We start from the raw sequence: 247,924 nt of genomic DNA on the forward strand, positions 1-247,924 counted from the left end.
GAAGCAGCTAAAGCCTGGAGTCAACTTCTCAAGAGGGAACGAGTGGGATCAGGAGAAGGGGAGGGAGGCACTCGCTTAGGGCCCAGAATTTAAGAGAGTGTCAAAATATAAGTAATTAAGATAAATTATATTCTTTTTTAATTTTTATATTTTTTATTTTATATTTTTTATAATTTTTATATTTTTTAATATTTATTTTTTAGTTGTAGTTGAACACAATTCCTTTATTTATTTATTTTTATGTGGTGCTGAGGATGGAACCCAGGGGCTCCCACGTGCTAGGCCAGCGCTCTACCACTGAGCCACTACCCCAGCCCATAAATTATATTCTTTAAAAATAAAATTGGGCCGGAGATGTGGCTCAAGCGCTAGCGCACTCGCCTGGCATGCACCCGGTGCTGGGTTCGATCCTTAGCACCACATAAAAATAAAATAAAAATGTTGTGTCCACCAAAAACTAAATAAATAAATAAATAAATATTAAAAAATTCTCTCTCTCTCTCTCTTAAAAAAATAAATAAAATTAATGTTAAAAAATCCAGAATGAACAAAATATCAAAACTTCAAATCAAGACAAGGTGATTAGGGCTGGGGATGTGGCTCAAGCGGTAGCGCACTCGCCTGGCATGCGTGCGGCCCGGGTTCGATCCTCAGCACCACATACCAACAAAGATGTTGTGTCCGCCGAGAACTAAAAAATAAATATTAAAAATTCTCTCTCTCTCTCTCTCTCTCTCTCTCTCCTCTCTCACTCTCTCTTTAAAAAAAAAAAGACAAGGTGATTAACACTATCATGCCCAGCAATATTGAAAGCTGAGCCAAAAACAAATAAAATCAGTAATACACATCCTGTCTTTATTTAAAATATTGATACTTGGTCCACTATAATTTTTGTGCTAATTTTCTTTTTTTTTTTGGTATTTTTTTTTATTGGTTGTTCACAACATTACAAAGCTCTTGACATATCATATTTCATACATTAGAATCAAGTGGGTTATGAACTCCCATTTTTACCCCAAATACAGATTGCAGAATCACATCGGTTACACATCACATTTTTACATACTGCCATATTAGTGACTGTTGTATTCTGCTACCTTTCCTAACCTCTACTATCCCCCTTCCCCTCCCCTCCCATCTTCTCTCTCTACCCCATCTACTGTAATTAATTTCCCTCCATGTTTGTTATCCCATTCCCCCCATAACCTCTTTTGTGCTAATTTTCATCCTTTAACTTTTTCTTAAATTTTAATTACTGAATGTATTATACCTCCTTAAATCTTGTACCCAAGGCTAGGAACCCACATGCCTCTCCTTATCCTGGACCTGAGTAAAAAAGTAAAAACTCTAAAATTATTTTGCCCCCAGACTTTTCATCATGTATAATAATGGAAGTTCTTATTGTTCAAGTTACTTTTAGCTGGGATTTCTGCTTCTTATAGCTCAAAGGATAATGACACATATAAGATCAGTTGGCTGCAAGTGACAGAAACCCAACTCAGTCTGACTTACATAATGAGGTAAGGTGCCATCTCACATTTCAGAGAACATGAAGTAGAATGGGCTGCAGGTAGAGGTTGACCAGAGCTCTGGCTTTGTTTCTCTCCTGTTCTACCAATATTTTTTTCTATCATCTTCAGATCTGTCGGTGTTACATAATAAAGGATTTGTCTGTTCTTGTTCAAGGTTCCTGGCACAGAGCTTCTAAAATCCTTGGAATTTTCCAAGTGATATGGATGTTTCTGGTATTTATGATCCTCATGAATTATACCTGCATTTATATTACTAAGATGGTTTAGAATGGGGGCTGGTAACAAGAAAGACCATCCATGAGATTAGAGGATTGAAGTTTTGAGCTAGCCCAACTGACCTCTGGGGTGGGGTGGCTGGAGATTGAGTTCAACCATGTGGCCAATATTCAACCATTCATGCTTATGTAATGAAACCCTAATAAAAACTCTGGACTGTGAAGCTTGCTGGAACTACCTGCTTGATGAACACATACATGTTGGAGTGTGATACACCCCAATTCCACAGGGAAAGAGCTCGTAAGCTCCGCATCCGGGACCCTCTTGGACCTTGCTCTGTGGTTATATTCTTCGTAATAAAACTACAATCATAATTAAAGGATTTCTTGATTCTGAGTTCCATAAGCCATTCTAGTGAACTAGTAAACCTGAGAGGGTCGTGAGAACCCCCCAGATTTATACCCAATTAGTTAAAAATGCAAGTGGCCTAAGATCTCATTTGGGACTGGCACCTAAAGTACAGCAGTCTTTGAGGGGTCTCTATCCTCTAATGTGTGGAGGCTGCTCTGATTCCAGGTGGGATTTGTATTTGCTTTTGTATCTGGAAAAGTCTATTGCAGTACCCCAATAGGTGCCAAAAGAGCTCATATCAGAAAAAAATTTGATTTCTCCAGTCATAAAAAGACAGGCGGCAGCAATATACCTATGAATTAGTGTATTTCCAGCAAGAAAGAAACTTACCTGAAACATGGAATACACGATTTTTCCTTTGGTTTTATTGTGCTCACTTACGTCATTCTAGACCTAAAATAGCCACAAGGAGATTGTCCCATGTTGATTGGCTTAACCAATCCCCTGGCAAACATAGGAATTACTATCTTTAGCTTAGATCAATCAACCTTCCCATCAAGCTCCCAAGAGTTAGAAAAGGGCTTGTCATCCTGTTATGGTTTGGATCTAGGAATAGCGCCTGAAAAGCTCATGTGTCAGGCAATGCAGCAATGTTCAGAGGTGAAAATATTGGATTATGAAAGCTGTAACTTCATCAGTGGGTTAATCCACCAAAGAATGCTCTGCTGGGTTAAGAACTGGGCATAGGTGGGGCCTGGCTGGAGGTGTGCCACTGGGGACTATGTCCTGTCCCTGGCTCCTCTCTTGTTCTCCCTACTTACTGGCTGCCATAAGTTGAACAATTTTCCTCCCCCATGCCCTCCACCGTCATGCTCTGCCTCACTTCAGGCCCAAAGCAATGGAGTTGGCCAACCATGAGCTGAGACTTCTGAAACCATAAGTCAAAGTAGACTTTTCCTCCTTTAAGTTGCTCTTTGCAGGTATTTTGGTCTCAGTGACAAAAAGTAAACTAACACGTGTCCCTTGACCTAGTTATTTTGGGGAGTGGTAAAAAGCCAAATGAAGTTTAGTTTCTGATAGTAAGGGATAAGGAAATAAATAATAGAAGCTGGAGAGACTACCAACAGTTTGATGTTCCATAAGAAATAAAATGACCTTGACCTGAATCCCAACTTCAATACTGACCAACTGTGGGAACACACTTGGTGCATTTTCCTATCTGGAAAAAAGGAGATAATAATGTCTACTTGAACTGAATTGTTTATGAGGGTTAATAAAAAAAATGCAGGGCTGGGGATGTGGCTCAAGCGGTAGCGCACTCGCCTGGCATGCGTGCGGCCCGGGTTCGATCCTCAGCACCACATACCAACAAAGATGTTGTGTCCGCCGAGAACTAAAAAATAAATATTAAAAATTCTCTCTCTCTCTCTCTCCCCTCTCTCACTCTCTCTCCTCTCTCACTCTCTCTTTAAAAAAAAAAAGTAAAAAAAAAATGCAGTGTCTGACAAACAGTAGGTGCATAATTAACTGAATAGTGTCTGACACATAGTAGGTACACACGTACAGTTTCTTCTCCTGGCATCCCTTAGCTGCTGAGCTCCAGGGCTGAGCAGAGCCTTTTGTCTTTGATTGGCTTGCCTGGTTCTTGGCACATGGTGAGCAGTTAATAGATCCTTAGTACATGAATGGACAAGAGAGTATTCCTCTGAGTAACTGGAACTATTTTCTTCTTCCTAATACTAAGAGTTATGCAACTGACTGTGTAGCTCATTCTTGTTTTGACACACACACACACAAAAAAAATTTAGGTAGCTAAATTTGAATTCCAACTATGACAGCTATTCGGCCTTCATTGTCTACACATCTGTGCTCCTCTTTTATCTGATCTCCATTTTCTATTTCTATTTTCCTTGGGCCGGCTCTCTAGCTGTTTTTGTTCTTGTTTTCCCAGGATCATTTTGTGAGAAGTGTCCTTGGTGTGAGCCATCTTTGTGGAAAGAGATGGGAGAGAAGCAGACAGAAGGCAAATCAAATCTTAGCTTAAAAAAAAAAAAAAGCCACTGAAGACATAGGGAGGCCTTTCCGCCATTATTAAATGAATTCTTTCCCAGGCCGGTCTGAGTAGCACCCAGACTTTGCATCAGGCTTTGTTCCAAGGGGGTGGGGGGTGCCAAGGGGAATACTGCGGCCTGAAAGACATCCAAGGAGAAAGGCTTCTTTTACTGACAAGCCCGCATTACATAGTTGGCAATGCTAAGCCAAAACTTCTCCCAGCTTCCAGGGGGAGATGAAAGACATTCCCCCCATAGCTTCCCTTCCAAGCTCTTACAGCTGGAAGGGCAGGAGAGCCAAGTTCCGCCCTTTTCAATGCAGGTTGTCACTTGGATGCCAGGATCTGCTGATAGATTAGCCAAACATCCAACAGGAGAAAAAGACCCATCACGCATCTTTTTGCTTATCCATCATTCAATGCTCCATTTAACCCAAAAGAACCTGACTTTCCCTTTTTTTACTTCTGCCATAGCTTAAGGAGAAGGCCATTACTGATTTTTTTTTTTTTTATAAAGGGAAGTAAAAGAAAGAAACATGATTTCTGTGCAGGCCTCTCATTTGTAATTCTGCACCTGAGGTCATTTGTATTTCATAGAATCTGAGAACTGGAAGGGAATGTGAGGATTCTCTAGAGGTACAGATTGAGAAGCAGATTCCCAGAGGGGTAAAGTGACTCATTCAAGGTCACACAACTGTTTAAGGACAGGGGCAGGACCAGACCCACAGCAAGCAGCTCCTGATTCACTCACTCAACCACATCTTTTTCTTGCTTTTCAGATTCATATCACCCAAATTCCAATCCACTCGCCAAGCCATACACTTTCCCAGTACCATATGCTCTTTCACGAACTCTTATAAGAGAGTTAATGATTCCAATGGATGGTGCCCTTGCAAAAGGACAAACTACAGCACAGCCTCGTGTCTGTTATTTTAAACCAACAACCCAAATAGCATAATGAAAGAGGCCAGTTTATTTTTCTTGTCATACAGAATAAAATAGTTTACAGGCAGACATTCCCTAACTTGCAAATAAGCTGTGTCCTAACAGTGTGTTTGGAATTTGCTATTTAGAATTCAGGATGTGTTTTCTTCCCGGGAAATCACATGATCAAGTGTGGGTAGAACCCCAGGCAAGGTCACAAAGGCCAACTTAACCAGTCGGTAGCCACAGTGGATGGAGGCAACCCTTCATCATCTTGTTTCCACGAAACAAACACATTCCAAGTTTCAAAAGGGAATAGTGGGAACAGCAGGCCTTCCCAGGTCCTGGTGGGAACATGTCTTCCAAGTACGTAGGTAGGTGGCGGGAGGTCAGGCCAGGGGAAAACTAGGAATCTAGGGCTGGGTATAGCTCATTGGTTGAGGGCATGCTTAGCATGTGTGAAGCCCTGGATTCCATCACCAGCATCACACACACACACACACACACACACACACACACACACACACACATACAGCCAGGTAGCCAGAAGAACTTGTGAAAGCTTTGGTGTGACCTTTTGATACAGAAGGAGTTGGTTTCAAGTCACCTCTGCTGCTTCCTAGCTGAGCAAGCTCCTTAACCTCTCTGAGCCTCTGAGAAACAAAGAGGATGATTATACTTCACAGGTAAACTACAAGGACGAGTGAAGACACTGCATGTTATTGCTTCTTACAGAATCTTGCCTATATCAGCAAGCTCTCTATTACTGTCACTGCTTAGAGGACAAGAAGAATGGGCTCCAGCAGTTTGGAGAGCTGATCCCAGCTTTCCCTTTGAGGAGGCAGAATCAGGGATGGGGAAGGGCTCCTGAGGCAGCCTGATGGACAGGGAGCATCAAGGCGACCCTGAGTTCTTAGCCCCTGCCTTTGCCCCTTGGCAATAGAAATGGCAGCAGCTGTGGTCCCATCCCTGGCTGAGGCGGGTGGCGAGGTCCTTGGTGGAGCACACAGTGGCTATTCCGTGCAGCCCTGTTATAGGAAGAGCTGCACGGAACAGTGTGCAGTCATGGGCAGCTCCGTCTTTCCACTGCCCTCTGCGGTCATTCTTCCCCATTCCTCCGGGACATCCCTGGCAGCCACCACAGTGCTTCTGGGCCCTTTCAAGTCTTGTTTCGGTGACCAAAATGTCCAATCAGTGTACAAACTATAAATGTTGTAAAATATGAAGCTTCATCCCCCTGTTCCTGCAAGCTGAGGCCTGTTTCAGGTTTAAAAGCCTTCTGGGAAGGAGCCGGGTCTATTTTGCTGGTTTCTTCTCTTTCCTGGCCCCACTCCCAGTCCTCCTACTCAATAGCTGAGTTTTGGACCATCTGAGGTCAAGCCCAGGGGGAGAAGGAATAGGGAAGGAGAACATAGCAGCTGGCCTGGTGTGGGGTCCCTAGGGTGTCTAGAGCTCAGGAGTTAGTGCTGTCTGGACCTATGGCGTCAAAGTGGGCCTTGGAAGCCCCTTGTGCTTTGTCTTGGGCGAGAAGGGAGCACAGGCTCTTTTCCCTGAGGAGGCGGAGCCCAGATGTGCCAGTTTTCCTAGGTCCAAAGGCTATCCCAGGATGCAAGGCTTCTTTCTAGTGCTAAAGCCAGGACAGCCCCAGGAAGTCATTGCCTGACCCCAGGGGATGGACAAATGACTCTTTGCAGCTCTCTCCTGGGAACCCTTTTCTCTCAGGACTCTTCAGCCCAAGGTGACCAGAGCCAGAGCTAATGGATCAGATTTACCCTCCCTTAGCACGTCCAGCTTAGATGGTCTACCTCCCCCTGGGATGTAGATTCTTGGCATCTTCTAAATAGTTCCTTTGGGGTCTCTTTCTAAGCTGAGACATCCTCACTTAGAGACCAGAGGAATTTCTGGTGCCATGGTGAACCCTGAATTGAAAAGCCCCACAGAGATTTTTAGGTACATCTCAATAGGGATCCTCAGAAAGCAACTGCACAGTTTGATGTAGGCCAGGGTCTGGGATGCAATCTTTTTTTTTTTTTTCAGTTATAGATGGACACAATACCTTTATTTTATTTATTTATATGTGGTGCTGAGGATCGAACCTAGTGCCTCACATGTGCTAAGCAAGCGCTCCACCACTGAGCTACAACCCCAGCCCTTGGGTTGCAATCTTAGCTCATCCACTCATTGCCTTGGCTGTGTTACCTTGAACAGATCAGTTTGCTCACATGTGAAATGGATTGATAATGGTACATGCCTTATAGAAGTATCCAGAAGATTTATAAGAATTCATTCATGCAACCTAGTGCCTGGGATGTGGTGACTGCCCAATAAATGCTAGCTGCTATCAAAGTCATTATAGCAAGTGAGGATTGGGTAATAAATAATAAGTTCCAAGTCTGTTGCAGGTATCTTTTTCTTATTTTTTAAATTTTAAATAAATGGATAACTTGGTGTTGGCAAACACTCCAGAGAAAGGACACGCACGCACTCACACGCTGCTGGTGGCAGTGTAAACTTATAGTCTCCTGGGGAGATCATTTAGCAATCAGTTTCAAAAGCTCTAAAAATGCCTTTGACCCAGCAATTCCACTTCTAGGAATTTATCCTGAGGAAATAATTTGGAGAACTGGCTAAAGATTAATGAGCAAAATCATTCACTGCAGTGTACTTGAAACTAGAAAAGGCTGAAAGCCATTTGAATGCCTCATAATAGGAGATCAGTTAGATTTTGGTTCATGCATACAATGAAATGCCATGCAACTATTAAGAATGGTGTGGCACATCTACATGGACCTGGGAAGATGTATGTGCTATAGAGTCTACATATGTATAGAACTTGTGTGTGTGTGTGTGTGTGTGTGTGTGTGTGTATGTGTGTGTGGCACTGGGGATCAAACCTAAGGCTATGAGTATGCTAGGCTAGTGTGCTAACACTGAACTACATATCTCCAGACTTATCATGTACACGCAAGAATAATGTATATTCCAGAATTTTCCTGAAAGTGGGGATTATTATAATCTGTGTGACATTGAAAGGTATATATAATTTTGTATCTTGCTTTTGTTTCACTTAACAGTATGTAAGATCCATTTGTACTTTATAACAAACTTATAAACTTCAAAAGTAGTAACCCCCATCAAGTTGATGTTTCCTGATTCAGATAATCATTTATCACTACAGCAGCTTTTTCTGAGAATAAGAGGAGGAGGAGGAGGAAGAAATTTACAGAATGCACGGTGAACGTCTTTATACACAATGATTTCTTTATTTTCAGAAACATTTTCTTAAGATTAATATCCCAAGTCAAATTACCAAATCCAAGTAGAGGGATGTGTAAATGGTTAAGGTGGGGGACTTAAGTATTTTCAGGCTTGCAATACATACTGACAAACTGCTTTCCAGCAAAGTTACATCAATTCAAACTGAGGCTTAATTTGGAAGTCGGATGCTTGTTCACTTAACATGATTGTTCACTGCAAAGAAAGGAGAGCCCACTGCTCCTGTAATATTTTCTGCAGGTTTATCAACCCAGCTGAACAGATTGCCCTTAGAGTATGTGATCCACCTGTTGTGATGAAGAGTGGCAGTTCCTGATGACACTGTGTACAAATAGCCACAAACACAGAATGGGGGAAAATGAGGAAAAAAAATATCCATTGAAGGGCAATGAAACCCCTACACATCATCACTGATAGATCAGTCCATGTGGCACAAGAGCAATTTGATTATGCAATAGGTAACTTAACATATTTGGCAATTTTTGAATGCACTGGAATTACTCTTGAGGATGTTGTTATTTCAGAATTATTCATTATACAAAATCCAAATGTATCTAAAAAGAAGCATCCTAGTGGAAGCCTTAGGAAAAAAATCTGAAAAGATAAAAGAGTAGAAGAATTTTCAAGATGTCAGAAATTCTCTTGTTCTATCATAACAGAAGCTTAAAAAAATTTCGATGGATAAAAACATGAAATTGGACTGGGTTGTGGCTCAGTGGTAGAGTAAACTCTTGCCGAGCATACACAGGGCCCTGGCTTCAATCCCCAGCACTGAAATAATTCACAAAGCTAAGGAAGGAATCAAAATAGCTAAGAAAATACAAATAATGGAGATGACCAAATAAAGAAACTGTATAAGAACAAAATTGTGCTAAAAGCAGTAGGTGATTAAGAGAAAGAGATATATAAATCAAATAATCCAACTTCATGAATTAGAGCAAATCATATGGATATATTGAAAACAGATTTGTAATATTTCTTCAGAAACCTTGGAATGGAACCACCATTTGACCCGGTTATCCCACTCCTCAGCATATACCCAAAGGACTAAAAATCAGCATATTCCAGTGATACTGCTGCATCAATGTTTACAACCAGCTCAATTCACAATAGCTAAGCTATGGAACCAATCTAGGTGCCCTTCAACAGAAAATGGATAAAGAAAACGTGGTATGTGTACACAATGGAATATTACTCGGCCATAAAGAAGAATAAGATAATGGTATTTGCCAATAAATGACTGGAACCAAAGATTATCAGGCTAAGTGAAATAAGCCAATCCCAAAACACCAAAGGCTGAATGTTCTGATATGTGGATGCTAACTCACAATAAACTGGTGAAGGAGAGGAGGGGAATAGAAGTTCATTGGATTAGACAACGGATAAGGAAGGAAGGGAGGGGGAATAGGAATAGGAAAGACAATAGAATGAATCAGACTTAACTTTCCTGTGTTCATACATGAATACATGATCAGTGTAATGTCACATCATGTAAAACCAAAAACAGGGGAATATACTCCATGTATGTTTGATATGTCAAAATACCTTCTGCTGTCATATGTAACTAAAAAGAACAAATAAAAAATTTTTTAAAAGATTTGTAATCTTGGTGATTTGACTGTAAAATACAGACATCAACAAGATTAATGTAAACTTCTAATAGGCCCTATAGAAGGATGTTAATCAAACATTGAAGGAAAGAAGATGGTAAAAAAAAAAAGTGGGGAAAAAGTATATTTTAGTCCAAGTAAGTCAAAATAAATATTAGTTGTTTTCCTGGATTTTGTAATGTATGTGATATTTGTCAGTTTTTCAAAATTTGCAATCTGTGGTGATTTCTCCTAAATTAATGTTTACATTTATGCCTAATTTTGTCTTCATAATTTAATATCCATTTCTATGTTTTTAAACTTTTTTTAAATTGACACATTAAAAACTCTACTTATGTATGGGGTACCATATGATGTTTGATATATGTTTATATTATGCAACATTCAATCAGGATAAGCATTTATCTGTCTCCTCAACATTTATCAGTTCTATTTGATGAAACATTCAATTTTTTTTCTTTTAGCTTTGTTGAAATACTTTGATATTCTTTTTCTTAGAAAGTTTATAGAAGCCTAGGGTTCCCAAAAACCTAGATCTGCCCACAAATGTTCTTAGAGAAGATTCCAACTTTGCTATCTCCAGCCTCACACCTGGATTTTTTTTTTTAATGTTTAAATATTTTTTGGCAGTACTAGGGATTGAGCCCAGGGTCTCACACATGCTAGGAAAGCACTCTGACACTGAACTACACCCACAGACCTTTTTATTTTTTATTTTGAGACAGTTGCACAGGCTGGCCTTGAACTCTTGATCCTCCTGCCTCAGTCTCCTGAGGAACTGGGGTCCTGGAACGTTTTGTAATGAGAAGGCTTACGCAGCTCAAGTGCCTCTGAGGATGATACAATGCTAAGGACTCTCTCTTGATAGGTCTCAGAAAAAAAAAAATGGAGGGGGGTTCACTGAAGGTTTCAACATTTGACACTTGAACATTTACTGAGCATCTACTACCTACACCAACAATTAGGAACACAGATAAATGAGAAGACACAGATAAATGATAGGACCCCAGAGATGGATGTGCAAACAAGCAATCAGTTTGTGAACCAGCACCTCACAGCAGGGCACAACTAGAAAGCTCCTTTATTCTTTTACCATCTTTTCAACCTGGCTCCAGGGTCTGCTTCTTTCCACACCCCAGCATGGACAGACGTCTTTGGTCACACCCCGGCACGGACGTGACATCTTTGGCAGGCATAATAGGTTCCTTTAAGTCACAGGAAGGGTAGTCGTATGTCTGGTCCAGGTAATGATCAAACTGTTGGATTTCATTTGAAGTGTCTCACTGTTCTCTCTGTCTTGGAAACCTGAAGTGGTAAGGTGTGGACCTCTCCCCCTCCCCTTCCACTTACTAACCAAAGTGACAGATGGGGGCACAGCAGCAAGAGAAGGGACAGGATAAGGGCATAGAAAGGAACTTACTTGACTTCTTTAGTTACTGAGACTCAATAACTGACTTCTCTTTGGAGCACTTGAGTGGTTTCCTTAGAGAAGCACAGAATTTCTGCTGTGAAGCTCCCAACTTTGGGTTGCTGGGTAAAATACAGAATACTGGATCAAATTGGAAGTTCATAAAAACAATATATAATTTTTTTAGTGTAAATATGGCTTACAAATTGCAAATGATGTACTTACATTAAAAATGTATCTATTGTTGACTGGTCATGGTGGCACATGCCTGAAATCACAGTGGCTTGGGAGGCTGAGGCAGGAGGATCTTAAGTTTAAGCCAGCCTCAGCAACTTAGCAAGTCCCCAAGCAACTCAATGAAACACTGTCTCTAAATAAAATACCAAAAAAGGGGCTGGGAATGTGGCTAGTGGTTAAGTGCTCCTGAGATCCATCTCCGGTAATAAAAAGTGTCCATTGGTTATCTGAAATTCAAATTTAAATGGGTGTCATGTATTTTTTTGTGTGAAATTTGGCAACTATTCCAATTCTGATATCCATTATGAGGTTGGAGAGTGTGTATGTTTTGGAAAGTAGCTCTGAGGCCCCTGGTGTTCCAATGGTCCAACTCTCTCCTAGGTCCCTTTGCCCCTCCATGCAGCCATCCTGGGGGAGGTCCCTTCACAGGAGGCTCCAGGTAGTCTTCCCACCTGGTGGTCTACACCTGTCCCCAGGAGCCAGGCACCTTAGACCCACTGTCTTCTGGGGCAGGACATCATTGACCCGGTATAGCCCTAGCTTCTCAGACCAGTCATCACGTGTCCTTAAGCACTTACAGGCACAAGGGAAGCTCCCCTACAGCCCTTCTCACATGCTTGAGGTGGAGGGGCAGTACTTGTGCCCTGTGCCATGGGAGGGTAATGGAGGTAGCCCGTTATCTCCCAGGAACCCCTGCCCAACTCCTTTGTTCAAAGGTGGAGAGTGAGTGAAGGCTGGCAGAGGCATCTTGATGTTCTCTGAGCTTGTCTGGCACAGGATTGCCACTGCTGTGCAGATGTGGGCTTCTTAGCATCTACTGTCTTGTTCTCTGCCTTTGAGGCCTCTATTGAAATTTCTAGGTAGGAGGAGAAGTTCCTTTTACCATCTGCTGTAGTTCAGATCTTAAAAATCCTCTGAAGACTCATGTGTTCATGGGTCCAGCCCATGGCACTACTGGGAGGCTGTAAAACCTTTAAGAGGCGGAGCCTAGTGGGAGAAAGTTAGGTTGTTGGGGGCAGGCCCTTGAAGCAGATATTGGCACCCTTTTCTTCTTCTCTTCGCTGCGAGGAGGTGAGCCACCTGCTCCACCATATACTTGCTGCCATGATGTGCTGCCTCACCGCAGGTCTAAAAGCAATGGAGCAAATGATCATGGACTGAAACCTCCAAAACCGTGAGCCCAGATAAACCTTTCCTCTTTTTAAGCTGATTACCTCGGGTTGTAGTTATGATAAGCTGACTAACACAACATCTATTTGTACTATTTTCTTATGAAAGAAATCCAAGTGGGCAAAGAGGGAGCAGGAAGACGATTTAGCTGGGACTGGGGACAGTCAGGAAAGGTTTCATAGAAGAGGAGCTGTCCCAGCAGGCCTGCCCAGGGCTGCTTAAATTTAAAAATTCTTATGAATCCCTGGGAAGGTATTAAAAAGCAGACTTGGCTTCAGTGGCTCTGGAGTGGAAAGAGATTCTGCATTTCCTACAGCTCTCAGGTGATGTCCTCAGATGCCCTGTGAGCAGACAGGGGCTAGAAGGTTGCATTGGAAGATGGGGGCTGGGCCCCTGGAGGAGGTGGAAAGGATTGGGCATTGCAGGCTCAGGAGGGAAGTATGAATGCAGAGGAGATCAGGTTCACCCTGTAGGTCAGAGGCTAAGAGGGACTAAGTCATACTGGTGGAAGGGGGGCAGGGGAGTTGGCAGTACATGCAGTTCCAGAAGGGTCCTAATTATGCCTGGAAAAGCTGGAACAGGAAAAGCAAGCTGAGTGGGTTCCATTTGTGTCAGGTCTTGTAAAAATGCTTTACGAGCTAGCCTAGATAATTGCACATCACAAAGCCATGTGAACATAAGTTACTCAGTGCATCTGATGGCTTGACCACAAAGGGCCTGTGACAGACACGTTCAAGTCTTGCTTTGCACAATGCCCAGCTGGTACTGGCTTGCAGCAGTTCAAAAGACTGTGTCTCCACAACGCATAGGTGACGTGAGTCACCTGATTTACTGCCTCAGTGAAACATCCAGTGGAGGGTCAGCAAACGTCATCGTCTAACCCGACTGTGGGAGACAGAACAGAGGCCTCCAGGGATGTCCGCTTTCTAATCCCCAGAACCTGTGGATCTGTGACCTTACACGGCAAAAAGGGACTTTGCAGAGATGATTAAGCTAAGAACTTTGAAGATGGTGAGATTATTCTGGGTTATCTGAGGGGGCTCAATCTAATCATATGAGTTCTTAAAAGGTCAGAGGAAGAGATATGGCAAGAGAATAAAGGTCACAGAGATGGTCTTTATGAAGACCAGACAGACATCTCTAGGAGAGAGCTAAAGAGCCCTCAGCTGACAGCCAGCAAGAAAATAGAGACTTCAGTCCTATCACCTCAGGGATCAGAATCCTGATAACTGGAAGAAAAAAAAATGGATCCACCCCTCCTGTCTCCAAAAAGAGATGAAACCCTGCAGCCATGTGAGAACTCTGTCTGGCCTACAGAAGTATGTGATTAAAAAAAAAATTGTGTTATTTGAAGCTGCTAAATTTGTAGTAATTTGTTACAGCCACCATTAAAAAATAATAATTTTTTAAAAACACTCTGTTAGGGGCTGGGGATGTGGCTCAAGCGGTAATGCGCCCTCCTGGCATGCACGGGGCTCTGGGTTCGATCCTCAGCACCACATAAAATAAAATAAAGATGTTGTGTCCACCGAAAACAGAAAAATAAATATTAGAAAACATTAAAAAAAACACTCTGTTTTGAATGAATTCTCCATCCTTATCAGAGGAAGGGTTTGTGTCTCTGCTGAAAACCAGCTTCCCCCAGTTGTCACTCCTCAGCGCTGAGTGCTCTCCAGAAGCAGTTGTCTTTTTCTGAGAAAAACAAGCTGCTTAGAAGCCTGAAAGCAGGATGAAAAAGTCACTTTGCAAACAGCCCTGAGTCTGCTGGGCATGCTGCAGGGGGCAGGTTGGTCTTGGAATATCTTCTTTCTGTCCTGCCCTTTTTACCCCATGACTTGCTGAGTGACTCTTTGGACTTTCCCACTTTGTCCAGAAAGCCCTACCAGCTCTTGCTGTAGGAGAAAAGCTGTGTGGACATCACATGTGCAGCAATGTCATGCCTCCCTCAGTGGTTTCAAGGAGGGGCCCTCCCTAGATGTCTCTGTGGCCACCCTCATCAGGGTCATGGAGCAGGAGGATCCTTGGGAGTTGGTCCAGTCCAACAGTGTCCTTTTACACGGAAGGAGGGGAGAGAGGGAGTTGAGGTCAACTCTCTTCCCGGTGGGTCAGGCCACAGCATCCCGAGGGATGGTATGACACTAAAATTAAGAAAGCAAGGAAAGTGGAAAGCTACAGGAAACTGGGCCCAGTCAGCCCAGTGGGCATTCCTGAGGGTGAACAAAGCCATCTGAGTTGGGTGTCCACCAGAGGTCAGAAACCGGGCACCCAGAGAGTCAAGCAGCCAAGGAAAAGGGGAACAGGGTTCTGCTTTGGTCACTTGTGTGCACCCACCTGGTAATGGGTGGGAGGACCTTAGGACCAGGTGACCAAGGCCACATACCTGATAAACAGGAATACCTGGTCCGACTATCATTGTCCCATAGCCTTCAGCTCCCATGAATTGAACACATCTGCTCAGTGTTATTAAATGTACTCTTTCTCCGAATGCTGATCCTCCGCCTAAACAAGATCAGCCTGTTAATTTTCTGAGTAATTGAGCAAATTCAACTTTTCTTCTTCTCCTTCTCTCTGTCTCCACTTAACACATGTTCTATAGCCTGTTTGTGCGTTAAAATATCAGAGCAGTAGACAAATGCCCATTTTTTCCCTGTTTGAGATAAACGAAGACTCACTAAGGTTTCTTCATCTGTGGGGAGTTAGGTAGCTCTAGGTTACCTGTTTCCCCCTAATTACAGTGAGAACCGGTGATTGTTGCTTGGACTTAGGGACAGAGAATCCGTGACATTGGAGTTTGAGGATTTGGAAAGATATTCCCTGTCGCACCCTGCTAATCACGCCCCTTTAAAAAGCCACCTCTATTCCCTAAAGACTGTCTTTGATTGCTGAACTGTTAAAATAATTATTTCAACAAATAGCCATTGGTCACCTCCCCACTATGAGGCACACAAGCCCAATGAGATGGGCGATGGGCGCTTCAGGTTACTCCCATTGGCTATTAACATCACCTCCCTGCACCCCCCAATCCTTTAGAACCTTCCATTTGGACACAAGAACCTAACTCTAGCCTCTCTTTCAAGGTATGCTAGTTAGCTTTCTGTCACTGAGAAAAATATACTGAGTTAATTAACTCATAAAGAGCAAAGGTTTGTTTCCGCTCACGATTTCAGTCCATGGTCCCTTGGTTTGGGGGCACATGGTCCCAAGGCATCAGGGCACAAGCACATGGAGGAGAAGGCTGTTGGGCTTAAGGCCACTAAAAAGCAGAGAGAGAAAGGGGCCAGTAACCCCTCAAGGACATGCCTGAAATGACCTTACTTCTTTCCATTAGAACCCCACGTCCTACAGGTTCAACCATCTCCCAATAGTGCCAAAAGCTGGGGACAGAGTCTTTATTTACCACCTGGGCTTTCTGGGGACGTTCTAGATCCAAACTATAGGATGCATAATTAAAAAGGGGGTCTATTTTGACTCTTCCTCCTTGGATCAATAAACAGATTGGCAATTCTACACCAGTTGTACAGGCAGCTTCCCCACCTCCCCTGACTTTGGCCTTGGCCTCAGGGCCAGAGCAGGATCCTGGCCTGCTAATAGCACTTGGAGCTTCAGTCCTGTCTCTGCAGGTGGGAGTAGCAGACGGCACTCACCCTGGGTGACTGAGTCCAGACACCTGCTCCTCCGCACAGTGGAAGCCTCCACCCAAGCCCTTGGAATGGTGACTTCCCATCACTAGGGGGTCTCCTGACAGTGGCCAGGAGCTGCCCGTCTTCCCTGAATCCCATCCCTCTCCTGCAAAAGCCGTTTGCACGGTTTCATAATGATTAATGCTGAGGCTCTCTTTCCACTCCGTGAGATGCCTTTTCATGCTGTGTGCTCACAAAGGGCTCAGCCATCTGCAGTGGACCTGAGCGGAAATGGGGGGAAATGACCGTGTGTTTATTTATGTCATCCATTGTTAGCTAAGAATATCTAGGTGTTCTAATAATGGAGGTACCAAGAAAGGAAAAAGTGTTGGGTGGTGGGAAGGATGCTGGGTTCAGGATTCAGACAAGCCCCGAAGCTGAGTTGAGTGACCTTCTGCAAGTGACTCTAGTTCTTTGGCCTCAGTTTCTTCCTCTGAGGAAAATAAAATGAGCCAACTAGTACTTGCCCTGTAGACCATAAGGGGATGTGATGAGAATCTGATGACAGGATGTAGGTGCATCCCACGTTTCCTCAGGCCCAGCAGTCAGAGGGACTATGAATCCACATGAACAGATGTCCCTATCTTGTGCCTTCAACCTAATGACACAGGGCTGACAGCAACCTGCCCCACAACCCCCAAAAAAGTTTCACCAGAAATATTGTTTGGAGCTCTTAGGGGTGTCTCAGGAGAACCCCGATACAATCTTCTCTCTTAAGTCACTGCCTAAGAAGACCCTCCCTGTGGCTACCATCTCCCCCAGGAAGGAAAATGGATCTTGGGGCTCAGAGAGCTACAAAAATCAAAAGGTGTCAAGATGATCTGTCTCCTCTCGACACCTACCACCAAGCAGATAGATACCTGGAGACTGGGACATGGCCAGGAATCCAGGAATACCCATGCTTTAGGCTCAGGAGAACATCATTGCCCAGAGGTGGGACCTAGGGCTGAGGACTTCATGCACATTTCCACTGAATTCAAACAACTGCCCTGAGAAGGAATTGTCCTCTTCATTGTTTTACCAAATCACACAGCTAGTGGTAGTAACTGGTAGAACCACGGGGTAGACATTCGGACTGCTTAGGAAACAGAGAATAGATAGTCTCTGTGTTCTTCTAGAAGTTTCAGAGTTGCATGGCTTTCTTTTTCTTCTTCTCCCTCTCCTTCTTCTTTTTTGGAACCCAAATCCTCAGGAATGCTAGGCAGGCACTCTACCACTGAGCCACATCCTCAGCCTGCCTAGTTTTCAACCTAGGGCCAACTCAAGTTAATTTTTCTACGTGATGGAAAAATAAGAATCAAGGTTCTTTCCCTTTGTATGTAGATGCTCACTTGTGGATATACTTTTTCTTTGGAGGGAACATCAAGTGGACGGAAGGTTCCAGTACATACTACAGAAAACACAAACCAAGGAAAGGATAATCTCCTGTTCCTTCTCTCTGGTTGCTTAAAACTTTGACACTTTAGGGAGAAAAGCCAAGGCATAGGGTCAGTTAGGGATTATACGAAGTGACCATGTAGCATAGTGACAAGTTGGTGGCCTCTTCACTCTGCCTCACCACTTTTGTATCTAGCCCCAGACAGTGCCTCCCAACTGCCCAATGATTCTATAATCACCCACCGATTGTCACATAAGTTCCTTCTCTGCTTCAATTAACCAAAAACAGCTCTATTTGCAACCAAATTCCCAGCTGCAACGAGGCAGAATTCCAACCAGGCATCTCTTCTTGAAAACCCCATGTGCTTTCTAAAACACTATTCTCAGCGCTCTGTTACAGCTTATACACATATAGTATTAGTATTACAATGAATTAAATTGGACAGTATCCCAGTGAGATGAGTGAAAGGTGGTGGTGATCCTAAAAGAAAGCGAGCACAAACCATGGAGGTCAGATGCTCGGAATCTACAGACTCAGAAATGCTTGAAAGGAAAAGAGCTCTGCAAGCCAGGAAAACAAGTTTAAATAGGAAGCACCAGCTGGGCGCTGGGATTCCACCACCTGTTTTCCAAAGGACTGGATTTGGTTGTGATTTTTTTTTTTCAGTCCTATATGTTGGTGGATGATCATAGTCATAGAACCTAGAATTTTAAATCCATGACAGACCTCTAAAATCAGCTGACTTAGCCTGGTACAGTGGCAACTGCCTGCAATCCCAGTGACTCAGGAGGCTGAGGCAGGGGGATTGCAAGTTCAAGTTCTGCCTAAACAACTTAGAAAGACTCTGTCTCAAAATAAAAGTTAAAAAGGGAATGGAGATGTCGCTCAGTGGTATTTCCCTCTGGGTTCAATCTCCAGTTTCACACACACACACACAAATCACCTGATGTACTTGCCTCATTTCATAAATAAGGAGACTGGTACTCAGGTAGGTTAAAACACAGGTAGCATTACACAGCAAGGCAATGATAGATTTAACCTTGACATTGGCTGCATGGGAAAGGAAGATAAAAGTAGTTAAAAAATCATAGGGAAGCAGGCCACAGGGGTGCATACCTCCTACCCAGCGGCTTAAGAGGCTGAGACAGGAGGATCACCAGTTCAAACCAGCCTCAGCAAAAGCAGAGCGCTAAGCAACTCAGTGAGACTCTGTCTCTAAATAAAATACAAAATAGGGCTGGGGATGTGGCTCAGTGGTCAAGTGCCCCTAAGTTCAATCCCTGCTACCCCCCCCCAAAAAAAAAATCAGAGGGAACCCCTCTTACACAGGGGGCAATTAGATATTAGTTCAATTAAGAAGTCAAATTAGGAGTTGGGGTTAGCTCACTGGCAGAACACTTGCCTAGCCTGCACAAAGCCCTGGGTTTGATCCCAGCATTGAAAAGAAAAAAAAAGGAAAGGAAGAAAAAGGGAAAAGAAAGAAAAATAATATTGCACGCTTATTCCAGTCTTTGTGAAATCCCAGAACCATTATCAAACCCAACCCCCTGAGATGCGCCCACTCTTTCCTATGTTCCTATTGAAGAACCTCCAGATAAATGTCACCTCCCAAGTTCCCCAGGATGTTCCTAAGGCACATATTCAAGAAAATGAAGCACCCCAGAGTGAGGTGTATATGAAGTTGTTCTCCAAAATGTACTCTTTCCTGCTGTCCACACGGGCTTCCTTACTTGTGTTCTGTGGATGGAATGAGATGCTCAGATACCCCTTCCCAAGTTGATGCCTTCCCAGGCAGCCTCTTAACTGTGACTCACTTCCTTTGCATCTTGTCCCAGCCACATGCTTGGTGTCATGGTGTTGCACTGTTATCTTAGAGATGATCCCTCTCGTGACCTCGTAAGAAAAAGGATGCTAAAGAAACTCCAGAAGAGACCTAAGGACCCTACTCAGATATTGTCACACAATCAGGCAACCATTCTGAATACAACTTAAGGAAAAACTTTCCTTCCCCAAAATACATTTTCTTTTTATGCAGTTCTGGGGATTGAACTCAGGGGCATTTGCCTATTTTGTTTATTTTACGTAGAGATAGGGTCCTGTTAGGTTTGTGGAGGATGTCCTCAAACTTGAGATCCTCCTGCCTCAGCCTCCTGAGTAGCTGGGATTACAGAGGTGAGCCACCACGCCCGATTAATTTTAATTGACACAAAATAATTGTACATATTTAAGGGGGCAGAGTATGATAATTAGATATAGATATGCAATATATAATGATCAAATAAGGATAATTAACATTTTCCTCTCTTTACATTTATCATTTCTTTGAGTTTGAAACCTATGAACTTCTCTTCTCCAAAATTAACATTTTCTTAATTGGCTCTAGAAGTTAGAGAACCAACTAGCTTCCCCCAAAGGAGGATCCACCTCTCCAGCAGGTACAACCCAATAGTCTTAGGCTTTGTGGTCAACCAGGGAACAGAGGCCCCCAACCCTAAGTGCATTGCAGTGCCAATCTTAGAGATAATGAGGTCACTTAGTTTGTAATGATGTGAAAAGTTCTCCAAAATCTATCAGGGATGCAAAAAACAAGGTGGCTGATATTACCAGCATGGCTGATAATTCAGAATCCAGACAAAGGGCAATGGGGGTTGGAGAAAAGACAGACAGACACACATAGAGAGAAAAAGCTGGGGCCAGGTGGGTAGTTGAACTCTGATGGAATTCGACTGACCCAGAGCATATTTATTTTATAGGTTTTAACATCAAAAGATTGTTTTGGGAAAGTTTCAGGAAAGCAGACAATCTGAAGGACGCAGGACTGGTGAGACATTAGGGTTATCTTGTTATGCTCAGAATTTTCTATCCCTGGGAGCTGGTGCCTGAGCTCAAGGTCCCAACTGATGTAACTCTGACCCTTTGTGCAGAGTTTCCTCAGGCCAGGGCCACCATAGCATCTAGACCATCTCGACCTTCACCTTCACACAGGAAGTTCCCAATGCAAACACAACTACAAGAGAGTCAGAAAGACCATGATTCAAATCACCACTCCCCATGCAAGAATTTGATCACATGCACATAGAAAATCTAGCAAAATACACAGATAACTCTCTGTCTATGTATTTCACTGGAGGCAACTCATGTGAAAAGAGACACACATGAAACTCTTAACAATGTTTGCTCTTGGGACCAGGATTGGAGTATCAAGGAGGGAAAGATGGGGGGATTTCTTGCTTTTCACTTAAAACATCTTTGTAATGTTTATATTAATAATAATAACCCAAAATGAGCATATGTTATCTTTATAATTAAAAAGAGAAATAAATAATATATATATATATATATATATATATATTTTTAGGTGTAGATGGACACAACACAATGCCTTTATTTTTATGTGGTGCTGAAGATCGAACCCGGGTCCCACCCGTGCTACGCGAGTGCTCTACCGCTGAGCCACAATCCCAGCCCCAAGAAAGAAAAAATTTTTTTAAAAAAAGTGTAGTTTTCTGGGCATTACCTCCCAGACTTGGGGTGAGTGGAACTTGGAAATCTGTAATATAATTTAATAAGTTCTTCAGACAATTCTAATGTGCAAACAGAGTTAAGGGCCACTGACTGATGAATAACTCTTCCCTGATAACATGTGAGCTGGGAGGAAGGTTCCTGGCGGGTGGGGGGTGGGGTGGGGGATGCCAGTGAAATTTAGCAGAACACCTAAGCAGTGTGTCACTGGGGTGCGCACCCTAGGAATAGCCAGTAGGTACTCAAAAAGTGAAGAAGAGGGACGTGGGGTAGGGGAGGGTAACTTAGTGATACAGTTTGCCTAGCATGTGTGATGCCCTGGGTTCAATCACCAGCACCCTTAAAAGGAAAAAAAAAAAAGTGTTTAATTGTGAGAAGAGAGAAGAGGAAGGCAGGCCAGGCCCACAGGACCCACATGTCTCCAGAACCAGCCACATGGGCTCCGTGTCCTCTGGTCTCCCTGCCACCAAACAAGGGCTTGCAACCCACAGGCAAATAAGATATTTGTTTTATTTGGAAGTCTCTAAGTTATGTTTAAAAATAATTCTGGGTTTCTTTCAAAAGGCAGGTTCAGGAGAAGCATCTGGAATGAAATAAACCCACAGACCAAAAGAGAAAGGGGAAAAAAAAAAAAAACCTACTCCAACAATGCTATTCTCAACTGTGCCAGGAAAGATATGAATGAGGAAAGAGAGGGGAAGAAACAAACTAAAATGGTTTTAAGAGAGGGTGGAGAAAACCATCGTGTGGGTGGGCCTGGAAGCACTTTGCTCTCACATCTTGGAAGGAAAGAAGTTGCATTTTAGTAATTTTGAGTCGTTCTCAAAAAAGTAATTCTTATGCGTGGTTCTAAATTATACACTGGAGTTAACTCTGAGTAATGACACACAAGATTAGTATCTAAATCCCCCCTACTTCCCAGATAGGTACAATGCTACATGTCTGTAATCCCAGCTACTCAGGAGGCTGAGGCAGAAGGATGGAAAGTTCTAGGCCAGCCATAGCAACTTTGCAAGACCCTATCTCAAAACAAAATAAAAGGGGCTGGGGATGTAGCTCAGTGGTAGAGTGGTTGCCTAGCATGTGCAAGGCCCTGGGTTCAATCCCTAGAACCACAAAAAAAGGCGGGGGTGGGGTGGGGGAATGACTGAGATAACAGCAGGAAGGAACTAGCATTGCTGAACATGTGACAGGGGCCTTGCACAAGTGTTGATTCTTTATCAGTTCGGTGAAGTTGTTTCTATTTCACAGATAAGGAGATTGACTCACAGGGAGGCTCTGCTTCAGAATCAAGCAATCTAGCTTGATTCTAGACCAAGTGGGCAGTTGTGACTCTGGATAAGTTACTTAAGACTCTGTATTTCAGGCTTCTTCTCTTTAAAGAGGAGAGAATAATGGAACCTCTCTCACATGGTAACAATCAAGATATACACCGGAAAGGGCTTAGTAGAGAATTAAGCAATCAATAAACACTAGGGACTATTGTTAAATCTTAACACACTCAATATCTTGCTCAAATGAAATAATTCTGCACCGAAATAAAATGTGAATCGGGGATTTGCACTATTGTCTTAGCCTCAATACACATCCTCCCTATTCTTTCTAAGCTAAATCTCAAAGATAGATAAACAAACATACAGAGATCCCATCCTCCTCCCTCAACAGATATTAAAGGAGCGAAGGGTATGGATTGATTAGTTGATGTCACCTTCAGGCCACAGGTTTAGTCCAGAGCTTATTGGTCAGTGAGTTGGACTAGCTCCCTGTTACCTGCTACAGCACAGGCTAAGGGCGAGGCCCAAGACAATTCTACTGCCAGGGTAGTGATGAGGCCTGAAGCTGGGAACAGGCTGGCAAAGGGCTGGAGGAATTGGGCAGCCACAGGCTCTGGTGCAAGGAAAGGGCTCAAGGCCTGAGTATGCTGTCCATGGGCCCAACAAGGGGAACATAGTCAGGTAGGCTGCAAGGGCAAGTGCCCAAGTCATGGGCTGTGGCCAAACTGGAAGGAGGTGACCAGGGATCATGAGAGCCAAAGTTGGCCTGGGCTGTGAAGAGTAGAGCCGGGATTCTTAGGATCCCTGAAGAGGGGACTGGCTGGCTCTCTAATGAACCTCTGGCCCTGGCCATCTTAGTCTCTCCTAATGAGGGCGTTTGAGTTGGGGGATAAGGTGTGTGTAAACAACCCCCATGTAAATGGGAGCCAAGGATGACCATTGATATGCCAGGCACACTGCACATTCTGTCTTAGTTCTCACAGCAGGCCCATTCTTGCCTCTCGAGTTAGAAAACAGGCTCAGACAATTAAACTTGCTCAAGTTCGCTAAGAAGCTAAATAGAAATCTGCTTAGGATATTTGCAAAGCAGAAACACCTAAAAAATCTTGTTCTTGGCATAACTCAAAATCTGATTTTCCTAAGAATATATCAAAGAAATCACGGGTGAAAACATCAGACTTAGGTCCTCAACTGAATGGAAAGAGTGGGAAAGGCACTTTCTCCTCATTTTCTTCTTCTATTTGTCCTTTCTTTGTTTTGGCACTAACCCCTTAGTTAGTCAAACCCACAGCTAAGTAAGTGCTTTACTGCCAAACTACATCCCCAGCCTGTTTTTTTTGTTGTTGTTGTTGTTTTGTTTTGTTTTGTTTTTTAAGACAGATTCCCCCTAAGTTGCTAAGGCTATCCTCAACTTTCAATCCTCCTGCCTCAGCCTTCTAAGTCTCTGGTATTATGGGCTTGTGCTACCATTGGACGCAGTTTCTTCTCTTTTGAGGGGTAAGCAAGAGTGAGGGAATAACTTTTCCTGGAAGCTTTTGGCAAATTTTCTCCAACATCCCCTGAGCTAGAACTGGGCTATATGTACCCTAAACCAGTTGCTGGCAGAGTGAACCAGTGTTGTGTTGATTGTCTGAGAAGGACTGCAGTTTAAACTGTGGTGCTAAGCAAATTGCCTACAACATTGAATTCTGTTAGCAAGAAGAAGGGGACAATGGCTGTTGAGCTGGCCATCACTGGAGCTACTGCAGTCCTTCAGAATGCTCTGAAATGTCAGGGGAGCAAAACATGGACTATTCATTTAACCAAATGGCAACGTTGGGTTCAGTGTTTATTAACTATGTTTTTTTAAAAATAAATAAATGTATATATATGTTTAAATATGTAAATATGCATTTGACCCTGATAGAGACTTGAATCCCCTGACATAGGCATGAGAATATGTTCTAACTGAAGTTTCTCTTCAATCCTGTCCCCCTTCTGTCTCCCTCACTCTATTGATCGGCTAAGCCCCTTGTGTCCTGCCTTCCCTCTTGGTCTCCACTTCCCATCTCTCCTCAATTTTCTGATGTCTGACTTTGACCCACTGTCTCCCTGTCTGGCAAAGACTCTGAATATGGGTATCAAGGTCCCCAATCCCTTGCACACTTTTCCACCTACAGTTTACTTAGCTCCATGGAACACAATGTGGCCTCCAAACCATGGCTCCCCTTCCTTGGTTCCTAGCACCTGCTTTCCCCTTGTGTTCTTCTGGGATCTCTGGCTACTCAGTCTCCAATTGGTCTACTTCAGGCACTATTCCCATATGTTGGGGTTAATTCCCCAGGGTTCTTGCCTTTACAGTAGCCCCCTCTTATCTACAGGGGATATGGGCCAAGACTTTCTGTGGATGCCTGAAACTGCAGATAGTACTGTTATCTTGTATATAACGTCTTTTCCCATATGTACATAGCTATGATAAAGTTTAACTTAATTAGGCATAGTAAGAGGTTAACAATAATAATGAAAAAGAATAAAGTAGAATAATTATACCAATATAATAAAAAATCATGTGAATATGGTCTCTATCTTATTGTACATTGACCTTTTCACCTAAAAGAAACACTGTATGACTCCTCTTTGGTATATCTAAACTGTCGCATCACTGTTCTCACTTGGGGGTCATTAGTAAGTAAAGCAATGCTTACCTGGACACCAGAACTGATCTGATAACTGATATAACTACTGAGTAACTAATGGACAGGTAGCATATACAGTGTGGATATTCTGGGCAAAAAAGGATTCACATCTCAGGAGGGATGGAGCGAGATAGCCTGATAATTCATTATACTACTCAGAATGGCATGAAATTTAAAACTTCTGAATTGTTTATTTCTGGAATTTTACTATTTTTAGACCATGATAGGTGGCTGAAACCATAAAAAGTGAAACTGCAGGTGAAGCCATAGATATGAAGGGACTACTCACTTCCTTTCTTCTCTCTCCACACACTGCCCTTATGCCCTGCACTAGCATCTCAAATTTCTAACTTCAGTACAGGCCAGAGACCTCAGCAGCAGGCCTGTATGTTTAACTTAGTTTTGGATGATTCTACCTAGAATCTCCCAGGCACCTCAAGTTCAATTCCTTCTAAACTGAACTCATCCTCCTCTCTTTAAAATATACTCCCATTATCTTATGCTTCCTGATCTTTCTGATAGGACTACCCACCAACCCACCCAGCCACTTGGCCAAGCCAGAAACCTGGGTTCTATCATGCAGTAAATGGATCAAGTCATTGTTTCTACCCTACTTAGTATCTCTGTTGTCCTTTATGTCCACAATTCCCACACAGACTCAAACACATCATAACCCTCGGCATTATTCCAAGAGACTGAAATTGGTCTCCCTACTTTACATTTACCCTACCCCCCCAATATGTGTTCTCCTTCATCATAGTATCTTTAAAAAATACACAGATGATCATTGCTCCACCTTAAGCCCTCCCAAAGTTCATGATATACTAATGCAAAGGTGGCCCCTCTCTCCAGTCTCATTCCTGTCCTTTCCCTTCTTAACTGAGGCTTGTCCCATTCTGGCTGGCAAGAGCATGACAGGATATGGCACTGTTACCCTCAATAACCAAATTGTTTGCATCTGTGTAACACTCTTTTGATGTTGTTGTTGTTTGTTTGTTTTAGGGGTTTTTTAAAAATATTTTTTTAGTTGTAGATGGACCCACTATCTTTATTTATTTTTATGTGGTGTTGAGGATCAAACCCAGTGCCTAATGCATGTGAGGCAAGTGCTCTACCACTGAGCTTCAACCCCAGCCCCCACTGTTTGTTTTTGAAGCTCCATTTGGGGAGGTCAATGTTAACGATATGAAACAATCAGCTAAGTCTCCTCCAACACTGTGGGGCTGAGTTGAATTGTTGTAACCTTTAAATTCAAGTTTCCTTATATGCAAAATAGGGGTCCCAATACTTTCTCAATGGGGAGTTGGGAAGACATAAATTCAATGATGTATAGAACAAATGTGGCCCGTAAGTTTCTAATCAATGACAGCTGCTACTTACAGAGTACATCTTACTCTGCCAGGACGGCTCTAGGTTTTTTGGTTTTTTTTTTTTTTTTTAAGGTACCAGGGACTGAACTCAGGGGCACTCAACCACTGAGCCACCTCCCCAGCCCTATTTTGTATTTTATTTAGAGACAGGGTCTCACTGAGTTGCTTAGCACCTTGCTTTTGCTGAGGCTGGCTTTGAACTTGCAATCCTCCTGCCTCAGTCTTCCAAGCCACTGGGATTACAGAAATGTGCCACCAAGCTCAGCTTTGTGTTTTATGGTTTTTAGTTTCTTTTATCTTATAATAATCCCATGAGGTAGGTACTATTATTCCCATTTTATAGGTGGAGAAACAAGCACAGAGGATTTGAAAAGTTTGTCCAAGATCACACTGACTGGGTTGGGGTGTCCTTTGCCCTGTCACTGCATGAAGCATGCCAGGGAGATTTGAATCCTGGCTGGGTAACACCATAAACTATATTCTTTTGGGGGCAGAGGGACCTAGATATTTAACCCAGGGATGCTTTACCACCACGCCACATCTCCAGCCCTTTTTATTTTTTATTTTTTATTTTGAGACAAGGTTTCCACTAAGTTTCTTAGGGCCTCTCTATATTGCTAATGCTGACCTTGAACTTGGGATCTTCCTGCCTCAGCCTCCTGAGTTGCTGGGATTACAGGTGTGCGCCACTACACCCAGCTCAGAAACTGTATTCTTAATCACTAAGTGATTTCAATTCTTTGTGACTGATCATCATTTAAATGAATGCATTTATTTTAGTCAGATGCACAAGAAAATACATTTGGAATTCCAAACAAATTTTTTGCAAATTATTTGGTGGGGACACACAGAATCTAAGAATTTCTAGAATGTTAGTATAAAAATCAATAGGAGGATGCCCTCCACCACACACACACACACACACACACACACACACACACACATTTAAATACTTAGAAGGTGCTTCCATTGAACTGATTCAGGAACTAATTTCTTTGATGACATTGATACCAAAATAATTCAGATCAAAGTTGAATCTGTCATTCTGCAAATTAAGGAGTTTGGAAATTGCTTCAAAAAGACCAACATTTTTGCTCTTTTCAAAATTCCATGTCACATCACCTTCATTGGGTACAAACTTCAAAACAGGAGCCCTTGTGGCTACCCATTTGGGTAAACTTGATTTTTTAGCTGGAGCAAAGTGCTTCACACTTGGTATTTACCTAGTTCTCCTTGGGCTGGATTTTAGCCAACCTGTCAATAATCAGAGGCACTCAAGGATGACTTTAAAGGTGTATCATAGGAACTGGAGTGTGTGATTTATGTCAACTCAAACAGGTCTTTCACTACTTGGTCTCAATTCCATGAATATTTGGGAAATTCACCCTTGTAAGGACAAGGCAAACAGAGGCACAGCCTTTTAGATCACCCTTTCTGTGTTCTGCAAAGTTCTTTAGGGTGGAGACGATGTGATATACATATCTGCAAACCCAAATCCTGGCGCGGTGCCTGGCACAGAGAAGGCCCTCAGCTAATCCAAATACCAGCAGGGTTAGAGGTCCCAGTTTGCCTCCTATGTCAACCACGATAGGTTCAGAATAGGGGTTGCTGTGGCAGAATACATACAAGGTACAGATACCAGCACCCTCCCATAAAGGGACCTAAATTGTAGTATTTGAGAAATAAGATGGGGTTGGTAGTATTTGAGAAATGGTCAAGTTGTTGGAAATATATAAAAGCTTCCCAAAATGACTAAGTTGGAGGACTGTACTAATCTGTTTTTTTGTTTTTGTACAATTTTTATTCTTTCAATTTTGTACCAGGGATTGAACCCACGGGTGCTTAACCCCTGAGCCACATCTCCAGCCCTTTTTTGTATTTTATTTGGAGATACTGTCTTCCTAAGTTTCTTAAGGCCTTGCTTAGTTGTTAAGGCTGGCTTTAAACTTGTGATCCTCCTGCCTCAGCCTCCCAAGCCATTGGGATTACAGAATGGGTCACTGTGTCTAGTGACTATACTTATTTGAATGCGTAGATTCTGGTATGCTTGTAACAACGAAAACAGATTTTCACGCTTTATAGTGACACATGGTCCTTCTTCCCTATAAACCAAGTAAGCTGTGGTTCCAATCCTCTTTTCTTTTGGTTGATGTTTCTCCTAGTCTTTTCCCACTAAGATAGTATCTGATTCTATAAAATCTGTCCTTCCTTTCCTTATTATCTAAGCATATAAAACATTCACATATGGAGAGATTGTGATATGATAATTCCAAAGATTGCAAGCTCAAAACAGACCTGGAAAATTTATTGATTTACTTGACGTTCTTAAATCAGCATTCTTTTAAAGCACTAAAAAAAAAAAATTAAGGAAAAGACCCAAATGGTAGAAGCAAGTAAAACTGGTATTTGAAGGAAGAGTACTTAGAAGGGTGCCTCTTCTCTTGTTAGTTGAGAATTGAATTGAACTTTAAAATAATCTATTCTCCCATCAGATATGAATTATCTTTTATCCATTTGAGGAAACATTACCCATAACTGATAATACTACATTACAGGTACTAGGCTAAGTGCTTTGTATTATTATTCTTTCAATTGTTCCCCACACTTTGTGGATGTCAATAATCCCTATTTTAGAGGTTCTGTAATTTCCCTAAGTTTGCTGTACCCCAAAGTCCAGCTTCCCTCAACAGAACCAGCAGTTTTAACACAGGACCAGAACCTGGCATTGTATGTAAAGTTGTGCTTATTACTATGTGGTTGAGAGAAGCAAAAAGGTTGAGACTTTTGAAGCACAGAGGGTAGTGCCTGGCACGGGACAAACCCTCAATAACTACTGCTGTTATGAAGATCTTGCCTGCTATGATTTGTCCCCTTCAAATCTCATGTTGGAATTTGATCACCATAGTGGAAGTTTGGGGAGGTAGAGCCTTTAAGAGGCGATTAGATCATCAAGAGGGATCAATGTCTTTCCTAAGGGAGTTCTTGCTCTCACAGGACTAGATTAGTTGCTGCAAGAGTGCTGCTTTAAAGCAAGGCAATCCTTGTGTTTTACCTCTTCCACACACTCTCCACTTTCCTTTCTGCTTTCCACCATGAGTTGAAGCAGCAGAAGGCTCTCAATAGAAGCCCTCCAGAACAATAAGCTAAAGTAAATCTCTTTTCTTTATAAATTACCCAGCCTTGGGTGCTCTGTTACAGCAATGGAAAGTGGACTAAGACACTGCCCATACTGAGGATGACAGTCCAATTTGTACAGATGGAAAAGGAGGCTTTGAATAAAAGTGAAGATGGGGCAGGGCACATGTGTTATAAGTTGCCTGGCAAAATAAGTGATCCAAGAAGAAGTGAAAACTAAGGTCAAAACCAGAGCAAGTGGTCTAGAGCTCTTAGCAGCCAGGACATTTGATGGAGGGGGCTAGGGATAAACCTCAGTGGTAGAGCACCTGATTCACATGTTTAAGGCCCCAGGTTCAATACCCAGCAACACACACACACACACACACACACACACACACACACACACGAGAGAGAGAGAGAGAGAGAGAGAGAGAGAGAGAGAGAGAGAGAGAGAGAGAGAAATATGATGGAGACTAAAAGGGTTGGAAGAGGTAAGCAAGGGTATAGAAGATGTCATTTGACAATTTAAGAATCTCTCTTTGAGCCAGATGCCATGGTATACACCAGTAATCCCAGCAGTTGGGGAGGCTGAGACAGGAAGAGCACAAGTTCAAAGCCAGCCTCAGCAACTTATGGAGGCCCTAAATAACTCAGTGAGACCTTGTCTTTAAATAAAATACAAAAAAGGGCTGGGGATGTGGCTCAGTGGTTAAGTACCCCTGGATTCAATCCCCTGGACCAAAAAAAAAAAAAAAAAAAGACACTTTGAACACCAGAGACAGATTGTAGAGCCCTTTCTCTGGAGATTGCAGATATCTTCTCAATGTTAGTGGCAGTTCTTCAATGTATACCTAATAGAGAACCCACAAAATGCACATCCTGGCAGATGGAGAGGGCCCAAATTTGAGCATAGTCATTGATGGAGAAATCTGTCTCGTATGTAATATATTTTAATATATGAACATAAATAAAATGCAATACATTAGATCATGTATATGAAAATTTTTTTTGGTTAATTGTAACACACAGTGGAAATACTAAGAGTACAAGGGAAATGTGCTAGTGATGCAGGGTTCTGGGGTCAGGATTATGAGCAACCAGTCATTCTTCATTGTGACAGTTGCCCAGTTCCCAGAGTCTCCTTAACCCTCAGAATTAGGAGTGGAGAAGCCCCCACATTTAGACAGGCAACATGGCAGCCCTGGAATAAAGACCACACTTCCCAGGATCCCTTGCATCCAGGTGTGCGCAGCAACCGAGCTCCAGCTGTGATGTAGTGATACTTAACGATTCAGGCAACTTCCACCAAGCAGTAAGCTCCTGCCTTTCTTTGTGTCTTTCCCCTGTGGCTGCCTGGCATCTGAATGTGTTGCAGCCCTTGTCACTAATCTAGACCAGGATGAGTCACACCCAGGGGATGGCAGAGCAGAGAGCTAGAAAGAGCCGGGTCCCTGAGAAGTTCACAGAGCAGGGCCACTCAGGACTGCCTGCCTCCCTCAGTTTTTCACAGAAGAGGGATTTAACTTCTCCTGTGTAAGCCACTGTATTTTAGGGGTTTTGCCAAATGCAAAATGGTATTATCTTAATCTCTTTTGGATTTTCTTTTCTTTGTAGCACCCAGGGTAGTATATATGCTCTGCAATAGCTAGCTCTCCAGCCTTCTCTTGGATTCTTGTGTTCATTTTTTGCTTCTTTTCTAACTATGCATGAGGTCTCTTAGAAGCCCCCCTCCTGGGATTAGAAGGGTCTGAGGCTGGTCAGTTTGTCTCAACCGGTCCTCTTAGTTGGCCCCTAAGCACTCTACAGATCCTATATTTCTTAGTGGTCTGTTGTTAATGACTATGGTAAGCTATCCAAGCTGTTTTTATTAAACTTCAGAAGTCTATACTTATGAAAAAAAATAGACCCCAGAAGAAATTATTAAGCTCTTCAGTCCATGCTGGATTTCAGGAAGCTAATTGGTCCTTCTTGAGCTGTCCTGCGTGGTTTTCCTGCGATTTCCCAGCTTTAATGCTGAGCACCACGCTCAGTCTCAGCTGCCAGTTAACTGGGGCAGGAAGACTGCTGCATTAGCATGACAAGGACTCTGCAGCTAGCCCAGGCTTTCCCAGCACTCCACAGGCCTACACAGATGGGGGCTGAGATTTGGCTGCAGGGAGAAGGAGGATATAGGGAAAGGAGCTGAGGGAATGGGGCAACTGAGAACAGGCAGGCCCAGAAATGGACACTTGAGACATCCTTGTGAAAGCTGAACTAACCAAGTGCCCAAGGTCTGGTGCAGGGGACACTGAAGAGGGGTAAGGAGAAGGACAGGAGTACAGGTCAGAAGGGTGAGCAGAGGTAATCCACTGGCACTACTGGGAATACAATTAGTAGCTCTTGAATAAAGGAAGGGAAAAGGAAGAGAGAGAAGCAAAGAAAGGACAGAAGAAAAATAAAGAGGTTGCTAAAACCAAGTGCCAGGCAGCCAAAAAGAAGTATTGCTTCAATAGAATAAACAAGACAAGAATGTGCCTGCAGGTATACTAGGGTCATGCTTCAGCTGGGTGAAAAATGCAGACACCGACACATACATATACAGACACATAAATAGATATGGATATACACGTAGGCATAGATGTCATGGTCGACTTCTAAAATGGCCCTGGTATTTATATCCTTGGGTAGTAACTTCCTACCACGAATAGGGCTGGCATGTGTGATGAATAGGGCATTATGGAGAAAAGGTGAGTAATTTCCAAGGCTAGATCATTAAAAAAAAAAAAAAACATAGAAGAAGATCTCACCTTGCCCTGTCTTATGACTCCCTCTGGGGGAAGCCAGTCTTCAAGTTACAAGGACACAATGGAGTTTCAAGGGATAAGGAATGGAGTTCTGCCTACAGTGCTAACCAACCAGCCAGCCAGGTGGCCATCTTGGAAATGGATCCTACAGCCCTGTTCCAGGCTTCCATTGCTGGTGACCACAGCCCTGGCTAACATTTTGTAGAGATTTTTCCCCCCCCCCAGGACAAGGGATTGAACCCAGAGGCACTCTATCACTGAACTACATGCCCCATCCTTTATATTTTTTACTTTGAAATAGGGTCTCACTAAGTTACCCTGGATGGCCTTAAACTTGCATTCTTCCTGCCTCAGCCTCCTGAGACACTGGGATTACAGGCATGTAACACCGTGCCGGGACCCGGACCCGGACCTGGACCCGACTAACATCTTAACTGCAACCTTAAGCCTAAAAGAGCCGTTCCCAGATTCCTGACCCACAGGTATCCTGTAATAATCCTTTATTGTTTTTAATGTCACATGTAATCTTTATGTAATTTATAACAAATATAAATCATATACTCATATTTCCAGATATAATTTATAATATAGGCACATGTATATAATTATCAAAATAATGTGCATTTATTGGAGAAATATTAATAAAATTCAGAAAAGTAAATTGAAATCACCACATTCTACCCCTCCAGAAAAAATATCATGTCCTAGTCATTGTTTTAAGCACACTATATGTTAACTATTTAATTCTCACAAAAAAACCTTATGAGATAAGCATTATTATAATTCCCAAGTTAATTGATGGGGAAACTGAAACAGAGAATTCAAGAAACTTGCTAAGCAATGGGCAGAAGAGGTAGAACTTGATCTCAAGGACTCAGAGTCCATCATCATCTTATGTTATGACACTATCTGGCTTAAATTTTGTATTTCCCTCCAGTACTTTTTCTATACATCTAAAAAAAATTAGTAGGCTTTATTTTTTAGAGCAGTTTAAGATTTGCAGAAAATTTGAGCAGAAAGTACCAAGAATTCCCATATTCCCTTTATCCCCGCCTCTCATCAACAGTTTCCAGTTATTAACATCAAGTATTAGTGTAGTACTTTTGTTATAATTGATGAGCTGGGGCTGGGGATGTGGCTCAAGTGGTAGCGCGCTCGCCTGGCATGCGTGCGGCCCGGGTTCGATCCTCAGCACCACATACAAACAAAGATGTTGTGCCCGCCGAAAACTAAAAAATAAAGATTAAAAAATTTAAAAAAAATAATAATTGATGAGCTGATACTGATACATTAAGTCCAAGCTTATATTCAGCCTCACTCTTGGAGTTGTATATTCCATTGACAAATGTACAAGGGATAGAACTGCCATCCTTGTATCATATAGTATATTTACTGCTCTAAAATCTCCTGTGGTCCACCCGTTCGTGGCAATTATAAGCCTCTGCCTGTCATTTTTTAGCAGAGGTCATACTATATACATACACCAATTTTACATCTCACTCTTTTCAACTAATATTACATAATAAACATTTTTCTATGTCAGCAAAACTTATTTATAAACACAATTTTTGATGCTTGACTAACACTCTGTGTGCATGGCTGAACCATAACTATATTCCCTGTTGTTGGGCATTGGAATTGTCCTTCTAAGACCTGTAATTCCTGGAGTTGGGGATTCTTGGCGACTCAACCCAGTACTCTTAATTTAAGTGTGCCTTTGTCCACAGATACATGTGGGTTTCAGTAAGCCCATATAATTGCTATGATTTAAACATACTTAACCTGACTCTGTTAGAAACTTGGAAACTATTGATTCTGTAAGTTTTTTCTAGTCTGTGAGTGCACGTATTCTATCCACCCCCAACCTGGCTTTAAGAATAAGCTTTCCTTAATTTCAAGAAACGGATCACTGGGAACGACTAAAAAACCGTCTTTGCATCCTATTTCCCACATTGGACCTAGGCAGTTAGCACTGATGCCTTCCCAGGATTGACAAGGATCTGAAGACAACAAAATAGACACAGGAGCAATAAAGAAAAGCGATACTGATTTGTCATGTACTCTGGATTTCTTTTGCCCATTTCCATATTCCATCACTTAATTCTGAATTCAGTTTTGACAGCCCACAAACTCCTATTGGATTAAATCGCTATGACTCATCTGTACTTTCAATTTTCTCTAATTGAAAATTATCTTTACATGTGATTTTCTATTTACTATAGTTTCTTGATGTGCGTGCCAGGGGACACCTGGGTCTGTATTGCAGGCAGGTACACAGACCTGTTCAGGCTGGTTCATTAGTCACACTGTCATTAACAAGAAGGGATAATGCACAAAAAATTTATGCCTTAGGTTTAAGTGTTGCCCTGCCCTCCCCTCTCCCTCTCTCTGTCTCTTTCTTTGAAATCTGATGCCCAGAGAGGAAGTGGTGTTCTAAATTGTGTAACTTTGTTAATCCTTAGAGCAAGTATTGGTATTAGAAAATTCTAAAGAACCACAAGGAACTAGAAATGTAAAACCTGAATTGGCAATTATAAGCCCTTGATTGATTTTGGCCAAAAAAACATTATTTGTCTCACTCATGATGGGCAGAGTTTTAAAAAATTCTGAGTAAGTTCAACTTAGAGTGAAGCACAACCTTAATATTCATCTTAATGTATTCCTGGGTGTTTGAAGAAAAAAATTTTCATATCACTTACAGAATGCCTATAAGATAGTTTAGATAGTATATAGGTAGCTTTCCAATGAATATCACTAGGCCACAGTAGAACAATGTGTTAATTTATCAAACATTCAGTAAAAGGTCTCTATAACATAATAAGTGTGTGTTGTGTGTGGCGGGGAAGGGGTGCTAGGCACACTTACTAGGAATTAAAATTAACTTTAGCCAGGTGACTAGTAACAAATTTACAACTTTTATGTCCTTTTGCTTTTTTCTTTTCTTTTCTTTTTTTTTTTTTTTGGTACTAAGGATTGAACCCAAGGATGCTTTACCACTGAACTATAGTCCTTTTTATTTTTAATTTTGAGGCAGGGTTTCACCAACTTGCTGAGGTTGACCTCAAACTTGTGGTCCTCCTGCTTCACCTCCTGAGTCACTGAGAGTAATAAGCTTTTGAGATAACCTCTTTTTTTTTTTTTAATTATCTGTTAGAAGTTTAGCTTTACCTCCAGGAGAAGTTCAAACATAAAATTGGAACCATTATTTAAACTGGTTAAATATGTAATGACAACACATCAAGTTTCTACAATTTCACATATAGATGATTACAACTGACTTCTGAATTTCCTTTTCCTGCATCTCAGCCATAGGGCAGATTCCCCTTGGCACCAATGTTTCTATGCAGTGATTATTCTGGGAAAGGTGTGGGTTTTCAGAATTGAATGGGGGAAGGGAGGGCAAGATTTAGTGTTGATTGTAACATGTTGATGAGTTGGATGCTGCTCATGGGGTGATGCTGTTCTTTTAAAAAAAACAAACAAACATTTTTTTAGTTGTAGATGGACACAATACCTCCATTTTATTAATTTATTTTTATGTGTTGCTGAGGATGGACCCCAGTGCTTCACACATGCTGGGCAAGCACTCCACCACTGAGCCACAACCCCAGCCTCACTGTTGCTATTTTAACTGGTCTACCAGGTTCAGTCTCAGCCCAAGTCTAATCTCTCTTTCCTCAATGCCATGAAATTAACTTTTCTTGTATAACTAATTTCTTGACTATACCGCCCTTCTTACACACATTCATCCCCTACCAGTTAATGCTCATACTCTTCAGCTTAACTTTCAAGGAACAACCCTCCAATATCCCATTAGCAAATCTTGTAATGGATTATAACAAATGGTTACACCTCCTCACCACCATCAAACTTTCATAAGATCAGAAGTTACTCATATCTCCTACTACCCCTCCCCATAACATCATTCTTAAGAATAGAACTAGGGGGCTGGGGTTGTGTCTCAGTTGTAGGGCTCTTGCCTGCATGCCTGAGGCACTGGGTTCAATCCTCAGCACCAAATTAAAAAAAAAAAAAAGATAAAATAAGTATATTGTGTCCATCTACAACTAAAAAAATAATAAGAAGAATGGAACTAGGAGCTAGGGTAGTGGCTTGGTGGTAGAGTGCTTCCCTAGCATGTGGGAGGCACTGGGTTGGATCCCCAGCACTGCATGTAAATAAATAAAATAAAGGTCCATCGGCAATTAAAAAAATAGAACTAGAAAATCAGAGTTTATTTCACCAAACATTTTTGGGGAATCTCTACTGTGTGAGGCTTCTGGGGACCCAAGAGCAAACAAAAGGAAGGATCACTGTTCTAAAAAGGGCTATGCACTTTGCTAGGGAGAACTGATTCCCTGGGGAATGGGAGATTCTTCAGGCTTCCGGGAAGAACCACTGTCAGAGCTGAAATCTTGGCAGAGAATGGGAGGCATGGCAAGAAGAGCAAGACTGCAAAGACAGAAGGACAAGGCTGCATATAAAAAGGTAAGAACGGATCAGCTTATGACTCATCTGTGAACAGAACCTGCGCTGTGCCTAGTTGACAATACCTTGCCAATAAAACCTGGGGGTCACTCAACTGTAATCAAGGTGACTTGGGATAGCCTCCGAAGTGGTTTAAAACCAGAGAAAGTTGCAACTCAAACCGGTACATTGAACCTGCCTGCTTGAGGTAGTGATGGACAGAGGAAAAGTCCTAGAAGTGTGACAGGTTGTCAAAATTTGTGCTTTTAAGCCCTGTCCAGAGGAGAGCCACGTGCATTGGGTACTCATGAGGGTTGTCATCACTGAAAAGAACTGCTCCATGTGGGGCAGGGAAGATTTCCATTCTGGGTTCCCTAAATGACTTTCTTATGCCTGGGACTTTGGTACTAGAAAAAGGCTATTGTTATAGCAAAGACAGTGTCTGGTCCCTGGAAAGGCATATTTCCTTTTAAAAAGAATGAATTTGCTTTATAACCAGTTTCTTTTAAATTTTAGCATATGAGCATCCCAAGAGCCTGATCAATGTGTGCGTTTGATGAGTTCAAAGACTGACCAACCTCTGGTAGCTCCACAGGACTCTGTTATCTGGCAGGCAGTCACTGAGAGGGCAGCAAGCCTGCTCCTTAAATGTGTGTCCTGCTAGTATTATCATTTGTGTTTTGCATCTCCTCTGTCTTCTCCTTGACCATCTAGAATATAACTTGTGACTATATAATATATATAATATAACTATATATATATAATATAACTATAGCCATGTGACTACAAATACTTCACTGTAAATCGTTTGTCTCCAATCCATAATGAGATAAATACAGAAATTGAGAGTAAGCAGTGAGAATTTGTCAGGGTAATTAATTTCCATCAAATCTAACAACAAAGTTTGGACTTGTATTTTATTATGTCTTTTATTATATGCCTTTTTCATTCTATTTCATTTCATAGTAATTTATTTTTATTTATATTTTATAAAGATGTTGGGACATTCTAGATTGATCATTCACCCCAGATAATCTGACAAGAACTGAGGAAAGGGCAGGGATCCCTGGGTCACACTGAGGCTCTGTGATGTTCAGTGCCTGTCCAAATGGGAACTATGTCCCTCAACCTGCTGCACAGTAGAATCCCCTTGGGATATGATTTAAAAAAAATCTATATCCTTATCTAGAGAAACGTTTCAGTTCCACCCTGATCAATTAAATGAAAATGTGGGTGTGAGCATGGTGGGGTTAAAGCATCTATATTTATTTATTTATTTAGGTACTGGGGATTGAACCCAGGAATGTTTTAGCACTGAGCTACATTCCCAGCCCTTTAATTTTTTAATTTTGAGACAGGGTTTTGCTAAGTTCCTTAGGATCTCACTAAATTGCTGAGACTGACTCAAACTTGTGATCCTCTTGCCTCAGCCTCTGAAGTCCCTGAGATTATAGGTGTGTGCTTCTGTGCCCGGCTACATCTGTATTTACAAAAAATCTACTTAGTGTTTCTAACTGACAGTCAGGGATGGGAATCCTTTTTTTTTTTTTTTTTTTAAGGAATGAGGATCTTTAATGTGGACAGTATACAATCAATGACCACAGGTTGAATGGATGATTGTAATGATTATAACAAGTCAGTCAGCCAACAGCTAGTACTTACACAGCTGATAATGCTGTATCAGGTTCTACGTAACATGGTACAAAGCCGTGGAGATTAATCAAGATTTTCCAATCTGATGATAATGCTTCTGTGAACAAAGCCAACATATAAAGAACACAAACCAACAAACCCACAGTTTTCACCTACAAATAAAGTAACATTTATATGCTATACAGGGATGTTCTCTCTCACTCTCTCTCTCCTTTTTTTTGTGGGGGGAGGTGTGATTATAACACACACACACACACATACACACATACATATTTAGTTGTAGATGGAGAACGCCTTTATTTAGTTATTTTTATGTGGTGCTGAGGATCCAACCCAGTGCCTCATACATGCTAGGCAAGTGCTTTACTGCTAAGCCACAACCGCAGTCCTGGCGCTTTATTTTTTATTTTGAGACAAGGTTCTTAGTAAGTTGCTGAGGGTCTTGCCAAAGTACTGAGGCTGGTTTTGAACTTGTGATCCTGCTGTCTCAGCCTTACAAGTCCAAGTGTGCGCCACCATGCCCAGCTGTCCCTCTCTTTTTTAAAGCAATCAAGATTGCACCTAATAGGAAGATTTCTCAGGTCGGTGTCCCCAAGTTGGTTAAAGAATCCACTAGATGTCACTCAAGATCCCTCAGGGTTCCCTCTTTCAGGGTCTGCCCAGCCTTCAATTCTATATACCATCTCCCTTTCCAAACTGTGTCCCACTCCCAATGGAAACTCTTCAAAACAAAGGCACACTGTGTTAGGATATGAGTTAGTGGCAGAGCACTTGCCTAGCTTGTGCAAAGCCCTGGGCTCCATCTCCAAGCATTGCCAAAAGAGGAGGGGGTTGCGGGACAATAACAACAAAAATGTATAGAACTTGTTTGTTGGTCATTTGATCTCCTTGTACAGCTTTCCCTAGGCTCACCCCATTCATTCATTTATTTGGGAATAATAACTGAGGGCTGATCTTATCTCAGATATTCAATTAAGTGGTGACAAGATAATGGCTAGTGATTCTGTCCATGATTCTGTCCTCATAAAGTTTATAGTTTCATCTATGAAAGCACTTCTCCAATTTGAATTGTTTGTTTATTTACTAATGCTCCCTTCAGACCAGAAGCTCTCAAACTTTTTTAGCCACCACACCCAAAGAAAGAAAGACATCTTATATCTCAACCCCCACCCCACAAAAACACATGACCACATTTATGCTTATATTCCTGTTGTATGACACACTCTAAGATTTTCGATTCTAGTTATTCCTCTGTTTTCAAAATGCTAGTCATGATTCATCAAATTGATCTCACAAACCTCTAATAAATCATAACTTCAAGAATGAAAAATTCTTACCTTAAGGGCAAGGGCTACCTCTTCCTGTATTCCCATTGCTTAGCAGATAGCAAGTGAGCAATACATATATTTTTTAATGAATAAAAATTATGAGGACTGATTTGCATTAATATTTAAATTAAAAAACTTAGATATAGGTTAAATGGCTTATATTATGCATGTTAATGTCCTAAGAATAAGCTTATACACACACATTATATTCACATATATCCTTTTGGTTTTTTGCAGATATTATATAGACATTATGCCAATATTTCACCCACAATCTGGGGTTCCAATTTTTAAATTCATATAATTAAAAATATGTTCATTTTGGGAAAAGAATTCATTAACTCTTTCAGATATTTAAACTTATAAACTCTAATAGCTAAAAATAGTTGGTATTAGAGATTATGGCACAAAGAAAACATAGCCTCCGAAAATGCCTTAATCCTCAGAACCTGTAAATATGTGTCCTTACATGGCAAAATCTTTGCAGATATGGTTAAGTTAGAGGTTTTGAGATGAGGATATTATCCTGGGCTACTTGGGTGGACCCAATGCAATCACAAGGATCCTTACAAAATGGAGGCAAGAGGGGTCAGAGTAGGTGAGACAGAAACATGGAGATGCTATCCTGCAGGGTTTGAAGGTGGGAGAAGGAGCATGAGCCAAGGGATGTAGGAGGCCTTTAGAAGCTCTACAAAAGCCAGAAGAGGAAAGTTGGATGCAGTGGTACAGGCCTGTAATCCCAGCAACTTGGGAGGCAGAGGCAGGAGGATTCAAGATCAAGGCCAGCACTCATTAACTCAGTGAGATTCTGTCTCAAAATCAAAGGGGATGTGGCTCAGTGTTAGAGTGCCCCTGAATTCAGTCCCCAGTACCCCAAAAAGGAAAATAAAAAGTCAAGGGAAGGTCTGGTGTTGTAGCTCAGTGGTAGAGCATTTGCCTTGCACATGTGAGGAACTGAGTTCATTCCTCAGCACCACATAAGATAAATAAATAAAATAAAGGTATATAGGGGCTAGAGTTGTAGCTCAGGGGGGAGAGCACTTGCCTTGCAAGTGTGAGGTACTGGGTTCGATCCTAGCATCACATTAAAAAACAAAACAAAACAAATAAAGGCATTGAGTCCATATACAACTAAATTAAACAAAAATAAAGGTATAAAAAAAAAGTCAAGGAGAGATTCTCCTCTAAAAGTTTCTAAGGAATACAACCTATTGACTCATTTTTGTTTTTCTGATGTCCAGATTGTAAGATAATAAATTTGTATTGTTTTAAGCCACTGGAGTTGTGGTAATTTGTTATAGCAGTAATGGGAAACTAATACAGAGATGGAGAAGATAACTTATTAGAATAAAGTAAAACATTCTCAAATTAAAAATGTCAGAAGCTGGGCACGTTGGCTCACACCTGTAATCCCAGCCACTTTGGAGGCTGAGGCAGGAGTATCCTGAGTTCAAAGCCAGCCTCAGTAAAAGTGAGGCACTAAGCAACTCAGTGAGATCCTGACTCTAAATAAAATACAAGTATATTTTATTTATTTAATGTCTCTAAATAAAATACAAATGTATTGGGATGTGGCTCAATGGTTGAGTGCCCCCGAGTTCAATCACTGGTCAAAAAAAAAAAAAAAAAACCCTCAGCGGGCTGAGAGAGTAACTCGGTGATAGAGTGCATACTCAGCATATATGATGCCCTGGGTTCGATTTCCAACCTACCCCTCTCCTGATGCTGCCTGGCAATGTGTTGAGGATTTTGCATCTAATAAAAGCAATTTAGCAAATAGTTGTGTGTATGTATGTAATGAATAATTCAAAAAGGTGATATTAGGACAACTGCCTAACCCGTTTAAAAAAAAACATGAAGGTCGATCTCTGTCCTGGTATACAGGAATTATTTCCAGATGGATAAATTTCAGGAAATATGAATGACTTTAATTGAGAAAAATGCAAAATCAAGAAATGGCAGAGAAGATGTGAGTAATGGTAACTCTCACACTTAGTTAAATTGGCAACCTTTATTTAAAGTAAGAATGCACAAACGTTTTGGCCCCACAAATTCATTCCCAGGAATTGACCTTAAAGAAAATACTTCAATATAGGTATAAAGTTTTGTAACAAAACAAAACAAAAAACCCAAACATTCTTTAAAGCATTATTTGTAGTAGCACAGAACTAGAAATGACCCAAATGCCCATTAGTTAGAGAAGGCTGATTACATCATGGGAGAGCCCTTAGAAAGAGACAAGTATCTGTATGTTCTGTTGAGGAATGATCCCCAGATATATTGGTTAGTGAAATATAGTAGGTATAGCATAACCTGCTGTGTTCAGGAGAAAGAGATATACTATTTTAGCTTATACATGCAGAGGAAATTCTAGAAGTGTCCCATGGATGATTACTAGTGCTTACCTTTGGGGAGTGGATTGGAAGTAGAAGGAAATCTCTAGTTTTAAAACTTTTACATTTTGTGTATAGTTTTCTGTCTCAGGATTGCTAAGTTGGGTCATCTGCTCTGCTCTTCAGCCAACAAGAAAAAGAAAGAATTTCTAGCAAGTGAAGAGAGAGAAAGCCATGCAGACAGAGTGACACACTGGGCCACTGCCTCAGAGGTATATCTATTTGATTTTTAAAAATAGGGTTTTTTTTTTAAGTACATTTAAAGTTGTTTTGTGCTTAAAGGAAGTCTAAGCCACAGTATTCTAAACTTATTGGAAAAATGTATTACATTTCTTTAAAGATTTAAATTCTTTAAATTTTCTTGTTTTGTTTTTCTTTGCTTTAACGGAGGCATGAAGATTACAGATAAAAAGATGAAATTGTCCCCTAATTGTCTAGCCAAGGCAGACAGATATCTAACTGGGGTGTCATGTCAGAGACAAGCTTAGGACTCAAACTTGTCTGAAAGCTCTTGTACTTTGAAAGTTCCACCTCACCAGCTTAGGTAACAAAATCAAGTCATTTTAAGTCACGTGCTTTTTTAAAGTTAAAATTCATATCACTCCAGGCTCTATCTAGCATGTGGAGTCCAACTTTCCTTTGGGGTTCTCTTCCCTTATATATCCCCAGTGATTCCAAAGTTACTCAAATTTCTTTACTCAAGCTACTGATGGTAGGGTGGCCTGTGAGTCAGCCACAGTGCCCAGGCAAAGCTTATCTTCCAGTAAGGCTGCCCAGGGTCATTGCCAAGGCCCAGGCGGCTGGGTTAGGCTGCACAGGCCAGAATAAATGCCAATTCCCTCCTGGCCCTGGCTATCCAGGGTTAGGAGAGAAGGCTGGTCCTTGCCTGTCAACAGCCTCCAACTATGGACACAGCCTTTGCACTCACACTCCAAAGCACAGCCAAGGGCATGTTGAAGACACAGGAAAAAAAAAAAAAAAAGATCAGTCAATAGCTGTGTCTGCTAATATCCAGTAATGTTTGAGGCCGCTTAAAAAAAAAATAAGCTAATCCCCAACTATTAAATTATCTTAACTATGTTTCTTAGGTGTACATCAGGTATAAATTCCTTATTGTCATATCTTTCTACATCTATAAAGCTAAAGAAGTATGGTAGATGATGCTGTTTTATTGAAATTTAATTCTCTTGGGCTGAGAATATTGAACTCACTGCTATGGTTATAGTTGTTACCACATACAAAATGATTCAAATGATTCAGAACAGGCATTAAAATATAATAATTTTAAAAAGAACAATTTAAATAAGAGCAAAACTTTACATTTATAGAGAATTTGCAAATTGATTTTCTTTGACTTCTGTTTAATGAACAGTGGTCTACGCTTTTGCTACTCTAAGGTGGTCCAAAGACCAATGAGCTTCTTAGAAATGCAGAGTATCAGGCCCTACCTTAGACCTAGTGGATTAGACCTGCATTTTAATGCGATACTCAGGTTATGGATATGCACATTGAAGTCTAACTTATTATTTCCCAGTTCAGTCTACAATAAGCCAGTATGGAGATGGATATATTCTAAAGTTCTCTCTCTTTCACTCTCTCTCTCTCTTTTTTTTTTGTAGTTGGAAACAATACCTTTATTTTATTTGTTTGTTTTCATGTGGTGCTGAGGTAGATTTAAGTGAACTTAGAATTTTCTAAGAATAACAGTAAGTATTAGTGACTCCAATGGCCCATCCTGGTGACTTTCACTAAGGATGTTCCATTCAGGAACTTATTTAATTTATATGAATTATCCAGAGTAAGCAAATCCTAGAGACAGAATATAGCTTAGTGGTTGTTAGGGACTTGAGGAGGAAATGGAGAGTGACTGCTAACAGATATAAGATTTCTTTTGGAGGGTAGAATTAGTAGTGATAGTTTATGATAGTTTATTTTAGGTGGAATTAGTGGTGACAGTTGCACAATTTTGTGAAGGTTCTAAAAAGCATTGAATTGCCCTTTAAAGGGTAAATTTTATAGTATGTGAATTATATATCAGTTTTTAAGAAAGTGGCTTCATACTTTTCTTAAAGAACAATAGATGAATATGAGGCTTATGTTTGTTTATCTAAAGGGCTCATCCTGAGGAGTTTCCCAAAACAAAGGATGTCTTTCTCCAAGCCCTCATCAATGCTGAGACTCCAGATATATTTATGCTACACATCAGATTTATGTTTTATGTAAATATAGATGCTGTGGTTTACAGATGAGGGTAGAAGGAATGAGCTGCAGGGGGAGGGTCTGAAGATGGAAAGGTTAGTTGGGACTAGTAATGAAGCTCTATAGGGCATCAATAAGGGCAATTTAGACCTGATTAATATCACTGATAATATCCAAACTACCAGATTTAGAAGGCGAGGAAGAGTGTGCTCCATTTTAAACATCTTCCTGAAATCCTACCGTGAGAGATTCAAACATTTCATTCTATCAACAACACTTTTTTTTTTTTTAAAACCAGGCAGTGTAATCAAACATTATAAAGGATATAAAGATGACCGAGAGGTCCTTTCCCTCCAGTGGAAGTAGTGATCAGACCATGGAGTCGTGGTATGACCTGCACAGAGTTAAGTACTGTACAATAAAATGTATAGTATGATAAGAATCAAAGGAAGATATAAACTTAGAGCTCTCTGTGTCAAAAGAGGAAGAAATTACTTTTTACTGTTGGTGGTATTCCTTTCTGATCTTTTGTTGGAGGATAAATGGATATTGATGGGTGGATTTGGGATGGAGAGCATTTTATAGAGTCAACAGCATGAACAAAGGCATCGAAACTGGAGACTTAGAGGCAAGAATGCATATTTAGGGAAAGATGAATGAGCACTGGCTAGACAAGAAATCTGGAAAGAAAACTTAAGTAGACGGAGGTAAAGCCGGAAAAAAATACGAACTGACGCGTTTTCTTTTTCAAATGGCAAAACTAGGGGCGGGGTGAGAGGAAGAGAGTCAGTAGAAATTGCAGTCTTTCATAGATTGGTACACATTTCCCTGACTGGTAAATAGCCATTGTGTTGACTTGAAGGGAAAGTAATTTTTGAAGGAAGATTTTTATAAAGGCCGGCTCTAGTAGGGTGGAAGCTATGAGCAAGGAGAAGGAAGAAGACGCCTGGCAATTGGAGAGGGTACCGGCAAATATGAGGCAAAAGGGAAGTGTGACGGTCAGGTCCCTGTATCTTTCATTTAAACTAAGATCACCCAGCCCATAAGGCATCTGTCCTATCACTAATAGGTTTGTATCTCAATAAAATATGAAAATTCCTGACGTGATAATATTAAATGCGCATTTATTAGAATGAATTAATTCGAAAAAACACCGTGTTCTTGGTACATAGAGGGCACCTAACGTTTTATAAATTAACCTTGTTTGTTTGGGCTTTGTTTTGGAGCCTATATTTAGGAGAGTATTCAAAACTGCACCACAAATCCTCGATCTACTATTAGTATTGATATTGGGATGCCCTGGTACCAAAAGATCTGCTTCTCCCCTTTAACACTTTAGTCTCTGGCCCCTCCCATGGGTCCCTAGGATCCTTAGGTACAGCGGCGGCGGGGTGGGGGCGGGTATTGCAGTTCGAGCAGCCAATCACAGCGCGGAGAAGGGGTGGGGCCACGGCGTCCCGCCTCTCCTCCTAGACCGCCCACCCCACCTTCCCAAGACCCGCCCTTCTCACACCTGCGTGTCCCTCTACTCTGGGGCTGGCGTAATCTCTATTCCCTGCGCTAGCAGGGAAGGGGCGTGGCCTCACCTCTCGCGAGACCGCCTCCTGTTGCCTTTGCCGCTGCTCCTGGCAGCTGACTGGTCGCGCTTGCGCAGCCGCCATGTTCGGTTGCTATGCTGCGGCCTAGGAGACCGGTTGTGCTTGAGGGAGGAGGAGGAGACGGAGACGGAGGAGGAGGAGGAGGAGGAGGAGGAAGAAGAGGAGGCGGAGAAGGAGGGGGGTGACTGAGCGCCTCTTGCACTCTCACACACAAACCCTGCCCAGGATTGCCCGCCCGCTCCAGGCGTGCTGCGCGCTTTTCCGCTCCTCATCCCCCCCACATTGTTCTCTCAGGACTCCTGGGTCCCCAGGGGCTGAAACTGGGCCTGAGCTGGGGGGGGGAAGAGATTTGGCTTTAGCCGGAGGGTCAGAGATCTGGGGCCAGGCCCCCCAGTCCCAGATCCCCTCCTCCACGTCGCTTTTTGGGGGGTGTGGATTATCTCATCCCCGCAGGGAGGTGGGAGAGGGCGCCGGCTGCCCGCCTCCCTGCCACTTCCCGGGCGACACTGGCCCGCGGCAGCCCCGCAGCATGAGGTGGTGCTGGCGGCTCCCGGCCGTGGCACGGCCGCTGCGGCGGCTGCTGCTAGGGGAGCGCTGAGGGAGCCCCCGGAGCGGCGCGGCGCGGCAGACGCGCTTCTCCCGGGTGCGTCCGGGCCTCGAGGTTTTTTTTTTTCTAAAGCCGAGAGGACGCGGCTGTGATACGAAGGTAAGAGGCTCTTGGGTGCCCGCCGGCCCTTCGGCCCTGCACGTTGTATGCGAGGTTGTTACCTGGGGCGTGTGAGGCTCTTGGAGGTGCCAAATAGGGCAAATCGGAGGTACAGGGTTGATTTAAAAGGAAGGAAATAAGGACGCTTCTTTTTTTCCTTTTTCCTGGGACCTTTGCTCTTGGAGTTCCCAACGTTATAGTTGAAATCTGTTATGGGTGAATGAAGGAACAAGGGATGGAATACGTACGAAGATGGAACGTTTCGCGGTGCCTGAACTCTATGTAAGGCTTTAGACTCTTTATAGACTTTTCCATTGCTGGTAGAATTCTTGGTAGATTTTTAAAAATTGGCTCAGGAGCGCTTCTTGCTTGCTGCAGGAGCACACTATCTCTACTATTCAAATTCTAACCTTCTAATGCTTCTACCAGTATATGCTAGTATTTAGAAATCTGTAGTTGGGCCAAAAAAGTTGAGATATAGCTAAGTAGATGAGCCGATGCATTTCCCAGGGTTTCCTTAAAATGGAACAGTTTACAGTTGCACTGATGTACGTATGGATATTTCTGTGAAATTTAGAATGGGAGACTGTGTCTGGGCTTGCATCATAGAGTGACATCAGTATGCACAAGGACGATTTGCAGGATTTTTCAAAGCCTTGTTCTAGGAGGACCTGACATATCTGCAACAAACCAGCTGCTTTTCGAATATGAAATTTAATATTAAGTTTTTGTGACGAAATCTTGAGCCCACTTGAAACAGCACAGCACAATAAAACATTTAAAACATATCTATGGAGGAAAAAAAAAGTCAGTGTATCCGTCTTGTAATAGAAGATTTGAGTAGAAAGAAGACTGGTACAGTAAAAGCTGGGGCATTTTAAAATCCTGGCTTCCTGAAGCTTAGTGTGCCAGAGGGAGGAAATTATTTCTCATTTTTTAAGAGTGGGAGGGGATGACCTTAAAATAAATGATTATTCAGAGCCACAAATGTCCTTAATGGAATAGAGCTAGATACATCAGTTAAATCTTGAATTTGGTAAGTTTAAATTGAACATTGTTTTAAAGGAAAAGAAAACTTTTGAAAGCAAAAGTTGTGTATGGCACAGAACTACTTTACAGACTCATAAGAGTTAAGTCAGTTTGTGGATACCACCATTTTTTTGTCAGAATAAATTTCTGCTCCACTTACCATAATAGCTATTTTTGCATCTCTTAACATTTTTATGGCTTACATATCTTTATTTCATTTTGCATTTACACATGTGCATGGTTTTATAATATGATCTTGAGTGATTTGTAAGAGCAACATGGTCTTTTTTGCATATAGTAATTGTGATTTAGCTAGTATGTTTTAGACATTTGGCAAGACATTTTGAACACAAGGAGACATCACTATTTTATAGTTTTTTAAAGATATTGAGTAGGTTAGTTATTAATTTAGAAAACCAGGGATTCTTCAAAAAGCAGTAATAGATGAGGATGCGACTTTCTTATTGCCTGTTTTCTAAAATGTTAGCTGTGGATGGATTGTGTCAAATTTGGTTTTTTTTTTCCTTATGTCCTAATTGAATGTCTTTAAAATACCTCTAGTAACATGTTACTTTAAATTTATGACACCTGATTTCTAATTTAGGCTAGGCATAAAACCAGCATTGATTGAATGCACTTGCTAAAAATACTTTCTGGGTCAGATGTACTTAGAATGTAGCATCAGGAAAATTTGTTTAAACTAGTCTGTGACCAATGTACACTTCATTATTATTGAAGGGTGTTAAAAAAGTACAGAATATCACAAACTAAATTTCATCAGTTCAGACAAAGGTGCCTAATTTTTATTTTAATGTGTAAAGTAAAATAGTAATAAGTTTATGTGGGATAATAATTTTAAAAAATTTTTTTCAATTTTTTTAAACTTATATGATCCCTGTAGACTGTTGTTAAACTCTGTGGTTTATATACTTGATTTATTTTAGTTTCATCTATTAAATATAATTGAGTTGTATAGTGACTGTATGTGGAAATATTGTTATTGGTCTAGTATTTATTTATGACTTTGTTTACACTCAAAAAGGGGAATGTTGACCATGTTTTTTTAAGTGAATTATCTTTAAGGAACAAAGAGACTACCAGATAATTTCACAGAGGCACTGATATTGAGAATACTTTGTTTCGTCCTTCAGAGAGTTAATTTGGTCACTTTTAAACAGCAGGAATGCTTTTAAAAAATATTTAAGGATCTTAACTTGTTTAGTGGCTGTTTAAAGGGAAATGGTTAAAAGTTCTTGAATTCTTTGTTACTTATTAGGTATGCAAAAATCTCTGACCTCACTAGGAATGAAAGTCTGTATGATTTAATGGTGCTAAATATGAATTATTGCTCCTAAATAAAATTTGTTTATTGGTAGAAAAGCACTGGTTATAGACAGAATTGAATTGTTGTTTTTCTGGGTTACTGCATATTATGAAGTTTTTTATATGCTATAGTCGAGGTAGATTAAATTTACTGGCTCACTAGAAGCTGTGAAGCCTTGAAGATTGGCTTAGCATTCTGGAAATCCTTGTATTGTTTGCCAGGAAAGTACTGTAGGAGGAAGGTATTGTTATTTCTTCATTTAATATTCAGTTAGTACCGATGGTGAGAAGGAATATAATGTAGAAGCACTGTAGGGTATTTATTGGTGTGGAAGTCAGTTGTTTAAGAACAGCCTAATTTATTGTATATCCTTTGCATGAGAAGTCAGTATTCCAAAATGGAATGGGGGAAAAGAGAAGGGAAAATTTGTCACACTCTCTGTATTAGAGGTATTTTTCCCTCACATTAATTCTTTATTTCATTATTCCCAAGTAGAAATACTGGAAGAAAAGCTCAGGTTTTCATACAATGGACTATTTTGAGGGGAAGATATTAACTTGGGTGGGTTATTGTGTTTATATCTTTTAACAAGGAGATTATGTAGAGTACTAGGGAAAAAAAAAAGACTCCAGAAGGGAAGAGTAATAGTATTTATTATCTGTTAAGTGTCAGACAGTGTACAAGGGGTATTTCATGTTATTCCAGTTCATCATCAAGTATAATTTGTGAGGTAAGTATTATTAATCCCCTGTCCTCTCCTACCCCTGAAATAGAAGTAAAGAGAAATTAAATAACTTGTCCAGAGTCATACTCCTAGTAAGTGGAATTCAGACCACATTTGTCTTACTGTAAAGCTTATTCTTTAGATCAGGGCTGTCCAGTTAAGTTTTCTGCATTGTGAAAATATTCTTCCCTCATGTCCACACTTTAATGAGGTATAATTGACAAATATGATAGAAATGTTCTTTTTCCGCACTGTTAGATATGGTAGCCATTAACCATGTGTGGCTGTGGAGCACTTGACATGTGACTAGTTATGTGTGAGAAACTGAATTTAAAATTGTATTTAGTTTTAATTACTTTAAAATGTGGTTCACAGATGCTAGCCATATCTGGTCGTGAATGTGATAGTGTTGGACAACACAGCCTTATATCTTGCATCCTATGAAATATGAGTTCTAGTATGTAATCTTCTACAAGTTTGTGTATGGCGTTAGGCATGTTACTTTGTTTTAGAGTCTCCATTTAACCTATTGTGAAAACAGTGGGGTTGCCATTACAAGATTATTTCCAAGATCTCTTCTTGTAATTTTTATTAAATGTTCACTGGCTCTTAATACAAACATATGTGAAAGTCTCCCCTCTGCAGTGTGCCCATTCTTCATATAAGGATTTTTATTCAGTCATTTTCTTTTTGAGAATATGTATAAATCACACATAAAGAATAATGGATTACACACACACACAGTTGTTTGTTGAAAAGATTGGGTAATCCAAGGCAGTACTATATGTTGGAACAAAGTTTGAATCTTTAAAATATCATATTTCAGCAAGTCACCTTCCATTTAAGAATATGTAGAGTTCCCTGGTGCTTATCAAATTTATTCTCAATTTATCTGCTGGCCCTTGAAGACTTTCCCCAGTTTCATCTCACCAATGCTGTTTCTTATTTTTGTTTTAAAAAAGAAAATATTCTTGTTTTTCCCTATATCATTTTTTCCTCAGTTTAACCATCCTGCAGTCCATCTGCCTCCTTTAAGCTGTTCTCAAAATTCACCTTTTCTGGAAGAATGATGCTTAATCCATTCATAAAGATCAGGCTTTGAGTCCTGGTGACACCACCTGGGGTTAATATACTTGCTCAGATACAGTTTATTATATCTTCCTATAGCTTTTCTTGAGTTTTAATGTTACCTACAAAACGTAATAAAATTAAAAACAAGGCTTGCTTAGTTTGTGTTGCTTTGAGTTTAGTTTGTTATTCAGTAATTCCCTTTTTAAAAGTTTCTGATTTTAAAAAGTGATAAATACTGTAACAACATTTATTAGTAATCACCATTGTAATATTTTTATTCCTTCTAGATAGTTGTCAATACTTATTTATATTATATATAGATGTGTAATATATAGACATATAGCATATATACCTGTATTTTTTTTCCTGGAAAATTGTGTAGTCAAGATATAATTTTAAGTCAAATATAAGGGAAACAGATCTGGTTTGGAATCTAGTCTCAAAAACCTTGTGCATGTCAGAGAAAACATTCTACATTTTACCTAACTTCTGTATTTACATACATGAATAGAGTACAGTGAATCCCAACATAAAGTATATCTACAAGACACTAATTAAAAAAAAAAAAAGCTGTAAGTTGCATAAAGACCAGTAGGGTAGAGGAAAGAAAGGAGGGACTGAATTAGAGCAAATTATATTTTATGCTTTTGTGATTATGTCAAATATATCCTAATGTTTTATATAACTACAAAGAATCAATTAAAAAAACCCTTGGGCAAATTATGTAACATCTGAACCACTTGGCCTTTTATTGTGGAGATTAGGATAACATATATAAAGCATCTAGCACTGTGTTTAAATAGATGATCAAAAAGTGGTAGTTGGTATTACTATTTTTTCCATTTTCCCATTCCCATGTTCATGAATGTAGTTTAAATGTTTCCTTAAACTCAGGTGATATTCCATAATTTATTTAGTCGTTTGCCTCTTGTTAACTTTTAAAAATTTTCCTCAGTCTAAAACTGTAGGACTGGGATAATGTTCCAGGGTTATGCCAAATCTCTCTCTCAAAATTCTTACAATGGGTAGTCTTGTTTTGAAAAAGATGTTGATTTGATTGTATAGTTTTGCATTGTTATTTTAATTAATGTGTTTTTGAAATTTTTGGTTTATTGGGAAATGATGTTGTAAGCATTTCTTTACCTCTTAATAGAGTGAGAGTAATGGCATAAAGGAAAATAAGGCATGATTCTTGTCCTTGAACTCAAATTCTAGAGTGGTAACACATGTCAACAAACACAATTCAGAGTGACAGTGTAATAAGATCTGGGGGAAATGAGAAGTGGTATTTGGAATATGGTCTTGAAGGATGAGTTGGAATTGATCTGGGGAAAGAGAACAGTGTGTACAAAAAGTCAGAAGTACGAAAGAATACGTAGTGTGTTTGGAGAAATGCAAGTTGTCTTGTGTATATTCACCTCTTGATGGGTGTGGTATCTACTCCTGTGTATGAATCTGTGTGTGCATATGTGTTGACTATTGAGGGAGACAAGCCTAGTTAAGGATTCTTATGTTTGGGCAATGAAAGGGATCATATTAAGACCTTTAGAACAGAGCTTCACGTTGGGTATGTTGGAGCCTTAGGATGGTTTCTTTTGGCTTCATAGTCTTCTTGGTTTATACAATTGTGCTAAAAAATTATTTTGGTGCCAACTTGGGAAAAGGATTGTGAAAAACAGTGTTGGAGAGTTTATCCATTCACTCTTGGCAGCCCCACTTCATAGTCAAGAATAAAACGCATACCAAGTCCTAAAGCAAGCATGAAGAAGGTCAAGTCAAAGTCTCCCCTTCCTCCCCTGTCTTCCCTTCTTCTACCCACTCCTCAGTATTTTCTTCATCGTTGTTGTTGGGGGAGGGTAATTTTTGGTGCAACTGTGGGAAATCAGCATTAACAATTAGGATATTTGAATAAGGGAATAAGATTGGAAATAGGTTTTGAAAGGTAACTCGTGACTTCTAGGTAATGATACAAGGATGTAAGAATGGTGCAAGGATGAGGTTAGAAATGGGGTAGGGAGATAAGTAAGGATGATCTTAGCATGCCAAATGAGGGATAGTAAGGCTAGGAATGGGGAAATAAAAATAAGAATGTGAGATTACTGATTAGGTAGTTTCATTAGGACTGTGAAAACTGATTAGGTAGTTTCATTAGAACTGTGACTCCATTTGGATATGGGGGAAGGAGGCAAAAAGTTGAAAATGATGCTAAGATTTGTTCTTTGGCCTCTTTTCTCCTTTGAGAAGGCCAAATAATTTTTATTGAGTACCGTCAGTGAGCCAAGTATTTTGCTAGTCACCAAGTTTGTCATAAGTCCTTATTGGATTTTTAAAAATTAACATTTTGAAATTCAAGCCTAATGAAAAGTCTCAAGGAAAGTAGTTAGAGCGCCTGAACTGTCTATTTGTTCATTTGCCTGTTCAACCAATTTTTAACAATATATATATACTGTGTATGTACCCAAGATGAGCCTGGAACGTTTTGTTGTGCCTAACTTACTGTAGCAGGCTTAGTAAAAACTTCCTTTCTACATTTCCAGGGATAACCTGGGCATATCTTTTTGCTATGTCTAATAGTATTCTGTTTAAATTTATTTTTCACATTTTTTAAATTGATATATTATAGTTGTACATAATGATGGGGTTTGTTGTTACATATTGGTACATGTGCACAAGATAACAATATTATTTGGCCAGTATCACTCCCTAGCACTTCCCTCTTCCCTCCCCTCTTTTTGTCCCCTGATCCTGTCCCTCTTCTGATCTCCTGTCATGAGATCCCTGACTACCCTGCCCACCCCCCACCACCTCTCTTTTCTTTTTTACTCTCTAGCTTCGACAGATGAGAGAAAATATACCACCCTTGACCTTCTCAGTTTGGCTTATTTTGCTTAACATAATTAATGACCTCAAGTTCCATCCATTTTTCTGCAAGTGGCATAAATTCACTATTATGGCTGAATAAAACTCCATTGAGTATATGTACCACATTTTCTTTTTTTTTTTAAATATTTATTTATTTAGTTAGTTATTGGTGGACACAACATCTTTGTTTGTATGTGGTGCTGAGGATCGAACCCGGGCCGCACGCATGCCAGGTGAGCGTGCTACCACTTGAGCCACATCACCAGCCCCACATTTTCTTTATCCATTAACTCACTTATGGACAACTAGGCTGATTTCATAGTTTGACTGTTATGAATTGTGCTGCTGTAAACATGGGTGTATGCATGTATCCCTATAGTGTGGTGACTTTAATTCTTTAGGATAAATACTGAGGAGTGGTATAGCTGGGTCTATAGTTGTTGTATGCCTTGTCTTTTGAGGAAACTCCATACCAATTTCCATAGTGGTTGTATTAATTTACAATCTACCAACAGTATAAAAGTGTTCCTTTTATGTTTATTATTACTATTATATTTGTAGTACATTTGTATTTCTTCTTTTGATAGCTATTATTTAGTTCAATTTGCCCATTTATTAATTGGGTTATATGATTTTTTTCTTTATATATTCTAAATATTAGACCTCTTTTCTTTGGGGATGGGTATTGGGGATTGAACTCAGAGGCACTCGACCCTTGAGCCACATTCCTAGCCCTATTTTGTATTTTGTTTAGAGACAGTCCATTGGGTTGCTTGGTGCCTTGCTTTTGCTGAGGCTGGCTTTGAACTCGGGAATCCTCCTGTTTTAGCCTCCCCATCCCCTGGGGAGGCATGCGCTACTGCACCCCACTAGATATTAGAGCTCTTTTGGAAGAGTAGACAACAAAGATTGTCTTCCAGCAGAGGCCGCTGCCAAAGCCCAGAGGTCTTTTCTCCAGGCATGGTTGCCTCTCCCACACTGCTGCCCCCACCTTTGCCTAGAGGTTTTCTCTCTGGCGCCGCAGATGCCACTTCTACCTACACTGTTGCCTCAGTTGCCCGCTCCTCCCTGTCATCACCTGGAAGTCTTTTCTCCAAGCGCTGCTACTACTGGTGCTGCTCCTGTCAATTGATTCACATGGTGCCGCTGCCCTGGACTGCTGCTGCTGCTGCTGCTGAACCACTGCTGCTGATGTCCAGAGGTCCGCTGCCAGAGTGCCTGCAGGTTTGATTACACATGGCCACCTCCATCTTGGGATGCCAGCCAGTGCCTGGGGCCTGGGTGCCAGCTGGTTTGCTGCCACTGCCATCTGAGGGCGAGCTGCCTCTGTTTGGGGACACCAGCGGGGACCTGGATGTTCAGTGTCAAAGTGCCTGCAGAGTTGGCTGCGCCTGGAGTCTTCCTATAAGTTGACTGCCATCTTGCAGTGCCTTTTCAGGGTCACTTCCCTATGTAAGTGCATCCCTGATCATCTTCCTGCAACTTAGAACAGCTTGGAGATCTTGGGTCTGCAATGTGACCAAGCTTGGGGTATTGAAATCCAGATTAGAGGGATGGTAGCTGGGTCTGTGTGGCAGTCCTATGAAGAATCAGACAGGTCTGAGAAAACTTTGAACTCTGAAGCAAGCAGTTGCTCAGTTTTCCATTGAGCACCCCCATCCCCGTTTGATGTGCTTTTGTTTTAAATACACCCCCCCCCCCCCGCTTTTTCTAGCTAGCTACTATTTTTGGTTCCAGGTATTTTTTCATGCATCAGTTTGTTGAGGATTTTAGTGTATGGATGGTATTTTGCATTTTATTGTATATTTTTAATTTTTATTATATATATTTTTCCTCTCGCTTGTCTGTTTTTCTGGATTTCTGTGTTTTTTTCCTATACTAAAGGTCAGTCTCTGTCAATTCTTCCCCACTCTAACTGTAGATTTTTGCTTATGGCTTATGGCTTCTCTCCTCCTCCCTCATGAACATAGTGTCCTGCACCACTTCTGTTCTCTTTGTCCAGCATTTGGAATTGTGAACCCTTTTAACAAATTTGCTATGTATAGTGTGGACAGTAAATTAAACTATTTCTTTTTGTTGTGAGAAAACTGTGAAAGTCTTCATAGGATCTAGTGGGTTTGGGGCTATATGTTGTTTGCGTTGGGTGCTTTTGATATTGGTCTCCCCCCTTGAAAGCGAGGTGCTGGAAACCTTCAGGGACACCGTAGGTCTGCAGAGTAGAATTTGTGCTGCCTTAGATCCATACTGCTAGATGGGGAAACACACGAACAACATGAAAAAACAAAGGAATAAAGTGCCCCAAATAAACCAAGAAGCTCCAGGGACAGAATCCACTGACAAAACAGTAGAAGAAATGTCAAGAGAGGGAGTTTAGAATGTACATAGTTAAACTGATCTGCGAAAAAAGGATAGTATAAGAAATGAAAGAAAAAACACAGGAAGTGAAGGATCGCTTCAATAAAGAGAGATTGTGAAAAAAACCAAGCAGAAGTCCTTGAAATGAAGGTGTCAATAAACCAAACAATGGAAGGCATCACCAACAAACAAGACCTCTTGGAATATAGAACCTCAGGCCATGAAGATAAAATATATAATCTTGAAAATAGAGTTGACCATGCAGAGAAAAGATGGTAAGATTCTATGAACAGACATCCAAACAAGAATAATGGGATTATATGAAAAGACCAAATTTAAGAGTTATTGGGATAGATGAAGGAGCAGAGATACAAACTAAAGGAATGCGCAGTCTTTTCAATGATATAATATTGGAAAATTTCCCAAACCTAAAGAAGGAAATGTAAAATCAAATACAAAAGGCTTACAGAATCCCAAATGTACAAAATTACAGCAGACACATTATAATGAGAATGACTAACACAGAGAATAAAGATAAAATCTTAAAGGCTGTGAGAGAAAAAATTCAAATGACATATAGGGGGAAACCAATTCAGATCTCAACTGATTTCTCAACCCAGACCCTCAAAGCTAGGAGGTACTGGAATAATATATTTCAAACTCAGAAAGAAAATGGATGCCAACCAAGAATTTTTTATCCAGCAGAATTGTTTCAGATTTGAAAATGAAATAAAAACCCTCCATGATAAACAAAAGTTAAAAGAATTTGCAACTAGAAAGCGTGTACTACAGAATATTCTCAATAAAATATTCCATGAGAATAAAGTGAGGGGGGAAAAAAAGTGAAAACCACCAGAGATGAACAATGCTAAAGAAATGTCAATCGAAGGAGAAACTAAGACAAATTAAAAACCAAAAGTAAACCAAAATGACTGGGAACACAAATCGTAGCTCAATAATAATCTTAAACTCATCAATCGAAAGAGAGACTGGCAGATTGGATTAAAAAAGGAGCCAATAATATGCTGTCTACAAGAGGCTTATCTCATAGGCAAAGACATCTACAGAATGAAGGTGAAAGGATGGGAAAAAAACATATCACTCACATGCAGGGTTTTCTATCCTCATATCAGATAAAGAGGACTTTAAGCCAAAGTTAATCAGAAGGGACAAAGAAGCCCATTTCATACTGCTTAAGGGAATTACACATCAACAAGACATAACAATCATAAATATTTATGCCACAAACAGTGGAACATCTCTGTACATCAAACAAACCATTCTAAATTTTGAGAACCAGATAGACCATAACACAGTAATACTGGGTGACTTTAATAACACACCTCTCTCACTGTGGGATACATCTTCCAAACAAAAACTGAATAAAGAACTCTAGATATAAATAACACTAATCAATAATTTAGGCTTAACAGACATATATAGAATATTCGTCTATCAATGAGCAAATACACTTCTCAGCAGCACATGGATCCTGCTCTAAAATAGACCATATCTTATGCCACAAAGCGACTCGTAGCAAATACAAAAAAATAGAGCTAATACCCTCCATCCTATCAGATCATAATGAAATAAAATTAGAAATCAATGAGAGAATAAAAAAAATATAAGCTATTGTAACACCTGGAGACTAAATAAAACATTATTGAATGATGAATGGATAACAGAATAAATCAAAGATGAAATAAAAAAATACAGAGATGTAAATGATGAGAATAGTAATAAAACATAACAAAATCTGTGGGACATCATAAAGGCAGTGCTAAAAGGAAAGTTCATTGCATTGAGCCCATTCATTAAAAGAATAAAAAGTCAACAAATAAATGACCTAACATGACATGTCAAAGCCCTAGAGAAAGAACAAATCAACACAAACATCAGTAGAAGACAGGAAATGATTAAAATCAGAGCTGAAATCAATGAAATTGAAACAAAAGAAACAATTCATAAAATTGACCAAACAAAAAGTTTTTTTCTTTGAAAAAATAGATAAACCTTCAGTCATGCTGAAAAAGAGAAAGAGAAATCTACTAAAATTCATGATGAAAAAGGAAATATCACAATGGATGCTACTGAAATACAGAAGATAATCAGAAACTATTTTGAAAATTTATACTCATAAAATATAAAATCTTGAAGACATTGACAAATTTCTAGAGACTACTCAAATTGAATCAGGACGTCGTATACAATTTAAACAGATCAATTTCAAGCAACGAAATAGAACAGGCCATCAAAAGCCTACCAATTAAGAAGAGCCCAGGATCAGTTGGATTCTCTGCTAAGTTCTACAAGATTTTCAAAGAAGAATTAATACCAATACTCCTCAAATTGCCATGAAATAGAAAAGGAAATAACCCTTTCAAACTTACTCTATGAGGAAAATATCACCCTGATACCAAAACCAGACAAAAGCACATCAAAGAAGGAAAACTTCAGGCCAATATCCCTGATGAACATAGATGCAAAAATTCTCAGTAAAATTCTGGCAAACCACATACAAAAACATATTAAAAAGATAGTGTACCACGAACAAGTAGGGTTCATCCCAGGGATGCAAGGTTGGTTCAACATACAGAAATCAACAAGTGTAATTCATCATATCAATAGACTTAAAAACAAGAATTCATAATCATCTCAATAGATGCAGAAAAAGCATTTGAAAAATACAGTACCCCTTCATTTTTCAAAACACTAGAAAAAAACAAGGGATAGTAGAAACAAATGAGGGATAGTAGAAACAAACGTCAACATCATAAAAGCTGTATAGGCTAAACTCAAGGCCAATATCATTCAAATGGAGAAAAATTGAAAACATTCCCTCTAAAGACTGGAACAAGGCAAGGATACCCTCTTTTACTACTTGTATTCAACATTGTCTTTGAAACTCTAGCCAGAGCAATTATGAGAAAGAAATTAAAGGGATACGAATAGGAAAAGAACTCAAACTTTATTTGCTAATGACTGATTCTATATTTAGAAGAGCGAAAAAATTCCACCAGAAAACTTCTAAAACTCATAAATGAATTCAGCAAAGTAGTAGGTTATAAAATCAACACCCATAAATCAAACATGTTCCTTTATATTAGTGACAAAACTACTGGAAGAGAAAGTAGGAAAACTAACCCATCCACAAATAGCCTCAAACAAAACAAAACAAAAACAAAAAATTGGGACTCAGTCTAACAAAAGAGGTGAAAGACTTGTACAATGAAACTACAGAACACTAAATAAAGAAATTGAAGACCTCAGAAGATAGAAAGACCTCCCATTTTCCTGAATAAGCAGAATTAATACTGTCAAAATGGCCATACTTCCGAAAGTGTTATACAGATTTAATGCAATTCCAAAATAATCCCAATGACATTCTTCAGAGAACTAGAAAAAGCAATCATGAAATTCATTTAGAAAAATGAAAAACCCAGAATAGCCAAAGCAATCCTTAGCAAGAAGAGTGAAGCAGGAGGCATCACAATACTATATTTTAGAGCCATAGTAACAAAATGGCATGATATTGGCACCAAAACAGACACGTAGACGAATGGTACAGAATAGAAGACAGAGGCAAACCCACATAAATACAGTTATCTCATACTAGACCAAGGCACCAAAAACATTCACTGGAGAAAAGATGGCCTATTCAACAAATGGTGCTGGGAAAACTAAAAATCCACATGTAACAAAATGAAATTAAACCCCTATCTTTCACCCTGCACAAAACTCCAAGTGGATCAAAGACTTAACGCAGTAGACCAGAGACCCTGCACCTAATAGGAGAAAAAATAGGCCCAAATCTCCACTATGTCAGCTTAGGATCTGACTTCCGTAACAAGACTCCTAAAGGGTAAGAACTAAAATCAAGAATTAATAAATGGGACAGATTCAAACTAAAAAGCTTCTTCTTGGCAAAGGAAACAATAACGTGAAGAGAGAGCCTACAGAATGGGAAAAAAATCTTTACCACATGCACCTCAGAGCATTAATCTCCAGGATATATAAAGAACTCAAAAACCTTAACACCAAAACAAAAACAAAAAACTAAAAATGTGCTAAGGAACTGAACATACACTTCACAGAAGAAGAAATACAGTTGAGCAACAAATATATGAAAAATGTTCGGCATCTTTAGCAATTAGAGAAATGCAAATCAAAACTACTCTGTGATTCCATTTCACTGTAGGCAGAATGGTAGTTATCAAGAATAGAATCAACAGTAAATATTGGTGAGGATGTGGGGGAAAAGGTACACTCATACATTGCTCATGGAAATGCAAATTGGTGCAACTACTCTGGAAAGTGTAATAGAGATTCCTCAGAAGAACCATTTAACCCAGTTCTCCCACTCCTCAGAATATACCCGAAGGACTTAAAATCAGCATACTACAGTTATGCAGCCACATCAATGTCTATAGCAGTCCAATTCATAATAGCTTAACTATGGAACCAACCTAGGTGTCCTTCAATAGAGGAATGGGTAAAGAAAATGTGGTGTACATATACGATGGAATATTACTCAGCCTTAAAGAAGAATGAAATTATGGCATTTGCTGGTAAATGGATGGAGCTGGAGAATATTATGCTAGGTGAAAGCCAATCCCAAAAACCCAAAAGCTAAGTATTTTCTCTGATATGTAGATGCTAATTCACAATGGGCGGGGAGGGCTAGGGAAGAATAGTTACTTTAGGTAGAGAGGAGTGAAGGGAGGGTAGGAAGGATCATAGAATGAATCAGACATTATTACCCTGTATGCATATATAATTATACGACCCGTGTGATTCTCTATCATGTACAACCAGAAGAATGAGAAATTATACTCCATTATATATGATGAATCAAAGTGCATTCTGTCATGTAAAATTAAAACAGAAATTTTTTTTTAAAGATAGAGTGAGAGAGGAGAGAGAGAGAGAGAGAATTTTTTTAATATTTATTTTTTTTTTAGTTATCGGCGGACACAACATCTTTGTTGGTATGTGGTGCTGAGGATCGAACCCTGGCCGCACGCTTGCCAGGCGAGCGCGCTACTGCTTGAGCCACATCCCCAGCCCCTAAAACAGAAAAATTTAAAAAAAAATTTCTCCCGTTCTGTAGGTTCTCTAGTCACATTCTTTTTTTTTTTTTTTTTAATTTTTGTAGTTGTAAATGGACAGAATGCCTTTATTTATTTGTTTATTTTTATATGGTGCTGAGGCTCAAACCCATTGCCTCATGCATGCTAGGCAAGTGTTCTGCCACTGAGCTACAGCTCCAGCCCTCTAGTCACATTCTTAATTGGCAATCTTATTATTCCTTTGCTGTGCAGAAGCTTTTTAATTTGATGCCATCCCATTTATTACCTCTTGGTATCTAGGTGTTGCATAGTTATGGTCTAATTCCTAGGTCTTGATCCATTTTGAGTTGATTTTTTTTATGTGTGGAGTAGGAGATAAGGGTCTAGTTTTATTCTTCTATGTATGAATAACCAGTTTGCCCTGCACCCATTTGTTAAAAAGACTGTCTTTTCTCCAGTATATATTTTTGGCACCTTTGTCAAGGATCAGATGACTTTAGATGTGTGGGTTTATCTCTCTGTCTTCTATGCTGTACCATTGGTCTCTACTCTTTTTATGCCAGTACCATGCAGTTTTATATCACTATATAATTATAACTCTGAAATAATTTGAAGTCAGGTATTATAATGCCTCTAGTAATGCTTTTTTTAGCTTTTCTGGTCTTTTATTCTTCCAGATTTTAAGACTTTTTTCTAGTTCTATGAAGAATGTCATTGGTATTTCAGTGGGGTCTAATTGGATTCTTAGGTTTCAGTGAAACTACCCAACCATCTCTCATTACTGGTCCTTCATTTTCATCCCAGTTTCTTCATTTCAGGGGAATACACTATTGGTAATGTCATTTGACCTTTTCTCTACCATTTGAGAGCAAGTTGTAGACATGTTACTTATCACCCCTAAATATTCTACTATATATTTACCAAAATATGACGTCTTCTTCATAAATATCAAATCAGGAAATTAACATTGATACAATACTACTTTCAGATCTGTAGATACCATTCAAGTTTTCCCAGTTGTCCTTATTTTGTCCAGAATCCAATTTAGAGTTACTCATTGCCTTTAACTATGTCTCTTTAGTTTTCTTTAGTTTGTCTTCTACATCTTTTTGTGTGTGCGTGTGCTAAGGATTGAACACAGGGCCTCAGCATGCCAGGCAAATACTCCACCACTGAGCCACATCTTCTGCCCTAGTCTTCTTTAGTTTAGAACATTTCCTCAGTATTCCTGTGTTTTATGGTCTTAATAGTTTTTAACGGTGCAGTTCTATGTAACATGTCCCTCTATACAGTGGTTCCTCTCATATAGACTGAGTGCATTGTTTGCCAGAATACCATAGAAATGAAGAAGTGTGTGGGGGGTTTTGTTTGTTTGTTTTTGTTTTCTGGTGGTACAGGGGATTGAACCCAAAGGTACTCTACTGAGCTACATCCCAGCCCATTTTTAAAAATTTTGAAACTGAGTCTTGCAAAGTTGTCAAGCTGATTTGGATCTTGCACTCTCTTGCCTCAGCCTTCCAGATCTCTAGGATTACAGGAATATTCCACGATGACTGGTTTATGGTGTGCTATTCTTAGTGCAAGTAGAAGACATACAGTATTATCCAACCACGGGTGGTGTTTAACCTTAAACACTTTGTAAGTTCATGTTCATTAGGTTTCTCTATTGTGAAGCCATCATTTTTCCTTTGTTCTTTTTGTGATATTGGGGATCCAACCCAAGACCTTATGCTAGGCCCACTGAGCTACATTCCCAGATCCCATTTTTCTTTTTGCAATTGATAACTCTTAGATGGGAAAATATCCAAGACTCTGCTAATATTTCTCATAAAACCTCTAACTACCATCATTTGGGTGCTCTGGTGACTCCTGTCTGAATTAGCCATCATTGTGAAGGCTGCCATCTACATTAGTTGGTATTTTACTGAAAGATTTTCTTCTTTTCCAGACTTTAAAAAAAAATATTTGTTCATTTCAATATATAATTATGGAAATTTTGTTCCTATTTGGTGATTCTTATTAGTTAATGGAGTCTTTAGTTTTATTCTAATGTTCAAATTGTCCCAGATTTTGCTTGGCCATCCTCAGGACATGCTGCTAGGTCCTTGCAGGGTAGGGAATTTTTCATTTAGTCTCTTTTTGAAATCATTTAATCAGAAAAAGAATTTGTAGAAAGATATTACCCCCAGTTTAAAAGGAGAACTAAGATGAAACTCAGAAAGGTGTGTGTCGTTGGGTATGTTATTGTGTAAATAGCAAATATTTTGAATTTGGATTTGTCTGATACTGAAGCATCTTTTCTCTCCTATATTGTGTAGCCTCTCACTACCTATGTAAGTATAGTTTGGAATCCAAAGTGACAGTACTTAAGGTTGTATGGGTGTGACTGACACAGCTTATTAAGTGTGTATGAAGTTAAAAAGAGGGTCACAAAGGGTCTAATCACCATCATTGAAAGAATAAGCACTATTAGAAGAGAAGATAACTGAATAGTGGTATCAGAAGAGTATTTGGTTGTATGGTAGAAAGTGGTAAAGTTAGGGAATTTCAGGAAGGTGTCAAATGCTGCAAAGAGAAAGAAGACCAAAAGTGCTTTGAATGTGACTATTGGGAGGTTGATACTTTAGTTGGGTGGTTTTCATGTGTATTAGGCAGGCTAACTACTTCAGAATCATTGGGATATTGATTAAAAATATAAATTTCTTGGGTCTCAGGGTTTGCAGATTCTTAAAAAAGTTGGGTAGCATAGGACCTCTGCTGAAATGCTGCCAAGATTCTTTTGGGGCATACTAGTTTGAGGTTTGTTGCTTTAGCAGAGGAGTTACAGTATAGAGTCCTGGTAAGGAGTGAAATCGAGAAAACTAGACAAATACTGATTATAAACTAAACAACTTTTTATGAAATTTGACCATAAAGGGAAGAAGGACTTTCCTGGGTTATGGAGGATGAGGAGATAGCATCAAGAAAAATATCATTTATTTTTCTTTTTAAGGATACATACATCTTATCATTTTTTAAGATTAAGGGACAGAAATTATAGTGGTTATTTGAAAGATGGTTAAACAAAATCATATAGCAATACTTGCTATCAAAATAATTGCCCTGAATGAATTTTAGTAGGTATCTGGGATAACTCCCTGCCCTCCTTTCAAATTATTGCCATCTTTTTGTGGGTTTTGGAGTTGTCAAAATGTCATTGTAGCTGGGCATGGTCGTGCACACCTGTAATTCCAGCAATTTGGGAGGCCAAGGAAGGAGGATCATGAGTTCAAAGCCAGCCTTGGCAACAGCAAGGTGCTAAGTAATTCAGTGAGATCCTGTCTCTAAATAATACAAAAAAGCATTGGGAATGTGGCTCAGTGGTTGAGTGCTCTGAGTTCAATCCCCAGTACTGCCACCCACCCCACAAAAAAGGGTCATTGTTAACCTTATTATTAGTTAATATAATTTATATGTTATACAATTAACATTTTCTTTCACTCATTTGTAAAAAAAACATGAATTCTAAGAATACTCTTGTATATAAAAATAAAGTCTCCAACAGTACAATTTAAAAAATTATAACTAGAATTGGAAATGACTTCAGATAGAAAACATTTAGTCAATGTATAGTTAGTTTGAGTACCAGCTAGGTACCAAGAACAGTATATGACATTGGGGATACAGAATTGAATAAGGCATAATTTTTGTCCTCAAGTAGGTTATTGTAAAGGACAGTGGTCTTCAGCAGAACTCAGAATCTAGTGTACAGCTGAAAATGGTGTAGGTCAGCTGTAGTTAACTACATATAGTTAGATAGATGTAGCATACAGCTAAGATACATACAGATAAGTCTTAGTTGTTAAGTTATTAGGACTTCAGAGTTCTTGTTTTAAAAATTTCAATTTTTTTCTATTTTTGTATTGGTATTAATATGACTACTTTGTTCAAAATTCAAAATAATATGAAAAAGGTATATGTTGAGAAGTCTCAATACTAATCTTTTCCTTCACCTCTCTTTATAGGTAACCCACTTTATTTCTTTATATATTCTGTAATATTTATACAGATAGAAGCAAATACAAATATAGATTAATGTTTACACATTCAAAGTAGCTTACTGTGTTAATGTTTTATAAACATATATGTTTTTTCATTTAAATATACCTTGGAGATCATTTGACTTTAGTGTTTAGAGAACTCCCGACCTTTCTCCCCTCCAATATAGTGACATACTCTATTGTGTAGATATGTCGTTGTTTTGATATGTTGTTTTTTAAAAAATATTTTTAGTTGTAGATGGACACAATACCTTTGTTTTATCTATCTATTTTTATGTGGTGCTGAGGATCAAACCCAGTGCCTCACACATGCTAGTCAAGTTGCTCTACCACTGAGCCACAACCTCAGCCTTAGATATACTGTTAAGCTAACTTGTTTTGAATATTTAAGCTCTTACTATAGTTGGATTCTTTTGTTATTCTCCTGTGTAACTTATTTGCTTTAACTTCTTTTCTGTCTGAATTGGGCTCTCATGAGGCATTGTGCATTAATGGTTTGCTCGACTTTGTGTACCTGAAGTCCTCTAATGCCTCGTGGGACCAACCTTCTAAACTTTGTGGCCAAGACAGACTCTACCCTCCTTATTTCAGTTGCTTACATGAAAAAATGGTAGCAAAAGAAAAAGGGGTAAAACTAATATTTGTTAAACTCTACTGGTTGTTTTTAAATGATATTTAATTTAATTCTCTCAGTAACCCTATGGAGTAGGTGGTGGTAGTCTGGTTTTACAGATGAAGAAGTTAAACTCAAAAAATAGAGTTGTCCAGAGTTTTACAGCTTAAAAATGTCAGGTTGAGGGTTTTTGTTGTTGTTGTTGTTGTTTGTTTTGTGGTGCTAGGGCTTGAACCCAGGTCCTTGTGCATTCGAAGCAAGCATTCTATCAGCTGAGCTATAGCCCCAGCCCTTGGAAGTTTTTAAAGTAGGTTTGAGTCTAGAATCTGTACCTATTCTGCTACTGCCCTTGTTTTCTGTGTTATATGTCTTATTTTTGAATTCTTGAACTTTAGCCTTAAAGCCGGAGCTTTCTATTAATCTACTGTATACCTTACATCAAGAGCCACATAATCAGACATGTTGCCTGCTGCCATGTTTCCCTGTTGCATTGTTCCTGATTGCTGGGATGCCACCTGCTTACCTGACCTCTGTGACACTAAAGCCCACTTGTCTGGATCCCTGCCGATAGGCATTTTCTAATTGCTTATCTGTATTGCCACTCATCATTACTCTTAAGGGTTTTTGTTTTGTTTTGTTTTCTTCTCTAATTTCCCCTGCTTAGCCCTGTCACCACTTGCTTTTCAGTTTATCAAGCTTTGTGAAGCTTGAGCAAAATTTCCAAAATTATTTGGGATGATTTAACATTTTTTTTATGTTAAATCTTTTTTTAAAAAAAATTTTTGTAGTAGATGAACCCAATACCTTTATTTTATCTTTTAATGTGGTGCTGAGGATCAAACCCAGTGCCTCTCACGTGCTAGGTAAGTGCTCTACCAACTGAGCTATAACCCCAACCCAATGTTAAATCTTATCTTGGAGTTTTATATTAGTTTCCATAAAAGTGCATTTAACCATTAGTTTAGACCTTTCTAATTTCCTAGTGTAGCCAGTGTGATCTGACATGCATATTTAATCAAACTTTTCTATTATCGCTTCATCTGCATGTGAAACAAATGAAGGAATTTTCCAAGGAGTTCAGAATTATTTGAAAAATACCAATTTTATAAGTAATGTTGAAGGTGGGCACAGTGGTTCACTCCTGCAATCTCAGCTACTCAAGGAGGCTGAGGCAGGCAGATTGCAATGTCAAGGCAAGCCTCAGTAACTTAGTGAGCCCTCCATCTCAAAATAAAAAATGAAAAGGAGGATATGGTGGCACATGCCTGTCATTCTAGTGGCTTGGGATTGCAAGTTCAAAGCCTGCTTCAGCAATTTAGCCAGGTCCTAAGTAACTCAGTGAGACCTTGTCTCTAAATAAAGATTTAAAGAAGGGCTGGGGGTGTGGCTCAGTGGTTAAGTGCCTCTGGATTCAGTCCCTGGTACAAAAAAGAAGAAAAGGGCTAGGGATGTAGCTCAGTGGTGGAGTATCTTTGGTTCAATTCCCAGTAATGAAACAACAAAATGAAAATAATGTTAGTGTCATTTTTGCCGGATTCTTTTTTAGGTATTTCTTTATTGTATAGAAGCAAATATCATTATAGACTTCAGAGATTCTTGAATTGTTTTATTTGCATTGTAATGAAATCTCTACTTGGTTTATTTACATGTCCCACTTATCTTTCTTTTTCCAGTCCAACAGCAGTCAGTTACTGTCGCTTACTACAGAAGTACTAAGAAATGGGGTATCTTCTCTGAGAAGCGTTTTGTGACTTGGAAAAATTGTTGCAGGTGATTCTGATAATGTGATCCACCTTATATCTGTCCATTTTTATGGGTTTTGATCTGTGTTCACACAATCATTTAAAAAAATTTGCATAGGTCAACATTTCTTTTTATGAAATTTCAAATCTCTAAAATTTTTTTTTTTTATTCACTTAGTGCCAGACTTGACCTAACAGATGTGAAGCTGTTTAGTCTTCATTATCTCACTTAATACTATACCTTCTTTAAGTTCTCTAATGAAATTGTATGGTGCTGTCTAGAACTAACCAAGAAGGTTACTCAATATAAGGTTTTTTTTTTTTTTTTTTTTTTTTTTTTTTTTTTTTTTTTTTTTAGGATAAAGCGGTTGAACTTATTCTTTTCATGTTCCAGTTTCACTTTTTACATATATTCTTCAAATTCATTGTTCATTTATCTGTTAGTGTCTTAGTAAGTTTTGTTACCAATTTATATTGTAGATAATAACTGTTTATTTGATAACACAGTAGCATGCTTGGGACATACTCTGAGTTTTTTTGTATCTATCATATTAAAAAATGCCACAACTTGAAAGCACATCTATTTATAAAGGAGATGATTTTGCTTACAATCCTTTTATGTCATTCAGTCTTACATCTCTACATTAAAGCCATAGTTAGTCAGGTACTATAGTGCATGCCTGTAATCCCAGCAACCCAGGAAACTGAGGCAGGTAGATTACAAGTTCAAGGCTATCCTTAGCAACTTAAAGAAGGCTAGGGATGTAGCTCAGTGGTAAGGTGTCCCTGGATATAATAAGAAAGAAAATTTCTTCTGAAGAAGAGAGGAACAACAAAACTTGAAAGATGATACCTTTTTTAAGACAAGAATAATAAAGAATATTCTCATTAGTGGTACTTATAAAAGATAGGCTTTATCGGAATCTAATATAGAAGGAACTAAAGAACCAAAGTTCACTGATTTATGTAGTTTCTTTCCCTGTCAAGACTGTGAGCCTCCTGAGGCTAGAGATCTAGATGTATGCATATTTATATCTCCAGCATCTAGTACTGTGCCTGCCAGTTAAGAGCTGCTCACATATTTATATGCATAAATTGGTGTTTTGAATGTACAGATTTAGGGAACTCATTTCAGGGTTTGTAGGTTTTGAGTCTGTGGGTCTTTGTCTCTTGTTTCTCTGTCACTTCCTCTCACAGAGTATTTTAAATGCTATAGTATATAAATATGATGAATTGTCAAAGATTAAATAGCAAAAAAAGGAAAAGCCTCTGGTAAATAAATTTGATGCAAGAAGTGGTACAAATTAGTTTCTTATATGTAACATACAGTTAATGAATATCAAATCTATTTTACATTATTTAGTAGTCAGTAACAGTTGAGTAGAGGATTACACAAATGACATTTAGAAAATGCTGTTTGTATGTCAGTGAATCAGTGTGCAGGTTCGGTGCTGTGCATGCAGGTGTCAGGTGATTGAACATGCTTAACATGGGATGCTTTTTTCTTAGACTATATGATTTCTATTCCCCCTTCTCCCATTATTGGGCTTTGAACCTAGAGGCAGTTTACTACTCCCCCCCCCCTTTTATTTTGAGAAAAGGTCTTTCTCAGTTGGCCTCTCAGACTTGGGGTCCTACTGCCTCAACCTCCTTAGTTGTTGGAATCACAGGAATGTGCCTGGCTTGTGGTACACCATTTGTTAAATAAGAAGCTTTTATTTAAGGTGTTGCATAAGAACTACTATATAACTAGGTTTGGTACATGTAAGTCTAGAGAGAAATTTTAGAACAAACTTACAGCATTATTTATTTATTTTCTTCTACAGGATATCAGTTTTATAGCTCATAGTTTTGATAGTGCTGTCCTTAGGGAATCTGGCTCATTCTGTTTTACATTGCCAGGTTTAGTTTAGTGGAGCTCAGTGGTAGAGCACTTGCCTATCATGTGTGAGGTACTAGATTCGATTCTCCGTACCACATAAAATAAACAAAGGCATTTTGTTTATTTATTTTTCAGTTGTAGATTAAACTAAAAAATAAATAAATAAATAAGTGTAAAGAATTATCAGCTATCCATGTGCTGATGCACATGCCTGCAGCTCAGAAGGCCAGGTCGGGAAGATTGCAAGTTCAAGGCCAGCCTCAGCAGAAGTGAGGTGTTAAGCAGCTCACACCCTGTCTCTAAATAAAACACAAAAACAGGGCTGGGGATGTGGCTCAGTGGTTGAGTGCCTTTGAGTTCAATCCCTGGTATCCCCCCCTCCAAAAAAAAAAAAAAAAAAAAAGTCAGCTATCCAGAAAACTTTTTGAGTGACTAATTGCTTGATTATTTTGGATAACAATGAATTTATTGTGTATACTTTGTTAAGTGTAAAAACATAATTTGAAAGGAATGTTTTCTCTTTCCTGACATCTTTTTATTTTTAAAAACTTCAGACCTGTGGAAAAGTAGCAAGAATCACATATTGAACATCCATATACCCTTTATAAAATTTTTATAATTTTTGCTACTTTGCTTTATCTCTCTGTATATACTTTTAAAATTTCTGTTTGGGAATTGTAGTCATCATGATCATAATAACACTTTATCCACATGTTTTAGCATGCAAACATGAATCTTTAGGAACAAACACATTTTCCCATATAACCACATAATCACACTCAAGAAGTTTTGCATTGACACATGTTGGTATCTGAAATACAATCCATATCTAAATTTCTCCAGTTATTCAAGCAACTTCTTCATGCCCTCTCTCCCTCCGAATCCATGATTGGATTAAGGATTGCACATTACTTTGGTTGTTAGGTCAACTTGGATGTTTTAACCCACAGCTCTTCCCCAGCCTTCTTGTACATCTCCTGCACATACTTAAGATCCAGATTTTTTGAGATCTAGATAAGTTGTTTTGTAGATTGTCCTTCAATTTAGATTTAGACAGCAACAAGCTAAATTAGTTTAGTGACAGATGTTTCATTTAGTTTTCTCATCATTAGATTTGGGTTAAACATTTTGGCAAGAATACTGCATAGATGTTTTGTTCTCAGTGTTTGATATTAGGATGATGTTGAATTTGATCATTTGGTTAAGGTAGGCTTTGATAGGTTTCTCCATTAATAATAATCTGTGGGGTAACACTTTCAGGTTGTGTACCTTGTTTCCCAAATAAACTTTTGCCCAATGATTTTAGTATTCATTTATGAGTCTTCCCCAAATCAGTTATGGTAGCAATTTTCTATTTCTGTAATTTCTTCTGTTTCATCACTTGACATTTTTATACAAAGAAGAGTTATTCCTCTCAGTTAAAAAAAAAAGTGTTAAGTTGGACCTATTAATTCTTGTTTTAAGAGTATCATAATCTATTCTTATTTATTTTGGAACTTAAATTGATTCATGTTTAGCTAGTAGGAGTCCCATTAGACTTATTCTTTGACTTGTCCTCTTTAGAGTTTGAGGGCTTCATTTACTGGCACAGATATTTTACCCTCACCTTATATTTTCCTGTTCCATCTCTGGGATCAGTAGTTTGTCCTAGAGTCTTAATTCTTCTAGTGGGTAGAATAATATAAGGGATTAGATATGCTTGGTGTTTTGGGAGCTTTTTTCCTTTTAGGTTCAAATAGTGGGCAGAGGTAGAGGTGGCAAGGCTACTTTTAAAAAATGATGGAATCCTGTCATCAAACAATACCTTATCTCCCATGCCATGGGATCTAACTTCTTAATCTCCTCTAGCCAGTGAGGTTCCTGGTAATATTAACATTTTTCATTTGTTCATTTATATAATACACACAGAATAGTTTCAGAATGGTTCAAAACTGTTACTGAGGGTAGGACATGATGGCACTCATCTAATCAGCCCAGCTTCTCAGGAGGCTGAGGCAGGAGGATCTCATGAGCCAAAGAATAGTTCAAGGCCAGTCTGAGCAAGATAGCCAGATCCTGTCTGTCTGTCTGTCTCTCTCTCTTTTTAAATAACTTTTTAAAATTTATGTATGACAGCAGAATGCCTTACAATTCTTATTCCACATACAGAGCACAATTTTTCATATCTCTGGTTGTATGCAAAGTAAATTCACACCAATTCATGTCTTTATTCATGTACTTTGGGTAATAATGTGCAAGAAATGTCCAAAAAAAAAAAAAAAAAGACAACATTGACAACAAACTTACTGAGTAAATTTAAGTTTTTCTGTTGTTTTCTTTTTTGGTTTATCCTTAAATATATTCTTCTGTGGATATACAGACAAGAGTAGAGGCAGGCAAATCACTACCTGATTTTGTATGGCCTATGAAATAGCATGCTTTTACTTTTTTTTTTTAGAGAGAGAGATAATTTTATTTTTATTTTTATTTTTTTTTAGTTTTTTCAGCGGACACGACATCTTTGTATGTGGTGCTGAGGATCGAACCCGGGCTGTACACATGCCAGGTGAGCCGCTTGAGCCACATACCCAGCCCCTGCTTTTACATTTTTAAATGAAAAAAAAAAATCAAAAGACTATTTTGTGACCAGTGAGAATGATATGAAATTCAGATTAAGTATTGGTAGAGTTTTGTTGGAGTACGCCATGCTCATTTGTTTATGTTGTTTATGGCTGATTTCAAGCTATAAAGATAGTAGTTGCAACAGAGATTATAGGTTTGTAAAAGCTAATTTTTTAAAAAAAATCTGGCTCCTTACCAGAAGTTTGTTTATCCTGGTCAAGAATACTGTGCTTAACAATTACTAGGATCAGGGCTGGGGCTGTAGCTTAGTAGCAGAGCACTTGCCTAGAATGTGTGAGGCACTGGGTTTGATCCTCAGCACCACATAAAAATAAACAAAGGCATGCTGTCCATCTACAACTACACAATAAACTAAAAACAAAACAAACAATTACTAGGATCATTTTCCACTCTGTGTGGTGGTGATATCTATCTGATACATAGTTAGGTTCATTTATTTACTCAGTTCTCAAAGGATGTTTTTTTAAATGTTGGAAATTAGAAATGATTAAATTTTAGAATTGGAAGAGTACTAAGAGATTATGTAATCCTGTACTGCCCCATAGGGTAAACACTAGTCTAATGTGGCCATTGAAGTTTAACTTAATTTTAAAAATTCTTGGCTGAGGGAATAGCTCAGGTGTATAGTGTTTGCCTATCATGTGTAAGGCCCTGGGTTTATTCTCCAGCACTGAAAAAAATCTTAAGTCATATGAGCCACATTTCAAATGCCTAGTCATGACATGTCTGCAATATAAGACAGTATAAACAGTAGGTGAACAAAAGTTCTGTTCTTTTACAGATGAAGAAATGGAGGTTCAGAAAAATGGAGTTAGAAACAGAATTAGAATGCTAAAATTCACTGTGTGTCAGTGGCTTACCAAGTGTTTAGTTACTAATGTAACAGCAATTTTTAATGGGAAACAAAGACCTCTGCCTTAGGCTTTGAAAACCCTTTCCTTGCTAACTTCCAGATGAGTGCATCATAGTAACAGAAATTTTTGTATTTTGAGAGCTTAATAATTGACTGAATGGATGCCCTATTTTACTGCTTTGTCCATTCATTTGCATTTATTCATTTTTGTAATAGGACATTTTTCATTTGGTTATTGACTTAGGAAGCTGTTGGGAGAGGTTGAGGAAAATGGGCTAATTAAAAAAATTAAACAACAAAGCTCAGATACTGATTCTCAGTAAGCCTGTAATCTTTTTTTCTGTTAATATCACTATCACAAGTTGGGTATAGTGGCACATACCTGTAATCCCAGCTACTCTGGAGGTTTATGAAGACAGATCCCAAGTTTGAGACCAGCCTGGGTGATTTAGCTAGATCCTGCCTCAAAACACTTCACACATATGAGCAGTGAGTTATTCTCTCTGTCCTTACTTTAACAACACATTTCAGGATATTTGTGTGACTTCTTTTCCCCTTTAAGTTTTCCTGGTAGTAGAGTTGAGGTGGGGAAATTGAGGAAACAATAGAACAAATCATGTGATAAATCAGATTTAAGATTTGCAAATTAGTGGTATCTTTTTTTCAGTAATATCTTTAATTTAATTTTTTTCCATGGATGACTTAAAAAGGACAATAAAAATAATTTTAGCATGGGAAGTACTAGACATCATTATGACATAGTGGAAACGGCTTTTTTTTTTTTTTTTGGTGGTGCTGGGGATTAAATCCAGGACCTTGTGCATGCAAGGCAAGCACTCTACCAACTGAGCTATATTCCCAGCCCGGAAACAGGATTCTTTTTGTGAATAAATAGATCTGGATTCAAGTGCTACTCTTTTGCCTGTGTAACCTTAGGCAAGACACTTAATCCTTTTGAGGCAATTAAAATAGTGGATTGTCATAGTTTTGAGTATTGATAAAATGAGAAATGATCCAATTATTACCGTCTAGCAAACCATGTCAACACTTAATAACATAAACCAATCACCATTTTATTTATTTATTTATTTATTATTAGTTGCTCAAGACAATACAATGATATGTCACATTTGATTCAAATGGGGTATGAATTCTCATTTTTCCACGTGTACAGATTGCAGGATCACATTGGTTATATAGCCACATTTATACATACAGCAATACTAGTGTCTGTTGTATTCTGCTGTCCTTCCTTTGGGCTGGGGATATAGCTCAGTTAGTAGAGTGCTTGCCTCGCATGCACAAGGCCCTGGGTTCAATCCCCAGCACAACCAAAAAAAAAAAAAAAAAAAATCTCACCATTTTATTTTTATAGACTGTGAGTGAGGAATTCAGATGAGGCCTAGGAGCAACGGTTCTTTTCTGCTCCACAGTATCTTCTTGCTCATCTGGGACTGGCTAGGGATTGGAACACTTAGGGGGCTGGAAAATTGATTTTCAGGATTGCTCATTTCTGTGTCTCATGACTGAAGGATGGGCTCAACTCAAGCTGTCGATATGGTCTCTTTGTATAGCTTGGATTTCTTACAGCCTGTTAGCTGGATTCTGAAAGGATGTATCCTGAGAATGACTTCCAAGAGAGCCAGAAGGAAGCTAAAGGTTTTTCTGATGTCATCCTAAAAGTGGTATACCTTCAGATCTAGACTCTGTTGGTCCTCACAGTCACCTCCCCCTTCAAGAGAGATGACATAAACTCCCTAACTCCTGATGGGAGGAGTGTCTGTGCCATCAAAACCAAAACAAAATTTCTAATGATAGTCTGCATGACTCATTCTTTTCATTTGCTATGCTTTATGATATTGAGTGGTGGAAAGGCATCATTAAGCTTCTTTTGGTAATTTGTTAAAGAAAAAGGACTGTCTAGATGGAGTGGTTCATCTTTGACATTGTAGACATTTTGGATCACATAATTCTTTGTTGTGTTGGTTGGGGATGCTGTCTTGTGAATTGTATAATTTTTAATAGCATCAGTGGCCTCTACCTATTAGATGCCAGTAACACACCCTTCCCTACCCAGTTGTGATAAACAAAATGTCTCAGACATTGTTAAATGTTCCCCAGAAGCCCAAATAATCACTACTCTACGTTATTGTTAATCAAAGTGTGGGCCTGGTGTGTAATCCCAGCTACTCGGAAGGTGGAGGCAGGAGGATCACAAGTTCTAGGCTATCCTGGGCAGCTTAGTGACACCCTGTCTCAAAAAACAGAAAGAGTGGGGATGTAGCTCAGTGACAGAATGACTCTGGATTCAATCCCTAGTACCATTTAAAAAAAAAAAAGGTATGGTTCATAAACTATCCACATTAAATATCATTTGTAGGACTTGTTGAAAGTATTACAGAATCTGGAAATGATTCCCAGAAATCTGTGTATTTCAAAATGCCCTCAAGTGATTCTGATACCCACTGACATGAGAAAAACACTGATAAAGGTCATCTTTGGATACTTACGTGAGCTGGGCATGGTGGCGCACACCTATAATTCCAGCAATTTGGGAGTCTAAGGCAGAGCCACTTAGCAAGACCATGTCTCAAAATTTTAAAACAGGACTGGCCATATATAACTCAATGGTAAATTGCCCCTGGGTTCAGTCTCTAGTACCAGGAAAAAATAGCAGCAACAACAGAAAAACTTAAGTGGTTTACAGGCATATGAGTACTTTATTAACTGTTAATATGTTAATTTTAGGTAAAATTAATGGCATAGTAGACTTGTACACTACGCACATACTTTATTATTTTGGGTTCCACAAATAATTAGTGCAAATTGTAATCCATGCCCATTTTAGGAAGAAATTTTAAATTTTAATTATTTTTCTCAACTTTGTTTTAAAAACTTTCAAACACAAAAAAATATAATACATGGATCAGCAGTAGAGCACTCACCTCACACGTGCAAGGCCATGGGTTCGATCCTCAGCACCACATAAAAATAAAGAAAGAAAGAAAGAGAGAGAGAGAAAGAAAGAAAGTTAAAAAAATATATTACATATGGGCTGGGCTGTAGCTCGGTGGCAGAGCGTTTGCCTATCGTGTGTGAGGTACTGGGTTCAAGCCTCAGCACTACATTAAAAAAATGAACAAATAAAATAAAGGCATTCTGTTTATTTACAACTACAAAAAAGTTTTTTAAAAAAGATATGATGAACATTTATGTATTTGCCACCAAGGATCAGGTGTTGTTAAAATTTTGCCATGTATGCTTCTTGAGTATGTCTTATGAGAAAGAAGAGAAAGTGAGAAATCAGATGTTATAAAATATGGAATCAAAGAGATAGATGTATTCTGTCACATATCAGGACACTTTTACTCAGATTAATTAATGAATTGATTTGTAAACTTTAAAAAATGCTTGCGTAGTACGAGCACCCCACCCCTCTTTTCTTTTTGTGGTGCTGGAGATCAAATCCAGGGCCTTGAGCATGCTAGACTAGTGCTTTACAACTGAATTATAACCCCCCATCCCTAGTAAAACTATCTTTCCTTGCTTATTTCTTAGATACTTTAATACCACTTCAGTCAAATTATGCTTCTCCTTAATGTAATCTGTAACAATGCTAAGGATTATCTGTGAATTGGTGCCAGTCTATTGGTTGTGAGGAAATAAGTACAGTAATTAAGTATTTAGAAACTTTTTAAACGATTGATAGACTTTGCTTTCTTTGTATCTAATAAAAAACTGGGACCAATATTTTGTATATCTTTTACATTTTTATTTTTCTATTTGTAAAAGTACTTACTATATTTACAAAGTACTTACTGATCTTTGTTCTAGTTGCCTACTGCTAAATAACAAACTATCTTAAAACCTGGTTGGGGGCTGGGGATGTGGCTCAAGCAGTAGCGCGGTCACCTGGCATGCGTGCGGCCCGGGTTCGATCCTCAGCACCACATACAAACAAAGATGTTGTGTCCGCCAAAAACTAAAAAATAAATATTAAAAAAAAATTCTCTCTCTCTCTCTCTCTCTCTCTCTCTCTTAAAAATAAATAAATAAGTAAATAAATAAATTAAATGTAATAGAGGTTTAAAAAAAAAACCTGGTGGTGTAAAACAATTGGCAGTCATTTATTTTGTTTGTGATCTGTGTTTTGTCAGGGGTTGGCTGGGAAAACTTGTCTCTTCTCCATGCAGAATCAGCTTGGGCGGCTCAGTTGAAATTGGCTCACTCACGAAACTGGCAAGTTGGTGCTGTCTGTCATCTGTGACTCTTTTTTTTTTTTTAATATATTTTTTAGTTGTAGTTGGACACAATACCTTTATTTATTTATTTATTTTTGTAATGCTGAGGATCAAGCCCAGGGCCTTGCACGTGCTAGTGCTACTGCTGAGCCCCAACCCCCCAACGCCCTCATCTGTGACTCTTAATAGGGCAGAGGTCTTGGGACCTCAGTTCCTTTTCACATGTGGCCTGTGCATCCTCAGAGATTGGTGACTGGGTTCCAGGGATAATCATCCCCAGGCAAATCCAGGTGAAAATTGTATCATCTTTTATGACCTAGACTCCAAAGTCACTGTTATTTCTACTCTACTCTTACTCTTTGAAGTAGCCAGAAATGATGGTCCAAATTTATGGTAGAAAAGACATAAATTCTACTTCTTGATGTAGTGACAAAAATCTAGAAATATTGTTGCTGCCATTTTTGGAAAATGCAATCTGCCACATGCGGATTGAAAATGGAAAATACTGGGCTGGGGATACAGCTCAGTGGTTGAGTGCTATCTAGCATGTTTGATCCCCAACCCTGCAAAAATTTAGAAAAATGACTCTTCAACACAGGTAATTTGAGAGCTGCCACTCACCTAGTCCTAGTTGACATTCTGTTGGGCACTTAAGTGCTAGCTTAACTCTTAAAAATTTAGAGGGTACTTTGATATACTTTAGAAGACACTGTGTGGTGCAGTGGTGAAGAGATGCCAAAAGGCTGGTAGAAAACTTCTCATGGTGGCCTGTAGGCTTTAGAATTTTAAGTCTTTTCCTGGGCTGGTGGTAAGTTTTCCTAAAGGAATTGCCAGTTTCCTCCCTGGGCAATCAAACATGGCTGCTAGTGTTCTAGAAACCCATTTAGGAAATTACCCTGACTGAAAGAGAGTTGATACTGATACAAAGCTCAGTTCTAGGTGCTAAGACAGTACATGATTGGTCTCTAAGGGGCTTAACAATCTTATAAAGGAAAAATACATTTGACAAGACTTTAATGCTTAAGTATTCATATTAATTAATAGTATTAGTATTTAAGATTTTATTATTCTAATAGTAATACTACTATCAGAAGTAATGTTGTCTGACATTTATGTATCACTTTAAAAAATTCCAAGTTGTTTTTCAAGTTCTTTGTCTTGCCTTAGCTAATACATTAACTATAGTAGGTCCCCAGGCTTAGCATAGTGCTTACAACAAGTGGATGAGTAATAAATATTTGAGGTATAGTAGTATAATTGCAGCCTCTGCTGTCTGGTATACTAGATCTTGCACTTTCTAGCAGTGTGATATTGAGAGGGTATGTCACCTCTGTAAGCCTGTTTTGTCATCTTTAGAAATAAAGTTAATATCCGTCTATAAACTATATATAAAAATAGGTTGGGAGCATTGGGTATGTGTTTTTAAATTCTAATTTTAAAGCCCAGTATATGTGATAACTAGATGAAATTTCTGGTGTTGAAGACTAGTATTAGACATTTTAGGTACTGAAATTTAAAAAGTGGTATGCTGCCCTCTAGGGGTAATGTGCTATTAAATTAATTCTTGAAATTTTTATCCTTTCTCCTGCAATATAAACTTGTTTTTGGAATAAATATGACATATTAAGCAGTATTTAAGTTTATTTTGTCTTATTTTTGACCCTCTCCCATTTCTAGACTTTTACTGATATATGTTCATAAGAAAATTTAGGACCACTTTTTCTCTCAAATTAACTTGGTGCCCTTATATTAGTCTTATCTTTCCATCTTAAATTTCACTAGAACTTTTGGAAATAGATACACATTCTGTAAAAGTTAACAAAGGGAGAACTCCATTGATTATGTTTATTTAGAATAGGAGATGAGATCACAAATGATGGAAAGCTAATACCACAAATTCTACTAAAATAAATACAATAACAGCTTCACTAATTAACTTACTGACACAAGTCTGAAAGAACATTTATTAACTATGCAAACATATATCACCTTTTTATATATTAACATTTTTAAATCACTGTTAATTGTAATAAAATGCATACAATGAAATTTACCATCTTAATTTTTAATTGTACAGTTTCCTGATGTTAGAAACATTCATTTGGTTATGGAACCATCACTAGCATCCTTCTCTGAAATTCTCTTCATGTCTAAACAAAAACTTCATTTCCGGTTCTGTTTCTGCTTTTGACTACACTAGATAACCTCATATAAGTGAAAACACAGTGTTTGTCATTTTGTGATTGTTATTTTTATTGAGCATAACTGTCAAGATTAGTCTGATTTGCAGATTTTTCTTCCTTTTTAAGACCAAATAATATTCCATTTTGCTTTTACATTCAATGAACTCTTGGTTTGTTTCCATCTTTTGACTGTTATGAATAGTGCTGCTATGAATGTGGGTGTACAGACATCTTTTGAGATCTGGCTTTTAATTAATTTGTGTATATATTTAAAAGAAGAACAGCCAAATCATCTAATAATTCTATTTTTAATTTTTTGAGAAACCATCATACTGTTTTCCATAGTGGCTGCACCATTTAAATGTCTACCTATGAGTTTTTCATATATGCTCTTTATTATGTTGAGATAATATCCTCTATTCCTAGCTTACTGAGTTGTTTTCTCATGACAGGGTATTGAATTTTGTCACATGCTTTTTCTGCATTGAGATGAGCATGTGGTTTTCTTCTTTCATTTTGTTATGTGGTATATTATGTTGATCAATTTTTGCATGTTGAACCATGCTTTTTCATATGATGTACATTAAGGGACCAACTTCTGTTTTGCATATATGTATCCAATTGTCCCAGTTACTTTTTGTAAGTATTCACAAGTGTAATTCTAGATACAAGTCCCTTTTCAGCTATTTAATTTACAAACACTTTGTCATATTCCCAAGGCTGTCTTTTCATTTTCTTTTTGTAAAATTTGCTAATTAGTTATACATGACAATAGAATGCACTTTGACACATCATACATTAATGGAGTATAATTTCTCATTCTTCTGGTTGTATGTGATGTAGAATCACAACCGTTGTGTAGTCATATATGCACATAGGGACTGTTTGTATAATTTGGGGATGTATTGTTCTAACTTCATTATTTTGTAGGTGGATATTCATTTGTCCCAGTACTGTTTGCTGAAAAGGCTCCATTTTTGTTGGCTGAATATTCTTGGCACCATTATGGAAAATAACTTGATCGTGAATATGTTTATTTCCATCTTGGTCTGTTCCATTCATTTATGTGTTTTTCATTATGACAGCCCTGGGCTGCCTTAAATTATTATAATTTTGTAATATGTTTTATTAAAGTTGTTTTTAGTTGTGGGTGGACAATAGTACCTTTATTTTATTTATTCATTTTTATGTGGTATTGAAGATTGAACCCAGTGCCTCACATGTGTCAAGCACTCCACCTCTGAGCCACAATCCCAGCCCATTTTGTAGTAAATTTTGAAATTGAAAATGTCTTAAAAATTCCAAAAATATTTTATGATTGTTTTGGTTATTTTGGATATCTTGCATTTCCATGTGAATTTTGTGATCAACTTGTCATTTTCTCCCAAAAGAAAAATGAAGATGCAGTTTTGTTAGGGATATGTATTTAAAGAAACATAACAACAATATTACACAGAATTTAAAAAAAATAGAAGAGTAGTGTTATGGTTTGGATGTGAGGTGTCCCCCAGAAACTCACATGTGAGACAATACAAGAAGGTTCAAAGGAGAAATGATTGGGTTTTGAGAGCCTTATCTCAAATCAGTGAATTAATCCCCTGATAGTTATTAACTGAGTGGTAACTGAAGGCTGGTAGGGTGTGGCAGGAGGAGGTGGGCATTGGGGGTGTGGCTTTTGGGTATATATTTTGTATCTGGCAAGTGAATGGAGTCTCTCTCTGCTTTCTGATCACCATGTTCTTCCATCCTATTGTTCTGCCTCACTTGGAGACCTGAGGAATAAAGCCGTCTATCTGTGGTTTGAGACCTCTGAAACTGTGAGCTGCCCCTAAATAAAGCTTTCCTCTTTTACAGTTGTTCTGGTTGGGTCCTTTAGTCACAGCAGAGAGAAAAGGTGACTAAAACAAGTAGATTCTGTATTTTTTGTTGGTAGAATGTTTTATAGATGTCTGTTAGGTCTAATTGGTTTATAACATTGTTTAAATCTTTTGTTTTCTTGTTGATTTTTCTGCATATTCTGTCCATTATTGAAAAATAGATAGTAAAGACCAACAATTTTACTTTCCATTTTCCCTCAAGTTATGTCAGTTCTTGCTTGATTATTTTGGGATGTTTGTTTACTAGCTGGCTGGGTGTGGTGGCACATGCTTGTTATCCCAGTGGCTCAGGAAGCTGAGGCAGGAGGATCACAAGTTCAAAGTGAGCTAGGCCCTGAGCAATTTAGTGAGACTGTCTCAAAATAAAAACGGGCAGTGGAAGTGGCTTTCATCAAAATCATTTGGTTACTGTTTTTTGTGGTATATCTTGTGTGTGTGTGAATGTGGTACTGGGTGGAACCCAGGGCCTTGTACATCCTAAGCATGCTCTCCACCACCAAGCTAACTTCTAGCCCTTTGTTTTTATTTAATTTTGGAGCAGGGTCTTGCTATATTGACCAGGTTGGCTTTGAATTTAGAATTCTCCTGAGTCAGCCTCCCAAGTAGCTAGAATTATAGGTGTGCATAACACACCCAGTTTGTAGTGTATCTTTTTATATCCTTTTACCTTCTCTTTGTTTACATTCTTCAGTCAGAAATGTGTCTTGTTGAGAGCATATAATCAGAACCGGTTTTGAAAAATTCATTCTTGTAATCTCTGCCTTTAGATTTAATCCACCATTTAATGTAATTATGGACAAGGCAGTACCATTTTGTATTTGTTTTTTTTATATATCTTTTGTCTCCTGTATTCCTCCATTGTTGCTGTTTATTTTACATAGATATATTTTAGTCTGTTGTTTTAATTATTCTGTGAGTTATATTTTTTAGAGACTTCCATGAACATTTATTTATAACCATGTACTTATGGATAATTTCAATAACGTTGAAATTTTGTTCCTAATTAAATAGCTCACCCTCCTTTTTTCTTATTTAATACTGCTGTCACATGAATTATATCTTTATACCTTTATATATTTTTGTTTGTTTGTTCGTTCGTTTGTTTGTAACTTTCCCCTCCTATCTGATTTAAAAGACCACGAACACAAAATACATTTATTACTGTTGTTTATATTTATCCATCTAATTACCTTTACAGGTACTAGTTATTTTTTCCTGTGGATTTGAGTTACTATCCAGTGTCTCAATTATTAATGTTTTTTTTTCCTGGGGCAGATCTGTCTGTCTCTTTCTAAGCAGTGCTGGAGATTGAACCCCCCGGGGTCTTTTGTGTGCTAGGCAAGTGTTCCACCACTGAGCTGCATCCCAGACCATCCTTCATTTTTTTTTTATTAGTTGCTAATAACATTACAATGATCTTGACATATCATACATTTGATTCAAATGGGGTACGTAATCTTATTTTTCCACGTGTAAAGATTGCAGGATCACATTGGTTATACAGCCATACCAGTGTCTATTGTATTCTGCTACCCTTCCTATCCCCCCCACCCCCATCCTTCATTTTTTTAAAGCATTGTTTTACTGTACAAGGAGTTCTTTTTGACAGTCTTGATAGTCTTTTTCTTTTTTTTTTTTAGTAGTTAGTATCATCCCACTCCTTTTTACCTCCATTTTTCCTGATTAGATTTTGCCTCTTCTCTCTCTTGATGCTCCTAAGATTTTGTTTTTCTTTGGCTTTCATCAGTTTGATTACAATGTGTCTATGGGTGAGCATCTTTGAGTCAGTCCTAGTTGGAGAACATTTAGCATCTTGGATGTGTACTTTACTTTTTCTGACCCAAGTTCAGGAAGTTATATGCCTTTATTCTGTCTTCTTTCTGTTTACTTTCTGTCTGTCCTATTAGGTATAATGTTGATGAGCTTGGTGGTGTCTTATGTCTCAGGCTCAGTTTATTTATTTAAATTTTTTTTTAGTTGTAGATGGACACCATACCTTTATTTTATCTTTATGTGGTATGAGGATTAAACCCAGTGCCTCACATGTACAAGGTGAGTGCTCTACCACTGAGTTAAAACCCCAGCCCCTCAGTTTATTTTTCTTTGTTCATTATTCCTTCTGTTGAGATTAGAAATTATTAGTTAACTTCAAATCAATTGACTCTTCTGTCTTCTCAAATCTACTGTTGAGCCCTGACATTAAAATTTTAGTTTAAAAAATATATTTTTAAAATTATTTTTTTCAACTACAGAATTCTGAACTGCTTGTTTAAAAAGTAACTTCTGTGCCAGGCATGGTGATGCAAACCTGAAATCCTAGTGTTTTGGGAGAGTGAAGCAGAAGATAACAAATCTGAGGACAGCATCAGTAACTTATGAGACCCTGTCTCAAAAAGTAAAAAATTCTGGGGCATAGCTCAGTGGTAAAGTACCCCAGGATTGAGTCCCCAGGACCAAAAAAAAGTAATTTTTATTTTTTTTGTTCATACTCTGTTTGGTGTGATATTATTCTCATGCTTTTGTTTAGTTCATGGTAAGTTTTTTTTTTTTTAAACATACTTACAGTATGTTATAGTATGATTTATTTATTTATTTATTTAGTAAATTCAATGTCTGGACATCCTTGGGGCAATTTCCATTCATTCCTTTTTATTGCCCTATATGTGGATCATAGTTTCATGCTTTTTAGTTTGTTTTTGTCATTTGGTAATTTTGTGTTGTGTGTTGGATTCTACACTTTAAATTGTGTTTTAGGGCTGGTGATATAGCTCAATTGGTACAGTGCCTGCCTCAAATGCACAGGGTCCTTGGTTCAGTCCCCAGCACCATAAATAAATACGTAAATAAATAAATGTATTTTCACAGTTCTAGAATCAGATTCCTTCCTTGCTGGGTGGTTTATAGTTTTTGTTGCTTGTTACTATTTGTTTCTTTAGTAACCTTCCTGAATAAATTTTATAAAGTCTGTTCTGTTAACTACAGGTTGCCCCATTGTCTTGCTCATTTAACTTAGCCCTCAGGCAGTGAATGAACAGAGATTTCCGTAAACATTTTGAAAGAGTAAGCCTTGCTTCCAGTCTTTGCTCAGGGTATTTTCAGTGTTCATTTTACAGCCCTGCTTTCACTCCTGACTTTGCAGAGCCTCAAGGTTAGGAGGTGAGAAATTTGAGCCTTCTCCATTCTTTCCTGAGCATGCACAGTTCTGCACATGCTAGTAGCCTTCTGGATTCCCAGAAATACGTTGGAGCTTCTCAGAGTCCTTTCTGGACATATCATTTTCCATCTTTTCTCATTTTTGTCTTTGATCATCTTTTGGTTACTTCTGGTAACTGCAAGATTAAACAATTGCCATTTATATTTTTTTGAAAAGCAGCCTATATGAAAGGTGATTGGTAGTAAAAAGGTAGAGTCCAGTAAAGTACGCATGTTGTGCAAGTAGCAGTTTTCAGGTAGCTGATGAAATGGTCAAATAATGACAGTCTCCCAACTTAGGACTTTTTGGCGAGTTCCATGCCTTTTCTACCCATTCAGTGATTGCAAAACCGCTTATTTCTTTAGTTATCATGACTGCTAGTTTGTTGATGGAAGAAGATGGGTAGAAGTCACATTAAAATGTTACAAAGTTAGTTGTTCTTACTGAGTTTCTGCTATTTGTCTTGAATTAAAGCACATCTAAGTGTTGCATTTATTTTGTTAATTTCCAGAGTATGGAAATGTTAATTTTGACAGTTTGTCAGTTGTCTTTTCACTTTATTTATTTATTTATTTTTAAATATATTTTGTTTTAGTTGTAGTTGGACACAGTACCTTTTACTGTATTTTTATGTGGTGCTGAGGATCGAACCCGGTGTCCTGCACGTGCTAGATGAGCGCTCTACGGCTGAGCCACAACCCCAGCCCCTGTCTTTTTACTTTAATGTAGAGAACTAGATTTTCAGAGCTCCTTATTTCACCTTTTATTTTTTTTTTTCTTTCTTTCTTTTTTTTTTTTTTGGAAGTAAATTACACCAAATTGAAAAGTTGCCTTTAAAAGATGACAAAATAGTTTTCATAGTTAAAAATTGGACATTGAGGGTTGGGGTTTTGGCTCAGCAGTAGAGTGCATGCCTAGTACGTGCGAGGCCCTGGGTTTGTTCCTCAGCACCACATAAAAATAAATAAGTAAAATAAAGGCATTGTATCCAACTACAACTAAAAAAAAAATAAATATAAAAAAAAATTGGACATTGAGGTCAACAAAATGTAGTTGAGTTACTTTCAAGTGATTGATACCTGAGGGTTTTTTTCCATGTTAACACACCTAATGTGAATCTGAACCTAACTCAGTGCTTTCTTAATTGGAATAGTATTTTGTATAAGGTAATTAGTAATGCAACTAGGGTTTGTGTAAGTAACATTTATGTAATATTAACATGAAAAACATTAGTCTTTTCTAGGGAATGCACTTCAAGAACTAAGAGACTACTAAGTTAATTTTTACTCCATTTCCTTTTGTTGCTTTATTTATACAAACGTACTTTATTTCCAATGACATTCTGTTTCTGCAAATGTAAATTATAGTGACAGTAATGGAAGGTTTTGATTATGAAAATTGAGAAAAGTAGATTGAGAGGAGTGCTAGTTGTAAAGATGGAAAAGATACTGTTAATAGTTATAAAGTGCTTACTGGATGTGTTGTTGTATGGCTCCTCCTGGACTTCTCTCTGATCCAGTAATAAACCTTATAAGACTCAGGAGATATTAAAAGTATAGCTCTATGTAATCCTCAATAGTTGTTATGGCAGGTAAGGTTGTTAGGATGTGATTCGAATGTGATTTTTCAGCTTCACATAATTGGAAACTAGGGTTATTTATTGTTCCTTTATTGGTCTGTAGAGATTGTAGTAACAGAGCTCAAACTACTAATTTCTGTCTTAGCATTTTTTTTAACCTCCTTAAGTGAAGCACAGAAGAATAATAAAATGATAAGAGTGATTATCTCAGAGACATCTGCTTCTTGGGTGTTTGGAAATATTTTATTGCCAAATTATCAGATACATCCAAGATTATCAAACAAATTAACCAGTCGAAGAACATTCTTTAAATTAATGATAAACCTAATATGAGTCCTTAGAAGCTAGACATGGTGGAGTACACCTCTAATCCCAGCAGCTCTGGAGGCTGAGGCAAGAGATCATAAGTTTGACACCAGACTCAACAACTCAGTGAAACCTTTAGCAACTCAGCAAGACCCTATCTCAAAAAATAAAAAGGACTGAGGATGTGACAGTGTGCCCCTGGATTAGGTCCCTGGTACTGGAAGGGTTGGGGGGAGATTCCTCAGAAATAAGATGTATGGTAATGACAATTATTTACTTATTTATTTATTTTTTAGTTTTAAAGTTGGCCATTGGAAAGGGAACGTACACACACACAAAAAAATATCTACAACTGACATCACACTTTATGATACAGTCTGCACAGTTCCTCTAGATTCTTTTAAAAAGCCTTTGGTCCCATTATGTTCTTTTCATTGAAAGAGATGCACTCATTATTCTTAACATCTCCCCCTCATTTATACGAGAATATTTGAGTTGAATATACAGTCATCCTCTGGTATCTATGGGGGATTAGTTCTAGGACCCCAGAAGTTCCAGGACCAGCAAATCTGAGGGTGCCCATCTGAGGGTGCCCAGATTCCTTATATAAAGTAGTGTGGTATTTGCATAAAATCTGCACACATCCTCTTGTATACTTTAATCATTTCTAGTATATACTTAATACAAATAAATGTTATGAAAATGGTTGTAATCCTGTAATATTTAGGGAATAATAAGAAAAAAACATGTTACATGTTCAGTACGGACACAATTTTTCTGAATATTTTCTATGCATGATTGGTTGAATCCAGTGGTGCAGAATCCACAGATATGGAGAGCTGACTTTTTCAGGATTTTGTTAGAGAAATCCAGTTTTCCTGCATTTTTGTAAAATTGTCATTATTTATTTTATATTTTACTACTCACATAAGTATATAAATGATATCTCATAATCTTAAATTTTCATTTCTCTAATGATATTGAACATTTTTTATGTACTTAATTGGCATCTGAATATTTTATTTGAAATGTCTCTTCATGTTTTTAGCTCATTTTCTATTTGTTTTCTAACAATCGCACTTTGAGAGTTCATTAGATATTCTAGATACTAGTCAGATAAGTAGTTTATAAAAATTTTTCATAGTCTGTAGTTTCAAAGTTTTTGTCCTCTTAATGTCTTTTGCACCGAATGTTAAAGGTTTTTTTTTTCAGGGGGAGTACCCTCAATTAAACCCACGGGTCCTTAACCACTGAGCCACATTCCCAGCCCTTTTAAAATATTTTATTTAGATTTGTCACTGAATTGCTTAGGGCCTCAGCCTCCCAATCCTTGGGATTACAGGCATGCTCCACCATGCCTGGCAGAATTTTGAAGTTTTGATGAAATACCCAGTTTGTCAGGTTTTTTTGTTTTTTTTTTTTTTACGTTTATGAATCATGCTTTTGGTGTCACATCTAAGAACATTTCACCAAGTGTAGGTACTGAAGATTTTTTCATGTTTTTCTTTTTTTGGTGGCGGTGGGGGGTAGGTAGGGTTGGCCACTGGGGATTGAATTTAGGGGCACTTGACCACTGAGCCTCATCCCCAGCCCTAATTTGTATTTTATTTAGAGAAAGGGTCTCACTGAGTTGATTAGCACCTTGGTTTTGCTGAGGCTGGCTTTGAACTTGTGATTCTCCTGCCTCAGCCTCCTGAGCTACTGGGATTACAGGCTTGTGCCACTGCACCTGGCTTTTTTTTATTTTTAGCAGGGAGCGGGTGATGTTTTCTACTGGAAGTTTTGCAGTTTTAGGTTTTAAATGTAAATTTGATTCAATGAGTAACTTTCTCTATGAGGTTTAGGTTGAGGCTCCTTTTTTATTTTGGGTATAGCCGACTTTTCCAGCACTGTATGTTAAAAATGGCATCTCTTCATTGAATGGCTTTTGCACCTTTGTTAAAAATCAATTGCCTGTACTTATTTTAGTTCACTGACCCGTGTATCTCTGCTGCTATTACCACAGTCTTGATTACTGTAGCTACATATTAAATCATAAAATCTGGGAGTGATGATTCCTACTTTGTTCTTATTTGGGGTAGGAGTAGAGTTGTTCCCTTTTTTTTTTTTTCTTTTTTCAAAATAATTTTCTTTTTTAACTATTCTGATTGCTTTGCTTCCCTGCTCTTCCCCCCGCGCCCCCCCCCCCATTGGCAATTAAACCCAGGATGTTTACCATTGGGCCACATCACTAGCCCTTTTTAAATTTTGAGACAGAGTCTCACTGAGTTGCTAAGGCTGACCTCAAACTTGTGATGCTCCTTCCTCAACCTCTTGAGTCACTGAGATTATAGGTGTGTGCCACCATGCCCAGCTATTTCCTTTGCTTTTCCATATAAATTTAGAATAATCTCTTATCTGCAGAAAAAGCCTACTAGGAATTTGGAGAGAATCGACATCTTTATTATATTCAGTCTTCCAATTCATGAACATATTATGTCTCTCTATTTATATAGATCTTTGATATTTGTCAACATTGTTTTAGTTTTTAGCATAGAATTTCTGTGTTTTGTTAGATTTACACTTTTTAATTTTTTGTTTAGTAGTTGAAATGGGGTTACATTTTAAATTTGACTCCGCATATTTGTTTCCAGTAGAAGCAAATGAAGTTGATTTTTGTATGTTAGTGTATCCTGCGACCTTGCTAAACTCACTACTTCAAGTGTTTTGTAGATTCCTTGAGGTTTTCTACATAGACTTCATGTCATCTGCAAATAGTAAGTTTTATTTCTTCCTGTTTATGCTTTTCCCCCTTACTTTATTGCCCTGGTTAGGACTTACAGCTTTAAGTTGAGTCAAGTGGTGAGAGCAAACTCCCATCCTTGTTTTGTTCCTGGGAGAAGACATTCAGGTTTTAGCGAATCATTATGTGTAATGCTAGCTGTAGGTTTTTTGTTTTTTTTTTTTTTTTTGTAGACATCTTTAATTATGTTGAAGAAGGTTCCCTTTATTTCTAGATTTTGAGAATTTTTATCATGAATGGATGGTGGATTTTGTCATGCTTTTCTGCTTTGGTTGGAAATATTGTGATTTTTTAAAAATTCTGTTAATTTGCAGGATAATACTGGTCCCATAAAATGAGTTGAGAAGGGTTCTTTCCTCTTTTGCTCTCTGGAATAGATTGTGTAGAAGTGGTTATTAACTTTTTGTTAAGTAGTTGGTATAATCCTCCAGTGAAGCCATCTGGGTCTGAAGAGTTATTGGAAGTTTTAAAATTATAAATTCAAATTTTAAAATAGTAACAGAGCTGTTTAAATTATCTTTTATATTGGTTAAATTCTGCATTTTGTCCCTTTTTAGAAATTTGTCCATTTTATGTGTCAGACTATTGTACTTATGTATAATTATGGATTTCTGGTTTTTATTTCAGTTCTACAGTTTTTGCTTCATAAATTTTGGAGCTCTGTTGGTGCATTCACAGTTAGGATTGCTGTGTCCTGGTGAATTGACACTTTTATCATTATGTACTATCCCTACATGTTCCCAAGAATTAATTGTTCTAAATCTGAATTCGACTTTATCTGATGTCCATATGGGCACTCCTGTTTGTGTGTATTAATGTTTCCTTGATAAGTCTTTTCCCATAATCGCACTTTCCACTTGCCTATATTGTTAAATTTGTGGAGAGTTTCTTGGAGGCAGCTTACAATTTGAGTCATGGTTTTGTTTTGTTTTTTTCCCCTCCTTTGCTAATGGCTGACTTTTAATTGGTGAATCTTTGTATAATTTTTTTATTTGTTTTAATTTGTTATTCATGACAGTAGAATGCATTTATGCACTTTGATAAGAATCTTTTTTAAAAAAATATTTTTAGTTGTAGATGGAAACAATACCTTATTTATTTTCATGTGGTGCTGAGGATTAAACCCAGTGCCTCACAGGTTCGAGGAAAGCGCTTTACCACCGAGCCACAACCCCAGCCTTAATTTTTTCTTTTTTTGGAGTAGAGAGTTTTTATTTCTTTTTTAAAAATGTTTTTATTCTAAATTGTTATATATGACAATAGAATGCATTACATTTCATATTATACATATGGAGCATATTTTTTCATATCTTCGGTCGTATACAAAGTATATTCACACCATTCGTTGTCTTCATACATATACTTAGGGTAATGAGATCCATCTCATTCCACTATCTTTTTTACACCCCTTGCCCCCTTTCTTCCCCTCCCTCTCCTTTGCTCTATCTAGAGTTTGTCTATTCCTCCCATGCTTCCCCTCCCAACCCAACTATGAATCACCCTCCTTATATTAGAGAAAACATTTGGCATTTGTTTTGTTGGGATTGGCTTACTTCACTTAGCATTATATTCTCCAATGCCATGATTTTATTCTCTTGTATTGCTGAGTAATATTCTGTTGTGTATAAATACCACATTTTCTTTATCCATTCATCTACCAAAGGGCATCTAGGTTGGTTCCACAGTTTAGCAATTGTGAATTGTGCTGTAATAAACATTGATGTGGCTATGTCCCTGTAGTCTGCTGTTTTTAATTCCTTTGGATATAGACCAAGGAGTGGAATAACTGGGTCAAATGGTGGTTCCATTCCAAGTTTTCCAAGGAATCTCCAAACTGCTTTCCATATTGGCTGCACCATTTTGCAGTCCCACCAGCAATGTATGAGTGTGCCCTTTTCCCCACATCCTCGCCAATACTTGTTGTTGTTAGTATTCTTAATAGCTGCAATTCTGACTGGAGTTTTGATGTGCATTTCTCTAATAGCTAGAGATGTTGAACATTTTTTCATATATTTGTTGGTTGGTTGTATATCACTTTCTGAGAAGTGTCTGTTCAGTTTCTTGGCCCATTTATTGATTGGGTTATTTGTTATTTTGGTGTTTAGCTTTTTGATTTCTTTATATACCCTAGAGATTAGTGCTCTGATGTGCAAGTGGAAAAAATTTGCTCCCAAGCTATAGGCTCTCTGTTTACCTTGTTGATTGTTTCTTTTGCTGAGAAGAAGCTTTTTGGTTTGAATCCATCCCATTTATTAATTACTGATTTTAATTCTTACGCTATAGGAGTTTTATTAAGGAAGTAGGGTCCTAGTCCAGTATGACGGAGATTGGGGCCTTCTTTGTCTTCTGTTAGACACAGGGTCTCTGGTTTAATTCCTAGGTCCTGAATCCACCGTGAGTTGAGTTTTGTGTATGGTGAGGATAGGGGTTTAATTTCATTTTGTTGCATATGGGTTTCCAGTTCTCCCAGCACTATTTGTTGAAGAGGCTATCTTTTCTCCAATGTATGTTTTTTGCACCTTTGTCTAATATAAGATAACTGTAATTATGTGGGTTAGTCTCTATTCTGTACCATTGGTCTACCAGTCTATTTTGGTGCCAATACCATGCTGTTTTTGTTACTATTTCTCTGTAGTATAGTTTAAGGTCTGCTATAGTGATGCCACCTGCTTCACTCTTCTTGCTTTAGTTATTCTGAGTCTCTTATTTTTCCAGATGAATTTTATGACTGCTTTTTGTATTTCTATGAGGAATGTCATTGGGATTTTGATTGGAATTGCATGTATAGTGCTTTTTGGTAATATGGCCATTTTGACAGTATTAATTCTGCTTATGTAGTTGATGAATCTTAACATGCTAAAACTATTTCTCATATTACTTTTATACTTATATAATTATTACTGGAGGTAAAGTCTACCTGGTCCCTCAGGATCAGCTAATTAAGCCGAGGGACAAAAGATGCTGAGGCAAGGAAGTTGACCTTAACTGAAAAACTGACTCAATAAGAAGAAAGGGGAATCATGTGTCTAACACCCTTCTTAAGGGAAATTTGATCCAGGTAGCTTATATAGGTGGTTGATGGGTGTTCCCAAGCTGGTGGGCATCTTCCTGCAGCTGTGTTCATCTTCCTGCAGTTGGAGGGCAGATGATGCACATCTTACCCAGATAACTTAGTTATGTAGTGTTTTTTGGCTTCTGTTTCAGAAACAAAGATCACTTATTATTCCTTTGGGTTCTCTCTCTCACGATTAGTTAGCATAATAAACCATGGACAGCCTAGAGTGGCTATTTGAAGTTCATATAATTTGAATTGGAATGTAGCTTTCTTGTGGGGGTGGGGTGGGAAGACCCTTGGTCATGCCAGTTAATTGTCAGACTCCCTGTAATGGAAAAGAACATCCTTCCTTTAGTTATATACTATAAACACAGGCCGTGAAGATAAAATGTCTGCAGTTCTTTGTTTCATAATGTTGACTTTTACTTTCAGCTTTTACCTATTGACATGAATAGAAATCAACTTTAAATGAATACCACTGATTCGAAATGTTTCTTTTTTTATTATTACTATTTTATTTACTTATTTTCACATTGCTTACTACTATTCTTTACCCATATTAAAACTTCCTAAATACTTACATTTCTTCCTACTTTAGTTTATCTAATTGATTTTAAGGTAAAAATTTTATGAATTTTAAATGTTGAATCAAGGAATATCTGAAAAATGTTTTGAGTTTTCTCTAACATGAATGTTAGTTTTCTGGATATAAAAGCCTGTGTTTCTATTATTTTTCCCCCCAGAACATTGGAGCTGCAGCTTCATTGTCTTAACATGTAGTTGATATCATTATGATTTCTGTTCTTCTATAGACATTCTGTTTTTCCTGTTTTCTTAGGTTAAAAATTCAGAAGCAAAGATTGGTAGGCTTAAGTTTTCTCTTTAGTTTTTATTTTATTTTGTTTTGGTTTGGTTTTTTAACATCTTTATTTATTTATTTTTATGTGGTACTGAGGATCGAACCCAGTACCTCACATGTTTGAGGCAAGCATTCTATCACTGAGCCACAACCCCAACCTAGTTTTTATTTTGTAAGGACTACGTTTGAGGATAGTTGAAATGAAGGTTATTGTTATATTTAAAAACAAAGAAAACCTCCCATGTTTTCCTAAAATCTTAAGTTTTCTAGGGAATGGCCTAAAAGTTATCTTACCTTTTGTCATTCTACAATGATTTTAAATACTTGCATCAATGAATAACATTCAGCTTCTTGAGGTGGCATTACCCTCTCCCTTATTTATGTATTTTAAATTGTAATGTGACTTCCTGAAATTTTAGAATATTGAATTCTCTTTGGAGCAGTTAAAAATAAAGCCTTTTTTAAGGCAATAAATATTTGTTTAGATGATGAAATATATATTTGTGTGTATATGTATTTTTTTATACCTACAGTTCTTATCCTAATGTTTCAAAATTTGTTAGTTTCCTAAGTTTTAATTAAAAAAAATAACAATTATCTTTTAAACAACATTGTGTCTTCCACAGTCCTTTTATTTGGTGATTTTTTTTAAAACTTAGATCTTGTGTGGACAGTAATGACCTCACGTTTCCGATTGCCTGCTGGCAGAACCTACAATGTACGAGCATCAGAGTTGGCCCGAGACAGACAGAATACAGAGGTGGTTTGCAACATCCTTCTTCTGGATAACACTGTACAAGCTTTCAAAGTTAATGTAAGTATATTATTTTTTCTTCTTCGAATCATCATTATCATCATCATAACTACTTTTTAGTCTGAATTTAAATGTATTTTAAAACTAGAATCATTAAGTTGTTAGTTTGAAAAGTTATTCAGATATGAAAGTCTTTGGTACAGGTTTGTGTTAGGTATGTGTTCTCATTCAAATTGGGTGTTTTAAAAAAATCTTGCCCACTGAACACTGTTAACAAACCAGAAATAGTATGTGGGTGGTTGAAGGTACCTGAATGGAATTTGTTCTCTAACATAACTTATATGTTTCCATTGTAGTCTTTCTTGAACTATCTGTAAAACTTTTGCTAAATAAAGATAATTGATATTCCTGCTCTTAACTGAGTATTATCTTAATATTTGTTTATGCAATTTGTGTCTAGCTTCATTTGCTCATTGTTACTTGTGAGTTTCATCCATGTGGTATTAATAATAATAGTTCATTTTCATTGCTAGACAATTGCCTTTTGTATGAATATGTCACAGTTTAACCACTTATTTATCTGCTTGTCAATTTATTGTTTATATATTTGGATTGTTTCTACTTTGGGCTGTTGCACTGAACATTCTTGTACACATGTTGATATACAAACAAGGATGCATTCCCCCCTTTTTATTTTAAAAATTTTAAACATAAAGAAAGAATTAAAAAAATAGTACAATAAATACCCCATGCCCTTTACCAACATGTTTGAGAGTATCATAAAAGGATTTACTGTGTTGAACTTATATTAACATTTTGCACATTTGCTTTTTTTTTTCCCCGAACTTTCTCAAAGTAGTAGATTTCATCCATAGTACTTTAGCATCCAAAGAGACTCCTGAATTAATATAGTACTGTTATCACACCCTGAAATTTAATATTATGAAAATAATAGTTTTTAATATTAATATTTAAACTGGAATTACTCATTTCCAAGTATTCACTATGACATAGCTGTTTTCTTCTGAGTAATTGAAAATGTTCATCTTTATTTATCGGTTTCTTAAGTTCAAACTGTTGTATATTACTGTACAGCATAATTGCTAATTTATCCTAAATTCCAAGCTATTTCACATCAGAAAAGAGACTGCAGATTGATGAAAGGCACATTAATAACCTTTGAGATATTTTTAGTATATACAACAATTCAGTATGTCTTTTCTAAAATGTTGAACTTCTAATTTTTATTTCTATTCTATCATCTACTAATAGTTAGTTGGAGTATAGGTTGCTATGCAAAATTATTATGAAATGAAGGAAATTTTGCTTTAAAAATTTCTGATTAATGGAAACTCTTTAAGTATCAAACAACTGGTATAAAAAATGGTACTCTTTTTCCTGATATTAACTCATTAGATTTAGAAAACCAGGATCAGAGGTCTCAAATTCCTAACTAGCTTGCTAGTTGAGGGTCATAAACTTAAAAAAACTCTTGTTGTAAGTTGATATTAGTTAATATTTTGTTTTCATTTTAACTTACAGTTTGTATTTGTTTCATAGTATCATAAAAGGATTCTCTGTGTTTCCCATCTAGCATAATTTTTCTTTTGATAACTTTAATTATCAAATTATCAGCAAGACCTTGTCCACCGCCCCCTACCCCCCAAAAAAGAACCAAACAAACAATGGGCCAGGGATGTGGCTCAGTGGTTAAGTGCCTCAGCCTTTCAAGTAGGTACCAAAAACAGCAACAATAAAAAACTCAACCATTTATTATCCCCAGGAATTCTGTTTGTTATTTGGGGATTCACACATGAATGCTCTGTCTGCTCCATTATATGTCAGGCCTCAGCTGAAAGACTCAAAGGCTGGAGACTATCCACAAACAGGGAAACCTCAGCTGGGACTGAAGCATCTATATATGACCACTTTGTTTACCTTGGGCTGCTTCATAGCACAGTAGCTGGTTTCCAAGAGTGAGCACTCTTACATAAAAAGTCAGACTGGCTGGGCGTGGTGATGCAAGCCTGTTATCCCAGCAGCTCGGGAGGCTGAAACAAGGAGGATCATGGGTTCAAAGCCAGCTTCAGCAAAAGCAAGGTACTAAGCAACTTAGTGATATACCCTATTTCTAAATAAAATACAAAAATAGGGCTGGGGATGTGGCTCAGTGGCCAAGTGCCCCCAAGTTCAATCCCAGGAACCAAAAAAAAAAAAAAAAAGAGAGAGAGAAAGAGAGACTGTAGCCATATTACCTTTTCTTAGCTGACGCTTGGAAGTCTTGTAATGTTATTTTCACCATATTTTGCTTGTCAAAGTTTTCAAAAAAGGCACACTCACAGTAAAAGAAAGATAAATGTGCTGTCTTTTGAAAAAAGTGACAAGGTTCTGGAGGATCATGTGATCAGAAATACTGCTGTGGACTTGTTAGGAAAATATAGTCTGTCCATATGCCCATTGGTGGAGACATCTATCTTGCCCTCACCTGGTCACCCAGCTGCCTTAGTAGCCACAAACATTAATTCTCATTTTCTCATCATAGCAAGACTGCTTGCTACTTGGTACTTGGACTTTCTTTCTCTATAAAGGTATTGGAAAATACCCTCAAGGTGAAAACCAGCCTGGAACTAGATTCATTCAATTTTTTTTTCTCCCAACTATCATAGCCCTGCATAGGTTATTATCTGTTGTCTGAAAATTAGATGTATATTGATTCAGCTTTTCCCTCCCTCTCTCTCTCCCTCCCTCCCTTCCTTATTTTGATAGCATTGGGGATTACATGTCCAGCCCTTTTTATTTTGAGACAGATTCTCACTAAGTTGCTAAGGTTGGCCTCGAACTCTCAATCCTCCTGTTTTAGCCTCCCAAGTGTGTGGAATTTCAGGTGTGTGCCTCTGTGCCCAGAAAGTTATTTTTCTTAGTAATGTGTTAGGACTGCTTTTTCATTAGTCTTTTGAATTCTACACACAATTTTTTCTGTATCAGTTTGTTTAGTTTCCACAAAGAAAAGCAACAGGTGTTACATATGAGGAATTACTAATGTTATGATAAATTTTTTCTGAATGTTCAGGCATTTCCTTTTGGTGCTTCCTTTGGTTTGTTTATGATATGCTTTAAAGCTTATAGTTTTGGCTGTTCTAACAAGTTATTTAAGTTTGCTTGTTTTTGTTTTTTCCTCAAGTAATGGATTTGGAGATAGATAGGCACTTAATAAATTTAATACTTAATTTTAGCAGTAATTTTTAACGACTTACTATATATTATTTTTTTCTTTATTTTTGTGGTAGACAAGTACTCTACCATCAAGCTATACCCCTAGCCCATGTCAATATTTATTGATATCATTCAACTTTGAATCACTATGGGATAATTTGCATTTTTCTTTATTAAGAATACCTCACGCGGAAAAAACACTGGTTCTGCAAAGAACTAAATAGATCTGTCCCTGGATTTTAGGTATTGAGGATAGATTCTAGGATACCTGTCTAGATTTATGTAGTCCTGGATTGTAGGCTATTTAGATATCACAAACAGATAATCTAAGCATAAAGTGATGTAAAAATTAAGACTTAAAATGCTGTACAAACAACTGAGACAGGAAGCACTGTGGTGTAGGGAGACAGCATAGTATAGTAAAAAACTGCATGGGCCATAGGATCTGAAGGACAAGATTTGCATTCTGTTCTGCTCTATACTTGATCTGTGACGTAGTCTGTCTTACCTGACCTTTGAGGTATAGTCATTTTGTTCAAATGAATGCAATTGAGAACCAAAGAATATAACTGACTTGTGCATAGATTTCAACCACTTACTTCCCTTACTGTTTTTAGCCTTGTGCTTTATCCTGCCGTTTCTTGATACTTGTGTCTCTATTGGGGGCTTCTCTGTTGGATTTGCTTCTTGTTGGTATTCTTTGTGGATATTTGAATTAGCTCTGCTGTCTCTTTGATGTTATTTCCATCTTCTGGAGTGTGTTAATATCTCTGATATCTTCTCCTCTGTTGTTCTTGTGGTTTTAACAGCTTTCTTTTTTTCCACAAACAAATGGGCTTTCCAGAAAGAATAAGTAGACATGTCCAGTCTATCTCATTTAACTGAAGGTTTAAACACTTTTAAACAGCAAATTGTTTTTCCTTAAAAAATTATTTTTTCTTAAAAATAATTTAAAAAATGGGTAGTTATATGTAATACAATTTGAAATCACATTGCATTAACATAAAGATTTTATATTTTGGGCTGGGTGTGGTGGCTCAGGGAATCTCAGCAACTCTGGAGGTTGAAGCAGGAGGATCACAAGTTTGAGGCCAGCCTTAGCAACTTAGCAAGATCCTGTGTCAAAATAAGAAGGGATGGAGATATAGCTCAGTGGTAAAGCAACCCTGGGTTCAGAACCCCAGAACCAAAACAGTTTTTTATTTTATTTTTTTGTTTACCTCTCATTTCCATTGTACTTTTGGGGGGGAGAATATAACAAAGTCACACTTTGTCATCAAGCATGTAAATATTGCAATCTTGCTTCAATATTCATTCTTCTACCCAAACTGCTTCCTCATTGATTATTATCTAGTTAAGAAATTCATCAGTTTATCAGGGCTCATTTTGTTTGTCCTCTAGAAGGCTTTACAACCGTTAACCTCTCCTTACTTCAAAAAAGCTCTGTTCTCCAATCACATTCTGGATCTGCCTCACCTATTCCTTGTATTTTAATGTTCCTTGAAGATTTACCATTGATTTTTGTTTCTTTTACTTTCATTCTTTTCAGTTGCTAAAGATTATCATATCTATTATATTCAGTCCTGATATCTTTCTCCTTTTTTATGTTTCATTATTCAAAAATATTTTACAGCATAGTTCACAATATAGCAAAAAAAAAAAAAAAAAGCTAAACTCTGGAACCAACCTAGATGCCCTTCAGTAAATGAATGGATAAAAAAAAATGTGGCATATATATACAATGCAATATTACTCAGCAATAAAATTTTGAGAATAAAATCATGGCATTTGCAGGTAAATGGTTGGAATTGGAGAAGATAATGCTAAATGAAGTTAGCTAATCCCCAAAAAACAAATGCCAAATGTTTTCTCTGATATAAGGAGACCGACTCATAGTGGGGTAGGGAGGGGGAGCATGGGGTAATAGATGAACTCTAGATAGGGAAGAGGGGTGGGAGGGGAAAAGAGGGGGCAGGGGGTTAGCAATGATGGTGGAATGTGATGGTCATCATTATCCAAAGTGCATGTATGAAGACATGAATTGGTATGAATATACTTTATATACAACCAGAGATATGAAAAATTGTACTATATATGTGTAATATGAATTATAATACATTCCACTGTCATTTATTTAAAAATATATATTTTTAGTTGTAGTTGGACACAATACCTTTATTTTGTTTATTTAGTTTTTTTTTGTTTGTTTGTTTTATGTGATGCTGGGGAACAAACCCAATTGCCTCACTCATGCTAGGCAAGTGCTCTACCACTAAGCCACACAACCCCAGCCCTCAGTCTTGATATCTTTCTATAACTTGAAACTCCAAAGACATCCCAAAGAAACTTACAGTGGTTTTAAGATTACATTTAATTTTTTGTAAGTTTTTTTGTTTGTTTGTTTGGTTTTTTTGGCCAAGAGAGTGAGAGGGTATGTAATCCCTTCATTTGAAACTTGGTGATCCTTTGGATTTCTTGCACAGTAGAATCTAATGGAAGAGATGTTAGAGGACTTTCTGGGATTTGTTAGAATATATTGTTCAGCTTCTGCTGCTGTCTTGTGGTTAACTCATTCTGGGAGTGTGTCTAGCTGCAATGTTAAGAAGGCTGACTCCCTTGAGGCCACACTGGTGGAGACCCAGGTAGATGGCATATAGAGAAAAAGATGGCCTAGATATTAGACATGTGAGCGAAGATACCTCTGAGGCGATTCCTGACCATGTTACTGCTCCATATGAAATTCATTGAGTGAGACTTAATTAAATGAACTTAGGAAGTTATTAACATACCATTTTAACATACTGTTTTGATGTGGCTTGTTAGATTGCAGTAAATAACCTGTATTCACATTTATCAGATCCTAAAATCATTGTCATCTCCCCATTGAACTTTAGTCTTTGTTTCTCCTAGTGTCATCATCACCTATGATATAACCTTTTAAACTTTTGTTCAGTTCTTTGGCTCATTTTAAAAAAAATCTTTAAACACGTTTTAAGGGGTTAAGGGTGTAGCCCAGTTGGAGCATTTGCCTAGCATGCATGTGGCCCCAAGTTCAATCCCTAGCATTGCCCCCTACAAAAAAAGTATTTCTTTTGTACACAACATAAAATTGACCATTTAAATTAAAGAGTACAATACAGTGGTATTGAGTATATTTACAGTGTTGTACAACCATCACCGTTATCTATTTTCTTAACTTTTTCATCAAATTCTGTACCCATTGTACAAATACTAATTTTTCCCAGCCCATAGTAACCTCAATTCTACTTTTCCATCCCTATGAATTTGCCCTTTTATTCCTGAATAATTTTCCATGTGTTTTATTATCACATATTGTTTATCCATCCTTCTGTTGATAGACCCTAGGTTATTTTCTTCTTTTGTCAATTGTGAATTAATACTGCTGTGAACATGGATGTACAGGAAAAAAGGAAAGAAAAAAGAAAAAAAAAGGAAAGAAAATTAAAAAAAGACTCATCCTTGAATTAAAAAAGAAAAAGAAAAGGGGATTTTCTGAGAAAAATACATTTATACCCATGAGACATTAAGTGTTTTTTTTTTTTTCTTTTTAAAGAAAGAAAAACTCTTTCTCGAAACCAAGGTAAAAAGAAAATAAAAGAAAGGTGGTGGTGGGGTCTTATGAAAGTCTAAGTGAGATCAGTAGAGTAGAAAAAAGGGACCAAGGGCAGGAAGGAGGGGAGGAAAGGGGGAAATGCTGGGAAATTATATTGGCTCAATTATTTTGTTACATTGTGTGCATGTACGAATGTAAACAACAAATCCCATGACATTCAACTATAATACACCAATAAAATATAGTTTCCTTAGAGGTGGGTGTTTAGCTTAGTGGTAGAACACTTGCATAACATGCCTGATGCCCTAGGTTTGATTTCCAGTGAGAGGTGAGGGAATTCATATGTTTCCTTGTAAAAGTTTCATGGTTTACGTATCACATTTAGATCTATGATCCATTTGAAGTCTATTTTTATATGGTCTGACAAATTCTATAAAAGATTACGTAAGTATTTTAGGCATTGAGCACCCAAAATGATCTGTTACCTGTTCTTCTTTGTTGTTTTTTTAACAACCCCTTAGAAATGTTAGAACTTGGCCTCAAGGGCTATACTAAAAATAAATGCCGGATTTGGGCTTTGAGCCATATTTTGGTGACCTCTGAATTTGCATGGGTCCATTTGTGTGTTTTATGTTCTGTTTCCCTGATCTGTGTATTTACTCTTTCTAAAACCCCATGTCTTGATTATACTTATACAAATTCTTGAAATTAGGTAATGTAAGTCCACCACTTTTTTTCTCCAAATCTATTTTTCTTTTCCAAAAGATAACCTTGACTTAATAACTTTTACCTTGTACCTATTTCTTTCCATATATATTTTAGAATCAGATTTTCTATATCTCCAACAAATCCTACTGGGATTCAGGTTGAGAATTGATTGTGTTGAACCTATATACATCAATTTAGAGAGCATAGGTATCTCAGCAAAATGTGTCATCTGATCCATATACATGGCATGTTGCCTTATTTGTTTATTTGATTAGTGTATGAGTTTATAGCATCTTGATCCTGAACAGATTTTGCTAGATTTATATCTAAGTGGGTTTTTTATATTCTATTATCATTTTTAAAATTTAGATTTCCAACTATTTATTACTTATATATGGAAATATAGTTGACTTTGTAAATGGACCTTGTACTGACTCACTAAACTCAATTCTAAGACCTTTTGTGTAGAGTCCATTGAATTTTTTATAAGACATTTTATTTGAAAATACAGATTTCCTTTCTCTCTCCCTTCCTTCCACTTTCCTTCTCACAGGCAGCCCATATTCAGCCACTCTCATAAAAAGTGAATTTTATGCAGTTTGATAAAATTGGGGAGAAGCAGTTAGTTTGCTTCTCCCTTTACCCACAGAAGCCTTGTAGAAATTAAAGCCAAGTGCTATACATATGTAGATTTAGCTAGGCTGTGCTTAGCAAGAGAACAAGTCAGTCTTAATTTCCTTCCTGTTTTTCCTCACCCTGAGGATATAAAAGCAGTTATGAGGAAGTTGCTTTTAATTTCAAAAGGAATGTGTTTCCTTTTTTCCCATTCCTTTCTTTTCTGGCTACACTAAGGGATAAATAGGAGTGATGAGAATGGAAATATTTCTTGTGTTTTCAATTTAGTAGCAAAGTGTTGAGTCTTACATTTGAGCATGATAGCTTAAGATGTTTTGTAGATGCCCTTTATCTATTTAAGGAAGTTCTCTTCTGTGCCTACTTTAGCAACAGTTTTTACCATGAATGGATGTTGAATTTCACCATGTTTTTTTCTTCATGATCATTGGCTCAAGTTCTTATTTAGTTCCCTAGTATAGTGAATTACAGTGATCGGTTTTTGATTGTTGAACCAGCCTTGCATTCCTAGACTAAACAGAACTTGGTCATGATCTATAATCCTTTTCACATTTTGCTGGATTTGATTTTGCTAATCCTATGTTGAGAATTTTTGTGTCTGTGTTTACTGGGGTTGTTATTATATAGTTTTATTTTCTTGTAATGTTTTGTCTTTTAGTATCAGGTTAATGTTAGTCTCATAAAATTAATTGTGAAATGTTTCTTTCTCTTATGTTTTCTGGAAAAGATGGTATAGAATTGGTATTATTTCCTCCTGAAATGTTTGGTAGAATGTGTGGGGGGGGTATTTTTTTTTCCAGCTAGCTTTGATAATTTGTGTCTTTTAAGAAATTGGTCCATTTTACCTAAATAGTCATATTTTATCTGAATAGTGCACATACAATATTTTGTAGTATTCCTTTCTTATCTGTAGAATCTGTATTAGTGTCTGTAGTTCTTTTCTGATAGTACTGCTCACTCACTCTCTAGCTAGTATGTTATCAATTTTATTGATTTTGTAAAATCACCCTACAATTATTTAACTCCTTAGTTGCATCAATTTCTGTTCTTATTATTTTCATTCTTCTCTTACTTTGGTTTAATTTAGCTCTTTTTTAATATCCCAAGGTAGAAGCCTAGGTTATTGACTTGCAATCTTTATTTTTTCTAGTATAAGCATTTAATGCTATAAATTTGGTTTATTTGATTTAAAAACTTTCTGCAGGTTTCTTTGATTGGTATCTGCTTTCTCTTTTTCCTGTCCTATAACCTTTAATTTTTGCTTGAGCCTGTTGGTCATCTTTAGGGTAAAGGCTGTCGAAGTCTCTTGCCCATTTTATAATTATTATTTTTTAATTATTATTATTGTAAGAATTCTTTTTTCTGGATCCTGGGCTGGGTCGTAGCTCAGTGGGATAGGGTCGTAGCTCAGTGATAGAGTGCTTGTCTAGTATGTGAGAGGCACTGGGTTCGATTCTTGGCACCACATGTAAATAAATAAAGGTCTGTTGACAACTATTAAAAAAAAAGAATCATTTTTTTCTGGATCCAAGTCACTTATCAGGTATTTGATTTGCAGATTTTTTCCCCCCATTCTGCTGGTTGTCTTTTTCCTTGGTGGAATTTTTTGAAACGGTTTTAACCTTTGATTCTAATTTGTCCCTTTTTTCTTTTGTCACACATGCCTTTAGTGTCATATTGAAAAGAAATTGCCTGGTCTTGGTCACAAGAATTTACTCTTATATCTTCCTCTAAGACTTTTTATAGCTCTAGATATTAATTTTAGGTACAAGATCCGTTTGAAGTTAATTTTTCATAGGGTTGAGGTGTAGGGGTCCATTTTTATTCTTTTGTATATGGATATTCATTTATCCTACCACCATTTGTTGACCCATATGAATGGTTTTGTTGCTCTTGTAACATCAATAAACATAATAGTTTATATCTGAACTCTAATTCTTTTCTTTCCTGTTGCAATGTCTGTCTTTATGAATATGTATATTTATGAATGTGTGTGTGTATATATATCAATTTTTTTTGGTTGCGGGGGTGGTCCATAGTTAGAATTGCTGTGTCCTTGGTGGTGAATTGGCCCTTTTGTCATTTATAATTCCACTTTGTTTCTATTATAAACTCTTTTGCTCTGAAGTCTACTTTATCTCACTTTAATATAGACACTTTTAAAAATTTTTCTTATATAATTTTTATACCTTTATTTTATTTATTTTTATATGGTGCTGATAATCGAACCCCAGATCTGGCACTTGCTAGCCGAGCGCTCTACCGCCGAGCCCCAGCCCCAGCCCCAGCCCCAGCCCAGCCCAGACACTTTTTTTGATTAGTGTTTGTATTGCATTTTTTTTGGCGCATCATTTATTTTCAGCCTATCTTTATCATTATACTTTTTGAAGTTTTTGGAGATGGCATATCTTTGGGTCTTTTATTTTATTTTTTGGTATTCACTCTTGCCAATCCCTGAGTTGGAAATTGAAATTTTACTTTCTTTGCAAGTAATTTGTAGATGCCATCATCCCAGAAACACTTTAAGTTTATTTTTTCACTTGGAATTTTCAAACCACATTATATAGCTGACAAGACAGGAGAGTTTTAGTTTTTTTAATTCTTTGTTTTGTTTTTCTTTGCCATTGTAAATGGCATTATTCTTTGTTTATTTTTACTTTGCGAGTACAGCCTACTTAAAATTTGGGTCTTTTATTTTCAACCTGAATAAACTTTGATTTTCATATATTATATGTGGTCAAAGCAAAAGCTAGAAAACTTAAGGACTGGGAACTGATCATAGCATTTCTTACTAGTTAGGCTTCCTAGATCCTTTTTCGCCCCATGCTAGATCAGTAATAGATTAAAGCAAAGAATATTGAAAATATTTCATCTGGCCATTTTATTGCATATGGGAGGATTTTTTTTTCTAAACATACAATCTCCTTTACTGCCAGAAATAGAAGCCATATCTTTATTTGCACAGGAGTTTTTATTTTAATACAGACTTATCAATTCTTTATTGTTCATACTTTGGGCTGTTTCTGAGAAAGCTCTCTGAACTATGAAAACTAAAAGATATTCTTGTATAATTTTCCCAGAAAAAATATTTAAAAACATTTTTTTGGTACTGGGGATTTAACCCAGGAGTGATTTATCTAGGAGCTACATTTCCAGCACCCCCCCCACACACACACACTTTTTTTTTTTTTTTTGAGACAAGGGTTCACTAAATTGCTGAGGCTGGCAACGTGTGATCCTCCTGCCCCTGCCTCCCCAGTCACTAGGACTATTTGCGTACCCCACTATACTTGGCCAGAAATTTTAGTTATACTTTAAATTCATCTTAAATATTTGTTTAACTTGAGAGATAGTATTGAAATTTTTAAAAAAATTTTTGCCCTGACAGTAAGGAGGTATTTGCATGTGTTTTCTCCCTCATACTGTTAATGTTTTACATCATTAATTACTTGTGCTGCACTTGTGACATCTGTGAAATCCTGGTATCTTTTTTTTTACCATGATGTTAAGTCAGTTAGCTAATTTGAGGGTTTTGCATCTCTATTTGTGGGATTTGCCTTTATATTTTCTTTTACTCTTATTCCCTTGAATCATAAGACTAATTGGGTAACATTTCCCGTTTTCCTATTCTTTGGAATAGTTTAGATAAATTGGACATACTTTGGAATGTTTGTTAGGTTTGGTAAAGCTGTCTCTGGTGACTTTTAAGTATATAAGATTTTAAAGCACTTACTAGTTTTCTTTAATGTATGTTGGTTTAAGTGTTCTACCTGTAGTTCTTTTCACTTTTTTTATTGTCCCTTTAATTTGCTGTTCTGAAAGTACTCTTAATCTTTATGCCAGTTCACATTATCTGGTTATTTTAGCTTGACAGTAAGTCTTTATATGGGATAGAGTAAATGGTTTTATATTTTAAGTACTCTTAATCATTTAAGTTTGTAATCTCTATAGTTCTGTTGTTGGAGTTCTGAATGGGGGGGGGTGATTCATCTCTGCTAGCTTTTGCTGTTGATAAATTGATTCTTCTTATGCCTTAGAATTTTGGGTTGTAACCTTGTTACCCAATAAGCATTAACTCTGAGAATCATCTACAGTCAGGGTTAAGAATGTGTTTTTGATTTCATGTTTTATTTTTACCTAGTTATAGTCTTGTTGTTGTTGTTTTAATCAAAGTTTTCCCCTTTGGGATTTTATGAACAGTCAATAATGTAAAATCAGACTTTAGACTTATATGAAAGATGCCTCATGGTTAGGAATTTTCAGAAGAGGCTTTTCTTCATCCAGATCCCAGGTATAGGCAGAAAAACCTCTTTGTGCTCATCTGGGCTGGAGGGAGGACTTGCCCTTCCGGTTTATTTTTCATGGAGAATGTTGCCCTGGGTTATTAGTGGAAAAGTCTTAGTTTATATATTGCCTTATTTGTACTCTGGGCCTGAACATTGTTGTACCTGTGTGTAATAAGCCCAAATTGCTTCTTGTTCGTCTGTCCTTCCTTCCTTCCTTCCTTCCTTCCTTCCTTCCTTCCTTCCTTCCTTCCTTCCTTCCTTCCTTCCTTCCTTCCTTCCTCTTTTTGGTACTGAGGATTGAATCCAGGGGCATTTTCCACTGAACTACATATCTAGCTCTTTTATTTTTCATTTAAATTTTTGAAACCACGGTCTTGCTGAGTTGTTTAGGGCCTTGCTAAATTACTGAGATTGGCCTGGAACTTAATGATCCTCCTACCTTAGTCTCTCCTGAGTTGCTGGGATCATAGCAAATTGCTTGTTCTTTCACAAGCCTTTCCAGGCAACCCCAGCACAGTTTATACCCAAGTTCTGTTTCTTTGTGAATGCTGGAGATTTTGTGTCAGATTAAGAGTGCAATCCTATTTTATATTTTATCCAATTTTATATTTTATCCAGCATGTCTAGATATTTTGTTTCATGACTTTTTAGATTATCTAGTCTGCCATGTTGTTGGAAAGGAAGTTGGTGTTTTAAAATAGGATATACAAAGCAATTGTGTTAGTTAGCTTAAATAATTTCCCCCTAAGATGGGAGGACCAAATATAAATAGCCTTTCATTGTTGACCAAGGCAAAATAATTGTCTGAAGCAAAGTATTGCATAGTGGCTCTGGGCAACTCTAGACCCACATAACCTGGCTAGAGTGTATAAGCCTTGCCATTTAACAAAACCTGTATAATCTTTAGAAGTCTGTGGTATCTCCCTGTGCTTCTTCACTTTTAAAGAATCTTAATAGTGCTTACCTCATGTTTTTTTTTTTTTTATGTTTAAATGAGTCAGTACACATATACTTTACAATAGTGTCTGACAATCATTAGTATTCAATAAATGTTATTATTATTTTTATTATATTACTATGAACATCATTAGCCATAACGCTTACTTCTTGAGACCATTTTTCTGCATGGGAAAAGTTTTTCATTGACTATAGGAAAAACTATAGAATTTATACTTTATTTTTAGAAGGCTGTATTGCTTTTTCCTGTTCTGTTTTATAAATGAGTTTTCTGCAGAGAAGGAAATCAGTTGCCACTTCATTAAGACACTACTAAATTTTAAATTTTCCATTAGTAAGTAACCTTTTGTTTTCAAAACCATTGGTTGTTTTTCTCTTAAGTTTATGTTACCTATTACTAATCTCTTTTCCCTAACCCTCCAATGAAAAACCTATTCCTGTGATATATTTTCTTCATCCAGAAAGGTGATCAGAAATCATAGTATGATAAGGCTCTCAAGTATTCATTCTTTTTTTTTTTTTTTTTTTTTTTGTGGTACTGGGGATCAAATCCAGAGCCTCATACTGGGTAAGTGTTTTGCCTCTGAGCTACCCCCTGAGCCCTTCAGTCACACTTGAGGGTCATTACTATGACTTTGCACTAAATATTATGGAGGGAACTCTTTCTGTAACTTTGTCTTACTCACCTGCCTAACCTATTTCATAACTGTATTTTTCATTTATGGAAAATATTTCGTCCTTGGGGCTGGGTCTGGGGCTCAGAGGTAAAGCACTTGCCTAGCATGCGCGAGGCCCTGGGTTCGATCCTCAGCATAAAAAATAAAGATATTGTGTCCACCTATAACTAAAAGATAAATTTTAAAAAAAAGGAAAATAGTCCTACCTATCTTCAGGACAGCATCTTTAGAAATATGAAATCTTAGTGTCACAAGGGACATCAGAGATTGTCTAGTTGTTTTCAAACACTTTTTAATAGACTTCTTCTTTTCCTAATAAAGGTATACTCATGCATACATGAACTATATATGTATAATGGATCAAATTATAGTTAGTAGTTAAAGTGAGGTGTCTTGGACTTTTCTTTCTCATTACATTAGCCCTGAGTACACTCATTGAACCCCAACAATACTACACAGCATAATCTGAAACTACTGATCTAGTCTTTCTCATATTTTAGGGTCTATGAAATTGACCTGCATGGAAAGAAAAATTCACCCAACACCACACATTAACTAGCTAAATAAGGACTAAGCCTAGTGTTTACTGTTTCAATTTTGCTACTTTCTAAAGCATTGCCCTGTTCCCTCTGCTATATGTCTGGAGAGCTGCTGCTTCATCTTCCCCACAGCCTTGTGTAAGGAAGTCTCTCCTTATACTTGGCCAGCCAAAAAGAATCTTAACTTAGATAGACAATCGTTGGTCTAGAATTCTAGTGATAAGATTCTAGTGACACTCTTCCTCTTTAGAGACAGTTTACTAAGTTAGTTTATCTGCAGATAAATTATTCCTTAAGCTTTAGAGATAACCCTTAAATGTCTTGTTCTCTAACTGGTCCTTTTATAAAATAAGAAAAACAGAAGGATTGGCAGTACCTCCAAAGACCAAAAGCCACATACACTTTTATAATTGCTTCTATATGCTGTTTTATCATTTAATTATTCAACTAACTACTGGTTTCAGTTGGTGCACACCTGTAATCCCAGTGACTTGGGAGGCTGAGTGAGAGGATCATGAGTTCAAAGCCAGTCTCAGCAACTTAGTGAGACCCTGTCTCAAAATAAAACATGGTTCGGTTGTTAAACACCCCTGGGTTCAATCCCTGGTACAAAAAAAAAAAAAAAAAAATTCAGCAAACCAAATATTTATTGATGTCCTTTTTTGGACAGACTTCTTAGAATCTCTGGTACATTCCAGAATTCTCTTTCACCTGTCATGTTACTCTTTGTTTAGATACTGGGCAGTTTTATCTGCTTCAGTTCTCAGACTGATGACTCTCAAATATGTATTTCTTCTCTGTTGGACAGTGAATCATTTATTCATCCATTTATTGTTTATTCATTCAACAACAAATATTTATTTATGCTTGGCAGTGTTCCAGATTCTAGTAACTTGATAATAAGACTGTTACTCTGGAGCTTTCTAGTGTGAGACATATATAAATATAATTTATATATATATGATGGTGTTAAGTAATAAGAAAGTGAAAATATGGTAAAGGCATAGAATGAGTTGGGAGCGTGGAAGGTACATGTGGTCACAGGTGGTGGCACTAGAGCACAGTTTAGAACTGAGAAACAAGCCTCGGGTAAGTCTGTTAGAAGAGTAGAGATTGAGTTTAGTGTGGGAAAATCAAGGAGGCTGTCATTAGGTAAGAATGTGCAAGCATAGAGGTGTGCATGGTTAGTAAGGGATTTGAGGATTGGATCAAAATAGCACCTCACTAGGCCTTAGCAATTTCTATGGTTTGAATATGGCTTGAGTGGTTCCCCCAAGGTTTGTATGTTGAAATTTAATCCCTATTATGAGGTATTAAAAGTTCAGAAACTAATCTAACTATGGTTTTTAGAGGTGAGGTCTTTGGTGGGCTAGGGATGTGGCTCAGTAATAGATCACTTGCCTAGGGATGTGTGAGGCCTTGGGTTCAATTCCCAGTTGTGTGTTGGGGGTGGGTGCGTTTTAGAGGTGGGGCATATGGGAGGTGATTAGGATTATATAAAGTCATTAGGATGGAGCTTTCCCCTAATAATTGAATCCTAGTGGTTTATTTTTTTCTTGTGGTACTGGGGATTGAACCCAGAGCCACACATTTGCTGCATAAATTTTAGTGTCTAGTGGGAGGGAGTTCAGAAGAGAGCAAGAGATAGAGATGGAGATCCCCTGCCACCTTCTCTCCCTCTCTCCCACCTTCTCTTGCCTTGTGTTGATCTGTGTTGTGTTAGGACTCTGCCAACAAGAAAGCCATTTGTCAGATGTGGCCCCTTGACTTTGCACCTTCAGAACCAAGAATCTAAAGAAACCTTTCTTGATTAAAACTCTGCAGTCAAACCAGGTACAGTGACTCATGCCTGTAATCCCACAGCTCAGGAGGCTGAGGTAGGAGAATCACAAGTTCAAAAGCTCAGCCTTAGGAATTTAGCAAAGCCCTAAGCAACTCAGCAAGATCCTGTCTCTAAATAAAATATAAAAAAGGGCTGGGGATGTGGCTCAGTGGTTAAGCACCCCGGGTTCAATCCCTGGTGCAAAAAGAAAAAAACAAAAACCAAAAAACCATCCCAATCTATGGTGTTATGTTATTGGCAACAGAAAATGGATAGTAGGGCAAAGAATGAGAAATGGACCAGTGGACCCAGCTTTCAGTTGGATTTTTAAGTCCTTCTTCTATCCTTCTTCCTTTGGTTGAATCATAAGCCCTCAAAATATAGGGTTTTTTTTTTCCTTTTTTGTTGTTCTTTTTAGATATACAGACAATACAGTGTATTTTGATATGTGCATATACATACATAGAGTGTATAGCTTATTCTAATTAAGATTAATTCTTGTGGTAGTACAAAATGTGGAGTTACACTGGTCATGTATTCACATATGAATATAGTAAAGTGATGTCTGATTCATTCATTCTTATTCTTGTCCTCGACCCCTTCCCTTCTTTTCCCTTTTGCTAATCCAGTGAACTTGTATCACTCCCCCTTATTGTGTGTTAGCATCCACATATCAGAGAAAATATTTGCCCTTTGGTTTTCTGGGATTGGCTTATTTCACTTGACATAGTCTCCAGTTCCAGCCATTTACTGTCAAATGCCACAATTTCATTCATCTTTATGGCTGAGTTATATTCCATTGTGTATATGTACCACATTTTCTTCATTCATTTGTTGAAGGGCACCTAGGTTGGTTCCATAGCTTAACTGTTGTGAATTAAGCTGCTGTAAACGTTAATGTGACTTTGTCACTGTAGTGTGCTGATTTTAAGTCCTTAGGTATATTTTGAGGAGTGGGAGAACTAGGTCAAATGGTGGTTTCATTCCGTTTTTCTGAGGAATCTCCATGCTGCTTTCCAGAGAGGTCACAGCAATTTGCAGTTTAACCAGCAAAGTATGAGTGTACCTTTTTCTCCTTTCCAGCCTTTATTGTTACTTATATTCTTGGTAATTGCCGTTCTGACTAGAGGGAGATAGAATGAATATCAGTGTGTTTTTAATTTGCATTTCTATAATTGCTAGAGATATTAAACAATTTTTTATATAATATAGGTTTTTGAAACTGAGCTTTGTTCATGGAGTGTTCCTTCCATCAGTGAATGGTACCACTAATAACATATTTGAATAATGCAGGCACGTACACACATTGTCTTTGATGTTCCGTCCTTCCTTATCTATAGTCAGTTGCTTTTTTGCCAATTCTGCCTTAATGAATAGATCAGTTTATCATTTTTGATGTCAGTATAGTTTAGGTCTCCATTATACTTGGTATTATCATAGGAGTCTCTTAATTTATCTTGTCTTAAAATTTTTAATATCTACACAGTATTTTATAAAGCCATATGTGATCTGACCACAGCCTTGCTGCCTTTTTCCACATTTCAGAGTTTAAAAAATTTTCATTTTAGCATGTTTATTAGTTGCAGTCAGCTGGAGGCATAGCAGAAAATGATTCTGTTCCATCCCATCTAGACAAGTACATCAAACTCACCTTGGACTTTTCAAAAGACTTAATGCTTGATCTCTTCCTCAGGTCAGTTTAATCAGAATAGGAGAGGGGCCAGGAGGTAGGTTTCATCAATATAAAAAATATTTTCAGGTAATTGAATGGGCAGCAACATTGAGAAGCCCTATTTTTGAAACCCATACTTCCTGCCATTAATGAGTTTGGTAAATAATCATTTTACCAGTTCTTGCCAATAAGATATGAAGGGAAGCTCTTTGTAAAATAAGTTTACAAGGAAATGCTTTCTTTTGAACATTGTACTGTGTGCGTATAAATTTTGGAATTGCTGTGATAATCTTGCTCACGGCCCCCAAAATAGCCAACCCTGGAATGCAGATAAGAGACATGGAAAGAAACCTGGTCCATGATTTTTTTTTTTTAAAAAACATTTAATTTTAAAAAGTAGTTAGACCAATACCTTTATTTTATTTATTTATTTTTTAATGTGGTGCTGAGGATTGAACCCAGGGCCAGACGAGCTGAGCCACAACCCCAGCCCCTTTGATTATGTCTTTTATTTACTGAATTAGTTAGCTCTGGAATCTACTGTACCTCTATTAAAATGTTCTTAATATTTCAGCTCTGAGATTGGATTCTGATTTATAGCTAGAAGCTTCCAAACTACTATATCTCATGAATGGATAAAGTAGTGGTAAAATATACCACTATTTACTGCTGTGTTTTCTATTATTTCTCTTGTATAAATAACACTGCAGTGAACATACTGGTGTGTATAGTTCTTTCCCCCAGTTTTGGGCTTTATGTCATTACTCAGATTAACATCCCAGAAGTAGTTAACATTGTTTTTGCTTTTGTTTAATATTTCAAGTTCCTTTCCCAACAGGTTATATCTATCTACAATGTTAGCAGTAATTAGTATTTTTTAATCTTGCTCACTGGGTTTTTTTTTCCACTGTTGTTTACAAATGTTCTGTCATTGTAATGTCCTATTTTTATTTCTTTTATTACTAAAATGTTAATCATTTCTCTGTTTTTATTCATTAGTTTCATTTCTTTTTTTTTAGGCAATTGTACAATCATGTCTTTGTGCAATAATTTAGTAACTATGGAACTTGGGGAAGTTATAGTTACTATTACTAAAACAAGGGAATAATAATTTATTTATTACTGTAGGGTTAGTGTGAGGTTAAAATGAGACATTTTCCTGAAGTTCTCTGAGCATCATAATGAAATAATAGTCCTTTATCACATTTGCTGTATTTTTAACATCTTTTGTTTCCCTTTTCATGGCATTATTTTACACAAAATTATATTTTCAATTATAATTAGTCAAGCCAGTTACTTTTCAGTCATAATTTAGATACAAGAAAAGACATGACAAAAATGACATGGAGTTATATGTAACTAACATATGTTAATCATACTATGTACCTACATGTTAATTATATACACATATAATTAATGTGGTACTGATAAGAATACCATGATGATAACCTGAAAGCAAGAGACATTTTCAAAGGTTTCTATATCTTCATATTTATTATATAGTCTTGAACCAGTTTGTTTTTAAAAACTATTATATTAAATGTGAAGGCTTTTTTCTGAACCAAGTCATTGGTATAGAGACACCTGCCATTTTAATAGGAGAGGACAAAAAGTCAAGCAGGTTATAAAGCAAAATTGGTTTCATGTTATTTTTCTTTTCAGAAAAATGAGCTGGGACAAGTTTTGTTGGATATAGTCTTCAAGCATCTTGATTTGACTGAACGAGACTATTTTGGTTTACAGTTGGCTGATGATTCCACAGATAACCCAGTAAGTTTCATTTCATTTTAGTTTTTCTCTCTGTTTAAAATATAAAGTCCTTTTTTGTTTTAAATGTTCACTGATTTAATGAATTTTTAAATTTTTATTTGAACAGTTGGAGGTAATTCTTTTGTCTTCATTCCCCTTTACTTGATGTCAGCCTATAAGTCTAGTGCCAGTTTCATTAATTGTGTATCTCAGAAAACTGAAAAAAAAAGTATAATTCATCCTCTTGACTTGACGAGAGATGACTGGGCATAAAAATTAAAATATCTGGAGACTTATTAATTTGCACTAAAATGAAATTGGATTTTTATGGTATTCATGGAGAATTATTTCTAACAAAAAATTCTTATTTTTTTGTTCAGGATAAATTTTCCAAATAAGAATATTCAAAAGAGACCTCCCAAATGAGATAGAGAATAAATTCAATAGGTACTCAAACTTATTATTCAGTATTTGTAATCATGGTTCTTTTGATTAGAAACATCAGATCATAGAAATAGAAGATAACATATGATTAAATAGTACAGCTGTTGACTTTTTAAATTGAACATTATGAAATACACTAAGGAAATACATCTTTTTATGAACCTAGATGAAGGGCTTATTGCAAATTTTGGTTGAATTCTTATATGTTTACATGATTATACCATGAGAGACTTTTACAGAAATTATGATAGCCTTTTGATTAGTGTAGGAAGAGTTCATTTTTAAGGAAATATTATGGACAGCTTAGAAAAATGAAGAAGCAGAATAAATAGTTTCTGAATCAGTGTTTCAGAAATCCATTATAAGACTATACTGACAGAGTGTCTACAGAAAATATAAATATTGTTTATGAAAAAGTAGGGGTTTTTGTTTGTTTAGTTTTTTGTTTCTTTTTTGTTTTGTTTGTATGCTACTAGAGATCGAACGCAGGAACACTTTACCACTGGTCTATATCCCCAGTCGTTTATATTTATATTTTTATTTATTTATTATTTTGGGGGGCGGTGGGTACCGGGGATTGAATTCAGAGGCACTCAATCACTGAGCCATGTCCCCAGCCATATTTTGTATTTTATTTAGAGACAGGTTCTCACTGAGTTGTTTAGCACCTCGGTTTTGCTGAGGCTGACTTTGAACTCGTGATCCTCCTATCTCAACCTCTAGGATTACAGGTGTGCACCATTGCACCCAGCCTATATTTTTATTTTTTTGAGACAGGGTCTTGCTAAGTTGCCTCGACCGTATAATCCTACTGCCTCAGCCTCTTGAGTTGCTGGGATAACAGGTGTGTGCCATCACATCTGGCTTGTTTAGTGTCCCCCTCCCCCCACCTCCGTCTTGGGTCTTAGTTCTCTGAATGAATTGTTAGTGGGAAATAAATATTTGATGTTAAATGTTACTATTTTACTTTTTGGTATCATGTATTGATTTTTATATCACAATCAACCAGAAGAAAATAGAGGATGAAGTGATAAAAATAAACCAAGGGCCAGATAATCTCAGTGAAAATAAATACTTTTAAACTTAATTAAAATTAAAACAATTTTTCCTCATATTTTGTCTTCAGATGACTTGACTTTCTCCAAGGGCCTTGAGTTATACTGTTATTTCTTGGTAAATAAACCCATATAAACATGAATATTAGGTGAAATGTCAGTAATGCAGCTCTCCCAGAAAGGTAAATTGTTAGCTAAGAAAATACCCAAAAGATACATGTGACACTGCATTGAGAGAAAAGAAAGTCAGTTGACTCCTAGATTATCTTGCTGGTGCTCATAAGACACTCTAGCCAGTCTTGGCTTTAGATTGATTGGAGAAGTGACAAGACAGATTTTATGCCAGATTTTTTTTTTTTTTTTTTTTTTTGCCAAAAAGTGGGGTGTGACTATTTTGTGATGCTTTTTAAAAAATTGTGTTGATATTACTTTAAAATCATTTATTACTAATGGTTCAAGACTAGGATACATGGAATACTCATGAATATACATTAATACAGTGAACACCAATATTCCTATGGTTCCTGAAAAAGTGTTCCAAAAGGACTAATACTGAGCTCACATGTACTACAAGAGATAAAACGTACATCACATAATTTTGGATACAAGAAGATATTCTGTTCTAATTATGCCAGGATGAATTTAGGGAAATAAGAATTTTATACTAGGTTGATCTTTTTGCTCTCTTCTACTTTTTCTAACTTTGTCTTTTCTGTTTCAAGTGTTCCTTTTTAAATGGCAATATATTCTTTGGTTCCAGGGTTTTTAACTTGTTTATCATCTAAAATAATTGTTTCAGAAAAGTTAGAATCATAAAATTTTAGGGATCTAAAAGAGGTTTTAGATATGATCTAGTCTAATACTGTGATTTTACATGAGACATTTTTTCAGTTCAAAAAGATAAAACCTGAATTACTCCCTGGCAGAACCTTGGTATTTCTAATTCTCTTTGCCATTCTTTTTCTCTGGACTGCAACTTTAATATTTAAATAGAAAAATTGTGAGATGCCAAAATATGTCCAAAAAAGATCTTTTTTTAAAAAAAAATGTTTATTTTTTAGTTGTAGTTAGGAACAATATCTTTATCTTATTTATTTATTTTTATGTGGTGCTGAGGATCAACCCAGGACCTTGCACATGATAGGCGAGCGCTCTACTGCTGAGCAACAACCCTAGCCCCCAAGAAAGGATCTTTAAAGATTTTATAGTTAATATCCCATTTCTGCTTGCCAGCATGAACTTATATTAAGGTTTTGAGGGTAATGAATACACTGAAGGAAAGGGGCATCATTCTTCAAAAGAGAAAGGAATAAGGTAGTGTCATTTATGAAGTATCGATTGTAGGTTTATTAACTAAGTGTTTTGCATATATCTCATTTAATGCTATTTTTGTTTCTTTCCACATTTTTAATTTGAGCATTATAGTTGTATATAACAGTGGGATTTGTTGTTATATATTGGTGATAACAATATGATGTGGCCAGAATTATTCCCCAGCACTTCTCCCGTCCCTCCCATCTTTCTACCCCCTGGTCCCTTTTTACCCCCTGATATAGTAATAGACAGACAATCAGTAGAGTAGAGGCAGAGGATAACGGGAAGGTAGGGAGGAAGGGAAAGGGAAGATCCTAGGGAATGAATCTGATCAAATTATGTGCATGTACCAATATGGCATAATGAATCCCACTATTATTTTTAGTTATAATACAAATAAAAAATTTAGAAAAGAATTTGCCTTTAGAGCAGGTTCCCATGTGAAAATTGATGTTGCAAGTCCAAGAACCACATTTTGAAAATCCTGCTCTAACTCAGTAAAATATTAAGTCAACTGATGTATGGCTTAATTTATGTGGAACAGTTTGATTGATCTTCCTCCCTCCTCCTCCTCCTACTCATCTTCCTCCTTTTTTTTTTTTTTTCCTGGCACTGGGCATTGAAGCCAGGGTGCTTTACCACTGAACTACAATACCAGTCCTTTTTATTTTTTATTTTGAGACAGACTCTCACTAAGTTGCTGAGGTTATCACTAAATTGCTGGGCCTGGGGTTGTAGCTCAGTAGTAGATCACTTTCCTTGCATGCGTGAGGCATTGGGTTCGAGTCTCAGCACCACATAAAAATAAATAAATAAAGATGTTGTCCATCTATAACTAAAAATACATATATATATATATATATATATATATATATATATATATATATATATTTAAATTGCTGAAGATGGCCCGAAACTTGGAACCCTCTTGCTTTAGTCTCCTGATTTTGCTGGGATATAGGTGTGAGCCACTGTGCCCAGCTAAAGTTTTTTCTTGTTTTAACATATAACTCAAAGTTGCCGAATTATTTATTTTGTCAGGCTTGAATAAATACAGAAAAAGTCACATATAGTTCAGTATAACAGTTCCTATAGTACTTGCTTTTATTTCACATGTCAGTATTTCTGTCTTATATTTCTTTCATGTGTTTTGTTGTAATAACTTAAATTTAGGCTCTTATTACCTACTTATAAACATCTTTGGTAACCTCTTTTTAAATTTTAGCCCTGTTATACTTTCTTGAGGAATGACAGAGGTACCTGAGATACAGAAGAATGTTTCAGAAAGAAGCAGCAGCATATGCAAAGATTCAAAGTAAAGACACAAGAATGCTGTATTTGAGGAATTGAAAAAATGTTTTGAGCTGGGGATGTGGCTCAGTGATTAAGTACCCTTGATAACTATTATATACCTGGTATCAAAAAAAAAAAGTTTTAATTTGGCTGGCAAATAAGGTCAGGAACAGACAGGTAGAAAAGGACTATGCTTACTTAAGGATTTATTTATATACCAAATGTAGGACATAATTCAGCTCTATCACTTTATGTTTACAGTGTAGACAATGACTAACACAAGTTATAGTTTAGAGATTAATTGGAAGATTATTTTATTAATGATGTTACTAGGAAAAGTAATGATTGACTGTAGGGGGTGAAGAAAAAATGAGTGCTAGAAATAATTTGATGATATAGGACTAGATATAGTTAAGGTAGAGTGAATCCATAGGGAAAGGAATTAAATTCATTAATTCTGCATTTTGTAAATTCATGGAATTTTCCATATAGATTATCATGTATGTATGTGGTTAATTACATTGACTTTCAGATTTTAAATATATACAACTGACTGTGGACAAATAGATACAATTGACTGTGTGTTAAACTTGAATCTAAATACACATAAGTTCAAGTATTTTTCTTCTTTAATTCCTTGGGGTTTTCTGTGTAAATTATCATATCCTCTCTGACTAGGGACGGTTTTACTTCTTTTCCAGTCTTTATTTTTCTCATTTTTAAATTCATTATTGCATTGGCTAAAACCACCCTTACAGTGATGAACAGCAGTGATGGGAGAGATTAATTTATCTTCTTTATCTTAAGAAGAAAGTATTCAGTGATTCACCATCAGGTATGCTGTCAGTGTAGAGGTTTTTTCCCCCCTGAATTAATGTAATTGAAAAAGTAGAACCACAATGAAATGTCAATACACATTCACTAGAATAGTTAAAATTAAAAATTCTTTCAATACCAAGTGTTGGAAAGTATGTGGAAGAGCAGATAAGAATTGCCTGTGAGAATGTAAAAATATTCAATCATTTAGAAAATAGTTTGGTAGTAGTTTAATTCCTTGTAAAAATTAAACACATTTGATATATTACACCACCTGGCAAAATCTCACATATATTTATCTAAGAGAATGAAAACATTGTATAAAACCTTGTATATAAATGTTCATAGGAGTTTTATTCATAATACCCCAAGCACAAGTTCACCTTAATGTCCATCAGTAAGTAAATGGATTAAAATAAATGTTGTATAACTATACAGTGGGACACTGTATAATTCCATTTGTATTAAATTGTAGATCAAGCAGAATTGATAAATAGTGACTAAGAACAGATGTTGTCCAAGGCTTGGTTGACATACTACAAAGGGATACAGGGAACATTTTAGGATGTTGGAAATATCTTGATTGATAGTGGTAGTTACTTAGCTGAATACATTTGTCACAACTTAGACTGTATATTGAAAATAGGTAATTTGGTTGGACCTACAGTCCGTATTTTATTTCCTTTTTGAGGAGGAGTATCTCCACTCATTTCTTTTAAAATTCCAGTTGCTTTTTCATGGAACTCTAGGGTCTTTGTTTGCATGCATAGTTCATGTGTCACCGAGTTGAGGTGGCTTGAATATGTAGGTTTAGGGCCTACTTTCTGTTGAGTCTTCCCTTTCAGAATTTCATTCTCAGTTTTTTGGATGTTCTGCCTGTCCTTAACTCTGTCTTCTGACACCTCTGGTCAGTGAGGCTATCCCCCTGCTTTATGAAGGAATTGAGATTGCCCTCAGGCCAACTGCTAGAAACGTCACTCTCACTTATTACAGTTTAAGAGTAGATTTTGCTCCTGCTTCTGCCTGCTTTTGGTTACTTTGCAGTGTCAGACATTACACATACACACAAACTAATACCATTAACAACAAATGTTAAGAAGGATGTTTTGAAGATGGATCTTCTGAGGATTGGATCTTCAAAGATTGGTGGAAGAATCAAACCAGAGGAAAACCCACCAGAAGGAGGAGAGAAGAAAGGGGCACAGAAATTATTTGAAGAAATAAATGACCAAAAATTTCCCAGTGATATGAGTATACAAATTAAAAGCAGCTCACCAATCTCTGTAGGATAAAAACTGTTGAAAGACAAAGAGAGAATATTGAAAGCAGCAAGAGAAAATTGACTTACGATGTACAAGGGATCCTCAATAAAATAGGTGATTTCTTAGTAGACGCCTTGCAGGTCATAAGCAGTGGAATGATACATGTAATTTACTGATGTATTCGACTGAGAATTTTGTATCTAGCAAACATGTCCTTCAAAGATAAGGAAAGAATTGAGACATTGACAAATATATTACGCCTGAGGGAGTTCATTACCACAACCTGTCCTAAAAATAAATGCTAAAGGTAGTGCTTCAAGATGAAATGAAAAGACACTAGATAGTAAGTCAGCTATACAGAAATAAAATATCCTATAGATATGCAATTATGCATGAACATTTATAAGAACAGTATTATAATTTGTTTGTAACTTCACTTTTTATTTCCTATAAAATTCAGAAGACAAATACGTAAGGAATAATTCCAAAATCTGTTAAAGAGTACATGGGTAATGATGTAGTTTTTTTGCATCTACAGAGAAGGGTTAAGGGCAGAGTTGTAAAGGATTAGTTTTTGTATGTAATTGAAATTAAGTTGCCACCAGTTTAACATAGATTGTCTTTAGGATCTCATATGTAATCCTTATGGTAACAACAAAGAAAATATTTATAGACTATACACCAAAGGAAGTGAGAAGAGAATAAAAATATTTACCAAAAAAGAAAGAAACCAAAAACTAAACACAAAGAGGGAAGTAATAGAGAAAATGAAGGACAAAAAACATATGATACAAAAGTTTATGTTTCCCTGTCAGGGCTGGGTGCAATAGCACACACCTGTAATCCCAGAGGCTTGGGAGGCCAAAGTAGGAGGATCCAGAGCTCAAAGCCAGCCTCATCAAAGGCAAGACACTAAGCAACTCAGTGAGACCCTGTCTCTAAATAAAATACAAAATCGGGCTGAGGATGTGGCTCAGTGGTCAAGTACCCCTGGTTATCTCCCCCCCCCCCAAGTATCTGTTTCATTATCAGTAATTTAAATGTAAACATACTAAATTCCTCAATCCAGAGACATAGATGGGATAAAGGGTTAAAAACAAAACAAAAAGTCAGGATCTAACTATATCCTGACAAGATTCTTTTTCTGTCTAAGTGTATACAAGTTGACGGGTATTTTTTTCTAGTGTGCTGTTCCTATAAATCATTTGCAGAAGCAGCCTCCTTTCACCAGGAAACAAAGGAAAGATCATATTTATCATCCATTTTTAAGAAGCTCTCCTGCTTCTGGTTCCCTGACTCAAAAATTTTATGTGTTTTTATGTGTGTAACTGTTATTGTTTCATGGGTTGCTTCAAAGAGCCATCTTAATATTCCATATTTATGTTCTTTTTTAAAAGAATAGTTTTAGTTGTAGATAGACACAATACCTTTATTTTATTTATTTGTTTTGATGTGGTGCTGGGGATTGAACCCATGCCTCACACATGCTAGGCAAGTGCTATATACCACGGAGCCACAACCCCAGCCCCCATATTTATGTTCTTTAAAAATAAATAGATATTCTATTTGAAAAAGAAGATACAAATGCTTCTGTAGCAAGATGGCAAACATGCACATTACTAATATATTAATCATTTATAATGCACTAAGTATTTTAATTTTATTATCTATTTTAGACCTATTAACACTGTAAGTTGAATACTGTCATCTTCGTTTTATAGATGAGGAAATTACTATACTGAGAAATGAAGTAGTTTGCCAGAGATCACAAAGCTACTAAATGATAGAATAGTTCCAAAGGTATGCCATTTTCATCAATGAGTGCTGTTGAGACCAACAAGAGATTGACCAACAGGGGCACTGATTTCAGATGTAACCTACTGAGTCAACCCAGACCTCCCTGGCCTTTTGGAAAAGCAGTAAGCAGTGTCTACCATTGAGTGTGAATACTTGGATTGGAGAAATCAGTCAGTGTTCCCATTTGACTTGTGACATGCAATGAAATGAGAAAAGCCTCTTTGCCCAGGATTTTATTATAACATAGTGGAAGCATAGTCAATCCCTTACCAGCTGTGGGAGTCAAGCTATATGTCCTATCTCCTCTCTAGAAGTATTCAAAAAAAATAGATACAAACATTTGAGGAAAGTTAACCCTGTGAAAGAGATGTACCCACATGATTAAAACAAATACTTTATAGAGGAAATAGAGCAATATGTAAAGATGGGAAAATAGCTAATCTTGGGATTAATAGAGATGAAGTGAATTTTTACATGTAAATTGCATAGAACGGTGCTTGAAACATTAATAAGTGATCAATATTAATATATAAATGAACATGAAAAAGAACTATATTAGCATGATTAGAGAGGATATTATATCCATGCAAAGGAAAAAATGAATGATTTTGGAAAATAAAAATACGATGATCATAATAAAAAAGCTCACTAGTTAGGATAGAGTAGATAAGGTAGAATAGTAATGCTTTCACCATTAATGGATGTAGCAAATATAACAATACATTAATATTTCAATGACAAAATAAATACTAAGTTTAAGCAAACAGTCATATAATCTTCTTTTCAAATGTAACTTTTCCACAAATTCAGCATATATTAGACAACATATTAGGAATTTGTGATACATAAATTAATTTGTTTATGAAATACTGTATAGAATAAACAAGAGATTCATCCAAAAAAAATGGAATGAGAAATTGGCTTTGAGAAGACTAGAATGGTTCCGTGCCTAAATACAAATCCTTCCTCAATTAATGATGAAATATTGTCCCTTATTATCTATTAATATTTATCAGATATTAATGATTTTTAATACAGTATTATCATACTTGAATATATATTGTATTGCATACAGTTAATCTTCTCTTGGATGCAGCACAATAATCCAGTTGGTACAACAGTTGTTGGAATAGAGAAATGCAGTCCGTGACCATAGATTGTAAAATGACCTCAATGCCCATTTATATAAGAACAAAGAAGGGTTTATAATACTTATTCTCAAGATGTAATGAAACAGTTTCTATAAGAAATTTCACTCCTAGGGGCTGGGGATGTGGCTCAAGCGGTAGCACACTCGCCTGGCATGCGTGCGGCCCGGGTTCGATCCTCAGCACCATATACAAACAAAGATGTTGTGTTTGCCGAAAACTAAAATAAATAAATAATAAATATTTTAAAAAGAGATGTGAAAGAGAACAGAGGGAACTAGCAAAGAAAACTGAGAAGAGGGCTGGGATTGTGGCTCAGTGGCGGAGCGCTTGCCTCACATGCGTGAGGCACTGGGTGTGATTCTCAGCACCACATTAAAAATTAAAAAAAAAAAAAAAGAAATTACACTCCTAGATATGTACCCAAGACTTAAACATATATCCACACATAAAAATTTGTATTAAGATGTTTATAGTAGGATTATTCAAAATAGCTACACAGTAGAAAAAGTCCAAATGTCCATCAAGTAATGAATGAATAAACTAAAAGTAGTATATCTATACAATGGAATTTTATTCAGCAGTAAAAAGGAATGGCATACCACTGATTATTCGCTAGGATGGCAGTAAGTTAAACAGCTCATGTTGGTAGGCATGATGGTATATGCCTACAGTCCCAGCTACTTGATTGTCTGAGGCAGGAGGACCAAATTTAGTTCAGGAATTTGAGGCTAGCCTGGGCAATATAACAAGATGTTGTCTCAAAATAAATAAATAAAATAAAAAATTCATGTTGATGAGGAGGTGAAGAAATTAGAACCCTTGTACATTGAGGATGAGGGTGTAAAAAGGTACAGCCACCAGAGAAATAAGTTTGGCAGTTTCTCAAAAGTTAAATATAAAGTTACTATATGACCTAACAATATTACTCTTAGGCCTTATACCCAAGAGAAGTGAAAACATGTTCACATAAAAACTTGTACATAGTTGTACATAGCATTAATATTCACAGTAGCACAAAACAAAATAGCTCAAATGTTAGCCATAAAAAAGACATATTACAATATAGATAAACCGTGAAAACAGTATACTAAGTGCAAACTGAAAACAAAAAAGGCCACCTATTATATGAAATGTCCAAAATAAGTAAATCCAGAAACAGAAAGTAATTTATGGATAGGGTCATAATGAGACTGATTATTAATAAGTATAGATTTTGGGGGAGTGTGATGAAAATATTCTGGAATTAGTGGTGATGGTTGCACAATGTAGTGAATATACTAATAATATATACTTTAAAATAGGAAAATTTTATGGTCTTGAATATATCTCAGAATGCTATATAAAAATTTATCCTGGGCCTGTGGTCATATGCATTTTATCTTTTGATCAACATTGCCAAATTGTCCTCTATCAAAATGGTACAATTTATACTCTTAAGAAGCTATGGCTGAGGGTACCTGTTTTTATCATGTTCTTGGTGTTGTGGTATGTGATCAAAAGTTTTAGTCTTTGTCCATGTTGTTGTTGAAAAGTAATAACCTAGCTGGGTATGGTGATGTGTGCCCTCAATCCCAGCAACTCAGGAGGCTGAGATAGGAGTATTGCAAGTTTGAAGTCAGCCTCACCAACTTAGATCCCCTTCTCAAAATAAAAAATAAAAGGGCTGGGGATATAGCTCATTGGTAAAGCATACTGGTTTAAATCCCTAGTAACACCTACATCATCTCCCCCCCAAAAAAAAATGAGAAAGAAAGAATAAAATAATAATCTAATGTAGATTTGTGATTTATTTCTCTATGATCCAGATTGAACATCTTTTATAAATTTTTTGCCATTTTATTAAGTATGAACATCTATTACTCATTGATTTTTTTTTGTTAACATTTGTCTTTTTCTTATTGATATGTAGGACTTCTTTATGTTATCTTTTACCTACTTTTTCTTTTGACTGAGGGATGTACTTTTTAAATTATTTATTTATTCTAATTTGTTATATACGACGGCAGAATGCAATTCATTTCATATTACAAATATAGAGCACAATTTTTCAAGTCACTGGTTGTACACAAAGTATTTTTACACCAGTCATTTCTTTATACATGTACTTAGGTAATGATGTCTAAATCTTTCCACCATCTCTTCTACCCCATTTCCCTTTCCTTCCCCTCCCTCCCCTTTGTCCTATCTAAAGTTCCTCCATTCCTCCCATGCTCCCCCACCCATCGCCATTATGAGTCAGCATCATGACTGAAGGATGTATTTTTATCATGAATACTATCATTGCTGTCCAGTAGTACTTGTTACAGCTTTGCTCCATCTTTGAAGTTAAAATAAGAATCTTGAGTCATATGTCATTGACATCATTGATGAGGGCTGTTAAGTTTCTTAGTACTTATCCTTGTACTTCTTCTAAAGCTATGACAGTTTACCACATCTGTTTGTGTATGTAATTGTTTTTCTTATATTCAGAATATTTTGAAGGGGAAGTGAATGAGGAACTCAGGCTTTGGATAAATTATTTGATTCTAATTTTGATTTTTAACAACCATTAAAGTAAATGTAATTTACTACTTTTCGTAGAAAATATGAAAAAAATTACTAGATTAATATATGGGTAAAAAGATAAATGGGTAGATAAATAGCGTAAACAAATGTGTTAAAACAGGGCTGAAAACCAGGTGACTATTTGCAATGGAATAGTTATGCCGCACCCCTAACTGTTGAATCATTCATGCCTACACAGTCTTCAATAAATATTTGTGTTCATATTATATGCCAAACCTTGTTCTTGGTTCTGACTGTCTTATGTTGACTGAAACAGATTTTTCCCCATATTTTTTTAATTGGGACATTATAGTTGTACATATGATGGGATTTTTTTGTTACATATTCATACTTATATACAATATAATAATATGATTTGGCCAATATTATTCTTCAGGACTGAAACAAGATTTTATCCCTGACCTCTTACAGTTTATAATCTAATGAAAAAGATAACAAAATGGAAAACCGAACATACTGTAATTAAGAAGATGTTATAAAAGTTTAATGTTTCCTGCTTGTTTATAGAAAATAACTGAGTAACTGGGAGCTGTGTGACATACTTTGGGTAGAGTGGTCAGTGAAGGAGCTCCTTCTGAGGAGATAAGGTTTAAATTAATACAGAGGAGGAAGCCAGCCATAGCAAAGCTGAGGAACATTTCATGAAGTGGAGGATTGAAATTGAGGACCCTAAGGGTATCTTTTGAGAAACAGGAAGGAGGCCATTATGGCTAGAACTTAATAATTAAAAGGGGACAAGGTAAGAAGAGACCTTTCAAGTTATAGGACTTTGGACCTTTACATTGAGAAATTATCCGGAGATGTTAAAGCAAAAGATTGACACAATCAAGTTTATGTTAAAAGACCAGTAGTTTCTAGATGGAGATCAAAGAGAGAGAGAAAAGAAACCGAGAAAGCAATTAAAAGGCTATGACCCAGTGGCTTGGGAGGCTGAGACAGAAGGACCAGGAGTTCAAAGCCAACCTCAGCATCTTAGTGAGGCCTTAAGCAACTCAGCAAGACTCTGTCTCCAGATAAAATGTAGAAAAGAGCTGGGGATGTGGCTCAGTGGTTAAGCATCCCTGGGTTCACCTGGTACCAAAAACAAGGGGCTATGGACAGTGCCTAGACCAGAAATATGGATGGTGGCAGAGTAGATGGAAAAAAATTGTTCAGTTCTAGGTATAGTTTGACAGTAGAATCAACATATTACAGATAATGAAGAAGAAAATTCTCGGTATATTTCCAGCTGTTTCTTTGTTAAAATTTTAATGGGGCTGGGAGCTTAGTGGCAGAGAACTTACTACCTAGGCTCAGTCTCCAGCAATACATACGTATGTATGAAAGTAAATAAGTAAATCGATGCTTTGCTTGAAATCAATATGGGTGGTGGTAGGTTTTAACACAGTGATACATAACATATCTTGTAATGCTTTGAAAATACTGTTTAATTTTGGGTTCTTCCATTTTTTTAACTGAAATATGGTGGCAATTGAAGTATTTTCTGAATTCAGTTATAATTTTGCAGAAATAGAGCTTAACTGGCATTTGAAAGTATTGAGACTGCTTAAAATCCTCACAGCCAAAAAGTAGTTCTTCCCCAAACTAAACATTTTTAAAATTTATTTTTTAATTTTAATTTGTTATATATGACAGTGGAATGCATTAAAATTCATATTACACATATAGCATGCAATTTTTCATATCTTTGGTTGTACAAAAAGTAGAGTCATATCATTCGTGTCTTCATACATGTACTTTGGGTAGTAATGTACATCTTATTCCACCGCTTTTCCTATCCCCATGGCCCCTCTCCTCCTCTCCTTCCCCTTTGCCCTATCTAGAGTACATCTAATCCTCCCATGCCCCCCATCTCCAAGCCTATTATTAATCAGCAATCTTAAAACAGAGAAAACATTCGGCATTTGGTTTTTTGGGATTGGCTAACTTCACGTAGCATTATATTCTCCAACTCCATCCATTTACCTATAAATGCCATGATTTTATTCTCTTTTAATGCTGAATAATATTCCATTGTGTGTGTTTGTGTGTGTGTGTGTGTGTGTGTGTGTCACATTTTCTTTATCCATTCATCTACTGAAGGCATCTAGTTTGGTTCCACAGTTTCCAAACTAAACATTTTCTCTTAGAAAATATGTGGGTTCTTTGAGGTGGGGTGGGCGAGTTTAAAGTAACAGAGTAGAAATTAGAAAATTTATTTTCCACTTATGTACTTAAAATTTTGTCTGAGAGTATCAAGCCCCAAAATTTTATTTATGAAAGAAGGGAATTGTTTTAACTTGCCAGATAAAATAGTTAAATTTATAGAAGTTACTTCCAATTGCTGCAACTAAGCATCTTTACTTTTGAAATAGAGGTTATTGCACAGTGGATACTTAGATGGGAAATTAAAATCAAAATCTTAAAGCTAACAAATATATTCAGTAATTTCTATCATAATTTTGTTATATTTGATATGAATAATTGGTAATTTAATGATTTTTTTCTACCTAAGCCTTTTCAAAAATGCAGTTTCTTAGTGTTGCTCTTCAAATGCAACAGATTTACAAAAATTGCTATATTAGATACTCAAAGAGAAAAGAAATCAGTCTTCTTTATTTATTTTTCAGAGGTGGCTGGATCCAAACAAACCAATAAGGAAGCAGCTAAAGAGTGAGCATACATATTTACTTGATGTTTTGCAAGTACACCTTATAAGGATAAAGGATTAATATAAACTTATTAATTAGAACTGCTTTTATTAATTCTAGGAGGATCTCCTTACAGTTTGAACTTTAGAGTCAAATTTTTTGTAAGTGACCCCAACAAGTTACAAGAAGAGTATACAAGGTGGGTTTATGGAGCATATTTGTCTTGAAAACATTGTCAAAATTCTAATATGAAATTTTGAAATTAACGAGGCAAAAATAGATTACCATTTTATACCTTTCCAGCCAGCACAGAGAAAAAATTATGGATAATCTAAGATAACTATTACTTCTCCTTTTGGATGACTAAGAGGGCTTTAGAGGATTAGATTCTCAGGAATTCCCCATCCAGCTACATGCTACCTCCTGAGCTGAACAAACTCTGCATTATTTATTTACTTATTTATTTTTACTTGTGAACAGTGGTTAAGAAGCAATGCTGTGAGCTGGGGATGTTGCTCAGTGGTAAGTGCTTGCCTAGCTTGCACAAGGGCCCTGGTTCAATCCTGAGCAGTGGAAAACAAAAGAAGAAGCAATGCTGTAGTTAAAAATGGTAATCAGGTTATGCCAAAATTGTGTCCAAGGAATGGTACATAGTGAGAGTTTTCCTTTTTTTTTTTTTTTTTTTCATGTAAAAGCATATTCTAAGTCTGGGGCTGTAACTCAGTGGTGGAGCACTTGTCTCATGTGTATGAGGTACTGGTTCTGTCTCAGCACCACATAAAAATAAATAGAATAAAGGTGTTGTGTTCATCTACAACTAAACATTTTTTAAAGCATATTCTGTATATATTTTTTCCTTTCATTGAAGGGAACATAGAATTTCTAAAATACATTACCATCATGTATAAGAGAAATGGTTGTCAATAGATATATTTTTTCCCCTTATTTGTTTTATGTCTTTGGTTCCAAAGAAAATACAATAGACTCTTATAAAGGATGCTGCAGAAGGTTCAGCCTTTGCATGTCTGCTTTATTGCCCATCTTAATTCTGAACTTGTGTTAAAACTGTCTTAATTTTGTTGTCACTTGTTCTTAGTGAGGGATACACAGGAAAGATTCAAATGAGCATTTTTGTTAGATTAAGCATTAGGTGAAATGTTTAGGGTAGAAAGAAGAGAGAAATACTGACAGTATGATGAATGTCATTATCCAAAATAACCTGAATAATGATATTGCATTGCTTGAAAGGTAAAATTAGTAATTAGTTTTTAAAAATGAAAAATTAGTATATTATACCTTCTATAGAACATGTAAGAATATAGGTCAGCAACTACATTGAGAATTACTCCAGAAGTTAGGTGCCAAATGGAAAATATGTACCTAAATCACGTATAGACAAAACGTTTGGTTTTCATACATTGCTTATTGTTTAGAATGTTGTGTTGGCATAGAGAAACAAAAGGATAAATTAAAGATACTTAGTTAGCCTAAGATCCTATTCTTAGATGCCTGTAGTGTTTTCAATATTAAACCAAGCAAGAAAAATTAGATTGAAATACTTTAGGATCTTTTTCTGTGTATTTGTTGGGGGGAAACTGGGTATTGCTTTTTTAATAATGAAAAAATTCAAGAATACAGGGTATTCCTAATATTTGCAACCAGTAGTAAAGTCCAAGCTAATTATCTTGAAAAATAAAGTATATTATATTAGTACCCTTTAATTTAATATTATTGCCCTTAGTCAAGTTTGTTTTTGAATAATTAAAATAATAAGATTTTTATAATTAATTCTCAACGTAGTAAAACTTGCCCTGATTTTGCATGAATTCCAAGGAAACTACTTTCAATCAATGAAAAATTTTGATTTATAAAACAGTGTTAAATGTATTTTATATTTCCAGGTACATATAATAACTTGAAATTGAATAACAAAATATTTCACAGCTTTTATTAGATATGACTAGACTTCAAATGTTTAGAAAATAGTCATGATTAAAATCTAATAATTAGATTTCTAACATTGTTTAATGTTTATAAGTTTGTTAAAGTAAGCAATTAAAATATTATCAATTATAGCCAGGTACATAATTTACTTCACTTAGAACTGCCTGAATTTCTGAGTGGAACTTAAATGTGTTGATTCTTGCACAGCATGTGTTGAAAATGTAATTGAGAAACAAATGTGTCTCACTGATAATTAAGTCAAAATAACTTTTTGACAATGAAGAAAGTAAAGTCAAGTTCGACTTTAGTTGCAAATGAACTTGTGCTCAGTTCCTGGTCTAGAGGATTATCTTTGTTTTCACTAGAAATAATGATCTTTTTCAAAGCCCCATATGTTTTTGGAATGTTATAGAATCTCATAACTGGTTTGTCAAAATGTGGTACTTGGCTAGTTTTTATTATCATAGTGTACTTAGTGATTCATTAACCTGATTACAAATTACCATCAGTTAGGAGAGTTTTAAACCATACTAATTAGCCACTTCTCTTCATAGTCTGATTTCATAGGTCTCAGATGGGACCTTAGCATAGGCAAGCACCCTCCACCCCCACCAGATGATTCTTATACATATAGCCAGGGTAAGAAGTACTTTTAAAATTTTAGTACTTGTGTAGACTTAATACGATGATCCTGATACAAGGACACTCTATGCATAGCTACCAAGTTTTCAGGACTTAGTTAAGACCCACAAAACAGCAAATCTGCTATATCCCCTTACTCATTGAGTTACCGTTTTGAATAAGTAGAAAAAAAGAATGTAGTCAAAGGGCTTCCATTAAATGTCATTCAGTATTGACAAGTGCTGGCATCATTAGAATTGGATTTTTCTAATTCCCAAGATACAGAAATTAGGCAAATTATATTACTTCTTTTTTACAAGTGTAAAAACGAAGGCTTAGCCACATTTTAAGTAATTTGCCCAAGATCACAGGCTAATTTAGCCTGGTTCTTAAATTCTAGCTTCTACTCTAATAGCCCTACTTGCTTAAACAAGTGTGTAAGTAAAATTCAGTAAGGATAGGCCATACTTGTATAGGATTTGCAATATTATATCAAAGATAATACATGACCCCTAAATCCTAACTTAAAATTCTTTCCCTGCTGGGAACCGCCCCCCTTTTTTTTTCTTTCTTTCTTTTTGTGGTGCTGGAGAGTGATTGACCCAGGGCCAGGGCTTCATTATGCTTTGTGCTTTACCACTGAGTTCTATCACCAGCCCATCTTTAATGTTTAATTATGAAACCAAATAACTTTGATAGAAAAACACAGTCTTGGATTGTCAGTAATAGTTGTAATATTGTGCATTAAACTGCACAGGGAATTTATGTACTAAATTAATATATGAAAACAGGATATTTCAGTTTTTTTTCTTTTGGTAATGAATATCTGATTCTTTAAAAACTTTAATTATTCTTCGGTAATTTGAATATTGTCATAGAGCTAGTTAATGACAAGCCACACTAGAATTATTATTTAATGAGTTTTGATTCATGGAATGTATTCTTATTTTTTTTAGTTAGGTAAAATAAAATCTTAAAATTTCCTGTTGAAACATTTTAAACTATAACATTTGTTCTTTTGCCAACATCATACAGCACAGATGACTTTGTCCAAGTACTGATAATGAGTGAATGGCCTAAGCACTAGCAGGGATAGAAGGACAAGGCCATCTTCCAAGCAGCCTCAGCAGTCTTGTAATAGTATACTTATGTTCTCGTTTGTTTTCAAGAAATTGGTTACTTGACAGTTCCAATAAGAGTAGATCAATAATAGAAAAAGGAACTTAGGTTGTTTTTCTGATCAGAGATTTTTTTTAAGTCTAATGAAAGTGGACAGTTGCTTTTCTGCAGTAAGCCTAATGATAAAATTATCAACAGAAAGGTCTGTCCTTGCAGCTGGATTTCTCAGCAGAAAGAAAGATTTTTTTCAGCTGGTTTCTAGTGCATTTGCTGTCAGCTCTCCTTTATGTCTCGTGCTCAGCTTTTCTGTGCTTCTTAGTTTACTTTCTGCATACCTCAATCCTTAAGAATATTTTCCTTTAATCTTCTCCTTTGGTCACATAACTTTTAGAAATCTTGAGAAGTTTTGTAATAGAAACAAGACATTCAAAGTATAAAATTTAATTTATCAAAGAATTTTAAAGATTTATATTCATGGATTTATGAAAATTATTTTTTAAAATATGTGCTAATGTATACATTTGCTAACATTATAGGTGCTAATATATAAATTATAAAAGTACTAAATATTTTCATTTGTTAACATAAGTGTACGGTTTCTCAAAACTAAAAGTGTAATTCCAGTAAATGCTTATTTTTTTTTTAAGGTACCAATATTTTTTGCAAATCAAACAAGACATTCTTACTGGAAGGTGAGCTATTTAAAATTTTTTTAAATAGACTTTAAAATTACTTTTAATTCAGCGTTCTTGAAGTAATCAATTATTAAAAATTATCAAAAATGCTTACATTTAATATGAATGTTTTTCATCATATAAGTTTATTTCTTAATAGTTAAAATTAAATCACATGAAAACTTCAGCTATGAATAGTATAACATAAATTATAGCACTTTTGAAGTTACTGTGTTTAATCTTGGGTTGTGTATTTTCTGTTTTGCTTTATCAGATTACCCTGTCCTTATAATACTGCTGCCCTTTTAGCTTCATTTGCCATTCAGTGTAAGTAACATCCCACTTCTTAAGATCAAATAACATATGATTTGTGGTCTGATAGCATATTTATTTTAATACAGAAGTTCTTTAGACATGTTACAGTGCAGTAAATAGAAATTGTAGAGGAAATTGAATGTTCAAATAGTTAATAATGCTTTGATATTTGAAAAAATTTTTTTCTCTGAAATTGAGACCTAGAAGAATGTTGTGAATTATTACAGATTGCTTAAGTGAACTGCAGTAATTCATTTAACATTCTTCTTAATTGGTTACATTAAAAAATCCAAATATTTTACTTCCAGAAATACAATGGAATTGATGGTATTGCTGCTTTAACTATAATAATTGGAAGTTTTGTTTTTTAATGTGAAATTTTTTCTTTACATTATTAGCTGAACTTGGAGACTACAGTCAGTCAGAAAACTTGCCAGGCTACCTCTCAGATTATTCTTTCATTCCTAATCAACCTCAAGATTTTGAAAAAGAAATTGCAAAATTACATCACCAACATATGTAAGGATTTGTTTAATTTTCTGCTTATTTGGTAAACTTATTGGTGTCCTTTTTAGAGGAATATTGTAAATTATTTCTAATTTTATTGTTGTATTTACTTAACACAGAACAATTACTATTATATAAAGATAAGATTGTTATAAAGAAATGTATGTGATCTCTACTAAAAATGTGTTTTGCTTATTTCATAGAATACGTGAGACTTCTTTGTATTTCTGTTAACAACCATAAAGCTATTTGTAAACAGAAATTTATGTGTTATTATACAAAATTATTCTTTACAAATAAATTTTGGAATATTAATAATATATATTCATAACTTGCAATTCAGTCTACTTGGTAAGCCTTTCTTAGTTTTTAGCTATATGAAAGGAATTGATTCTGTTTGGTAATGAGCCAAAAGCACCTTTTGTAACACTAATTTTATGAAAATATTCCTTTAAAAATAGTGGCATTTTTTCAATTACAACCATATTCAGCTTTGATTTTTTTTTTTATAAGTTTGATTTTCTATGACATTTTTTTTGTTTTGAATAGGCAGTAATATTGTTGATTGGTTCATAGTTCAATTTTGCTTTAACATATGATTCAGAATACTGAATCCTGGAGGAACTAAGGCAATCTTGCAACTTAGCTAAGACTCTGAGCTAGAGAACCAGATTGTCTGATTTGAATTTATGGTAAGGTTACTGTCTTATAACCTTGGCCAAATTGCTCTAAACCTCTGTTTCTCCATTTTATTGTATATAAATTGGGGATGATAAAAGTATCTATCTCTGGAGTTACTTTTAGTCCTCAGTGGAGAAGTTATCAGAATGGTGCCTAGCACATGGTAGGTATAGAAGAAATATTAGTTCTTACTAAGAAAACTTACTTTCATTTGGTAATAACCTATGTATCTGAAAATGTATCTAAAACATGTTGGCAAATTGGCTGTTGCCTATTTTTGTATGGCCCATGATCTAAAAAATGGGTGTTTGTATAAATGGAGAAATATATGTACATACACATGCAAACTTGTAGTTTTTATGTCTGTGTACGTATTGAAATTTCACAAAATCCAATGACCATAATAAATACCTTTTGAGACAGATACTCCAATTTGTTATATATTGACTATGACTGCTTTCATACAATAGCACAGTTAAGTTGTTGTTGTAGAGACCAGCTGAAAGCCTATAATACTTACTGTCCAGTCCTTTCCACTAAATGGTTTGCTCACCTGGAATCTAAAGGGTCTAATGACTGAGAATTGTAATAGAGTAGTGTAAAGTAGTGAAGGGGCTGACTTGCGCTAAATTGCTGTATATCGAAAGTTTTAACATATAGCATATCTGAACCAAAGAGTAGATTTTTTAAACTTACCAATAATGAAAAATATTTTCTATAAGGGAAAAGGTTTATTTAATGACACAGTGATTACATATTTCTATTTGGTTGAAAGAATTGATCATCAGATCTGCAGACAAGGAAAAATAGAATTATCCAGTTTAATGGGGGTGGGTGGGGGGAGATAGGCTCTGTATTTAACTTAATGAAATGTTTCAGAAAAGGGAAGTATAACCTGCCATCTACCCTTTTTTGTTGGTACTGGGGATCGAACCCAGGGGCACTTGACCACTGAGCCACATCCCTGGGCTTTTTTATTTTTTATCTAGAGGGCCTCACTAAGTTGCTTAGGCTGGCATTGAACTTTTAATCCTTCTGCCTCAGCCTCTTGAGCTGCTGGGATTGCAGGCACTGTGGTGCAGTGCCCAGTTTTGCCTTCTTTTTGAAGAATCACATTTGTTATTATCATACATTGGCAGGTTGTTGGCTCCCTTTTCTAGTATCATTAGTGAACAAAAGGTTGATACCTTTTCTTTAGTAGTTTATCACTTTTGCTGTACTGTAGTTTCATAGCATCAGATAACTAAGGTTGTTAGAACTGTGTATGAAATTGGGTGTTTTGTTTTGTTTTGTTTTTGAGGTACTTGGAATTGAACCCAAGAGTGCTCTACCACTGAACTACACCCTCAGCACTTTTTTGTTTTTAGACAGGGTTTCAGTAAGTCCCCAGGTTAGCCTCGAGCTGAATGAAGGTCCTCCTGCCTTAGTCTCCCAAGTAGCTGAGATTACCATCATGTGCCATCACACCTATCTATTTTAAAAGACTTCATATCTAGAGCAGGGTTCTCAAATTTGTATTCACAAGAATCACTTGGAAAACGTATTAAAATGATAGTGCACCACAATCAAGTGGGATTCATCCCAGGGATGCAGGGATGGTTCAACATACATATATAAATAAACATAATTCATCATATTAATAGGCTTTAAAAAAGAATCATGATCATCTCAATAGATGCAGAAAAAAGCATTTGACAAAGTATATCACACCTTCATGTTCAAAACACTAGAAAAATTAGGCATAGTTGGAACATACCTCCACATTGTAAAAGCTATATATGTGAAGCCCAAGGCCAGCATCATTCGAAATGAAAAATTGAAAGCATCCCCTCTAAAAACTGGAACAAGACAAGGATGTCCTCTTTCACCATTTCTATTCAACATCATCCTTGAAATTCGAGCCAGAGCAATTAGACAAAAGAAAAATTAAAGGGATACAAATAGGTAAAGAAGAACTCAAACTATCACTATTTGCTGATGACATGATTCTATATCTAGAAGATTTAAAAAAAATTTACCAGAAAACTTTTAGAACTAATAAATGAATTTAGCAAAGTAGCCAGGATATAAAGTCAACACCCATAAATCAAACACATTCCTATACATCAGCATTGAATCCACTGAAAGAGAAATTAGAAAAATTGCCCCATTTATAATAGCCTCAAAAAAAAAAAAGATAAAATACCTGGAAACCAATCAATCTAACAAAAGAGGTAAAAGACCTTTACAATGAAAACAGCAGAACACTAAAGAAAGAAATTAAAGAAAACTTCAGAAGATGGAAAGATCTCCCATGCTCCTGGATAGGCAGAATTGATATTGTCAAAATGGCCATACTACCAAAAGTGTTATGCAGATTTAATGTAATTCCTGTTAAAATCCCCATGACATTCTTCATAGAAATAGAAAAAGCAATCATAAAATTTATTTGGAAAAAAATCTTAACACACACACACACAAAATAACCCAAACAATAAATGGACTAAGTAAGGAACTGAACAGACACTTCACCAAAGAAGAAATACAATCGATCAACAAATATATGAAAAAGTGTTCAGCATCTCTAGCAATTAGAGAAATGTAGATCAAAACTACTCTCAGATTTCATGTCACTCCTGTCAAAATGGCAGTCATCAAGAATACAGGCAACAATAAATGTTGGTGAGGATTGGTAAAAAAGGTAAACTCATACATTGCTGGTGGGACTGCAAATTGGTACAACCACTGTGGAAAGTAGTATGTAGATTCCTCAGAAAATTGGGAATGGAACCACCATTTGACCCAGCTATCCCACTCCTCGGTTTATACTCAAAGGACTTAAAATCAGTATACTACAGTAATGCAGCCACGTCAATGTTTATAGTAGCTCATTCATTCACAATAACTAAAACTATGGAACCAAGCTGGATGTCCTTCAATAGATGAATGGATAAATAAAATGTAGTATATATACTCAATGGATATGGCAAATGCCATAATTTCACTCTTCTTTAAAGCATTTGCCAGTAAATGAATGGAGTTGGAGAATATCATGCTAAGCGAAATAAGCCAATCCCGCAAAACCAAAGGCCGAATGTTTTCTCTAATATAAAGGTGCTAATTCACAATAAGGTGGGAGTGGGGGGGACTAGAGTTCAGAATAGTGTTACCGTAGATTAGGTAGAGGGAAGTAAAAGGAGGGAAGTGGAGGGGAGGTAGGGATAGGAAAGATAGTAGAATGAAACAGACATTATTACTTTATGTATATATGTGACTGCATGACCAATATGATGTATAATACATGTACATCTACAACATGTACACTCAGAAAAATTAGAAATTATATCACATCTATGTATATCAAAGTGAATAAATGCATTCTACTGTCATGTATAATTAAAACAAAAAAAGTTAATTAAAAAAAGAATCACTTGGGATATTTATTAAATGTAACAGTTTGACTTTATCCCTTTTGTAGAACTCTATTTACAAAACCATCTGTAATGAAAGACCAGTCTTCCCCCAGTCTGTCTTTATTATGTTATTTATAATATTTTGAAATATGTAATAAAAATGACTTACAAGAAAATAAAATGGAGAAATAAAGCAAAGACATTAAAAAATTAAATCCTAGGAGCTGTGGATGTGTCTCTGTGTAGAACACTTGCCCAGTGTACAGGAGGCCCTGGGTTCAATCCCCAGCACTATCCAAAAAAAAGGGGGCCTATTTTTTCACTATTAGATTCAAGTAACATAAAATGATTGCCAAATATCTATAAAAGTCTTTGACACTCACTTCTGTACTTGGTGTGAAACAATATCTGTCTGTGCATGACACTCAGAAAAGCACTGCCCTGAGAATCTGCATATTTCAGAAGCACCCCATATGATGTAAATGCAGCTGTGGTATGTGAACCAATTTTTGAGAAATAATGCTTCTAATTTATATATAAAAATGGCTTTGTTAGAGCCATAAAACTATAGGAGTAAATTTATATTTAAAAAAAAAAAGATTTTACATCTAGAGCAGTGGTTTTCAAACCTGCTGTAGATGTCAAGTCTTTAGAAATGGATCTACTCTGGGTGTAGTGGCACGTGCCTGTAAGCTCAGCAACCAGGAGGCTGAGATAGGAGGATCACAGGTTCAAAGCCCCAGAAATTTAGTGAGGGCCTAAGCTTAAATTTAGCAAGATCCTATCTCAAAATAAAAAGGGCTGGTACATGATAGCTCAGTGTAAAGCACCCCTGGGTTCAACCTCCAGTACAAAAAGAAAAAAAATGGATTCACTCATGTTTCTTAAGAGTTTTCATAAATTTTTAAAACTTACTGTATTAATGTATTTCTGGAGAAAACAAAAACATTCTGGAAGACAATAGTTTGAGTTACTGAAAGTGTGCTCTCCAAATGTATTAAATGTTACTATTCAGAACTAAGAGGAAGAGTCATAGATGGTGGTTTTACAAGATTTAATTAGACTGTACATTTTTCCAGATAAATAACCTTTTACTAATTTGGGTATATTTGCAATGGATAACCTGATGATGTCTTTACAGGGGCTTATCTCCTGCAGAAGCAGAATTTAATTACCTGAACACAGCACGTACCTTAGAACTCTATGGAGTTGAATTCCACTATGCAAGGGTAAGTGAAGAAAATAAATTTCAATGTTGTTGAATTAGGCTTCATTACTCAGTATCAAAAATACTGTAATGCCTTGAAAGGCTTAGGTAACAGATGAAATAACTTAAAATTGCTGTTGACATAGTTGAACTGAAAATTTCTTCTGAATATAAATATTTTTTGCAATAACATTAAGACTGTTAAAGTGCATTTTGCATGTTTTTTCTTCCAGAACGTGTTTTATAAAGTTAGTTTTTGTAGACTATAGGAGATAGATTTCGAATAAAGTAAAGGTTAAGTTATAAGAAAAGTAATTTTTTTACTCTTTGATAATCATCATAAAAATGTTCTCACAACACTGAGACTTGTATTGCTGAGCTTGATTTTCATCATTTCTAGTATCGTAAATTTTTATTTATAAAGCACAAAATGGAGCATAGTAACATGTTTTGTTTTTTATCTGCCCCAGTCCATGTATTAATTTAGAATTTACAAATCACTGGCTTTTCCTGTACAACCCTATATAACCTCTTTTTTCCTTGCATCAAACTGTTCATCCTATGAGAGACTGTTAACTTCTTGTCATAACTATTTCTATGTAGCTTTTCTTCATTTGTGGCTCTATTCCTTCTTGTGTTTTTTTTTTTTTTTTTTTTTTTGTCAAGAGGTTATATATTCCTTTAGAAGTACCTGGAGTATAGCTGTTCTGTGGAATTATAAATAATCATTGGTTGATTTAGAAATAGGGTTTATATTCTCTCAGGACAGACTGTTGAGCCTAAAAAGGATATCAATCTGAAAAGGAGTTAAGGAGTTATTTTCCTTAGGTAATTGTTTTGAGCATATTCTGTTAGTACCCACACATACACAGTTGCATAGTTGTTTCAAGTACTCAAAGTTTTGCTCCTCATAATGATTAAGCCATCTGACTGTGTTCTAGGAGAGGAGCTTTTTTTCTTAACATTTCATAAAGCTCATGTCAGTTTCTTCCTTGGTGGTCAGAAGACTTGCTTTCTTCTGAGGAATGTATCTTGTAATTCTTAGTGTTATGACTTAGAAATCTGTTTTTTAGATTTCTATTTAAAATGTTAAGTCTTTCTGGAACTTTCTGCTCTTTAAAATGCTCTTCTCTCTCTCTTTCCTTATTTGGGGTTTACAACTGTTGAACATGGTTTTCTAAAATGTAATAGTCAATATTTGTGCAACTAGATTTTGTTTTATATTACAATAAATTTACAGCTGATAGAACTTCAAATATGAGCTATGCTTAAAAATAAGACATCCAGCTGGCTTGTCTGTAATCTCAGCAACTCAAGAGGCTAAGACAGGAAGATCACAAGTTCAAAGCCAGCCTCAGCAATTAAGAGAGGTCCTAAGCAATTTAGCGAGACTCTGCCTCAAAATAGAAAATAAAAAGGGCTGGGGATGTGGCTCAGTGGTTAAGCACCCCTGGGTTCAATACCCAGTATAATAAAGAAAAAAAAAAAAGAAGAAGAAGAAGACCAACTAATGTGGTGTTGTGCACCTGTAATCCCAGCTACTTGCAAGGCTGAGCAGGAGAACCATAAATTTGAGGCTAGCCTGGGCAACTTAGTGATATCCTGTCTTAAAAAATGAGTGTGTGCTGGGGATGTAGTTCAAGTGTTATAGCACCCCTGGGTTCAATCCCTAGTACACCCCCCCCCCAAAAAAAAAGACCACCAAAAACATTTTGCTCTTTTGTGTTGTTTTTGTTTGTTTTTTGTTTTGGGGTGGTTTTTTTGGTGAGGGTTATAGTTGGTGTTAAACCTGGGGATTTCCATGTGTTAAGCAGTTGCACTAACACTCCAACCCTTTTTGTTTCATTCTATCTATCTATCTATATCTATCTATCTGTCTGTCTATCTATCTATCTTTTAATTTTTTGAGACAGGGTCTCCCTACGTTGCCCAGACTGGCTTCCAACTGGCAGTCCCTCCTGCCTCAGCCTCCCAGTAGCTGGATTACAGACACACACCATCATTCCCAGCTCCTTAGCAGTTTTCTAAATATAGTTTTATGTCTGCTGAGATTACTGACAATGAAATAAGAAGAGTAGTAAACTTTCATCTTTTCACTTGTATTATAAGACTAAATAAATTTCATATATAATTTACCATGTTATTGTTTATTTATTTGACTAAGGTAGTTTTTCTTTGTTTAAATTATTAGATTATAAAACTGCTTCTCTGAAAGCCCTCAATATGGAGGACAATATTAAAGAAGTTTAAATTTGAAATTGTCAAGTTATTTAGACGTGTATTTTGCACAACCCCCCACATCCCCTCCCTACAAAAAAAGAAAAAAAAAAGACAGGAAAGGGTTTTTTTGTTTGGTTTTGTTTTTTTGTTTTTTTGTTTTTGGTGAATACTGAGACCTTAAGAAGTGAATATGCAGATGTTCAGTGAACATGAAGAGAATTTTTGTGGCATCAGAAACAAAAGAATAGCCTATATGATGGCGCATGCTTGTAATCCCAGAAGCTCAAGAGGCTGAGGCAGGAAGATCCTGAGTTTAAAGCCAACCTCAGCAAAAGCGAGGCACTACGCAACCCATTGAGACCCTGCCTCTAAATAAAATACAGAATAGGGCTGGGGATGTGGCTCAGTGGTCAAGTGCCTGAGTTCAGTCCCTGGTAACTTCCCCCCTCACCCCGAAAAAAGAACATAAGGTAGATGAGGGAGGAGCATAAAAGAGGAAACCTAAGCTTTAATTGAATATCAGAAGCAAAATATTTTATTTTGGCAAGCAAGGTAAATTATTTTTTTTTCTGCCTTCAAGTGGAACCAAGTTATTCATATCGAATTCCCAAGATTCATATAAATCAGTGCATTTATAGCAGTGGATCTGCTCTGTGCCTGGTACAATCTTAGCACTAGGATTGTATCAGTTATTCCTGCCCTCAGAGAACTCACACAATAGTGGGAGAAAGAAACAGACACATTAGCAAATACATGAGAATATGAAGGAGAGAGTACCAAGTGCTGTGGGATCATACGGCAAGAACATCCCTCCCGCCCCAGGAAGAAAGGGTAGGGAATGCTTCTTAAAAGTAGTATATTCACTTAAGTCAAAAGAATGAATAAGATTTTTCCAAGATAATGGTTTTCACTGTAGAGCCATAAATAAAAACCTCAAATCAAGACAGAACATTGTGGGGACAAGTGTATGGAGTACTGCATACATGGCATATGTTAAGGGTGTCTGAGTGGCAGGCCACTCCTCTGTGCTAGGCATGTGAGTGCCAAACAGCTTACCCTGTAGGCACAGCCCTGGGTGTGAGGCCCCATATTGCAGTCCCAGCACTTCTCCACGGCCCACTCTTCAATTGGTCACTTCAAGGGCAGTTAGCAGACTTTGCATTGGTGGCTGCCTGTAATCTGCTTAGCTACTGCCTGAGTATATATACATGGTAACTGCTCAATAAAATTAGACCTGCTTCCTGCTTGGTCTCTGGAGGTCTTGATTAGCAACTCTGCAGCCACACTCTCCTGTACCCTGTTCCATGGACCTCCTCTCTGAATAAGAGAGAGCCCACGCAGAACATGACATATTTGAAAAAATAAAATTAATAGCAAGGAATATCATAGGAATTAAGTTTAATTTTTTATAAAGAATTTTTGATCTCTTCAAAGGGAAAAGGCATTTTCTCCGTAGAAACTGCTGGCCTGATTGAAATGTCTTACTTTTTAGGTGAATAGTGGATCAGTCATTCAACACCTATCAACTTTTCTTGAAAATCGGACAATAACTATTACACTAAGAAAATAGAATAAAAGAATGAAAGAGAGCTGTGATAATATCTAAATCATGAATCATCAAACTCATTCTCTTTCTCTCTTTTTTTTTGTATTTGGGATTAAACCCAGGAGCTCTTTACCACTGAGCTACATCCCCAGCCCTTTTTTAATTTTTAATTTTGCTGGGTCTCACTAAATTGCTGAGATTGTCCTTGCAATCCTCTTGCTTCAGTCTCCCATGTCACTGGGATTACAGGTGTGTGCCATTGTATCTGGCCTCAATCTCTCTTGTAGAATGTTCATGTATTAAGAAAAAAAAAGTGGGATTATATTGAAAAATTACTGTTTCCAAGTTATCTACAGGTAAGCATAATTATGTTTTTAGTTAGGTACAGGAGGCTTTCAATCAACCTTAAAAAATTCTAACCAAGTTTTAGGCTTAATTATGAATCTTATTTCCATAAGTATTTGTAATAAAGTATTTGTGATAAAGATAATTCTACTAAAAAGGAATCTTTGCTCTTCAAAGCTTCAAGAAAAGATTTATGATTTTTTAGCTGTTGATGGACCTTTATTTTTATTTATTTATATTCAGTGCTGAGAATCAAACCCAGTGCCTCACACGTGCTCGGCAAGCCCTCTACCATTGAGCCACAACCCCAGCCCTTATAATGATATTTTTAATTTTTTTATTCTTTGGTGAATATGTTTTGAGTACCTACTGTGCTCCAAGTACCATGTATAGCCATTATGGATACAGCAGTGAGAAAAGCAGATAAATTCCAACCCTCAAAAGCTTCATTCTGGTTGGCAAAACAAGACTATCAACAACTAATTATATCAGAGTGAATAGTCTGATTCCATGGAAGTAAAGTTCAGTGATAGGCAAAACACCTGTTAATATTGATAGAAGTCAGAATAACAGTCATCTCTGGAGTAGTATTATTAACTAGGAGACTCATGAGGGAACCTACTGAGTTTTTAAAAATGTGATATATATTAGTGGTGGTTAAATATTAATGTATATAAGTGTGAAATTTCAAGTTGGACATTTAAGATTTGTGCATTTTATAATGTATATATTTCAGTTTTTTAAAAAGGTAATTAAATAGATAATAGGTCAGATAACCAATAGGTGCTACAAATAAAAATTAAACTAAGGAAGGAATTTAGTCAACCAAATATAAAGTATCCATTTAAGCCTCACTGAGAAGATAAACAGACCTGAGGAAGCTATACATATGTCTAGGGTTTAGGGGGAGATAATTATTAGCAAAGGAAACAGCAATCGAAGGTGATGGGTAGCAGCAGTTCAGGTGACAGCAAAAAAACGAGTTTGTCTGGGGGTTGTGTGAGGAAGGCAGGAGAATATTAGGAAATGAGGTCAAAGCAGACCAGGACTTTAAAAACATCTTAAAGACTTAGGCCTTTAATTTTAAGAAAGTTCCTTATAGGGTTTTGGGAGATTTTTAAAGATAGGCTATGATTTTCCAATTTTAAAAGAAACTCATGGCTATTCTGAGAATATATTGTAAGACACTAAAGGAAGGGACCAGTAAACAGACTGTTAGATTTACCAGGCACAGTGGCACATACCTATAATCCCAGGAGCTCAGGAGGCTGAGATAAGAGGATCACAAGTTCAAGGTGAGCCTCAGTAATTTAGTGAGGCTCTAACCAACTTAGTGAGACCCTGTCTCAAAATAAAAAACAAAAATGGCTGCTAGGGATATTACTCAGTGGTAAATTGTCCATGGGTTGAATCTTCAGTACAAAAAAAAAAAAAACCGACGAGACTGTTATGGTGATCCAGGTGAGAAAAAATGGTGGTTGTAGCAGTGGGATAGTAAAAAGTAATCAGTAAGTGAAAGACCAGGCAGAGCAGGTTTCAGAATTAGTCTTGGGACATGTTAAATTTGAGAAGACTTTTACAAGTCTAAATGAAGAAGGATAGACAGTTTATATAGATCTGGAGTTCAGAAGAAAAGTTTGAGCTTGAGATACAAATTTGGGAGTTGTTAGCTTATAGATAATATTTAAGACTGCAAGATAAGAGACCTGGGAGAAGTGGGGCTGGAGTTGTAGCTCAGTGGTGAAGCACTGCCTGACATGTGTGAGGCACTGGGTTCAATTCTCAGCACTGCATATAAATAAATGAATAAAATAAAGGTCCACCAACATCTAAAACAAATATTAAAAAAAGAAAAAAAGAGCCCTGTGGGAGCAAATACTGTAGATAACAGAAGAGGTCCTCAAAGCTGGAACACTTCAAAGTTTAGAGGTTGGAGATGAGGAAGAATAGGAGATCAAGAAGGAACAGCCATTTGGATAGAAAGAAATTCTTTTTTATGTTAAAGATACAATTGTGTGTCTTTGGAGTCAAGTGAATCAGGAGTGGTCTACTGCATCAAATGATGCTTTTAGGTCAAGTAGGATGAGGACAGAGAACTGAATTAAAAATGAGGAAGTCACTGGTGACCTTATAAGAGCAAGTTTGGACTATAGCCACAGGATGATTAGAGAATTTTCAAGAAAGATTGTGAGGACAGTAATTTTGAGGAATTCTACAGTCTACAACATGGGTAATAACAACAGGAAACACCCATGTGGCATTTACTAAATGCCAGACACCCTTCTTAGGGCATTACATGTATTAATATCCTTTAATCCTTCAAACAGCCCTCTGAGGTGGGAATATTTTATTGCCACTTTACAGATGAGGGAAATAATACACAAAAAAAGTTAATTTGCATTACCTTCTAATACCTATTTCTGTGTTTAAAAACCAACCTATATCTTTTTTCTAAAGCTTTTTTTTTTTTTTTTTTTTTTTTTTGTAGCAGGGATTGAACCCAGGCCCTTTAACCACTGAGCCACATCGTCAACCATTTGTATTTTTTATTTTAAGACAGGGTCAGGCTGGGATTGTGGCTCAATCCTGAGGGTGCGGGATTTGATTCTCAGCACCACATATCAATAAATAAAATGGAGATCCCTTGACAACTAAAAAAAAAAAAAAAAAAAAAAAGACAGGGTCTAGCTAAATTGCTGAGGCTGGCTTTGAGTTTGCAAAGGATTATAGAAATGCACCCTGCTAAAGCCTCATTTTTAACCTATATATATTTGAAGACTTTTTGGCAGTTTGGTTAGAATCATCAAATAATGTAAAAACATAATTTGGAACAAGCAAAGGACCTCTTCTGTCAGTATAGAGGTATACATATGACTTCCATCTGTGTCCCCCTAAAGTATTCAGATCACAATTTTCCATAATTCTACTTCACATTTGCATCATCTTTTTTTTTTTCACCTGCCTTTCTTAGGGAAATATGATGTGTAAATGTGTAATAATTGCTATTTGGATTTGTCATTATAACATGATTCTATAATTGAAAATGTCAAGTTATATTGAAACTAATCCTGTTTAAAAAATATATTTCTAACAACTAAAGCTATTGTTTTAGATTGGTCATGTATTTCTTTTGAAGGATCAAAGTAACAATGAAATTATGATTGGTGTGATGTCAGGAGGAATTCTGATTTATAAGAACCGGGTACGAATGAATACCTTTCCATGGTAAGAACCTCATTAATGCTTTTGTTTTTACCACTATATTACCAAATATAACAATTTGTGTTAAGTAAAGGTATGTTAACTTTTTTTTAAATGTATTTTTTAGTTTAGGTGGGCACAATATCTTTATTTTTATGTGGTGCTGAGGATCGATCCCAGTGCCTTACTCATGCCAGGCGAGAGTGCTACCACTTGAGCCATATCCCCAGCCCAAGTATGTTAGCTTTTTAATGTCAGTTTTCTTAGGTGGTGCAACTTATACTTTATCCTGTTTACTTGGAACCTTCAAGAAAAAAAACTAAAATTTGTTTATTTTAAAATGGCTACATAAAAATATTACTAATGAAATTTTTCTAAAAGAATCTCTAACTTGGGGCTGGAGATGTGGCTCAAGCGGTAGCGCGCTCGCCTGGCATTCGTGCGGCCCAGGTTCGATCCTCAGCACCACATACAAACAAAGATGTTGTGTCGGCCGAATACTAAAAAATAAATATTAAAAACTCTCTCTCTCTAAAAAAAAAGGAAAAAAAAGAATCTCTAACTTCATACTGCAGCTTTCTCTCTGGAATATCTTATAAGCCCCATGATATTTGAAATGGTTTTTATAGGGCAAATAGGAATTTTCTCAGTTGAAAGGGAAATGTGAAAGAGGCAGCAAATATAATAGAGTTTATTTAATGTGTATAGAGCATTCAAGATAGGAGTACCAAGCATTTGCTGAGGCCTGATGACGAGTTCATTAATGGAAGGATACTTGAGTTGCTTTTTCCTTCCTTCATTTGTTTTGATTGAGAAGAAAATAAGAATTTAGGAATATATTCCTTAAGGAAGAAAAAGGACTCAGACTTATACGTCTTACATGCTAAGGAGTTGATTTTTATTTTATAGCTACATATAGTGAGATTTAAAGTTGAGACACAGAACTTATATTTCCAATTCCTTAACAGACCAGTTAGGTTAAAAATAAAAGTAGCAACGAGGATGTGAGTATTTAAAGTATCATGTGGAAAATAAACTGTGGATTTTTAAATTTTATTTTCAAAAATTACACTAAATAGATGGGATTTAAAGGTGCTAAAGCTACTAAGTCTGCCTCATTATGAAACATGAGGATTTCTTCTGAGCTTACTAATCACAGCAGTACATAATACAATATTAGGGAAATATTTACAATTTGGTAACAAGAAGCCATGATTTAAGATCCAATATATACATATTTTTTTCTTCATTGTTGGGAATCAAACTCAGGGCCTTGCACATGTTAGGCAAGTGCTCATACCACTGAACTATACACACAGCCCTTCCAAGTATCTTTGATAATCATCAAATTTTTGAACTTATTTTCACAAAAGCAAATATTTCTCACAAGTATCATTTGTGAATATGGATTATATTCATCTCCTAACCATTATCAAATTGGTGTTTATGGCATTGCCATTGCCTTTAAATTTATATTTTAGCAAGTACTGCATAAATTGACTTTAGAAAACCATAAAATCACTTTATGAGTGCTGATAATGCTGATGACTATAATATCTTTCATTTCAGGAACTTTATTTCATGTAATATCTCAAATAAGATGCTTAGGCCAAAAATTAAAATGGTGTAGATACCAAATATATTCATGAATGAAGAGTTTAAAACTGATAGAAAAAAAATCACTCATGAATTTCAATCCATTTATCTGTAATTTAGAATTCTGCAAGTTTGGTAATTATTATAATTTTTCTTAACAAATAAGGAGAAACGCAGGAGAAATTGGGTGGGCCTTAAATTAAATAACTGGTTAAGTATGAAGCAGAGCTTTAAACTCATTTCATTTACCTCTTCTCTCAGAATTAGACCTACATGTAAAAAGAGAGTACCACATAATAAATATACTCTCTCGTGTCCATTTTCTATATATGATTATCCCCCCAGCTCAGGTTTATACTTTAAATTTGTTGAATAACAAATTGGAGATATGTGGATTCTTTAAATTAGACTTCCTTAGAATGAATATCAACCAGGAGGCATCATTAAGACAATGAAAAGAGGAAGAGAGAGTTCTGATTTCCAGTCTGACAGGTAAAAAGCTTAGATGTTCACACTTCTGTCCTCAGAACAAGAAAAAAGCTAATAACAACCCCAAACCAACAACTTTTAAGATTCTTCAGAGAATCAAGAAAATTGTTTTGAAAACTGGAGTGCCAAATTAATACAGAGAATAATCAAGGTTAGCAAACTACTAGAGCCAGAACTGTTAGGAATACTTAAAGGGTCGTTGTCTAATAGCTAGATACCGAGTTTTGACTAGATAAAGAACTAAAAAATTTCTGGGGGACCCAGACTTAGGAAAACCTCCAGACTTTCATGAGTTTTCATGCCTCTCCGGGTTCTCAGGGTGAAGAAGGAAGAAAAAATCCATTTATGGCAGCGGGTGGGGGAAAGTAAACATTTAAAATCACTTAGAGCTTTCTGTTCTCCTTAACAAGGCCTGCCCTCAGAAACTATTTTGCCAGCACTTGAACAACATGAGTTCTATCAGAACCTTACCAAAATGGGGGATGGCAATTATCCAACTCAGACTCCTCTTGCTTTCTTGTCTACCTAAGGAGGGTCATAAGGAAGAGGCAGAAACCACTAAAGAACTGAGACGTAATCAGGATTAAAGAATGGTTTCCCCACTGCCTGTACCTTAACAGTCAGTGAGACTCCTCTGTAATAACAGGATTATAACTGAAGTTACTGCAAAGCTTAGACTGTTTAAAGTTTACCTAGGGAAACCTAAGACAATAGGGATAACAAAAACACAGATACTAGAGGAAATTGTAACCTCAAGTCTACAGTTTGTTTACAACAAACAGTAAACAGCCTTTCTTCTTGCCAGATAAATAAGAACCTCCACTAAAGGGATATTTGCCCTAGTTCCACTTACAATCAATTACAAAGCATTACTGAAAGGCAAAAAAACAAAAACAAAAACAGAAGAGGCAAAGGCAAGTACCAGAACCAGATTCAGGTATCTCAAAGATTTTAGGATTATATTACAAATTTAAAGTAACTAATTAGGGGTTGGGGTTGTGGCTCTCCTAGCATGTGCGAGGCCCTGGGTTCCCTCCTCAGCACCACATAAAATAAATAAAATAAAGGTATTGCATCCAACTACAACTAAAAAATAAGTTAAATAAATAAACTAATTAGTATGTAAGGACTTCAATGGAAAACTTACACAGTATGCAAAATCTGATGAGTAATGTAACCAGAGAGATGGAAACCCTGTCAAAGAATCAAAGGAATTAGAAACACTGCAAAAGGAGTGAAGAATATCATGGGTTGTCTCATTGTTACATTGTATACAACTGAAATATAGTCACTGACCTTGAAGATAAGTCAGTATAAACTTCCCAAACTGGAAAGCCAAGAAGAAAAAGAAAAAAAAGCAGTTAAGATAGATAATGAGACTATACCAGAAGGAGAATTTGAACAAAAGAAGTAGTGGTTGATACCTTTCTAAAGTTAATGACAGCCACCCAGGCACAAACCCAGAAGTTCAGAGAATATCAAACAAATTAAATACCCTCCGATTCTAGAGCTACACATAGCATATTCATACTTTAGAAAGTCAAAGAGAAAGAGAAAAATCTCAAAAGAAGCAAATGTCAACACCTTCATCAAGGAACAAGGATAAGAAACCATGTAAGCAGGAAGAAAATGGAATAAAAGTGTTGCAAGAAAAAGCTCACAAACTTAGAAGTCTGTAATTACCTTCAGAAGTGAAATAAATAAAACTTTCTCAGACAAAAATTGAGGGAGTTTGTTGCTAGCAACCCTGCCTTGTGAGAAATGTTAAAAGAAGTTCTCCAAAGTAAAGGAATTTTCAAATTGAAATTATCAAAATGTTTTTTTTTAACAACTTCACTGCTACAATTTACATACTCTAAATTTGCCTATTAAAGTATATAGTTCAGTGGTCTGTAGTATATTTACAGGTGTAACATAATTTTACTCTTAATTTTGAATCATTTTTATTATCCCCAAGAGATAATCTTGCAACCATTAGAAGTCATTCCCCATCCCTTCCTCTGCCTCTCACCCATCACTAGACATGGCAATCACTAATCACTTTTTTCTCTATAGAAGTTTCCTGTGCTGGATATTCCCTTAAATGAGATCATATGCTATGTGGTCATTAGTGACTGAGTTCTTTCATTTAACATAATGTTTTTGAGGTTCCTGCTGAATAATATTCCATTCTGTGGTCATATACCACATTTTGTTCATCAGTTCATCAATCACTCTATCTTTTGGCCATTAGGAATGATGCTGCTATGAATATATGCATACAGGTTTTGTGGACACATGTGCTTTCATTTCATTAGGGCATACACAAAGGAATGGTTTTGCTGAGTTTTCAATCATGGCTGCATTATTTCACATTCCAAAGAGCAGCATATGTATGTTCAACTTCACCATATTCTCCCCTGTGGTGGTTGTTGTCTGTCTTTTATATGACAGTCATTCTGGTGGATGTGAAGTAATTATAATTTTTATTTGCATTTCTCTAATGTCTAGTAATGCTGAGCATTTTTTCAAATGTTTGTAGTTCTTTCATCTTTTCTGGATTATTCAAACTGGACTTTTACAAAAACAGTCTACATACTGTCTACTAGAGATATATCAAAAGCATAAAGAGACAGAATGGTTGAAAGTAAATGCATTGAAAAAGATAAACCAAGAATATAGAAACCAAAAGAAAACTATTATAGCTATAATGTTATTTGACAAAATAGGTATTTCAAAGTCCTTTATTCATTGTTTAATTATATAAAAAACTATTATGCCTATGTATAGAATAAAATCATATAGAATGTCTTTGTAAGAAAATACAAGTTGTATAAAATAAATTTTATGCCAAGGAGTAACTAGTGTAAGAATTTCTATTTATTCCTTGTTTAATGTTTTTCTGGGTTTTTAAAATTAATATGATTTGAAACTGGGTTAGATTTCCTTTATACTGATCATTTAGAAATGAATAGAGTTTTGTTTGTTGCTTTTGTGACAACTCCTAATAGAAATTCATTTATAACTTCTAAAATATATGTACCGCTTTTAGGATTTTTAAAATGAGGTGCCTGGTTTTCTTTTTTCCATAAATACAGTTTTTTTCTTGACTTTCTAGAACTAACGTCCTCTGTCATATGACATAAGAATTTCCCCATGTTGTGGGGAAGCTCTGGATGTAAAAATAAAAAACAAAAAATTTTAAGCCTAAAAACTAAACATAAACCAGTAAGTGCATTGGCACACACCTGTAATCCCAGGGACTTGGGAGGCTGAGCAGGAGGAGCACAAGTTTGAGGCCAGCCTCAGCACCTTACTGAGACCCAGTCTGAAATTAAAGAATAAAAAGGGATGAGGATGTAACTCAGTGGTAAAGTGCCCCTGGGTGCATTCCTTAATACCAAACAAATAAACAAAAATACCACTGAGCATATATTTTCTTTCCTATTCTAAACTAGTCATGCTCGAAGCTGACTCATTCATTTGCCTCCCCAAGTGATTTGAGGTGTGAGAAATCTATCTGGGAATGCCAAGAGCTTCTTGGATAGATAGGGCCATGAGTTATAAAGATCAAAATTTAGAATCAACATGAGAAAAATGTATTAGAAGATTGGAGCAGGATCCCACAGAAGTTTTCACTAAATAAATTTAATGCCTTTGGCCTTATGACCAGGTCTTAAGGTCAAAAAGTATCTTGAGTCTTAACGTATTACATATGGTTATAATAAAGAGACACATCAGTTTTGCTCATATTGATTTCACTAATGGAACTTGGAGGATGCATACCATTGTGGATTTCATATGAGAAGAAAAGTAACATAGAAAGGTGAAATTTAAAAAAAAATACTTATGCCTTGTAGTGGGGGGTGGTACTGGGGATTGAACCTAGAGCTTTGAAAATGCTAGGCAAGTACTTTACCACTGAGCTACATTCTCGGCCCCTTTTTAAAATTTTATTTTGAGATGGGGTCTTGCTAAGTTACCCAGGCTAGCTCCAACTTGAGATTTCCTGCCTTAGTCTCCTGAGTAGCTGGGATTATCAACAAGTGCCACTATACTAGTTTAATTAAGCTTTTTAAAGTCAAATAAAAAAATGGTTCTAGGGTCATTGCACAAAGCTGAAATTTTACATTTTATCAGTATTGCTTGTAGTTTTAAGGAGTAAACTACACCTATTTTATTGATACTTCTTGAAGTTTTTTTCTTTTTTGTTGTTGTTGTTGTCATCGTTCACTGTTGAGTGCTGGGGATCTAACTCAGGGCTTCCTGCATGCTATTTGGCAAGCACTCTACCACTGAGCCACATTCACAGTCCTATTTTTTGAAATTTTAATTTGTGACATTTAAGTATTTCTGTACATATAAAATTGGGAAATGGATATTTTGCAATTAGATATTTTGATAAAATTTTCTGTAGTTGAACCCATAGATTTTAACTAGTTTTTCATGAAGCACCAAAAACTTCAGATTTTTTTATATTCTGTGTGCATGTATAGAATATATAATAAGATGTTTAGATATTAGAAAATATAAATTTAAAAGATCATTTTATAGATACTTTCTTTTGGGGATGGGTGGATACCAGGGGTTGAACTCAGGGGCAATTGACCACTGAGCCACCTCCTAGACCTATTTTGTATTTTATTTAGAAACAGGGTCTCACTGAGTTGCTTAGCACTTGACTATTGCTGAGGCTGGCTTTGAAACTGAGATCCTCCTGTCTCAGCCTCCCAAACCACTGGGATTATAGGCCTGTGCCACCGTGCCCGGCTGTTTTATAGATACTTTCTTAATTTGTTAATATTTTTCTCTTTATTCAATATTTTAAATGCTCTAGTTTGTTCTCTTTTGTACAGGTTGAAGATTGTGAAGATTTCTTTTAAATGCAAACAGTTTTTTATTCAACTTAGAAAGGAATTGGTAAGTATTGGTCTAATAATTATTGATATAAATGAAGTAAGTCTTTTATGAAATGCCCAGTCATTAATGATAGAATTTTTCTACCATTATAAGTACAATTAATACTGTTGATAACTCTCTATTAAGGTAAATGAATTCACTTTTTATGACCAGGTGTATTTGTTTCTTCAGTGTTTCTGTGGTTTTGATTTAAAGTTCTTCTAGACATTCTTTCTGTTCTTTCCTCTACTCACAAACTGATTTCTAACACATGATATTCATTGTCCATCCCCAGGGTCCATTCCTAAGAGCAATAGCTGAACATTTTCTATGGCCTTCTCCTTTTTTCTATTAAATCCACTGCATTTCATTTCATACATAAGTTCATTTCATTTTTGGAAAGCTGAGCGTTTCGTTTATAATTCGTGAACATATAGCACATTTCTTCCCTGTGTTGAAGTGATAATGGCCTTTTTCTATGTTAAGTATAAGTTGAGTTGTCATGGACAGTACAGTGTTGGAAACAGTTTTGTATTGTAAGTGATTATCTATTTCATCAAATTAACCTTTTTATTTACATTATCTCTTAGAAATCTTTGCAAATTAATATAGATTTCAAGATGGATGTGTGTGTGTGTGTGTGTGTGTGTGTGTGTGTGTGTGTAGAATGTATTTGAAACCTTAATGTATTTGAATCCACTGCATTTTATCAGGATATCAATCTAATCTGTGGCTGTTCATTTATGTTCACAAAATGTAGAGTTTTCCTAATCAAATTTCTATTGAAGTTAAAATGTAGCACAAGAAAGTACATGGGGTGTGTGTGTTTGTGTGTTGTTGGCAGTTGAACCTAGAGGTGCTCTACCACTGAGCCACGTCCCCAGCCCCCCCTTTAAAATTTTTTTTTTAGTTGTAGATAGACAAAATACCTTTATTTTATTCAATTATTATTTTTATGCAGTGCTGAGGCTCAAACCTAGTGCCTCTCTTGTGCTAGACAAGTGTTCAACCACTGAGCTACAAGCCCAGCCACCCAGCTCTTTCTTTAAAAAAAAATATACATATAGATAGATAGATGATAGATATTGAGAATCAAATCTAGTGCTTCACACATGTTAGGCAAACGCTCTACCACTGAGCCACAACCCCAGCACCCCCTCACCGCCTAGCCCTTTTATTTTATTTTGAGATAGGGTCTCACTAAGTTGCCAAGGCTGGCTTTATACTTGGAATCCTCCTGTCTCAACCTCTTGTGTTGCTGGAATTACAGGCATGTACCCTGTAATTCCATTTTGCCAATGTTTATGGTACATGTTATACATACTGTATGTGTTACTACATACAAAGCAACTGATAATCATAACTGAGATTAATTTTCTGGTGGTCAAGAAATGATGTTTTAAGCATATTAACTTTATACATGGTACTGTATTATTTACACATAGACATTTTACAGTGATTTAGTTATGGAAAATAGCTTCATGACCTTTTTAAAAAATATATAGTATTGGGGATTGAACCCAAGGGTGCTTTTCCAGTGAGCTATATCCCTAGCACTCCCCCCCTTAAATATTGAGACAGGGTCTCACTAAGTAGCTGGCCTTGAACTTAATAATCCTCCTGCTTGACCTTCCTGAATTACTAGGATTGGAGACATGTACTACAGCTTCTGGCTCTCTTTATGATCTTTGAATGGGGAAAGATTTGTAGAATAGTACATACAAGGAAATCTTCTTAACCTTAAACATAAAAATTGATAAGATGGGCTGTTATAGTTAATAACTCTTTATCAAAAGAAATCATTAAGAAATAACAGAATATGTATCACTCTCTCACACACACACTCTGTCCTTAGTTTTAAATGCAAGCCAATAGAAAAATAAACTAGTAAGTTGAACTACACTTCACACAAGAGAGTGTATCCACATGGCCAGTAACATGAAAAGATATTGAACCTCATTAGTCATCAAGGAGGTACAAATTATAACCAAAGTGTGCTGCCCTTGGATACTCACCAGAATATTAAAATGAAAAGGACTGATAAACCAGTGGTTGGTGAATATATGGAGCATACACAATTGTTGGATTTTATGTACTAAAGCTCAACATACTCGTATCTATGATCCATCAACAGAAAAGTGTTCAAGTGTACACCAGATGACATACAGAAGTATGCACAGCAGCATTACTCTTATCCCCTCATACTGGAATCATCAAGTGTCTATCAGCAATAAAGTGGATAAGTATCTGTAGTGTGTACATTTCCAGTAGAATACTATGAAGAATAAAAATAAATGAGTTATTGCTTCACAGCTCTGTAGATGTATACCGAACAAAAGTAAATATAGCATTAGATTCTTACTTTTTTTCTGATATTCTCTGCATTTTTGGTTTATTACAGCATGAATCTAGAGAAACACTACTGGGATTTAATATGGTGAATTACCGAGCTTGTAAGAATTTGTGGAAAGCATGTGTAGAACATCACACATTCTTCCGTTTGGACAGACCACTTCCACCTCAAAAGAATTTTTTTGCACATTATTTTACATTAGGTTCAAAATTCCGGTACTGGTAAGTACTACTTTTGTATTAAGAATTTTTTGTTAGATGTTTTTCCTCCCATGAAAGCAATTGTCTAGTTGATAGAACCATAGAATTATTGCTCCTCATACCTACCTTTGGAGTCCCTATGGAATGCAGCCCTTACATATGTATCAGAAAGTTCTATGTGTTCTTCAGAGATTCATCAGGCTTCAGAGACCCATTCTATTGACTTTATTTCAGGTCCTTATTATCTAAAGTAAATTAACCACATTAACTTATTTATAGTCTAGACGGGTTAGATTTCCATTGTCTCTTTACTATTTATGTAAAAACTTCTCTTTGTTCAGGCACATTTATTTTATGTGTAAAAATTAAGATAGATTCTGCATGAGTTTATATATTTTTTTTAATTTATAATTTAGCATATTTCTGAGTTGTTAAACCGTCTATTGTAAAAATTTCAGAACATTCATTAGGCAAAATCAAGTTTAGTTTTGAACAAGAACTCCGGGGTTTCTTTTCCCTACAAGTGTCTTATTTATTATTTCTTAAATCATTTTTTATTTTTAATGGACACATAATGGGGTATGATGTAATATTGGATACCTATAAAATATGTATAATGATCAGATCAAGGTAATTGGCATATTCATCACCTCAGACATTGATCAATTATTTTGAAATGTATCATTAATTGTTGTTAGTCAGCATTATCCTATTGTGCTGTAGGATATTAGAAGTTATTTCTCCTATCCAACTGCACCCTTTGTCTTATTTATTCTTGACAGCTTTATTTTTTCCTGAAAGTCTTTGGGGGAGTAACTAAATTTGAAGAAGCTCTGATTGGTTTTATTTATGGAATTTTTAAAGGCCTTTAAAAGCTGGTTTTAAAATGAAACCAGATAAGACTTATAGAAAAAGTTATTGATGATCTTCTAGTAAGACGAATGTTACTGATTTTGTCTGTTTCTGTTCACAAAATAAGATTTTTCTATCTTCAGTAAATAAAACCCTTGACCATTATGTGATAGGCTGATTTTATCTTATATGTTCAGGAGAAAAATATTTAGAAGTGTCCTAAAAAATTTACATTGTAGGGACTGGGGTTGTGGTTCAGTGGTACAGTGCTTGCCTAGCACATATGAGACACTGGGTTTGATCCTCAGCACTACATAAATAAATAAATAGCATTGTGTCCATCTGCAACTTAAAAAAAATTTTTTTAAATTTACATTGTAAATTATAGACATGTATAAATGTGCAGTTTGTAATCTCAGTAAAAATAACAGCATAAAGTTTACTACGGAGTATATCACTAAAAATGTCTGTCATCCCAAGAAAATGTAATAAAAGTGCACAAAAGTTTAGTAGCAACAATTAAACAGAATTAGGAAAATTTTAATTAAAAAAGACCAGAATCTTCAGTGACTTGATATGTTTTAACTCCTTTCTCACTTTCCTAAAAGCAATATTGAGAAAAATTATTTGCAAAATTAAAGGTAAGAAGTCTGAGGGTGAATGTGTGCAGTCAATTGTGAAAGTCAAGGGAAAATATTGAACCTTCCCTACAAAAAAAAAAAAAACATATCTCAAAAGGCTCCATGTTATTTGAAATGTGAGATCAGTATAAAACCAACCTAAGGGTATTCTTCAATGAGTCTAATTCCAAAATGACCACTGGGGTAATCACCCAAATACTGACCTTACTTTCTGGTAGAACTTTTTTCTTTTCCCATTTCCTTGCAGAAATATGTGTCTGTCCATCCATTTCCCTCCCTCTCTCCCACCCTCCTCTCTCTCCATACACACACACCCATTTTACTTATGGGACAAAGAAATTAATAAAACACAGTAACCAATCTTCAACTACAGTTCAAACAGGTCTCAGATAAGAAAAAATTCAAGAAAGTAATCCAAACCTACCACAGGTCTAGATGTGATGAATACAAATAGAAGAGACAATTGAAGATACTATTGTGGAGAAGATCATCACTGACACCAAAAGAAATTTCTACCATAGACATTAATTTTAAAAAAAAGTTTAAGAACTATTTTGGGGCTGGGATATCAGTGGCAGACCGCTTGCCTCGCACGTGTGAGGCACTGAGTTTGATCCTTGCCACAACATAAAAATAAATAAATAAAGGTATTGTGTTCATCTACAACATATATATATACACACACATATAATATACATATAATATACACAAAATATACATATATATTTAAAAAAAAACAAAATATTTTAAGATTGGTGGAGAGAACAATAACTGCCATTTGACTGTTATTGCCCTTGGGAGAAGACTGATCTAGAATTGACAGACTTTATTCATTCAACAGAACTGAGATTATGGTCTATTAAGTGGAATCTGTACATTTTTAGAAATTGAAAGAAATACTTTAAAATAGATTTATTGAGGTATTCACACATAGTAAACTACTACATTTAAAATTAATGTTTGAATCTCCATGAATCCTTCACCATAATCACAATAATAAGCATACCCATCACCCACGAAAGATCTATAATATTCCTCTGCGACAACCTTTCTTCCACCTTTTGTCCTCAGACAACTGCTGATCTGTTCTCTGTCTTTATAAATTTTCTAGGATTTTATGTAAAGTGAAACATATTAAGTATTCTTTTTAGTCTTTAGTCAATCCACTTTTACTCAGAATAATTACTTTAAGATTCATCCATATTCTTGCCTGTATTTATAGCTCATTTCTTTTTATTGCAGAGTAATAGTCCATTGTGTAGATAAATAATTGGTTATCCATTTGATGATGGGTATCAAATGGATTGTTTCCAGATTCAGGCTATTACAAATAAAGCTACTGTGAACATGCATGTGGAAGTCTTTGTATGGACATTTTCTTAGGTAAATACCTAAATGTATAATGGCCAGCTCATATAGTAGATGCATGTTTAACTTTTTAAGAACTGTTGAACATTTTGTCCAAGCAGTTGTACCTTTGTGAACTTTCCTGCAGTGTATGCAGTGTAGTTTCCTGCAGTGTAAGTTCTATTTTAGGACTGAGGGTGTAACCCAGTCGTAGGATACTTGTCCTAACATACATAAAACCCTGGGTTCGATTCCTCCCACCACCCAAAAAAATAACAGCTGCTTGCTGTTATCTTTTTAGTGTTTACCAGTATCAAGAGAACAGATTTTGAATTTTGATGGAGTTAAGCTTACTAGTTTGTTCTTTTATCAACTTTTCTTTTGTTCTCATATCTAAGAAATATTTGCCTAATCCAAGGTCACAAAGATTTATTTCTCTGTTTCCTTCTAAGAGTTTTATAGTTTTTGCTCTTACATTTAGTTCTTATATTTAGGTGATACATTTGGATATAATTCTTATATTTGATGTGAAATATGGGTTGGAGTTCATTTTTTGAACATTTATATCTAGTTGTTCCTTTTCACTTTTGTCAAAAATGAGTAGCTCATTTGTATCGTCCTGTTGTTGAACTTATTTTTTATTATTAGTCCTCTAGCTTTGCTCCTCTTTTAAAAGTTGTTTTAGATATTCTAGCCACTTTGTATTTCCATTTGAATTTTAGAGTGATTTTACCAATTTCTATGAAAAAGGGATTCTAATTGGAATCATGCCGAATCTGTATATCCATTTTTGGAGAATTGATATCTTAAAAATATAGGCTCTTCCAACTCATGAAGCATAATATGTGATTTTCTTAAGTCTTCTTTTATTTCTCCAGCAGTGTTTTTAGTTTTTTATGTACAAGTCTTGCATATCTTTGTCAAATTTAGCTTTACATATTTCATATTTTTATCCATAAATGGTATTTGTTAAATTTTGATTTCAAATTGATCGTTGCCATTAGAAGAAATGCAGTTGATTTTTTTTAATGTTGACCTTGTTTCCTGAAGCCTTGCTAAACTCATTTATTATAGGAGCTTTCTTATAGTTTCCAACAGATTTTTTGTTGTTGTTGTACCAAGAATTGAGCCCAGAGGCACTTAACTTCTGAGCCACATCCCCAGCCCTTTTTAATATTTATTTGGAGACAGGATCTCACTGAGTTGGTTAGGGCCTCACTAAGTTGCTAAGGCTAGCTTAAACTCATGATCCTCCTGCCTCAGCCTCCCAAGCCACTGGGATTACAGGTGTGTGCTACCGAGCCCAGCAGTTTCCAACAGATTTTCTACCTGTAAGGTAAAGATGGTTTTAGTTCTTCCCTTCTAATCTGATGCTTTTTCTTTTTCTTTCCTTATTGTTCCATCTGGATTACCATGTTGAATAGTGTTGAATACAAGTGATGAGAGCAGACTTCCTTGCCTCCTTCTTCATCATCTTGGTAGAAAGCATGTCATCTATTGACTGTGAACTATGATTTTGATTGTAGGCTTTTTCTAGATGCCCCATATCATTCATGCATGTTAAAGAACTTCTTGTTTCTTCTTTCCTGAAAGTTTTTGTTAGGATTGTGTGTTGATTTTTGTTAAATGCTTACTCTGTAATTATTGAGATTAACATATGGTTTTCTTTTCAGTTAATATGATCAGTTACTTTTTGAGTTTCAAGTGTCAAACCAGTTTTCTATTCCTGGGATAATGCTCTCTTTTTTATATGCTGTCTAAATAAACTTGTTAAAATTTTGTTTAGAAATTTTGCATTTGTGCTCATGAAGGATATTGGTCTGTAGTTTTCTATCTTATAGTGACATTGCCAGGTTTCTGTGTCAGGGTAATATTGGCCTTATTGAAGAATTAGAATATCTCTATTTTCCTGGGAGAGTTTGTGTGGTAATGCTCTAATTTCCTTTGTAAATGTTTGATAGAATTTACTAATTAAACCAAATTACATTGTTATATTGTGTGCATGTATGAAGATATAAGAACAAATCCCACTGTTGTGTTTAATTATAATGCACCAATTAAAAATATGGGGGGAAAGTGGCATAAATAAATAATAGGCATCGCATTCCAATTGTGAAAGACACTTCACCAGCCTTGGATATTATTGATCTCTTTTGTGATTGCTAATAAAGGAGTTTTATTTATATTTTATTTTTTATGTGGTGCTGAAGATCGAACCCAGTGCCCTGTGCATGCTAGGCGAGCACTCTACCACTGAGCCACAACCCCAGCCTATAAAGGAGTTTTAAATAGTGAGAAAAGAAAAAGAATTTACCAATTAATCCTTCTGGGCAGTTTTATTTCTTAGAACGTTTTGAATAAATGTCCAAAAATTTTAATAGATAAGACAGTCCTGAGCAAACTTTGGTAGTTTTTCTTTAAACAGATTTTCCCATTTCATCTAAGTTACTGGCTTTGTTAGCTTAAGGTTCATAATGTTACCATTATCTTTTTAATATGTCCAGAATTTAGCAATGTTGCTTGTCTAATTGATATTGATAACTTGTCTTGCTAGAAGTTTATCTGTTTGGATTAAATATTTTTTGAACAATGAATATGCCAAATGAAACTTGTCTTCGGGCTTATGTAGCTTGTGGACCACTGTTTGTCTCTGAAGTCCTAATGAAAATAAGAGACTAAAAAATATTAAGCTCACCCAGGTTGCCATTCAAGTCTAAAGTCAGCATGACATTATTCAGTATGTTAAACCTCATGTAATATAAAATCTCTGAGCCTTTGAAAAACATCTACTCATAGTAAAATTAAGCCAACTAACAGATAAGTCAAAATAACTCAAGAAAAATTCTTCACTTAGAATGAAGATTAAATCATTCAAATAGAATTAATACTTTACAATTGTGAAAATGATAACTACTGAATAGAAATAAATGGTAAAATTTTTTTTAAATTTTGTTTTAATTTTTTTATTGGTGTTCACAACATTACAAAGCTCTTGACATATCATATTTCATACATTAGATTGAAGTGGGTTATGAACCCCCAATTTTACCCCAAATGCAGATTGCAGAATCACGTCGGTTACACATCCACAATTTTACATAATGCCCTATTAGTAATTGTTGTATTCTGCTTAAAATTTTAAAATGTAAAATAAATACTGTAACTTTAAAATTAATTAATTAATTAATTAATTTTTTAAAAAAGGAAATTGAACCACACCTGTAATCCCTGAAACTCAAGAGGATAAGGCAGGATTGCAAGTTCAAAGCCAGCCTGAGCAACTTAAACCCTATCTCAAAATAAATTTAAAAAGCAAGGGAAGATGTAGCTCAATAGTAGAGTGTCCCTGGCCCCTGGGTGCAATCCCCAGTACCACAAAAAAGAAAAGAAAAGAAAAAAAAACAAGTGAAAAGAAGTATTTGAATCCTTAATGTATAGCTTTAAATATTAATACATGAACTTCTTAAGCTTTCTCAATCTTTTTTCCTTATTTTTTTTAAACAGAATCTTTTCCTTTCTTTTATTTCAAAGGAAATCAGCATTATCTTTTTCAGTTAAAACTCGATTATAATTACGCATGGTCATACGTGCCTGTAGCCTCAGCCAATCCAGAGAGTGAGGTAGTAGTATCACAGAAATTTTTAAATAGCTTTATTATATTTATTATATTTGTTTATTTTTTTGTGTGTGATGCTAAGGATCGAACCCAGCGCTTCACATGTACTAGACAAGCGCTCTACCACTGAGCCACAACCCCAGCCCTGATCCCAGGAATTTGAGGCTAGCCTAGACAATGTAGTAAGACCCTGTCTCAAAAAAAGTAAAAATTAAACAAGTGGCATATATCTTGTATTCACATTAAGATTCTGTCTCTCTTTCAAGACTTTTTTCAAAATGATTTTTACCTGTGCTTAATGATGATGGTTTCTTGGTAGAAAAAAAAAAAACAGTTTTTTTTTTCTTTTTAGACCTTTTTTATATTACTTAATTACTTATAAATAATAAGCATATATATTTATATACAGACATGTATATATATTTAACTCCTGGCACTTGCTTTTTTTTTTCTTTTTCTTTTTTTTTTTTTTAACAAGCCTATCTTTTTTTTAATTAATTTTTTTCTTTTTTCTTTTAGAGAGAGAGAATTTCAATATTTATTTTTTAGTTTTCGGCGGACACAAAATCTCTGTTTTGCATGTGGTGCTGAGGATCGAACCCAGGCTGCACGCATGCCAGGCGAGCATGGTACCACTTGAGCCACATCCCCAGCCCTCCTGGCACTTTCTTATTGTTCAAAAGATCAGTAATCTACTGTCAGATTTTGGTGTTCTATATTCTAATAACAATTCTAAGCCTTTAAAGACTGTGTTTAGATAATATGCAACATATAAACTCTCTGATATTGTTTAAATTGTTCCTTCCATGGCTATAACTCAGTGGCAGAGCGCTTGCCTAGCATGTGTGAGGTACTGGGTTCCATCCTTAGCGCCACATAAAAATAAGCAAGCAAAATAAAAGCATGCTGTTCATCTACAACTGCAAAATATTTTAAGTAAATAAATTGTTCCTTCCTTATTTTGAAATTCAATTGTAAATCCAGCCTTTTGAATAAGAGTGCGCCATTTGAATCCTCTTCACTGGATAATTAATGTATCTGTCAGGATTTAGTTAGAGGAACAAAGCCTTTTTGATATTTCAAATAAAAGCAATTTAATCGAGGGAAATGGTTATACAGGTGTTAAAAAAGACTGGGAAGGCAATAGGGAATAAGTGGGCTGTGAAGAGGCAAACAGGAAAAAGGGAGAATGCCCAAGGATCAAAAACTTGGGTGACTTCTGGGCTGGAATTCCCAGGCCTTGGTACTACACTGTTAGAGCCACTGTCACAATTCTGAATCATCCAGAGAAGTGTTGCTTTAGCCAACGATGGAACCATCTATAAGATGCTGTTTCCCACTGTGCCCTGTTCCTACAACTTAAAGCAGCTACCAGCACCTTCCTGTTTCCTGCTCTGCCTTTCTCTACTTTCTGATCTTCCATCAGTGCCTTCTGAAAACGGAATGTAACAGAAAGACAGGTGGCAAAGGAATCTACAAAATGGAGTGTATTCACTCAAAACCCCTTGCTAATTGTAGCAGAGCACAAAAGGACAGAATTGATACTTATTGTCCAACCTTCAAAAGCTGATTTTTGCAGTCAAGTCAGAAAGATTTCAGACATGTCACTCAGAGCAATAGGCATGAGTTTATTGAAGGGATAGGAAAAGGGAAAGAGGATACTCTCAAGCCAGAGAATGGGTCCTGTCAGAGAAAAGAGGGATAATTAGCCTCTCCTGCACTCCAGTTTTATTGGAGATCCCAGAGAAATTTCCAGAGAGTCCCACTCAGGCCCACCTCTTAACTTTTGACTGGCAGCAGGATGACATCAGACTTTGAAATCTCCACTGCCATGACAACTCTAAGTCACCTTAGCATATACTGACCTGTTCAAATTGGATTCTTAACCATGCATTCTTACAGATTTTATGGTTAAAAGGAATTATCCTTATCTCCCTGAGTTTTGGGATCTGGTCTGTGAAAAGAGTCACAGAAGTCTTCCTCTTCAGGGTAACTTGGGATTTTCTTATCTATGTTATTTTGGGCCTACATTTCTCCTACAGATAATAAGTAGTTTACAGAGGAATGCAACATATCCTGTCTACTTAAGCCAGGCAGGGCTACAGGTAAATTACTTCTTGGAAAAGAAAGCACGTGGGGGTCAGCACAGTGGGCCCATACTATAGAATTATTCTTTTAACCTTGTGTTCCCACTACTCACATCTGTCTGCCCCCATCACTATGACAGCTCAGTCCACATTAAGTTAGTGTGTATATACAAACCATGTCTATTTGCCATATATATTTATAGTTTTAAAGATTAAGCTTTATGTTTATAGTCCCTAAGAACTTTAAAAATTATCTAAAGCACTTTTTAATCACTAGAGTGACTAGTAGTCTTATAAATGAAGTAAGAAAGACAGCATGACAAATGTTTAACAGTCTTATACCTAATAACTATACACTAAATAAACACTTTTTCCCTCATAGTTAAGTGGTGGTTGACAATACAGGTACTATTGTCATACCTAAAATGTTGAAATATTATTTTGACTGGTAACATTAGACAGAAGTATTATTTTCCCCACCAGCCTCCCCATGCACACCCGGTTATCTCTTGTCCAGAATATCCAAGGGATTAAATCTTATTCTAATGTGGAAATACAAATAGTGGGGAACCTTAATTTATTATGTCTTCCTTAGATGAAATATACTTTCTTAGGAAAGTTCAACTTATTAGCATTAAAATATCATGTTACTGTTTCTCATTTTTCCATTAAAACCTCACAAGCATGCTCTTCAGATCACACTTATTGATACTTATCCATGGAAAATGGTCTTAAAATTGCTTGAGTAGCTTTGGAGACCTTTATTAGGCTAGTCTTACATGCATTGATATCTGCATTTGTAAATGGTTATATTTGATGTACTAGAAATGTATTCACACTTAAGTAATGAGATATCACAAATCTTAAAATTCTCTAAGAATCAACCCTTTATTAACAAAGTTGGTGTGAACACACTGGTGTACAAAGGAGGATAATCAGATTCCTTGCATAAAGTGTTACTGATCAACTAATTGGTTATCTTAGTGCCCAACTCCTAATGTTATTTCTGTCCTTAGTTTTCCTTTCTATATTTGGAAATCTGGAATTGCCCCACGTCTGGACATGTAGGGAGTTGAGGATATATGTAACAGTCCTCATTATCTGTATGATTATTAGCAGTTGAAAGGAAGAAAAGCTTGCCCAAAGAAAGAGCAGTTCTCCAAGATCATCCCCCATGTTTCAGCTCCTTGCTTAAGGAATAGTGGAGACACTAGCTAAACCCCAAACCTGTGGGGACAGGACAGGGATGGTAGAGTTTGTTTAAACTAGGGCACAACAGCCTGTTTCTTACTCTAGAGAGAATGTTTTGGCAGGGCAGAACCAGGAAGGAATTCCTCTCACACAAAACTATTTTGCTCATACTCCAAGTATTTGAAAATAAAATGTCTGTGGAACACGTGTCTGTTCATTAATGGGAAAACTTCATCCATCCAGGTAGAACTGGAATGTAGTTCAGTCTAATAGTCTTATTCTGCTTTTGTTGTCATTATTGTTGTTGTTGGAAATGTCTTGTCTCATACAAAATTGTAATATAATCATATTGTGTGTTGTCATTTTATCTTGTAGTTCTCTTTAAGATATTGTACATATTTATGTATTTCAGTGGGAGAACTGAAGTCCAGTCAGTTCAGTATGGCAAAGAAAAGGCAAATAAAGACAGGGTATTTGCAAGGTAAGCCAATTCTGTTTCAGTGTCTGAATTTTTTTTGAAGAATTAAAGTTATTAAAATTTTTTTCTAAATGATTTCAGAATAGTCACAAGTCCTTTTCTTTATTCACACAATTGATTTGTTTTCCTTCCTTCCCCAAATGAAAATTAATCCTTTTTTCTAATTAATGAAAATGAGAGTTAGGATACATATATAAATTTAAAATCCCAACATTGTCAAATATCCTAAAGAAAAATTGTCATCCCAAAACAACCATTTTAAATTTTTTCCAGGGTTTATTCAAGATTTTTCTGTGCATTTATAGATATATGTATGTATATATTTGTTTCAAAAATGTTTCATGCTTTTTGTTGCTTGCTTTGATCACTTAACATATCACGCACATTTTCTTTGATGCTGAAAAAAATCTAATCATTTATAATGGCAGTATGTCTTTATAAACGGTTAAATACTTTTACAGTTAAATGTAAATCTAACTTTTGGGTTCTTTCCTTTGCCCCTGCCATGTCCCTGCCTTCACAGTAAGAGTTGTTGCTAAGACTATTTGTGACTGTCACAGTAATATGTATTAAGAGCTTATAAAAATAAATAATAACTATGAACTACTTATATTTAAAGCAAAAAATTATAGAAAGATGTATTTTGTGTTTGAGTGAAATTTATGTACCTTTTTTCCTTTCTTCTGGGGTTACCTTCTTTCTGATTTGTCTATGAATAATCTATCTAACAGGGAAACAGTCTATGGAAATGGCTTGGTGGGAAGGATTCAGCAGGTTAGGGATATAGCATTTTGCTGTGATAATTTACTTGAATTTTAATAGTATAATTCATTTTAGCATTTGTTCAGAAAAGTTTTGAATTCAGTTTATTCTTATATCTTAGTTTTAGATTTATGAGGGGAAGTTATCTTTTTATTTAATATAAATTTTAGTGGCTTGGTTATTTTGGAAGGGAGAAAAAAGTCAAAACACAGAGATGGTTATCCTAATTTACATGATTCCTGAAATTACTCAAAATCCTCCTTTTTATAGTGCTAGACACCATTATTTCCAGTTAGTAATAAAGACCTGTACAAAGTTAAAATGCACAGTTAAGTGTTAATATAAAATTGTTTTCTTTGCAATTGCTCTTAGGGAAAAAATAATTTTCTTATCAACTTTATTATTCTAACTTAGAATGAATTTTTTCTAGCTCTGAGTATGATAATTTATTTTGTACTACTCATTTAAGTACTTATTAAAATGAAAATATTTTTCCTGTTACAACTGCACCAGAACAATATCCTTAAGCCTTTTTCTTTCCTTTCCTAACAGTAAGCTTTTTTCTTACTTAATATTTACTAAAAACAATCAAAGATAAAATTTAAAGATAGCTATAATATTATGTCCATGAGTACAGTATTATAAGTGTATTTTTACCATAAGGTTAATAGCAAATGCAAATGGTTTCTGTTTTATTTATTTACTTACTTATTGTTTATTTGTTTTTTGGTAGTGCTGGGGATCAAACCCATGGCCTTGCACATGCTAAGCAAGCACTGTCTCTCTGAGCTGTCTCCCCAGCACCACAAAAAGTTTCTTTATTTTAATATTTTTAATATTATCATTTTAATATTTTTGGTCATATCAGGTTTTAGAAACTATACCTACATCTTACTTGTTCATTTTGTGTAGTCATTATTAAAATGTAAAGTTAATAGGTTATTTTATAAAACAAGTTTGCATTCAGTGAACAGTAGAGCTGGAATTCCAACATGATAATCCTTAAATGTCTATTCTATTCCTTCTGTTTTGCTGGAATTTTATGAATTCTCCTTGAAGTAAGAAGTCATCAACTGGGAAGAGGTTTTAGTGGTACTGGGCTATGTTATTTATCCTTTCATGTTTAAAAGACTAGACTTTCTGGGATTGTTTTCCTAATATAATATTGTTGTGATGACCTGATACATACACATCAAATTTCTGTAGTAATTTCAGCAGCTTTTAAATTATTTTGGCAAAATATTAAAGAATTCCAGAATTTCTCACCTGTTTCGAGATTTTAGTTGACAGTATAAATAGATAGAAAAAAATTTCTTCTTAAATTTTTTATTATAAATTTTATAGCATTTTTTTTATTTCAACTCTTCAAATTGCTTTCATACTTCCTCAGTTATCATATAATAATATCTAAGAAGAAAGCAAAACAGCATTCTCATACAACAGAAAAATAGGTGCCATGGTCAGAAAATAAATTTACCACATTGCAAACACACTGCAGTGTGGTATTTTTTTCTCTGAAATTTCCACACTCAACAGGAAACATAGACAGCAAGTTTGAGTGGGTGGGTCTCTGAGGTTAAAACTGTTAATAAAATAAAATACCTGAACTTTAGCTTTGAATTCGAAGCATTCCAAACATGCCTAGTCTTATGAGGAAGAGTAAAGAGTTTTGACGGTTTATAGTAGGTGAGTATGCTGGATATTTTCTTCCTTCAAAGGATTTTTTTCCTTCTCTTAGAAAATGAAAGTAGTTGATGTCCTAACTATAGATAGTGAACTCTCTTACAGCTTTTATTTAGTAGTCTTAAGATATGAGGGAAGAATAGTTTATAAACCTTAAGGATTAGCACTAATAGAAGAGCCATAAATGGTAAGTTATGGTAAGTTTATTTTTAAAAAATGAATGAAATAATACATATTAATTTTGTTTTGATTGATATGAACATTTGCATTGCAGTGTGAAGGAGTTGAACTAAATGGTATCCTGTAACTTAAACTCTTGATAGTGGGAAATATTCATACTTAAATTATTTTGAATTTACTTATGGAAAATGAAGCTATATCTTTTTGTTTAACCAACATTATATCTCTTTTTTTTAAATGCCCATTATTTTTTAAATTAAGGAGATATTATTATGCTAGGACATTTTTGTGGTTTGGATTCATTAGTAAATTAAGTTACTCGTGGTTTAGTAAATCTAAAACATTGCTCTGAAAATTTAATTTTCACAAATCATTAAATTCAGAGGTAATGAAGGGCATAAGGATCATATTATACTAATAGATATAGAAATTTAACTGATTTGTTAGGGGAAGGCCAGAACTAGTATTCAGTTCTCCTTATAATTATTTTAATGCTTTCTGCTATATACATGACACTGTTTCAGTTGTAATTGTGTGACTTAATACTAATTTGCCTTATGCCTTGCTTAATAATCTTTTTTATTTATACAAAAGTGTGCATACAGTACATGACAGGTTGGAGGGGGGTGGCAAACTTTAAGGGGAAAAGTCCTAATAAGTTGGAAAAAGAAATCCTATGAATTATAACTAAAAATAGCTTTGGTTTTTTTTTTTTTTTATTTCACACAAAAATTCTACCTACATTTTTATGATCTCCTTTTTTACTTTTGTAATGGGGATTTTTTTTTTTTTAAAGACAGGACTTGCCGAGTTGCTTAGTGCCTTGCTAAATTGCTTAGATTAGTTTTGAACTTGCAGTCATCCTGCCTCAGCCTCCCAAGTCACTGAGATTATAGCTATGTGCCACTGTGCATTGCATGATGTAGTAGGATAATAGAATGTTTTTAAAAAATTATGATGTAACGGAAAATAACAAACATTTTATGTGGTATGAATTTATTACAGAAATTTTAAAAACCTGGAAGATGATTTATTATATATTTTTATATAAGGAGCTTAATTAATTGTATTAGCCTCCATATAACCCTGAATTTCTAAAAGCTAGTTTAAATAGATGCCATACATTTTCAATGAATTTTGACCAGTTTTGGAATTTGCATATTAAAAAGTTTGGGGTTTTTTTAGTTGTTAACACTCCTAAAATTCTAAGGGTTTTTGATCTCTGCACAGATCAATATCAAGATCTTTTTATTTGAAGATTACTTTCAGTTCTCATATTTATATCACTATGATAGCTGACAAGTAATCACTCCCCACCACAAGACAGAATAGTTAACCTTCTAAAATGCTTTTGTAAAACAGAAAAATCCACTTTGCTATTATAAGAAAGTTTATATATAAGAAAGAAAGAAATTACATTTATTTGTAATTTATGCTGACTTATCTAGAGTGTAATCTATTAAAACACTTAAGAATTTGGTTTATAGTTTGGACTATAAAAATAAAACTCTTAATGTATTATTTAAATTATTTCTGCAGATCCCCAAGTAAGCCTTTGGCACGGAAATTAATGGATTGGGAAGTAGTAAGCAGAAATTCAATATCTGATGACAGGTTAGAAACACAAAGCCTTCCATCTCGATCTCCACCTGGGACTCCTAATCAGTAAGTACTATCCAACACCAAGTTTGTATTTAGCTAGTTGCCAAATTATTAGCTGTATATTTCCATGAATGTCTACATAAAAATTTAACTCTTTTTGATCAAGTATGTTTTTTGTTGCTCCATAGCATTATATCCTCCTTGCTTATGGCAAAAGTGGCATGGAATAATAGCTTTGGAGAATGAGGAAGTAGCGCATTGACCCTCAGTTTCCTCAGTAGTTGTCCTTCATAGTAAACGTCACTAATGAATAAATTAAAATCTATTAGTGGACTTAAAATCTCTTCAGATTGTTTTTTACACATCCTTTTCCATGTGAATTCCCAACAGAATTTCTCAGTGTAAAGATTGTTTGTAAATGCTTTACAAAATGATGTTATTCTCTTATTTAAAACCCCACCCTACTATAGGGGTGGAACTTTGTGATAATGTTTGGCTTAGCATGTGCAAGACCCTGGGTTCAATCCATAGCAAAGCAAAAACATCCCATTCATTTTCTGTGGCCTAGAAAAGAATTTACAACAGTAGTCCCCATAAGCTTAGCTACATCTATGCTAAAAAGAACTTTGTGATTTAGCACTTTTTATAGTATTTATCATAAAATGCTTTTGGTGTTAATAATAAAACAATGAGCTTGTGACTAAAGGTATTGATTATTTTAATTTTATAATAGTAACATAATGTTCACCTAATTAAGATAACGGTAAACAAATGTGTATCAGCACATGAACCAAATATATATACACCAAACTTTGTTATCCTGTAAAGTTCATTTGTAGAATACTTGAATTTTGGTATAGAATATTTGGTATATATTATTTTTTTTGGTACCAGGGTTTGAACCTCGGGGCGCTTAACCACTGAGCCACATCCCCAGCCCTTTTTTATAGTTTATTTAAAGACAGAGTCTTGCTGAGTTGATTAGGACCTCACTAAGTTGCTGAGGCTGACTTTGAACTTGTGATCCTCCAGAGTATTTAGGGTTACAGGCAATAGTCACCATGCCTGGCTAGAATATAATATTTGAAGAAGTCTTCTTTAGAAATATTTTATACACATTAATGTTCAATAAGTGTTCACTAAATTCTAAAAGCTAAATCACTGATGGGTAGTATCAGCTGAAAAATAAACTTCTACCAACTGGACAATAAAAAGTATATGTATAAAAAAAAATTGGTTCACAAAACTTTATACTTAGGTGTCTTTCTTCCTGCTAGATAAATTGGACTATGTAGTTTCTTTTTTGTTTGTTTGTTTGAACTCTATAGTTTCTATCTTGCCCATTGCAGATTACTGAGTTAGTTTGGCTTATAAAATAAGGTGTATGCTCATCAGCTTGTTTGAAGAAATTTTGGAACCTTCTTTTTCGCTCCCTTTTGCAACCAGATATTTCTCCATTTTGTTACCAGCACCACTAAATAATTATTATGAGTTATAGATGACAAAAGAAAAATTAAAACAGATGATTAAGTACTTAACAGCATCTGATTAAGTTTTCTGATTAAAGAAACAATTTTAGGTATTTTTAAATTCTAAATAGCTAGTACAGGGTAGTGGTTAAGAATGTGGACTTTAATAGTAATAAGTGTGTTGCATCTAATTAAGATAATGGTAGACAGTAAGGCTTTTTAAACTTTGAGCAAATTAATTAATTTTCCTCATCTACAAAATTATAACAGTGTCTTTTTAATATTTATTTATTTTTTAGTTGTGGTTGGACACAATATCTTTGTTTTATTTATTTATTTATTTTTATGTGGTGCTAAGAATCGAACCCAGGGCCTTCCTTGCACATGCTAGGCAAGCACTCTACCACTGAGCCACAACACCAGCCCCAACAGTGTCTTTCTTATAGTATTGTTTTGAGGACTAAAGAGGTAGTATATGGGGCTGGGACTGGGGCTCGGTAGTAGAGTGCTTGCCTGGCACGTGTAAGGCAATGGGTTCAATCCTCAGTACCACGTAAAAATAAAATAAAGGTATTGTGACCACCTATATCTAAAAAAATACATATTATAAAAAGAGGTAGCATATGCAAAATGCTTACAACAATGCCTAGTACATAATAAATTCTCTAATATCAGATGTTTTAACTAACAATGGTAATGACAACAATTATTTATATGACAGTCACTTGTAAGGATAGAAATGTGGTATTTGGTGCCTGTTCTTAGGATGTGAAATCCCATAAATAAAAAACAGAAGAATTAAAAAAGAATTTAGACTAGAAGATATTTCTAAATCATTTATTCTAATCAATTTTATAAATTTTGGATAAGATATAAAATTGTAGTGACTAAAACGTAGAAACATTTGGATAGAGATAATAAATGATTGAATGGGTAAAATTCTTGTGACAGATTTGTTTGTGTCAGACACTTTGCTTAGTCAACATAGTTAGTCTTAAAAACACAATCCCCACTGTCTCATGCAACCATATAATTAAGAAACTTGGAATATTTGAATTAAAGCTTTTTTTTTCTCTTCTTCATTTAGTCGAAATTCTGCATTCACACAAGAGGGAACCCGATTACGACCATCTTCAGTTGGTCATTTGGTAGACCATGTGGTTCACACTTCACCAAGTGAAGATTTTGTGAGTCAGAGATCTCCATCATCTACACAAGCTAATAGCATCATTCTGGAATCATCACCGTGAGACCTTTTTTATTTTGTTTCCTAATTCTATATTTTCAGATGTTAAAAATTATTTTATTAGAACTAATTTTTGATACAGGATGTTATTTATCTGATTTTTGAATATTTAGTATTTGTAAGTGAGCCTATTTGTCCCTGAGAATTTTTTGTTGCCTCTTTCTACCTCTGCCTCTGGTTGCTACTATCTTTAATTTTAAGTGCATATGCTCAGATATTTGTGCAGCTTTTGTAGCACTGTGGTCAGGAAGTAGGGTAGTGAAAGGTACAGCTTTTTTTTTTTTTTTTTTTTTTTTAAGACAGTGTCTCACTAAGTTGCCAAGGCTATCCTTGAACTTGCAATCCTCAAACTTGCCTCAGCTTCCTGGGTAGCTGGGATTACAGGCAGGTACCAATGCACAGGATGTTTTCTTCCTTGATATTTTTTAAGGGGCTGTGTTTGCGGCTCAATGGTAGAGCACTTGCCTAGCATGTATGAGGTATTCTCAGCACTGCATATAAATAAATAAACAATAATTGATAACTAAGAAAAAACATTTTTAAAAAGTTAAAAAATGTTTATTAAGATGGTCAACACTGAATAAGCCTTAGAAACCATGCATATATCAAATTTTTATACAGGTATTATTATTGTATACTTATTGGCTGCATAATTTTAAAACAATGGAAATTCTAGCTGGTAAGGTAGCACATACATGTAATCCCAGTTATCAGGAAGATGAGGCAAAAGGATCACAAGTTTAAGGAGAGCCTGGGCAATTTAATAAAATTGTGTCCTAAAATAAAATTCAAAAAAGAAAGGGCTCGGGATATAATTCCGTGGTAGATCAATTGCTTAACATGCAATAGGCCCTGGGTTCAATCCCCAGCATTGCAAAAAAAAAAAAAAAAAGCACCATAAACTTCTACTTTCTACAACGTGAAAAGACAATAAATAAAAGATAATATATAAATGGAATGAACATAAAGAACCAAGTATATGATCTTCAACCACATTCACATTATATATTAAACTGATCTTTTTATAATTCACTTATTTGAGACTGTGAGTTGACATGATATATGCCATTTAAATATTACTTCTTGGCCTTATAAAACAATTTCATTGGTGGTATTTATGTGGGGAGAACAAAAGTATTTATTGTAACCATTATGTTTCAGAGGACATGATTTAAATGTGAACATATTATATAATGAAGAAGAAAGCAGTGCAAGTATTGGCTATTTTAGAAATGCTTCCTAAATTAAAATGACATTTATTAATTTATTTGGCACTGAGGATTGAACCCAGGGATATTTAACCACTGAGTCACATCTCTATGTTGCTTAGGCAAGTTTTAACATTGACACAGGTTACCAAGGGAACTCACATTAGATTTAAAATTGTGAATATTCACTGTATTGAGCACCTTTTTTTTTCTTACACGAAGTACCTTCTCTTAGAATGGCGTAGTTAAACTATTCTTGGTAACCTCATTTACAATCAAAAGATGAGCCAAGAGAGCACAGATACAGACTTAGTATCATATATGAAAAATGATAGTCCCAGCAACATTGGAGGCTAAGGCAGGAGGGTCACAAGTTAGAGACCAGCCTCACCAACTTGGCAAGACCCTATGCAACTTAGTGAGACTGTATTTCAAAATAAAAAGGGCTAGGAATGAGGCTCAATGGTAAAGTGCCTCTGTATTAAATCTCCAGTACCAAAAACAAACACAAAGAGATAATGAAGAACCATAGGCATTTTAAGGGATAAAACAGAGCACAACAGTCTAGTTAAATTAAGTTTGGTGGAAAACTTCATAACCCATAACATTTGAAGTGGGTTGATCTTTCTTTGTTCCATAAGGGATTTAACCTAGGGCCTCAGGAATGTTCGGCAATACAGTCTACCAATTAGCTATACTTCCAGCCTCATTTTTACTTTCATACTAATCAAAGAAAGGGGCGGGGTGGCCATTCTGTTTTAAAAGCAGAAGGTATATTATAAATTTGGTTTTGGTGGTTGTTTGTTAGTTTTGGAGATTGAGTCCTGGGGTGTTCTACATATAACCCCAGCCCATTTTACTTTGAGACGGTATCTCATCAGATTGCCAAGGCTGGTATCGAACTTACAGTCTTCCTGCCATAGTCTCCCTTGTTGCTGGCATTACAGTGAGCACCGTCATGCCCAGATGACATTGACTTATTTTAAAATTTTTTGCTGGTGTGATGGCACTTACCTGTAATCCCAGCAGCTTGGGATGCTGAGGCAGCAAGATTTCAAGTTCGAGGCCCCTCAGCAACTTGGTGAGACCCAAAGGCTAATGGTATAGCTCAGTGGTAAAGCACCCCTAGATTCAATCCCTGGTGCAGATAGATAGATAGATAAATGGTCAATGTAAAAACATAAATTTTATCTTTAAAACCTCATTTTTTCATAATGCAACTGATATATTTTGACCAGATTATTCAATGTTTGTAACATTTCTTCTTTGAGGCATCCCTTTTTAATTATGTTCAGGCATTCAAAAAATGTTTTATTTAGAATTTTTTCCATAAGCAATCTTTGTTCCTCTTCTTTTGCCATGGTAGTCCTGACAAGACCCAAATGATTTTTCATTTTGAACTTAGGCTCAGGCTGGGTAACTACTGAGTTAGGATGGCTCTTCATCACTTTTGCTTTACCAGCTTTCCAATCACTCAGATGAGCTTTTCTCTTTTCTGCAGTTTCTCTGGACTGAGCTGATTCTCTCAACAATTGCTTTTGTTCTAGTATGTCTTTACTGATGTATTTTTTTTAGCTTTTCTATCAGTTCGATATTAGACGATGAAGCAGGCCTGGCTACAATTTCAGATGCTATGGTAATGCCTTATTTCTTTTTATGTTCTGAGAACTGGTTTGACACTAGAGAAAATCATTTTTGACTGTAATAATTCTCTTTCATGAGGCCCTTTTTGAATTTTAACACTAGCAGGGATTCTGCTGGTTCCTTACTTCATGGTATCCTGGGTATTATTATGGTGACTTCTAATAGGATGTCACATACGTTGTGTGTTCTGGGATGTAGTGCCTACAAATTTAATGGTAGCATTCATACTGGAGGCTCCTCGTTCACTTCCCGTTACTGGTGTTTACAGGCTGAGGCTTTGTGGCTTTAGAGAGAGTAGTTGAAAATCTGTGTAGTTGCACAACTCTTTGACTTGTAGAGGTTTTCTAAATGAATTAATCTTAGACTGAATAGTTTGGCCAAGATAAGATCCTAGTACAAGTTTCATGGGTGTATAACATCTTGCTTTGGTTTCTCTGCAGTCATTTGTTACTTTTTATTATTGCTTTTAGGGTGAAATACCTGGCTTTTAATGTCTTATTTTGACTTTGGGGATCACCTTAATTTGTAATGACTGCAGAGTTTGTCATCCTCAAAAATTATGTTTCAGTTGCAGTAGTAGAATTGGTTAACTCATTAAAAGGTTTTAAAGAAATACAATTTTTTTTACATTATTGTATTTTTTTATTTTGATTGATTGAATGTGGTACTGGGATTTGAACCCTGGGGCACTGTGCCCCGGAGCTATAACCCATCCCTTTTATTTTTATTTTAAGACAGGGTTTTTCAAAGTTACCCAGTCTGGGATCAAGCTTGTGATCCTCTTGTCTTAGCCTCCCAAGTAGCCAAGATTACAAACCTGTACTACTGTATCCAGCTCATTGTTATATTACTGTTACTCTTTTGATATTTTTTTTCCTTTTTCTTGCTCCCCACCCTGCCTTTACACCAGTGGGCTAAGGATTGAACCAAAGGGTGCTCTACCACTGAACTACATCACCAGCCCTTTTTTTAAATGCATATATGTATATTTAGTTGTAGATGGACACAATACCTTTATTTTATTTATTTATTTATTGTAATTTTTTTTTAGTTGTAAATGGGCACAATATATTTATTTTTATGTGGTGCTGAGGATCTAATCCAGCAACTCGAGTGTGCTAGGCTTGCGCTCTACTGCTGAGCCACAACCCCAGCCTCATCTCCAGTCCTTTTAATTTATTGAGACATAAAAGTTACTTAGGCTGACCCTGAACTTGGGATCCTTCTGCCTCAACCTGTCGTATCACTGGGATTAGAGGCATGCTTCTTTTGATATTTTCTTTTTTACCCATTTTTGTTTAAGTTTCAGAATTTTTGTCCCTTCTTGGACCTGGTCCTCAGATGTCATTATTCTCTGTCCTCTACTGGATATCTGATTTTTCTGTTTGTATGCAAAATGTTTTTTGTTTTTGTTTTGTTAACAAATGTTCCTTGAGCATTTGTCGTCTTTGCTCTCTGAACATGGTCCAGGCCTTCTGACTCAGGAGCAGCTACAGGTCTATTGGGCACAGTTAGGGTGCTTATTGCAACCTGGGGTTAGGGGTACATCTCCACCTTAAACTACTTGGATTCTCTCAGGCCACCACTGCCACACAACGCACGCATCATTTCTAAAGTTCATTTCTACATCACATTGCACCTGATTGATATATAAATTCAACTCCTTAATTTAGTATTTAGTCCATCAATTTAATATACTAATGATATCCTCACATTAATGTTCAATACCTTAATTTATTGGCTTATATAATACAGATAGTTTCTATATATGTGCGAAAATGAGTTTATAAAAAGTAGAATATGTACCATTGTACTGTCATGTATAACTAATTAAAACAAATAAAAAATAAATATTAAAAAAAAGTAGAATATGTACAAGACACAGATAGGTAAGAAGATTCATTAATTGTTGAGAAAGAGAAAGGAGTACAAGATATAGTGAATGTGAACAGCTTTAAGTGACAGATAGAAGAGATGAATGGTCAGCAATGCAGTTGTAGGTACTCTAGAAAAACATGACTAGATATCTGAGCCATCGTTATCCTTAGACTGGGCCAACCAGAGAACACTAGCTAAGCTATCAAGGCCTTGGTAACTTACATCTTGGGTAAAACATTTTGATGGTTTGTATATATTATGAGTAATGAATGAGTAGGACATATATACATACCATAAATGAGTTAGCAAAGGATAGGATTGATGGAAATTTATTGTTTTATTATGTTAAAAATTAAAATTTTAAAACTTTTGGGTTTTTTTAAATAATCATTTTCTTCTTTTAAAATTTAAAAAGTATAAAGTAAATTTTCTTTTTTTTTTCTCCCCTATATTGAATTCAGGGATGCTCTACCACTGAGCTACATCTCCAGCACCCCTGCACCATTTTTTTAAAAAGACAGTGTCTCAGCCAGGCGGTGGTAGCACATGCCTATAATCCCAGTGGCTTGGGAGACTGAGATGGGAGGACAGAGTTCAAGCCATCCTCAGCAAGCAGGGCTGGGGATGTGGCTCAGTAGTCAAGTGTCTCTGAGTTCAGTCCCCAGTACCAAAAAAACAAAACAAAACAAAACAAAAGACAGATTCTTGCTTAGTTGTCCAAGCTGACCTCAAATTTGCAATCCTCCTTGCCTCAATTGCTCTAGTTGCTGGAATTATGGGTGGGGGGCACCACACCCAGCTAAAGTATAAATATTGAGTCCTAACCAAATTATTTTAATCTATTTTTTCTCTCTCTCTCTCTTTTTTTTTTTTTTTTTTTTTTTTGTTGTTGTTGTTGTTGTCGTTGTTTTGTTTTGAGACATTGAGAATAGGGTCTTGCCCATGCTGCCCTCAGTAAACTCTTGATTCTCTTCTTCAGCCTCCCAAATCACTGGGATTATAAACATGTACCACTACAAACGACTTATTTTCTTTCTTTCTTTCTTTTTTTTTTTTTTTTTTAGGTACTGGGGGTTGAACCCCCAGGGGTTCTCTACCCACTGAGCTACAATCCCTTTTATTTTGAGATAGGATCTTGTTATAAATTGCTGAGACTGGACTCAAACTTGCAATCTTGTTTCAGCTTCCTGAGAGGTTGGGGTTATAGGTGTACACCACCACATCTGGCTTTTTTGCAGAGCCTGTTTTAGAAAAACAAAACGCACACAATTGAATATTTTCACATATATAGATTATAAGCCCCCCAAATCATTTGCCCCCTCAAAATTCCTTTCTTTTGCTTTCTGATCTAAAGTGCGGAAGTATATTCAGAAGAGAGTATAACCATGCAGTGTTTTTTCTTCCTCTCCTTGGTTCACAGAATTTAAAATGATTGAAGCTTTCTCATAGGACATGAGGTATAAGTTTATGTGTTTGTATTCAATTTTGAATTTATAACATTGCATGTGAAATTTGACCAGTTTGACCTGAATAATAATGAGTTCCAAGAAGATAAGTTTAAACCACGCTGCAAAGAAAAGACCACTGACTCCAATTTAAATCAAATTAAAGCAAGTTTGTAATTCCTACTGGCCGGGGCTGTCTCTCCTGAAACCCGTGGGAATAGAAGACAGCCCTGCAGCTCTCAAGGAGTGCAGCTTTATGGCACAGAAAGTTGCAAAAAAGGGGAGGTGTCTTGAGAACTTACAGAAAACAGGATTTTGACAAGCATAACACAAAGGCAGGTAGTAGGTTTAATGGTCCAACACTTAGGGAGTAAATTTAGATCCCAATATCAGAATTTATGAGGCGCCACTAGAGTTTCAGAGAGAATCATTATCTGTAAGTTCTCAAGACACCTCCCCTAATTATAATAATACATTGGTTGCTTACAGTTGGCTTTCACATAAATTATCTCTTTCTACTTAGAAGAACTCAAAGAAGTAGGAAAGATATATAATATCCATTGTATAGATGAGAAGCCACACTTAAAGCATTTATCCCAATTTACAGAACAGAAATTTAAGCCTTCTCTTCCTAAACTATTGAGAACTTTTTACCCCAAACAAAACTTTGGTTTTTTTCTTTTGTTTTTTGCAATTTAGAAAAAAATTCTTTGTTGTGTAGATTCCGTAGATTTCAGTTTCACCATTGGCTAAAAGTGAAAAAAAAAAAATTCAGACAATGTTGGATTAAGCAGGAAGCTTTTCAGCATATAATGGTTTTTAAGATCTTACACTTTTTTTTTTAAGTTGACAGATGAAATTGTAGTGAAGTAGATCTTGAGATCATCTTACCAATTCTGTCATTTTTAAGAGAAGTATAGGATGTTGGTTATACTGTGTAGAATAGTCACCATTTATACGTTGGTGTAACAGAGACCATAGTTTACCATTTTCTTCTCTTTAACAGAAAATTAGACTGTTTTAGTTTGTAGTTTTATGAGATATAAATAATTACCCTCAATTAAATTTTAACAACTTAACAGATGTTTATTGTAATAAATTTACACCACAAATACTAGTACACGATATTTAACAATGAAGCCAGGGTATTTGTATAAAAATAATCACAGAGCATGTGAATTGCATGATTAAAATTTTATTTTTTATTAGGAAGCAAATTGCTAAAGGCAGCAACAGAGAGCTGCTTTGACTGCAAAATAAGTTGCTTTCACTGCTGTTGTTAAAATATTTTCTGAGAAATTAAAGCTGAATGGACTGAAATAGGCAAGTTTTGGCCCCCATGTTGATTGACAGTTTTAACATTTTTTTTTTTTTTTTGCTTCTATGTGACAAGATATTGCCCTGTCACCAGCACTTAAACATGAAATTTTCATTATTTGTTCTCTACTTAACAGTTTACAAAATGTCAGTTTAAGATAAGCCAGTCACTTATGGTAAAACAAAAACAACCCAATATGAAATATGAATGTTTGGAACCCTCTTAGAATTATATTCCTATCTCCCTTTCTCTTTATACATTTTTAGTTGTAGATGTACACAATTTTTTTTTATTTTTTTAAATGTGGTGCTAAGGATTGAACCCAATGCGTCATGCATGCAAGGCAAGCGCTCAACCACTGATCCACAACCCTAGCCCTCCCCTTTCTCTTAACATGTGAAAGTTAACTACCTATGTACAAAGTTTACCATAAGATTTTATATGCAGTAAATCTTGTGCAGTATGTTTCAAGCTCTGACTTCCCATCCCTTGGATCATTATCAGTTAAAATAAATATGGATGTATTAAATCCCTGATCTCTACTATATACCTTCTTCTCATTAAAATATAGTTTTTATTAAAATTTAAGATATTACCATTTATAACCTTGATTGTTTTGGGGTTTGGAGATTGAACCCAGGTCTGCTCTTTACCACTGAGCTATACCTCAGCCTCAGAATGATTTAAAATAATCAGGTTTAGGATATGCTTTTTTAAGTCCCAAGAGTTCTGCTAAGGCCTCACGTAAAGGCAGACAGGAGGGGTGCTTAGCCTTTTATAAGTTGTCTTCTGAGAAACATTCCATTTGAAGAAAATATTCCACTGCTATAAAAAGTTTAGAAACTTCTGCTTTAAAAAGAACTTTTCAGCTGGGCACAGTGGCACATACATGTAGTCAACTTGGGAGATTGAAGGAGGAGCAGGTTCAAAGCCAGCCTTGGCAACACTCTGTCTCAGATTGATTTTTTTTAAATTACGGTCGACCTTGTAGCTTAGTGTAGAAGGATTAACTAGCATTTACTAGGCCCTGTGTTCAGTCCCCAGTCTCTCCTCCCACCACACACACATTAAAATTAAATTGTTGTTTTAAAAAAAGAGAACTTATCTGCTGCTTTTTACAGTTAGTTTCTTTGAGGTGCAATTATGTAGAAGAGCGCAAGTGGCTGGGCACAGTACACGCACACCTGTAATGCCAGGGGCTCAGGAGGCTGAGGCAGGAGGATCTCAAGTTCAAAGCCAGCCTCAGCAATGTAGTGAGGCCCTATACAACTTAGGGAGACCCTGTCTCAAAATAAAAAGGCCTGGGGGTATGGCTCACTTAAGCGCCCCTGAGTTTAATCCCTGGTACCCAAAAAAGATAAAAGAAAAAGCACAAGCTCTGGATTCAGACAGGATTTAAACTAGGTTACATAACTTCTAATTATGTGACCTTTAATGAGTTATTTTATCTCCGGAAACCTCAATTTTCTCACATGTTGAAAACCAAGATGATAATAGTGTCTACCTCATAGAGCTGCTCTTAGCATATAAATAACTTTCTTCAGTTAATATTTAGGTGTATATATATACTGAAAACTTTTGCTTCTCTTGTCTATAATTTATTTGTCTGCATGTTTTGAAGTGTGATTATCTGATTAAACACAGTAAGGAATTCCACAGATTCTCAATATTTCCTTAGGTCTCTAATCACAAGACTTTATGAAGACTTCATAATCCTCAAGTGTTAAATCCATTTCCCTAAACCATTGTTTCCTGGATCAAACATTCTAGAATTACACCTATTGAATACCTACAGTTTTGTCCATCCTCATGAAATCCCTTTGTTAGATTGCAAAGCTTTGCTTCTCCTCTGCTGCCTCTCAGCTACTGGCACTGATGAGATCCTTCTGCAGCCAGCTTTACCCAATTCCTATTCCAGTCTTGATCAATAAAGTCTTGCAATATATTATGAACCATGCAAATTCTTGGCTGGTTTAGGATAAGAAAATAAAAGAACCAACGAGAGTATGGATAAAACGAGATATCAAGCAGTGGAGGCTCAAAGGTGACTTAGAAGCTATATTTTCAATAGCAAAATTAATTGTAGGTGTCTAGGTTGCTCTAGCTGTAGTTTGCTTACCTGCCTCCCATCTCTGGCTGGTCTCTATGACTTGTATTTCGCAGCTAAGGTCAGGGACTTTGAATTTGGTTGAAACTAAGAATCTCAAGTCTAGGAGCCTTATTCTAGAATAGATTCTTAGTGATAAAATAATATAATAGCATCAGTTTTATTGTGTATTAATCATATCCCTGAAAATGTATGTGTATTTTTATATGCACTTTTTAAATTGCCTTGAGCATTAATTAGTAAGCCACTGAAAGTTTTTACTTTTACTGTATAAATTAGCCAAAAAGTCAAAAGCTTGAATTTTAAACCAGAATTCTTTATCTAATGTAATATAGATAAAGTATAAGTCATGCCAAATCCCGGTGAAGACTAGGATGACTCTGACTATCGTTAAATGAGACGTGATCTTCTGGTGCATGTATCTCCAAAAAAAGTAGTAGTTTCAAAACGAGACATCATTCCTGGCAAGTTTGTATTAGCGTCTCCCAAGAAATGAACTTTTTGTTTGTTTCCTAGTTTTAAATTTTAAGAGCTTTATGCTGCTTCTATATTAGATAGGTATGTACAATTGAAGCTTGAGCACTAATTTTTTTTTTAAATTCACAACTTTAAAGGTCTGTCTTGCTCATTTGTCTTTCTTAAAATAAACTAAAATAATAATTTCAGGATTTCATTTCTTTCTAACTTCGTATATGAAACATAATTTTTAACTCTCAGCTTTAAAAACAGATAGATGATGGCCTCCATTAGTAAGACTCCAGCCACAGCCCTGATCCTGGCTTCTTTCTTTGGTTTCTCTTGTCCAAGGCCCATCCAAACTACCTGTCAGTAGATGATAACCTTTTTAAATTATAGGGCCCTTTCTTCAAGGTACCAGCTGTTATTTCTGATGCGGCTGTGTTTCACTGTGCTGCTTGCTTATTCTCTCCCACATATGTAGGGCCTCTGCATTCTGTTATACTTGCCAGATATTTGTATGTATGTATACATAGAAACCAGATCTTTTTAAAGAACTAGTCTTATTTTCATGGTATTATTTTTAACTGTATTATAATTCCTAATCATAATGCATGGTTCTAGATAATTCAGTAATAGGTTACATTGGATAGCTATACATTAGATACGAAGAAGAAAATTATCCTTCATTAAGATAAATAAATACGTTTGGAATGTATTTTAAAAATATAATTGATCATTTTTGCCCAATATATGAATTTCAAGAGTCTGATCCCCTTGATTAATTTTATAGATTTTAAGTGTGTATGGGTATGTGAAAGTGTGTGTACATGTGTGTATACAGAGTTTTGACTGCTAAGTTGGAAACATAGAAGGGGGAAATAATTACCAAGATTTCTGGCAGAGCACATAATTAGAGTATAAGAGCTCCCCAGCCTGTCAGAAGCAGTTATTTGAAGAGCTTATCTGTCACTCTGAGAAGTTACTTTTACATAAGACAGAAGGCAGGTAGCCTATATCCTGAAACAGTTTTACTTTTCTTTCTTCTGCTACCTTTGTGTGGACTACAGACCTCCAACCCAGGTATATACGTGGACTCCCTTCTTGTCTCTGTCTTCCTCCTGTTCAAAAGTTAGGGAGAGGTTGTGCTCAAACACCCAGTGAAGTCTGGCAACTAAGACAGGGTGGGGACTCAAGTGGATTGGAGTACCCATCCCCCATCAAAAAGTAGCTGCTGTCACTTGGCTGTATCTACTCTTGAACAATTGGTAATGGAGACCCATTTCTTCCAAAGCTTACAGATTTTTCATTCTGAAAATCCAGATTTGTATTGTATATAATTATTTTTATAATTTATTTATTTATTAGATTTGTATATAAATTTTGAAAATATGGTCATTGATTCACATTGTTTTTACAAAGACAATGGATGGACATGATTGGTTTACAAGCCATGAATTTATAACCACTGTTCTAGGACAATGATTTTTAATTAGAAGTGCACAGTAAAAATCACCTCTGAAACTTCTTTGACAATATGTGCCTGAACTCTTATCCTCAGATTTAACTGCTTAAGCCAAATACCATTATATCAGTGTTATCTCTCTGGAGTGTAAGTGAGCAATGCTATGATTATGCCCATACCCATGAGGTTTGGCTGACTTAGATATTATACAGTTGATCAGGCTTGGGTTTGTCCTGTTATATATTTTGGTACTATATTTAGACTGTTAGACCAAGAATAAGTGAAGTTGTTCCTGCATTTCCATCTGATCCCAATAGTACCCTCTCCACTCAGTTTTATGGATAAATGCATCCTGAGTATGATAGTTGTTAGCACAATCAGTGCGGGTGGGAAGCTTCTAATCATCTTACCTAAATGATTATACTTAGACCTAAGTTAGGTTGGAGACCTATTGTTCATTGGATATGGAGTCCAGTAACTTCTGGTTTTTGATAAGTTTGGGAGACTTTATTCACTGACTTTTAGAAATCTTGAGTTCTGTCAAAGGATGTCCATTTTGATCTTTTGTAATCCATTTAGGAGACCCTGGTGGAAGTCTGTATTCTAGATCCTGGAAACATTTCCTTGGAGTAGCAACATTTAAATGTATTGTCCAAGAGGCTTGGGTTCTTGGCAATGGAAAGTAGTAGAACAAAAACCTGCTATGTTTTGGACCTGGGATCCCTGCCTAAAAGCAGGTGTCAGTGAAGCTTTTGCTGAAAAGAAGGGTGTGTTTGTGTTTGTGTGTGTGCTGATGAGTCACAGACCTATCAGAATTTAGAACATTTGTGCCCTGAGATACTGGTATGCAAATGTCCAGGCCAACTGGGCACTATTGTTTACTTACTGAGTGGTTATATTTTATCAAACTAGAAAACTTTAGAACTCTTTTCCTTAGGAGAAATACACCCCACCCCCAAAAAAGCAAATTCCCTGGAAAACCGTGTAATGACATCATTCATTGTTAATCCCCATATCTACCAGGTTTCTAGTAGCCAACCTCTAAACAAGTTCCCACATCTTCTAACAGAGAATATATCCAAGGATCACTCTGTCAGTGACCTTTCTATTATCTTGGGCTAAATTATGCTGTGCTTGCAAATGAGTCAAATTTACAGGGACTTAAAACAACAAATGCTATTTCTCTCTTACGTTTGTGACTGCTTCACAGTATCTTCATGCTAGGTCTTAGGGTGACAGTAGTCCCTGTTTGAATGTGACCAGTCTCATGGCCAAGGGAAGGAAAGAAGCATAAGGAATCATGTGTTTTTTAAAGCTCCCTTCCAGAAGTAACACTTACTAGACTGGGGGTGTAGCTTAGTGGTAAAGCCCTTGCCTGGCTTGTGCAAGGCCCTGAATTTGATCCCCAACTGAAAGAAAAAAATTATATGTATCACTTCTATCTACACCTCATTGGCCAAAGCAAGTCACATGGCCAAACCTGATGTGAAGCCAGGTGAGTGTAAGGAATATTTTAAAAAATGATAAAATCTAACACAGTTTTATTTTCTCAAGACTTTAAGGCGTAGTGTTAGGCATCTGTTGTCAGTCAACAAAACTGAGTAGATACTAAGTGAAGTATGTATCTGAATTGCACAGCCACAGCCATGTGGCTTGATATACAGATATACAGAGTTAAAACTTTTATCTGTCCTTAGGCAATGAGATCGTAATCCTTATGTTTCCCCAGAGGGCCTCCTGCCATCTCAGAGGTAGATGATAACCTCAGTGGTGGTCAGTGCTCTTGTGGAGAACTATTTTTCCCTTTCCTGTTCTTTTATAACTTCCAAACTCAATTTCTATAGTGTCCACTTCCAAGGGAAACAAAACCTCTGGTTCCCCCTTCTGGCCTTTGTGGAAAACTCAGATAGTATTATATATACTGTGATTGTTCTTAAAATCTACAATTTCTACCTTGAAATTTCTCCTGTAATATCTAGGTTTTTTTTTTTATCAATTCCTGCTGCCACAAGTTGAGGTTATGCTCCCTAATGTTAATTGTATTTTTGCTTTCTTACCTTAAATTATGTATCTGACACTTATTTCATCCAGTTTTGTCTCTTCAGTGATGATCTCTGCCCTATTATAATCTTGTTACATTATTAAGTTACATTCCTTGAATCATGTTAAAGAAAATAGGCCAGCTACTTGCAGTGGTGCATACCTGTAATCCCAACAATTCAGAGCTGAGGGAAGATGACTGTAAGTTTGAGGCCAACCTGGACGACCTAGCTAGATCCTGACTCAAAATAAAAAGGGCCAGGGCTGTAACTCAGTTGTAGAGCACCTCTGGCTTAAAAAAAAAAAAAAAAAAAAAAAAAAAGAATAGGCCAAATATTTCAGTTGTTTTGTGTGTGGCACAGCCCACTTCTCAGGTTTGGTTTCTCTTTGCCTACCTTATTCTCTGACTAACCATGACTACACTGAAAACCTTAAAATATATATATTTTAGAAAGTTATGTGAAATGCTAAAACAAAATAACATATCTTCATAGGAATATTTTTGAAGTACATTTTATCATAATTATTTACTGATTTGGAAAAGAAATTAACTTTTCTACTTTAAAGGTAAAGTTTTTATTAAAAGTGGTACTGGGCTGGGATTGTGGCTCAGTGGTACAGCGCTCGCCTAGTAAGGGCGAGACCAGGGTTCGATCCTCAGCACCACATAAAAAAAAAATAAAGGCATTGTGTTGTGTCCATCTATACCTAAAAAGAAATAAAATAAAATAAAAAATATTTATTTATAAAAAATAATAAAATAAAAGTGGTACTTTCAGATAATTATGGTATTTAAAGCCTGTCTCCACCTAGACATTGTAAATATTTGGGTTATTTGACTTGAACTTTTTAAAAAATACATTTTAAAAAAATAATTGTGTGAGACAATTTCTAAAATATTTTTCCCCTTTTTTTCCTAGATCACAAGAAACACCTGAAGATGGGCAACCCCCAGCTTTACCACCTAAACAATCTAAGAAAAATAGTTGGAACCAAATTCAATACTCACATTCTCAGCAAGACCTGGAAAATCATACTAATGAAGCATTTGATATACCATCTTCCCCTGAAAAATCTACTGTAAGAAGCTTCTTTACATATTCTCACTTTTCTTTCAATTTCTCAAATCCAAAATTGAGTTTCTTTTGTACTTTAGCATATTTTAACTATAAATTTTATTATAGTACTTCGTCTTTTTCATCATATTCTTTAGTCATAAATTATCCTTTACAAATTTTCTTTTTTCCCCTAGGCATAGAGGTGTATACCTATAATCCCAAGGCCTCAGGAGGCTGAGGCAAGACAATTGCAAATTCTAGGCCAGCCTAAATAATTTAAAGAGACCCTGTCTCAAAATAAAATAGAACCAGGGCCAGACGTGGTGGCACATGCCTGTAAACCCGGTGATTTTAGAGGCTGAGGCAGGAGGAGCCTCAGCAACTTAGTGAGACTCTGTCTCAAAATAAAAAAGGGATGTGGCTCAGTGGTTAAGTGCCCCTGGGTTCATTCCCTAGTGTAAAGAAAGAAAGAAAGAAAATTCCTTTGGGGGTGGCTGGCTAATGCAAAACATATCTACACTTCCAGAACAAATGTTAATAATCCATTAATTACCACTAATGTTACTACATAATTACTTAGAGCAGAGACTTTATCTTTTTCATCATCTTTTGAAATTGAGTACAGGTTTTTAGAAGTATTTTAGTGCTTTTGCCTTAGAGAATATGCTTTTACCACAATAAAATGGTGAGTTGGTAGAATACCCTGGTTTATGAATTTTCATTGCTTTTTCAAGTAGATTTAAATAATCCATAAGTGAGATTGTCAGTATATTTGAGGAAATACTGTGCTCCTGAAGAAATTTAAAAACAGATAACTATTGGTGTGTTTCAGGAAACCTAAGAGACATCAAGGAATGGAATAAGATGTAAAAAAGGGAAGAACCACAGCAGATATTGGCATGTATGCCAAAAGCCTGCAGTGGCCATTACACTCATTGCTCTATTGTTTCTTCAACCATACATCGCCTCTCACATTATCTGAAGTTGAAATTGAAAGGCAACCATTCTGTTATCCCACACTTACTGCTCCAATATCATGGATATAAAAAATAGATGAGAATCCTTACAAAAACGAAAAAAGTGGGCAAGGGTTGTAGCGCAGTGGTAGAGCGCTTACCTAGCATGTATGAGGCACCAGGTTCGATTCTTATCATCACATAAAAATAAGTAAATAAAAATAAAAAAGAACTCTAGTACTACCTCTGTGGTCACTTGCATGTCATTTGTTCATGCATTCATTCATAGTCATTGAGTTCTTACTGAATGCTGGGCACTTTGATGGTAGGAGATATGCAAGGACAAATAAAACATGGTCCCTGCTGTGACATAATTTATAATCTAGATTGTTTCTTTCTTTTTTTCTTTTTTTGTACCAGGAATTGAACCCAGGTGCACTTAACCGCTGAGCTACATCCCTAGCCTCTTTTTTTAATTTTTAAATTTAGAGATAGAGTCTCAGCAAGTTGCTTAGGGCCTCACTAATTTGCTGAGGCTGGCTTTGAACTTGAGGATTAAATAGTAAGTAAGATATAAATAATTCAAATATGTAGCATACTAATTTAAATGCTAGAGAGGAAAAATAAAGAAGGAAAGGTATTTAGGGAATTTCCAGAAGTCTTCTTACAATTTTAGATAGTTTGAACTAGGAATGAAATTTGTGATAAGCCATGTAACTATCTAATGGAATACCAGATACAAAGACAGATGTCTTAGTTCATTTTCTGTTGCTATAACTGAATACCACAGACTGGGTAATTTATAAAGAATAGAATTTTATTTAGTTCATGGGTCTAGAGGTTGGGAAGTTTAAGGACATAGTACTTTCATCTGGTGAGGACCTTCTTGCTGCATCATATTATAGCAGAGGCCATTGCATGGCAAGGTAGAGCAAGTGTGCTAGCTCAGGTCTCTTCATTTTGTAAAGCCACTAATGCCATAATAGGGGCCCCACCCTCATACATCTTCCAATCCTAATTTCCTTTCAAAGAGCTCACCTTTAAATACCATTAATATATGAATTTGGGGATTTTGTTGCTAGCATGTGAATATGTGAACTTTAGGAGGACACATTCAAACTATAGCAACAAGAGTATGATTGAGGGGCTGGGGCTGGGGCTCAGCAGTAGAGTGCTTGCCTCCCATGTCTGAGGCCCTGGGTTCAATCCTCAGCACCACATAAAAATAAATAAACAAAATAAAGGTATTGTGTTCAACTACAACTAAATATATATATAAAAAGAATATGACTGATATAGTCAAGGGATACCAAGGGAGACAGTGTGGCTACAGAAAGAGTAGTAAATGAGGAGACAAGCTAGATTCTCAAAGACTTCTGTTGTAAGGACTTTTTGTTTTAACCCTGAGTGAGATAGGAAGTAAATGGACATATCTGAGAAGAGAGGTAACATGATGTCCATGTAGGTTTTTATGGTATCGCTTTGGCTGTATTTCAAGTAGACTGAAAGCAGGGCAGAGGAAGAGATACTGGTTGTGAGGCATTGCAGTATTTCCATCATGTAATGGTGATTTGGACCAGGGTGATAGCAATACAGGGGATGAGAGATGACTGTCCTCTGGATGTATTTTTAAGACATGATATGCTCATGGATTAGATGTGGAGTACTACAGAAAGAAATCAAAGATAATGCAAGTGTTTTTATTGAGATGTAAAAGGCTGCAGATGAAGCAGGTACAGTTAGAATGTCAGGAGCTCAGTTTAGAACATGTTAAGTTTGAAATGTTTATTAAGAATCCTTTTGGAGATGAGGACGATTGGATATATGATTCTGGACTTGAAGGGTGAGGTCTAAGCCAGAGTTATAACATTGGCGTGTAGTGGTATTTAAAACCACAAAATAGAGAAATTACCAAGAAAGTTTATGTAAATAAGAGGTTCTAGATACCAAGCCTTCCATCCTCCAATTTTAAAAAATGAAGGAACTGAAAGAAACCAGCAAAGGAGACTGAGAAAATGCAGATAGAAAGGTAGAAGGAAAAGTGGGCAAGTGAATTTATCAAATATCACAGGTAAGTCAAGTAAGATAAGGACTGAAAATTGAACACTAGATTCAGCAATGTGAAAATCTTTGGTGTCCTTAATTAACAGTTGTGATAGATTGGTGGGGATGAAAATCTGAGAAGTAGGATGGGATTAGAGGAAATAGAGACAGGAATTTCTTTCGGTTTGCTAGTGTTCTTATTAATATAGTGGCAAGAAGGCATGAGAGAATATAACAGCAAGTTATTATTCAAAGAAATTTATTTTCTTAAACTAACATTTTGAGTAGAATTATGATTCTTTATATTCTGTAGATAATAAAAGCAAATGAAAAGCATGCTTTATGTATGTCTGTAGGATAAACTATAAATGCAGAAATTTATATATTATTTTATTTTTGTCTTTTCAAGCCTAATGGTGGTATTCCACATGATAATCTTGTTCTAATCAGAATGAAACCTGATGAAAATGGAAGGTTTGGATTCAATGTAAAGGTAAGCTGGAATTTATATTGTATTCAGTTTTTACATTAAGTTGTCTTTATTTTGACAATATTTGACCAATACTTTTCTTGTTTTCTTTTCAAGGGAGGATATGATCAGAAGATGCCTGTAATTGTGTCCCGAGTAGCACCAGGAACACCTGTAAGTTATAGTATACTAGCAGCAGCTTCAAGCCAAGTTCTATAACACCAATACCAATACCTCTGTCTGTGTCTATCTTGTTCTCCCTTGATCTCTATCAGTTGTTGCTCCTGAGTCTCTACTAGGCAGAAATTGCACAGCTATTACCACTATTCTAATCCTCAATTCTCGGTGGTAGGCATGAGATTTGTATATTACCTGCTCAGTAACCCAGAGGGACTAAACCTCTCAGTCTAATTTGTAAACCCGTAAGAAGTAAATCCTCAATAGATCAAGCTTGGATCAGATATCTTTGGAAAAACTCAAATTATTATTCAGAGATGCATATGAAGGTTGGGTGAAGTAGCCCCAAATTATTTAATCAATAGGAAATGTTTATGTGTTTGAGATTACAGATGAGGAAATAAATGTTTGCCAAATTGTCATCTGTCATATAGAAAGTTTATAAATAACATGTAAAATAGAAAAAAGGGAAATGTTATTTAGAGATAGAGGTTAAAAAAAATATTACAAAAAGATGTAGCTAAAATATTGAAAGTTGTTGCTTCTAGAGACAGGAAGATAAATGGTAAGGAGAAACACAGAAACTTTCATTTTCTCTCTCTCTCTCTCTCTCTCTCTCTCTCTCTCTCTCTCTCTCTCTTTCTCTCTCTCTCTCTTCTTCCCTCCCTCTCTCCCTCTCCCCAGGGGGTTGAAGGGGGGGGACACTTAACTATCCACATCCCTATCCCTTTTTTATATTTAGAGCCACATCCCTATCCCTTTTTTATATTTATTTAGAGACAGAGTCTCTCTGAGTTGCTTAGGATCTCACCAAGTTGAGGCTGGCTTTGAACCTTGCCAAGTTGAGGCTGCCTCAGACTCCTGAGCTGCTGGAATTACAGAAGAAATGGTTTCTAATAATCTTATAGACACAGTCAGATTTTTAAATTGTGATTAATAACTTTTCTGAAACTGATTTTTAAAATTTAAAAATTATACCTTTTGATCTGACAATTTGACTTTTAGGAATTGTTTCTAATGGAATAATTAAACTACAGAACAAAAATACACAAGAATGTTCATTATGATATGAAATTGAAAAAATCAAAATATGTATCATTAAAATTAGTGGAATAAATTATGCCTTGCTTTACTGCTATTAAAATGATGCTGTGTCTCTGTAAATACAGAAATATATCCACAAAATGGTCTTACTGAAAATTACATTATAAATCTACATATATGTTTGAACCCAGTGTATAAAAATGTAAATTGTATAGAAAAAGTCTGGAAACATACAAAAATGTTACTGTGTTTTGCCTGGATAATGGAATTATTGGAATTCTTGCATTTTTCTTTATTCCTTTTTTAATTGTTCAAAACATAACGATTAATATGTATTGCTCATATTATTAGAAAAGATAGTATACTTTATTTAAGTCTAAGATGTTCAGGGAACATTCTCTAGATCAACACAATTCTGTGACTCCAAATTCTCTTCTTAAGCTATACAAATTAGAGTTTTCTTGTCGTTTTGTCATTTTATACATGCACGTTCTCTCTCTCTCTCTCTCTCTCTCTCTCTCTCTCTCTCTCTTTCTCTCTCTCTCACACACACACACACACACACACACACACACACACACACACACACTTTTTTTTCACAGCACTGGGGATTGAACCCATAATTGCTCTACCACTGAGTTATATCCTCAAGCCTTTTATTTTAAGATAGGGTCTTGCCAAGTTGCCCATTCTGGCTTCAAACTTGCAATTCTCCTGCCTCAGCCTCCTGAGTAGCCAGGATTATAGGCATGTGCCACAGGCTCATTTTATATTATTTTATTAATTTCAAGACCAACACAGTCTTCGAATTAGAAATCACATTTTTAGATGACTTGGGGGTGTTATGTCTATTGCCCATTTTGTTCTGGGGCGGTAGGTTGCCAAGAGACCAAGAAAGAAATTTAGAGATGTGATATGAGATACAGGATTTATTAAGAAATGCTTATGGGGGAGGTTCAGTGACAAGCAGCTAGACGGATTCTTCTCCAGAAAGACCTGTGGTGATAAGCTCAACAAGTGTACCCCTGCTTTGTCCCTGGGCAGTGCTTCTCTCTCCAAGGTGCTCTGATTTGTACCAGCTACCACAGGAGGGAAGGTATAGGTTTTATAGGTTTAGTTACAGAAGCAGAATCAGCTTAGCTTGCTTTGTCTCCTTGTATGACCAGCATACCAAGGAGCAGCTGTCCTGGCATGTGTGCAAAAAAAAAAAAAAAAAAAAAAAAAATGGGTTTCTACAGATAATGCTAACTTGCCCTGATTCCCAGCATAATCTCAGAGAGCCAAGTGTCCCTCAAGATAATATGTATCTGGACATCTTGGCCTAGACCCAATTTCATTGTTCCTTTTATTTCATTTGACTGGGTTTTAGGGAACAGAAGGGAGCTTTCAGGGACATTGTGTTTTATCAACCCCCTTTTCTTAAAGATGACACAAGGAGAAACAGAATTTCAAGTATTCTGATTTTTTTTCTATTTTGGACACCTCTGAAATGGATAAATTCCAATGAAAAAAAATCATGTTTTTCTTTCTGGTCTGATAATCTTTTAGTCAGTGGCTATTGCTCCAACAAATTCATTTTAATATGTTCTTTATCTAAATTTTTAGAATCAGAATAAAATATAAATAAGAATTTATTTCTGAAAGAAGGCAGGCTAAGTATGAGTTTCCTTCAATAATAATAGGTACAGTAAGGGATACTTATAGTTATCTCTAACAGACCATCTGTTCTTTTCTACCAACTACACCATCCACAAAGTAATATCAAAAAAATAGCTCTTTCTTCTACCATTAACTCCCACTCCATCTCACTTCAGGTATTCCAGAGACATTTAGAAAAACTTGGAACCAAATTGGTATGCAGAAGCATCACACTGCTAATGCAAAGAGAATATATGAAAAATGTTCTACTTTACTACAGAAGTAGAGAGAAAAAAGCAACTAGAGAGAATGAACATAATCTTACTTTTTTGTTTGTTTTTGTTTTTGCAGTTCTGGGGATTAAGTCCAAGGCCTTGTGCATGCTAGGCAGGCCTCTACCACTGAGCTGTCCCCAGCCCACCTTAAATTTTAATATTTCAGATTTTAAAACTTTGGATTAGTATTCTCATTTTTAGCTTCACAACAGTTCTGTGAAATAATCAAGGCAAATATCTTCTGTGTTTTCAGAATTTTAGATATCAAAGATCACATTTCATAAACAACAGAGGAAGAATTTTGACCTTTTTTTTTTTTTTTTTTTCCAATTCTAGGAATTGAACCCCCAGGCCTCATGCATGCCAAGCAAACTCTCTACCACTGAGCCACATCCCAAGCCCCAACTTCGACTTGTACTTAGAACAAATCAGTGACAACCTTGTTGGATTTTATGGAATTTGTGAAATTTTTTTTATGGAATTTGTGAATTAGTGAATTCTGAGTAGTTGTGCTTTCTTTTTTTTTTTTTTTTTTTTTTTTTGGTTTGGTACTGGGGATTGAATCCAGGGAGGCTTAGCCTCTGGGCCATATCCCCACCTCTTTTTATATTTTGTTTAGAGACAAAGTTTTGCTAGTTGCTAGGGCCTTACGAAGTTGCTAAGGTTGGCTTTGAACTCATGATCCTCCTGCCTCAGCCTCCCGAGCCCCTGGGATTACAGGCATGCACCACCTCACCCAGCCTTGCTGTCATTTCTTACTGCCTTTGTCTCAGGAGTTTACCTTTTTTGTTAAGATACTGCCCCATTTTTCCTTCTCTACTTCTATCTGTCATCCTTTATATTTGACTCTCATGTTTTTATTGCTCTGTTCCCAGAACACAATCTTCGTAGTTCTGTTTCTATTTTTCTTATATCTTTTACCTTAATTACTGGCTTGTTTTCTCAATAAAGTGTGTACAAGTAATCTTCACTTTGCACAGTAGTGCAGGACAATGTGTGATGAAATCATGAAATCTTGATTAGTTGGAACAATTACAGTCGTCCCACAACTTTTATATTTTTTTGTCTAAACATTCAAATCTCTTCCTGTTTCTTACAAAAGTATAGATAAATGAGAAAATATTAAAACTAATAAATGATTTAGTATCCTGTGATTCAAAACATCAGAAATATTGAGATTTAAAATGTTTTCTTTATGAAAACATAGCACAATCTCATAAAGTACTTGCCGCCTCCTTGTTATAAAACTTTTTGTACAGAGTGAGCATTTCTTCTTGCCTTGATAATTATCTTTTTATATTTCCTTTCAACATTTTATACTTTGAACTTTGAGTGTTTTTATTCTCTTAACTTCATTTATGTTCAATTCAAATTTCATTTCCAGGATTAATCAAATTTCATTTCTTTGCTCATCTTTTTTGGTCAATTCCCTCTTTAGATTATCCATTTTTGTATGGCTTAATCACTGAAAGGAAGGAGGAGCCAAAACTACATGCTTTACTTTCTGTGCATGTAAAGAATGACAGATATGCATTGACAAATCATTCAGATTTTGAAAGAAGGGATGTGGCCAGGCACAGTGGCGCACACCTGTGATTCCAGTGGCTTGGGAGGCTGAGGCAAGAGGATTGTGAGTTCAAAGCCAGCCCCAGCAATTTAGCAAGGCCCCAAGCAACTTAGCTAGACCCCATCTCAAAGTAAAAAATTTTATAAGGGGATGGGGACTGGGGTTGTGCTTCTGTGATTAAGCACCCCAGGGCTTAATCCCTGGTACAAAAAAAAAAATGATCTGATTGGCCACTCATCGTAATATATGTCTTTATCTATGTAGAGATTTTTGGACTGAGAACCTTACAGTGAAGTTTTTATTTATGCATTATCCACAATTAACACATGATAACTAAAATTTAAACCATGTTGTTGGGGGACTGGTGTCATTTAAACCATGGTAACTGAAATTTCTATGTATATAGACAATATAAAGTTAGAGCTGCATGTGTATATGTACTTTTAAATCTTTAGTTTTATCTGTATCTCTAGGCACATAATAGGTCATCAGGAAGGAAGAAGGGGAAGAAATAGTATCTCCATGAGAAAATTAGGTTTCTAAGCCAGATGTAGCGGCCCATGCCTGTAATCCCAGTGACTTGGGAGGCTGAGGCAGGAGGATCACAAGTTTTAGAACAGCCCAGGCAACTTTGTGAGACCCTCTCTAAAAATTTTAGAAAGCTGGAGGATGCGGGTAAAGTGCCCCTGAGTTCTATCCCCAGTACAATAAACAAAACAACAACAACAAAAAAACCCTCTATGTTTCTACTTTTTAAAATTGATGAATGAGAGCTAGGATTGTGGCTCAGTGGTAGAGTGCTTGCCTAGCATCTGTGAGGCACTGGGTTTGATCCTCAGCACCACATAAAAATAAATACATAAAAATAAAAATAAAGATATCATGGGCTGGGGTTGTGGCTTAGGGGTAGAGCACTTGCCTCGCATGTGTGAGGCACTGGGTTCAATCCTCAGCACCACATATAAATAAATTAAATAAAGGTATTGTGTTCATATACAACTAAAAAATATTTTTAAAAATTAAGGTATCATGTCCATCTACAACTAAAGAAAATATTTTAAAAATTGATGGTTGAGGGCTGGGCTTGTGGCTTAGTGGCAGAGCATTGTGCTGCTTAGCATGTGTGAGGCACTGAGTTTGATTCTCAGCATCACATACAAATAAATAAAATAAACGTCCATTGACAACTAAAAAGAATTTTTTTTAAATGATGAATGAGTGCATAGATGCTTTTGGTTTTCCTGTTATGAATTCTATAAAAATAAAACCCAATACTTCCAGAAAGTCACATGCAAATCTGAAACCTTACTTGCCTTATATTACAGGCTGACCTCTGTGTCCCTCGATTGAATGAAGGGGACCAAGTTGTACTAATTAATGGTCGGGACATTACAGAACATACCCATGATCAAGTTGTCCTATTTATTAAAGCTAGCTGTGAAAGACATTCTGGGGAACTCGTGCTTCTAGTTCGACCCAATGGTAAGTACTCTATGCAATACTGGCTATTTGTCATAATTCGTTACTCTTTATTACTGGACATAACAGCCAGAGTGGGCTTTTAAAACATAAATCATGTCAGTTTTCTGCTCAAAGCACAATGGCCTCCATTCATACTTGGAGAAAAATCCAAATTCTTGGTTTCCTTACTTCTTTACTCATCTTGCTCACTCTCCTCTATTCTACTACACTCAGTGGCTTTCTTTTCTTTCTTTTTTCTTTTTTCTTTTTTTTTTTCCTCCTATACTGGCTTTCTATTTTTTTTTAATTTATTTATTTTAATTAGGTATATACGACAAGCAGAATGCATTTTAATTTATTATACACGATTGCAGCACAACTTTACATTTCTGTGGTTATATACTATGTAGCAGCTTTCTGTTTCTTAAATATTCTGATCTATTTTAGGGTCTTCATGTTTGCTGTTCCCTCTGCCTGATAAACTATTTTTTTTCTTTTTTATTTTATTTGTTCTTTTTAGATATATATGACATTAGAGTATATTTTGACACATACATACAGGGAGTTTAACTTATTCTAATTAGTAATCCCATTCTTGCAGTTGTACATGATGGAGTTTTATTGGTCACGTATTCATATATAAACATAGGAAAGTTATGTCCAATTCATTCTGCCATCTTTTCTATTCCCATTCCCCCCCTCCCCTTTATTCCCTTTTGTCAGCATTCACATATCAGAGAGAACGTTCAACCTTTGGTTTTTTGGGATTGTCTTTTTTCACTTAGCATAATAGTCTCCAGTTTCATCCATTCTGATAAACTGTTCTTGATTTTTGTATGACTTTTGCTCTCACTTTATTCAGGTCTCTGCTAAAAGGTCATCCCAGAAAGGCTTTCTGTTTCTTAATCTATCATTAAAATAGCTTTCCACTTCCCCTAATTAGTTTAGTAGTAGTATTAAGTACCCAGTAAATTCTCAGTAGATGCATGAATAAATTTTGAATTCTGTTTCACTCCTAGAAAATTCCATAATAATCTCTAGTTTAAACAATTTGTGTTTTTAAATCTTGTCTAACTTTTCAGTAGATAATGTGCACTTGCCTAATCATGTCATCTACTTATCTGGACTTGTTAATTCATAACCACAGATTCCTAGGTTTGAAGAAATGTCAGACCTCATAAGTTCTAGCCCCTTTGCCAATTGCACAGGTCTCTTCTACAGCAGCCTCAAAAACATCCTATCAATGTAGAGTACTTAGTGGTTCCTGAAGCAGTATATTCCGCCTTTATATAGTTTGAATTGTAAATTGAATTAAAGTTTATCTTCCTTTAATCCCTTCATTACTAATTTATATCATTTAATTCTATCATGCAGAATAAGTTTTAATCTCTCTTCCTTCAATTTTTTTGGCAAGAGCTAATTTTACCAGAAATACCCTCCATAAGGCATTGTTTTTAAGTTCCAAGAAAAAATTCCTATGTAATAGCATTGAACATATTCTTCTAGTTTTGTTCTGAACCTATTGTCCAGCACACCCAACCCTACAAAATTTTGCCAAGTTTTTTTTTTTTTTTTTATTAAAAAACAAAACAGAGCTGGGGATGTGGCTCAAGCAGTGGTGCGCTCACCTGGCATGCGCGGGTCACTGGGTTCGATCCTCAGCACCACATAAAAATAAAGATGTTGTGTCCACCGAAAACTAAAAAATAAATTAAAAATTTTTTTTAAAACCTCTCAATCTCTCGGATAAAACCAGGCACCTTAGGGACTGGGGTTGTGACTCAGTGGTAGAACATCACCTAGCATGTGTGAGGCACTGGGTTCAATTCTCAGCACCATATAAAAATAAATAAAGATATTGTGTCCAACTACAACTTAAAAAATTAAAAAATATTAAGTTTTTTAAAGAAGGCACTTTAATTTTATCTTCTCTACTTTGACTTCTCTATTCATAGTCAGTTATAAGGACTTACACAGATCATTCTATCTTGGTTTTTCAAAAAACTTGTTTATTTAGACCTGGTACTGAGGTGACTTATTCATTTCTAGGCATTTTCTGTCACTTAAAGCTTCCTAAGTTTTATACCAAGAATACTGTTCTTTGAATTTTACTTACTCTGTTTTTTCTTGATAATATCTCCTAAAGAACTTAAAAATAATGTGATTTTTAAACTTTCTATGTACATAGGCTCTTTTGTATGCTCTCATTTAATCCTCATGGCCATCCAGTGTGATAGTTGAAAATAATCCTCATTTTAAAATTGAATACACTTTGGTACAAGACATTCAGTTTTCTGTTCATGGATTCATGACTAGTGCAGAGCCAAAATATGAGCAAAAGCCCATATGATGGCAAAGACATGGCCTTCTTGAAATTTCAAATTGCCTGATTTACACTTTAATTTATGAGAGAAATCCACCTTTCTTGCAAAATGTTAGATTTTTAAAAAATATTTTTTAATTATAGATGGATGCAATATCTTTATTTTGTTTATTTTTATGTGGCGCTGAGGATCGAACTCAGTACCTCATATGTGCAAAGAAAGCACTCTGACACTGAGCCACAACCCCAGCCCAAAATGTTAAATCTTTCTAACATTGTTTTGTAGTCAAAATCTGGGCCAGGACCTCTATTCATTTTCACTGTGGGTCCATCATGTCCATTTGAACTTAAAACAACTTATAATCAAAATGAAGTATGCTTACCAAGAATGTGCTTTTTATTTTCTGATCTTTTTCCCTCTAAGTCTTATTTCTTCTTAGGTAAACTAGTCTCTTTTTTTGTTGTTGTTGTTTTGTTTTGTCTTTGTGTTCTTCATTTCAGAAATTTATTTTTATCAAAAAATGCATACATATCTGAGAAGGAACCAGGCCTCCAGACAAGAGTAGCAGAGGTCTCAGCCTTGACTCCATATTTTAGAAAGCTTTTGTCTTTTCTTTAGCCATGTTCCTTCCAATAGGGTCAGGATTTTGCAAGGCCAAGAAGATACGTCAAGCCATCACCTCTAACTTATCTCTCCTTTCTTAAACACTCTTTTTACCCCTCAATTATTTGTCCAAATAGCCCTGAAGCCACTTCTTAGGCCTTTGTAAGCATTTTCCACAGTCTCATTTCTCCCAACTGTGGATCTTGTGATATGTGTTCTCAGGGCAGCAAGGTAATTAAGAGGCAGTAAGTAGTTAGCAGACAAGTAGTGAAGACAAAGCACACATGTGGGCCAGGATGTATACATGTGTGTTTATAGGTCCCCATGTTATGGAATGGGGCTAAGAAGGTGAAAAGAAATAGTGTATTCTATAAGCTTAGGGTCTAGGTACTGACTCTTCTCATACTATCATGACCATGGATTCTGATTTAGAATTCTCTTTTTAAATCTGGCATCTCAGATTATTTTGTTGCTATGTCAAGGAAAGAAGATAGAGCATATATTGCTTATCACTTTGTCCAATATATTTGTAACTTACATTTAGACATTTGTCTTATGAACTTCTATTTGTATTCTTGTCCTCAGTCCCCACAATTTAAGAATAGGTCTATTCATAGCTACATCTTAGCAGCATCATTTTTTTTCCTTAATGTTTCTTCAAGTTACAGACATTTTTAGGCTTCTGGACAAAATCCTTTGTTTCCCCCACAGGTGCAGAAAAGCCCTTCAATTTCACAGCCACTCAGTTCCCACACCCTACATCAGATTAATATAATTAGTCAAAGTGAATTATTTTCTGACAAAAAACTGAAGAGCATATCTAATTCTTATAATGAATTACATTAAGATTTCTATGTGCATTTTTTGTTTTGTTTTAGCTGTGTATGATGTAGTGGAAGAAAAACTAGAAAATGAACCAGACTTCCAGTACATTCCTGAGAAAGCCCCACTAGATAGTGTCCATCAAGATGACCATTCCCTGCGGGAGTCAATGGTCCAGCTAGCTGAGGGGCTTATTACTGGAACGGTCCTGACACAATTTGATGTGAGTGATATCATTGTACAGAAAAAGTGTTTGCCCATATTTTCTAATTAGTTTCATGGTTTCTAACTGCCTAATCTACTTTCCATTATAATTTAGAAATAAAATGGTATCCTTAGAAATGTCTGATAATAAGAAGTTCCAAAACACAATTTTTAAAAAAATTGTTCCCATAATAATTAAGTTATGATTATATAAGTACAGGTTTGTTTTTAAAAAGAGGCATAAAGGAATTTTATATCTATATCATCAGACTACATTTTTTTCAATAATTAAGCATCTGTTTTTATGAAAAGTAGATGAAGATAAGCTATTACAGACTTTAAAATTATGAATTAAAGGAAAAATAACCTGCTTTCAAGTTTATACCTTGTTATATTTAATCTTTTTCTAACTTTGATCAGTGCAGTCTTTAAAACTCTTAAATAGATTGCTGAATCAGAAGAACATGAATGCTTCTTCAGTACTTATAATCTGTATTTTGATTAGTAAGCATACAGAGGGTTTTAAAATGCTTTGCTAAGAGTATGTGAACTTAATTTGCTTAATTTAGGAAAAGCAGGAGGTTTTTAATGTTTTTTAAAATGGCCATTATGAGTATTTATTGCTCTGAAGTATGAGTGATGTGTTTGTAATGATAAAACATTAAAGACACATGTCGGTTTTTTCAGTCTTGGTTCATGTGCTGCAAACACCTCCAAATTAAATGAAAGTCAAGTGTCCTCTGCAGATGTGGTACTTAAAATTTTAGGTACTATTGCTGTATACAAAATTGTTTTTATCTGTTTTTTAAAAATATCATATATTTAATTCTTCTCAGAACTACATAATTCAGCTTTCAAATTCTGGTTCAATACTCTAATAGGCCCAGGTACATCATTATGTAGATGAAGTATTCAAAGGAAAAAAAACCTGTTTCCTTAAAGTACAGAAACAATTCTAAAAAATAAAACAAGTTGTTGGACTGAAGATTTTTTTTCTTTTTTTATAGCAACTGTATCGTAAAAAACCTGGAATGACAATGTCTTGTGCCAAATTACCTCAGAATATTTCCAAAAATAGATACAGAGACATTTCGCCTTGTGAGTATCTATAATCTTTCCTAAATTTGATCTTTTTAACATAACTTTATTAGAACATTGTTTCTAGACTGGGGGTTTAGCTCAGTGGTAGAGCATGTGCAAGGCCCTGGGTTCAATTCCAGCACCAAAACAAACAACAGAACAAAAACATTATTTCTTTTGAATTTTTACAGATGATGCTACACGGGTCATTTTAAAAGGTAATGAAGACTACATCAATGCAAACTATATAAATGTAAGTTGTTTTTTTAAAAATTATGTCTTTGTATTTGAAATAATAGGGACCACTCTAAGCTTTGGGATAAGTAATCTAACTTAGATGGAATATTTAAACTTGCAAATATTAAAACAATATTATAAAAGTAATGTTGAATAGTTTGATGTTGGTATATTAGTATATACATTGAACATTGAAATACACTACTTCAGTTCAGAGATAGATAACCTAAATGTTAAAACTTTTTATGCTAAATGTTAGCCTTTTAAATTATTGGAAATACAACAGTCTATCTGAAATTTGGTGAACTGTCTAGAATTTACAATTGTAAGAAAGATTCTTTGCCCCCAGTTGAAGAGAAAAAAAAGGATCACTCCTATTTTTTCTTAACTTTGTAATATAGAAATTTTCAAAGGTATAAAGTTAGAACAAAACATAAAATGAGGGACTGAGGATGTGTAGCTCAATGGTAGAGCACTTGCCTAATGTGTGAGGTCCTGGATTTAATTCCCCACACCATTAAAAAAAGATAAAAGTAAAATGAACCTTCATATACACATCTCTCAGCTTCAGCAGTTGTCAGTTCAGGGCCAATCTTGTTTCACCTACATCCCCACATTCAGATTGTTTAAGGTAAATCTGTATGTCATATCATTCTATGAATACCTATTCATCTCTTGATGCTGACATCTTTTGAAATACATCAAAATGTAAGTGTTAAAAACAGAACCATGAAAGTCCTTGAGAGAAATAATGAGAGAATTCTTTAATATTTCAGAAAGGGGGAGGTTTTATAATCTTAGATACATGTCTAATCTATAAAAAAAATATTGATGAATTTGGCAGTGAAAATTTGTAATGTTTGGTATGCTTAAAAAGTACTAAAATCTAGTTATGCCCTGAATTTTTAAAATGCTAGAAAAGGCTTATTTCTTAAATATAAAAGAGCTCTATAAACGATTAAGAAGAATAAAGACTTGAAGTGAGCCATGGTGGCACATGCCTATCATCGCAACAACTCAGAAGGCTAAAGGCAAGAGGAACACATTCTTGAGGCTAGCCTAGACAATTTAGCAAGACCCTGTCTCAAAATAAAAAAGGGCCAAGAATATATAGCTCTGTGGTAAAGCACCCCTGGATTAAATTCTCAGTAACCTAAAAAATAAAGAAGGACTAGAGATGTAGTTAATGGTAAGGCACCACAGGGTTCAATCCCCAGTACCAAAAATAAATAAATACATATATACATACATAATACTTGGATGAGATTAATCAAATTATGTTATATGTATATATGAATATAGCACAATGAATCCCACTATTATGTATAAGTATAGTGCACTAATAAATAAAGATGTGCACTTAAAGATGGAAAAAAGAGAGAGAAAATGGGCCTGGCATGGTTGTATATACCTGTAATCCCAGTGGCTCAGAAGGTTGAGGCAGGAGGATCCCAGGTTCAAATCCAGCCTTAGAAAAATGATTATTCAATTAAAGTAAACATAGAAAATTCAAAGAAAAGGAAATGCAGATGATGTTTTAAATTTCACGGCTATTTTCAAATACAAAAGTAGAATGGTATGAAGAGTCCTCTATGTTACCAGCTTCAAGAACTTTCAAAAGATGGCTAGTCTGATTTCATCTGAGCAGTACCCTCTAAAATTTTTAAGCCCACTTTGTCAATTCTGAGTATTTGAAGTAGTTGAAGTTTTTGTAAATATTGAATTAGTGAATACTGAGTCATTGCGTCTAGAGCAATTATTGAATTAGGATTCAAATATAAGCCAAATCACAACATTTTCATCATAATTTTGTTGCCATTTAAGGTATTTTATTAAATATATAATTAATTCATTTACACTGAACCTATAGCCCATAGTACTGCTGTAACTCATGCCTGCAGAATACTAATCTAAATATTCTCCATTGGGCATAAAAAAACATGCAAAAAAAAGTGCAAAGTATTCTTAGGAACACTACATAGTAGTGTTGTGCATTTATAAACAGAGAAATCACCAACAGAAAGCACCTAATGAAAAATATGGCAGTGTCTAGCATGCAGAATGATTACTTGTTTACAGATACGACGGCAGAAAGAGGAAGGCACCGAGTTGTTTTGTTTGATATCAGTTGGAAATATGCCTATCTGTGACTCAGATGTTTCACAACTCTGAACATGCTTACAGGTGACCAAGAAAGTTACATATAAATTTCAGCAAGAAGTCAAATATACAAATACAGAATCTGTGACTCAGGATTGGCTGCTTTAATGTGTACTTCTGATAAGGATTGTTTTATTTTATTTTAGCAAAACCACAATACCATTGTAACACTTAGAACTGAGTTAGTTAAACAAAAAGTATATTCAGCTTAATTTTTTAAAAAGTAAAAGTACAAATGGAAACTGCAGGGAAGCTGGGTGTGGTGATGCACACCTGTAATCCCAGCAACCCAAGAGTAAAGCAGGTAGATCACAAGTTTAAGCCCAGCCTCAGCAACCAAGCAAGGCCCTAAGCAACTTAGTGAAAACTGTCTCAAAATAAAAAATAAAAAGACTAGGGTTGTGGATCAGTGATTAAGCGCTACTGGGTTCAATCTCTAGTGCCAAAGAAAAGAAGAAAAAAGAAACTGCAAGGAATTCCTGGGTTTGTTTGTTTGTTTGTTTGTTTGATTTTATTGTTTTTTTACCTATGAGACTGAAAAATCAAAAAGTTTGATGATATCATATAGATGTAGAATAATATTATGCTGCCATTTTTAAGTAGCTTTACAGAACAAAAAGGAAGATAGTTTAACATTGGTGTGTTGTATGCAGAGTATATCTGAAAGCGTAGATCACAAATAAGAAAAAAAGGGCTGGGGGTGTAACTCAGTAGTAGAGCACTTGCCTAGCATGTGTGAGGCACTGGGTTGAAATCTCAACATTGCATATAAATAAATAAATACAGGCCCATTGACAACTGAAAAAAAGAAATGAGAAAAAAGATTACCCTCCTGGATTCCCCTATTAGGATGTTGCATCCTAAAGGCTGGGATGGAAGGCAGACTTCTTTTTCTATTCACCCTTTGGTATGCTTTGAATTTCAATTTGGTATGCACATATATCACCTTTATTTTTTTCCAACCTCAAATGTAGTATGATTCTTTTCTCAAATATTTGACTCATTCTGAAAAATTTTAAATACCTTTTAATACCCTTTAAATTGTTATATATGTAAAATCCAAGCTATAACAAATGGCAGGGCTTTTCTTCCTCACAAGATTACAAATATGCTGTTTACAGGTAAATCTTTTTTAATTGTTCACTAACTCTCTGCATTTGAAACAAGGTTCTCTCTCAAGCTACTTTTACAACCATGCTAGTGTTTTGGGAGATATTTATATTTAAATCCTGCTTTCCATTAATTAAAAGGTAAATATGTGTAACTATTGGATATTGCTAAGAAATTTCTTCCATGGATACTGATAAAGATTGTTTTACTGCTGGGCACAGTGGCACACAACTAAAATCCCAGGGACTTGGGAGACTGAGACAGGAGGATTGCAAGTTCGAGTCCAGCCTCGGCAATTTAGCAAGGCCCTCTGCAACTTAGGGAGACCCTGTCTTAAAATAAAAAATTTTAAAAAGGTATGCAGGGGGATGGAGTTGTGGTTCAGTGGTAGAGCGCTTGCCCAGCATGCGTGAGGCACTGGGTTCAATCCCTGGTGCCACATAAAAATAAATAAAATAAAGGTATTGTGTCCATCTACAACTAAAAAAATATTTTAAAGGGAGTTGGGGGAGCTTGGGGATGTAGTTCATCAGTAAAATCCCCTGGGTTAAATCCTCAATACCGAAAATAAAATTAAAAAAAAAAAAAGATTGTTGTACTGATTGCAATTTATTGAAATTAATTATGCTCAGTCTCACAATTAATTAGTGGATCATTTTTATATTGCCAATCATAATAAAAAGTTGTAATACCAAAGTTTTATTTTAATGTTCTTTTCTTTTTAGATGGAAATTCCTTCTTCAAGCATTATCAATCAGTACATTGCTTGTCAAGGGCCATTACCACACACTTGTGCAGATTTTTGGCAAATGACTTGGGAACAAGGCTCCTCCATGGTTGTAATGTTGACCACACAAGTTGAACGTGGCAGAGTAAGTTATAGTTTAATCTTGCACATTGCGTGGGCTTGTTTCAAATTACACTGAATAATAAAAATATTTTCATTGAGTTGATCTTTTGTAACCTTTAATCTTTTTTATGATTTCATGATTTGAATCATTACAATTATGTGCTTAAAATTACGATTGACACATACTACTGTGACATAAGTGTTAGCTATTATTATTACCATTGTTATTATTTAAAAGGATTAATGTTTATGTAAGGAGCTTGTATATAAATATATAAAGAACTCTTATAACTTAACAATAAAATGACAATCTAGTTTTTTTAAATGGGCAAAGCATCTGAATAGACAGTTACCCAAAGAAAATATTCCAGTGGCTAGTAAGCACATAAAAAAATACTTGATCACAGAGCTGGGGGTATAGCTCAATTGGTGGAGTGTTTGCCTCACATGCACATGCATAGGCCCTGAATTCAATCCCCAGCATCACAAAAAAAAAAAAAAAAAAAAAAAAAAAAAAAACTTGACCACATTAGTCATTAGGGAAGTGCAAATCAATAATAATGAGACCCCACTTCATAATCAGTACATGAGTGAAATTAAAAAGACAGGTAATAATAAGTGTTGCCAATGATAGAGAAAACAGAGTTTTCATACACTGCCTGTGGATTTGTAAAATGGTACAGTCACCTTAGAAAAGTCTGGTACTTCCTCAGAAAGTTAAACATGGCTTTACTACAACTCATCAACTTCATTCCTAGATGTACCAAAAGAATTGAAAACATGAACATGCAAAAATTTTGTTCACGAGCATTTGTAACAGTATTACTCAAAATAGCCAAAACATAGAAAGACTCACATGTGCCAAGAAATAGTAATATATTCGTATTGTTGGATACTTGGCAATTAAAAAAAAATGAAGTACTTATATATACTTGCTACAACATGGATGAACCTAGAAAACATTTTGCCAAATGAAAGAAGAGTTTTCCTCTTCTTTTTTTCTTCTTCTTTTTTTTCCTTTTTGGCCACATAGTATATGATTATTTTTATATGGACAGAAAGTAGATTAGTCATTGTCTAAATTCAAGTTGGGGAAAGGAAAATAGGATCAGGTAGGATGCACAGTGACTACCAACAAGTATAAGGATATTTTTGGGTGTCATGAAGATGTTCTAAAAGTGAATGTGTTCATGGTTACACACGTGTGGATATACTGAAACCAGCCATGGTAGCATATGCCTATAAGCTCAGCAATTCTAGAGCCTAAGCAAAGAAGATCCCAGTTAGAGTCCAGGCTCAGCAATTTACCAAGATCCTGCCAGGCGAGCACACTACCACCTGAGCCACATTCCCTAGCCCCCCAGCCCTTTTTATATTTTATTTAGAGTCAAGGTCACCCTGAGTTGCTTAGGTCCTTGCTAAGATGCTGAGGCTGGCTTTGAATTCATGATCCTCTTGCCTCAGCCTCCCAAGCCACTGGGATTACAGGCGTGTGCCAACAGGCCAGGCTGAAAGTTCTTTTTTTAAATATATTTTTTAGTTGTAGCTGGACACAATTCCTTTATTTATTTTTATGTGGTGCTAAGGATCGAACCCAGTGCCTCATGTGTGCTAGGCAAGTGCTCTGCCACTGAGCTACAGACCTGGCCCCCTGAAAGTTCTTAAAAATTAAAATATTCTAAAAATTTGGAGAAACTGGGTTGAGGATGTGGCTTTGTGGTAGATTGCTTGCCTATCATGCAAAAGGCCCTGTGTTCAATCTCCAGCACCACAAAAAAAAAAAAAAAAAAAAAAAAAAAGAACTTAAGTTGATATATGTATGTATGTGTGGTTGTGATTTTCTTTGTTTATTTTGTGTGTGTGTGTGTGTGTGTGTGTATAATTTCTTTGTTTATATAATTCTGTTGATACCAGGTTAAATGTCATCAGTATTGGCCAGAACCCACAGGAAGTTCATCCTATGGATGCTATCAAGTTACCTGCCATTCAGAAGAAGGAAATGCTGCCTATATCTTCAGGAATATGACACTGTTCAACCAAGAGGTAAGAAGGCAGGGTGTCCATTTGCTAGAACTGTGTTTAAAGTAAACACTTTGAAAGCTGAAATGTGTTTTAGCCAGAAAAACATCACAAAAATTACTAACCTGTTTTGATGGGACACTCTGGAATTATAGAGTATATTTTCCTATACTATAATAAATGCATTTTCAGTTTCTACTGCCAAAAATTAGTTGTCAGTATAAAAGCAGTCTGGTAAATATTATTTATTACTATTTACTACTTTGCCTTACAAACTAGTTTTATTACTAAAAAATTTTATTTTTATTACTAAATTTTATTTTTATTACTAAAAATTTATTTTTATTACTAAAAAAATTTTTATTACTAAATTTTATTACTAAATTATTTTTTATTACTAAAAATTTATTTTTATTACTAAAAAAAATTTTATTTTTATTACTAAAAAATTCTCTCTGGGAGTAATATAGTAAAATATTTGTGTATTTGTTAATATGAAAAAGTAATTGAAAACTGTTCAATTGTTTCTTTTTTTCAAAAGAATAGAGGCGAACACAATCCCCTCAATATTAAGGAAGAAAAATTCATAGGCAAGACCTTCCTATAGGTTAGAGCTTTCTACCTGCTAGTTCTTCTTAGTTCTAACTGGGTTACGCACATTGGCTACCAAAGCCAGAAATGGGGATTGATTAGTAAATGATGGCTCAGGGGCTGGAGGTGTGGCTCAAGCAGTAGCGCGCTCGCCTGGCATGCGTGCGGCCCGGGTTCGATCCTCAGCACCACATACCAACAAAGATGTTGTGTCCGCCGAGAACTAAAAAATAAATATTAAAAATTCTCTCTCTCTCTCTCTCTCTCTCTCTCTCTCTCTCTCTCTCTCTCTCTTTAAAAAAAAAAAAAATGATGGCTCAGTACTCCAATTAGAAGATGTGTGTAGAGGGCATGATGAGGCTGTTAGAGACAGTATCCCATATTCACTGCCAGCAGCTAGGTATTCCGGTGCCGGCCACCTGTGGTTTTGGAGGGAGCCAAAAGAAGTAACTGCTAGAGAAAAGCAGACAGTATAAGCCATAAAGGCCTATGCCTCTCCTATAAATGGTTAAACCTTTGGAAATGGAAACTACAACCCTTCTCCAAATTTATGATTAAGAGAGACCAGAGACAAGAACCTTTCTTGCCAAAAGGGAAGGAACCAGAAGTTGTGTTATTTATAGAAAAGGAATCTGGTGGGTTGGGATGTAGCTCAGTGATTGAGCACTTACCTCGCATGTTTGAGGCCCGAGGTTCAACTCCTAGTACCACAAAAGAAAAAAGTCTTACTGGGCACAGTGGTGCATATCTGTAATCCCAGTGACTCAGGAGGCTAAGGTAAAAGGATCACAGGTTTGAGACCAGCCTCAGCAATTTAGGAGGCCCTCAGCAACTTAGCAAGACCCAATCTCAAATTTTTTAAAAAGGAGAATGGGGCAGGAATGTAGCTCAGTGGTAAAGTGCCCCTGGGTTCAATCCCCAGTACCAAAAGAAAAGAAAAGCCTTCAGCTACTGAATGAAGGTAAAGTCTGAAAATAAAAAGTTAAATTTTATTCAGATCAGAATGAATTTAAGGGGCTTGGGAGGATATACTCATGGTCTAATATATTCTCCCTAATTGATAATGAAAGATAGTCTGTGTGTTTATATAAAATAATATCTGGGGCTGGGGCTCAGTTTGTGGTTCAGTGGTGGAGCGCTTGCCTCTCACATGTGTGAGACACTGGGTTTGATCCTCAGCATTGTATATAAATAAATGAATAAAATAAAGGTCTATCAACAACTAAAACAATATTTTAAAAAATAATATCTGACTTCAATGTAGACTCTTTACTTGGTGCAGTAATGTATGCCTGTAATCCCAGATATAGGCAGGAGGATTGCAAATTCAAGGCCAATCTGGGCAACTTAATGAAACTCTGCCTCAAAATAATACTTTTTAAAAATGACTGTGGGCTTATCTCAGTGGTAGATCACTTGCCTAGCATGCTTGAGGCCCTGGGTTCAATCCCCAATACTGCAAAAAGTAAAAAACAGTCTTTTTATTATACTCTACCTGTAGATTAGCACCTGAATAGTAGTTTATTGAATAGTGGCTTTTCTTTATATACCCTGAGTACCTTAGAAACTATGCTAAGTCATGTTTCTAAAGTTTGAACCACATATAATTGGGAAAATAAATTTGCATGTGTATGTAAATGCATCCATATGTTGATGGACACTGGTCAGACAGACAACACTACCTAGTCTTATATATCTTTTGCTTTCTTAACCACCCTTTTTCTTGATTTTGATACAGGGTCACCCCAAGTTGCCTATGGTCTTGTTAATGGTTGGCTTGCTATGGCTGGCTCTGAACTTGTCTCAGCCTTCCAAGTCACTGGGATTACACGAATGCACCACCATACCATCCATTACTTTTCATAGTATTTTTCTGGAAACCTCTCCGCATGCACACACTTTTTTTTTTTTTTTTTTTTTTTTTTTTTTTGGTACCAGAAGATTGAACTCAAGGGCTCTTAACCACAGACTCACATCCCCAGTCTTTTAATTCTTTTTACTTTGAAACAAGATCTTGTTGAATTGCTTAGGGCTTCACAAGTTGCTGAGGCTGGCTTTGAATTTACAATCCTTCTGCCTCAGCCTCCTGAGTTGCTGGGATTACAGGTGTGCACCACTGGCAGTTGTGCTCCCTTTAATATAAATGGCAATAACCAGTTTTCATAATGTTGGATGACTAGCTACCTGTTAATTGTGTATATGATGTCAAGTGATTTACAGGTCATTTTATGGAGTCTTTTCAACATTAAGATTATCCCTTAAATGTATAGATGTTATTTCATTTTTCAAGTGAAGGAAGAAGTGAGGCTCTGAATATTAAATTCCATCCTGATATAGTCAAGACTTGTACCAAAATGTATCTAAGAGTCTTACTCTCTCTATTAGCTCCCCAAAAGGAATAATCACTAGTTTGATCTAGGGATTAATTAATGTCTGATGATTTTATGATCTCCAGTTTTTAATCTACATTTATTTTTTTTTTAATTTCCAAAATTTTATCTGAGTTGTGTCAGGATTAGCTCAGCTTTGTGCCCTGTTCAAAAAATATTTTTATTTTTTACTTTACCATTTTTGCTCAATTAACAGATCTTTAGTTAAATCTTTTTTTTTAATTGGTTATTCAAAAACATTACAATGCTCTTGACATGTCATATTTCATACATTTGATTCAAGTGGGTTATGAACTCCCATTTTTACCACGTATACAGATTGCAGATTCACATTGGTTACACATCCACATTTATACATACTGCCATACTAGTGTCTGTTGTTAAATCTTTAAGCATTCCTCTGGATATTAATTTGTTTTTGAAAGTTTGCTTGATTATCATCATTTTAAAACTATAAATACAGATATTGAGTTATAAAAAGGCATCAATGTAAGTAGCCGATAAGATAGATACACCTGTTTCCATAAAATAGTTTATTTCTTATTTGTTGCAATTTAGGATATTAGTGGGTTTATGCATTACTTCTTTGTGGGGAGGAAAAGGAGTTGGTTTTGCTCTCCTTCTAAAATTAAAATGACATGAATATTTATATTTTAAAGATAATTCCTAAGTCAAGGTAAATAATTTTTCTTTTATACTTAGAAAAATGAGAGTCGTCAACTCACTCAGATCCAGTACATAGCCTGGCCTGACCATGGAGTCCCTGATGATTCAAGTGACTTTCTGGATTTTGTTTGTCATGTACGAAATAAGAGGGCTGGCAAAGAAGAACCTATTGTTGTTCATTGCAGGTATTCTATTCCTGTCTTTTATGAATGAATAACTGACTTGATATATTATTTTTATTATAAGGGAATAGGTATTTTATTGCACCCTTATGTTGTGATTGCCACAGTGACTAATTACTCATAGCTGTGCTCTGATGTAGAAAACAAAGGATATGTTCTAATGTTAATATTTGGCAGAAACTTTGTGATAAGAGATAAAAATAATAATTATTGCACGGATTCTTAGAAGCTTTTGTATTTTAGCATTGCTGAAATTGTAATTTAGATCTAATGATATATAATATTGTAGAAATATTATAGATTGTCTTAGTCTATTTGTGCTGCTCTAAAAAAAATACTAAAGGGCTGGGGTTGTGACTCAGTGGTAGAACACTTCCCTAGCACATTTGAGTCTCTGGGTTCAATCCTCAGCACCACATATAAATCAGTAAAATAAAGGTTCATTAACCACTAAAAAAGTATTTAAAGAAAAAGAAAATACCTAAGACTAAGTAAGTTATAAATAACAAAAATTTAGTTGGGTGTGTGGAGGCACATGCCTATAATCTCAGCAACATAATGAGTCCCTAAGCAACTTAGTGAGACCCTGTCTTTAAATAAAAAGGGCTGGGGATGTGGCTCAGTGATTAAGTACCCCTGAATTCAATCCCTATAAAACCCCCGCCTCCCCCCCAAAAATACAGAAATTTATTTCTTAGAGTTCTAGAAGCTGGAAAATCCAAGATGAAGGATCTGATACTGCAAATTCAGTATCAGATGAGGGCTATTCTCTGCTTCCAAGATGGTCCCTTATTTCTGCATCCTCCAGAGAGAGCAAATGCTGTGTCCTTATAGCAGAAGGGATAGAAGATACAGAAATGTGCACTCACTCCCCCAAGCTGTTTTATAAGACCCCTGATGCCATCTGTGAGGGCTGTACTTTCATGAGTTAATCACTTCCTAAATGCCCTGCCTCTTAATACTATCACATTGGTGATTAAGTTTCAGCATGGGGCTGGGGATATAGCTCAGTTGGTAGAGTGCTTGCCTCACATGCAGAAGGCCCTGGGTTCAATCCCCAGCAAAACACACACACACACACACACACACACAATTTCAGCATGAATTTTTTTAAATTTTTTTTTTTAAAGAGAGAGAGAGAATTTTATTTATTTATTAGTTTTTTCGGTGGACACAACATCTTTGTTTGTATGTGATGCTGAGGATCGAACCCGGGCCGCACGCATGCCAGGCGAGCGCGCTACCACTTGAGCCACATCTCCAGCCCCTCAACATGAATTTTGAGGCACACATTTTGAGGCATACGTTCAGATCATTACCTATACGTTAGGATGCAGTCTGCAGTTTAGATTTTCTCCTTCCCAGCAAGGTATTCTTGTCTTTCCTGTGACCCCTCTTAGGATACTCATTGAGTGCTCCCACATCTCTTGGAATGAGCCTACCAAATGGGTTTATAGGACTTGCCGTTCCCAGTATTTCTAGGTGAACAGTGGCAGGCTACCTTTCCTTCCTTTCACCCCAGGTCTCCTTCAGTCCTCAAAGAGCCAAACACTGTGACTCCAACCTTCACTTCCACTGACCCAGAGATTGGGATACAGAAATTATTTTCTTCCTTTCATAACCATGTTTTAAAGTGCTTTATTTGGAGGATAGTTTGAGATAACTCACCTTTTCAGCACATTGTAAGAGCAAACTTTCGGATCATTAAAACAGATAATAGAACAAATATTTGAGAGGCAAAGTGACAAGAATGATGAAACATATGGCCATCCCATATCCTAAGACTCTAGTAGCTACCACATTCTTGTTTACAGATCATACTTCCAAGAGTTCTTAACTATCCAGAGGTAACTTAATTTTTTTAGAAAACCCTAATTTGTCAAAGGCATAAAATAGTGCTGTATTCTACACATTTGTTAATGATTATTATAATTCTCTTGTTATGTTTTTTAAGGGAAGTTGCTCCAATAAGCTTATACCTTGTTTAGAAGTTAACTTACTACTTCTCTAATATAAAACCCTAAAATGAAATTATTTTTCAATATTATTATTCAGTATTTTGATTTTTCTGCACTAAAATCACAAGAATTTTAATAGAATATTATCAGTAAGACCTTGCCCATATTTATCTTTTTTAGTGCTGGAATTGGAAGAACTGGGGTTCTTATTACTATGGAAACAGCCATGTGTCTCATTGAATGCAATCAGCCAGTTTATCCACTAGATATTGTAAGAACAATGAGAGATCAACGAGCCATGATGATCCAAACACCTGTAAGTACTGTATTTCATGTGCACATGTGAATCTTCAATGATGGTTTTTGTTATCAGTGTATATTTTAAGTTTTATTCTGAGTCATATTTTTATCTTTTTAATTCCTTATCAGCAGCTAATAACCTTTTGCCTGTGAATCACATCTGACTTCCCCCGCTTTTTTTTTTTTTCTTTTGAATCTTTAATGGAACCCAGCCATGTTTAATTGTTAATGATTGTCTTTGGCTGGTTTTATACCACTTCAACATTGATCATAGTTGACAAGTTGCAACAGATGCCATATGGTCTAATCTTGTTTTTATTTATTTATTCATTTACTTTTTGGCAGAAGGTACCAGGGACACTTTACCACTGAACTATATCCTCAGCCATTTCTATTTTTATTTTGTTTCAGGGGCTCAACAAGTCACTGAGTTTGCCCCAAAACTTTGATCCTCCTGATTCACTGATTCAGCCTCCTGAGTCACTAGAATTAACAGGCATGTGCCACCATGCCTAGCTATGGCCTGCAATTTCTAAAATATTTAACATCTGGCCTTTTACAGAGACAGTTTTTGCCAACATGCAAGTGGCCTAGCATATTATTTCTTAAGTATTACAACAGATGCAGAGGAATGTGTCTTATATTGCTTAGTCGAGTAGAATGCTCACAATGATAGTACAACTGAACTGGAGAATCCTGGTAGGCCTGCTTTCAGTGAAACAGCTGTGGTGGAATGCCTTTCTTTTTCACATAAGAACTTAAATTCCTCCAACAAAAATATTCTATAAATCAAGCTACTTATCATTCTCCACTTTTCCACCGACTTTTTTTTTTGTACTGAGGATTGAACCCAGGGGTGCTTTGCCCCTGCTTCACGTTTAGAGCACATAGGTCAAGTAATCTTATTGACACTAGTAATGCTAAAATAATCTTAGCCTGGTGTGGTGGTACATGCCTGTAATCCCAGTAGCTCAGGAGGCAGAGGCCCGAAGACCTCAAGTTCAATGCCAGTCTCAGCAATTTAGTAAGATCCTATCTCAAAATAAAAAATTAAAAAGGCTGGGGATGTAGTGGTAAAGTACCTGGGTTCGGTCTCTGGTACCAAAATCATCATCATAATCTTAATACTATAAAATTTCATGTTTCTTGGAGCATATTTAAGAGTCATTGGAGTCAGATGTGGTGGCACTCCCCTGTAATTCCTGCAGCTGAGGATTATACTCTAAACAGATGGACCCATGTGACCTAAAAGCTTGTTTTTTGTTTTGCTTTTACATTTGTTATACAAAATTTCTAACATACACAGAAGTAGACAATATAATGTAATAAATACCTTTTTGGTAGTCAGATACTACTAACTAATACCATGTTTTTTTAAAAAATATTTTTTGTTGTAGATGGACATTATATTTTATTTATTTTTATGTGGTGCTGAGGATTGAACTCGGTGCCTCACACATGTTAGGCAAGCATTCTACCACTGAGCTACAGCCCCAGTCCAGTTGTCTTTTTTTTTTTTTTTTTTAATTTTTATTGTTGGTTGTTCAAAACCTTACATAGTTCTTGATATATCATATTTCACACTTTGATTCAAATGGGTTATGAACTCCCATTTTTACCCTGTATACAGATTGCAGAATCACATGGGTTACACATCCATTGATTTACATATTGCCATACTAGTGTCTGTTGTATTCTGCTGTCTTTCCTATCCTCTACTATCCCCCCTCCCCTCCCCTCCCCTCTTCTCTCTCTACCCCCTCTACTGTAATTCATTTCTCCCCCTTGTATTTTTTTTTCCCTTTCCCCTCACTTCCTCTTGTATGTAATTTTGTATACCCCTAGGGTCTCCTTCCATTTCCATGCAATTTCCCTTCTCTCTCCCTTTCCAGCTGTCTTAATTCATATAGCTTTGTTGCAGAATTTAAATTCAGGAAATAAGAATCTTCAACTTTTCTCTTTCTTTTTTATGATTTTTATAACTCCTCTGAATCTCTTACATTCAATTCTATATGAATTTTAGAATCAGTTTGTCCTTTTTACCTAAAAAAGCCAACTAGACAAACACAAGATTATCCTATTTATTTGTGTATTTCTTTCAATGATGTTTTGTAGTTTTCACTGTAAAAGTGTCATATTTTAGTCTTTGTGGAGCTACTGTGAGTAGGATTATTTACTTAATTTCATTTTAGAACTGTTTATTGCTAAGATATAGAAATGCAATTGATTTTGTATATTGATCACATATCCTTCAACCTTGCTGTAACCATTTATTAACCAGTAATTTGGTGTGCATGAGAGTAAATTTTTTAGAATTAGAATGTCATTTTTCAAACCTGATGAATTAATAGATGCAGGCATTGATCACTTCATGCTAATATCACAAAAAGAAAGACAGATGTGTTTTTGAATAAAGAATAAAACACCTAAGCTGCTAAAGTCTATGGATCCACTTAACACTTTTAGGAAATAGAGCACCACCTTGATGTAAATCAGCAAAATCCATCAGTGGACATTTATGTTGTTTTTTCTACCTTGTGTCTATTGTGAGTAATGCTGCTATGAACATGGGTTATATCTGAAGACCCCACTTTTCATTCCTTTCAGGTATACACCAACAGGTAGAATTATAGGATCATAACATTCATGATGGGCTTTTTTTAAAATTTTTTAGTTGTTGAAGGACCTTTATTTAATTTATTTATTTATTTGTGGTTCTGAGAATCAAACCCAGTGCCTCACACATGCAAGCAAGTGTTCCACCACTGACCACAACCCCAGCCCCACTGAGCCACAACTCCAGCCCCTCATGATGGGCTTTTGTTTTTATAATTTGTTTAAAATCAGGAGTCAGATATGTCTACTCACATTGATTAGTTATGTTTCCTAAGTGCCTCTTAAGTGAAATCTTCCTCCCCTGATTATTTTTGCCATATAGTTCCCCACTATCTAGATTTTGTTGATCTACATCATCAAAGTGGTGTTCTATTTCCTAAAAGTGATAAGTGGATCCATAGACTTTAGCAGCGTGTTTTTTGTTTCTTCAGAAGCACATATCTGTCTGTCTGTCTTTTTCTGATATTAGTACCCTCAAGTAATCAATGCCTTCATCCATTAATTCATCAGGTTTGAAAAATTGTATTCTCATTCTATCTTTCTTCATTTATCAGCTGGATAATTGTTTAAAGAGAAACTTCTTGGGCTAGGAATGTAGCTCAGTAGTAGAGTGCTTGCCTGGTTTGTGCAAGACCTCAAAAAAATAAATAAATAAAGTGAAACTTCTCATCTTGGTCAGTGAGTGGAATAGTGTTTGTATGAAAGGCAATGTAAACGTGATTACCTGATTCTTACCCTTTATTTATTTATAAGTTTTCTCTTTTTCTCTTTCCTTGGTCGGGGATAAAACCCAGGACCTCAAGAAGTCCTGGTTCTTGCCCAGCCTGGCGTCACATGCCTGTTATCTCAATGACTTGGGAGGCTAAGGCAGAAAGATCACAAATTTGAGGCCAGCCTGGGACAGTTAGAGCCTATATCAAAATTGGAAAAAAAAAAAAAAAAGGCTAAGGATGTAGTTCAGTGGGGGGAAAAAAAAGTCCTGGTGCTTACTAGTGAGAGATGCTTTTAGGCACCACCCTCTAAGCACTAGAGAGTTCTATTGTTATTGGGTTTTATTTGTCTCTAGAAATGCTCAGTTGACTGAGCTAGGAAAGTATACTTACCATGAGTTTGCCCATCTAGGACCACAGTAATTTTACTTAACCTCTTTTATCTTACATCATATCTCCTCTTTTCTTTAACAAAAATACTAGTTTTCTACAAACTAGAAAAAGAAATTGAAAACACATATTCGCTTTGTGATTATTTACAATAACCACAATTTGTATTTTGGACTTCCTAGAAGTGGGATTGATGGGTCAGAAGGTAAATTAATGTAATTTTATAGATGCTTTCAAATTCTTCTTTTTAGGGGTTACAACACTTTAACATCCCTATCCACAACAAATGAGTTTTGCCAACAAAATCTTCTATTTTCAGACTTTAGGGTTTGCCCATTTATTGATAAAAAATGCTGTCAATATTTTTTCACTTTGAATTTCTTTTTTTTTTAAGAAATGTCCTTTTTAAAAAATATGTTTTTAGTTGTTGATGGACCTTTATTTTATTCATTTATTTATCTGTGGTGCTGAGAATCGAACCCAGTGCCTCACACATGCAAAGCAAATGCTCTACCACTGAGCTACAACCCCAGCCCTGAATTTCTTTTATAAGCAAGCCAAGTGAGATGTTTATGTTTTGGTATGGTCTGTTTTGAGGGGTTTTTTTATCAATTCTATTTTTTATGTTTTCTTTTTCAGAGTCAATACAGATTTGTATGTGAAGCTATTTTGAAGGTTTATGAAGAAGGCTTTATTAAACCCTTAACAACATCGTCAAATAAATAAGAAAAGATCTGAAATACATGTTGGAAAACTGCTATTCGTTATATTTCATTATATTCACTGTGCCATGACACTGCTTGCAGGAAATGGCATCTCACAAAAAAATGAAGAACTAAAAAAAAAAAAAGAACTTTGAAAACTTCAGCACTGTTGCACTTTATGTTTTAAAAAAAAAAGTCAACCCTTCAGAATCTGTAACTCATGTGTTGGAAGACTATTTCATGCTTTGCTCTGAACAAATAGTGAATAACTGAGTATGTTCAGGGTAATTTATGAAAATTTGTGGTGGTGCCATGCAGTCCCCTTCTGGTAGAATTGCCACAAGCGAGGCTCAGAATCCTCATCATCTTTGTTGTACATCTGTATCTTGAAAGCAAAAAGAAGTAAATATCAGGAGTCAGCTCTGGCTTTTTTTTTCCAGTGGATCATGTACTTACTATACTGATTACCAGATTTTATTTTTAAGATTTTAGCAATATCATTCTCAATATTAGCCAATACACTGCCTATGGATGCAGCACATCTTTCCCTACACGCCCTCTCTAGAGACCTGCTGTTCAGAAGAAGAAAGGTGGAATTTGCTATTCCCAGGAAATGCTGCACATTGTCCATTTACCAGCATCTTATAAAAAGTATAGATATGAATCTACAAATTTTCTTGAATTTAATAATGTAATTATATTTATCATAAGGTTGGCTTATTCCAAATCATGTGATTTCATATACTTGATGTAAAGGAATGCATGCATTGTGTCTTAACCCCTTAAGTGCCTTGAGACATCTTTATATGTCTAATGAAAGGCACTCATTTGACCCCACTAGGAGGTATGTAAGTATATTGTACATTCTTACATTTTTATGCATTTTGAATAAGTTCACATTTTAAAAACAGGCTTCTTGTATTGAGAGTTATGCAGTCAAAAAAGGGTAAGGAAATTCTATTTCTTACTCAATACTTGTATTTTGCCATAAGAAGCAAAAATACTTCGTGTTCTACTGAGTGCACGCTCTGCTGCTACAGAATTGTTCAAAATATGCACATTCCTTTACTGCGGGACAGGGGTTACAGTTAAGCAGCTCAACTTAAAAAGATGCTTTATTATTCAAATTTCATATTTATTTTATCCCTGACTTTAGAAGTGGCATCTGATAAAATACTGGGACTCTAAGCTATAGAGCAATTAATTAATTTTGATTCATTCCTATCCATAACTAAAATATTTCTCCTTAGCATTCATTTTAGTTAATATGAAGCCTTTTTCGCACTGGTCTTTTGGTTGGGATTCTTCAAGTGAGAAATTAAATATTATTGAGTCTAAATATAACCCTTCCTTAACTAAAATGAGGGTTTTCTTGTCACTTTGTGTACAATTAAATTATTTCAGTTTATATATACTTATTAAATTATAAGCATGTTATATAAGGAGTCTTTTGATTATCCAATCTGATTGAGGATCTGATTCCCATTAAGGATATATCTGTTAACCTCTTCAGGTGTTTTGGATTTCAAGTCTACAGAGATAGAACTTTAATATTGCCCAATTTAAGTGAAAATTTGCCTGCCTATTTAAATATTATTTTACATAAATATTTTATATGGATATGGTTAAAGTAGATTCATTTACTAGTGGTTTCTGAATATTTATAGTTTTGATAAAGTTTAGAGTCTAATGGTTGGTATTTTGGAATGCCATTTAGTATGAAGGGGAAAATGTACATTTAAAAATCTTTAGTAAAATCTAAATGATGTCATTTCACATTCAAAAATCCATCATAATGCATTTCAGAAAGCTAAGCTCCTAAACATTAATAGCCAAGATACCAAATAAATTATATTAAAATACTTCTAAGTCTTTTTTTAAAGAGAGAAGTAAACATAATCTTTATGTTCTCATCTATTTCCTGATTTCAGTCAAGACAGTATAAAATAGTAAATGAACTATTGACTTATTTGAACATTCCATTCTGTACCAACAGATAAATGTAAATTAGGCTGCTGTATGATATGACAAGTTGAAAAATGAAAAAGGAAAGACACGATGGGGATCTACATATGAAATAACTGTTTTTGCACTTATTTTTTGTGTGTATTAAAAAAGTCTCTGCTAACTGGACAGAAAATGACAGTCACAGTCAAAAAGATAACAGTTGTGTAGACATAAACAGACAAATGTCTTGCTTGGCATGTTCTTTAACTACGGCTTTGTTTACATTTCCCAGGTTAACTAATTGTTGGCAATGAGCACTGCTGCCTTTTTCAATCATTAATGCCTGTCTTGAAATGCCAATGTGTTAGAGGTGTAGAATTACATTTAAATTTATCATGTATGCATTTTTCATCTGGGAGCTACACTTTGTCAGTGTTTGTATGTACAAAAGGATCCTTTGTAAAAATATATTAGGATATTACTTAATTTATCCTTCACAGCTTCTAAAAAGACTACTCTAATTAAGCTTCCCTGTTTACCTAATAGCAAAGTCTTTATCCATTACACATATAAGAATTTTTTAACCTGTTTCAATCTAAATAGGTTTCTAGAAATAATGGTGGCTTTTGTACACCAAGTTGAGTAGTTCTAGACTCCGTCCATATCAATGTAATGTTGTGTGGTAAATTTCACGTTTCTTGTGTCTAAGCTGCTCTCCCAGTCCTGGTCACCCCTGCCTCCATACCATTATACACTCAAGAAAGAATGCTGACTTTTATTCTGACAAGTGGAAATCGGTATTGGTGATTCAAGGAGCTTTTGTAAATGCAAGTATTAGTAGAGAACTTCCCCCTCCGATTTCAAATGTTTTTTCTGTGTTCATTTCAAGTTGTTTTTACTTTTTGTTTGTATCTTATTAGCATCTGATTTGTGTCGGCATGGTATAAACAGGCTGAAAAATATTTTGGAATAATCTTTGCATTCACAAGAAGAATTGGTTGGATTTGTCAAACTGATACAACCATCCAGAATTGAGGCAGAGTAAACATCTCAGAAAAATTTCCTTTGTCTGGCCTATTAGGACAAATAGAAGGAAGACAAAAGGTTGATCATTTTGATTTAAGAATAAAGAGAACATTTATTATATGAAAACTGACTTCAAATGCACAAAGTTACATTAAGGCATTAAGATGATTGCTTGAAAGTTTCAGGTACAAATATATGTGTGTGTGTATATATATATATTCATAGAGATACTTTAGTGCATTTGTTTACACATTTCGTTAAAGTTAATGCCCACAAACAGGAAGAACAGACTGTTTAAAGTACAAGGTTGTTGAGCATCAGTTAGCAGGTCTGATCAGGTCTAATCAGGAATTTGAGAAAAAATCTTGTCTCCTGTCTCAAGTACAACTTGAGAGCAGAAAGGAAATGGAAAGATTTTTTTCCCCCAATCTCCACTTCCCTTATTATAGCAAGGAAACAGAGACCCAGCAACAGTAATTGATTTAGCAAAGTCTCATTTTGTACAATCTAAGTTTCCTAATTCTCAATATGGTGTTCTCTGTGTTATACTAGAACTTCAGTAATTGTAACCTATGTGAATATCATAAATTCTTGTGAATTTTAGTCTGTTTCAACTTGAGAAGCATACTCAGTGTTTTTGCTTCATAACTATGACAACCTTAGGAGATGTCGCTTAAGTTAGAAAATAAGTAGGCTGCAGTAGTGATCCTAATTAGGACCCTGACTCACTCATGCTTCCCTGTCAGAGAACATAAGCTTTTGTGAAGTATTGAGGCTGATACAAATGCAATATAAAAGCATTCTGGACTGCAAGTAGAAGACTAATTTTTAAAAACACTTAAAACACAGAACTAAGATTTAAATGTATGTCCATTTATAGTGAAATAATTTGTGTTCATAATGTGAACATGTAATAGAAATAAAAGCATTATTTGTCTTATAATCTGATCATGAAGGGAGAAGGAAATACGAATTTATAACAATGTGCTATTTAATATTTGTATTTTGAAAATATTTAAAATATTCTATTGGTAAGGTTGCCAAAGTAGTTTTGAATTCATAAAAGTTATATCATAATAATGTGGGATATGTTTACAGGTTCTTTGATTTGGTAGTAATTTTCATAGTTCAGATTAATTTGCATTTAAAGTCACTTGTAGTAAGTACATTATGGTAAATGTTTGTTTGAATAAACATCTTGATATGACAAGATGTATATGAGTGATACCATAGCCTGCTTTTATATAAGCTGCCACATAAACAAACTGAGTACTTCATATGAAGATTGTTTATTTCCCACATTTGCTTCAGTTGTACAACCACAGTTTCTGGAACTGTTTGTTGTGGTGCTTCTTCCAAATGAAATAGCTGTTTTTACAATCCACTAGGTTAATTTCATCAAATATTGGATTTACCGATCTGTTGGCAAAGATTTATTAGTGTCTCAGTGTGGTCACAATACAAATTGTAGCAACTATTTTATAAAAGTCTTAAACATATAGATAAAAGGAATTTTCTTATAAAGCATTTTGAGGGCTGCTTGCTGACCCATATTTTATCAATTTGAAGAGCCCAAGAAATGAATTCCTAAATTGTATGTTTGGGGTTCAGTTTTCTTTACAATGCCTACAACAGTTATCAACATTATTATATGCAGTCTTCAACTATTTTTTAGTAGCAATTATTATTATAAGCTTTTTGATGTTGTTAGAAATAGCAATCCCTATTTCTGCCCAAAATTAGACACTTTTATTTCACAATATTGGTGAATTTGTTTTGGGTAGACAACAAAATACTACTTGTTTCTATATATAAATTTGCTGCTATTTATTTTTATGTTTTTCTACTCTAGTATATTGTTGATTTCTGAAATTTAAGTTACAATTGTTTTTATTTTAGTCATCCAAGCTAAGTGGTCAACCATAGTACTATCTGCTTGGGTGTAATCTGTCTGCATTAGTTAGACATAGTTCAGTGCATAAATAAACAAATTTTTCTTTTAATTTGCAAAGTGAAAGTTACTAGCAATCTTGCAAGTTAAAGCTACAATTTTAGGGAAGAGTTCAAACATTTAACTTCCTGAAACCTTTTAAAATTTCCAGTACAAGAATGGAAATGTTTGAAAGCCTTCTTTAGCTCACAAAAGTTTTAGTTAAACACTGTAACAGAGTTTTCCTATCTGTTGTTGTGTAAATGATATAGAAAATATTTTTCTATGAAAAAAAGTTGAAAATGTTAACTTCTTTAATTGTTAAAAAGGGATAAAATGATATTTGTATGTCTTTCATGCTGTAAAGAAAATGAATGTATCTTTTAAATGTTATTAGAATTATGACTTGATTCTAAGGATACTCTTATTTTTTAACAACAAAAAAAAAAAAAAGCCTGCAAAAGGATTGGAAAGAAGAGAGGGAGGAGTATTACACATTATAAAAAATGCAATTTTAGATGAAAAGTAATTTTCATTATAAACAAGAGCGATTGTTGAAGCATATTACAAACATGATGTGCATTCTTTTTCATATTGCTTTGTTTTGGCTCTAGAAATTTCCAGAAATTTCGCACATACGCCTTTTAAGTGTAAAATATTCTAATTCTAGGCTTCTGGGGTGAATTTTTGTGTGAAGTTAAACATGCTGCTGCGTGTGTCTGCCATGGAGAAAAGTTCCCAAGCTTTGTCACTGGGACACCGTAAGTGAGGACATCATTGTAAGAAAGTGATTTAGTTAAAGCCTGAAAACCTTGCCTGAAATCCACTACAGTTAATTATGTGTAAAGGTCCCTGACCCAGTAAGTGGTTCTACCTTTTTATTGTCAAAGTCACAGACCATCAGGTCCAACTCTGACTTGAAGCAGTGGTGTCTTATATGTTAACGATTATTAATGCTGATGAACAAAAAAAAAAAAAAAACTTTATTTTAAGCCAACTACTACAGGCATAATTTGTTCAGCAGCAGCTTTAAAAAGTAGCATTTACTGTCACTCATTAAACTTGATTCAGTTGGGGTTGGAAGCAGTGACGCAGGCCTGTAATCTGAGCACTCAGGAGGCTGAGGCAGGAGCATTCATATTCAAGACCAGCCAAGGCAACTTAGTGAAACCTGTCTCAAAATAAAAAACAACTAGGGATGTCACTCTGGTAGAGCACCCCTGTGTTCAGTCCCCAGTACTGGCAGAAGAAGGACTTGATTCAGTTAGAGTTTCATTCTCTTAGCTTCCTGCTTTTTGTCCTCCGAATTTAAAAAAAAAAATCACTCACTTTCCAGGCACACTGGTTTATGCCTATAATCCCAGTGACTTGGAAGGCTGAGGCAGGAGATTTGAAAGTTCAAAGCCAGCCAAAGTACTTGGAGAAGCCCATAGCAACTTAGACCCTGTCTCAAAAATAAAAGGAGCTGGGGATGTGGCTCAGTAGTTAAGTGCACCTGGGTTCAAGCCCCAGTACTCCCGCCCCCACTCCAAAAATCACTATGAAATAAATACTCTGAACAACTAAAAAGTGTTACCTTTATTACCTTTTGCAACAGTTATAAGAAATTAGTATTAGACTCCCTCAACCCTGAGATGTTCCAAGATTCAACACTATCACTTGCGCTAACCTTAAATGCCATGTTGCTTAATAAAATTATCAGGAAGCAATTGAGGAAAAGATTGCCCTGCTCAACCCTTAAACCAAATAGTTTCTGATTTATGGTATCCCCCAAACCATTATAGTCAAAATTGAGCCCATTTTACCTTTTAATTAAATAAGCCTTTCTAGTTTCTACTCTTGAATTTTAGTGTTCCAATTATTTGCATTCCTGGGCAAGAAAATTTCAACCTCATTCTGTGATTCTCTGGCACCTGTCTTTTCCAATCCTTCGATGAGTTGACAAGATTATTCATTCTTGTATTCTGTAGAATATGTCACATTTCAATTATCAAATTGATTTCTTGAATTTCAAATAGCACTTTATTTCATGCTTACTACTGACGTAATTTATACATCTAAAGATATAATCTACGAGTTTTGTAAATACAGAAAAAAAATGATTAGTATTAGAGCTCTCTAGATTGGACCCAAGTTTAAATGCTTTACAATGATCTCTTGATAGTTTATTTGATATTTAAGAGGTAATTTGTGTGATTTTAGGTTTGCCACCTTTCTGTAATTTATACAGTACAATAAAGGCTACACCATTGACTGTTGCTGGACTCTCGAGTTCTCTCAGCTAGCTTCTACCAAGTTTGGTTTTCTGTAATCATTCTGCTTTGTGTTTCGTGTACATTATGTGAAAACTTGGAAATGTTTTCAGTCTAGTACTTATGGTTTAATTTTTACTACACTGCAAAAAAGATTCAGGGGACAAAAGTCCTGGTAGATTATAATGAAGTGGAGGATTTAGGAGACTTAAAACAGTTTACATTAAGCTATTTTCATCTTCTGCCAGCAGAATATATCTGCTTAAAAAAATAAAAACTGTCTAAAGTGTACTCCAGCATCAGGACATTGCAATTATGAACTGTGTTGTGATCTTTTCAAATAAAAAAGGCCAGTCTTTATTTTCTACAGGATAGGTTTAGTTTGAGGACTGATAGTTTACTATATCCTCATCAATGATACCTTTAAACAGTAGTTTTAAAAATGATTACATAGAGGGTATTTTAATTTGGAATATTTTCTTGTAACTGGTGCTATATGTACGTATGAAGTAGGAAAGTTGCCTAGTTAAAGGTCTAGTTTATTTTCTGACCAAAATGTACAATTTTACATTACGGTTGCCATTCATATTTGTTTTCACTGAACTTGTATCAAAATTGAATTAGTCTCCTAATCTTTTATGATCACTTTTCCCCAACCCATTTCACAAGATTATCCCTTTTTATGTGGTTATTCTCATAATTTAGAGGCAAAGAAACTAAGGATTAATTTGGTCAATAATGGGTAATTTGAAATTATCACTTCAGTTTGTCACTGAAGTTTAGTGTACTTGAATAGACCTTGTATCTTTGTCTAAATTTCATTGATAAATTAGAACTCCTGCCATTCATGTTTTTTTAAAAGTCTACAAATACTGATAACAAACAGGATAAAAAAGCTGAATTTAAAAACTTTCAGCCCTGAGAACAATTTACATTCTGTGAAATGCTATAATACATATTTTGTTGACTACATTTCATTTTAATTGAGTAGTTGTTAAGGTCCAAACATGGGGGGGGGGAAAGTTAGCTGTGATTCAATGTTCAGTTGCAAAATAAAGATGTGCTTTAGTCATCTAAAGTACAGGAGTTTTCAAGGCTTCTTTATGGGAGTTTTTTGTTATCGGGCTTTTCTGACATGGCTCATGTTCGTTAATGGACCATCAGTTAGGCTGGGGAGGATACTAAGCATAAAATTTATTTCTAGAAATTACTTTTTTACATAGTAGCAGTTTTTAAGGGAAGGGGATGATTAGGAACTAAGTGGAATTTAGAAAATTAAAGAATGTCTGAAGAGCCCTCCTTCCTTCCTTCCTTGTGGTCACCGCTGACTCTTCCAGTATCAGCCCCTCTCTTCTAGTAATCCTGATATAAGACCTTGTGATTGAAAATAAAGGACCCCTCTTTCTATGCATGAAGTCAGAGTGGACAAAAGGGCAAAAATGAAGATATCTGATTATGCCATGCCTCCATTCTTATATGCATGATGATTAGTGTGTCAGGTGGGTGGCATACGCCTATGTTCCAGCTTATGAAAAGGGTGAGGCAGGAGGATTGCTTGAGCCCAGGAATTTGAGACCCTATCACAAAAAAAATCATTATGAGAAACAGTATGAGGAAGAGCCGAGATGATTTGTGACAGCCTCTTCCCTCGTGCCCCATCTCTAAAAGGAGTTCCTCAAGCCAAAGGCAACCTCCGTTCAATTATATTTTATTGGGGAGGGGTATATTTGTGAATTTGCATATATATACACAATATGTTAATACCGACAGGATTGTACAATCATCTATATAACTTTTATTTTTGAATATTTCCATATCAGTTCTACCTCATTCCTTGTTTTTTTTGTTTTTGTTTTTTTCCTTGAAGTACTAGAGATTGAACCCAGGGCCTTGTGTATGTCAAGTGCTCTACCACTGAGATCCACCTCCAGCCCTACTTCATTCTTTTTAATTGAGGAAAAGATTGCCCTGATCAACCTTTAAACCCAAATATGAATATACCATAATTTGGTTTTTTTTGTGTGTGGTACTAGAGATTTTACCCTACCACCAGGCTTCACTACCTCCCCACCCCCAGCCCTTTTGATAAATTGGAACTAGCCTCGAATTTGTGATCCTCCTGCCTCGGCTTCCTGAATGGTTTAAATTACAGCATGCATTACTGGTGCCTGGCTGATAGGGTGGTCACCCTATCACTTCCACTAGCCTCACAAAAGAATAAAAAATAAATTGGTGAGGAGCTTGCAATCCTTTTTTCTCATCCGTGAAGCAGCTGAGTTGCAAATGTGCCACTGCAGCCAGCAACTGACATTTTTTTTTTTACAATATATTTTTTTAGGAGGTGTTGAGGATCGAACCCAGTGCCTCACATGTGCAAGGCAAGTGCTCTACCACTGAGCAACAGCCCCCAACAACTCAGCCCAGCTGACACTTTATCTTAATCACCACCGAAATAAACTACTCAGACTGGCACATAGCTTCATACTCTATTTATTTATTTATTTTAACTTTTGCTTTATTTTTATGTGGTGCGGTTAGGAACAAACTCAGTGCTAGGCAAGCGCTCAATAGCCCCATCCCGAGGCTTCATACTCTTGATCTCCCCTTGCATCTGTTGACTGCTCTCTTTTATGCCAGAGCTCTTTTCAGTTCTACCAGTTAAACCATAAACTTTCTAAAACCCATTAAGTTATGTGCTATTATACGTATGCAGAGTTACTTATATCAAATAATTGTATATTACATAAATCTATGACAGAGTGAAAAGAGTTGGTTTTTCCAAAAACCTTATAAAGATGAGTCATTACAGTTTTAAGGGTTTTTTTCCCCCCTTTAGTATTGAGGATTAAACCCAGGGGTGCTCTACCACTGAGCCACATTCCCTAGGCCTTTTTGTGTTGAGACAGGGTTGCACTAAGTTGCTCAGGGCCTTGCTAAATTGCTGAGGAGGGCCTCCAACTTGCAATCCTCCTATCTCAGCCTCTCAAGTAACTGGAAGTAAGGGGTGTGCCACCATGCTCAGCAAGGATTATCTTCTTGATTTTTTAAAGATGGCAAGACAACAATGAAAGACAAAAACATAGCCAGGCACAGTAATGTACCCTACTGTACACTAGTGTACTAGTGTACACTTTTCCAGTGACTCAGGAGGCTGAGGCAAGAGAATCACAAGTTCAAGATCAGCCCAGGGAATTTATTGGGACCCTGTCTCAAAAATAAGGACTGGATATATAGCTCAGTGGTAAATCACCCCTGGGTTCAATCTCTAGTACCTGCAGGGGGAGTGGATAGGGAACAAGATGGTAACACTTAGGGCCTTTTTATTTTTTCTTCCCAAGGAAAACTAAGGGATTATAATGAGGCTGAAACATAAAAAATAAAAGAAGGTGGGCTGGGGTTGTGGCTCAGTGGTAAAGTGCTTGCCTTGCGTGTGTGAGGTACTGGGTTCAATTTCTCAGCACCACATATAAATAAAGGCCCATCAACAACTAATAAAATATTTTTTAAAAATAAATAAAAGAAGGAGGAAGAAAATACCTGCCTTTCATAAAAAGAATCACAAGAAAGGGTTGGTGATGTAGCTTAGTGGTACAGTACTTCCTAGCATGTGTGAGTTCAATTCCCAGCACCACAGAAAAAATAATCTCAAACACAGTTTGTGGCATAGGCCTATAATCCCAGCAATTTGGGAGGCTGAGGTAGGAGGATTGCAAGCTTCAGGCTCTGCCTCGAAATAAAGAATAGAAAGGGCTGGGGGTTGGAGATAAAGTTCAGTGGTAGAGCACCTGCCTTGCAAAGCCCTGGATTCAATTCTCAGTATTGCAAGAACAAATTCAGAAAGGGCTAGAGATGTAGCTCAGGGGTAGAGTACCGTGGGTTCAGTCCTCAGTACCACAAAAAAATAAACAGAAAAGGCAAGAATATCCACTCTTGCCAGTTTTATGCAACAGAGTACTGGAAGTACTATTGAGAAAATCACACAAAAAAAGTGCTAAAAAGGCATTTGAATCAGAAAGGTGGAAAATGTTTCCCTATTTGCTGATGGCATGATCCTATATGTAGAAAACCCCAGCCCAATACATATTTGTAATCCCAGCAACTTGGAAAACTAAGGCAGGAGGATTGCAAGTTCAAAAGCCAGCCTCAGCACTTAGCAAGGCCTTAAGCAAGTTAGTAAGATGCTGTCCCCAAAAATAAAAAGGGCTAGGGATTGGGCTGGGCTTGTGGCTCAGTGGAAGAGAACTTGCCTAGCACATGTGAGGCACTGGGTTCAATCCTCAGCACCACATAAAAATAAATAAATAAAAATAAAGGTATTGTGTCCTTCTACAACTAAAAAATATATACATATATATCTTTTAAAAAAGGCTAGGGATGTGGCTTAGTGGTTAAGTGTCCCTGGGTTCAATCCAAAAAAAAACCAAAAGAGTCCACATAAAACTGTTAGAACTAATAAACATACAGGAAAGTTGCAAGATTCATAATCAACCTACAAAAATCAGTTGCATTTCCTTACACCATAATGATTTATCTGAAAAGGAAATCAAAACTATTTATTTTATGCTGCTGGGATCTAACCCAGTGCCTCATAAATGCAAGGAAAGTACTCTACCACCTCTCTGGCTTTACTTAGGTTTTGAATATTAAGGTTTTATTTCCCCCACAGTGAAGGTTGAGTTTGATATCATAAATGGGATTTTAAGCTTATGCATCCTAAATACTGGTTGAGTAAACCCTATCCAAAATGCTTGGGACCAGAGTGTTTCAGATTTCAGATTTTTAAAAAGTTTGGGGGGGCTGGGGATGTGGCGCAAGCGGTACCGTGCTCGCCTGGCATTCGTGCAGCCCAGGTTCGATCCTCAGCACCACATGCAAAACAGAGATGTTGTGTCCGCCGAAAACTAAAAAATAAATATTAAAATTCTCTCTCTCTCTCTCTCTCAAAAAAAAAAAAAAGAAAGAAATTTTTGGAATATTTGCATAGATACTATGAGATATCTTGGGAATGGGATGCAAGTCTAAACACAAAATTTATTTATGTTTTATATATACCTTATATGTACAGCCTGAAGGTCATATGATACAATATTTTTTATTTTTATTTTTTTATTTTTTTTTAGAGAGTGAGAGAATTTTTTAATATTTATTTTTTAATTCTCGGCGGGCACAACATCTTTGTTTGTATGTGGTGCTGAGGATCGAACCCGGGCCACACGCATGCCAGGTGAGCGCTCTACCTCTTGAGCCACATCCCCAGCCCCGATACAATATTTTTAGTGCACTTGCATTTTGACCTGTCACATGAGGTCAGGTGTGGCATTTTCCATTTGTGACACTAGACATGTTAGTACTAAAAAAAGTTTTAATTTTGCACAGGCTTATCATCCCAGCTACTTGAGAGGCTGAGGTAGGATTCTGAGTTTGAGGCCAGCCCGGGCAACTTAGCAAGACCCTGTCTCAATAAAATAAAAAGGGCTAGGGATGTGGCTCAGAGGTAGAGTGCTGTTTGGGTTCAATCCCCAATACCCCAGTACCACCAATAAATAAATAAATACATAAAATTTAAAGCATTTTGGTAACAGGAACTTACCTTGACATTGTAAAAGCTATCTATGCTAAGCCTCAGGCTAGCATCATTCTGAATGGACAAAAGTTAAAGGCATTCCCTCTAAAATCTGGAACAAGACAGGGATGCCCTCTCTCACCACTTCTATTCAATATAGTTCTCGAAACACTGGCCAGAGCAATTAGACGAAAGAAATTAAAGGCATAAAAATAGGAAAAGAAGAACTTAAATTATCACTATTTGCAGATGACATGATTGTATACCTAGAAGACCCAAAAGGGTCTACAAAGAAACTACTAGAACTAATAAATGAATTCAGCAAAGTGGCAGGATATAAAATCAACACACATAAATCAAAGGTATTTTTGTATATCAGCGACAAAACTTCTGAAACGGAAATGAGGAAAAACACTCCATTCACAATATCCTCAAAAAAAAAAAAATACTTGGGAATCAACCTAACAAAAGAGGTGAAAGATTTATACAATGAAAACTACAGAACCCTAAAGAGAGAAGTAGAAGAAGATCTTAGAAGATGGAAAAATATACCCTGTTCATGGATAGGCAGAACTAACATTATCAAAATGGCGATATTACCAAAAGTTCTCTATAGGTTTAATGCAATGCCAATCAAAATCCCAACGGCATTTCTTGTAGAAATAGATAAAGCAATCATGAAATTCATATGGAAAAATAAAAGACCCAGAATAGCAAAAGCAATTCTAAGCAGAAAGTGTGAATCAGGCGGTATAGCAATACCAGATTTCAAACTATATTACAGAGCAATAGTGACAAAAACAGCATGGTACTGGTACCAAAACAGATGGGTGGACCAATGGTATAAAATAGAGGACACAGAGACTAATCCACAAAGCTACAACTATCTTATATTTGATAAAGGGGCTATAAGCATGCAATGGAGGAAGGATAGCATCTTTAACAAATGGTGTTGGGAAAACTGGAAATCCATATGCAACAAAATGAAACTGAATCCCTCTCTCTCGCCATGCACAAAAGTTAACTCAAAATGGATCAAGGAGCTTGATAGCAAATCAGAAACTCTGCATCTGATAGAAGAAAAAGTTGGCTCCGACCTACAGATTGTGGGGTCGGGCTCCAAATTCCTTAATAGGACACCCATAGCACAAGAGTTAACAACTAGAATCAACAAATGGGACTTAATTAAACTTAAAAGTTTTTTCTCAGCAAAAGAAACAATAAGAGAGGTAAATAGGGAGCCTACATCCTGGGAACAAATTTTTACTCCTCACACCTCAGATAGAGCCCTAATATCCAGAGTATACAAAGAACTCAAAAAATTAGACAATAAGATAACAAATAACCCAATCAACAAATGGGCCAAGGACCTGAACAGACACTTCTCAGAGGAGGACATACAATCAATCAACAAGTACATGAAAAAATGCTCACCATCTCTAGCAGTCAGAGAAATGCAAATCAAAACCACCCTAAGATACCATCTCACTCCAGTAAGATTGGCAGCCACTATGAAGTCAAACAACAACAAGTGCTGGCGAGGATGTGGAGAAAAGGGTACACTTGTACATTGCTGGTGGGACTGCAAATTGGTGCGGCCAATTTGGAAAGCAGTTTGGAGATTCCTGGGAAAGCTGGGAATGGAACCACCATTTGACCCAGCTATTGCCCTTCTCGGACTATTCCCTGAAGACCTTAAAAGAGCATGCTACAGGGATACTGCCACATCGATGTTCATAGCAGCACAATTCACAATAGCTAGACTGTGGAACCAACCCAGATGTCCTTCAATAGATGAATGGATAAAAAAAAATGTGGCATCTATACACAATGGAGTACTATGCAGCAATAAAAAATGACAAAATCATAGAATTTGCAGGGAAATGGATGGCACTAGAGCAGATTATGCTTAGTGAAGCTAGCCAATCCCTAAAAAACAAATACCAAATGTCTTCTTTGATATAATGAGAGCAACTATGAACAGAGCAGGGAGGAAGAGCAGGAAGAAAAGATTAACATTAAACAGAGACATGAGATGGGAGGGAAAGGGAGAGAAAAGGGAAATTGCATGGAAATGAAGGGAGACCCTCATTGCTATACAAAATTACATATAAGAGGTTGTGAGGGGAATGGGAAAATAAACAAGGAGAGAAATGAACAACAGCTGATGGGGTAGAGAGAGAAGATGGGAGGGGAAGGGAGGGGGGATAGTAGGGGATAGGAAAGGTAGCAGAATACAACAATTACTAATAGGGCATTATGTAAAATTGTGGATGTGTAACCGACGTGATTCTGCAATCTGCATTTGGGGTAAAATTGGGGGTTCATAACCCACTTCAATCTAATGTATGAAATATGATATGTCAAGAGCTTTGTAATGTTGTGAACAACCAATAAAAAAATAATAATAAAAAAATAAAAATAAAGCATTTTGGATTTTAGATTAGAAATGCTCAATCTATATATTTATTATGTTGATTTGAAAAGGTGGGGAGTGGTAATTTAGCAGGGTGGTAATCCCAGCACTTTGGAGACTGAGTCAAGAGGATCACTGAAGTCCAGGAGTTTGAGCCTAGCTGGAACAATGTAATGAGACCTATCTTAAAATATAAAAAAATTAAAGGGCTGGATTTGTGGCTCAGCAGTAGAGCACTCACCTAGGGCATGTGAGGCCCTGGGTTCTATCCTTAGCACCACATAAAAATAAAAAATAAGGTATTGTGTACAACTACAACTAAATAAACAAAATTTTTTTTAATTTAAAAAATTAATAAAATGGCTTCTTAAGAAGTCAAACTATCTTTGTTTGCTGATGACATGATCCTATATGTAGACGACCCAAAAAACTCCACCAGAAGACTTCTGGAGCTTATAAATGAGTTTAGCAAAGTAGCAGAATACAAGATCAACACCCACAAAATCGGTAGTTTTCCCATACTCCAACAGAGATTCAGCTGAGGAAGAAATCAGGAAAACCATCCCATTTACAACAACCTAATGAAATAAAATACTTGGGAATTAATCTAACCAATGAGGTAAAAGCTCTTCACTGAAAATTATGGAACAACAAAGAAAGAAATTGAAGACCTTAGGAGATGGAAAAACCTCCCATATTCTTGGATAGGCAGAATTAATATCATCAAATTGCCATTCTACAACTACCATATGTCATCCCCACATCCCCAGCCTTTTTCTGAGAAGGTCTCACTAAGTTGGTTAGGGCTTTGCTAAATTGCTGAGGCTGGCTTTGAACTTGAGATCCTTCTGCCTCAGCCTCCTGAGCTGCTGGGATTATGGGCATCTACCTCCACACCTGGCTCAAGTATTTTCTTTCACATGTGGAAGCTAGGGTAAAATAAAGGAAAGGGGGTACAAAGGATAAGATACCATAAAGATACAGGGAAGATCAGTTGTGTAGAAGAAGGAGATCGAGAGGCAGAGAGGACAGATGAGAAATTGGAGGCAATGTGTTATGGGCCAGGCTATATGGGCAGTGACCAAACAGACTCCATTTTACCCTGGGATTCCATATCATGAAAGAAATGCTTTTGCCCTGGGAAAGTCCTGCCTTTGTACCCATTAATAGTTACCTAGCGGGGCTGGGGATGTGGCTCAGGCGGTAGCGCGCTCGCCTGGCATGCGTGCGGCCCGGGTTCGATCCTCAGCACCACATACAAAGATGTTGTGTCCGCCGAGAACTAAGAAATAAATATTAAAAATTCTCTCTCTCTCTCTCTCTCTCTCTCTCTCTCTCTCTCTCTCCCTCTCTCACTCTCTCTTTAAAAAAAAATAGTTACCTAGCATAACATACTTGGCAACACAAAATAGCAATTATTATACAATGAAAAATTGTTCCCTTTGGTTTCCATTTTTCTTGGGCAATGTACCTTGTCAGAGATTGATTGTCTAGACCTCAGTAACATTTCTCTAACTTGTACTGAGCAGGGTCATTTTGACCCCCTTCCCTTCTGCTTGCTTGCTGCTATGCCAACCTAGGAAGTCCTACGGGCAATACCAATGTCCCCATTGCATTGTCTCCCTAACTGCCCAATGCAGCTTCTGCACCTGCTTACTTGCAGCTATGTCAACCCGGATGTGGTTTTTCCCTTTAAATATCCTAAAATACTCAGGCTCGGGGCTGCTCCTTGCAGAGACAGTTATGGGTCCTTCGAGGAGCAGTCATCCACCAGCCGGCTAAATAAAGACTCATCAATTTGGACAAAACTGGGACTTAGTGTGTTTTCTGAGCGACCTGCCCCACAACAAATGCAGAATAAATTCTTTAAAAATTGTGTTATGTGAATAAGTATATGTACCAAGGGGAATTTCAGCTTTATGAATGAGTAAAAAGAACCAATAAAATATAAATAAATACAGGAGTGAAAGGAAGTCAGAGTAGAGGAAGGAGAATGAGGGAGGGGAGGGAGGACAAGAGGGAAAAGGGGTGATCATGAACTGAAATCGAATTCCATGCATATATGACTTCATTGGGATGAACCCAACTACTATGTATAATGATAAAGCTCTAATAAAAAAGGAATGAAATAAAATATACTTTTGACATGTATGGAAAATGTTCATATGAATTTCTTTTTTTAAAAAAAAACATTTTTTGAGAGAGAATTTTTAATATTTATTTATTTATTTATTTATTTTAAAGAGAGAGAGGAGAGAGAGAGAGAGACAGAGAGAATCTTAATATTTATTTTTATTTTTAAGTTCTCGGCGGACACAACATCTTTGTATGTGGTGCTGAGGATCGAACCCGGGCCGCACACATGCCAGGCAAGCATGCTACCGCTTGAGCCACATCCCCAGCCCCTCATATGAATTTCTATGCATGTTACAAATGGCTTCATACAGCTGAAATTTCTATACATTCTTTACATGATCACTATTTGATTACAGTGCTGCTGGATTTTGTTTTATGTTTTTCTTCTTTTAGGTTTTTAAAGGTTATTTTTGTGGCTTAAAATTATTTTCCTGATTAGATTCTAATGCTTTAAAATAGTGGAGCTCACTGAGTGGGGTGGCGCACACCTGTCATCCCAGTGGCTTGGGAGGCTGAGGCAGGAGGATGGCGAGTTCAAAGCCAGCCTCAGCAATGGCAAGGAGCTAAGCAACTCAGTGAGACCCTGTCTCTAAATAAAATACAAAATAGGGCTGGGGATGTGGCTCAGTAGTCGAGTGCCCCTGAGTTCAATTCCTGGTACCAAAAAAAAAAAAAGTGGGGCTCACTACCTTAGATAAAATTTGGCTACTAAGAGGAAATGACTTGATACACTAAGGCTTCATCATAAGTGAAAGTAGCTTAGTCTAAACCTAGGAAGAGCCCTGCCCAACATTCTTAGCCTTCACTAAACCACACGTTCTGAGACAAAGTAAACCTCAATATTGAGCATTACACTAAAATTTATATCAACAATGGTCTTTTTATGTTTTTCTCTTGCTGGAAATCATGAGGATTCCCTATCAAAGAGTAGAAGGAGCTGGGCTTGGTGGCACATGCTTATCATCCTGGCTATTTGGGAGATATGGGAGATTGTGGCAGGAGGCTCACTTGAGCTCAGGAGTTCAAGGTCAGCCTGGGCAACACAGCAAGACTTCCATCTCAAAAAAAAAAAAAAAATGTTTGAAGAAAATAGAAGTTGAAGTTTTCCTATCAAGTTAAATGAACTTTGCTGAATGGAAATACTAAGCTTTCCATCAATATAACAAAAACCTGGCTGATCACCTTATAAAGAGAAAAGGTTTACTGTGGCTCACAGTTTTTAGGTTTTGGTTGATGGTTGGTTGGCTCTGGTGTTTGGGGGCCCATGTGCAGCAGCACATCATGGCAGAAGTGTGGCAGATCAAAACCACACACCTCATGGCTAGGAAATAAAAAGAGAAAGAGGAAGGGAATGAAGTCCCATTAACCCCTTCAGAAGCATTCCCTGAGTGACCTGAAGACCTCCCATTAGACCTCTTGAAGTTTGTGCCACCTCCCAATAACGACACAGGGAACCAAGCCTTAAACACATGGAGCTTTGAAGGACATTTCAGATCTAAGCTATAGCATTCTGCCTGGGGCTCCCAAAGATCCAAGATCTCACAATGCAAACTGCATCCATTCCATCCTCAGATTCCCCGAAGTCTTAACTGTTCCAGCACAGGTCAAAAATCTGAGAACACAGTTGGGCACAGTGGCTCACTCCTGTAACACCAGGGGCTTGGGAGACTGAGGCAGGAGGATTATGAGTTCAAAGTCAGCCTCAGCAACTTAGCCAGACCCTACCTCAAAATAAAAAATAAAAATAAAAAGGGGTGGGGATGTGGTTAAGTGTCCCGGGTTCAATCCCTAGGGCAAAAAAAAAAAAAAATAAAGAAAGAAAGAAAGAAAGAAATAAAGAAAGAAAAAGACTCAAGGAAACTCAACTGTGAGCCCAAATCTCCATCATGTTGGCTTAGGAACCTTCTTCCTTAAAAGACTCCTACTGCACAAGAAGTAAAATCAAGAATCAATAAATGGGGGGCTATGGTTGTGACTCACGGATAGAGTGTTTGTCCAGCATGCATAAGGCACTGTGTTCAATCCTCAGCACCACATAAAAATAAATTTAAAAAATTTATTGTGTCCATCTTCAAATTTAAAAAATATTAAAAAAAGAATCAATAAATGAGATGGAATCAAACTAAAAATCTTCTTCACCACAAAGGAAACAATAATGTGAAGAGAGAGCCTACAGCATGGGAAAAAAATCTTTATCATACACATCTCAGATACAGCATTAATCTCCAGGATATATAAAGAATTCAAAAAACTTAACACCAAAAACCAGATAACCCAATCAATAAATGGGCTACGGAACTGAACAGACACTTCACAGAAGAAGAAATATAATCATCAACCAATATATGAAAAAAATGTTCAACATCTCTAGCAATTAGAGAAATGCAAATCAAAACTACACTTGGATTCCAACCCACTCCAGTAAGAGTGGCAATCCTCAAGAATACAGGCCACAAAAATGTTGGTGAGAATGTGGGGAAAAGGTACAGTCATATAATTGCTGGTGGGACTGCAAATTGGTGCAACCAGTATGGGAAGAAGTATGGAGAGTCCTTAGAAAACTTCCAATGGAACTATCATTTGACCCAGTCATCCCACTCCTTGGTTTTTACCCAAAAGACTTAGAATCAGCATACTACACTGATGTAACCATATCAGTGGTTATACCAGCCCAATTCATAATATGGAACCAATCTAGGTGCCCTTCAAGAGATGAATGGATAAAGAAAATGTTTTATATGTATGCAATGGAATATTAATCAGCCTTAAAGAAGAATGAAATTATGGCATTTGCAAGTAAATGGATGGAACTAGAGAGTATTATGCTAAGTGAAATAAGCCAATACCAAAGAACAAAAGGCCAAATGTTTTCTCTGATATGCAGATGCTAATTCACAATAAGAGTGGGGGAGAATAGAGATACTTTGACTAGACAGAGGGGCATGAAGGGAGGGGAGAGGGCATGGGGGTAGGAATAACAGTAGAATGAATTGGACATTAATACCCTATGTGCATATATGATTATATGACCCGTGTAATTCTACATCATGTACAAACTGACAAATGAGAAGTTATACTCCATTTATGTATGATGTGTCAAAATGTATTCTTCTGTCATGTACAAATAATTAGGACAAATAAAAAATATATAATGGCATGGCAGGCACAGGGTATGTATTTACCCTAACCTGTTATGTACTGCCTCAGAACCCCAGGATGTTAAATAATTGCCTGTGTTTGTCTTTAGCACATACTCCTGGAAAAAGATATATTTGCCCTGTGAGCTGTGAATCAGCCTCTGAGTGGGGTCTTGCAGGGAACCTGCCAGTCTCTGAGAATGGGGTTTTGAATAAGCTTTGATCCCCACCAGTGGATGTCAGGCTGCTGGGTTTTTGTTAATTACTGAACCACATTCCTATCCCTTTTCATTAAAGGATTTTCCTCTAATAAGAAAACCCCAAAACCTAAGAAGTGGTTCCGACTTCAGTTGGACAAGGTGGCGCCTGTCTGTAATCCCAATGACTCTGGAGGCTGAAGCAAGGAGATCACAAATTCGGGGCCAGCCTGGGCAACCTAGCAAGACCCTGCCTCAAAATTAAAAAAATAATAATGAGGCTGGGGTTGTAACTCAGCGGTAGAGCACTCGCCTAGCACGTGCGAGGCCCTGAGTTTGATCCTCATCACCACATAAAAATAAATAAAATAAAGGTATTGTGTGAACCCCAATAATGCAATACAATCCACACTATTGCATTCAAACAGAAATTTCAAAAGAATACAATTCAATGTTTATCAATTAAATAAAAACAGATATCAATATTATTTTATAAAATTACTATTAAATGTGTATGTCTGATGTTGTTTATTAAAGGAACAAAGTATGTAATCATAAAATTACTTGCATTTGATGAATTGTTTTGAATTGGGTATGGTCCTACATGTGAAAATCAATTGGTTTTAAAATAAAGCAAATATATTTTTTAATTTGAAAAATTTCAAAATAAACTTCTACATTAAATCTCATAAATAAATAAATAAATAGAGGTATTATGTCCAACAACAACTAAAAAATAAATATTGAAAAAAATGATAAAGGGGAGGCTGGAGATGTAGCTCAATGGTAGAATACCCGTGTTCAATCTCCAGTACACAAAGATAAATATGTCAATAAATGCCCAGATCCCTCTTCCCCAGCAGCTCTATCTGGCATTAAGAGAGGTAGGAACAAGCTGCAGTGTTCCTAAACTGTATATGTTCCACCATTTTATTGGTTCTTCTCAACTATTATCTATTGTAGATGAGGAAATTGAGGCTGATACAATTTAAGGATCTTTCCTGCAGTTCAATAGCTAGTGCATAGAATGTACTGACCCAAACTAGACCTGCCCAACTCTAAAACCAAATTCAATTTTCTTTGAGAGAAACTATTTTTGAAGGAACAATGCCAGTTTATATGTTTGAAAAATCATTGTCATAATTAACCTACACCTCATAATTCTTGAGGTTTGGGTTATTTTTTTATATTGATTTTAAAAAATGATAGTGGAATGCATTATAATTGTTACTACATGTAGACAGCACAATTTTTCATATCTCTGGTTGTATATAAAGTATGTTGAAACCAATTCATGTCTTCATAAGAGGTTTGGGTTATTTTTAACAAAACTCAACAACATATCTAAAACCAAGTTTTTATGTGTGTGTGGTATCTTGGGTTGATGTAAAATAAAAGCTTCATATATAGGAATAAGTTTAGTGTCATAGATTTTATCCTCTTTTCTAATGACCTGATTTTATAGATGAGAAAAGTAAGACCAGGAGAGATGCAGCCTTAGCTGGTGGGTGTGGCTCACACCTGTAATCCCAGCCATTCAAGAGGCTGAGACAGGAGAATGGAGAGTTCAAAGCCAGCCTCAGCAACAGTGAGGTGCTAAGCAACTCAGTGAGACCCTGTCTCTCAATAAAATACAAAATAGGGCTAGGGATGTGGCTCAGTGGTTGAGTGCCCCTGAGTTTAATCTGCAGTACATCCTACCAAAATAAAAGATGAAGCCTTGTCTGAGTGAGGTAGCAGCAGGGTGGCCACACTGGGCTTGCTTCTCAGACTTTCGCAGGCCCTGGTGTCTAGCACTGGTCACAGGTGTTGCAGCACTCCCTGAAGACTTCCTCCTCAAGGTGAGGCCACTGATGAGCAGTATGAACAGCAAGCTGGTTTGTAATGCAGAATCTCAGCCCCCCCCCCCCCAGTCTCGAACCATTTAATAAGGTCCCCAGGTGACTCATGCATATTAACTTCTGGGGGCAATGAGTTGCCTCCTTCCTTTTTTCCCCCTTGAGTCTTTAAGCCTCATCATGGTTTCACCATTAGGCAGACCTGATGGCAAAGTGTTTTCACTTCTTTTATTACCCAATTTTATGAGCTTTCCTTGGAGCCATTAGAAGTTTTCTGATCTTCTTCCTCCTCTGTGTGTAAATAAGGAGTATATGACACCAGATAAATCAGGCTCTATTTCAGATAACTCTGCACAAAATGAGGTATGGCATATGGAGTATTTGTGGAACATGACTACATAGGTCCCTTGTCCTGAATTTCCTAAAGCAGGGAAAAGCCTGAAGGCTTTAGTGAAGAAACTGACTTGCCTTCCCCCCATTCCTGCTTGTGGAGTTTACCAGGGCCTCATGCATGTTAGGCCAGTGCTCCTCCATGGAGCCACATCCCTAGCCTTGACTTATCTTAAAACAATATTTTTTTACTTGTTCTTTTAAGATATTCATGACACTAGAGTGCTTTTTGGCATATTATACGTATATGGAGTATAACTTATTCTAATTAGGATCCCATTTTTGTGGCTGTATATGATGTGGAGTTATATTGGTTATGTATTCATATATGAGCAAAGGAATATTATGTCCATTTCATTTGACTGTCTTTCCTATTCCCATCCTCTCTCCCTTCCCTTCATTCCCCTTTGACTAATCCAATGAACTGCTATTCTTTCATCCCTGACTTGTTGTGTGTGTGCATCTGCATATCAGAAGGAAAATCTGGCATTTGGTTTTTGGGGATTGGCTTATTTCACTTAGCATGGTGGTCTCTAGTTCCAGCCATTTATTGGCAAATGTCACAAGCCCGTTCTTTATTTTTATTTTTATTTTTGGATGTTCACAACATTACAAAGCTCTTGACATATCATATTTCATACATTTGATTCAAGTGGGTTATGAACTCCCATTTTTATCCTGTATACAGATTGCAGAATCACATCAGTTACACATCCACGTTTTTACATATTGCCATACTAGTGACTGTTGTATTCTGCTACCTTTCCTATCCTCTACTATCCTCCCTCCCCTCCCATCTTCTCTCTCTACCCCATCTACTGTAATTCATTTCTCTCCCTTGATTTTTTCCCTTTCCCCTCACATCCTCTAATATGTAATTTTGTATAACAATGAGGGTCTCCTTCCATTTCCATGCAATTTCCCTTCTCTCTCCCTTTCCCTCCCACCTCTCGTCCCTGTTTAATGTTAATCTTTTTCGAATGCTCTTCCTCCCTGCTCTGTTTTTAGTTGCTCTCCTTATATCAAAGAAGACATTTGGCATTTGTTTTTTAGGGATTGGCTAGCTTCACTTAGCATAATCTGCTCTAATGCCATCCATTTCCCTGAAAATTCCATGATTTGCTAGCTTCACTTAGCATAATCTGCTCTAATGCCATCCATTTCCCTGCAAATTCCATGATTTTTAGTGCAGAAATTCATTTTTTAGTGCAGAATAATACTCCATTGTGTATAAATGCCACATTTTTTCCTATCCATTCATCTATTGAAGGGCATCTAAGTTGGTTCCACAGTCTAGCTATTGTGAATTGTGCTGCTATGAACATTGATGTAGCAGTATCCCTATAGTATGCTCTTTTAAGGTCTTCAGGGAATAGTCCAAGAAGGGCAATAGCTGGGTCAAATGGTGGTTCCATTCCCAGCTTTCCCAGGAATCTCCATACTGCCTTCCAAATTGGCCGCACCAATTTGCAGTCCCACCAGCAATGTACAAGTGTACCCTTTTCCCCACATCCTCGCCAGCACTTGTTGTTGTTTGACTTCCTAATGGCTGCCAATCTTACTGGAGTGAGATGGTATCTTAGGGTGGTTTTGATTTGCATTTTTCTGACTGCTAGAGATGGTGAGCATTTTTTCATGTACTTGTTGATTGATTGTATATCCTCCTCTGAGAAGTGTCTGTTCAGGTCCTTGGCCCATTTGTTTTTTTTGTTTTTGTTTTTTTTTTTTTTTTAAAGAGAGAGTGAGAGAGGAAGGGGAGACAGAGAGAGAGAGAGAGAGAGAGAGAGAGAGAGAGAGAGAGAGAGAGAGAATTTTTAATATTTATTTTTTAGTTCTCGGCAGACACAACATCTTTGTTGGTATGTGGTGCTGAGGATCGAACCCGGGCCGCACGCATGCCAGGCGAGCGCGCTACCGCTTGAGCCACATCCCCAGCCCCTTGGCCCATTTGTTGATTGGGTTATTTGTTTTCTTATTGACAAGCCCGTTCTTCTTTAACTCCATTCTTCTTAATGGCTGAGTAATATTCCATTATGTACACATACCACATTTTCTTTATTCATTCATCTGTTGAAGGGTGTCTAGGTTGGTTCCATAGCTTAGCTATTGTGAATTGAGCTGCTATAAACATTGATGTGGCTTAAACACTGAAGTATGCTGATTTTTTTAAGTCCTTTGGGTATAAGCCAATGAGTGGGATGACTGGGTCAAGTGGTGGTTTCATCCCAAGTTTTCTTTCTTTTTTTGGTGGGTGTACCGGGGAGGGAACTCAGGGGCACTCAACCACTGAGCCACATCCTCAGCTCTTTTTAAAAAATATTTATTTACTTATTTTTTTAGTTTTCTGCAGACCACAATATATTTGTTTGTATGTGGTGCTGAGGATCGAACCCGGGCCGCACGCACGCCAGGCAAGCGCACTACCGCTTGAGCCACATCCTCAGCTATATTTTTTTTGTATTTTATTTAGAGACAGGTTCTCATTGAGTTGCTTGGTGCTTCACTGTTGCTGAGGCTGGCATTTAACTCTCACTCCTCTTGAACTGCTGGGATTACAGACATGTGCCACCGCACATGGCTCCATTCCAAGTTTTCTAAGGAATCTCCATACTACTTTCCAGACTGGTTGCACCAATTTGCAGGCCCACCAGCAGTGTATGAAAGAACATTTTCCCCCACATCCCCATCAACATTTGTTGTTCCTTGTGTTTTAGATAATTGCCATTCTGACTGGAGTAAGATGGGATTTCAGTGTAGTTTTGATTGGCATTTCTCTAGTTGCTAGAGATGTTGAACATTTTTTCATATATTTGTTGGCCATTGGTATTTCTTCTGGGAAGTGCCTGTTCAGTTCCTTTGCCTCCTCTCTTCGTATCCTTCCACCCTAGCCAGTCTTCTTTCTGTCCTTCAATTAGATGTGGTTAATACTTTAGTATGAATTAGTTTAAATACAAGAGAGGGAGGGTAGACTTTCAAATGTGAGAAGCTGGCTCAGGAAAGATTTTGTAGGAGATCCTAGTCTTCTATTTGAAAGTATTTCTCTTCTTGGTCTGGAATATTTGTATGGTCTTATATGTAAATATTGATTGCTTCCCCCTCCCCACTAACTCCACGTAGGAGATTGAAAGAATCCAGAGGTGCTCTACCATTTTGATACACCCAACCTTTTTATCTTATTTTGAGGCAGGGTTTCACTAAGTTTCCCAGACTGGCCTCCAACTTTCTACCCTCCTGCCTGACTCTCCTGAGTAGCTGGGACTACAGGTAAGCACTGCCACACTCTACCTTTTCTTTTTGCCAACTTCACTCAACTGCGTGGGCTCTCTCGTCCTGCGAGGAGGTTCACAGAACAGGGTAGAGGAGCGTGTGGCTGCAGTCGCTAATCTAGACCTCTGGAGACCAAGCAGGAAGCAGGTAGATTTTATTGCGCAGTTACCACGTCTATATATACTCAGGCAGTAGCTAAGCAGATTATAGGCAGCCACCAATACAATTTCTGGCCAACTATTTATAAGGTGACACATTGAAGAGTGGGCTATGGAGCAAGTGCAGGGACTGCAACACGCAGCCTCATGCCCAGGGCTGTGTCTACGGGGTAAGCTGTTTGCCGCTCACATGCCTAGTATGAGAGGAGTGGCCTGCCACTCAGGTGCCCTTAACGTATGCCATGTATGTAGTACTCCATGCACTTGTCCCCACTCTCAACACATTGTTTTGACTGGGGATCAAACCCAGGGGCACTTTATCACTGAGTTACATTATTAGCCCTTTTTTAATTTTTTTTTTTTTTATTTTGGGACAGAGCCTTGCTAAATTGCTGACTCTGGCCTTAATCTTGCTACCCTCCTGCCTCAGTCTTTTCAGATGCTGGAATTACAGATGTGCACCACTGTGTCATGCAGAACATTTTTTTTTTTTAGAAGCCTTGTTTTCAAAACATTCACCCAACTGTGTTCTGATTGCCTTTTTTCTGTTGTCAGGAAACAAATGCACCCTCAAAGGACAAAGATTTTCACCAGTGATAAAATTCAGAGAACTAAGTGGTTTCTGCTTAAACCCAGTTTTAGTTGAATGTAGTGGCACACACCTGTAATCTCAGGTTGAGGCAAGATGATCACAATTTCAAGGCTTGCCTGGGCACTTTAGTGAGACCCTGTCTCAAAATAAAAATGGCTAGGAATTTAGCTCAGAGGTGCAGTGCTTGCCTTGGATGCCCAAAGCCCTGTGTTCAATTCCCAGTACTGAAAACAGAAAGAAAAGAACATTTTCAGGTAATTTGTTTTAGATAAGGCTTGTAACTAGTCTGGGAAGAAGATGGTATATCATCTTTGTGTTAAGGACCTTCCAGATGTTTTAGATCTTTTAGCTTCTGAGCCAAGTCTAGGCTTTTCACAGAATCCTAATAAAACTCCCCTAATGGGTGTTTTTTGGTGACTGGCTTTGTGTTTTAGTTTACCTTATTTGTTTATATGTTTGAATAGGTAGTTATGTTAGTCAGCTTTCTGGCATTGTGACAAAATACCTGAAAACTATCAGTTTATGGTCAGGAAAGATTTATGTTAGCTCACAGTTTCAGAGTCAGTTTATGGTTGCTTGGCTCCATTGCTTTGGTCCGGTGGGGAGGCGGGAAGCACACAGTGAAGGACAGCTGCTCACTTCACGATGGCAGGGAATCAAAGGGAAGGAGAAGGGGTGGAGACCCTAATATCTCCTTTGAAGGCACGCCCCCAGTGATCTAGTTTTCTTCTACTGGGCCCTGCCTCCCAAACGTTCCAGCACTTTCCAACAGCACAAAGGCTGGAAACCACACCTTTCGCATATGGGCTTTGGGAGATATTTAAGATGCAAACCTAGTGCTCTCCTAGACCCAGTATTATGATAAACAAATTCTCATGCTACCCACCAACCTGAGGATATTTTCTTCTCAATGGAGATTTTTGGAATTCAGGGTCCCTTCAGTTTTCTTTTTCCTTTTTTTTCCCTTTGTAAGTGGGGACTTAACCCAGGGGTGCTTCACCACTGAGCCACATCCTCAGTTCCTTTTTTTTTTTTTTTTTTTTGAGATAGGGTCTTGCTGAGTTTCTTAGGGCCTCACTAAGTTGCTGAGGCCGGCCTGAACTTGCGATCCTCCTGCCTCAGTCTCCCAAGTCGTGGAATTACAGATATATGCTACCATGCCCAGCTTCTTCAGTTTTCAAGAGGATTTAATTTCACATTGGAATTTTCTATGATCCAGTCTGTTCAGAATATTTGGCCATAAATGGGCCCTATCAGTGTGAACCAATTCAGAGAAGGCTGATCAAGAAAGCAAAGAGCCTAGAACTAAGGACAAGAGAAGATGATTTTGTAGGATTTTTTAAAAAATATTTTTTATTTGTTGATGGACTTTTATTTTAATTATTTGTATGTAGTGCTGAGCATTGACCCAGTGCCTCAGGCATGCTAGGCAAGTGCTCTACCACTGAGCCACAACCCTAGCCCCCGATTTGGAGTATCCTTAATTATTTAAAGGGTTGTGGTAGGGTGTGGCAGTGACACTGTAATCCCAGTGACTTGGGAAACAGAGATAGGAGGATCACTAGTTCAAGGCCAGCTTCAGCAATTTAGTGAGATCTTATCTTAAAATAAAAAATAAAAAGGGTTAGGGATGTAGCTCAGTGGTAAAGTGCCTCTGGGTTCAATCCCAGTACCCAGAGTAATAAATAAAATAAACAAAGTATTGAGATGTGAGGAGGGATTGTTTCTTCTTGTGGACAGGGGCAGATTTACTGTTAAGATAACTGGGTTTAAGCCTTAGGGCTCCTTATTTGTAGACCCTGTTCCTAATTTTGAATACTTAAGTTTGTGTTTTCACACATTTCCACTACTAATTAGGGTTTTAGAAACCACAAAATCTGGAATTACCCCTTTCTTTGTGGCTCCAAAGAGCAAACCGGGACCTAAGATAGAAGTGGAGATCCGGGATGAGGATGTTCTTTCCATAAAGGAATATCTTTCCAAGAACCAGGAGGATTCCACCATGCAGTGATCTAGTGTGGCAGGCATCCTGTATAGCCACCCACAATCTTCCTGGCAACATCCCCTCTTTCCTACAAACAGTACTTGGATTTGTTCAAAAAGTTAATGGGAAGCAGGATATGGTGGCACATACCTGTATTCCCTGCTACTTTGGAGGCTGAGGAAGGAGGATTGCTTGAGTCCAGGGCCAACCTAGGCAGCATAGTGAGACCCTGCCTCAAAATAAAAAGGACTGGGAACTATAGCTCAGTGGTATAAATCCCAGTAATGGGTAAAAAAAGAAAGGAAAACAAACAAACAAAAAACGTTGAAGGAGAGTCCTTGATCTCAGAGAGGGAAGGCTCTCTCCAAACCCCAAGGGTGAATTACAGTTGGGTT

At 36.3% G+C, this 247,924-nt stretch overlaps 2 protein-coding genes and 1 pseudogene across 17 annotated transcripts; 1 reads left to right on the forward strand and 2 right to left on the reverse strand.

Annotated features, from left to right (window-relative positions):
• Nucleotides 1-20,659: 20,659 nt before the first annotated feature.
• Nucleotides 20,660-46,483, reverse strand: LOC308630415 (uncharacterized protein; the record flags this gene model as incomplete). Its single annotated transcript, XM_081260426.1, has 2 exons — nucleotides 20,660-20,839; nucleotides 46,200-46,483. 2 exons carry the CDS (start codon nucleotides 46,481-46,483, stop codon nucleotides 20,764-20,766), a joined length of 360 nt encoding a protein of 119 aa, XP_081116552.1. The 3' UTR covers nucleotides 20,660-20,763.
• On the forward strand, nucleotides 46,351-226,866 carry PTPN4 (protein tyrosine phosphatase non-receptor type 4). Of its 15 annotated transcripts, XM_081260420.1 has the most exons (30): nucleotides 47,120-47,199; nucleotides 67,678-67,774; nucleotides 72,106-72,173; nucleotides 77,261-77,342; nucleotides 93,838-93,992; nucleotides 113,676-113,783; nucleotides 128,069-128,111; nucleotides 128,189-128,288; nucleotides 132,421-132,465; nucleotides 132,722-132,774; nucleotides 133,161-133,281; nucleotides 138,484-138,571; nucleotides 145,797-145,885; nucleotides 152,782-152,845; nucleotides 155,226-155,398; nucleotides 165,524-165,592; nucleotides 169,754-169,879; nucleotides 172,373-172,531; nucleotides 187,013-187,172; nucleotides 190,559-190,642; nucleotides 190,736-190,792; nucleotides 196,645-196,801; nucleotides 200,586-200,752; nucleotides 201,741-201,831; nucleotides 202,005-202,066; nucleotides 206,046-206,192; nucleotides 208,085-208,213; nucleotides 211,873-212,021; nucleotides 214,157-214,292; nucleotides 218,632-226,866. In XM_081260420.1, the coding sequence occupies exons 5-30, from the start codon at nucleotides 93,855-93,857 to the stop codon at nucleotides 218,716-218,718; spliced, it is 2,802 nt and encodes a 933-aa protein (XP_081116546.1). In that variant the 5' UTR covers nucleotides 47,120-47,199; nucleotides 67,678-67,774; nucleotides 72,106-72,173; nucleotides 77,261-77,342; nucleotides 93,838-93,854; the 3' UTR covers nucleotides 218,719-226,866. The 15 variants fall into 15 exon arrangements, with proteins under 15 accessions (XP_081116539.1, XP_081116544.1, XP_081116545.1 ...); XM_081260413.1 differs by lacking the exons at nucleotides 67,678-67,774; nucleotides 77,261-77,342 and adding an exon at nucleotides 46,351-46,917 and having other exon boundaries at nucleotides 47,103-47,199; XM_081260418.1 differs by lacking the exons at nucleotides 47,120-47,199; nucleotides 67,678-67,774 and adding an exon at nucleotides 46,351-46,917.
• LOC308630482 (cytoskeleton-associated protein 2-like) lies at nucleotides 174,933-177,499 on the reverse strand (annotated as a pseudogene). The gene is made up of 2 exons: nucleotides 177,484-177,499; nucleotides 174,933-175,900 (listed from the first exon to the last, which is right to left on the reverse strand). The product of its transcript is annotated as a cytoskeleton-associated protein 2-like (transcript).
• Nucleotides 226,867-247,924: the final 21,058 nt, after the last annotated feature.

The sequence above is a fragment of the Spermophilus citellus genome (assembly GCF_964194105.1).
Source record: "Spermophilus citellus genome assembly, chromosome: 11".
Classification (NCBI taxonomy): domain Eukaryota; kingdom Metazoa; phylum Chordata; class Mammalia; order Rodentia; family Sciuridae; genus Spermophilus; species Spermophilus citellus.

Bases quoted from the DNA above. Each gene is read 5' to 3' on its own strand.
- PTPN4 (XM_081260413.1), top strand. From the start codon at position 47,138: ATGAAGGAACAAGGGATGGAATACGTACGAAGATGGAACGTTTCGCGG. The intron at 133,282-138,483 runs GTAAGGATTTGT...ATGTCTTTACAG, and splicing joins AAATTACATCACCAACATAT to GGGCTTATCTCCTGCAGAAG. The intron at 145,886-152,781 runs GTAAGAACCTCA...TCTTTTGTACAG, and splicing joins CGAATGAATACCTTTCCATG to GTTGAAGATTGTGAAGATTT.